Source organism: Nematostella vectensis, chromosome 15, assembly GCF_932526225.1.
Source record: "Nematostella vectensis chromosome 15, jaNemVect1.1, whole genome shotgun sequence".
Lineage (NCBI taxonomy): Eukaryota > Metazoa > Cnidaria > Anthozoa > Actiniaria > Edwardsiidae > Nematostella > Nematostella vectensis.
In genome coordinates, this window is record NC_064048.1 from 3,554,377 (window position 1) to 3,816,587 (window position 262,211).

General features: G+C 40.1%; 18 protein-coding genes and 8 long non-coding RNA genes across 50 annotated transcripts; 16 read left to right on the forward strand and 10 right to left on the reverse strand.

The window, feature by feature from the left end:
• Window positions 1-1,430: 1,430 nt before the first annotated feature.
• On the forward strand, window positions 1,431-4,954 carry LOC116619952. The gene is made up of 2 exons (XR_007306779.1): window positions 1,431-2,252; window positions 3,765-4,954. It is a non-coding gene; the product is annotated as an uncharacterized LOC116619952 (long non-coding RNA).
• A 602-nt stretch (window positions 4,955-5,556) lies between these two features.
• Window positions 5,557-6,552, reverse strand: LOC125560660. Its single transcript, XR_007306734.1, has 2 exons — window positions 6,372-6,552; window positions 5,557-5,674 (listed from the first exon to the last, which is right to left on the reverse strand). It is a non-coding gene; the product is annotated as an uncharacterized LOC125560660 (long non-coding RNA).
• A 7,661-nt stretch (window positions 6,553-14,213) lies between these two features.
• Window positions 14,214-23,436, reverse strand: LOC5515629. 6 transcript variants are annotated; one of them, XR_007306798.1, is made up of 8 exons: window positions 21,555-21,686; window positions 20,591-20,864; window positions 20,380-20,460; window positions 19,987-20,314; window positions 16,302-19,759; window positions 15,275-15,569; window positions 14,871-15,029; window positions 14,214-14,410 (listed from the first exon to the last, which is right to left on the reverse strand). XR_007306798.1 is itself a non-coding variant. In XM_048722960.1 (4 exons), the coding sequence occupies exons 2-4, from the start codon at window positions 20,839-20,841 to the stop codon at window positions 20,005-20,007; spliced, it is 642 nt and encodes a 213-aa protein (XP_048578917.1). In that variant the 5' UTR covers window positions 20,842-20,864; window positions 21,555-23,436; the 3' UTR covers window positions 19,982-20,004. The 6 variants fall into 6 exon arrangements, 1 of the variants encoding a protein (XP_048578917.1); XR_007306799.1 differs by having other exon boundaries at window positions 20,591-20,857; window positions 21,555-21,657; XR_007306801.1 differs by lacking the exon at window positions 20,380-20,460.
• A 229-nt stretch (window positions 23,437-23,665) lies between these two features.
• LOC5496417 (serine/arginine repetitive matrix protein 2-like) lies at window positions 23,666-42,710 on the reverse strand. Of its 14 annotated transcripts, none has more exons than XR_007306796.1 (8): window positions 33,569-33,725; window positions 29,799-30,726; window positions 28,732-29,489; window positions 25,906-25,943; window positions 24,950-25,214; window positions 24,804-24,884; window positions 24,374-24,737; window positions 23,666-24,141 (listed from the first exon to the last, which is right to left on the reverse strand). XR_007306796.1 is itself a non-coding variant. In XM_048722954.1 (8 exons), the coding sequence occupies exons 2-7, from the start codon at window positions 41,799-41,801 to the stop codon at window positions 24,392-24,394; spliced, it is 813 nt and encodes a 270-aa protein (XP_048578911.1). In that variant the 5' UTR covers window positions 41,802-41,824; window positions 42,502-42,710; the 3' UTR covers window positions 23,666-24,141; window positions 24,374-24,391. The 14 variants fall into 14 exon arrangements, 12 of the variants coding, with proteins under 12 accessions (XP_048578911.1, XP_048578909.1, XP_048578913.1 ...); XM_048722954.1 differs by lacking the exons at window positions 24,804-24,884; window positions 24,950-25,214; window positions 25,906-25,943; ... (1 more) ...; window positions 29,799-30,726; window positions 33,569-33,725 and adding exons at window positions 36,644-36,697; window positions 36,752-36,830; window positions 36,896-36,976; ... (1 more) ...; window positions 41,551-41,824; window positions 42,502-42,710 and having other exon boundaries at window positions 24,374-24,658; XM_048722952.1 differs by lacking the exons at window positions 24,804-24,884; window positions 24,950-25,214; window positions 25,906-25,943; ... (1 more) ...; window positions 29,799-30,726; window positions 33,569-33,725 and adding exons at window positions 36,644-36,715; window positions 36,752-36,830; window positions 36,896-36,976; ... (1 more) ...; window positions 41,551-41,824; window positions 42,502-42,710 and having other exon boundaries at window positions 24,374-24,658.
• On the forward strand, window positions 30,726-31,850 carry LOC116620001. Its single transcript, XR_004296960.2, has 2 exons — window positions 30,726-31,231; window positions 31,320-31,850. It is a non-coding gene; the product is annotated as an uncharacterized LOC116620001 (long non-coding RNA).
• On the reverse strand, window positions 40,251-41,096 carry LOC125560700. 2 transcript variants are annotated; one of them, XR_007306804.1, is made up of 2 exons: window positions 40,959-41,096; window positions 40,251-40,704 (listed from the first exon to the last, which is right to left on the reverse strand). It is a non-coding gene; the product is annotated as an uncharacterized LOC125560700 (long non-coding RNA). The 2 variants fall into 2 exon arrangements; XR_007306803.1 differs by having other exon boundaries at window positions 40,937-41,070.
• A 1,550-nt stretch (window positions 42,711-44,260) lies between the features above and the next one.
• LOC5515622 (T-complex protein 11-like protein 1) lies at window positions 44,261-52,044 on the forward strand. Its single transcript, XM_001635691.3, has 8 exons — window positions 44,261-44,510; window positions 47,233-47,353; window positions 48,052-48,272; window positions 48,747-48,883; window positions 49,442-49,641; window positions 50,387-50,568; window positions 50,924-51,090; window positions 51,558-52,044. The coding sequence occupies exons 1-8, from the start codon at window positions 44,365-44,367 to the stop codon at window positions 51,785-51,787; spliced, it is 1,404 nt and encodes a 467-aa protein (XP_001635741.2). The 5' UTR covers window positions 44,261-44,364; the 3' UTR covers window positions 51,788-52,044.
• Window positions 52,045-52,598: 554 nt separating this feature from the next.
• LOC116619967 (ras-related and estrogen-regulated growth inhibitor-like protein) lies at window positions 52,599-68,469 on the forward strand. The gene is made up of 5 exons (XM_048722790.1): window positions 52,599-52,919; window positions 55,862-55,918; window positions 56,312-56,391; window positions 65,213-65,402; window positions 66,682-68,469. Exons 1-5 carry the CDS (start codon window positions 52,844-52,846, stop codon window positions 66,951-66,953), a joined length of 675 nt encoding a protein of 224 aa, XP_048578747.1. The 5' UTR covers window positions 52,599-52,843; the 3' UTR covers window positions 66,954-68,469.
• Window positions 57,034-63,416, reverse strand: LOC5515608 (kelch-like protein diablo). The gene is given in 2 exon segments (XM_048722789.1): window positions 57,034-58,474; window positions 62,062-63,416. Coding segments are annotated over 2 exon segments (1,782 nt in total). The 5' UTR covers window positions 63,258-63,416; the 3' UTR covers window positions 57,034-57,888.
• An 802-nt stretch (window positions 68,470-69,271) lies between the features above and the next one.
• LOC5515625 lies at window positions 69,272-121,501 on the reverse strand. The gene is made up of 43 exons (XM_048722788.1): window positions 121,419-121,501; window positions 119,650-119,802; window positions 117,659-117,871; window positions 116,419-116,675; window positions 115,489-115,663; window positions 115,252-115,413; window positions 114,920-115,026; window positions 112,765-112,909; window positions 112,250-112,317; window positions 108,113-108,309; window positions 106,014-106,198; window positions 105,002-105,230; window positions 103,391-103,482; window positions 102,468-102,575; window positions 101,275-101,598; window positions 99,237-99,532; window positions 98,873-99,014; window positions 98,191-98,241; window positions 97,770-98,092; window positions 96,794-96,941; window positions 96,007-96,278; window positions 94,896-95,043; window positions 93,824-93,895; window positions 92,952-93,127; window positions 91,857-91,941; window positions 90,982-91,617; window positions 90,242-90,421; window positions 89,747-89,932; window positions 87,354-87,524; window positions 86,357-86,536; window positions 85,526-85,656; window positions 83,114-83,366; window positions 81,699-81,968; window positions 79,826-80,212; window positions 79,454-79,591; window positions 76,937-77,217; window positions 75,584-75,683; window positions 74,003-74,098; window positions 72,387-72,712; window positions 71,792-72,137; window positions 70,887-71,061; window positions 70,122-70,264; window positions 69,272-69,658 (listed from the first exon to the last, which is right to left on the reverse strand). Exons 2-43 carry the CDS (start codon window positions 119,783-119,785, stop codon window positions 69,465-69,467), a joined length of 8,304 nt encoding a protein of 2,767 aa, XP_048578745.1. The 5' UTR covers window positions 119,786-119,802; window positions 121,419-121,501; the 3' UTR covers window positions 69,272-69,464.
• On the forward strand, window positions 69,313-70,267 carry LOC116619968. Its single transcript, XR_004296949.2, has 2 exons — window positions 69,313-69,451; window positions 69,522-70,267. It is a non-coding gene; the product is annotated as an uncharacterized LOC116619968 (long non-coding RNA).
• Window positions 121,502-132,777: 11,276 nt separating the features above from the next.
• LOC5515617 (galanin receptor 2a) lies at window positions 132,778-141,015 on the forward strand. 2 transcript variants are annotated; one of them, XM_048723037.1, is made up of 6 exons: window positions 132,778-133,381; window positions 134,571-134,644; window positions 134,802-135,124; window positions 135,562-137,390; window positions 138,191-138,425; window positions 140,738-141,015. In XM_048723037.1, the coding sequence occupies exons 3-4, from the start codon at window positions 134,818-134,820 to the stop codon at window positions 136,185-136,187; spliced, it is 933 nt and encodes a 310-aa protein (XP_048578994.1). In that variant the 5' UTR covers window positions 132,778-133,381; window positions 134,571-134,644; window positions 134,802-134,817; the 3' UTR covers window positions 136,188-137,390; window positions 138,191-138,425; window positions 140,738-141,015. The 2 variants fall into 2 exon arrangements, with proteins under 2 accessions (XP_048578994.1, XP_048578993.1); XM_048723036.1 differs by having other exon boundaries at window positions 132,779-133,381; window positions 134,571-135,124.
• Window positions 141,016-145,381: 4,366 nt separating this feature from the next.
• Window positions 145,382-146,798, forward strand: LOC125560698. The gene is made up of 2 exons (XR_007306791.1): window positions 145,382-146,201; window positions 146,586-146,798. It is a non-coding gene; the product is annotated as an uncharacterized LOC125560698 (long non-coding RNA).
• A 3,789-nt stretch (window positions 146,799-150,587) lies between these two features.
• LOC116619978 lies at window positions 150,588-164,926 on the forward strand. Its single transcript, XM_048722928.1, has 6 exons — window positions 150,588-150,627; window positions 151,386-151,429; window positions 159,335-159,482; window positions 159,707-159,872; window positions 163,382-163,432; window positions 164,562-164,926. The coding sequence occupies exons 3-6, from the start codon at window positions 159,336-159,338 to the stop codon at window positions 164,816-164,818; spliced, it is 621 nt and encodes a 206-aa protein (XP_048578885.1). The 5' UTR covers window positions 150,588-150,627; window positions 151,386-151,429; window position 159,335; the 3' UTR covers window positions 164,819-164,926.
• LOC125560699 lies at window positions 159,879-163,432 on the forward strand. Of its 2 annotated transcripts, none has more exons than XM_048722926.1 (2): window positions 159,879-160,937; window positions 161,099-163,432. In XM_048722926.1, the coding sequence occupies exon 2, from the start codon at window positions 162,014-162,016 to the stop codon at window positions 162,713-162,715; it is 702 nt and encodes a 233-aa protein (XP_048578883.1). In that variant the 5' UTR covers window positions 159,879-160,937; window positions 161,099-162,013; the 3' UTR covers window positions 162,716-163,432. The 2 variants fall into 2 exon arrangements, with proteins under 2 accessions (XP_048578883.1, XP_048578884.1); XM_048722927.1 differs by having other exon boundaries at window positions 161,099-163,240.
• A 605-nt stretch (window positions 164,927-165,531) lies between the features above and the next one.
• LOC116619981 lies at window positions 165,532-177,208 on the reverse strand. Its single transcript, XM_048722888.1, has 11 exons — window positions 177,002-177,208; window positions 174,906-174,982; window positions 174,020-174,123; window positions 173,500-173,574; window positions 172,993-173,124; window positions 170,751-170,975; window positions 170,118-170,181; window positions 169,250-169,337; window positions 168,734-168,821; window positions 167,004-167,197; window positions 165,532-166,176 (listed from the first exon to the last, which is right to left on the reverse strand). Exons 1-11 carry the CDS (start codon window positions 177,184-177,186, stop codon window positions 166,062-166,064), a joined length of 1,347 nt encoding a protein of 448 aa, XP_048578845.1. The 5' UTR covers window positions 177,187-177,208; the 3' UTR covers window positions 165,532-166,061.
• Window positions 171,368-172,491, reverse strand: LOC5515618. The gene has a single exon (XM_032385370.2). The coding sequence runs from the start codon at window positions 172,178-172,180 to the stop codon at window positions 171,617-171,619; it is 564 nt and encodes a 187-aa protein (XP_032241261.2). The 5' UTR covers window positions 172,181-172,491; the 3' UTR covers window positions 171,368-171,616.
• A 248-nt stretch (window positions 177,209-177,456) lies between the features above and the next one.
• On the forward strand, window positions 177,457-203,563 carry LOC5515626 (staphylococcal nuclease domain-containing protein 1). The gene is made up of 24 exons (XM_001635694.3): window positions 177,457-177,614; window positions 177,731-177,880; window positions 179,060-179,183; window positions 179,500-179,584; window positions 180,166-180,244; window positions 181,914-181,989; window positions 182,270-182,361; window positions 184,057-184,171; window positions 186,577-186,617; window positions 187,372-187,478; window positions 188,184-188,274; window positions 189,223-189,314; window positions 189,476-189,605; window positions 190,070-190,569; window positions 196,653-196,776; window positions 197,464-197,559; window positions 198,141-198,215; window positions 199,378-199,435; window positions 199,504-199,627; window positions 200,397-200,466; window positions 200,769-200,821; window positions 201,971-202,025; window positions 202,201-202,446; window positions 203,002-203,563. Exons 1-24 carry the CDS (start codon window positions 177,570-177,572, stop codon window positions 203,065-203,067), a joined length of 2,694 nt encoding a protein of 897 aa, XP_001635744.2. The 5' UTR covers window positions 177,457-177,569; the 3' UTR covers window positions 203,068-203,563.
• Window positions 191,287-195,965, forward strand: LOC116618768. Of its 2 annotated transcripts, XM_048722491.1 has the most exons (2): window positions 191,287-191,601; window positions 191,665-195,965. In XM_048722491.1, the coding sequence occupies exons 1-2, from the start codon at window positions 191,557-191,559 to the stop codon at window positions 192,649-192,651; spliced, it is 1,032 nt and encodes a 343-aa protein (XP_048578448.1). In that variant the 5' UTR covers window positions 191,287-191,556; the 3' UTR covers window positions 192,652-195,965. The 2 variants fall into 2 exon arrangements, with proteins under 2 accessions (XP_048578448.1, XP_048578447.1); XM_048722490.1 differs by having other exon boundaries at window positions 191,289-195,965.
• Window positions 193,454-196,201, forward strand: LOC125560629. Its single transcript, XM_048722489.1, has 2 exons — window positions 193,454-194,027; window positions 194,165-196,201. Exons 1-2 carry the CDS (start codon window positions 193,454-193,456, stop codon window positions 194,734-194,736), a joined length of 1,146 nt encoding a protein of 381 aa, XP_048578446.1. The 3' UTR covers window positions 194,737-196,201.
• Window positions 203,564-209,399: 5,836 nt separating the features above from the next.
• LOC125560739 (protein RNA-directed DNA methylation 3-like) lies at window positions 209,400-210,545 on the reverse strand. The gene has a single exon (XM_048723071.1). It carries the CDS (start codon window positions 210,543-210,545, stop codon window positions 209,400-209,402), a length of 1,146 nt encoding a protein of 381 aa, XP_048579028.1.
• A 7,743-nt stretch (window positions 210,546-218,288) lies between these two features.
• Window positions 218,289-220,010, forward strand: LOC116619995. Its single transcript, XM_048722402.1, has 3 exons — window positions 218,289-218,401; window positions 219,147-219,401; window positions 219,779-220,010. The coding sequence occupies exons 2-3, from the start codon at window positions 219,154-219,156 to the stop codon at window positions 219,894-219,896; spliced, it is 366 nt and encodes a 121-aa protein (XP_048578359.1). The 5' UTR covers window positions 218,289-218,401; window positions 219,147-219,153; the 3' UTR covers window positions 219,897-220,010.
• A 1,845-nt stretch (window positions 220,011-221,855) lies between these two features.
• LOC125560608 lies at window positions 221,856-223,196 on the forward strand. The gene is made up of 2 exons (XR_007306693.1): window positions 221,856-222,176; window positions 222,957-223,196. It is a non-coding gene; the product is annotated as an uncharacterized LOC125560608 (long non-coding RNA).
• Window positions 223,197-223,490: 294 nt separating this feature from the next.
• Window positions 223,491-225,385, forward strand: LOC5515663. The gene is made up of 3 exons (XM_048722401.1): window positions 223,491-223,538; window positions 224,275-224,532; window positions 225,151-225,385. Exons 2-3 carry the CDS (start codon window positions 224,282-224,284, stop codon window positions 225,269-225,271), a joined length of 372 nt encoding a protein of 123 aa, XP_048578358.1. The 5' UTR covers window positions 223,491-223,538; window positions 224,275-224,281; the 3' UTR covers window positions 225,272-225,385.
• Window positions 225,386-235,934: 10,549 nt separating this feature from the next.
• Window positions 235,935-259,959, reverse strand: LOC5515632 (N-acetylated-alpha-linked acidic dipeptidase 2). Of its 3 annotated transcripts, XM_048722861.1 has the most exons (19): window positions 259,809-259,959; window positions 259,544-259,718; window positions 254,163-254,522; window positions 251,466-251,748; window positions 250,994-251,116; window positions 249,071-249,260; window positions 248,314-248,410; window positions 247,842-247,928; window positions 247,023-247,108; window positions 246,421-246,540; window positions 246,009-246,091; window positions 245,471-245,534; window positions 245,329-245,396; window positions 242,131-242,216; window positions 240,826-240,916; window positions 239,738-239,984; window positions 238,871-238,952; window positions 237,437-237,532; window positions 235,935-237,111 (listed from the first exon to the last, which is right to left on the reverse strand). In XM_048722861.1, the coding sequence occupies exons 3-19, from the start codon at window positions 254,438-254,440 to the stop codon at window positions 236,934-236,936; spliced, it is 2,259 nt and encodes a 752-aa protein (XP_048578818.1). In that variant the 5' UTR covers window positions 254,441-254,522; window positions 259,544-259,718; window positions 259,809-259,959; the 3' UTR covers window positions 235,935-236,933. The 3 variants fall into 3 exon arrangements, with proteins under 3 accessions (XP_048578818.1, XP_048578817.1, XP_048578819.1); XM_048722860.1 differs by lacking the exons at window positions 259,544-259,718; window positions 259,809-259,959 and adding an exon at window positions 255,754-255,853; XM_048722862.1 differs by lacking the exons at window positions 259,544-259,718; window positions 259,809-259,959 and adding an exon at window positions 255,699-255,829.
• On the forward strand, window positions 255,723-256,243 carry LOC125560689. The gene is made up of 2 exons (XR_007306784.1): window positions 255,723-255,848; window positions 255,971-256,243. It is a non-coding gene; the product is annotated as an uncharacterized LOC125560689 (long non-coding RNA).
• Window positions 259,960-262,211: the final 2,252 nt, after the last annotated feature.

Genomic DNA, 262,211 nt, shown 5'->3' on the forward strand with positions numbered 1-262,211 from the left:
ATTATCTGAGACTGTTTCCACGCAAACGCGCCAATAATTCACGATTGCCTTTCCCGAGAAGAGAAGGCTAACCCCTTTTTTCTTTCGTAAAGTACAAAAGACCGATCTGGCGAAACGGTAAACTATATCCAAACGTGTAAGATTTTCCACAGTGATTTGCCTCCAAAAGATTGATCGATGACAGCTTTTGACATCTTTAATCCCCAGGGACCCAGGCGCCGTCGTCTGTTGCGACGGCTTTTTTGCCAAGTTCGTTCCTTACTGTTCCCCAGTAGTTATTTTTCTCGCGAGTTGGTTGATTTTAGCCTTCTCGGTATCTGCTGAGTTTCCCCTACAATTTAATTTGACCTGGTGGAAATTCCTCCCGCGCCCCAACCCGAACGAAAAAGTCCTGGTACTGGAAAATTCCACAGACCTGGTGAAAAATTTACCAACCTTGTGTGATTCTTGCCAAAAAAAAGTGCCGGGATATTACTACTTGCCAGTGTGTATTAGAAGAAAAAGAAGAAACACGGTTAACATTTTTAGAATGTTCGTTCTGGTAAGAGTTCAAATCGTGAATCTTTAATCTTAAAAAAGGCGTTTTAATACGGCCAAAGAACACGCAAAAAGTAAACATAAACACAACACTAGACTACACACGTTTTTTCAACAAGCTGTTTTTTTTTATTTTTCACTAATTTTGTTTCACTAATTATGTTTATCGTAAATATCATTAGGGACAAATAAAGAGCTTGGGGTACCTGTGGTTTCAGAGGTCCTTACTCAATGAAGTCTAGCTTTGAATGGCGACGACATGCGCGAGAGCTTGCGAAAAAGGGGACGGAACTATCCCTTTTATAGCGCGCGTTCGCGAAATTTCAGTTCCAATGGTGTCTTATATGACAAGCGGACAACCGTGTTATGTAAATCAATAGCCACGTGACTAGAACACAAGGTCGGACGCTATACTGTAATCTTATGATGTCAGTCGAGTAAACACGTCGTTTGATATGCCTCATTCGTATAAATACAAGACATAACATGGTGTCAGGAGTTAACACTCAGAAGTGACAAAGGAATATAATGGATCCTGGATTTAGTGAAGAATTTGGCGGAGAGTAGGGATTTCCCGCGGGTTGCGCACATCCATAAGATCACAACAAGATGGCAACGAAGGTCAACACACTAGCCTGGGTACCAGAGTCTCCGAGTTTCGCAGCGACAACTATTTGAGCGAAGCGAAAGAGCCTCTGGTGCAACGTATAGCCAGCCTCACTATGGTGCTAATGTATCCATTAGACTTGTTCTACGCCGTTGATTGGTCAATAAAAGTTACTTTTGTAGTAGTATTCCATATTTGGAGGATCGTTACCATTCCAATCACCGGTTTTACTTGGGAAAACACTTGGGATAAAACGTTCATATATATCTAAAGAAACATCCGCTCAGAAAAGTGGGGGGGGGGGGGGGGAGGGGGCGCTGCTGGCGTCCACCTGAAAGAAAGAACCGCACTCACTCACTCACTAATACCCGTGATTCTCAGGACAAACTTCGAATCCCGTCCACCAGCGGACGGGGTGATTGGTCGCAAAAAAATGGGATGCTTTGATGCGAAGCAGTAACTCCTGAAAAGTCACACATTCCCCAAACAAGCTTCGGATTAGAAATTACCCTAAGTCGAGCGCTGGAGATTTCGAAAGCAAAATCTCCAAAGTACTCTCGGAGTTCTGCGTTAACGTTTTTTTGCCAAAAGATAAACAGTTCTGGTCGCAGATCCTTGTTTCTACCGTTCGGAAAACTATTGCTACTTTCGTAGAGGGTTTGTCGAGAAAATCCCCGATACTTAGATGCTCGATAGTTGGAGCGCTTTCGCGACTGACAAACGCTGACGGCTGCAAAGGGGACTAGATGCTTGATGGCCGTTTCGCCTCAAAAACCCAAAAACGTTATCGTGGATTTCTTAGTTTTAGGGCTAGGACGCCTTTCCGGAGAAGTCGTAGTTAGCAACTGTTTCTTGGATCTTGCAGGAGGAGAATCGAGTCCGATGTTTGCTTCGAATCGATTTCGGGGATTGCGCTCGCTTGGGGAGCTTCTATATGCTTTCGCTAAAGTTGATTCCAGAAGCTTATAAAACTTTCATATGTCTTCCGTAAACTGTGGGTGCAAAGCTTACAAATTCGGTCTGACAGCCTGGGAGACTTACTCTCACAGCCAACTCGCAGGTTTTCCTTTGCCTCTGTCAGAGATGCTGTGGGAGTCCACAACCAAAGGTAGAGTGCAAAGCAGCACAATCCATGCGTCATAAAGGTTCTGTTAAAGGTCATTATGCCCGTGTATGTAAAAATACAGAGCAAGTGAGAGAAGTGAGTGCTGAAATCGAAAATCCAGAGAAATTCCTGAAAATATTTTTCTTGGTGAAATTGGCAATAACCACATGCATAAGTCAGAACAGTGGAAAGCTAAAGTCAACATAAGTGGAAACCCAGCTCTTTTCAAACTCGATAGCGCTGCCAATGTCACTTTAAGTTTAGTGCAAAATTATCACAAGTTTAAGATCCCATTGTGCCTTAGGAAGTCTGAGAAATTGTTCGGTCCATGTAAGACACCCCTACAGTGCATAGGCAAATTTACAGCTGATCTTTGTCACAGTGATAAGGTATGTCAAGAAGACATATACATTGTGTCAGGATTGGAACAGCCCCTTCTAGGAAGGAAGACATGCATTCATCTAGGCCTTGTCTCAAGAGTAAATTTAGTTGAAACAGAGTCCCTCAACCAAATCCCCTACAAGAAGAAGTTCCCCAAGCTATTTTCTGGATTAGGGTGTATTAAAGGTAACTATGACATTAAAGATGATGAGACCATATAACTTCACTACACCCAGACGAATCCCAATTCCACTGCTCCCTTAATTGAGGAGTAAGATAAAGAGAATGGAAAGCTTAGGAGTTATTGAGAAGGTAGATGAGGAGATAAAGAGAATGGAAAGCTTTGGAGTTATTGAGAAGGTAGATGAGGAGATAAAGAGAATGGAAAGCTTTGGAGTTATTAAGAAGGTAGATGAGGAGATAAAGAGAATGGAAAGCTTAGGAGTTATTGAGAAGGTAGATGAGGAGATAAAGAGAATGGAAAGCTTTGGAGTTATTGAGAAGGTAGATGAGGAGATAAAGAGAATGGAAAGCTTTGGAGTTATTGAGAAGGTAGATGAGGAGATAAAGAGAATGGAAAGCTTAGGAGTTATTGAGAAGGTAGATGAGGAGATAAAGAGAATGGAAAGCTTTGGAGTTATTGAGAAGGTAGATGAGGAGATAAAGAGAATGGAAAGCTTTGGAGTTATTGAGAAGGTAGATGAGGAGATAAAGAGAATGGAAAGCTTAGGAGTTATTGAGAAGGTAGATGAGGAGATAAAGAGAATGGAAAGCTTTGGAGTTATTGAGAAGGTAGATGAGGAGATAAAGAGAATGGAAAGCTTTGGAGTTATTGAGAAGGTAGATGAGCCAACTTAATGGTGCTCCCCCATGGTTGTCGTTCCCAAGTAGGGTGGGTCATCGGTGAGAATCTGTAGAGATTTTGTTTTAGTTAAATGAAGCGATGCAAAGGGAAGTTTGCCCAATGCCCACCACTGATGAAACCTTAGCAAAGTTTTCAGGCGCTAAAGTAATTTCCAAGCCCGACGCAAATAGTGGATTTTAAGCTAAGCAAGAATTCAAAGCTTCTTACAACATTTGTTACCCCTTGGGGAAGATATTGTTATAAAAGATTACCTTTTCGAATTTTTTCAGCAAGCGAGCACTTACATAAATGTATGCAGCGCACACTGGGTGGACTGTCTGGGCTAGTCTGCTAGGTTGATGATGTTCTGGAGCCAGCCAGACTTGACATGACGGGAGGTTGAATGCTGTTTTAGAGAGGCTAGAGAAAGCCAATATAGCCCTCAACTTAGAGAAATGTGTATTTTTCAGGATCGAGTAGAATTCCTTTTTCATTCAAGTAAAAAAAAAAACAAGTTTGATCCCTCTAAGCTGTGAGAGCCTACTGACTTGGCAGAGTTGAGAAGATTCTTAGAAATGGTTAACCATTTGGGGAAAGTATGTCGTCAATCCTGCAGATATGACGAAGCCCCTGCGTGATCTCCTTGAACAAGGACAGAGCATGGTTATGGGATGAGCCACAACAGAGATCGTTTAATAACATAAAGAATGCACTCAGTAAAGCCCCTACTCTAGCGACATATGACCAGTGAAGGAAACCAAGATCTCTGCGGAAACATCCTCGTATGGGCTAGGTGCTCCGTCCCTAATAAAGATGTACTTTGCTTGATATTTAAGTCTTCGGCAGTCTCTCTTTGCATGTTCCCAGAGTTAACAGTTTATATATCAGGCTAAACATTCATATAAGTTTCTCATAGTATAAAGAAACTCCCCTCCCCATTGACCGCCAAAGCGGGTCATTCTCATAGTCAAATCCTATTTCCCACATGCCTAATATATAGATTTAGGCACTGCCTAAAAGCGGAGCCAGCATGCAATAATTTTAGCCATATTATAATACCTATATATGTATGTATATATGTAATGTGTGAGTGAAGCCCTTCATAGAAAAGTGCTTGATGCACAGGTGTAGAGTGGAATATGTGTATGTATATTTTTTTATTGTTGTTTAACCCGGAAAAACCTGTTGGGTGTATATTGGAGGTATCATCCAATAGGGAACATTGAAGAATTGAAAATGAATTATAGTTTTTTTTACAGTAAAATGGGTGCTTTTTATTCTCTTTATTATTTAAAACCATATCAGCACACAACGCGTTTCTATACATTAGCATATCGTTTTTGCCAGTAAATGTGCTCCATACTTGCCTAAACTGTCAAAATTCCCTTTCTTCCTTTCACATTGCACTACTACTAGATTTTCTTGATTTTTATAATTTTCTCTCAGTTGAAGGGTAATAAAAGTTATTTGGTAGAAATTAGAAATATTGGATAAACAGTTTTTTCAACCTTCTTTCCCTTTTTTTTTTGGCTAATACTCTTTGAATTGACACATTGTCTTGGGTAAATCGTACAAAACACTGACCCTCGATGAGAGTGCCCATGGACCCACTAGACCCCCATATTAAAGCATCATGGGTATGTACACCTAGTATTTTTGTGTTAAAACATAAAATAGTACTTGGCGTGGCATTACAAAAAGATGCAGTTTGTTAAAAAAATAGGTAGCTATATTTTCATTTCACCTCACTCCCATGTACAGTGCTAAATTTTCTTTGAAATAATTGCAGGTCAAATGGCACATTGCTGTTGATTTTTGCAAGTACCATCTCAGATTCCTAAGCTGTATTCATATCAGCTATTTCAAAAGTAGATTCCTCACAAAACCCAGTGCAGTAAATTAGTTCAAATTGAAACTATATATATTTTTTACTAGAAAACCCATTTACAATAATGGCCAATGTGGGTCAGTGTTTTGTATCAGCCACTTTGTCAAAGGGTGAATGAAATAAACCACTCTAACTTGTCTTTTAAAGTTTCTGACTACTTTTAGTTTATTTTATTAGCCTGGTTCATTTTTTTATAACAAGTTTTCATTTGTAACTATTATCTATCTTTTTGTTACTTAGCTGTATTAATGAATACATCCTGCCCTAGCATCATGCCTTTAAAGCTGGCAGCTTGCTTGAGTTGGGATTCGCCTGAAAAAAATTGGAGAACAGTGACAAAACGCTACGGAAGAATACTAAAGATATAAATGTTATGCTGCACAAAACCTAATTGATAAACCTAAAATTAAAAAGTGATTCCAAGTAACCTTTAAAATAGAACCTTGAACAGAAAATTAATATATGAAGTCTGTTTTTTAGGGGCTAATGAGCCAGAGGTTGATTTGTCTTTTGACCTTTTTCTTAGGAAAGGTGTAGAGAAAAACTATAGGTATCGAACTAAATTCTCCCAACAAATAGCTGTCTTTAGTTTTCTATAAAAATTGAAGAGATGGGAGTTTTGAGATGTTGTATGAAAATGTTGAGCTGGGGTATTCAAGATATCTTTTTGTGAAAAAGAATCATATGCATAAAGGGGACTGTGTAGGTAAAGCAGATCTTTTTAGAACCTATTACCCCTCGTGAACCTTTTTTTTCTAAAATTTAAACCAGAATTCATTTTAAATATTAAATGTTCTTCGAACTCACAAAATATAAACTAAAACAGTTCCTCGCTCGATATCTTTCATAAAAGAGCTGACAGAACTTAAATGTGATAAAGAATCTCCAGAAAAGAAGTCGTTCTTTATTTACAGTCAACATCCCATCATGGCTTTAACTGTTTTAGTGCTAGAAATATATCAACAAGTTTTTCATAGCTGCGACGAAGTTTACAAAATTGACGTCTTACCTTCTTTTTCCAAACCCATCCTTTGTCCTTCCATCCATCGTTTGTACGTCTTTTAATTATAAAAGTGTTAAAATGTGTCGAATTTCTTTCTTGGCTTTAGCCACGACGAAAATAATGCAAAAACTTTATCAATTCACGGTGTCGGCCGCGAGTTAGAAGACAAAACGCGGGAAAAATTAGACGCAGGGTTCCCGTGAGTGTAAATGCAAAAACACTAAAAACTAAATAATTGTAAGTTTTGATGCAACTTTCAGGGTTTTATTAATTCTTCTTCGCCATTGGTCAATAGTCGCTGCGAAGTCACGTGTAAGATAGCGCGCGCGAAAGCAAGCAGGCAGTTTTTGCGTACGGATTCGAGCAGGCCGGTCAACGACTCCTTGACCACATCCGAAAAGCATAAACAATGGCAAAAGACGAGGAATTAAACGACGAAATACTACAAGAAGAACCGGAGCGAGATGAAAATAGGCTTCTTCGCCAGTTATTGACAACTATGAACGCCAATATGTGCGAAATTAGCGAATCGCTCAGAGCTCTTAAACGTGGCGCTAATGGCGACCATGAGGCAGACCCTGCCAAAAAAGCCGCAAAGACGGCAAATACTGCTTCGAATGCGAAGCCAGAGGGGATTTCTGACACTGCTAAAGATCTTCTAGACTTCAACAATAATGAGAGCAAGGCTGAAGAGCCTAAAGAACAGCATTCCATTCACGAATCTCTGTTAGATGACCTTGCTAAATCGCTCGACACGAAGGAGCGAACGGCAGAGGTGGTGAATCAAAAATTGGCTGACGTGGCCAACAAAAGCTGGCTTAAGAAGCTAAGCGAAGAACAGTTAAGGGACACAGCAGACAAATACCTGCGTCCTAATAACTGTAGTCATGTTGTGGTCCCCAAAGTAAACGAAGAAATCTGGGGAAAATTAACACGACAAGTGAAAACAAAGGATGTCAAATTTTCCCGCCTTCAAACCAACATAACCAAGGCTGGCCATATTGCAGTGAAAACTGCGGATTCCTTGCTTAAATTGTCAGCCAAAGCTGACAAAGAGTTTCTCGCAGAGTTGGGAAACCTTTTAACTCTTTCGACGGATGCTCTGACAATTTTAGGGCATGCTAGTTTTGAGCTATCTCAGCTTCGACGAGATGACATAAAGCCTCACCTTAACAAGGAATATGGCGACCTGTGTGCCGCAAGTGTACCGGTGACAGAGTGGTTGTTTGGGGACGGTTTACAAACCAAACTAACTCACATTCGAGCTGCTAACAACATTGGAAATACTGCCAGTGTTTCTACATTCAATACACCCAACAGTAGGTTTAACAACAGACCTAATAACAGGAATTGTTTAGCCCGAGCACCGCCGGCTCAGTGTCGGCAGAACTGGCAGAACAACAAAGGCAAGTCGACATTCACCCCACGCGCGAAACAGCGCACGGGTCAACAACAAAGGAAGTAGATTCCGTAGATGTTGTTTTACAGTCGAGGTGAGCGAATTTGAGTCCCTTGTACCGTCACTTGTCGAGGTATACAGGCTTAAAGCCAAATAGTTTCTAGCGGGCCAACTTCCATTTTATATTAATGTGTGGAAAACACTTACCTCTGACCCAGAAATTTTGGAAACTGTGGCGGGACAGCACATCGATTTTACCACAATTCCTGAACAAACTAATCCTCCTTTTCAGCCAACATGGCATGACAGTGGGGCAGAGTTAATAGACACAGAGGTGCACAACCTTGTCGCATCAGGTGTCATAGTAGAGACTAGTCACGAACAGGGCGAATTTATCTCCCCTATCTTTTTCCGACCCAAATCAGATGGTTTGCAACGCATGATACTCAATCTAAAACAATTAAACAAATTTGTGGCTTACCACCATTTTAAAATGGACACTATCTCTACAGCAATTGACATGATGAAACCTGACTGTTACATGTGCTCAGTGGACTTAAAATACGCCTATTATTCAGTTGCAATTGCACCAGAACATCAAAAATTTCTTAAGTTTTCTTGGCGCGGTAAACTTTACCAGTACACATGTTTTCCAAATGGCCTGGCTTTTTGCCCTAGAAAATTTACCAGGCTACTTAAGCCTGTATACTCGACACTTCGACAATGTCGTCACCTTTCGGTGGCCTATATCGATGATTCCATCCTGCAGGCCGACAGCTATGAACTTTGTGTTGAGAATGTCATTGATACTCTTACACTATTTAACAAACTTGGCTGTTGTACATCCAGAAAAGTCAGTTCTAGTGCCCACTCAGAAATTGGTTTTCCTTGGGTTTATACTAGACTCTACATCTATGACAGTGTCTCTAACACCTGATAAAGCTACCAAACTTAAAGAAACCTGTCATTTACTCTTGCTTAAAAAACGGCCATCAATCAGAGAAGTGGCTAAAGTTCTGGGGATGATAACTTCTAGCTTTCACGGCATACTTTATGGTCCATTACACTACCGATATCTTGAGATGGACAAACACACAGGCCCTTAAAACTAACAAGGGTAATTTTGACAGCCATATGAGCTTATCACCAGAGGCAATAGAAGACCTTAATTGGTGGATATGTTCAGTTGAGAACGAATGTAAACCAGTCCGCCATGGGAAGATACAACTTACTATAGCTACTGCTTCTTCAAAAAAGGGGTGGGGGTGCACAGTGCAGGATACTCCCACGGGCGTAACTGGACCCTATCTGAAGCAGAATACCAGATAAACTACCTTGAGATCAAGGCAGTCTTTTTGGCTTTACAAGCATTCTCACATATTGTCTCTCACAAATGTGTAAAAATGTTTGTTGATAATACAACTGCTGTAGCGTGTATCAACCAATTGGGAACCTGCCATTCTAGAGAGATAAATGCACTTGTGATACAAATTTGGACTTGGTGCATTGAACATGATACCTGGATAACTGTCGCTCATATTCCCGGGAAAGAAAATATCATTGCAGATAGCGAGTCTAGAAAACAAAGAAGGGAAACAGAGTGGGCTTTAGACACTGACATATATACAGCCACAGTGGCTAAACTTCAGATAAAGCCTGACATTGATCTATTTGCATCAAGGCTTAATTTTTAATGCAGAGTCTATATCTTATATCAACCTGACCCAGGGGCATATGCTGTTAATGCATTTCATACCTCCTGGAAAAACCTGTGTTTTTATGCATTTTCCCCCATTCAGCATTATTCAGAAAGTTCTGAGTAAAATTTCTGAGGGCCAGGCAACTGGTATCCTAGTTGCCCCTTATTGGCCGACCCAACCATGGTGGCCATTTCTTGCAAGTTTACTTATAGAACCACCTCTTATTTTACCCAGAAAGAAGAACACCCTGTACTTACCATCCAGTCCAGAGCTGAGACATCCACTCCACAAGACCCTACAGTTGTTGGCTTGCCCCTTGTCAGGGAACTGCACACAAGTCACGGCCTTTCAGCATCAGCTTCCGAAATTATCCTCCAGGGATGGAGGTCAGGAACACAGAAACAGTATCACTCATATCTCAAACGGTGGAATGTTTACTGTAGTCAACGGGAGATTAATCCACTTTCGGCATCTGTGATTTATGGACTGAACTTCCTGGGTGTCTTGTACGAGGAACAGCTTCAATACAGTGCTATCAATACAGCTCGTTCAGCATTATCTTCAGTTATATTGCCACCTGGAGGTGGTACGGTTGGGACAAACCCATTGGTCACAAGATTTGTCAGAGGAGTATATAATGCACGCCCAACATTCCCAAGATATCAGGAAATATGGGATGTTGCTGTTGTTCTCAGTTACCTGAAGACCCTACACCCTCAAGACAAATTATCCCTTATGGAACTGACAATGAAGACTGCAATGTTAATTGCCTTATTGTCGGGCCAGCGTTGCCAAACTCTACGTGCATTGGATATATCCACAATGGACTTAACAGATAAACATTGTATATTTTACATACAAGAACTTTTGAAATCCTCAAGGCCTTATAAACACTTCGGACGCCTGGAACTTAAAGCGTATGAGAATGACAAGCGATTATGTGTTGTTACTGTCATCAAAGAATATGTTGAAAGAACAAAGTTGTTGAGGGGCAACGACTCTCGTTTCCTTATAAGCTTTTAAAAGCCCCATAAGCCAATTTCCACTGACACTATCGGTCGATGGCTTAAGAAAGTTCTTGCAAAGTCTGGTATCAACATCAATAAGTACAGCGCCCACAGTACACGTTCTGCAATAATGTCAGCTGGGAAAACTGCAAACATATCCATTAAGACCATAATGGATGCCGCAGGATGGTCTAATGTAGGAACTTTCAGAACATACTATGACAAACCAATAACCCAAGAGCCAGATAATTTTGGTGTTAACCTGTTACATGCAGTGGACTCTGATGTTTAATGTGATAATAAAAACCTTACTGAGAATTGCTCATGACCATTTGCTTTATAATCTCACACGTGACTTCGCAGCAACTATTGACCAATGGCGAAGTAGAGTTTAGAAATTAAAAGAGACTTACCTGTAAGGTGAAGTTTGATTGTAATTTTACGAGCTATTGGGCAGGAGCGGAGAAGTCACGTGGCCTCCTTTTTTTATTTATACAAATATTGTACCCTACCCTATCCATTATAATCATAAATGGCCATTCGCAACTTTAAATACTGCCTGCTTGCTTTCGCGCGCGCTATCTCACACGTGACTTTTCAGCTCCTGCCAAATAGCTCTTAGAATTACAATTAAACTTCACCTTACAGGTAAGTCTCGTTTAATTTCTAAAGTATGTAGCATTCTCGGAAAGTGCTAAAATATATTCTTGTATAATTATTTACACTGAGGTGGCGTTACGCTAAGTTATTGCAAATTGTGCTGGCTCTACGGGCAGGCGTGCGACACCACAGGGTACCCGCGCAATGACCAAAAAACCAGAGTCGCATAGTTATTATACCATTTTTCTATATAGTCCGGTCGCTTAGTGTTTCAATCTATACATAGCGGACAAAAGCACCAAACTTGGCATAAAGATAGCCAAAAGAATGCTAATTGATATTGAGACCGGTGCCCACCGGTACCACTTGAGAATTTCGTGTAATAACGGAATACAAATTAGAAAAAAGCGTCCATCACGGGCTTCCTATGATGAAATTTAAAAGACATTGTATTTCCAAAACTAAGGCGAAATATCTTACTGTTTTTATCTAGTAGGGGAAATATAACGCTATTTGTTAATATTTGAAGATAAAACTGTCGTCGGCTGCATTAAAACGCTTTATCAAAGAGAAAAAGTTTTCAAGGCTAGACCCAATCCTCCTCACGGTGATCCAAGATGGCGGCTTATATTGGCATAGTATACGCTGTAAGTACCTCATAAAATCGCGTATTTTAGGTGAAAAAAATTCTAATTCTTTATGTATCAAGGACTTACAATGTCAATAACCTACTAAATATGAACTTTTGTCTTGAATTTATATGTATTTCTTCAGGGGCTCATAAGTAGGGGCAATCATCTGTATTATATAATTGTCACTGCGTTTCCTAGGATCAGGCTATTTTTAGACGCACGGATTAGCCAATCAGATAACAGGACGGAAAAATTGACTTTGTCTCAAGGAATCCAAAATGGCGGTCGAGAAAGGGAAAAACAACGCTTGCTATTAAAAGTCTTCCTACGTCGTCAAATGCCTTCTTATTTCTGGATCCTTTTTGTCGCAGAGAAAGAAACATTTATTTACTAGCCTTGGACTATTTATTTCTCCATAAGTGGACTTAAACGTTGTTACGAGGACGTTTTTTCTTTCTCTTGCAAAGCAATAAATTCGAAAATAAGTGATCATTTGTTTCGATCTCAAAATTCTCTCGCTGAGAGGCCATATTATCATTTATAAGGTGCTTGATACTGCTAGTTAACTAACAATAGTGTAAGAATTAACATACGGAAGATTATGTCTTGTTTTTTGTTTTCACAAATTTGCGGTATTAATGCTCGAAAGCCTTTAAGAACGAAAAAAGGTGACAAGAAGAGAGGAACTGCGAAAAAAAAATAACACAGTGCTTATTTCTCCCTACGTGTGCATTATAGTGACGTGGCGCATGCTTTTAACAGGATAGCAACCAACCTCCAACGAATCGCCGCAGCAATAGAGGACTGTTACTAACTTAAAGATGTCTTAATGATGTCCTCAGGGATGGAAAAAGCCGTGGAGCATAAGTAAAGGGAAGGTCTCCAGGAAGCGAGAGAGGATGATAAAAAAAAGTGTAGAGCTTTTGGCAGGCTTATAGAAAAATATATAATATATTATCAGAATATATAAGTGGAAGCTGTTGAAAATGGTACGTACCTTTTTTGTGATGTCTCCACAATACGCATGAGACACGCTTGGGAGATTTCGGGGATGAGAAATCCTTTAACCGAGTTTTACTAAAGGACAGAGTTTTAGAGGTTTTTTTGATCGGCGGACCGTGATTGTAATAAAGGGAAAAAAGTCATTCTGCAATAAACTGAAAGAGACTTTTCAGAATGATGCGCGTACGCTAGCTTTTGTACAGGGTCCGCTGGGATTTCTTTTCCAAACAGAAGATTTTTCCTCCGACGGTGCTATAAACAAGTGTACAAAAACTCTAGTGTCAACGGTACTAGCGTCAACCTTAGGACACGTTTAGGCCAAAACCTGACGTAAGCCAGAACTAATGTGGGTTGTAAACGATCAGATGGTCTTGAGCACCATATCCGTAAACGCCAGCCACCTCTGCCGATCTATATACTGGCCGCTTTGGCCCGTAACTAGCATGGGGTAAAGCAATTGTGATAATTTGATTTAAAAATAACATATGGCCGTAATGGAATGATAAACAAATGATCCGAGTTGTCATGGTATATTTTATTAATGCACAACAGGCTATGAAAAATCTCCCTCATCGGTAGCTGATTTTTTTCCTGGTGACGGGCCTATTAATTACAGCCGCGCTGGTTGAATCATCCCTTAATATAATGCTTAGACCGCTCATTGAAAGAAATTTTTTGGTGAAATTCATGTGCACCATCTATTGTACTTATTTGATGGACGGAAATCAGTCATATTATAATTATATTTGTATGTTAGCAAGAGGGATGTAAAAAAAGGCCGCGCGGAGCCTGGGTTCCAGTACATTTCCTTCTTCAGATGTAGCTTTTTATAGCTATTTATGCGTTTTATTGTTCGGAATTCGATAGAGTACAGCGATAGAAATCGTTTTCAAATATGTGCATTTTTATCTTTTTTGCCTCATGAAAAGGTATGAAAATCTCACCAGGGTACTCACAACACCAGATTTCTTTCAAAAATTCCTCTTTATCTATGGATCCGCTAACAATACCGGTGGGCACCGGTCTCAATATTAATTACCATCTCATAGGCTATAATTATACCAAGTTTGGTGCTTTTGTCCGCTGTGTATAGATTGAGCTTTTTTTGTGCGCTAAGCGACCCGACTAACCCTGCGAGCACCCCGTCATTATGCGAGACCGAGCATTTTTAGTTGTTGAATAAATCGAGCAGGGAGCACATCGAAGAATACAATGCGAGCACGGCGAAAAAAATAGAGCATTAGCCGAAAACTCCGGGCACATCGAAATTTCGGGGGACCATTCGGGGGCCCTACTATGGGCGCTGATGGCCTCAGCCCCTGCAACAAAAAGGTAGCATAGATTGGCTAAACCAATACCAGAATGTAGGAACGTTAATTGCCCATACTTTTAAGCCCTTAGTCACTGTATAAATTCAACGGACTATGATGCAGAAATCAGACCCCACACCCTCTAACCCTCCCACCTTCTACCTCCTACACCATCCCTGAGAGAATTGTAAATACTTGTAGATGCTCGTCATTTTAATAAGGGTTTCTGCAGCTATACATCGTGCTCTATCCTGCCCTAAAACATTATATTTTCTTACATCTATTTATTAAATCATCAAATCCGCGAACACTGTTCTCATTCTAAAAGGCATTGCATCCTTTACTTGTGCTTTTCCATCTAATGAGTTGCAAGGCTTGTCCACATCCGGTCGTTTCTGTTGATGAACAAATATTATAATCAGTTATTTAACCAGACCCCCTCCCCTCCCCCCTCTGTAGGGTCCAAATTTAAAAGAAAAAGATAGAGGAAAGGACGAAGCACCTTGTGGAAAGTTTGGGATGGGAGGCTGGGGAAAAAAAGGGAGTGGGGGGAGGGTATGGTGAGGAGTACTTCCATAAAAAACTTTTTTTGTCAACTTTAGCATTAATTTTTCTGCTAGAATAATGCAATATTGCTTTTCTTATTAACCGTGTGCTCACGTGCTTGTGATTGTTCAGAAATACCATTTCTACCATTCCCTATTTTTTTTTAGCTATAAATGCCTTGTTCCAAGAGCCTTATGAAACCTCCCCTTGGCACGCCCCTGTGAAAGGCTGAAAACTTCAACAATAATCAACTGAGCCTAACTATTTATTTAAATTATAGCCTTGTCAATATACTAGGTCTTCACTCACATGATGTACGTATTTGGGTTGTTGCTATTTCACTTTCTTCCAAAAAAGCGACGACGACGGCGGCGACGACGACGGTAATAATATCGACGACGCCTTCGACGACGCCTTCGACGACGGCCAAAAATTGGATCCGCCGCCCTTCCTCCTTCCTTCGCATCGCTTTGAAGACAAGAAAGACAATTCTTTAGAATGATTTTCATATTGTCTTTAAAAGAATCGTCAACAGGTTTGCTTAGCGCAATTCACGGCCCGATAGTCAAATGTGAGTCACATCAACCAACGATTAACGACAGCGAATAACGACATAAACAAAAATTATAACAGATGGTTGAACGATGAAAAGAATAATTGAGGTAGGTATTTCATCTGGTCCTTCTAATATAATGCAAAGCAATATTTCATACCTCTCTTTAAGCTGTCCGCCCTGAACATCTGCAACCTCACTATCTTCATCATCGTTGTCATCATCTTTTCCGGCAAGTTCTGCATTCTCTGGCTCTTCCTCCTCGTCTTCAGCAACCTCTGTCTCTAACCCTGGGTCGTTTTCAGCTTGATCTTCAATGAACTCTGCTTTCAAATCAGGCTGGTCTTGTGATTGGTCCGTAGCTTCGTCACGTGGCTCACACGTGACTGAAATAACCAATCCCAGCAGAAGGATGAGTGCAAGCCCTCTCATGGTGAAGGAAGGCCTCTGTCTCTCTAAACAAACAAAAAATATTGATAAAGGCTAAGCGCACCGCCATTTGCGCTCCCACACAATCACAGTCAATAAAGTATCAGAACGCGCGTTGCATGGTTCACTATTTCGGAATAATGGACATTAGTGTATGCTTGGCGGGAACTTTATAAGAACGCGCGTTCTGATTGGTTCGCTATCTCGGAATAATGGACAGTATTCACCGCTAAAACTCCGAATAATGAGCCAATTTTGAAAGTGACCATTAAAACCTGCTTGTGCACCCGAATTTATCGAGCATGAAGAAACATCAAATTAGCACTTTAACCTGCAATAAATCTAAATGATAATGTATGAATGATAGAAAAATGATAGGAAAACCGGCTTGAATCTTCAAACTGTCTGGAGCGCCGCGTGCGACCGTATGCAAGCTAGTTTACTTTGATCGTAATATTACTAAAATACAAACTATGAAAAATCGAATAAGTCGCAGCTATTACAGAAGGATAGGCTGTTATTTGGTCCAAGTATGATATCTGAAACGTGCGCATTGCGCGAGTTACAGCAAAAAAGGCAGCTTGGCCTAGACGCGCTTTGGCTAGCTTGGAGTTTCTTTCGAGTCACCTGGAATAGCTGTATTCTAAAACAACTATTCGCAGAATAAATCAGAGGCTTTTTTGATTTGATTTTTCTCTTGATTTTCTGCGTTTACCTGCCAAAACACATGTTTTGAGTACATAAAGTTGTTATCTTACCTTACGTTCTACGTTCGCACGAATTTGCAGACGTCTTCAGTAGAACGCAGCAAGCTAAGACTCTGATACAAGTTGAAAGTTGCACCGTATTTATAATCATTGGTCTTCACCCTTACAACCCCTGTATAGAAATGCATAACAGGAAAAATCCGTCGAGCCTAAAATAACATACAATATCACAAAGAAGCCAAAAAAGCGGAACAAAAATTTAAAGTTTTTAAATTTTGGGCTATCAAAGAAATACTTGAACTGGAATTACGTGAAATGGATTCCTTTCAAATGTCGGAGTTATGGAACTGTGCTCGTTTAAGAGAAAAATGTTTTCAATTTATAAAGCGAAAATTGCAAAAATACTTTTATTTCAAGACTTATTTACAACTTTGCAAACTTACGAGCTAATAATGATCACTCAGACGTAAGTCGATTTCTCCCTTATTTGGTAATGATTAATGAAGTGATCTTGTCATAGATGTATTTATAATGGTCGCAATTTACGAGCTCAGACTTAATTAAAGTCACTCGCGTAAGTCTGAGAGTGGCTGAGTGCAAAGCACTTGAATCTTTGCTTAGTTGCGCGTAGTTTAGAAATAACGTAGTTCAGTCCGAACTAATTGTCGCAATAATTGCTTGGGAATCCAGTAAATTCAAATTATTAGGAAAGAAAAAAAAAGGGAACAAGTTAATTCTAGAGCTTTTCTAGGTCACATTTCCATAAAATTAGGAACTTTTAAATTTTAGCCATGAAAATGTTTATAAAGTGTTTGTTGCTCGCTTTCTCTTTCAAAAACAAACCACAATGCTTTCTCGTCTTTTTGGTGAGGAGAATAAACAACAACAATATATTTATAATCTATAAACTCGCCAAGGAAAAATCCGTCGAGCCTAAAATAACATACAATATCACAAAGAAGCCAAAAAAGCGGAACAAAAATTTAAAGTTTTTAAATTTTGGGCTATCAAAGAAATACTTGAACTGGAATTACGTGAAATGGATTCCTTTCAAATGTCGGAGTTATGGAACTGTGCTCGTTTAAGAGAAAAATGTTTTCAATTTATAAAGCGAAAATTGCAAAAATACTTTTATTTCAAGACTTATTTACAACTTTGCAAACTTACGAGCTAATAATGATCACTCAGACGTAAGTCGATTTCTCCCTTATTTGGTAATGATTGATGAAGTGATCTTATCATAGATGTATTTATAATGGTCGCAATTTACGAGCTCAGACTTAATTAAAGTCACTCGCGTAAGTCTGAGAGTGGCTGAGTGCAAAGCACTTGAATCTTTGCTTAGTTGCGCGTGTTTAGAAATAACGTAGTTCAGTCCTTCTGAACTAATTGTCGCAATAATTGCTTGGGAATTCAGTAAATTCAAATTATTAGGAAAGAAAAAAAGGGGAACAAGTTAATTCTAGAGCTTTTCTAGGTCACATTTCCATAAAATTAGGAACTTTTAAATTTTAGCCATGAAAATGTTTATAAAGTGTTTGTTGCTCGCTTTCTCTTTCAAAAACAAACCACAATGCTTTCTCGTCTTTTTGGTGAGGAGAATAAACAACAACAATATATTTATATTCTATAAACTCGCCAAGAAATTACTTATTTATTCATTTCTTCTTAAAATCATTTGTATGAGAGAGCCCAAATACTTGTTATGTGATTAAAGATCTTTGGGCTATCCAATGTCCCAAAATACCTCATGTGGATCGATCAACAGCCTGCCTACCCATATTTGGTATGAGTCCATCTTCGCCCACTTCATGCGCCATTTATCATAGGTGAAAAGTCCACATAATCACCGAGTACTTTGATATTGATCATCAGCAAAACTGTTTTGCCAAGTCGCGTCTTAGGAGAAACTGTATTTTTAAAATTCTTTAAACAACATTTTCATAGAACATGACGATCAAACCGTTGTATTTTAAACTAAGAGAGCTTTTCAATGCTCGTAATGAGAATACTGTTCCACGTTTTTTTTCTTTTCAAACGAAAGCACAATGCTGCTCCGTCTTTTTATGTGAGGTAAATAAACAACAAAATTAGAGAATCCTTGGCAAGCACTCAACTGAGGGCAGGCTAGAGGCTCAGTCGAATAACATTTAGTTCTAAGAGCTATTCTTGGGTTCTAAGTGCTAATCAAACGGAAAACATTAGAACCTTAGTTGGCAACACTTGAGGGCAACTAAGCATAAAAGAAATTAGTATATGAAACTTGGAACCTCGCAAGAACAAGCGATTTGATTTGTTGCGAAGCTCGTGGTAAAATTCAATATACGCCTCCTAGGAGGTTGATATTTTCCTGCGCCCCGAAATCAAGCAAAATGGCGGGAGTGACAGCCGAGTTGCAACTGTTTCCTAAAAGAAAATTGCTCTAAAGCTCGATTTATTTCGGCGGATAGTGGCTTTTAAAATATCTACCTCGAGCATTCGGTTCTCGGTAGATATTTCGCCAATATCCACCCCAATGGAAATGGCATAATTGTTAATTAAATGAAACTGAATTGTGATTGTCCAAGTTGGATCTTTTCGTAAACGCATCTAATGAATCTTTGATATCCGCTAAAACTGAGCCAATTTACAGTTTTCTAACCTTTAAAATGATCCTAATTTATCCTCCGACCTTTGAAGTATCCCCACAAACCCTTTAAACCGCCACAAACCCCGTTATTTACCTCCAATCCAATGCGCTATGGTTTGTCTGTGAAACAGTTAATCATTTATTAGTTAATTCAGCCAAAAAGACTGCCTTATAAAAGGAAGCCCTTTATTACCAAACTTTATTCTTTCTAAGAAAAACACAACCAAGGGATTATTGATTTAACAATGCATTTTATATCTTCTGCTTTTTTTTACGCACGGATGCTTAATCTAATTATGAAAGTTTCAAAACGCAATTTTAAGCTGAATTGAATCCAAACAACTCAAACGTGGACGTCCCCCAAGGACCCGGTGGAATTTTCGACCTCTAAAAAATTTGACTTTTACTAGCTTGATTGTAAAAAAGTAGTTAAGTCGTTCGAGACCAGTGCAAAAATGTAATTTCTTTAAACGAGATTTCATCAAATAATTATCTTAGAATATTACAATATAATATTAAAAAATATTAATGCGATATCTTACTGGCGCGCGCGAAAGGATGATGGATAGCAACTTTGGAATTTTGACTTATGATCTCTTTGAAGACATCACTGAGTTTTCATTTGCTTCCTTGATAATATCTCGGGAAGAAGATTTAGGAATACAAAGGGTTTTGGTTATTTGTTGTTGCGCTTTTATTTTGACACACTATGAAAATTACATCGAGTTGTACAAATTTCAAAACCCTTTCTTTATGAGAGGCAAGTTTTTATCCCCTGTTGATTATTCTATATGGCCAAGTTTGCTACAGTGTTGAAGTGTGCTCTCCATGGCTCATCCATTTCCAGTTTTCTTCGATCCGATCCGTATTCTTGCTTTACCTAAAAAGGAAATAAGAATTATGAACTAAACGTTTAAAGCAAGCAAGCTAGTTCTGAATTTAAACCTTCCATGCGTCGTGAATAAATACAATTTTCCATCATATTTTAAAAACAATAAAAAAACAAATAATTAATTTATCCGTTTTTCTCTTCTACTACACCCAATCAAGAGCTTTCAAAACTTTTATTGTGGTTTCGAATCTTTCGGTGTGTTATTAAGTATTTACCCAATGTGGTTCTGAAAATTACTTCTTGCCAAATCTGCGACGACGAGCGATAAATCGACGTCGAGAAATGTATCGGCGTCGGGAGATATATCGGCGTCGGGAGATGTATCGGCGTCGGGAGATGTATCGCCGTCGGGAGATGTATCGCCGTCGGGAGATGTATCGGCGTCGGGAGATGTATCGGCGTCGGGAGATGTATCGCCGTCGGGAGATGTATCGGCGTCGGGAGATGAATCGGCGTCGGGAGATGTATCGGCGTCGAGAGATGTATCGGCGGCGTTGAGAAAAAAATGGTTTTGCATCTAGCGACTGATCTTTGTTAGGTTCACTGAAAAAAAGCTTTTTTTTAATCTTTGCGAAATTTAATTTTTCTTAATTAACGATTGAGCTAACGTTTCAGTAACATCAGATTTATCAGACTTTTCAAGTTCATTGTCGTCACCGTCATCGTCATACTGGTCTTTACTAGGATCGCTGAAAAACAGAATATTTATTATCTTTGCGAAGGTTATTTTTTCTTAATGAACGATTGAACTTACGTCTCAGGAACCGCAGACTCCTCCTTTGCGAAGGTTATTTTTTCTTAATGAACGATTGAACTTACGTCTCAGAAACATCGGATTCATCAGACTTTTCAAGTTCATTGTCGTCACCGTCGTCGTCATCATCTGGCTTTTCACCCTCTTCACCCGGTTTTTCAAAAGTTGAATCCCCTTCAACAACGTCACCCCCTTTTTCTACTGTGTCAGCGGTTTTAGGCTCCATTGCATTGTCACTGACTTCCGGTTGATCTCCAGAATTAGCGTTGATTGACACCACGAGGGCCAAGAGGAAGAGCGCGGCAAAGACTTTCATCTTAAGAGCACACCCACTTAAATCTGCGTTGAGAAATTTAATAGTTGGCATTGCACATTTTACCCATAAAACATCTTAAAGATATCTTATTCATATAGCAAGGTCATGTATTACATATTGATGATGATATTGCAAGGCTATCCCTTTTTAAGAAGTGTTTTTTTAAATTATCGAAAGAATCATAGGGCAAACAAATTCATAAGCTAAATAAAGTTAGAATCGTTCCCAGATAAGCTGGAAATGTTTAATTCACTGTCACAATTCACTGTCAAGGGCGGATTCAGGAGTTCTGAAAGGGGGGGGGGGGGGGGGGGGAGGAGCAAGTGTTTCAAGAAATGGGGCGAATTTATTGTGCTCCATGGATTTTCTTATATTTCTCATTATTCTTAAGCCAAATATCTGCGAAATTGAGCACTAACTGCCTTTGAAAAATGATTATTGATAAAGGTACATAATATCCATTATTAAAACTACAGTATAGGAGCTATTGGTGGTAAGAAAAAGCACGTAAGGAAACGAACTTATTACTATTCATATATTTGTAGCAAGCCACATAAAGCTCATTAAAAGCCACATAAAGCTATAAACATCTGCAAGGGTGTTAAAGGTACTAGGGATTTAATGGGGACTTTATATCCTACAATGAATTAGTAGGTCAAATTCAATAAGGCCTTGCAGTTTGTAACGTTTCTCAGCTTTTCCCCGGACCTTACCTTATGAGATGTCCACACGGTGCCAACTGGGTGCCCCTCTGTGTGATGTAATGATTGCAACGAAGTTTAAAATCTTGTTTCGCATGATTTGTTTGATGGAGACTAATATGACTAACAATAGTTGCTGGTTCTAAGAGCTAATTAATGTAATTAAAATGCAAATAGATCTTATGTGAAAACATATCAAAAGGCATCAAAACCAACCACCGTTTTACGAAATTTTTGAAGTAAAATATTAAAGAGAAAATCTTTCAGCGAAATTTCAAAAGGAACATCGATATTGTACACAACAGGAGCCAGGAAACTAGTATTTAAATTGGGCTGGTCCCATGGAATTTATCCTGGATAAAGCAATGTCTTTGTTCTTTTCGATTGATAAAAAGAGCATTTTAGAAATGCTCCGTCTAAATGGTAGCACTGAATATCTGAAAGAAGGCACGAGCCGGTAGAAATAAGAAAAAAATCAGGAATGTGGAAATAATGACGTTCATTTACGAAAGCAACCGCTTTTATGAGGGAGGCGCTTATTTCGGAGGGGCCACCGGAAACCTCAACCGAAAAAAGACAAAATGATCTATTAATAAATATATTTGGGATATTTAGGATTAGGCGAGTTTGCAATATGTTTAAATTGTGACTACAATAATATATCTAAGGTTGCGTAAGCTAATAAAGCAATAATAAAATCAGGAATTTGGTTTTGAGCGTCGTTTTACATATTTTATCAGCTTTTTTGTTTTATTTTTGTTTGTTTGGAAATCCCGTAACAATAGCTTTCTTAAGGTTACGTAAGCTTTTATGCGATAGTGAACAGATAATGGAGAACGAGACAACGAGAATCATAATACAAAGAAACCTAGTTAAGTTTCGAAAAAAGATTCCATTCATACCATGTTGTGACTTAGAAAAGGGTACATCTGATTATAAAGCAGCTAGTTGGATATTTTCGATAATTAAAAGTGTAAAACACAATGGATGCATCATGATATTGAATCTTGAAATCTTGAAATCGATTGTATTATACAAAAAGGCATTTCGTGATCTATTTGACAACATTACACAGTTTTTATTTGCCTTTTGGACATTATTTTGGTTATATTTTGCGGTGATTTTATTTTGACGATATAATAGAAACATCGAGTGGTGAGATTTCAGATACCTTCCTCTATATAAAGAGTCAGTCTTCTAGATAGTCATCTCAATGGGATAAAAAAATAACCAGAAACAACGGCTTTTCTAGTTACTCAACGAAAACTGGGCTCCTTCTACTAATCCCGAATTCGAGAAGGCATTTTTTATTTATAAGGTTATTTTAGAAGGTTTCAGAAGCAAGAGTGAATAGAAATAGCTGCACGGGCCTCCTGTGGTTGTCATGGTTCTCTATGGTGGAGGGGACAATAAAAAGAAAAAGAAAAGAAAGAAAAGAGGAAAATGAAAAAAGAAAAAAAGAAAAAAAGACACCTATAATGTAAACATAATTGATCAGTTAAAAACGGATACGCGAAATGTAATAACTTTTCAACGCAAAATGTAATAAATTATTTAACACGAAATGTAATAGCGCAAAAGGTAATAACATCAAATAATGACTTTAAACCCATAAACTATAACTAAAAGCTCTAACTAAGAAAATAGACGCTAGCATGTATGACCAACAGTTGTAGTAGCCCATCTCGGATCGACGGTTGGTCTCGGTCTCTTCACACAGTTGGCAGTGGTTCTGTCATCAACCTGAGATCGCGAATCCTCCCTAGATCGTGGTCTATAAAGCTGCGATACTGTGCGGTTTTGAATGTATACTAGTAGTAATAAATGCAAAGAGAGAGCAAATGCCAACTTCAGACGAGGTCGCTATCATTGAATTAGGCAATTTCTGGACACAACGCGCAATATGACTGCCAAACCATTAAAACTCATTGAGTAAAATTTTATATCATGTTTTTTATTGCTTTCCCATATTTTTTAAAATTCCCATCGTATTAAGACAATAGGCCTGTTCCAAATTTATATGCACCCGGCACTTTGTCACTTCTGGAACTAAATTGGGAATAATGTCACACCAAACCAAAAAAAATCCCTGGAAGCCAAGGCAAGAACAATACACTTTCAAGTCGCACAGCCTTTCTTTTAATAAATGATTCCTTCTGTTTGTCTCTACGTGTTAACATTTCATAATTTACCAAATATTGCTAGAACTATTAGTCAATAGATAAAGTTATTACATTTCGCGTTAAATATTTTATTACATTTTGCGTTAAAAAGTTATTACATTTAGCGTTCAACTTGTATTACATTTTGCGTTGAAAGGTATTACATTTCGCGTTGACAGTTATTACATTTCGCGGTAAGACTTCATTTTGTGTTGATCATTACATTTTGCGGCGTAACAAGCGTAACGCTTTTATTTTGACACACTATGGAAATTACATCGAGTTGTACAAATTTCAAAACCCTTTCTTTATGAGAGGCAAGTTTTTATCCCCTGTTGATTACTCTATTGGGCCAAGTTTGCTACAGTGTTGAAGTGTGTTCTCCATGGCTCATCCATTTCCAGTTTCCTTCGATCCGATCCGTATTCTTGTTTTACCTAAAAATGAAATTAGAATTATGAACTAAACGTTTAAAGCAAGCAAGCTAGTTCTGAATCTAAACCTTCCATGCGTCGTAAATAAATACAATTTTCCATCATATTTTAAAAACAATAAACAAACAAATAATTAGTTTATCCGTTTTTCGCTTGTGCTACACCCAATCAAGAGCTTTCAAAACTTTTATTGTGGTTTCGGATTTAATCTTTCGGTGTGTTATTAAGTATTTACCTAATGTGGTTCTGAGAATTACTTCTTGCCAAATCGGCGACGACGAGCGATAAATCGACGTCGAGAAATGTATCGACGTCGAGAGATGTATCGGCGTCGAGAGATGTATCGGCGTCGGGAGATGTATCGGCGTCGGGAGATATATCGGCGTCGGGAGATGTATCGCCGTCGGGAGATGTATCGGCGTCGGGAGATGTATCGGCGTCGGGAGATGTATCGCCGTCGGGAGATGTATCGGCGTCGGGAGATGTATCGGCGTCGGGAGATGTATCGGCGTCGGGAGATGTATCGGCGTCGAGAGATGTATCGGCGGCGTTGAGAAAAAAATGGTTTTGCATCTAGCGACTGATCTTTGTTAGGTTCACTGAAAAAAATCTTTTTTTTTAATCTTTGCGAAATTTAATTTTTCTTAATTAACGATTGAGCTTACGTTTCAGTAACATAAGATTTATCAGACTTTTCAAGTTCATTGTCGTCACCGTCATCGTCATACTGGTCTTTGCTAGGATCGCTGAAAAACAGAATATTTATTATCTTTGCGAAGGTTATTTTTTCTTAATGAACGATTGAACTTACGTCTCAGGAACCGCAGACTCCTCAAGTTCATTGTCGTCACCGTCGTCGTCATCATCTGGCTCTTCACCCTCTTCACCCGGTTTTTCAAAAGTTGAATCCCCTGCAACAACGTCACCCCCTTTTTCTACTGTGTCAGCGGTTTTAGGCTCCATTGCATTGTCACTGACTTCCGGTTGATCTCCAGAATTAGCGTTGATTGACACCACGAGGGCCAAGAGGAAGAGCGCGGCAAAAACTTTCATCTTAAGAGCACACCCACTTAAATCTGCGTTGAGAAATTTAATTATTGGCATTGCACATTTTACCCATAAAACATTTTAAAGATATCTTATTCATATAGCAAGGTCATGTATTACATATTGATGATGATATTGCAAGGCTATCCCTTTTTAAGAAGTGTTTTTTTAAATTATCGAAAGAATCATAGGGCAAACAAATTCATAAGCTAAATAAAGTTAGAATCGTTCCCAGATAAGCTGGAAATGTTTAATTCACTGTCACAATTCACTGTCAAGGGCGGATTCAGAAGTTCTGAAAGGGGGGGGGGGGGGGGGGGGGAGGAGCAAGTGTTTCAAGAAATGGGGCGAATTTATTGTGCTCTATGGATTTTCTTATATTTCTCATTATTCTTAAGCCAAATATCTGCGAAATTGAGCACTAACTGCCTTTGAAAAATGATTATTGATAAAAATACATAATATCCATTATTAAAACTAAAGTATAGGAGCTATTGGTGGTAAGAAAAAGAACGTAAGGAAACGAACTTATTACTATTCATATATTTGTAGCAAGCCACATAAAGCTCTTTAAAAGCCACATAAAGCTATAAACATCTGCAAGGATGTTAAAGGTACTAGGGATTTAATGGGGACTTTATATCCTACAATGAATTAGTAGGTCAAATTCACTAGGGCCTTGCAGTTTGTAACGTTTCTCAGCTTTTTCGCAGACCTTACCTTATGAGATGTCCACACGGTGCCAACTGGGTGCCCCTCTGTGTGATGTAATGATTGCAACGAAGTTTAAAATCTTGTTTTGCATGATTTGTTTGATGGAGACTAATATGACTAACAATAGTTGCTGGTTCTAAGAGCTAATTAATGTAATTAAAATGCAAATAGATCTTATGTGAAAACATATCAAAAGGCATCAAAACCAACCACCATTTTACGAAATTTTTGAAATAAAATATTAAGGAAAAAATCTTTCAGCGAAATTTCAAAAGGAACACCGATGTTGTACACAACAGAAGCCAGGAAACTAGTATTTGAATTGGGCTGGTCCCATGGAATTTATCCTGGATAAAGCAATGTCTTTGTTCTTTTCGATTGATAAAAAGAGCATTTTAGAAATGCTCCGCCTAAATGGTAGCACTGAATATCTGAAAGAAGGCACGAGCCGGTAGAAATAAGAAAAAAATCAGGAATGTGGAAATAATGACGTTCATTTACGAAAGCAACCGCTTTTATGGGGGAGGCGCTTATTTCGGAGTGGCCACCGGTAACCTCAACCGAAAAAAGACAAAATGATCTATTAATAAATATATTTGGGATATTTAGGATTAGGCGAGTTTGCAATATGTTTAAATTGTGACTACAATAATATATCTAAGGTAGCGTAAGCTAATAAAGCAATAGTAAAAGCAGGAATTTGCTTTTGAGCGTCGTTTTACATATTTTATCAGCTTTTTTTGTTTTATTTTTGTTTGTTTGGAAATCCCGTAACAATAGCTTTCTTAAGGTTTGAGCTTTTGTGCGATAGTGAACAGATAATGGAGAACGAGACAACGAGAATCATAATACAAAGAAACCTAGTTAAGTTTCGAAAAAAGATTCGATTCATACCATGTTGTGACTTAGAAAAGGGTACATCTGATTATAAAGCAGCTAGCTGGATATTTTCGATAATTAAAAGTGTAAAACACAATGGATGCATCATGATATTGAATCTTGAAATCTTGAAATCGATAGTATTATACAAAAAGGCATTTCGTGATCTATTTGACAGCATTACACAGTTTTTATTTGCCTTTGGACAATATTTTGGTTATATTTTGCGGTGATTTTATTTTGACAATATAATAGAAACATCGAGTGGTGAAATTTCAGATACCTTCCTCTATATAAAGAGTCAGCCTTTAAGGTAGTCATCTCAATGGGATAAAAAAATAACCAGAAACAACGGCTTTTCTAGTTACTTAACGAGAACGTTAACGAGACGCGCTTTGGCTAGCTTGGAGTTTCTTTCGAGTCACCTGGAATAGCTGTATTCTAAAACAATTATTCGCAGAATAAATCAGAAGCTTTTTTGATTTGCTTTTTATCTTGATTTTCTGCGTTTACCTGCCAAAACACATGTTTTAAGTACATAAAGTTGTTATCTTACCTTACGTTCTACGTTCGCACGAATTTGCAGGCGTCTTCAGTAGAACGCAGCAAGCTAAGACTCTGATACAAGTTGAAAGTTGCACCGTATTTATAATCATTGGTCTCCACCCTTACAACCCCTGTATAGAAATGCATAACAGGAAAAATCCGTCGAGCCTAAAATAACATACAAGAAGCCAAGAAAGCGGAACAAAAATTTAAAGCTTTTACATTTTGGGCTATCAAAGAAATACTTGAACTGGAATTACGTGAAATGGATTCCGTTCACATGTCGGAGTTACGGAGCTGTGCTTGTTTAAGAGAAACATTTTTTCAATTTAAAAAAAACAAAATAGCAACAATACTTTTATTTTAAGACTGATTTACAACTTTGCAAACTTACGAGCTAATAATGATACTCAGACGTAAGTCCATTTCTCCCTTATTTGGTAATGATTAATGAAGTGGTCTTATCATAGATGTATTTATAATGGTCGCAATTTACGAGCTCAGACTTAATTAAAGTCACTCGCGTAAGCCTGAGAGTAGCCGAGCACAAAGCACTTGAACCTTTGCTTAGTTGCGCGTAGTTTAGAAGTTTAGAAATAACGTAGTTCAGTTCTTCTGAACTTATTGTCGCAACAATTGCTTGGGAATGCAGTAAATTTTAAATATTAGGAAAGAAAAAAAAGGGAATAAGTTAATTCTAGAGCTTTTTTAGGTCACTTTTTGTGCTTTTCTATAAAATTAGGAACTTTTAATTTTTAGCCATGAAAATGTTTATAAAGTGTTTGTTGCTCGCTTTCTCTTTCAAAACCAAACCACAATGCTCGTCTTTTTGGTGAGGAGAATAAACAACAACAATATATTTATATTCTATAAACTCGCCAAGCAATCACAGCCCTAGGGCACTTTCGACAACCAAGGCTTCCAGAAATTACTTATTTATTCATTTCTTTTTAAAATCATTTGTATGAGAGAGCCCAAATACTTGTTATGTGATAAAAGATCTTTGGGCTATCCAATGTCCCAAAATACCTTGTGTGGATCGATCAACAGCCTGCCTACCCATATTTGGTATGAGTCCATCTTCGCCCACTTCATGCGCCATTTATCATAGGTTAAAAGTCCACATAATCACCGAGTACTTTGATATTGATCATCAGCAAAAACTGTTTTGCCAGGTCGCGTCTTAGGAGGAACTGTATTCTTTAAATTCTTTAAACAACTTCATAGAACATGACGATCAAACCGTTGTATTTTAAACTAAGAGAGCTTTTCAGTGCTCGTAATGAGAATACTGTTCCACGTTTTTTTTTCTTTTCAAACGAAAGCACAATGCTGCTCCGTCTTTGTATGGAGGTAAATAAACAACAGCGAAAATTCGAGAATCCTTGGCGAGCACTCAAACATTACCTCATGTGGATCGATCAACAACCTTCCTACTCATATTTGGCAGGAGTCCATCTTCGCCCACTTCATGCGCTTTATTGCCAAACTTTATTCTTTTAAAGAAAAACACAATCAAGGGATTATTGATTGAACAATGCATTTTATATATTCTGCTCTTTTTACGCACGGATGCTTAATCTAATTATGAAAGTTTCAAAACGCAATTTTATGCTGAATTGAATCCAAACAACTCTAAAAGTAAACGTCCGACCAAGGACCCGGTGGAATTTCCTACCTCTAAAAAATTTGACTTTTACTAGCTTGATTGTAAAAAAGTGGTTAAGTCGTTCGAGACCAGTGCAAAAATTTAATTTCTTTAAACGAGATTTCATCACATAATTATGTTAGAATATTACAATATAATATTAAAAAATATTAATGCGATATCTTACTGGCGTGCGCGAAAGGATGATGGATAGCAACTTTGGAATTTTGACTTATGATCTCTTTGAAGACATCACTGAGTTTTCATTTGCTTCCTTGATAATATCTCGGGAAGAAGATTTAGGAATACAAAGGGTTTTGGTTATTTGTTGTTGCGCTTTTATTTTGACAAACTATGAAAATTACATCAAATTTCAAAACCATTTCTTTATGAGAGGCAAGTTTTTATCTCCTGTTGATTACTCTATATGGTCAAGTTTGCTACAGTGTTGAAGTGTGTTCTTCCATGGCTCATCCATTTCCAGTTTCCTTCGATCCGATCCGTATTCTTGTTTTACCTAAAAATGAAATAAGAACAATTAACTATACTGTGTTTTCTTCCTAAAAATGGCAAACAGCAGCAGAAACCAAACGTCGATGATTTAAATACCAATCACGCAAGCTAGCCTGAATTTCAACCATCCAGGCGTCGTTCCGAAATTTTCCACCACATTTTAAAAACAATAAACAAACAAGTAACCAGTGGGTAGCCGTTTATATCTTCTACTAAACTCAATAAAGAGCTTTCGAAACGCTTCGTTTTGGAGAGTGATTCAATCTTTCAATGTGTTTTTGTTGTGTTTATCGAGTGGGGCTCCGAAAATTACTTCTTGCCATAACGGCGTCGAGAGATGGAGCGGCGTCTGGAGATCGGGCGGCGGCGAGAGATGGAGCGGCGTCGAGAGATGGAGCGGCGTCGAGAGATGGAGCGGCGTCGGGAGATGGAGCGGCGTCGAGAGATGGAGCGGCGGCGAGAGATGGAGCGGCGGCGAGAGATGGAGCGGCGTCGAGAGATGGAGCGGCGTCGAGAGATGGAGCGGCGTCGGGAGATGGAGCGGCGTCGAGAGATGGAGCGGCGGCGAGAGATGGAGCGGCGGCGGGAGATGGAGCGGCGTCTGGAGATGGAGCGGCGGCGAGAGATGGAGCGGCGTCGAGAGATGGAGCGGCGTCGAGAGATGGAGCGGCGTCGGGAGATGGAGCGGCGTCGAGAGATGGAGCGGCGGCGAGAGATGGAGCGGCGGCGGGAGATGGAGCGGCGTCGTGAGATGGAGCGGCGTCGGGAGATGGAGCGGCGTCGGGAGATGGAGCGGCGTCGGGAGATCGAGCGGCGGCGAGAGATGGAGCGGCGTCGAGAGATGGATCTGCGGCGAGAGATGGAGCGGCGTCGAGAGATAGAGCGGCGGCGAGAGATGGAGCGGCGTCGCGAGATGGAGCGGCGTCGCGAGATGGAGCGGCGTCGCGAGATGGAGCGGCGTCGAAAGACGCCATCATCTTCATCATCCGGGTCTTCCTTTTCGTCATCCAATTCTTTGCCTTTAACATCCGGCTCTTTATCCTCGTCATCCGGTTTTTCGAGAGTTGAATCCCCAGCAGTAAGGTCACCCTCTTTATTTACAGTGTCAGCGGTTTTAGGCTCAGGCAAAGCATTGTCACTGACTTCCGGTTTATCTCCGTAATGAGCGTTGATTGACACTACGAGGGCCAATACGAAGAGCGCGGCAAAGACTTTCATCTTAAGAGCACACCCACTTAAACCTGCGTTGAAAAAATTCATTAATTAAACAACATTCATGACATGACACATTTCACTATTAAACATCTTAAAATACATTTTATTCATATAGCAAGGTCATGAAGATACTGTAAGACTCCGTTTATGCAGCTTCCTTTATCGAAGATGTGCGAAGCTGTAATGCTATCGGGTGATGATAGAGTGAGTGATATTCGGGAATAAATCGGAGTCGGTTCGGTCGTGAATCGGTACACAATTGTGAACCGGTGTATTTTCATGACGAATTTCCCTATAAAGTTAAGTGAATTGTTGTTGAGTGTTTTTATTATTAATTTGTCTTATGTTCGAGGTTTTGGATCATTTAGGATCCTTCGATTGTACCTATCTTTACGTTCGGTCAAGGCCGACGGTCTTCAGCGACCATCATCATGTTACGAAGTCGGTGCCGACTTCTTATCGAGTGCACGTGTCGTCATACGATCTTCCATGTGCTATCTCTGACCAGACCAGATCATTGTTGACTCCATGGTAAGTTAATTCATATCATGATTTTATCATTGATTACGGCAAGAACCAGGCACAGTTTTCTACGCATTTCTGAATCATTTCTTATCAGGGATATTTTCAAGATTACCCGCATGTGGCTCAAGTGCGAATAAAACCGCACTCGTATCAGCAGAACAACAACGCTTCCCCAATGGCGGCCGATCAATGAACAAGAACCTGGCGTTATTTAACTTTTTTCAAGAGTTATATTCCCCTCGGGGAGCTATGATTCCCATACTGGGAGCTAATAAACTGCTTAGGGAGTGCAAAAAATTTTCCCTTATGGGAGCTATAACTGAACTCCTTAGGGAGTGCAAAAACTATTCCCTTCTGGGAGCTATTTCCTCTAAATTAGACTTATCTTACACATTCAGAAATCCTTTATAATCAATATCTTTGTAAAATGCATTTACACCTATGTTTGTTTCATGTCCATATGACAAAAAAATCAATATATTCCAGATTGTTCAAAGACAAGTAATATACCCATGTCATGTCAACTATGGCTGTATGTAGTTTAGCCTCCTTATAGCAGTCATGTTCAGCTTCCTGTGTCATTCAGTTTTACATTGTGATTTTAATAAAGGAGAAGCGGCATGTAGTCGTAGACTGCGTATTTTTTAGAAGTGTTCTTCAGAATTTCGAAAGAAATATAGGGCAAAACAAATCATGGGAAAAATAATGTTGCAGTCGTACCCAGGATTAACTGGAAATACAAATCACTGGGAGACACATGCGATAAAAAAGATATTGCAATATTGAACTTTAGAATCGAATCCGATAAGCTAGGATTGTTTTACAATCTTTTTTCATAAGAACGTCTAATTTTTAATTGAGGCCGGGCCGTTCTTATTTTTAGGACATTTTAAGGCTGAATATGTTCTTAGCGATGTTCTTAAATTCCAGTATATATAACAATATAATACCTAATGAATTATTAGGAATAGAATTACACTAATGATCAATAGTAATAAAAAGGTTGTTACTATGAGCACAATTTGATTCTGCATTTTAGAACGCATCAGGTCTAAAAAAAAAAGGTTCTTATAAAAAAGAGTGTTAATTCCAGAAAAAAGCATGTAACTAGATAGCACAAAACGCAATGTAAAATGCTTAGCTCGTATAATTATCTGCGTATGATAACCCTTCACGGCAGTCATAACGATAGATAACAAGCTATCATTTTCAGATTAAGGGGGAACAAAAAGAGAAAGATCTTGGATTTGGTTAGTTTTCTCTGTGACGCTTTTTATTAACCATCACAGAAGTGGGAGACGAATGTGATAAGAATATTGCAATAATAAACTGCGCATTACTTCTAAAAGGCTTCGTTCACGTCTTAGTGCTCGTGTTGAATATAAACGACGTGAATGTGTCTGGGCATAATTATTGTGGAAAACGATTATCGAGGAAACCTCAAGGACAATTGAAAACCTCAAGGATAATGGAAAAATTGAGAACTAACGGCCTTTGGAAATTCCGGCAAAAATCTCCTTTATTATTAAAAAGAAATCAAGAAACATATATCTCTTGTTAAAACAAAAGAAAAGGGGCTATTTATAAGGATGTTGAGGATTAAAGGATAGATAGAAAATTAGGACAATAGAACAAAAGGAAACGAAATTATTAACTATTCATATGTTTGTTGAAACCAGAGCTCTTTTATGCACCACTTTTTGTACCTCTAAGACTAAGTTCTAACGTCGTGTTATCCATGAGCCGTATTCAATGCAAATACGTGCAAATGGTCAATTCGATTGTTTTATCTTCATAAGTGGAAGCACGGGTGGCCTAGTGTGTTAGTACGTCGGCCTCTCACCGCTGTGGCCCAGGTTCGAATCCTGGCTCAAACTGGGGATTTTTCCGGGTTCCTGCCTTGAATCGAATTTGTCGCAAGTGAGTTGAAGTTATTCTCCCGTGTTTCCAGTCTTCTCGGATAAGGACACTAAACCGGAGGTCCCGTCTCTTCCAGCTGCACTACACTAACCTGAACCAAAGGGACGTAAAAGAACCACTGGGGACGTAATAAACCCTCTGGCAGTGACCACCCCCAGTGACAGTGCTTACTAACCGAGGGCCATATGTTAGAAAACTGTATATTCGGTTAAATATGCTACCCTCGATAAACAAAGATTACGAAGTACAAAGTACATAATACGGCGTATGCGACGTAGCATAATGCGCTCTTTACAGCTAAAACATCTACAAAGCGTGTTTAATAGGTACTATGGGATTAAATGTGGACTTGATATCCTATTCAATAAATAGTTTTGAATTCACTTATTTGTTTCTTTTTTTCAGCTTTTTCGCAAATCTTACCTTATGAGATGTCCACTCGGTGCTAACTGGATGCTCCTCTGTTTGATGTAATGATTGCGGCGAAGTTTAAAATCTTGTTTCGCACAATTAGTTTGATGGAATTTTAAGAGTCTATTCACGATAACAATTGTTTCTATTGTTCTCAAAGCTAATTTGTGCGATCAATTCAGTAAATACAAATTATTGAAATCTTAGTTGACAGCACTTATAGGGCAACTAATAAAAGAGAAAAAAATTACTACAGATTTGAACTGTGGAAAATGATTTAAGGACATTTATATTCTCGTACAAGAAGAATAATTTGAAGCAAGCTCTCAAACTAATCCATTTTAACACTTAATCTTATACGTTAAGCATAGCAAGGGGTGATTTGTACAGTATTTTACGTGATGCATTATACGTGATGCATATTGTGCATTCAACGTATGTTATTTACGCGCGAATGCTTTTACACTTTAATTAGTTTAAGTGTTTGGTAAACATTCTTTTGTGTAGGCAGCTTCGATAAAAATGTTCTAGCAAAGAGGAAGAAGTATAAATGCCTACCGACTACCGGAATAACCTAAATCAGTCCCAAAAGCACCACATCCGCCCCCTATGTGGAAATTGAAAAATCCCGTGGTTTGGGAGCAAGGTTCTTTCTCTGAGCGTTATGGGGATAAATATCCTAAGAATTTTTCCCAATAAAAGGTGGAAGTAAGGATCTATTTAGAAAATGAGATAGCAAGGTTGATTTATATATAGACACTATTTTGAGTCAGCGCATTGTGAAGGATGTCCTTGCAGGTTTTATCCAGTGAGAAGGTCCCTGAAAAAGAAGATACCTTTTGCCCAAACCGGGAACCAACCTAATACGAAAGCCTTTTAATGAGAATTATCCCTAAGGTTAAAAATTTGGCATCATTAGGAGAGTAAATCCAAATTTTATAATTGGGAGATTATTTTCTATGGTCATTGGGAGATTATTTTCTATGGTCATTGGGAGATTATTTTCTATTTGGTCATTGGGAGATTATTTTCTATTTGGTCATTGGGAGATTATTTTCTATTTGAAGGAGAGTGCCGATAATTATGGTAAGACTTTCACAGTTTCTTGGCATGATACACGAAACAATTTAATTGACTTCAAAGCAACGATGAATAGTAAAATTGCGGGCTGCGGAGAGATAAACACGCACGCAATATTTCTTGCAATCGTAATGCACCCGCATTTAAATTATAATTTACAGCGGTCGCCTACTCTAAGTGAACACGAAATTACGCGCATTGATTGGCTAGTTTCAAGAATTTTTTTTGAGTTGCAAGAACAGGAAAGGCACAGGGAACTTTTCTCGCAATGTTGCGGGAAGTAGAAGAAGCCGGTAGTAAAACGCGCAACATCGCTTTCAAGCTTTTTTATAGCAATGATGTTGCCACAAGTTGTACGATCTTGCTGCTTGTATTACGAGTGACTGGCTATAATTTCTTTGGCTAAACAGCTCATCTTAAGTTCCCTGCTGAAGGCTTATTTAAAGAGCGATTTTCTTAGATTTTTTAATCTTTATTTATGAATCCTGGCTTTATCAGATGACGTTAAAAACAACTTTTTGAAGACAAACTTTAAAGTTTTGTACAAGTTTTGATGAGGATATATTTTTATTCAAAGGAGGCGCCGGCTCTTTCGAACAATTACTATACGCCAATTAATAAACACCGGCCAAACCGGGAAGGAGGATGACGCAATATTGCAATATAATTTGATCCAGTTTTATATTTCGCGCTCTCTCAGTGTTGTTAACGAAAAATACTACAATTTCTCATATGATATTTATGTCAGCGTTGTTACGCCGCAAAATGTAATAACTTTTACCACAAATGTAATAACTTTTCAACGCAAAATGTAATAAAATATTTAACGCGAAATGTATAAGCAGAAAAAGTAATAACATCAAATAATGACTGTAAACCCAAAAACTATAGCTAAAAGCTCTAACTAAGAAAATAGACGCTAGCATGTATGACCAACAGTTGTAGTAGCCCATCTCGAATCGACGGTTGGTCTCGCTTTCTTCAAACACTTGGCAGTGGTTCTGTCATCAACCTGAGATTGCGAATCCTCCCTAGATCGTGGTCTATAAAGCTGCGATACTGTGCGGTTTTGAATGTATACTATTAGTAATAAATGCAAAGAGAGAGCAAATGCCAACTTCAGACGAGGTCGCTATCATTGAATTAGGCAATTTCTGGACACAACGCGCAATATGACTGCCAAACCATTAAAACTAATTGGGTAAAATTTTATATCATGTTTTTTTATTGCTTTCCCATATTTTTTAAAATTCCCATCGTATTAAGACAATAGGCCTGTTCCAAATTTATATGCACCCGGCACTTTGTCACTTCTGGAGCTAAATTGGGAATAATGTCACAGCATACCAAAAAAAAAAATCCCTGGAAGCCAAGGCAACATCAATACACTTTCAAGTCGCACTGCCTTTCTTTTAATAAACGATTCATTCTGTTTGTCTCTACGTGTTAACATTTCATAATTTACCTAATATTGCTAGAACTATTAGTCAATAGATAAAGTTTGTGTTGATCATTACATTTTGCTACGTAACAAGCGTAGCGCTTTTATTTTGACACACTATGAAAATTACATCGAGTTGTACAAATTTCAAAACCCTTTCTTTCCTTCGATCCGATCCGTATTCTTGTTTTACCTAAAAAGGAAATTAGAATTATGAACTATAGGTTAAAAGCAAGCAAGCTAGTTCTGAATTTAAATCTTCCATGCGTCGTAAATAAATACAATTTTCCATCATATTTTAAAAACAATAAACAAACAAATAATTAGTTTATCCGTTTTTCTCTTCTGCTACACCCAACCAAGAGCTTTCAAAACTTTTATTTTGGTTACGGATTTAATCTTTCGGTGTGTTATTAAGTATTTACCTAATGTGGTTCTGAGAATTACTTCTTGCCAAATCGGCGACGACGAGCGATAAATCGACGTCGAGAAATGTATCGGCGTCGGGAGATATATCGACGTCGAGAGATGTATCGACGTCGAGAGATGTATCGACGTCGAGAGATGTATCGGCGTCGGGAGATGTATCGGCGTCGGGAGATGTATCGGCGTCGGGAGATGTATCGGCGTCGGGAGATGTATCGGCGTCGGGAGATGTATCGGCGTCGGGAGATGTATCGGCGTCGAGAGATGTATCGGCGGCGTTTAAAAGAAAATTGTTTTGCATCTAGCGACTGATCTTTGGTAGGCTCACTGAAAAAAAGTTTTATTTTAATCTTTGCGAAATTTAATTTTTCTTAATTAACGATTGAGCTTACGTTTCAATAACATAAGATTTATCAGACTTTTCAAGTTCATTGTCGTCACCGTCATCGTCATACTGGTCTTTGCTAGGATCGCTGAAAAACAGAATATTTATTATCTTTGCGAAGATTATTTTTTCTTAATGAACGATTGAACTTACCTCTCAGGAACATCGGATTTATCAGACTTATCAATTTCATTGTCGTCATCGTCATACTGGTCTTTGCTAGGATCGCTGAAAAACAGAATATTTATTATCTTTGCGAAGATTATTTTTTCTTAATGAACGATTGAACTTACGTCTCAGAAACATCGGATTCATCAGACTTTTCAAGTTCATTGTCGTCACCGTCGTCGTCATCATCTGGCTCTTCACCCTCTTCACCCGGTTTTTCAAAAGTTGAATCCCCTGCAACAACGTCACCCCTTTTTTCTACTGTGTCAGCGGTTTTAGGCTCCATTGCATTGTCACTGACTTCCGGTTGATCTCCAGAATTAGCGTTGATTGACACCACGAGGGCCAATAGGAAGAGCGCGGCAAAGACTTTCATCTTAAGAGCACACCCACTTAAATCTGCGTCGAGAAATTTAATAGTTGGCATTGCACATTTTACCCATAAAACATCTCAAAGATATCTTATTCATATACCAAGGTCATGTATTGCATATTGATGATGATATTGCAAGGCTATCCCTTTTTAAGAAGTGTTTTTTAAATTATCGAAAGAATCATAGGACAAACAAATTCATAACCTGAATAAAGTCAGAATCGTTCCCAGATAAGCTTGAAATGTTTAATTCACTGTCACAATTCACTGTCAAGGGCGGATTCAGGAGTTCTGAAAGGGGGGGGGGGGGAAGCAAGTATTTCAAGAAAGGGGGCGGATTTATTGTGCTCCGTGGATTTTCTTATATTTCTCATTATTCTTAAGCCAAATATCTGCGAAATTGAGCACTAACTGCCTTTGGAAAATGATTATTGATAAAGGTACATAATATCCATTATTAAAACTACAGTATAGGAGCTATTGGTGGTAAGAAAAAGCACGTAAGGAAACGAACTTATTACTATTCATATATTTGTAGCAAGCCACATAAAGCTCATTAAAAGCCACATAAAGCTATAAACATCTGCAAGGGTGTTAAAGGTACTAGGGATTTAATGGGGACTTTATATCCTACAATGAATTAGTAGGTCAAATTCAATAGGGCCTTGCAGTTTGTAACGTTTCTCAGCTTTTCCCCGGACCTTACCTTATGAGATGTCTACACGGTGCCAACTGGGTGCCCCTCTGTTCGATGTAATGATTGCAACGAAGTTTGAAATCTTGTTTCGCATGATTTGTTTGATGGAGACTAATAAGACTAACAATAGTTGCTAGGGTTCTAAGAGCTAATTAATGTAATTAAAATGCAAATGGATCTTATGTGATAACATATCAAAAGGCATCAAAACCAACCACCATTTTACGAAATTTTTGAAATAAAATATTAAGGAAAAAATCTTTCAGCGAAATTTCAAAAGGAACATCGATGTTGTACACAACAGAAGCCAGGAAACTAGTATTTAAATTGGGCTGGTCCCATGGAATTTATCCTGAATAAAGCAATGTCTTTGTTCTTTTCGATTGATAAAAAGAGCATTTTAGAAATGCTCCGCCTAAATGGTAGCACTGAATATCTGAAAGAAGGCACGAGCCGGTAGAAATAAGAAAAAAACAGGAATGTGGAAATAATGACGTTCATTTACGAAAGCAACCGCTTTTATGAGGGAGGCGCTTATTTCGGAGGGGCCACCGGTAACCTCAACCGAAAAAAAGACAAAATGATCTATTAATAAATATATTTGGGATATTTAGGATTAGGCGAGTTTGCAATATGTTTAAATTGTGACTACAATAATATATCTAAGGTTGCGTAAGCTAATAAAGCAATAATAAAATCAGGAATTTGGTTTTGAGCGTCGTTTTACATATTTTATCAGCTTTTTTTGTTTTATTTTTGTTTGTTTGGAAATCCCGTAACAATAGCTTTCTTAAGGTTACGTAAGCTTTTGTGCGATAGTGAACAGATAATGGAACAAGACAACGAGAAGCATAATACAAAGAAACCTGGTTAAGTTTCGAAAAAAGGATTCCATTCATACCATGTTGTGACTTAGAAAAGGGTACATCTGATTATAAAGCAGCTAGTTGGATATTTTCGATAATTAAAAGTGTAAAACACAATGGATGCATCATGATATTGAATCTTGAAATCTTGATATCGATTGTATTATACAAAAAGGCATTTCGTGATCTATTTGACAACATTACACAGTTTTTATTTGCCTTTTGGACAATATTTTGGTTATATTTTGCGGTGATTTTATTTTGACAATATAATAGAAACATCGGGTGGTGAAATTTCAGCTACCTTCCTCTATATAAAGAGTCGACCTTCTAGATAGTCATCTCAATGGGATAAAAAAAATAACCAGAAACAACGGCTTTTCTAGTTACTTAACGAGAACTGGGCTCCTTCTACTAATCCCGAATTCGAGAAGGCATTTTTTATTTATAAGGTTATTTTAGAAGGTTTCAGAAGAAGCAAGAGTGAATAGAAATAGCTGCACGGGCCTCCTGTGGTTGTCATGGTTCTCTATGGTGGAGGGGACATTAAAAAGAAAAAGAAAAGAAAGAAAAGAGGAAAATGAAAGTAAAAAAAAGAAAAAAAGATACCTATAATGTAAACATATTGATCAGTTAAAAACAGATACGCGAAATGTAATAATTTTTCAACGCAAAATGTAATAAATTGTTTAACACGAAATGTAATAGCGCAAAAGGTAATAACATCAAATAATGACTTTAAACCCATAAACTATAACTAAAAGCTCTAACTAAGAAAATAGACGCTAGCATGTAGTGACCACCAGTTGTAGTAGTCCATCTCGGATCGACGGTTGGTCTCGCTCTCTTCAAACACTTGGCAGTGGTTCTGTCAGCAACCTGAGATTGCGAATCCTCCCTAGATCGTGGTCTATAAAGCTGCGATACTGTGCGGTTTTGAATGTATACTAGTAGTAATAAATGCAAAGAGAGAGCGAATGCCAACTTCAGACAAGGTCGCTATCGTTGAATTAGGCAATTTCTAGACAACGCGCAATATGACTGCCGAACCATTAAAACTAATTGGGTAAAATTTTATATCATGTTTTTTTTATTGCTTTCCCATACTTTTTAAAATTCTCTTCGTATTAAGATAATAGGCCTGTTCCAAATTTATATGCACCCTGGACTTTGTCACTTCTCGAACTAAATCGGGAATAATGTCACACCATACCAAAAAAATCCCTAGAAGCCAAGGCAAGAACAATGCACTTTCAAGTCGCACTGCCTTTCTTTTAATAAACGATTCCTTCTGTTTGTCTCTACGTGTTAACATTTCATAATTTTCCTAATATTACTAGAACTATTAGCCAATAGATAATGTTATTAAATTTTGCGTTAAATATTTTATTACATTTTGCGTTGAAAAGTTATTACATTTAGCGTTAAACCTTTATTACATTTCGCGTTGAAAGTTATTACATTTCGCGTTAAGATTTCATTTTGTGTTGATCATTACATTTTGCGGCGTAACAAGCGTAACGCTGTTATTTTGACACACTATGGAAATTACATCGAGTTGTACAAATTTCAAAACCCTTTCTTTATGAGAGGCAAGTTTTTATCCCCTGTTGATTACTCTATAGGGCCAAGTTTGCTACAGTGTTGAAGTGTGTTCTCCATGGCTCATCCATTTCCAGTTTCCTTCGATCCGATCCGTATTCTTGTTTTACCTAAAAATGAAATTAGAATTATGAACTAAACGTTTAAAGCAAGCAAGCTAGTTCTGAATCTAAACCTTCCATGGGTCGTAAATAAATACAATTTTCCATCATATTTTAAAGACAATAAACAAACAAATAATTAGTTTATCCGTTTTTCTCTTCTGCTACACCCAATCAAGAGCTTTCAAAACTTTTATTGTGGTTTCGGATTTAATCTTTCGGTGTGTTATTAAGTATTTACCCAATGTAGTTCTGAAAATTACTTCTTGCCAAATCTGCGACGACGAGCGATAAATCGACGTCGAGAAATGTATCGGCGTCGGGATATGTATCGACGTCGGGAGATGTATCGGCGTCGGGAGATGTATCGGCGTCGGGAGATGTATCGGCGCCTGGAGATGTATCGGCGTCGAGAGATGTATCGGCGTCGAGAGATGTATCGGCGGCGTTGAGAAAAAAATGGTTTTGCATCTAGCGACTGATCTTTGTTAGGCTCACTGAAAAAGAACTTTTTTTTTAATCTTTGCGAAATTTAATTTTTCTTAATTAACGATTGAGTTTACGTTTCAGTAACATCAGATATATTAGACTTTTCAAGTTCATTGTCGTCACTGTCATCGTCATACTGGTCTTTGCTAGGATCGCTGAAAAACAGAATATTTATTATCTTTGCGAAGGTTATTTTTTCTTAATGAACGATTGAACTTACGTCTCAGGAACATCGGATTCATCAGACTTTTCAATTTTATTGTCGTCACTGTCATCGTCATACTGGTCTTTACTAGGATCGCTGAAAAACAGAATATTTATTACCTTTGCGGAGGTTATTTTTTCTTAATGAACGATTGAACTTACGTCTCAGGAACATCGGATTCATCAGACTCCTCAAGTTCATTGTCGTCACCGTCGTCGTCATCATCCGGCTCTTCACCCTCGTCACCCGGTTTTTTAAGAGTTGAATCCCCAGCAACAACGTCACCCTCTTTTTCTACTGTGTCAGCGGTTTTAGGCTCCATTGCATTGTTACTGATTTGTGGTTGATCTCCGGAATTAGCGTTGATTGACACTACGAGGGCCAATAGGAAGAGCGCGGCAAAGACTTTCATTTTAAGAGCACACCCACTTAAATCTGCGTTGAGAAATTTAATCATTGGCATTGCACATTTTACCCATAAAACATCTCAAAGATATCTTATTCATATACCAAGGTCATGTATTGCATATTAATGATGATATTGTAAGGCTTTCCCTTTTTAAGAAGTGTTTTTTAAATTATCGAAAGAATCATAGGACAAACAAATTGATAAGCTTGATAAAGTTAGAATCGTTCCCAGATAAGCTGGAAATGTTTAATTCACTGTCACAATTCACTGTCAAGGGCGGATTCAGGAGTTCTGAAAGGGGGGGGGGGGAGCAAGTGTTTCATGAAAGGGGGCGGATTTATTGTGCTCCGTGGATTTTCTTATATTTCTCATTATTCTTAAGCCAAATATCTGAGAAATTGAGCACTAACTGCCTTTGAAAATGATTATTGATAAAAATACATAATATCCATTATTGAAACTAAAGTATAGGAGCTATTGGTGGTAAGAAAAAGAACGTAAGGAAACGAACTTATTACTATTCATATATTTGTAGCAAGCCACATAAAGCTCTTTAAAAGCCACATAAAGCTATAAACATCTGCAAGGGTGTTAAAGGTACTAGGGATTTAATGGGGACTTTATATCCTACAATGAATTAGTAGGTCAAATTCAATAGGGCCTTGCAGTTTGTAACGTTTCTCAGCTTTTTCGCAGACCTTACCTTATGAGATGTCTACACGGTGCCAACTGGGTGCCCCTCTGTTCGATGTAATGATTGCAACGAAGTTTAAAATCTTGTTTCGCATGATTTGTTTGATGGAGACTAATATGACTAACAATAGTTGCTAGGGTTCTAAGAGCTAATTAATATAATTAAAATGCAAATGGATCTTATGTGAAAACATATCAAAAGGCATCGAAACCAACCACCATTTTACCGAATTTTTGAAATAAAATATTAAGGAAAACATCTTTCAGCAAAATTTCAAAAGGAACATCGATGTTGTACACAACAGAAGCCAGGAAACTAGTATTTCAATTGGGCTGGTCCCATGGAATTTATCCTGGATAAAGATATGTCTTTGTTCTTTTCGATTGATAAAAAGAGCATTTTAGAAATGCTCCGCCTAAATGGTAGCACTGAATATCTGAAAGAAGGCACGAGCCGGTAGAAATAAGAAAAAAATCAGGAATGTGGAAATAATGACGTTCATTTACGAAAGCAACCGCTTTTATGAGGGAGGCGCTTATTTCGGAGGTGCCACCGGGAACCTCAACCGAAAAGAGACAAAATGATCTATTAATAAATATATTTGGGATATTTAGGATAAGCGAGTTTGCAATATGTTTAAATTGTGACTACAATAATATATCTAAGGTTGCGTAAGCTAATAAAGCAATAGTAAAAGCAGGAATTTGGTTTTACATATTTTATCAGCTTTTTCTTTGTTTTATTTTTGTTTGTTTGGGAATCCCGTAACAATAGCAATCTTAAGTTACGTAAGCTTTTGTGCGATAGTGAACAGATAATGGAGAACGAGACAACGAGAAGCATAATACAAAGAAACCTGGTTAAGTTTCGAAAAAAGATTCCATTCATACCATGTTGTGACTTAGAAAAGGGTACATCTGATTATAAAGCAGCTAGTTGGATATTTTCGATAATTAAAAGTGTAAAACACAATGGATGCATCATGATATTGAATCGTGAAATCTTGAAATCGATAGTATTATACAAAAAGGCATTTCGTGATCTATTTGACAACATTACACAGTTTTTATTTGCCTTTTGGCAAATAATTGATCAGTGAAAAACAGATAATAATTCCAATTAAAATTCTGAAATTAGAGTGGTAAATGGTAGATGTAACTGGGTGAAGGAGGCATTTTTCAATATAAAATATTGTTTTAACAGTTCAATAAGGCGTACGGTTGAAACCTGTACACTAGTATTGTTGTGCTCAACGAACGCACTTAGGGACAGTAACAGACATTGCAATTATCCTTGATGTGAAGCCTCTCGGGTTGTCATAAATTGTTTCGGTGCGGATTGCGTGACACTGTCGACAAACAGATAAACCAGAGCCGTAGCAGGCCACTTCAACACCCCTTTTATACTCTAAAACAGGCCCGTACCCAGGGGATGCAGGGGGAACGCACCCCCCCTCCCCCCCCACACAAACACACACACACACACACACAAACACACAACGGCCGAAGGTCCACTTATGGTTCCCAATGGACGTGCTATTTGTAAAGAAAACTATAAAGCATAAGCTAGATTACTCTGTTATGTAGCCAAACCTTTAAATAAACGTCCTGTTCAAAGGCGAAAAAATTCCTTTTTGTTCTTTCGGGGGTGGTCAGATTTTTATCAAAAAACTCGTGGTTTGATTGGTTTAAGGATTCCTGTGCATGGCCGCGCAACAGAAAATGGCCCCTGAGTACGAGTCTGATCTCTTTGTCATGCACGCATGCGCATGTTTTTGTTTTAGAAAATTTTGAGTTCGAACGCAGGAAAACATCCAAGCCTAGAAGAAAAAGAAAAGAACGAAACGTATAGACCAGGCATACTTTATACTCAATGGAGGGAAAACAAGAGAGAACTGAAAGCCAAGGAATTACTGAGAAAGCTGAAGTAGAAGCTGCCCAAATAGTAGGAAATATGGCGCTCGCTCATGAACTTGTCATGAACGACAAATTCAAGTTGGAAGGTCTTCCCGAAAATTCGTAAGTAATGTTCAGTATTTCATAAATTATTTGCCCTTTGTCTTACTTTATTACTACTTCTAGAGTATAAACAAGTGCTATATACGCTTTGGATGTAAGATATATCATAGTTATATGTCGAGTGATTACGTTTGGCGCTCCGCGCTCGCTCATGAACTTGACATGAACGATAAATTCAAGTTGGGGGTCTCCCCAAGACTTTGTAAGTAATGTTTAATGTTTTATTAATTTCTTGCCTATGTTGTACTATAGTACTACTACTAGAGGATATATACGTACTATGTTACGCTTTAAATATAAGATATATCGAATGATTACGTTTGGCTACAGGGTCCTACTGAATCATTTGGCAGACAATATACACTCTACTAAACGAGCGCGAGGTCCGTACTGAGAAATCTCCGCCCGCGGGCGTTCTGTACAGACCGAGGCCGCAGGCGATATATAAGGTAGCAAATCGCCTCTTTATACGGGTATAAAGGCAAATCACTCTAGGAATTTACCTTCATAATGTATCTTCATTTAAGAGAAGTATTTTAGTGTCTGGAGAATTCTAGTGAAAGAAACCATCTCTACGATCAATTCGACTGGAAAAGGACCATCAATTGAGACTATATTTCACAAAATTGTTGATAAAAATTCAGATGATTTCTTAATTAGAAGTTCTGCATTTTTGGATTAATAAAACCATTGTGTGGAAATACTAACTGGATTTTGCTGAATGGTCATTGCGAACAAAATCTTCGCGAACATCAGCGAAACTGTCAGAAGCAACTGTAAAGGTAAACAAAGTTAAAACTCACTGTCTGAATATAAATATTGAAACTCACTGCTATTACAGTGTAGAAAAAAAACCTTTTTGTTGTTGATTTTCTTGAGTTAGTCGTCGGTCCGCTCAGAAGCCAATCAGCGGGCGCCATTTCACCGGAAGTGGTTGTTAGCATATAATAAATTACATTATTATATGGCTATGATAGTTCGCACAATGTGATTGGCTAATTGGTTGTCGTGACATTCCCGTATTGCCCTACTCTGAGGGCATTACGGAATTCTGTACTGCCCTACGAAAAGGTTTTCACAATCTTCTGTTTTTTTGTAATATTTTCCACCTTCAAACTGCAAAAAGAGAGACAGCGAACATTCAAGTATCAAATTCTATCACCCAGAAGAGACAGAAATGGTTGGTTGGCGGGCTGTCTTTTTCCATATTCGGAGCTAGAAATTTTGTGAGCTTTTAGGTGTTGTTTTGTTCGGTTGCACGAATTTTCACTAAAACAAAATTGACAGAAAAACCAAAGCCACCAAAAAGGCTCTTTAAGATAAGTACTACATGTTATTTATAAATACAGTATTTCCATCAAATCATAAAGCAGTACAAAGCGATTCTGACAGAAGTTTGTTCTCTACATACTGTGGCATTTTCGAACTAAATAGTCCATTCATGCAGTGAAGACTGACATCTGAGCCTACTTTGTTATTGTTTCGATCAGCTTCACCTATGATAAAACCTGTTGCTTCTAAAAGGTGCAAATAGGAAGAAAATAGCTGGAAAAGTTGTTCAATTACTTAATCATGCATGTTACAGAGTCGAAATCAATGATGAACTGTGTTCCGATGACCATTCTTCCTTTTACATCTGAAGGGCCACTAAAAACAACATATTTCTATCTTTCTCTACAAGGTCTGTTTGGTATGTTGTTGTCTTAGTTATAATGTTGTTAAATCTTTTCACTCATTAACATTTTTTATTTGGTAGCACGCGAGTGTTTTTTTTTTCTTTTTCTTTTAAAAAGCCATATAATAAACAACTTACTATCCTCAGCCATTCGGTATGACCGAATAAAATTTTATCAAACCTTGGCTTCCTGGCGTATTGACAGAGGCTTTGTGGGTTTGATATTTCCTGGCATGTCCTCAGGTTAGTAGTTAGTTAGTATGATCATAACAGAGTAAAAATAACCAGCTCGGCCGACTTATTACTAGGCTTTTAAAGTGGGTCAGTATGCAGCTCTTACAAGCTGCAATCTGATTGGACAAGAAGAAGAATAGAGACAAAAGAGTAGAACAAATATAATAGGAGACAAAGCAGCTGCATACTTACTCTTTAAAGCATCTCTGAATCCTGACTGAGGCAGTTGTCTATGTTTGGCCAGAGTATCTTCATGATTAACGTTTTCTGCAAAGTCATTGTTTGACATTGTCTGGAAGTCATCATGCTGTTAAAAATGGATGTTGACAATTTACATACATTCAAGACAAATGAAGATTGTTTCTTTGTTTGTGACAACAATTTTATCTCTTATAATCTTGAAAACATTTGTTGTCCCTTATACAGTATGTACAAACAGTACTTAGTGTTTTATAAAGGCAAGTAGGCCTTATGACCAAGGCAAGATCACTGTCACTGAGACAAAATGACTGAGACAATAGGGCTGCGAATTGAGAGCTAGATTCCATTTTATTTCTGAATTATTACTGAGTGCATTATAGATATGCCTTGTACCTAATTTGCTACAGCCTAGCTTCAACAAGGACAAAGCCTAGTTAAGGGGGAGGGGTGTTAGGAAAAAGTTGTCCTAGCGTGTCCCTCTTGGGGGTGGGGGTGGGGGTGGGGGTTAGTCTAGGTGGTCCTAGAGCGCACCTTCCTTTTCTTCAATGCAAGTTAAGCCATTGGGCAAAACAAAAGTTAAGTTGAGTTCACTGTTTAAAAATCTTAACCCAGGATGGAAAAGCAGATAAGAGACATTGTTCACAAGGCCTACTGGGACAAGTTACAAGAGGACCTTGACAAGACCCCACCTGATTACTCACAAATGCTGATGCTGATAGCAGATCTGAAAGAGGTGCGTAAATGGATAATATCAGTACACTGTATTAGCAGGAGGTTCTTTTAAAGGCTTTTGAGGAGTCTTTGCATTGTAGTTTGTATTGCTATGGCTTAAATAAGAGAACATTGAAACTACAAATACCAAGCAGTTACAGTAAAACTATAAGCCCTGCCTCCAACTATTTTGATAATTTTTTGACTGTCATCATGCAAATGAGATGGACTTTCAATAAGAAACTTAATCTACAGTATGAATTATTACTGATAAAATATTTGCTTTATCCTCACTTCTGTGAATAGGTGTACATTGACAATATGACAATCTTTGCTTTTATGTTTATTAAATTGTACCTAGTGATCATTTTTGTGTCATACACACAGCTTGGATGAAAGAAGCTTTCTAAAGAGCTGCTTCAAATTTAGAAAAACTATTGTTTGCTGTTGCACACTGAATTCTCTAATTCTTTATTGTTATTGTCTCATTGTTATTGTATCATTGAAAATACAGCAGTTTAATAATTACAATGAAACTTCAAAATAACAATCTATGAATGTACATATTGTGATATGCCATGATGATATTTGATTGGAAATATCTTGGTTACTTGCTTGAATAAGGCAATGGAAAGGGATTCTTTGAGTGACTCTCCATTGAGAGGGAGCATATATTGGCCGCGTGATTGGCCTTCCACTAATCTTGTTCTACTGTCACAGAATCTACTTGGGCTCTTACTTCCCCGCCACAAGTCTTTAAAGGCCCAAATAACAGAGGTGCTAGATGTTAAACATATAAAGCAACAAGTTGAGCATGGCTCACTGGACCTGTGCCAGTGTGCCCAGTTTGTCGTCAGCGTCTTAAGCCAGATGTGCGCACCAGTAAGAGATGAGCAAGTCAAGAAGCTTCTTGAGGTTGATGGCATTGTCAATATGTTCAGGTGAGTTTGCATGTGTATAGTTTGCTATAGTACATACATTATTACATTCTTTTTAGTACAAGTGGCACTCCAAAATGACATCTTAGCAGTATGCTTACTTTGTTAAAATAAAAAATGACGTCATGTGATACTGCTAAATCATAAATTTCTGATCTCATTAAAAGAAACAAAATATAAATATTTTTGCGAGTGCTGCCTCCAGCCTTGGCATACAGCCATTGCTATAAGGCAGGATTTTTTTTAGCAGGGAGAAGTTTTAATTAAGGCTTGATCATTCCTATGTATTATATTACTGAATGCATGCACCATTTTTTAACATACAGTAATGCCCTTGTTCTCTCTTGTTCTTCATTTTTCACTAACTGTATGTAGCTACTGTTCAAGCCTTTCCCAAACAAATATATTGATCTGTTCCTTATACTGTATTTGAGATTCATGTGTTGACTTTAGATATGTCTCAATTGTGTGTTCTAGGGAGATATTTGGAGTAATTGATGTCATGAAACTTGACATGGCAAACTTCCAGTTGCAATCTTTGAAACCTCAGCTACTCCAGCAATCTGTGGAGTATGAACGAACCAAATTCAAGCAGTACTTAGAGTCAAACCCTGGTAAGTAGCAATTTAACAGTTAGTACCAAAGACCTACAGTATATGTACAGTAGTAGAACCTACCTAGAACAGGGCTTTAAATATTGTATAAAGGGCGCTCTGATCTCATGTGTTGGGCTGACTTTCAAGTTGCTTATATGAGCTGGCAAAAATTGTAGCCCTACAATCCAATTGATAAAAGTTCTACTTAACTGTATATTATATCTCATATCAAGGTTTTAGTACATAGCTTTTTAATATGTAAGTGAGGTGTTCACTGAGTGAGATTTTCATTTTCAGTACCCCTTTAAAACCCCTTATTTTTTGGTGGTCAAAATAAAAGAAACCTAAGTTCCCCCACCTTCCCACCTTCAACATCTTCCTTCACATTATCCCCCTGGGCACTCCTCAAAGGTAAATTTTCACATTTCTGTTAATGGGGCAGCTTTTTTCTTAGGAACCTATATAATCCCCTGTCTATTATATTTGTAAACATTCCAGAAATGAGGGTTGCTTTGTCCCAATTCATTTTCTTTTTTTAATTGTGCAGTTCTAATCTTGTTATTCTTACTGTAACAGCTGGTCTGCAGTCGACCAAAGTCTGGCTTACACAAGGTTCAGACAAGGCATCAGTCCCAACGCAGACGACAGCAGCCACATCATCTGGTTCTGGGACAGGGTCGGTGGACAGGCCAGATGGCAACCAGACCAGGATAGATATATTAGCCCATGCGTATCTTGGAATCATATTTGGCCAACCAGGGTGGCCTTATCCAGAGGTAATAGAAGCACTCCTGCTATTGGAAATTTATTTTTTAAAGCTCAAATATTAGTCAAAATTATATTGTGGAATAACCACCCAGGTTTATAAAATGACCGTTAATCCATACTGCTGTCTCCTCCAGTCAATTACTGTCATCCCACCTGCTCGCCTTATGCTTAAGTATGCTTGTGTGCCCTCATCATAAAAGGCAGTTCACTGATTCTCCTTAGTCTTGCCAGATTTGTGTTTTTATTACACACATCTCAGTTCCTGGTTACAGTGTGACACTTGCTACCGATGCGACCTTAACAATTTCAGGAAGTACAGTAGGCCCATTTGAATAAAAGAAACGCGACGGGCCCTACTGTTGTACGCTTTTCAGTTTTGTAAAGTTGGCCAATAAGAATGCTTTACTGTTAACACCAGGCCCGGTTTTCTCTTCACAAATCGAAGGGGCCCAGCCTTGCACCTTTTTGAAGTTCTGGCCAACAATAAGGTAGACCTTTTTAAAAATATCGGTCAACCAATCCTTTGTTATTGTTTACAATTGTAAAATAATATTCACTTGCAAGGAAACTTCAGAATAACCTTCCACGATTGAAGTCTTATACTTTGTTGATGATATTTGATTGAAAGTTTCTCAGTTTCTTGCTTGAATTAGCCGATGGAAATGGTTCTTTGAGTCACTCGGTATTATGCGGGAGCATAAAATGGCGGCGTGATTGGCCTTCTTTAACAAGCTTTAATTATGTTTCCATTAGACCCTAATCATGGATGAGCTGAGGCTTGCAGAGTTCCGCGCTTATGCTCACTTCTTTACTCTTGTGAGTTCTGTCATTCTTGTTACCATGGGAACGGTGTCCAAGCAACTGGACAAGGATGCAGCATACATCGCTAGACTCAAGGAAGTGCTCTTCGTCCTGCTGGAGGGCTTGGGAGAAGGGTAAGCCCGGGAAGGGGAGGGGTGGGGGGTCGACATAACAAGGACAACTCCATCATTTCTTTCGTTATGTTGTTGTTATAACTCTGTAGTCTAAACAATTCTCTTTCTATTTTCTCTCAATACTTCCGTCAAACTCAAAATAAACAATGAAAAGATCGTGTTCTCAACGATTTTTTCTTTCGATACTTTCATCACACTCAAAATAAACAATGAGAATATCGTATTCTTAACGATTTTTTCTTTCGATATTTTCGTCACACCTAAAATAAACAAAAAATATCGTGCGCTCTTATGTTGTTTGTGCCGTTTGGTAAGACTCTTGTATTCTAACGTGTAGTTTTTTTGGCTATTCCAGAGACATCTCGTCTTCAATGCAAAACATTAGCGATCAAGTCATATCCGAGACTAGCAAGGTCCTGTGTGAACGCGGCTTAGCCCAGCTGACCGAAGAGCAGAAGAGCGCTATACAAGGACAAATAGCAGCTGTTGGAAATCCCGAGCACGTCGTTAGGAAATTATTAAGTAAGTATTATTTTATTCTAGATACCGTAACGCATAAGCTCTTGGGGGCGCAACAGGGGGGGTGGGGTGGGGGGGCTTATTGGGGATGGGGCACTTGTACTTTCGTGGTCGAAGGGGGTTGGGCTTTTCGGGAAGGGGCGCTTATTTAAAGGAGAGCGCTTATTCGAAGCCTTTTTTGATTGAAAAATCAAAGCCTCGGGTTCCTGAACACTGATTTGAGCTTCAAGGTGTTTCTCTTTCGTGCCAGCTTCTCCTTCTACTGTACAGCAACCTGCACCACCTTACCTGAGCAGTATATACTGGTCCTGATATACTAGGGGTTAAATTGGTACCGGAAATCGCCCCTATTTCTCGCCGGGAAACGGTATTAGAATATGTGAACGGGATTTTAACTTCCAGGAACTGGAATGGGAATGCATGATTTACACACCCCCTTTTGTCTAACAGCTGTTCCTTTTCTATCGCAGAAGACCGCGCCTATCAGTTTTTCTTCAAATCGCTGACCACCAGGCTAAGACGCGGGCTCACGCAGGGACAGTCCGTACCAGTCCCTCCCGGCCTCGACCCAGTCAAAACAGAGTTGACCGAGCTAGTCTCAGGCTTCGCGCGGCTTGTTTCCCACAACGCATCAGTGTACAGACCTTTCTATGAGGACATCCTGGATGGACTGCAAGCACAGCCTGCACACGTGCAGTGAGATCTAATTGGCTTGAAACTAGTTGGCGATACTTTTTATTGTGTGTGTCAAAAGTGCCGCGCATGCGCGCCTGACTGCAACTCTTAACGGTTGTTAAAAAACAATTTAATATGTGTAATCGGGCAGACAGTGTTTCGTGAAAGCTATGAATTCACTTTTAGATAGACAGTATTTTCAGATAGGGAATGTAAACTATTATTATAAATGTTATTATTTAGTAAATTAGGGATTATTTCAAATAAACATTTTGCAGTCTTTTTCTTGGGTTTTGGTAGTTCTGTAGAAAGGAGTGCTTATTTAAGGGGGCGACTTATATGCTTCAGTGGGATGCTAGTCCCAAGAACTGGGCGCTTATTTGCAAAAGGGGGCGATTGTTTTATGCTACCCAGTGAAGTCGTGATGCGTAGTTCAAAATATCCCTACCCCCCCCCCCCCCCCCTTCCATGGAGGGATTCGGTATGACCTCCCACCCCTCTGGAATTTCCAACCCCCTGGAAAAAAAAAAAAAAAAAAATACAGTAACTGTTAAGGAAAAAGGGCATTTTAACCCCGTCTCCTTTGGAAATTCCTGGCCGTTTGAACCTCCCCTGAATCACAATACGCTCGGTTCTAATGACATCTTGCTTCTTGGAGTTGTAATCTCTGTTCATTGACCGTGATTGTGTATGGTTTAACTTGAGCCGCGGCTCGTCTTGGCTAATTTTCGATCAAGCGTTTTCTCTAAGGGCCTTCAGTGATCGATTACATCATAAAGAGAACTCCCAGCTGGCCACCCCAAAGTCACCTTAGCCACGCATAGGACGACCGAACGTCGGCAAATCCAAACAGATTGCCTTAATCGATTGTATACCGAGCGGGTTCATTGAACGCTTAAAACAGAGTCAACAGCTAAACTCCCAGGGAAAAATACCTCTCACAGCGTTGACGCAGCAAGCCTTGTTTCGCTCTGTTACACAGTATTGGGAAGCTCGCGCTTAAGTTTTAAGATATGAGGTTGCTAAGACGCAAGCTTTAGTCCTCCGTGCGAAGGAATTCCATTCGTGTGAACGCTGTACCATGTCACAGGCTTACTCTCAAGTAGTCCCAGAGGCACGGTTTCTTGTTTTAGGGAGCGAAGGAGTCGGAAAGTCAGGTAAAGCTATTTTGATTATAACTAAAGCAAAGATGCAACTCTTTGCTTATCCCTGAATCAATCTACCTTCTTTTCTAAGGGTCAAGGAATTATTTTGTGAAAATGTATAGGATTAAAACTCGCTGATGACTTTAAAATTGAAACAAATGGGCAAGAATGCAACAGGGTAATTAATTTACACACAAAGTAAATATTGCGGTCTTAGCCGATACTTAACGGAAATTGTTCTTCTTAAGTGAACAAGAGGATATTGCGAAAACGTGAAATAGAATTTGTTTATAAAGTTAAAGAATTGTTTTTCATGCATGTTCAACAAGCTAAATGATTTGTTCAATTTCATGCCTCACTTGAAAGTATCTTTTAATACCAAAGACCATTGAATAGAGCCGGCAAAGGCCTTGAAACCGAGCTTACAAAAACACCTCTACCGGCCTCTTCTGTCTAAAGACACGTTATAGCAATCTGTCACTGTTAACAAAACGATAAGATTCACAAGAGATTAAAACCCACAAAGTTGTGTCGTGATATGTCTAGCTAGTGGCCCCGGGGCGACTCCAGCAACTAAGTCTTGTTGTGAATGCGTGAAAACAATAAAAGTGGGTGATACATTTTTTAATTGAAATCTATTGTTTGCACAATATTTTGAAAGCTTGTTTTTGGATCATGAAGGATTTTGATGACAGCATAGACTTACGCTACTTTTTTATTGCTTCATTTGGTATTGCATGAGGTCTTGACCAAAACGGGAAGACTTTTAATGGTGAGTTATTAAAATAACTCACCATTAAATGGCTTTATAATGCAAACGTTAGCGAAATGCTTTGCCATAAAGAGCTCCGCTGAACAGAAAGATGTCAACATGGACGTATAACATATTAGAAAAAGAGTGTAAATACGTATAGCGTTAAATTACAGTAAGTACACATGCTCCATTTCCATCTCGTTTTTGTGAGCACTCGCTATATCGACTGCTGAATATAAACACTAACACCTCTTACGAAAAAAAAAAAAGGAAACAAACAAACCAACTACTGCCATACTATTGGTACACCACATTATCCAGGAAAGGGGTACAATATAGAGATCATTTCAAGATAACACCCAAGCGCCCAACGATCATATATTTACAAAGTCCCCTAATAAACTTCTTGGATATAAAGATTATGGTGGCTTTTAATTGAGTGAATTATATGGCAATGCCTCACAAGAACTCGTTCCAATTTTAAGAGTCTTAGTCAACAGCAGAATTATTAGTGTATGTTCTCATTTAATATTTAATGATGCTCTATCTACCGAATTCAAATCACAAACAAAGATAAACTATTTCAAAATCTCAAATTTTGCTAGGATGACAAAACGGCTGCTGGCAGAGACTTTCGAACACATTAGCTAGCAAACAACACAAAACAAGACACCTGCCTGGCTTTAAGATAGTGTGTTACGAAAGGTCTAGGCCCAAGAGGTATCGGTGCTAAACTGTTTTTGATCTGATTGTACAGTGATTAGTATTTACTAATTGCTTGACCTCACGCATGCTATCTGAATAATAACATCTGCTGACCAACTTGTTATTTCTCGAGCCATCAAGCACAGAATTACCAACCTCTCAGTCAGTCTCCAGTCAATCCCAGTAACTAGCTCGAATATTTTCACGATTTATCACCTCCTGTTGTCCTATAATTGTCTTAAATACACATCACAACGCAATGAAAGTTTGTGACCTTTATTTTTGGATATAAGACAATTATAGGACAATTAAAGGAGGTGATCAATCGTGAAAATATTCGAGCTAGTTACTGGAACTGACTAGAGACTGACTGAGAGGTTGGTGAGCCTGTGTATCAAGTTGAAAAAAAATAATACGACTTAGAGCTCTAGTAGTCTGGTATTGCGCTTTTTCAAAGGTTAGTCGCAGTGTGGATTTAAGTTTAGTAAAAAAGAGTTTAATATCTATTTTTTGTGTACGATTCAAGTCCCCAATAACAGCCTCTTCAGTTGCCATTTCGTCATACAAGCAAAGTATCAAGTGTGAAAAACTCTATTTAACTCCATAAAGGCTAGCCGATGTGTAGTCCCAATAAAAGAAAGCCTTTTAAATGTTTATTTAATTTTGACCCGCCTCATAAGAACGCCTATTGAATAAAAAGAGCATTTGGGGTCACGAATGTGTCTTTAAGAGAATTTTTGACCCTCTCTTAGTGAAAAGACAAATAGAAATTGCAGCACAATTCCAGTTTTATCCGTATAAATTAAAATAACACCATTTATATCAACAGCTAAATAGTAATAAAGTAATTGCGACAAGACCCAATGTTTTACAAATCATCAAAGACCACAACTATAGTTTTTTGCATATCCCTTGCACCGTTCGAATAGTCTCTGCTTGTATCATAGCAACGGGCCTTGAAGACGGGGCAGCCACATCAAGAGATCGCAACATTGATTTGTTTGAGTATCACGAAAGGTCGAATGGCCTCATTCGCTTTCTCCCATGTATATAGAGTTAAAAATAAAACATTTCTTTGTGCTGTCATAACTAGATTCTCCATACAATATCACGCGATTAAAAGGGGGTGCGCAGGGTGCGCGCGCACCCCTTGGCGGCCAAAAAGTGGGTCATTTCTTATTAAGGAAACTTCAAATACTATGCTTTTCCATATGATACCAATGACTGCGCACCCCCTATATGCAAATCCTGGAAACGCGCCTGAATATAACTAATACCAAGAGCAAGACATCATGGTCTCTTGCAAGAGATAATACTTTGTTTAGTGTTACCTTTAAATATGTAGTTGTACAAGTAATGACGGATGCGGCAAGAACGCGACATTGGAATGTCTTCTTTATACAAACAACACATTTCAAAACAACAATACTAATACCGACCACCGCAACAGTATCAACAGCAGCAAAAGCGCTGATTAATTATTTATTTGTTGCAGCCGTAATCGTCCGATACTTGACCAGACGTTTTATTGGCGAATACCAGTCCATAATGGGTGAGTAGGGCATGTCAGTCCATAATCGGCGGATAGTAAGGCATGTCAGTCCATAATGAGTAAGTAAGGCATATCAGAGTCCACGAGGGTGAGCCTTCAAAGTAGAACCTTACTAAGCGGACCTCCAAAGCTTCGAATTCGATTTTTCTAGTCAAACCCTAAGCATGAAACCTCAATTGAGGACAGGAAACTCGTGACGGCAGCGGGACCACATTCCATGGATTCGGTAGATTGAAATGGTTGCTGAGTTGAACACAAGAAAGGAACTATCTGGAAGTTAAGACCTCTAAATTGGAGGGATCAGCTTTTAAGAGGTCCAGTGATCAAAGTTTGTCCGGCTTGTTATTTTTTAAGAGTGTATTATTACTGATCTAGTTTACTCACTTGTTTTAGAGTTGACGTATACACAAATGCTGAGGCTAGATGAAGATTCAACAGGCGTGACATTCGAAATTCGAGACACGATAGAAAGGGTAAGGATGTCATTATCACCATCATCATAATCATTGGGCATTATAGTTACTAGGATCATCATCATGATAGTGATAATCACCACCATCAGCCGCCATCTATCGCACCGACACCATTATCATCACACTTACCTATCAACAAGACTAACAACATCATTGTAGACGTTTTTGTTGTGGCTAGAAAATTTCGTCTTTGCCACTCCCTAAGTCCCTACGACTGGGGTTGCGGTTACAACCCCCCCACCCACCCCTTCCCACCCTTGACCAGGTAAAACCCGACCCCACCCCCTACCTTCCGAGTTTTCAGGCTCTCCCTGGCGGAGTATTACGTTCCGTCTGGTACATTTTCAGTCCTGTTCTGGTGGAATTTTTCCCCAAGCGAAATGAGACATTTCAAAATTCTGGGAATTTTAACCGATCTAGTGAAAACCTTGACAAAGTTTTTAACAGAAAACCTGCCAAGAACTTATTACTCGCCAGGTCCAGGCGTGTACCCAGGATTGGCTGAGGAGGGGATGCGCAGACATAGGAATCATATGGAAATAGCAAAGTATTTGAAGACTCCTTAATAAGAAATGCCCCACTCTTTGGCCGAGGGGGATTGGTGCCCGCGCACCCTGTACACCCCCCTGTGTAAGTGCCTGGGGTCTATTACCGAGGAGTTTATTATTCTCGTCCATGTCCTTTGTAAACCATATTAGGTCTATTACCGAGGAGTTTATTATTCTCGCCCATGTCCTTTGTAAACCATATCAGGTCTATTACCGAGGAGTTTATTATTCTCGTCCATGTCCTTTGTAAACCATATCAGGTCTATTACCGAGGAGTTTATTATTCTCGTCCATGTCCTTAGTAAACCATACCAGGTCTATTACCGAGGAGTTTATTATTCTCGTCTATGTCCTTTGTAAACCATATCAGGTCTATTACCGAGGAGTTTATTATTCTCGTCCATGTCCTTAGTAAACCATATCAGGTCTATTACCGAGGAGTTTATTATTCTCGTCCATGTCCTTTGTAAACCATATCAGGTCTATTACCGAGGAGTTTATTATTCTCGTCCATGTCCTTTGTAAACCATATCAGGTCTATTACCGAGGAGTTTATTATTCTCGTCCATGTCCTTTGTAAAACCATATCAGGTCTGTTACCGAGGAGTTTATTATTCTCGTCCATGTCCTTTGTAAAACCATATCAGGCTGATTACTACCTAACAACCAACAACATTTTGTCCCTGCTTTCGCTTAGTCACAAAAACAATAAAGTCAAAAGTATAAAAAGTAACAAAATTTTGCTTCTTTGATTTGATCTTATAAGTTTTGAAAATATTGGGGGGCACGTGTTTCCAGCACCCCACCGCCACCTATTATGGCAATGACACACTCAGCAATGACAGTGAAAATGAACACTTTTAGTTTATGGTTCGCTTACGACGGTCAAAAATAGGAAAGACTAGTTGAAAAGCAACTTCTCAAAAATTGATGAGCGGTTTTCAAGGCTCTACGGGACATTTCGAGTAATGCTTTGTAACGAGTTGACAAGGTCTCTATTCAGGGATACGGCACAGCACTGTATACCACCGATACAATTTGGCACTGTACCCATCACCGTCCACTCATTCAATTCTAAGTCATACATCTCCATTTTGTCTGTTCTTTCTCTACAATTCTTCTTCCCACCAAGCACGTAAATCCTTCCGTTTAAATAAGCCACACCCCCGAGAGCACGTGGTATCACCAGACTTGCTATGAAACCCCACGTCTCGCTCAAGCAGTCAAACACCTCACACGTGTTATGCGCTGACAGGAGATCATCTTGTGTTCCACCAATCACGTAAAGCCTGTCATTCATGGCCACGCCCCCTGCGTACGCGCGCCTTGTCTGCATGGCGGGAATCTCTGTCCACGTGTTCGCACGTGCGTCAAAGCGCTCAGCGGTTTTCATGTAAACTCCAATTTCAGCCTCGCTCCCGTGCTCAGTTTTTCCGCCAATCGCGTACACGTATTTGTGAGCGATGACGCAAGGTCCACCCCGACTCACGCTAAGTGGAGCAACCTCCTGCCATTTGTTCGTCGCTGGATCGTATCTGAGGATGACAAAATTGAAACAGAAACCAATTCACTTTGGTGGATGACTCATCTTAGGGATTGGAATAAAAAAAAAAAAGAAAAAGTGTGGAGCAAATGGAAGCGAAGTTACATTTGGCCCGAGTTAATTCCGCGAGATTAGAGTATTCGGTGTAGGTCCATCAATGTCTAGTTGAACTAGATAACTCATACGAGAATCTAAAAAAGCAATGCAAGCATTATGACTCGAGCTTTTTTTGCCACCCAAAAAATGGATGGCAGCTAAGCTTTTCAAATTTGCCTACCACCATATGTTTTACTTATCCCCCCTCTTAGTCGGGTCGCTTAGCGCACAAAAAAAGCTCAATCTATACACAGCGGACAAAAGCACCAAACTTGATATAAATATAGCCTAGAGGATGGTTATCAATATTGAGACCGGTGCCCACCGGTATCATTTGCGGAACCATAAATAAAGAGCAATTATTTTTTTTTAGAAATCTGGTGTTGCGGGTACACTGTGGTAAGATTTTCATACCTTTTCAAGACACAAAAAAGATCAAAATGCACATATTTGAAAACTATTTCTATCATTTCAGCTGTATTCTATCGAATTCCGAGCCAAGAAACATATAAATAGCTATAAAAAGCTACATTTGAAGAAGAAGGAAAACCTAATGGAACCCAGGCCCCACGCGGCTTTATTTACATCCCTTTTGCTAACATACAAATATTACTGATTTTTATTCATTAAATAAGCACAAATATGGTACACATGAATTTTCCCAGAAATTGTCTTTCAATGAGTTCTCTTATTAGTTATATTATGGGCTATGGAGCTTTAATTTAACCAGCGCAGCTGTAATTAATAGGCCCGTCAGCAGGAAAAAATATGCTACCGATGAGGGAAATTTTTCATAGCCTATTGTGCGTTGATAAATTATACCATGACAACTCGTTACGGCCCTATGTTATTTTAAAGTCAAAGTATCACAATTGTTTCAGAGGCGAGAGCCTCGCTCTACCCCATGCTAGTTACGGGCCAAAGCGGGGGCGCCGGCAGACGTCCTTGACTTCCAACCACTCGGTCGTATGAAGCCGAAAACCCTAGCTAATAGCGTTCCATGATTTATATTTTCATTTTGTAAAAACAGGATATCGAACTAATATAGATCGGCAGCGGTTGCTGGCGTCTACAGATATGGCGCTCAAAACCTTCTGATCGTTAGAATAATAGAATAATTCTGGCTTACGTCAGGTTTCGGGCTAAACGTGTTCTCTCTTAAGGTTGACGCTAGTATCGTCAAAAGTTTTTGAACACTTGTCTAGGAAAAATCCTTTGATTGGAAAAGAAATCCCCGCGGACCCTTGGCACATGCTAGCGTACGCGCATCATTCTGAAAAGTCTCTTTCAGTATGTTTAAGAATAACTTTCTCCTCTTAATTACAATAACGGTCCGCCGATCACTGATCCGCACCTTAGGAAATGCCTGTTAAACTCTGTCCTTTGGTAGAAAACGGTTAAAGGATTTATCATTCCCAAAATCTCCCAAGCGTGTCTCATGTACATTGTGGAGCTCGGACATCAGAAAAAGGAACGTACCATTTTCAACAGCCTCCATTATATTCTGTTAATATATTCTATAAGCCTGAAAAAAGCTCTATACTTTTTTTATCATCCTCTCTCGCTTCCTGGAGACCTTTCCTTTTCTTATGCTCCACGGCCCTTTCCATCCCTGAGGTCATCATAAAAATATAGTCCTCTATTGGTGCGGCGATTCGTTGGAGGTTGGTTGCTATCCTGTTAAAAGCATGCGATGCGTTCAACCTCATCACTATGATGCACTCGTAGGGAGCAATAAGCACTGTTTTTTTTTTTTCGTAGTGCCTCTGCTGGTCAGCTTTTTTTAAAGTGCTTTCAAGCATTAATACCGCAAATTTGTGACAATTTCTGTGCCATTTTGCGTTATTTGCGCGACAAAGAGTTTCTACAGATGTTTTTTCTTGCAGAACATCCAAATCCTCTAATATTCTCAAGAAAAGAATCACAACCTAATAACTTTGATTAAGGAGGCATATCTAAAGCATCTTATTGGTCTTTGGTGTCTAGTTGACAGACACTTACAAAGCCCCCTTATTAAATCCATCTCTACCTCTTTTTAATTAGCCAACGTCAAAATACCCGATAATTGCGATAAATCGCAGATTTAGAAGAAATAAATTTAAAATCAAGACAAAATTTCATATTTAGTAGGTTATAGACATTGTGTGTCCTTGATATATAAAAAATGGGCCTTTTTTACCTAAAATACGCAATTTTATGAGGTACTTACAGTGGATTTCACCACAGGGAGCACGTGATGGACGCTTTTTTCTAATTTTTATTCCGTTATTACACAAAATCCTCAAGTGGTACCGGTGGGCACTGGTCTCAAAATTAATAAGCATCCTCTTGGCTATCTTTATGCTAGTGCTTTTGTCCGCTATGTATAGATTGAAACATTAAGCGACCGTCCCCCTCCCCTTATCCCCCTCCCCTTATCCCCCCTCCCCTTATCCCCCCTCCCCTTATGCCCCCTCCCCTTATGCCCCCTCCCCTTATGCCCCCCTCCCCTTATGCCCCCTTATTTGGCTGACTGACACAAACACTCCCGAAGCAACTTACAGTTTTCTTCAACAAAGGCTTTATGACATTGAACAACAGACATGGCTTAGCTCTATTCAAAATGACAACAGAAAAGACCAAGCCCAAAAGAACAAATTGCGTACGCTTAGAAAGTTTAAACTGTCCCACAATTTAGAAGATTATCTAACGCACGTAAAAAATATTGACCATAGGATTGCCCTTACTAAATTCAGGCTAAGCAATCATAAGCTAGCAATTGAAACTGGAAGGTATGAAAAGCCATATAAAAAACCTAACGGAAGAAAATGCTTAGTATGCCAGACAGGTAAAGTGGAGGATGAAGAGCATTTTCTGTTAGAATGTCCGGCCTATAAAGATGATCGGGATAATTTACTGGATTTTCTTAAAACGCATGCAGGTATCAATGTTAGACACCATGCCAACAAAAAAATAACTTCGTCAGAATTATGGGATTAAGCCGGAATGAAAACGTGAATCGGCGCTTAGCAAAACATATTTTTGAATGTATGAAGGCAAGAAATGTGAAGCTTGGTCTATCCATCCATCCATCCATCCATCTATCCACCCACCCACCCACCCACCCACCCTCCCTCCCCTTATCCCCCCTCCCCTTATCCCCCCTCCCCTTATGCCCCCCTCCCCTTATGCCCCCCCTCCCCTTATGCCACCTCTCCTTATCCCCCTTTCCCTTATCCCTCCTCCCCTTATGCCCCCTCCCCTTATCCCTTCTCCCCTTCTCCCCCCTCCTCTTATGCCCCCCTCCCCTTATCCCCCCCTCCCATATGCCCCCCTCCCCTTATGTCCCCTCCCTTATGCCCCCCTCCCCCTATGCCCCCTCCCATTATCCCCCCTCCCCTTTTGCCCCCCTTATCCCCCCTCCCCTTATTCCCCTCCTTATGCCCCCTTTCCCCCACTCCGTTGTAGAAATCCTAGATATCCTACTACACGTGAACGGTGTACCTTGAAACGCTGTTTAGCGGTCGACCTCGGTTCCAACCTCCCACGGTATACAGGAATCCATTGAGTTCCGCCACACCAAGTGCAGAGATTTCTTTATTCATCGGCGCAACGCCAGACCACGTGTTAGTCCGATAATCAAACCGCTCCATACTGGCTAGATGTCCATTAAGAGATACGCCCCCTACAGTGTAAATAAAGCCTTCTGAGTGGACAGCGCCGTGACTAAATCGAGGTATAAGCATCGGCGATAGACTGTACCAGCGGTTATCTTCCGGAATAAAACATTGAGTTGATGATCGTAGCTCGTCCCCAGGCCCCCATATCGTGACTATCGCGTCCACAGGGCCCTGGGTACTAGCACGGGGGCGGGGCACTAAGCACGTGGTTGCGTCTTCCGATAGCTGGCTGCGAAACGCGAAATGTTTCATAACTTGGTAAACTAGCCTCATACAATCTAGACTATCGCGGATTAAGGGCTCTGTTTCCATATTTTCTACAATGTAGTATTTGGATATGAATGGAAGGCGAATGCAGCGTAAAAGGGCGGGAAAGCTGGCTCGTCTTTTTTCTTCATCGTTTTTAGTCCATTGTAAAAGCGCCTCAAATACTTGAGTCTCTTCATCAACGACTAATCCATCACAAGATATAAGCCTTTCCAATTGTACCGGGTCTAGCGATAAGAATTCCTCACACCTCGAAACCTCTACAAAGTTGTCAAGAATATAACATTCCGCTTTAGTTTGTAGCTCTGGGCAGTCAAACGTCTCGGCAAATGATCGGACAGACAAGCAATTTCCAGGAGTTAGAGTGTCTTCCAAGAACTCACTTCCTTTACGCTTGAGCCCACCAACAAGTAAATAATCAGCAGCAAACACTAGGTCCTTGGCGTTCGTTTCTGTAAGGTTGACTTATCCGGTGTAAATATAACAAAGTAATTCGTCCATTGTACTTGACTTGAAATCTTCAAAATTGACTTCGGTTTCGTTTTGCTCTTTCATATCAGTGGTAAAAAGCCCAAGAAAATAGGAGCTACCGGCTGCCAGAACATTTTTATGAGCTGGAAAGCGGGTTCCATCAGCTATAAGTACGACGTCGCAAAGAATTTCTTGCCGTCTGAAATTATCCATGCTTCGGAAAAGTATATCTCGGTGGCTTTCTTCCGGGTGAAATTCCCTCGAGTCCTCTTTTGAGAGCATGGTTGTCAATTCGAAAAACACCGTCCACTTACTTATAAGCAGTTTTAGTCTTATCTGCCAAATTGGTACAAAAGCATAACCTTATATTGCTCCATTTCTTTGTTCATGGAGATTTTCGTGAGCGTATCGGGGGGAAAATGTAAACACGTATTATTTGCATTTTGCCACGACACAAACAGGTGCGCACCAAATATGGTTATGCTCCCCATTTATGGTTAACATCTGCATAACAAAATCCGTTACTGATTTAATATTATAAGGACGCCAAAAACGAGTAGGATTTAACACCTTATTTTTCATTTTGTTTTATAGTCTTTTTTATCACATACACGATATGTGTACAAATTAATACGCTTCTAAAAATCGTCCGCATTCTCTTAACATTTGACTAGGGAAATGTTGAAAAATTTCGAACAGTAACCTTGGGAAAGCGATGGCTAAATTCGAGACTTGCCGAGGCGCCGAGACACGTGTTTCAAAATCCGAGCTTTTCCTGTCTCTTTTGTTTTCCGAGCTTGCTTTTGGATGACTTGCTTGAGGTATGTCATAAAAATCAGTTGAAAAAAGAATAAGTTACAATACATTTTTGCTACACTACGAATGAAACTCATAGCATGGCAACAACATACAACAGATCGCAATTAGCAAAAATTCGGGGCCCTGAGATCGCGTTTAAAAACCCGGGACTCCGAGACCGTGGTAAAAGTAGACGGAGGCTCCTAGACCCCTAAAAATGTTAAAAAACGAGACTTCGAGACTTGCGTAAAAAACGCCAAGATTCCGAAACTTTGCGAGACTTTCGAAATTTGGAGATCATCATCACTACCCCTAAACCTGAATGGCCCGAATAAAGTAATTATTAGCTGCTTAATTAAATATGCAAGAACATTTTAATTGATTAAAACGTACATTAGGATCTCTCTTGTTACTTTTTTAAATATGTAAATCATTTTTTATCAAAACAGTCGGAATCTTTCGGCAGCTGTCTTTTTAAGATCATTTTGTCAGCTATATTTCGCTTTAGTTGCTTTATATTGTTCCTACCATTCTCTCTTTTCCCCTTTTTAGAAAAGGGAGACTTAAAGCTAAAAGTTTTAGATTGATAATATCTCATTGCGTCAGTCGTTTCCTGGTTACTCAAGTTTTGGTAACAATTTTAACTGTGAAGTCAATCGTTTTCAAGGTAACATTTGTTTCAAATAATACTAATGATGATCTTTTTTAGCCTATAATAATATTTATATAAACTACATATTTATCTAAAAGCATAGGAACCATAAAAAACTGCGAACAGGAGGGCAAACAAAAAAATACTGTTGGGTCATCAATTTAATTTAGGTGTTTTGTAAGCAGTGAAAATAAAACAACAAAAACGAAGTGAAAACCACCAGCAAAAAGAATTATACTTAACGTAATTGGCGTAATTCGCTATCCCATTGTTTAAAAAGCAGATCATATCAATATTTGGGTGACCTTCAAACCTGCTCGGTCAATCTCTTAAAGGCCTGGGTCTCAGGGCTTTTCAAGATTAGTGGAGATAAAGATTTGACCAAGCGATCAATTTTTTCTTGACAAATTCTTGCCGCATGTCTAAAATTGACAGGAACCAGCATTTTTCACCATGTTTTCTGGAGATCAGGGAGCAGAAAAACTCTTCTAAATATGGACATCAATGTCTATATAAGGCAATACAAACGAAGGACACTATCCATAGGGAATATGTTTGATATGAATGTTTAGTAAGGGAGGGGGGGGGGGGGGGAGGGGCTTGGTTAGTAACTGGGGCACAGTCCCTTAGTCGCTCAAAAACTATATTGAAATGACCAGCAGTGGCTTGCATGTGCGCTTCCTTAATATTGCATCGTATCTTCCCCATAAAATCTCAAGGCCTGCTACCGCTCTTTGCTTTGAAAATGAGCAATCACTCGTCAGTAACCTTCATCGATCGTTTTCAGGGGGACATCTCGCTGTACGAGTCGAGCATTCGCTGGGCAGACGCGTTTATCGTGGTGTACTCCATAACTGACAAGAACAGTTTTAACACTGCCGTACAGCTCGTCGAGGCCGTGTATTACGGTAAAGGGACGGACGAAGTGCATGTCGCCTTGGTAGGGAATAAGACCGACTTGGAACACTTTCGCACAGGTAGGAAGCGCCTTAAAGTGGAGAATCGAGGGGGATAAGACCGACTTGGAACACTTTCACTCAGGTAGGAAGCCCCTTAAAGGGGAGGGTCGAGGGGAACAAGACCGACTTGGAACACTTTCGCACAGGTAGGAAGCGCCTTAAAGTGGAGGTTCGAGGGGGATAGGACCGACTTGGAACACTTTCACTCAGGTAGGAAGCCCCTTAAAGGGGAGGGTAGAGGGGAACAAGACCGACTTGGAACACTTTCGCACAGGTAGGAAGCGCCTTAAAGTGGAGGTTCGAGGGGGATAAGACCGACTTGGAACACTTTCACTCAGGTAGGAAGCGCCTTAAAGGGGAGGGTCGAGGGGAACAAGACCGACTTGGAACACTTTCGCACAGGTAGGAAGCGCCTTAAAGTGGAGGTTCGAAGGAATAAGACCCACTTGGAACACTTTCGCCCAGGAAGGAAGCACCTTAAATGGGAAGTTCGAAGGAAATAAGGCCGACGTGGAACAATTTCGTGCGGGAAGGAAGCGTCTTAAAGGGAAGGGTCGAGGGGAATAAGGCCGATCTGAAACACTCTTGCCCAGGTAGGACCGCGTTACCATCGCAACCAAGACAAGCCCACCAGTTTTTCTTTAATTATAAGGGAATGAACAGTAGGGGCGTGACTGTGTCCCCTCCCCCTTGTATCGTACGCTCCCCTCTCGGTTTCTCGGCGCCCGATTCTCCCGCAAATGACCATTCATCTTTCCAGATAAATATAATTTTGTTTGAACACTTCACATAAGAGCGGATGGATCGATTGAAATTAACCTTTTTAGCAAACTCTCCCGCATTAGGCGGGAGTCTCAAGATTTTGGACCCCTTCTCCCGCTCTCCCGCGTTGAGCACAAAATCTCCCGCTTTTTAGCGATTTTTATCGCTTCCGAAAAATTATACTATAGAAAATAGTCATTTTTTCTATTTTCTACTAAAATATTTAAAACAATAATTCCCTTATCTTACACCCTCGTGAGATCTATAAGTGGAATTGTTCGCAAGGCTTTCTTTACGGCAAACGACTGCGAGGTTAATCCACCCCTCCCCCTAAAAAATTAATATACCCCACCCCTCCCCCAAAAAAATTCTCAAGCCTTGAGATTTTCGGAGGTTGACAAGTATGCTTTTAGGTATCGGCAGACACAAACCTTTAAGTAACATTGAGTAAACCAGTTGACCCTTACTTCTTTCCTAATTATTACACTTCGCTGAAATAAATATGAAGTTTATAGTTATAATGTTTTCTTTTCAGTGTCTAAAAAGGAAGGCAAGTCAGCTGCAGAACAGCTCGGTTGTATGTTCTGCGAAGTGTCAGCCGCCGAGAGTTATGAGAACGTGCAAGTAGCACTGAACTCACTCTTTCGAAAAGTCTCCATTCATAAAAAATGTCTCAACGAGAAGGAGAAGAAAAGAAACGGCTCCACATCGTCTTCATCGGAAAAGAAAAAATACGGTTTCGGGAACGCCTTGTTTAAGCGAAAAAATGAACGAAAGGGTGGACAAAGAAGAATAGAATATATATGAAGGTTCTTGAAACAGGATTTTGCTAAAAGATCCATCTGAATTTACCTAAGATTGGGAAAGGACGAAAGGGTGGAAAAGACACATACAGTATATAAAGGTTCTTGGAATAGGATTCTGCGAAAAGCTGAATTTACCTATTATTGGGAAAGGACAAAAGGTGGTAAAAGACGAAAAGAGTATATATATATAAAGATTCTTGAAAAAGGATACTGCAAAGCCTATATGTGAATTTTAAAAGATTGGGGATCGATGAACGAGTATGAAGTGCATAGGCTGCTCTAAAAATAAGACCGGAAGCCATTATTCACTGTTGCAGTTATCCCTGTCGCACCAGTCCTGCGCATATGAGATGCGTTCGCTTGCGTATGAAAGGAATTGGATTATAAATACCAGGGCGTATACCAGGGGGAAAGCCCAGAGGACCACCCTCTAGAAACCAAAAATAAAGTAAATGTATGACACATTATCTAGAATACAAGAGAAAATTCCTTGGAAGGGCCTTTTGGCTCTCCTCCTGTTAGAAATCCTGGCTACGCCGCTAAATACATTCATAGCCCGGCGAGCAGGAACCTAACATTGGAGAACATGTTTGCCTAATATTTCTGATTTCCCTCATAGAACAGCAACTATTTTGCCAAAATGAAAGCCTGCTTGCATGTGCTGCTTGGAGTTATTATCGCGGAAAACCCGCTCTGTTCGATGATATCGCGCGAATTCCGGAGTCCGGATTCCAAACAAGTATAGACTAGATTTTAGTGTCACACTTTTTCAAAACACTTTTTTCATCGTAGTTTTTTTTAATAAAAAAAAGGAAGTAGACACGGATGCAGAAAACGTTCTTCTTTGGGTGTTTCTAGAAAGCAAGGGCTCAGTTTCTTCATCCGTTTGTTGTCAGGGTTTTGCAGAACATGAATTTCAATGAGTATGGATTCCAAACATATGAATTCCGGATTCCAAACTTACTTGGATTCTGAATTCCTGACCATGGATTCCGGATTCCATTCGCTGGATTCCGGATTCCAAGGACTAAAAATCTCTGGATTCCGGATTACCTTACATGGGGCAAGTTCCTGCTAGCAGGCTACTAAGATTATAATTAAAACCCATTATTGCTACTACTTAGTTTTGCAAAAGTTGGAAGAATTGTATATTCTCTCCAATTCTGTCCAAAATTCCAAACAAACAAACGAGCAGTAATTGTAAGTGCAGAACATTGTTGGCGGGGGAGGAAGAAATAGTCTGAATCGCCTGAATATTTTATTTTTTTTTTTCTCTAAGAAGAACCAATTTGATTGCAGAAGGCAGGTCTTTACGCGCAGGTGATTTCTATTTTTGGTTTTGAACTCAATTGACAAGGAACGATAGGTTTGTAACCTTATTTATATTACCAAGAAAAAAAAAGGTATCATATATAAGCATGCTCTAATTTTACAAAAACAACATTCAGTTAATTCTACTTATTCTAATATTAAATTCAAAGTGAAAATTTCATATCAGATTAAAAAATTACTTGGTACTCTGCGAACTCCCGTAGAATTCAGGCGCGTTTCCATGATTGGCCGAAACGGGTGGGGGTGCGCAGTCATAGGTATCTTATGGAAAAAAGCATAGTATTTGAAGATTCCTTAATAAGAAATGACACACCCGCCAAGGGGGGGGGGGGGGGTGGGGTGTGGTGGTAATGCTCGCGCACCCTGCGCACCCCCCTGTGTACGCGCCTGAAATTTCCAACTTCAAAAACGCTTTCTGACTTCCATTTTTTAAACGGTATAACATCATTTGGTGCTCTTTGAATGGCCAGCGTCTTGCTGAGAAGTGGGGCAAATTGAAACCATTTTAGCCAATGAATCCGCTTCAAGGATTTGAATGACGGAAGCCAGAAGGCGAATTATCAGCTGTTGGAGATCTTCGGCGAAAGTTCCTAGTGATTCTCTCAAGCTTCTTAAGACTTTGTCCAAGTAGACGCGCGCTAGTAACGGAAAAAATCACTTCTCCCAAATTATATTGGACTATGAAGAAAACCAAATTATTTGAACTCTTGAGGCTAGCACCCGCAATTCCTAACGGTCCAGGGACAGACTCTATCTGTCAGCTGAGCTCTATTAGATACAAAAAGGGGGATGTTTACGAGTTCCTAGAGACCCACCGTGCTTTGCGATCGCCCTCCGTGGCCAAAGATAGAAGGTGTTTGAATTTCGAGCACGTTATATGGACAAATCAGGAATGGACGCCATTAAAAAGCTAGCCGCGCATCCTGGAGATACCTGGGGACGTGGCTTTTGTTGGGGGTAAAGGAATAAAGTTTTGCCCACGAAAAATTGATAACACTTACCCTTGAAGTGTTTTTCTTAAAGACTCTCCAGAATGTATTCATTAATTATGTTTTCCTTGATAAAATAGGCGTGCAAGAATAAACGTTCAAGAATAGCCAAGATTTGGACAGTTCAATATTTTCTTGTTGTTTTCAATGGCTTCCAGTGCAATGCATCATAGGTAGGGTAAGTTTCTCCCTTAAGCATATCCACTCTCTTCCAAAGGCGGATGTAATGTTGTCGTAAACTCCCTTAGGCATATCCACTCTCTTCCAAAGGCGGATGTAATGTTGTCGTAAACAAAGTGGCGCCCCTCTCCGCAACTCGCAGACGCACACTTGTCCAGCGGATTCCACGAATACGCGGAAGAACATAAGAGGAAAGGCACACCATCTGTTGAAGAAAAGCAAATGTTACTTATCATCCACAGTCTACAAGAGACAAATGTTTTGTTATCGAACCCGACGAAGGCCAATGTGCGATGTGTCGGAGGGCTCGCGTCCCTCTACAAAGGCCCCTCATTTCGAAACTCCAGCTTCAAGCATGTCTATGATTTGGCCTTAACCAGAGGTGACTTTGCATTTAGGGTATATAGTGTTCGATAGAAAGTGAAAAGGAGTTTGTTATGAGAACATGTGCCGAGCAGCACTAATAAAAACGCGAATAAAATCATGAATTTGTCCGCTCATATTTATCGTACAAGCCGACCCAGTTCACCTCGTCGTCCTTCGTTAATGACACGATACCAAATTAGGAAATAAAAGTATAGAGGCTTATGTTTAGTGAATCAGACCCGTCAGAGGAAAAACATATCAAGCAGATCCCATGATGCACCAGCAATCCGACATTAGCATACCTATGTGGACGAAGGAATCAATCAGAGTCGCGCGCATTCGGTTAAGACCGCTGACTCTGCAGAACGCCTTCCACAGTACATTTACGTCTTCAAAGGAGAGATGGACAAATCGCATGGAGAAGTTTGCATTCACGCTACCGTTGCTAGAAAAATAAAAAAAAAGGAAAAAAACAATCTGTTATGTTATGTTGGATTTTAGAATCTCAGAAGTAAGTTACCAGTTTGTCTTACCCATGATGCCTAGCAAGCCAAAAGAGTAAGGAAAGAAGACGTTGCGCGCGGGATCTAATCGATTAGATGAAGTTCCGTTCAACCGCGATAGAATTCGTTTTATTTTGTTTTACCTGGTCTGGACGGGGACCATCCCATAACCTTTTTAGGCCATTTAATAAACGATAGCCACGGAATCAGGTTAAAAAAAAACATCCTGATAAGGTCACCTTCAACCTTGTCCCCAGGTTCGTTTTGGTAATTTTCAATAAGGCATCTAGCTGACGAAGACCCTGGCGGAGGGTGGCCATTTCAACAGGTAGACCGACCGGAGTATTTACTGAATCTAATATGGCCGACAGATTGGTGAAATGAGGCATGGCACCACATGGAATCTGACAATGAACCGTTATTATCACTTCCATCTCCAAATTTGAGCGTGTTAAGACAACTTCGTCAGCTAGACGCCATATTGAAAATTACCCAGTAGACCCTGGGGATGAGGTTGGATCCTCCTTTGGGTGCATATCGATACCACTTATACGCTTTGCTTACCTTAGCATATGAAGCTCGATGTTCTGAAAGTTACCATTCGCCATTAGGATTGCACGCACATTCTCCATGAGCTTGTTTTTAAACTCTTTGTACTCTTCGCTTTCTTCGTCCAACATCTGGGGTTTAAACTTCTCATCCGGGAACTTTACCGACAGCGTGATCATATTTTGAGGTGCTGAGAATCAATTTAGGTAGGTAAAAATAAAAAAATAAAGAAAGAAAATGCATTGGTGATGATGACGGTGATGGTTATGATGATGATGATGGTTGCGTTGTTGATGATAACGATGATGGTGATGATGATGGTGATGGTTACGTTGTTGATGATGACGGTGATGGTTGCGTTGTTGATGATGACAGTGATGGTTGCTTTGTTGATGATGATGGTGATGGTTGCGTTGTTGATGATGACGGTGATGGTTGCGTTGTTGATGATGACGGTGATGGTTGCGTTGTGGATGATGACGATGATGGTTGCGTTGTTTATGATGATGGTGATGATAATGATGATGATGATGGTGATGTTTGCGTTGTTGATGATGATGGTTATGGTTGCGTTGTTGATGATGATGGTGATAGTAATCATGACGGTAATATCTGTGTTGTTTATGATGATAAAAGTAATGGCGATGGTAAAGGTAGTCATGCCATTGTATTGTTGAATTTGAATCCGCGCCTGTGTGGTGATAATAATGGCAATAATGATAATGATATAATTGTTGATGATAATGATGATGATATGTTGCTGTTGTTATAAGTGATAATGAAGATGGTTATGTTGTTGTTGATGAAAATGATAATGATTGTTGTTGCTGATGATGATGCTATTCTTGTTGATAATGATTGTTGTTGATGATGATGATGATGTATTGAAAATGGTGTGTTTAAATAAGAAGCATACTAACCTACAAAGTGTTTGTAAGTCTTGGTCACTTGAGTCAGCGTCATCGCCTGATAACGGACCACTAAGTCATCAAGGGTAACCGCAGGTTTTACACTTCCCATCCCAGTTTGAAGCCTTTTGTTCGTAGGTACACTTGATGTCAAGGCTGCACACTTATCGAGAATGAATTCCGTAATATTTCTACCATTATGAATCACATTCCAGCCATGCATGGGTTTCCATAGCAGCACTATATGCGACCACACCTCGGGAATGATAGGGAAGGCAAGCTGACAGTGGTCGTTACCCATGGTCGCATCAAGAACAAGATGAGGGGTGTCGGCTATGAGCGCATAGTCTTGCTTGACCTAAACAAACAAAAAACCTGAAAGCCTGGGAATTATCACAAACTGAGACGTTCTCGAGAGTTTTTTGGGATTCCAGTGCGAGAGCAAAGCCAAAATGCTTAAGCCAAAATGCTTCCTATGGTATCTTGGGTTTTCTGTGGTTGTTGATGTGAGGTCTCTCTCCAACCCTCTTGCATCGCCGCAACCACAGAAATACTCAGCTCAGAAATTAAGCTGCGGTTATGGAAAAAAAGAAATATGTCGACTTACTATGAATCCCAAAATATCCGAAGTAAAATGCCCAAACTCTAGATAGATCCTTTCTTCTTTTGCATCATTCTTCGGTGGCTTTATCCAAAACAGGATGGTCAGGCCATTTGGGCAAGGAATCTTAGAGACAATACACGAGCCTGATAAGTCACCAAAAACAATCCGGCCACCAGCTTCTACGTGAAGGGCGTGGTTGATGGCCCCTAGTACGCGATACCCGGGGGACAGCAAGTCCCCTGATACACCCCCTGCGGTGTCCTTTATATTCGCTGCGTCGTCGAGAGGCCAGTAGTGGTCTGCGCCTGCATGGACAGTGGTCAGCAGCACTGTGTAACAGAAGGGACATTAGCACTCGGTTTAGGGTTGGAAGATCCTTTAGTGTCGAACATAAGCATTAAGAACAATGCACAATAATGCGACTTTTTCTCAGAATGTTACAATGGGGGACAACGGCAAATCAGTTACAATGGCAAGCCATTGCTTTCAACGGAAAGTTAACAGCAACAAAAAGCAACTTATTTAGCACTTACGAATAATAATGTCAGAAAGTTTCTTTATCAGAAAAGGTTAAGTTTCATTTGAAATTTGAAGTCGTCGTTATCTGGTGTGACGGGCGCAGTCAATTCTGTGGTTATTTTGTTTTAAATTTAACACACAGAAAGATTATGTGATCTCTTAGCGCAAGTCCTCTAATTCAAATACGTCCTTACCACCATGGCGCGTTTTCTTACCATGTCGACATGGCACGAGACTTAACCTCCATTGCACGTGTGTCCTTACCGTCATTGCACGTGTCCTTACGGTCATGGCACGTGTCCTTACCTTCATGGCACGTGTACTTATTGTCATGGCACGTGTCCTTATTGTCATGGCACGTGACCTTATCATCATGGCACGTATACTTGCCGTCATGGCACGTGGCCTTACCGTAATGGATGTTCCGTACCGTCATGGCACGTGTTTTTACCGTCATGGCACGAGTCCTTACCGTCATGGCACGTTTCTTTACCGTCATGGCACGTTTCTTTACCGTCATGGCACGTTTCTTTACTGTCATGGCACGTTTCCTTATTGTCATGGCACGTTTCCTTATTGTCATGGCAAGTGTTAATCATAATGGCACGTGTCCTTACCGTCATGGCACGTGTTTTTACAGTCATGGCACGAGTCCTTACAGTCATGGCACGCGTCCTTACCGTCATGGCACGCGTCCTTACCGTCATGGCACGTTTCTTTACCGTCATGGCACGTTTCTTTACTGTCATGGCACGTTTCCTTATTGTCATGGCAAGTGTTATAACCATAATGGCACGTGTCCTTACCGTCATGGCACGCGTCCTTACCGTCATGGCACGTTTCTTTACCGTCATGGCACGTTTCTTTACCGTCATGGCACGTTTCTTTACCGTCATGGCACGTTTCTTTACTGTCATGGCACGTGTCCTTACCGTCATGGCACGAGTCCTTACAGTCATGGCACGCGTCCTTACCGTCATGGCACGTTTCTTTACCGTCATGGCACGTGTTTTTACCGTCATGGCACGTTTCTTTACCGTCATGGCACGTTTCCTTATTGTCATGGCAAGTGTTATAACCATAATGGCACGTGTCCTTACCGTCATGGCACGTGTCATTTACAAACTGTAGATCCTGACACTCGCACTTGTTGAGTGTCGTGTTGCAGTTGTAGCCCTCCTTGCATCCTGAGCACACTGGTGAACACAAAAACAGATTGATGATTATTATATAGGTTAGGTGAAAGATGATGGCGATAAAAAATAATAATAAAGGTGTAGATGAAAAGGATGATGACCATGGGGATAGATGAGATGTTGGGTGGCGATGTTGATACGTTGTGTGCAATGATGATGATAATTGTGTTGCTGACGCTTTTGATGATGAACCATGATTATGATAAGAAATCTACAGTAATCAGGTTATGTTTCTTAGTTTTATTTTATTCTTTGTTTATGTGTGAAAAATGTCTTTGCGGAAACATAGAATAGATGGCTATGATTTGTTAATTTTGACCTGTCAAAATGGGTAATTATTAACGTAGATCAATTAGTACACCAATCAGAATGGCATGTTGGTAATGCCAGGTTATATGATATTTAATCTCAAGCATGTGATGTGATTGCTCAGTTCACCGTCCTATTCAACTGAGAGCACGCTTAGCTTTTTATCAATCCGAACTCATGATTATTTGTGATAGTGGTGATTGTACTGTTCTGATGATAATGCTGCTGCTGATGATGTTGCTGATGTGAATGATGATGATGATAAAGATGATGATGATGATGATGATGATGTTTATGATGATGATGATGATGTTTATGATGATGATGATAATGATGATGATGATGATGATGTTTATGATAATGATGTTGATGATGATAATGTTTATGGTGTTTATGATGATGATTTTGCTGATGTTAATATTGATGATGATGATGGTGATGATGATGATGATGATGATGTTTATGATGATGATGATGTTGTTGCTGATGTTTATGATGATGATTTTTATGACATATCAAGAAAATTGAGCCCAAAATTGGCGTTTTTGCCAAACGCGGTCACTTCCATATAAGGAAACAAATATATTGCTTATTTGGAAAATCTGCATGATTCTTGTAATGTTTTCGTTGAGCGTTCCCCAGGGGCCTCGAAAAATTTATGACTTGTAACCAGAAGAGAAAAACAGTAACTGTGACCATCTTTAGTTAGTTGAGAAGGTCCCTGAAAAAAAAGTTTCCTCGGTACCAGACCCCCAAAACGACAACGTTTTCTTCATATGATGATGATGATGATGATGATGATGATGGTGATGGTGATGGTGTTCATGATGATGATGATGATGTTTATGATGATGATGATGATGTTTATGATGTTTATGATGATGATTTTGCTGATGTTAATGATGATGATGATGGTGATGATGATAATGATGATGTTTATGATGATGATGATGAAGGATATTATGGTTGTGTTGATTTGTGTTGATGGTGTTAATTTAAAGACGGTCATAATGATGATAAAATCATAAAGACGGTGATGATGATATTGCTGTTGCTATAATCTTTGCTGCTGGTTCAATTATGGTGATGATGGTGGTTGTGGAAATGATTATGATAATTGTATTTCTGATTTTGTTGTTGCTGCTGCTTTGATAATAATGATAATTATAAGCTTACAGCTAGCTGATGACTCAGTGCACGAATCCACTGTCAGCTTTAAGTCGTCGATGGCGATGTCACCCCTGTATCCTTCGCCTGTAGTTGCAGTGATTTCTAGCTGCAAACAACGCTCACAAGTTTTAATACCGCTATTCATTTCAACCTAAATAACATAGCAACTAGGAGGACATTTCAGAGAATAATTTACTGCGGAATTACTCGGCGCTTCGCGGCTCTTCACCCCACAACATTCTGATCACGAGGTGACGAATATCGTGGTGCGTGTATAAGAATACATACCACGGGAAACTGAGGGAAATTTGTTAAGTTACTTCTGCTGCTGATGATGATAATGATGAACAATTTTATTGCCTGTTACGATACTAATCATTTAGTTGATAGACTTTTGATAGACTTTTATTAGGGGTAACACTTAATATCTAAACAGATAATTTACACGTGGTCCTCAGGGAAAACAAAAATAAATAAAGTGATATTTAGGTGAACTGGGAAAAATCTATATACATTATCTATTTACATTATCTATATACATTATCTTTTAACATTATCTATATACATGAATTTACAATGTTAATTTTTGGAGAGCCATAGCAAAGAAGCCAACGGATCGACACTCGATCGGATCGATCCTTTGTCTCTCGTGGGAGCGAGTTCCAGAGTTTTGCGCCGCTGTACTCGAATGTTCTCTTTCCATAATTATGTTTTATCCTCGGTAACACGAGGTCGTTCTTTGCTTGGCGAGTTTTGTTTAAGTGAACGTCAGCAAATCTCTTGAATTTAGCCATGAGGTGGTCTGGAGCCATTCCATTTAGGACTTTCAATACCATTGTACACTTGATTCTCCTAGCTCGTTTAGTGAAAGGCTCTATGTTGAGCTCTTCAAATAGCGCCATCGAGTGATCGTACCATTTCTTGTAAGCTATTATTCGTGCTGCCCGTTTTTGAAGTAAGAGCATCGTATTGTCGTGCTCTATGAGATTATCCCCCCAAACTGTTATAAAGTAATCCATTAGAGGCTGTATTAGAACACTGAAAAACATTTTTCTTGCTGTCATTGACAGGAAGTCCTTTGTTCTACGGAGAAGCCCCAGGCGTTTCCGGATCAATACTGAGGCAAAAATGTCGGCTACATAAAAAAATGTCTTGTTGAAGAACTCAGTGGTATCGTTTGGATCGTCATACATTTGCTTACATACAGTTGCTTCTGCTGCTGATGATAATGATGATCCAGTGTGCTCAATGGTTTATACTAATATCTACTGATGATGATAGTGATGATCCATGCTCAATGCTTATATTAATATCTACTGGTGATGATAATGATAAACATATATGAATTATAATACCTACACGGTACTCCGCTTGACTTGTGATGTTGACTTCCAATAGATGCCATTTATCACCTTGATTTCCCGCCCGCATCCAGACTTCCTCCCTGTGCTCTTCAGCATCATAAAGGCTGTAATCTCTCGATATGTGGACCACCGCCACATTCAATGAGCCCACTTGACTTCCATACATGTGGTATGATAATGAGACGCACTTGTAGTCCGGTTGTACAATGGTACGGAAAAGAGTTGCAATTTGACGGGGACTGTTTGGGTACGAGGCCTCAAAATAAACGTATGAACCTGTGCGAAGAGAACAAAGAGATGGTAATTATGACGGTGATGGTTGCTTTGTGAATGATGACTGTGATGGAGATGGTCGTGATGATGATGATGATGGCGGTGATGTTGATGATGATAATGCTAGTTTTGTTGATGGTGATTTTAATTATGAGCGTGAAGGTTGCGTTGTTGATGATGACGGTGATGATGGTAATGTTGATGGTGATGGCGGAGATGTTGTTGTTGTTGATGACGATGATGATGATGATAATGCTTGTGGTGATAGTAAAGGTAATTAATAACGGTGATGGTTGCGTTGTTGATAATTACGATGATGACGATGATGATGTTGTTCATGATGGTGATGTTGGTAATTGTCACGATGATGATGCATCACGCTTGATATTAAATACATGTACAAATACAAGTATACATGTAAATAATACAAGTACCTGAATGAAACGGACATGCTTGCTTTTAGAAGAGACAAGAACTAAGACTTATATACATTCTTATGTCCAGTGTGAATAGCGCCAGCATCGACCAGTCTCTTATCTCGCTCTACTGACCACAACACAATAGATGGGCATTTCGTTTGTCTTGTGAAGGCGAGCGGTCTTCGCCAGCAAAGCAAGCGATGTTGGCTCTGCTTACATTGCACTGGGCTTTAAATTAACGCAACGGTAACAGCAGCGACAACAAAAACAGTAACAACAACAATACCATCATCATCAACACACCATAAATTACGACAAGATATAAAAAGATAATCAATATATTAACAACTACAAGACCAACAGGCTAGTGCTAACTGGTAAATAACGACAAGAAAAGCTCCTGTTTATATTTAAGCTTTTCCTTCTATCCCTTTAAGAAATAGAAACAAAACCAATTTCCATAATGCTGTTGTGTTACACGACCCCTCGATCATTTGAAAATTTTTATTAATCAATTATTTATCAATGATATTGCTACTGTCATCTTAATCTGCCTTGAAACTTCGTCAAAAATTTGCTAAAGCGCTTCCTGGCATCCATCAATAAAACTGAGAACAACAACAAGAAAAAGAAACTAAATTTTGTGCTTTTTTATTGTTCAGTGCATTGCACAGAGGTGGCGTTTTTGGAAAGCATTTTAAGTGCTGGCCAATGAAAGCTATTTAAGAATGACGTAAACCTAAAGTTGATTTAAATAGACAAAATAGTCGATGAAAGCTTGCAGAATATTAAACACAGAAATACATTTTGAAAGCCTCGCAAGTAAAAAAATTCTATCAAGAATAAGCTTGTTTCCTGGAAACTCGAGACTTACCTTGTATCTTCGCGATTTACCTTGTATCTTCGCGATTCACCTTGTATCTTCGTGATTTATCTTTTATCTTCGCGATTTACCTTGTATCTTCGTTATTTATCTTGTATCTTCGTGATTTACCTTGTATCTTCGCGATTTACCTTGTATCTTCGCTATTTACATTGTATCTTCGTGATTTATCTTGTATCTTCGCGATTTACCTTGTATCTTCGCGATTTACCTTATATCTTCGTGATTTACCTTGTATCTTCGTGATTTACCTTGTATCTTCGTGATTTACCTTGTATTGTCGTGATTTACCTACTATCTTTGCGATTCACCTTGTATCTTCGGAATTTACCTTGTATCTTCGCGATTTATCTTGTATCTTCGCGATTTACCTTGTATCCTCGCGATTTATCTTGTATCTTCGCGATTTACCTTGTATCCTCGCGATTTACCTTGTATTCTCGCGATTTACCTTGTATCTTCGCGATTTACCTTGTATCTTCGTGATTTACCTTGTATCCTCGCGATTTACCTTGTATTCTCGCGATTTACCTTGTATCTTCGCGAGTTACCTTGTATCTTCGTGATTTATCTTGCATGTAATATTATTCTGACAATAGGGGACTTGCGCTAAGAGATCACGTGACCTTTTTCGGTGGCAAATTCAAAATAAAATGATCAAACAAAAAAAAAAAACCGGAAATGACTGCGCCCGTCACACCAGAGAACGACGAAGAAAAAAAATCTTTAAATTTTCATTTTCTGAAAAAGAGTTCTGTTTGTTTTCGTAAGCGTTGAACAAGTTGCTTTTTGTTGCTGTTTTTTCGGCGCTAAAAGCCTGAGCGCGCGCTAGTTTGCCACCCAAACAGTCACATGATCTCTTAGCGCAAGTCTCCTATTGATAATATAATGGCAATACCAAACTATTAGAGGACATATGATATTCAAGGACCCTTACCCCGTTGGTGCTTGTAAGTGTTGTCTTTGCATGGACCAGTTTCGATACTCGGAGTACAACCGGAAGTAAGATTCCATTGATGCGTTTTCATGTCTAGTCTTACATCATCAAGTCCGTGATCTTCAAAAGAGTTGCGAACTGATAGAAAGACACAGGTCAGCAAAATTTAGGAAAAACCTAAAAGTCAGTCTGTCGCTCTTTAAGGATAATAAGAATAACGATAATATCAATGGTGCTAATAACAATTATAATAACAACAATGACAATGATATTAACAATGATATCAACAACTATAAAGATAACGATAATGACTAACAATATAGAACGATAATAATAACAATAATGACGATGATGATGATGACGATGACTCACTTGTGTGATACTCTTCCTGAACTTCTTCTAAACTCAACTCTTTGCTCCATGTTTTTAGCTGACTCAGTAGGAAAGTGTACTTCTTTCTCGCGTAGTGCATTTCCATGCCAATGTAAATATATCCTCTTGGGTTGTTGGCCTTAGCCTCGCGCGTCCCACGTGTATTCGCGAGAAGTCTATCATTTTCATATACGCGCGCGCCATTGACGTCACTCCACGTGTATGTGTACCTCACCCATCCCTGCCGAGGACTGGTGACTAGGTACCACATCTCTGAGCTTGTGATCACGTGGAAGCTGAATTGATGAGGGGATTGATTAACATATAGACCTTGCCTTGGGTTTGCGTAGAATGGATCCTCAGTGCCGAGTATAAGTTGGGTCAAACCTATGCAGATCACAGTTATTAAGCAAGGCTTGACAAAAATAAAATATCGACACTATAGTTTTTTGTTGTCATGATTTTGATGGCAGCTAATCTATTAATATGAGCAGTTCCCTGAAACAATCAGATCTGGGTTAATAATTTTCAAAGTTTAATTAAGTAGACAGAGGGTGTTAAGTCCTGGACATTTGGACATTTAAGACTCGCTTCCCCTTCCATATATTTCCCCCGGGGAAATCGCGTTATTTGGGTCAGCTAGCACAGCATGGTGTTAAGACACCATGTTGGGAGTTACTGTAAATTAAATCGCCGCCTTTTGCTCAATCGAGCTGTGCTAGCTAAACTGTTTGCACGGACATGACGGAAAAACCTGGAAAACGCGCAGTTCCAGATAGAGAGAGAAGACACAATTTCTTACAATGGCTATAGGTTCCTTGTATTACGGACTGATTTTCAAAACACAAATAACGTGAGGCCGAAGTGCACATAACCAGATTTTGGCTTTTTAAGAGAATTTTTCCTTGATCATCATTGCCCTGTGTATCAGCTCAGGGGCGAAAAGCTCAAATTTCAATGACACTTAACAAAAAGTCGCATCAATTCATAAAAAAAGTCGCACTTGATATTTGGTTTGCTTTAAGTTACTAAGTACTAAGCGTTTTTCCGTCATGTCGTTTGCACGGTGCTTACAATACCACGCGCTACCGTGGCCCCTTAACAGTTTTGTGAAGTGAAGCAATGAGGATGCGTGAAACGTGCTATCTGATACGATGAGCGCTACCGTGGCCAGCTTGATAAGTTTTGTTAAGTAAAAAATGAGGATGCGTGAAATGTCTGACCGACATGAACTTCTCTAGCCAACCAGCGAGGACAAATAGATTGAGTGCGAATCAGAGTTCGACGGAATCCTCCCATTCATCAAGTTCATGTCAATCATGCTAATTGGATAACCTTGTAGTATGTATGGTGACCACGGTTAGCGCGCTGTATCACCGCTTGATGTAATAACTGTCGCTTAAACGCTAAATGCAATGAAACAGCTAACGCTTACAGTCAAACCAGGTCAAGCGTGCCCCCCCCCCCCCCCTAGAGACGATTAATGAGTTCATTATTCCAAATTTTATTTGATTACTTGCCGAGAAGTTTCCATTCTTGAAACGAATTTTCATAGCAAAGCTTGTAATAATATTGATTAGACATTGTCGTCGTTTTCGTGCAAGTATAAAGGTTTTTACCCCAGTAATAAATTCACCCAAACCATTTTTTTTTCTTGATGAAAAGAAACAAAAGTTGGTGTATTGGACTATTTGTCGAGTTTATACAGGATAGCACGCGAAAGAGAGAGAAGTGAGTCCGTTCGAGAATAAAAATTTCGATTAATGGACTCAATAAACGGCTTTAGGGGAAGGGGAGGGGGTCACGCTTGACCAGGTTTGACTGTAATGCAATAAATTTCAATTTGGACAAAATTTATTTGATGTAAACGTACCGGAATCCGCGTATCTTGTCTTCATCTCAAAATAATTGATGGGCTGATTAATCCCGTGCCAGTATAAATAAGAGCTGCTTGCCTCCGTCGTGCTCCACAACCCAAAAGGGTTAACCCATAGCATGTCGCAATCTTTTGACGCAGATATGCCGTACCAACCAGCACTACTAGCGAGACTCGCACAATTTTTGTTAACCACTCCATCCTTATCGACATCAAGTGTTGAGAAAGAGTGATAGCTGAGATGGCTGAGATAACTTGACGTGTTTCCTAATAAAAAGGGAGATACTGTAATGGTCTACAAGAGCCTGGGGCGAGTGCGCGGGAGACCTGTGATTTTCTAAAACGTTTGGGACTAGGTTTCATTTCCAAGATGGCTGCTAGCAAAATTGCATTATAAACGAAATATAAAAGCGATAGAAAAAAAAAAACGGAAACTGATTGAAGCGGACTCACAAATATGGTATGTAATGCCTAATAAGGAAATGACCGAGCTAGCTAGCAAAACGACAGTTTTTAAAACCATCAACGCTCCCGCATTAGACGGGAGTCTCAATATTTTGAACCTTTTCTCAAGCCTAATTTACTTGAAAATATCCATCCAGTTACTGTATTCTCCCGCGTTATCTATCTTGGTACTTCTGATACATTCACTGTATTTTTTCAAGATTTTTCCTAGAGCCAGGTTGACAGCTATGCACGAGATACTGTCATTGACCCACTGGTGAACAGCTTAGCAGGGAGAAAAACATACAACAATGAACACATTCTTGGCCCAACCGACACATTCTTCACACCATATTGAAAAGTGACACGAATTTAGCCTGCTAGCCGGCTCTCCACTGGGTTAACTCGGAAATTCCTGTTTGGGGGTTTTTGGGGTCCCTGTGGCGAGATGTTTTTGCGCCACAGGGATCCTAAACATCGAAAACACACAGGAGAGAAGGTTAATGTGAATAGCCCAATTTCTAGTTCCACTATAACCGCTGGACTTACAGACTAAGAATGAATAAATACAGTGTAAGCCGCGACTTGAGGCAAATTTCATGCGCATACCAGCGAGAATCCTCTGGAACTTGAAAAACAATGCAAAAACTTGTGAATACTTCATGATCCCGCTGGTATTTGCAATCTATTCAATTGAAACCGAGGCTTGCACTGTATTTATGCGTCCTCTGTACCTATGACCAGCAGGCACAACGGAACTCGAAACTGGACTATTGGTTCACCAACATGTACTGGATCACAAATTCATAAATCTCGATTTTTTTTCTAATGGTCTTGTCACCGTTTTTTTATAATATTCAAAAATCTTATCCTATCCTATCATCGCTGTTGCCACTTTGCTTTGTTTTCACTTTCTAGCACTGATCAAATCACTTTTCTTTTGCATTTTATAATAATTTTGTTTTTACCTGAGGCGAGATTACCAACATACATATAGTAATTTCTTGATTCGTCATGGACTTTAAATGCGTAGTACCGCATGGTGAAAATCGTTGTTCCGTATCCAAAAGTGACGAGTAGTTCGCGCCCGCTCTCCGTGATTCGTCCAACATCATTGTGTCCGATGTAGAACTCTCCATCCAAACTTCCGATAAGCGACTTGAAGTCCTTCCAGCTTTTATCGTGAAAACTCACAGAACCGTCAAATCGCTTTAGAATCACCTAGGAATAAACACAAACCATTCATCCCACAGGAATCATAATCGTACAGGGCCGTAACAGGCCTCAAAATATTGGGGAGGGGGGCACAATACAAAAACATTAAGAAATTATAGGGGGAGGCACAGCCACGCCCCTACTTGGCATTTCCTTGTATTTCATTATCATACTTGGCATTGTTCGTGTTTCGAATGTTTACGATTTTAACGTAAAAATGTCCACCGTTTCAACGCTAAATATGATATCAGATAATTGAATTCTTTCTCGAGAGCGTACTGCAGGCTTTATGAGTTATTGAATATTGCTTATGTTACGTTTTTGTGCTCCATGATTATGCATAAATAAGGATTGAAATGTGAACGAAGAACAGGTTGTTTGAGGTTGTGCTATTAAAATGGCGGCGATTGATCGTCAGTACACGTGTCTAACTTACTGTAAAACTGTATCGAGAAAATTTTCCAAAATCGGCGCTCAAGCTGAAATTAGGCATCTTTTGGAGGTGGGTTTGCAAAATGACTTATTAGTCTGGCTAGAAATATAATAGTATTTCCCGTTTTAGAGATTCCCCGTTTTAGTATTCCCTGTTTTAGAGAATCCCCGTTTTAGAGATTCCCCATTTTTGTATTCCGCGTTTTATCCTTCCCCGTTATCCATTCCCCGATTCCCCGTTTTAGAGATAGCCCATGTAAACAACTTATATAACAATATATGACGAAAACAGCAAACAGGTAATAAATCTTTTAATTTTATTTCAGGGTCGTATATCCACCGTTTTAGAGACGGTGTTTGAATGTAAAACTTGCTGTGTTCAAACAAAAAAGTAGCGTAGAATCGAAGACCGAAGCGAAAAAATGAGTTTGTAAAAAAAATTCTCAAAAACAACAATATATAGCGAGCAGTTCTACTCGCGTGATGTAACCATGAAATAAGACAACAATAAACTTTATGATGTAAGTTAACGGATATATAATTCCTTTTGTTCGTATCTACAGATATCACACTCTCGGTTTTACTGTTGTCAAACCATTTAGACGGCTGACAAGCTTCTCCTCCTGTTTCCTTCCTGTATTTTTCGATAATTCGACAGCCATATATCATTTGTCCGCAAATTCCTCGTATTGATATGGCAAAAATACGTTGCTGTTTTGTTGTTGAGTCGCTGTCTCTGCCTTGATGTCACTGGCATCGCTTTCTCACTCGAAAGAGCTTGTTTCACAGAAAGAAGCGCTAATTTTCGTGAATGAAGATGTAGACTGCGCGCGCGAGCTGACAAGTTTGATTTTCGCGCCACCGCCCGCAATACGTTTGTCGGTCAGCGACAAAGGTGTTTTACAGACTGGTATATTCAAAGGGCTGTAAATTGGCCGGTCAAAGAAAACAGGACTAGCACTATCTACGCTGACCGAAAAATGCTTGTTTGCTTGTACAGATTCGCAGAAAAATATCTCACACCAATCTTTTTCGTGGTGGATTGCCGACTTTTTGTAGGGCATTTGTCTCTTTCCTGATTGGCTATTCGTGCGCGCGTGATTGACATGTCGGATCTATGAATTGGGTAATGAACTAAATATATATGTTCATATGTTATTTCCCACCTTAGGGTCGGTCCGTATCGTGAAATACCGTGACCGAGGTCTTGAAAATAATGACCGAGGCCGAAGGGCCTACCCTTAGCTGGTAAATAAGATATAGTAAATTTTTCTATATGATGTTTATTTATGCGTACCCCTCATTTGAGCAAATAATGGCATTCTCTCATTCTTCTGGTATAAAGTTTAAAATGTTGGAATGTTGGTTTAAAATTGTGTCTTTATTTTTGCTGCGAGCCTTCCTGTAATAATATCCTCGATTACTATTCCCTCTCCGTGAGCGTATGCAATAGGTAGGGAAGAAAATCGCAGTGTTGAATCGCGTTCAAGTATAGCTACCAAAAGCAAATAGTGGCTCTTTCCACTAATTGTACAACAGAAGATGGGAGTTTGGTCAACTACTAAAAGCAGTCACGTTTAACATATTTTTCCAGGATTTGCTCTTGTTGTCTTGTAATCTAAAACTGACAGTTTGCCGTTAAAACGTGGGCTGATTTTACCGCGCGGTACTAGAACTAGTCTCGCATGTCCCCGTACCCCTCCCCCTTGGGTGTCTTTGCCCCATTATCTCACCTCCCAGCCGCCCCCACTTCCTTCTTGGTCGCAGTAAACTGTTATTGGCTCTCCGTCATCAGGCCTGATTTTATAAATACCACTCGTCGTCACCCCTAGCTCAAGCAGTTCACGGCAGCTCTTGGCGATTTCTGTAAATGTAAATATCAATGTTTTTCGCTTTTCGAAATAGTCTAGAAGAGTATGGTCGAACGCGCGGGAAACCGTTGTGCTCTAACACGTTAGATTCTGGGCATTATTTTAAAATGGCTAACCGGCAAAACTTAATAAAACACGACATTTTCGACTTACGCTTTGTAGGGTATTAAAAATGCGCGTTAGAAAGAAAGACAGTTTTCAAAGCAAGATTGATTGGTATACTCTGTTGTTCCTGCAAATATTTATCCCCACCCCACCCCCCTGCCTCCCACCTTCACCCAACCAAACACACGGAGAAGTAAGGTCACAGAGGCCCCAATTATCCAAGAAAATTCCACCCCACGAAAGGGCCAGTAAAATATGTGTAAGTACTTAGATAACGCTGATGACATCATCAACAGTTGGTTTATGTAATTTAAAAGGCCTGAGTAAAATTACAGCCTGTTCCGAAACCTTAAAAATTCTATGTGGGTTCTTCAAACCTTCAGACCAAATAAGGGAGCATGCACTGTGTTCTTCATTTAAGTCATTTCCCTACTCCAATTCTTTCAGCGATTTCATGACCATTTTGACTCCTGGAAAGTTGCCACTAATAAACAATCGCAGTCTCGGTCTGTGTCCACGAGTTCCGAACCCTAAGTTTACGTTTTCCCATGGAAAACGATGCTGTTAATTGTAATGATATGAATTTACCTTCTTGACAAGCCAGTGCCACTGTTTCTGTTGATTCGACGTCGTTCCATCCGGCTGCCGAAAGTACTGCATTGTTATTAGCCGTACCTCCATTAGGTTCTTCTGTAATCCACTTTACATACTTAGCTCTTGTTCCATCATGCCACTCCCATTCGCCCTCTGCGCGGTTGTCATTCAAGCCTGTAATAAAGATCATTCAAGCCGGGTTCTCACTGGCGAAGAAAACAGAGACGGAGAGGAAACCGACGTAAGTTCTTACTTTCGTTTTCAGTCACGCGTGCAGTATGTGTCTTTCATTTTCACACAACTGATGTGTTTTGGTGCAAGTCATCAATCATAACTTTGGATTTTTGTTCCAATTCTTGATCCGTCACAGGTTTAGATCGATCACAACCAAAACAACATCAAAAGTTTGAATTGCTTCTTAGCTTTAGTTGTTGTTAATTTAGTACTATGTGCGTATGTATCTCTTGTCTGATTTCTTGACGCCTGGTGCTTTTCAGCGCTCTCTCAATGGTTAGCGGTCTGACGGCCGCCGTAACTGCGAAAATGGCTTCCGTCACCAAAAGCCAGTAGCGGCTCGGAAACGAAAAACACAAGTTGCACGTGTGACTAAAAACGAGTGTAAATTCATGTGAGAACATTTGCGTGAAGGAGAGGCAAGTGTTCCGTTTCATTATTCTCCACCTGCGCCTCCTTCTCGCCTTCCTTCTCCGTCTATCTTTTTCTTATCAGCTTTCTTTCTCCCTGGCGTCCATTCGCGCTGACTTGCTAAGTAAGAATCAACAAACAATGCTCTTCCTCCCTCTACCCTTAATCCGCTATGTAGGAACCATAATAAATAAAAAGAAAGTGACACAACATTCAATCAGATATCGCATATAAAGCATCAGACTTTATGGTGTTTGTTTATGCTGAAGTTTTTTGAAATCATACCGCTTTCTCAATGTAAAACAAAGAAGTGGCTGATCTCGTTGATCAACATTCTTGAACTCACCTATCAATATCCTGCTCCCTTGCGCCACTCTTGAAGTGACAAACGTATTTTGATCAGCGCTTAAAATTTTTAAAGGTGTCATGCCTGTATTATTACACATGTAAATGCCATTGGTAACAGAAAACGAGCCGTTAGCAGGGACGTAGCATGACGCTTGGTGGCACATCAGACCTAGAAAGGCGAGAACATTATCAATCAGTCGTAGTCTCCTATTTATAAAACTTGCACAGAGCCTCACATATATGAGCGACAGGCCTCTCTAGCATCAGCGAAATGTTCGGAGTTAGAGTTACCCATAGCGAGAGGTTCGAGTTACCCATAGCGAGAGGCTCGGGTTACCCATAGCGAGAGGTTCGAGTTACCCATAGCGAGAGGTTCGAGTTACCCATAGCGAGAGGTTCGAGTTACCCATAGCGAAAGATTCGAGTTACCCATAGCGAGAGCTTCGAGTTACCCATGCTGAGAAGTTAGAGCTAACCATAGCGAGATGTTCGAGTTACCCAGAGCGAGAGATTCTAGTTACCCATAGCGAGAGGTTCAAGTTACTCATAGCGAGAGGTTCGATTTACCCATAGCGAGAGGTTCGAGTTAATCATAGCGAGAGGTTCGAGTTACCCAGAGCGTGAGGCTCGAGTTACTCATAGCGAGAGGTTCGAGTTACCCATAGTGAGAGGTTCGAGTTACCCAGAGCGAGAGATTCGAGTTACCCATAGCGAGAGATTCGAGTTACCCATAGCGAGAAGTTTGAGTTACCTATAGCGAGAGGTTCGAGTTACCCATAGCGAGAGGTTCAAGTTACCCATAGCGAGAGGTTAAAGTTACCCATAGCAAGAGATTCGAGTTACTCATAGCGAGAAGTTCGAGTTACCCATAGCGAGAGGTTCGAGTTACTCATAGCGAGAGGTTCGAGTTACCCATAGCGAGAGATTCGAGTTACTCATAGCGAGAGGTTCGAGTTACCATTAGCAAGAGTTACGATTTACTCATAGCGAGAGGTTCGAGTTACCCTAGGCAAGAGGTTCGATTTTTAGCCATAGCGAGAGATTCGAGTTACTCATAGCGAGAGATTCGAGTTACTCATAGCGAGAGGTTCGATTTACCCATAGCGAGAGGTTCGAGTTACCCATAGCAAGAGGTTCGAGTTACTCATAGCGAGAGGTTCGATTTACCCATAGCGAGAGGTTCGGGTTAATCATAGCGAGAGGTTCGAGTTACCCATAGCGTGAGGTTCGAGTTACTCAAAGCAAGAGGTTCGAGTTACCCATAGTGAGAGGTTCGAGTTACCCAGAGCGAGAGATTCGAGTTACCCATAGCGAGAGATTCGAGTTACCCATAGCGAGAGATTCAAGTTACTCATAGCGAGAGGTTCGATTTACCCATAGCGAGAGGTTCGAGTTAATCATAGCGAGAGGTTCGAGTTACCCAGAGCGTGAGGTTCGAGTTACTCATAGCGAGAGGTTCGAGTTACCCATAGTGAGAGGTTCGAGTTACCCAGAGCGAGAGATTCGAGTTACCCATAGCGAGAGATTCGAGTTACCCATAGCGAGAAGTTTGAGTTACCTATAGCGAGAGGTTCGAGTTACCCATAGCGAGAGGTTCAAGTTACCCATAGCGAGAGGTTAAAGTTACCCATAGCAAGAGATTCGAGTTACTCATAGCGAGAAGTTCGAGTTACCCATAGCGAGAGGTTCGAGTTACTCATAGCGAGAGGTTCGAGTTACCCATAGCGAGAGATTCGAGTTACTCATAGCGAGAGGTTCGAGTTACCATTAGCAAGAGTTACGATTTACTCATAGCGAGAGGTTCGAGTTACCCTAGGCAAGAGGTTCGATTTTTAGCCATAGCGAGAGATTCGAGTTACTCATAGCGAGAGATTCGAGTTACTCATAGCGAGAGGTTCGATTTACCCATAGCGAGAGGTTCGAGTTACCCATAGCAAGAGGTTCGAGTTACTCATAGCGAGAGGTTCGATTTACCCATAGCGAGAGGTTCGGGTTAATCATAGCGAGAGGTTCGAGTTACCCATAGCGTGAGGTTCGAGTTACTCAAAGCAAGAGGTTCGAGTTACCCATAGTGAGAGGTTCGAGTTACCCAGAGCGAGAGATTCGAGTTACCCATAGCGAGAGATTCGAGCTACCCATAGCGAGAGATTCGAGATATTCATAGCGAGAAGTTCGAGTTACCCATAGCGAGTGGTTCGAGTTACCCATAGTGAGAGTTTCGAGTTACTCATTGCGAGAGGTTCAAGTTACCCATAGCAAAAGATTCGAGTTACAGCGAGAAGTTCAAGTTACCCATAGCGAGATGTTTAAGTTACCCATAACGATAGATTCGAGTTATCAATAATGAGAGGTTTGAGTTACCGATGGTTCATTGTCAAGTATCAAGTTTACCTCGTTTGCAGATGTAACCAGCAGTAGTATGAACGCAATTTTTAAACCTCCATTTTCCGTCACTGGATGACATATAGACACAGTCGTTGTCCCGATGATTATTTCCAGCAATGTTTTGATAGCCGTTGTCAACAATTTGTCCGCCTTTCCATGCAACTGTGCCTTCGTTTTCAATGTCGTTCAGACCTGTGAAACGATGTTAAAGTTTACACTTTCAAATTGCTCTCCCAACGCCACAGGCAACAAGAGCGGCCATAAAGAAATTGCGGTCTGTTAGGGGTTATCTTTCACTAGAAAACTTTGCTTTTAGGCAGATGGGCGGGGGGGATGCGAGGAGTGCGTCGTGAAAGCAACAACCTTGTGTAACACTTCCTTGGCTGTTTTTGGACAGTGACTTACAAAAAAAATGACTTGCCTTGAGTCAATAAAAGGGCCTCAACAACATAAACGCGAAGAACAAAAAAATTATACAATATAATAACAAAGCTTTATCACCTATATAAGCAGTTCCAATCCCCTTCGCTTTCAGTATAGCTGTTAATATGTTATTCGTATCTTCGGTATTCACACTGGCAATTTCAGCACCAAGATCCAGACAACCTTTCACAGCATTCCACCAATTGGCTGCAACATTTCTTATGTAAAAGCAGACTAAACCTACACATGTCATCGGAGCTGAAATATATACAAAAAAGGTATGTGTTACACCAAGCATGGACTAGAATACTTTGGTCAATAAGTCCAACGAAAATGACTCAGATTAGAAAATAAAACCCCAACCGAAAAAAAAGTTCCTAACCTACCATCAAGTTAGCATTAGCGATTGGATACTTCAGTCGTTTCCAGTGAAGCTATTTATCTGCGGTACCTGCTCCTAACTATTACATTTACTAGTCTACATGCAAAAACGGTTTGCGACAAATCCACATGCGACTATGACTTGCAACAAGTCCGCATGCAATTATGACTGGCAACAAGTCAGATTTTGACTTAAATTCAATGAAAATCTTATTTAGCCGTCCCCTGTGCGGTTGGACACTAGCAAGACAGATGCATTCCAATTTATGTTTCCGTCTGTCTCAAAATGCTATTTTATTTACCTACTTTTCGATTTTGTAACTTTGGAACAGTCAATTGCTTTCCAAGAAAAGCCTCCCTCTCAATCCCATAATGTTAAGTACCCCTTCCAAGACCTAGATCTTTCTCTATTATAATATAGATACTTTTATACGTACCATCAAGTGGACGGATCTTCATTTGCGAAGCCTTGAAGTTGCCACTGCTTCCTCCCCAAGCTTCCCATCGAATACCGTATTGGCCTGTTTTACCCTGGTATTGTCCATTAAGATCAGCATCCTTACAGCCGAAGTACCAAAACCCACTTCTGAACAGTTCGCTACAGACAAAATCATCTAAGCCATCTTCATCGCGGTCTTTGGTAGAGAAAAACGAACCGCTGTGCCTTGTCAGCGAATCTCCAGTGGTCCCAGAATACCCTCCAACTGTTAGCAGATACTTGGAACCTTCGTCGCCAACCGAAAATGTTTGGTACTTTGCATATTTATACTGCCCTTCGAAATCTTCGAGCTCGATCAACAACTCTACAGGCGTCACCGAGGTGAGCCGGTGAATATTATCATTCCCTGCCCAGAACTCCCCTTCAAAAGACCCGAAACCTTCCTTGTATTCGTCCCAGGTTTTGTAAAAGTCGACTGAGCCATTGAAGCGTCTCTGCAAGACAGTCCACCCCCCTCCATGTGTGTCTTGATCGCAGAAGACGGTAAAGAGACTGTCGCTGGGTCTGATGGTGTACACTCCGCTCTTGCGATGGCCCATCAACAGAAGATCAGCACAGCTACGAGCGGTATGGACTGCAATAAAAAGACCTTATTAAGATGGACAGACTTCCAGCTACCAATGCAATCAATCGAGCAAGATAAAGTTCGGGGGACATTATCCTCAAAGGAAAGGGGGGACTAGTATATTTGACACATGAAGAGAGGTAGATAGTATTTGCATTTCCCCTTTAAATCCTCTGGGAAAGGCCCGCCCTGAATTTGTAACCTACTGCTGTTAGACCATCGATTACACTACACCGCAAGCTACATACCTTTGGCTAGGACTCGTCCGATGAGTTTTCCCGCCACGCCACGTGGCGTGACTCCCTTGCATACCTCGCCAACCGCAGCAAATACCTACATGTTACGTACTTGATCAGACAAGTAAATACAGCAAATACCTACATGTTACGTACTTGATCAGACAAGTAAATACAGCAAATACCTACATGTTACGTACTTGATCAGACAAGTAAATACAGCAAATACCTACATGTTACGTACTTGATCAGACAGGGTAAGAATCTCAAAGCGACCTCTATATTCTCCTCTGCGTGCCGATCTTGACAAAGTTCCCCCACATCCCTCAATCTCACAACAACTTCTTATTGAAAATGATTTAAGCTCGAAAAGTATTCAAGTGTTTACAGCCCTGCTGTTGGTCATATAGCAGGTACCAACATTAACAGAATTCCCATTTCTTTTTTAACCCTAGTTGACCATACCTTTTAAAATGCTTTCATCAAAAATTGAAAAACAAATGGTATTAAGGAATTTTAGAATTAACGTTTTAATTAACGTACCTGGTGAAAATGACAATGTTTTATACTATACGTTTACCAAATATTCATAATCCCAGAGTATTGTAATTGCTTTCCAAAACAAGCTTATAGAAATGGATGCTTTCTCACACCTTGTATTCGCAAAGATAACAAAATAACGGCTGACGTAAAAGCACTTTCTTGTTGACAGTACCCCGTGGTGGCGAGGAGCCCTTGCCCGGTTTCTTTCCTTCTTGGGTAGTGCTTGGTCTGCGCTTCTCCGGTATATACCACTTATATCAGCCTCAACTTATCAGACGGGATACTGTTACCCATATTGCCGCATTCACATCAAAACCATGTTTAGTTAAACAAGGTTTTAAATGCATGATAACTTGCCAAGTTTTTCATTGTGTTGAATTCTTACTAGCTAAATGATCACTTAGTAACATGTACAGCACAGTCTATTCAGGTTTGTTCTTGGTTCTGTCCACTCTTGGGAGATTGAGATTTAAACCAGTTTAATTAAACAACGTTTAAACTGGTTTAAGTGCTGGTATGAATGCGGTGTTAGTTTAAGTAAAAGGGAAAAGGTATTGGACTAACCCTAATGTTGTAGATATCAGGGTGTGTAGGCACGATGAGAGCAAGGGTAAACTGGTGGTAGTGACAGTCCACTATCGGTTGGCTAACCGCACATTTGGTCTCACCGAACACCTCCACGTACACCTGCCTGGTACAATTTGGACACGCAAGACCATGTGGGCAGATTCGATAGGAGGCTGAAACCCAAGACACATGTACAGTTTATATAACGTTACCAGGGCCGTAGCCATAAAAACCATGTGGGCAGATTCAAAAGAAGGCTGAAACACAAGACACGTGTACAGTATATACCATTACCAGGGCCGTAGCAGTGGAAACCGTGTACAGTATATACCATTACCAGGGCCGTAGCCATGGAAACCGTGTACAGTATATACCATTACCAGTGCCGTAGCCATGGAAACCGTGTACAGTATATACCATTACCAGGGCCGTAGCAGTGGAAACTTTGTACAGTATATACCATTACCAGGGCCGTAGCCATGGAAACCGTGTACAGTATATACCATTACCAGGGCCGTAGCCATGAAAACCGTGTACAGTATATACCATTACCAGGGCCTTAGCAGTGGGTTGGGCACTAGGGGCACGTGCGTCCCCCAATATTTAAAAAGTATATAAGGAAGTGACCAGTAGAGGTGTGGCTGTGTTCCCCCGCCCCCAATTTTCCGCAATGTTTCTGTATCGTGTCACTCCAAAAATTCGATGCCTTCTGATAATTACAAAATGTTTTCACCAGCTTCAAATGACAATTATAGAGAAAAGGGCTTTGTATATAATGTCGTAGTAAGACCGAAGCATATTGCTACTTCAACGATAGTTTTAAATATTAAATTAATTATTAATTATTAAGAGATTTAAAAATCTCTAACCTGTCAAGGTCAAGAACGAAGATATCGCAGCGTTTATTTCAACAGGTCCAACAATATCAAATCTTGGATTTTCTGAAATTGAAAAAGATATTACATCATATCGACGTTTTAGCTTAATTTTAAACTCCGGCTTTTTCTAGGGATGTTCTTAACTTTATGTGTGTGTGGCTAAAATCAAAGTGAGGCTCTGTAGAAAGGCCTACTTAAAGTGGCAATCGCAGCAGCTTACTTCTGACGGGCCGACGGAAACCTCAACCGAAAAAAGAAGAATCTATTACATGTCGCACTATTTAGCAAGCCATCCGCGCTAAATTATCAGCCACATTCTCGAAGACAGGATGAACACACTGCTTTTGCAATTTTCAAAGATTTGAATTTGTTCCTTAAAAGATCGGAAGTAAACTGGAGTGTATGGTAAAGTCAAACAACAGTGGTAACTGACACTAGGTGGGCAGCAACAGATATTACGTTTCTCGCATGTTTAATGATTTAAATTGGTTATTACCTCAAACTGTCAAGGTCACCACGCTAGCGCGCGTCGTACTGTGATGTACAATTAAAATGAGGCAAAGTGCCACTACTTACCTGTGAAGTAGCCCTACATCTCAACCTCAAGGTGGTCACGCTAGCGCGCGTCGTACTGTGATGTACAATTAAAATGAGGCAAAGTGCCACTACTTACCTGTGAAGTAGCCCTACATCTCAACTTCAAGGTGGTCACGCTAGCGCGCGTCGTACTGTAATGTACAATTAAAATGAGGCAAAGTGCCACTACTTGCATAAAAAGCAGCCTTACATCTCAACCTCAAGGTGGTCACGCTAGCGCGCGTTGTACAGTAATGTACAATAAGAATTAGGCAAAGTGCCACTACTTACCTGTAAAGCAGCCGAATAACTCGACCTCAAGGTGGTCACGCTAGCGCGCGTCACACTGTAATGTTCAATTGAAATCAAGCAAAGCGCCACTGCTTACCTGTAAAGCAGCCCAATATCTCAACCTAAAGGTGTTCACGCTAGCGCGCGCGTCGTACAGTAATGTACTATTAAAATGAGACAAAGTGGCACTGCTTACCTGTAAAGCAGCCGAACAACTCGACCTTGACGCAAACCGTCAGGGGTGAGCTACTCGTAAGGGGGTGAAGCCGTACAAATCGTGTCTCAAGAGAGGGGTTGAGGGGTTGGACTACAAGGGAAGATTCGTCAGTGTTCCCAACGAAAACCTAGAATAGTTAAAGATAATACAGTTTATCCTATTAAGACTGGGCTTTTTTGAGCTGTCTGTGACTGGGGGGGGGGGGGGGGGGGGGGAGGGGCCAAAAGGCCCCCCTCCGTATTATATGAACCGCTTAGGCTATGACCATCAACCTTACAGACAATGATCACCAGCATGCAAAGAATCGTCACGCCCTATTTTGGGTGACGTCGGATCAATTATGACGCCACAATGACGTCAATGTCTAGACCAGAAGACCAGAAAAAGATTGCCATCTTTAATCTGCCACCTTGGATTCTTATGATTTTTGCAAAAGATAAAAAATCTGGGATTATTACAAAAACACGTATTTGCATGCATGTATTACATATAGTGATGATAAATGCATAATAGCTTTTAAAGTGTCATCTAGTAAGTCTCGTGACGCTTTGAGAGAGCAAAATTTACCCACCCTTCCCCATAACCGAAAAAAATTCTAGCGCTCTTTGTGAAACTTGTCATATAAACACAGTTATAGAGGCATTTAAATATGACAAATAGGACCAAAATATGAAAAATTCACTACCTATGTAAGATAAACTGTTGCAATGGTAACATGGAGCGTCTCCTCGACATGTCAATGGCATCATAGCGTTCGCAGATAGATCTTAGGAAAAGTCACCAAGTTTTATCCTCTTTGCTGCTATGTTTCAGAAGTGATTGCAATTTTCCCGGAGGAAATAGGGTATGAATAGTTTATCATAAATTCACAGCTTGTGCATTTACTTCCGGAGGGCGGACGGAAACCTCAAACCAGAGACAAAATAATCTATTAGAATCCGCGCTATTTAACAGGCCATCCGCTCTAAATTATCAGTCACCAAAAAATCCATTATATCTTTCTTTGAAAGTTCTGTTTGTTTGAAACTCCGTTTGGCCCAAATAACAAAACGCTCCCCTTTTAAGCTATACAGTAAACTCGATACACTACCTTTCGTATTCCGGAAGCTTTATATTCAGTCCATTCCAGTCCGTCACGACTGTAAGATAAGTAGTACCCAGTACACCAAGTCTCCGACATTCCCTTTGTAGCAATGCCGCTGACCACCGTAGGCTCACCCAAATCCATCTGAAGGAAGAGGAGGGAGCTGGTGTCGGCACACCATGCTTTGGCACTGCTTAGTCTGGCACTTGCAGCGGAACTTCCTTCGGACATCGACAGGTGGTTGTCGTGGAGACGTGGGAGCAGAGGAGCAAAACATGCTTAAAAAAAAGAAAAGAAGAAAAGAAATGATATCTATTTTGTGCATGGAGTTTTCCGCGGGTAACACGAAGAGGTGAAGTTTATATGATTCGTTTGACCAGGTAATGGACTGGAAAACCATGTAAAAGTTCAAAGGTAGCCTTCATTTATATCTTTTGAGTAGCCAGGTCGTTGTGTAAACCTTGACACACTAAAAACCAGCTAGTCTTTGGAATTTCGCTACAGAGAAGATCCAAGATCGGGATTTTCTGCATGCCCAAAACATTTCGATCTTCTGTCTTTCACTGCTCTGATGTCGAGGGGAAGATGAAGAAAGGACTAGCTGACTGCTTGGCGGGAGGTACCAGTTTTATTATCCTCGACAAAAGGGTTGTACAAGAGTACGAATACTGAGAAACTGAGATATCTAGCACTAAAACCTTGATTATACGGAAATGTCTAGCATGACACTGAAACTCAGAAACGCAAGCTATTCAGGCAATCACCATTATGAGAGTGGGCACTTATATCTTACATGAGAGCTGTGGATAACCGTAGACCTCGGCGCGGAGACAGGGATGACCATGCCATGAGCGAGGCTTTAATTTGATGGAGGTGGCGTACATAGCGCTGGCAAACGTGAGTTTTACTACCGAGTTGCTGTCAAAATTGCCATTAAACACCTTAAAGAGAAAATAGGAAAATATTAGTAAGCGAACCATCAGCTACTTCCTTTATATTGGTTGAATTTGAGAATTCCAGGCGCGTTGGCCAGGGCTCGGTGCATGACGCGCGCAGAAGAAGTTTATGAAAAAAGCATCTATATAATATGCCTGCGAATACTCCACGGCAAATATCGGTTACGAGTCTGAATATAACTGTTTATTTCTAAGAAAATATATCCAAGGGTAATATCTGAAAACTTGACTAAATGTAGTCGACTTGAAGTGACCCTCCATGGGAAACGTACACTATGGTTTTCCGTGCGAAGGCCCAAAATACACGCCTAATCCAGGGAATTTAATGCCGTGCTCAGGAAATTTATTTGCATGCTCACAGAATTTCTTTACGTGCTCACGGAAATATCAAAGCCATAGTGAACGTCTTCCCATGGAGCGTCACTTATCTCAGTTACTTGACTGAATAAGCTGAAATAAATAAATACTTTTTGTGACATGGTATTGCAGGGGAACGTAAAATATCGGCGTGATAATAAATGGAAAAGATAATTACAAACTTGGAATATTGTATACTCCTCGGGGCTGTTGTTGAGCTTCTGGATTAGCCGCAAATGCAGTACATCGCCTTGTTTTATTTCTCGCGTGCTTATTAGTGGTCCACCCATAGCCCTCACTTAAATTTCTGCATCACCACCTAGTTCCAGATGTTAACTTAATAGACTTCCGGAAGACAAGCGGAAGTGTGACCGTCACATGAAACCCTCTATCTTGGGCCCGGTTAATATGAGAACAGGAAACCCAGTAGAAATGCAAGTTGTTCCTTAGTAGTACCTTAGTTGTCTTGTTCTCCTGAATAATGTATTCTTGTCCCTCTATAGTATCGTTGATAGCAATAGTGAGCTCCGTCACCCATTCCTGTCCATTCCCTCGACCCTGGATTGCCACTCCAGTTACCAGGCTTCGCTCGCTCAGCATGATATCGAGGCTCTTTTCAGTATCCGCGGAATCCGGACACCAGCAGGCGTCATTGTCCTTACTCGCCTGGAGATGTAACCGCGCAAACTTTGCAGCCTGGCCGGCCTGCCGGGCCGAGGAGGCCTGGAGCTTGCTGTCTGGGGTAGCGCCGCTTTCCAGACCCAGAGCGAGAGGTGAGTCTTAAAAAGTTATTCAAAAGGTAAAACTTGTGAGACTTCTGCTACACAGAATGTTTGTTTTCAAAGTGCAGCCATTATCGATAATCGTACTGACTTACCTGGTGGATCTGGTGGCTCTGGTAAAGCTTGATTTTCTATCCATCTGTAAACTATGGAAAGGCAATAATAAAAGTATTACAGAAATAATAAATACAGCTTGAACAAGCATGCAGCACTCTGTTAATAGGATCAAAAATTTAACCAATCGATTTGTCGTTTTGTCACATTCCTTCCGAGTAGAGTAGATCCGAATTCGGTCCGAGTACACCCGAAATCATTCTTACTACAGAACCGAAACCATTCTGAGAAAACCTGATATCGGACGCTACTACTTTTTTGTGTGTTTCGAGCCAGAATTTTTACTACAGTGAACGAAAAATGAACAACATGTTATTGCACTGTTGGACAATCAGTCGGCGCAGATTTTTACAGGACACATCTTCTTACTTGCTTACTACTTCTGACTAAAAACTCACCCGATGGCCAACAACAACAAAAATTCCGTCCGTAAAATAGCTGACGAACGCAAATTTTATATTTTTACTTCGATGATGGTGAATTGTTAGTAAAATCTTTGTAAGTTCTTTTATAAGATATCGTCATAATGTAACCATCTCAAAACAAAGTTTCATTATTCATTAACCCAAAACAAAATAGCGGCTGACAAAATTTCTTCAAGTAACAGTAACCCTTTAACCAATCCAATTCGCCATTGGATGGACAACCATGCTATTGTGATACCTGTGTTGAGATAGAAGAGCTCAGCTCGGAGGATCGGGGCGACATGAAAAGTAACCACTACTATACGCACAAGGCGCGTGTTCAGTGGACGCCGGAAGTAATGTTTCATCACTGTATGCCTATCCGAGTTCCCAACGTATTCCTATAAAATCAAAAACAAACAAACAATCACAGTGTGAGAGACTCAGCCTGCGCATGAGACTGCACATGTGACTACCTATCTATGCTTTGCAGACTGTATATTTGAATATCAGATTCCAGAAAAGATCTCCTGTCCCATTGACCTAACCCTAAACTTCTTTTTATCTTTAAAGCCCTAAAGCCTTGCAGAATTTAAATGTACGAAAAAGCTGAGTTTCTGTACCGTTCTCAAACCATCTTCTCTAAGCCACTCCCAGTTCTTGATATCCACCGCGTACTGCAAACTGTACGACTTGACCCAAGAGTCAGACTGTCCACTTCCCTGAGTAGCCAGCCCACCTAAGAAGGCCGTCACGGGAAGCTCGATCTCTAGGAACCCCCCTGAGGATATACCACTCCACCCATTAATATTATGGTGAAGCCTAGCATTTCCGGGAGGGTTAGTTGGGTCTAAATTGTTAGTTCGCAGTTGCCAATGTTGAAGAGTGCGGTTCTGTATTCCCACAGGCGAGCGCCAGGCTGAATAAAAATTATTAGCATTAATGATAGTTCGCTGATTTGACTTTCGTAGCATCAATCATATAGCTGTCCCCATCTTTGTATACTTTAGGAGTAGAAATGAGCCGTTTTTTGTTAAAGGACTGGTGCCAGAAACCGATTCGATAAACTACTGAGATGGAAGTATTATCTGCAAAGGGTTTTATAGACGTGGATCTGGCGAGGGTAGATCGGCAGTGAAGATTCTTGTGTGTGTAGTGTTAGGTTCTGATAATAATTTGACGATATTAATGACAAAATATATAAAACAAATTCATAATGCTAGTTTGGACTATTATTGTTACTTTGATGACGATGATAATGATGATGACGATGATAATGGCGAATGTTGCAGTGGCAATGATGACAATGATGATTAAAGGCAAACGTCGTTGATGAAAATGTAGATGATGCAGTGAACATGGTGGTGATGGTGTAGATGAAGTAGTGAACATGGTGGTGATGGTGTAGATGATGTAGTAAACATGGCGGTGATGGTGCAATGTAGACGATGTAGTGAACATGGTGGTGATGGTGTAGATGATGTAGTGAACATGGTGGTGATGGTGTAGATGATGTAGTAAACATGGTGGTGATGGTGCAATGTAGATGATGTAGTGAACATGGTGGTGATGGTACAATGTAGATGATGTAGTGAACATGGTGGTGATGGTGTAGATGATGTAGTAAACATGGTGGTGATGGTGTAGATGATGTAGTAAACATGGTGGTGATGGTGTAGATGATGTAGTAAACATGGTGGTGATGGTGCAATGTAGATGATGTAGTAAACATGGTGGTGATGGTGTAGATGATTAGTGAACTTGGTGGTGATGGTGCAATGTAGATTATGTAGTAAACATGGTGGTGATGGTGTAGATTATGTAGTAAACATGGTGGTGATGGTACAATGTAGATTATGTAGTGAACATGGTGGTGATGGTGTAGATTATGTAGTAAACATGGTGGTGATGGTACAATGTAGACGATGTAGTGACATGGTGGTGATGGTACAATGTAGATGATGTAGTGACATGGTGGTGATGGTACAATGTAGATTATGTAGTAAACATGGTGGTGATGGTACAATGTAGACGATGTAGTGACATGGTGGTGATGGTACAATGTAGATTATGTAGTGAACATGGTGGTGATGGTACAATGTAGATGATGTAGTAAACATGGTGGTGATGGTGTAGATGATGTAGTGAACATGGTGGTGATGGTACAATGTAGATGATGTAGTGAACATGGTGGTGATGGTGTAGATGAAGTAGTAAACATGGTGGTGATGGTGTAGATGAAGTAGTAAACATGGTGGTGATTGTGTAGATGAAGTAGTAAACATGGTGGTGATGGTGTAGATGAAGTAGTAAACATGGTGGTGATTGTGTAGATGATGTAGTAAACATGGTGGTGATGGTGTAGATGATGTAGTGAACATGGTGGTGATGGTGTAGACGATGTAGTGAACATGGTGGTGATGGTACAATGTAGATTATGTAGTGAATATGGTGGTGATGGTACAATGTAGATTATGTAGTGAATATGGTGGTGATGGTACAATGTAGATTATGTAATGAACATGGTGGTGATGGTACAATGTAGATTATGTAATGAACATGGTGGTGATGGTCTAATGTAGATGATTATGTTATAAATATGTTGATAATGATTCGGGAAGTGATGATAATAACGATATATACTACACTATGGCCACTCACGTTGGTAAAAAGGGACCCGTTTGTACAGTCTACACCCACTATTCGCGTTATTCACTTCCTCAACCCAGTCCATCTCCTTCCACTCGTTACCATCGACGCCCTTGTACCCAATGAAGCAGTATGAATCCCTCATGGTTAAGGCGGGCATCACGGCCCCGACACGCCCCAAAACACTAATTAGACCGGCATCATCAAGCTTCGTATTCCCGTCTGCGCTGATGAGCACTACGGTCCCGTACGGTGCTGATTCGAGCATCTGTTTGAAGCGTCCACTTGCGGTTGCGTCATCGACCATGTCAAATGACTGGGCGTCTATCATATGTCCTTTAAAATAGACCAATAATTGAGGGTTTTTTGCATGGTGTGAAGGCGCGGCTGGATCCACAACCCTTATTAAAGAGCTGGGTAGAGGTGGTGGTGGTGGGGGGGGGGGGGAGGTTTCCATCCCTCGCTGTTTCACAATGATTGATATCTTTGAGATTTTAAGCGAACTAAAGTCTCTAAAGTTAAACTTAAGTCTCGTAGTAAACATCGCTAGACGGCATTCTACATAGACCATTCCAAATATAAGCTAGCGCGCATTACCATTGAAACCTACCTCAAATACCAGAATGCAGCGCGCGCGCGTAGTTGAGGTAGGTTTCTATGTCGGGTGCGCGTGCATGCTTATAGCTGGAAAGACCTGTTCATGTTAAGCAAATTTGGTAGGACAGACTAGGTTAGAACTAACGTCGTGTCTTCGTATAGTAAATTAAGGTGAGTAAACCCGATATCCCCCCCCCTCCCTACCGCCTTCAAGAGATGGATTATCCGGGATTATCATTAATGACCGTTCATAGATAATCGTACGAGTTTTAACAGGAGTGGGCCCAAAAGGGACTGTCAAGTCATTTTCTCCTGTGTTTTAGATAATGTCTCATACATTTACTGCATTTTGGATGGCCAAAAATGATACCTCGAGGGGGGTTACGCAGTCATAGGTATCATATGGAATAAGCATAGTATTTGAAGATTCCCCTATTAGGAATGACCCACTTTTTTGCCGCCAAGGGGGTGCCCCCCTGTGTACGCGCCTGAGCTACGCCCCTGCTGTCGTAGAACTGCCATTTTCCATTTGATTTTCGCCATAGGCACTGACAACGTTTGTTTTAGAATACGGTGTAAAGAGACAAATAAATATCCTGAAAACTTACCGGTGCCAAACGATAAGAGAGTTACTTTATGGCGATTGTTCTCGCTCAGATAGCTGTATTCCGACACTCTTATGGTGCCTTGATCAACAAGCACAAGAGATGGGTTATCTGTAAAAAAAAATTGGAATGTATACCAGCTATTACTTTGTTTTTGCTTATCTTAATTAATTAACCAAAAAAACAAGCAGTATATTTATGCAATAAAATTAAAAAAAGGCCAATCACGCCACCATTTTATGCTCGCTCGATGGCGAGACACAAAGCAAATTCCAGCAACCAAGATATTTTCAAAAAATCTTCAGCAATAACATATCAGACTTCATTCCCAGATTGTTATTTTGACGTTTCCTTGCAAACAAAAGAAGTGGGTGATCGACATCCTTTAAGTCTGAGACCTAGATTAGACGCCGTTCTTTTCATGTACCGTTCCGAATGCAAATGAACCAATTCGATTGTTCTAAATTTATTTGCATTTGGAACGGTACATGAAAAGAACGGCGTTTGTCGTCGTAGGCGTAACACGTTTATTCATTTATTAGCCGAATTAGCCGATGGAAATGGATGCGTGGTGTAACTTAGTAATGGGCGAAAATGTGAAATGATGGTGAAGAGAATGATAATGATAATGATGATCATATCAATGATTGGGAGGGAGGGGAGGGAGGGTGTTCAGGGGGCTGCGTTCGCACAACGGTGGAAAATCCGCTTCCAGTTCGCAATAGACATTCTATTTGTAGAGAAAACTATGAAGCATAAGCGACATAGATAAAAAAAAAGCCATTCTAGATCATTCGGGTATGTTATAAATCTAAATGTCAAACTTTCTTGTAGCCAAATCCGATAATAAACGTCCCGTGGAGATGACATAAACGGCTTGGTTATGACGACAAGAAAATATTGTAATTGATGAGTACTACCCCTACCGTTTATACTCGCCGGCTCCTTTACTTCGCCTTTCACAAGCCATTCGTGGTGGTGTTTGATCCACCAAGATACTGACACTCCACCCGGACAGCTAATAATGGAAAAAAATTGCTTAACTCACAATAGTTATTGGTACCTTGGGTACCAAAGTCTTGAGCTTCGTTCGTTAAAGCCGCATTGTCACCAGTTTACTTCCGGTCGATTACCTTACAATCGCCGATGATTTTTAACTGAAAACGCGAAAAATATTTCAAAATATTGAAAGCAGGGTGTTTATTGGAAGTTTCTTTGAGGATGTGATTGATAATTTAGAGCGGATGGCCTGTTAAACATCTCGGATTCTAATAGATTTTTTTGTCTTTTAACGGTTGAGGTTTCCGTCGGTCCTCCGGAGGAAACTGGTGACAATGCGGCTTTAACTGTGCGCCGAGAAGCCTCGCAGTCAGTAACCAGCGCATGGTAAACAAACGAAGCTCGAGACTCTGGTACACAGGGTAGTTTAATGCTATATGAATTCTTCATTTCATCTTTTATTAAGTCTTTTAATGGGAAACCAACATCGTTCTCTTTTACTCAACACTTCAATTTCCCAAGTCTCTCCAGAGACTGTTGTTCATACATGGTACAACTGAGTCACCACCCAAGTTGGCATCTACACCTGTGAGGCGTTACCCAAGGCGTACACCTAGACCTGTAGTACGTCTGGACTTTTAAAGGGACTATTAGATGTATTTAGCTCTCAGTCGTTGACCATTGTTTACATGTTTAAGGTAGTTCATTGGGATAAGCTACCTGTGTTGTATAACCTTATTTGGAGTGTCTCGTTGGCATGTCGGGGGGTGTTCAGAAAAAAAATGAAGTTCAGTTGTTGAGTTCAACGAGCTGTGTATTAGTGATGTTTTAGCCCCGAAAACATTACACAACTCACCTTGAAAAAATGTTTTACAAACTTTTATATGTGTCACTAACTTTTAAAAACGTCATTATTCATGTACATTGACATGTTTTACTCTCTTTGACGTGTATTACCACTTTTATATGTGTCACTGTGGCGCTCGATCACACAGACAAGTGCTACTCACTCCGACTCGTTCACTTTGACATATGTCACTCTCTTTAAAGTGTGTTACTCACTATGAAAATTGTCATTTACTTTCACATGTGATACTCATTTTGACACGTGTCACTTACTTTGACATTTGTCACCCACTTTGGCGTATATGAGTCACTTTGTTAAATGAACCCTTTGTCTCACTCACTTTTACATGTGCCACTCACTTTTGACACATGATACTCACTTTGACATGTGCCACTCACTTTTGACACATGATACTCACTTTGACATGTGCCACTTACTTTTGACACATGATACTCACTTTGACATGCGCCACTCACTTTTGACACACGATACTATCTTTGACATGTGCCACTCACTTTTGACACATGATACTAACTTTGACATGCGCCACTCACTTTTGACACACGATACTCACTTTGACATCTGCCACTCACTTTTGACACATGATACTCACTTTGACATGCGCCACTCACTTTTGACACATGATACTATCTTTGACATGTGCCACTCACTTTTGACACACGATACTAACTTTGAGGGTGAGACAAGGCAGTCAGACGTTGATAAATCGACACTGTACAACCTCCCTTTATCGGAGTACAAGGCTCCAAACCGGTGAGGAAAGCTTGAAATTCTTTGCAGATAGGCGCTTCCCCCACGATAATCCTTGATATTTGATCGGTAGTAGGGCGATATGGATGACCCGTGCACAGTGGTAAAGTCGTAAACGTCCATAGGCCAATAATGAGTCTCTATTGGCTCTGCGATACAAAGAAAGATAATTCTAAAATGTAGGGGAGTAGCCAGGGGAGGGCCCGGGCCCCCCTCTAGCAGCTAAAAATACAGTAAATATATGGGGCATCATTGAAACACAGGGCAAAAATGCCTTACAAGAGTCTTTTGGGCCCCCTCAAATGAAAGGCCCTGACTACGCCCCTGAAATTTCCGTTGATCCAGCTTGCGTGCAGCGTTTTTTTCTAAGGCACGAAACTCAGTGCAGATCAGATTATAGATATTTCAATAGCGAACTAAATCCGATTTTAGAAAAATGCAGAAACATAAACGAAACAAAAAGACGGAATAATAATGCCCTTGAAAAGTTCCAACCGATAATCTTGGTTATTTGCTTCATGATCATTGCAAAAACAAACAAACAAACAAACAAACAAACTTACGATTTTCTCAGCCTCTATCATTTGAAAATTACAAATTCTATATATTTTTTAAATCAGCTTTTCGGCAAGAAAATGGCTACATAAGACTATACCCCCACTTTACCATCTGCGTACAAAATTTGAATTCTATTTATAAAGAAAAAATAAAGAAAAACTTCTAGTAGAATTATAGAGAAATTAGAAAGAAATTATATGATAAGACTTTTCGACTAAAACAAAGAAAGAAATGAACATTTTAACAGGATGCGCATGCATATTAGATGATGTGAAACTCTGGAGCCAATCCTGTTCCAAAAGCCCGCGTACGTACAGCAGCTGGTCAAATGGTTCTCGGGCTCTGAGGAGAAGATTCGTTTAAAACAGGCTTACCTAAGCGGAGTTGAATAGATGCATTCAAAGAAAGGTTTCCTTCATTCGCAGAAGCGCTCTTTTCGGCGATCCAATAATCTAGCTTTCCCTTTCTCCCAATCAGAATGAACTGCGTATTCTCTCCAAGGGGTAGGGCGCTCTGCGCGCCAAGTTCATAGAGAGACATTAAACCACGTGGCGTGTTCCTATAAAGATAAATACAGCACTTTAAGACACACCAAGCAACGTGGCGTGTTCTTATAAACATACAGTCGTTTGACAAAAGGTTGTCGTCAACCGGCTTTGCGACTACGCAGCCCGCATGTAAGGGCGCGTTTTTTTTTCATTCATTCTGGAATGGTTGGTAGAGAAGGTTAAGGGCTTATGGTACTATCTCGTTGCTACGAAACACCGTTGCTACGAAATGGAAAAGCGCTACATTAGGTTGAAGAGACTAAACTCGCCGCGTGAAGTCCAACTTGATTTAGTGGCCCAGTGGTTAGCGCATTTGACTCATAAACAAGCTCTCCGTGTTCAATCCCGGGTCGATTCTAGTTTTTTTCATTATTTTCTTCGAAACTCCAATTCTACCTTCTACCTTTTTTTCTTTTTTCTCCATGAGATAAAATAAACTTTCGACATTTTGTAGAAGAAAATGCAATTTTTTCAATTTTCTTTTTATTCTCTAGTTTTTAGAGAATAAAAATAGATGGCGAAAAAAACAAGATGGCGGCCATTTCCGCGCGAGAAAAACATGTTAATTTTCAACATTTTACAACAATTGTGATTTGTTTTCACTCAAACCATTGATATTACTATTCCTAACAACTTAGTGCATGGGATTTTTGATTTTTGAAGAAATAAAAAAGTTATTACCAAATATGTGGTTTTCGGAGAACATAAAATTTCGCCATTTCTCGCAGTATCAACATTTCGCAAATCGGATGCGTAAAGTTTTAAAAAAATAGTGATGGCAAAAAATGACGTTAGATTTGAACACTAGCTTCTCTGACACGTATTTCTGTTCTGGGTCACGTGACCATGGGAGGGGTCAAATGACGTCATCACTTTAGTCATTTATGTCTAAAACACTTATGTTGAAAGTTCCAAGAGATTTGACAATAACAGAAGCTTTTGTAAAACAAACCAATTTCCCTAGCAACGGCCTCAAGAGATAGTACCATAGGCCCTTAAGAATGGCATTCGAGTCATTCTGCTACAGGTAGCAGAATGGGTGGAATGGCCTTCGTTCCATTCCGGAATGGGAACGCGGGATAAACGAACGCGCGCTTTTTCTATTCTAATCATTCTCATTCCGGAATCACGAGTAAGCTAAGCGCCTAGCTAATATATAGCTAGGCGCTTCAGTGGTTTTTACCCATGCTTACATGCGGGCTTGTCGCGTAGTCGCAAAGCCGGTTGATGACAACCTTTGTCAAACGACTGTAAATATAGCACCAAAAGAGACATCAAGCCACTTGGTGGAATAAACGTCTGTGATCTGCAGTCTGTAATCTGTAGTCTGTGATCTGCAGTCTGTGATCTGCAGTCTGTGATCTGCAGTCTGTAATCTGTAGTCTGTGATCTGTAGTCTGTGATCTGCAGTCTGTAATCTGTAGTCTGTAATCTGCAGTCTGTGATCTGTAGTCTGTGATCTGTAGTCTGTGATCTGCAGTCTGTAATCTGTGATCTGTAGTCTGTAATCTGTAGTCTGTGATCTGTAGTCTGTGATCTGTAGTCTGTGATCTGTAGTCTGTAATCTGTAGTCTGTAATCTGTAGTCTGTGATCTGTAGTCTGTAATCTGTAGTCTGTGATCTGTAGTCTGTGATCTATAGTCTGTAATCTGTTGTCTGTAATCTGTAGTCTGTAGTCTGTGATCTGTAGTCTGTGATCTGTGATCTATAGTCTGTAGTCTGTGATCTGCAGTCTGTAATCTGTAGTCTGTAATCTGTAGTCTGTTATCTGGAGTCTGTAAACTGGATTCTGTAATCTGGACTCTGTAATCTGGAGTATGTGATCTGTAATCTGGAGTCTGTAATCTGGAGTCTGTAATCTAGAGTATGTAATCTGGACTCTGTAATCTAGAGTCTGTGGATCTGTAATCTGGAGTCACGTTTACCTATGGCCAGAGTCTTTGACGACCACCACCACCATTGTTCCATTTTCCAAACCATCGATAAAGTGACTCATGTTATTACCAGCGCTTTCGTCACTTTGGGTGTTGAAGTTCGCTGTGGCGAGGAACTCCCCACTGGAAACGTTAAGCGCCACCAGATTATGGCCAGGTTTGTTTGGACAATACTCCATTCCGTTTACCTATAAAAATAGAAAAATGATATGAAATATACACCGAAGACAGTATATCTAGGAATGCAAATATGTGAAACCAGTCAAAATAATGAATGCATATAAAACGCTGGAATATCAATTTGTTTCAATTGGTTATTTTCCTTTCCAATATTTTAATTTTAATCTATTTTCTCGAAGACTTAATTATTGTCAATAATTATGATGGACATAATATTTCTAACCTGAAAAAAAAATTTATACATGTGATCATGAAGCATGAATCAGTTATATCAAATGCTGGGAATAGGCCTGCTGTTATGATTTTTACATCCGAAGTAAAACAATGAGCTAGTTTTACAATGCGTCGTTTTAGTTTCATAGGGTGAGCTCCCGCGCGACACGTCGTCAAAGAAAAACAACTGAGTCGTTTATATTCTTTTACCCCTCAAAAGAGAAAATACTAACTACATCAAGCAGTTATGGCCTAATTTCGGCGGAGATTTACGAATACAAAATCATATATTGCCTTATGCACTCTTTTTTTTAACAAGAATCCATTCTATAAGAACGTCCAGCCTGAGATTTCACCAATTTCTAAGAACATGCTAAGAACACGTCGAGGTGAGCCTGTTATTTGAGGATAACAGCAATTATTTTTTTCGGGGTCCGGTATCCATCAAATCGCGCGATCTGATTGGCTCTCGTGAGGTCCGGTATCCTACAATCCGGACCCCGCGATACTGGCCCGCTCATCTCCAAAGCTCGAAATAGTGAGTCGATTTGTAAAATGGCCATCGAAAACTAAATTTTTACTCCCGAGATTAAAGATCTTCACACTAAAACGGCATTTTATTTGTCATTTTATTTAGAATCAATGACTTTACGGAAAATCGGCTTCAAACTCCCTGTGTTTTGACAATTTCCCGCCATAATGATTTTGCAACGCGCGCGAGAATTTCAAGTTTGCTGAAAGTTTATTTGGGATAAAAAAAGGCAGCAAATCGTCTCTTCATATGAAGAAAAACGACAAATTACTCTTTGAATTTATCTGCATAACCAGCTTAACGTATACACATTCAAGAGAAGTTCTTTTAGTGAATATATCTTATCATCTGTGGAGGATTTAAAGCGAAAGAAGACATTTCTACGATGAAATCGAGTTGAGAACGACTTATCAATTTGGACTAAATTATTTTACAAAATTGTTGGTCAAAATTCAGAGAATGTCTTCTTTGCGGGTTCTGTATTTCTGGAGGATTAAAAGCGTTGGAAATACAAAATGAAGTTTATTGAATGATCATAAGTGAACAATATTTTCACAAACATCGACGAAAGTCAAAATATTTATATGCACTAAAAGTTAAGAACGCACTTTTAAAACATTTTCTGCCTTAAAATGCTCCAAAAATACGAACCTCAGTTGAAAGTTACACATTCCTATACCATGCTGATCAATGAAATATGAAATAATATATATTTTCAAATTCTATATTCAGTATTCTTGAATCCAAATAGTGAATAAGGCATATAATACATTTTTTGGGCATCAACATTTCGAGAAGAGAAGAGAAGACACAGAGATAATAAAAAAACGCATTCGGAAGTCAAAGTTTTATTGTGCTGTTCTCACTACAATGATATAGATACATATTATATAGGATTTTCTATTATGGCTCATAGTTTGTCTTGAGAAAACTGAATAAAAAAATTCTAGTAAAGCATTTGCTTTTTACTTTTACGAATTATCCTCTAGCTCCAACAAATTACCCCTGCCCTTGTCAGGGGTAATTATGAGAAGAAATATCGAAATAAAAACAGAAGTTTACATTTTATTCATCAAACTCAATCAAAAATATTACAATAGCTTCCAAAGATCAAGAATGGAAACATATGCTTTTACAATAGAATGACAAAATACATGCTTTTTAAACTAGAATGATGAAACACATGCCTTTTTTGGGGGCAGCATAGCAAAATAGCCACTCCCAGAGACTCTTTAAGAATTCCCCACTTTCTGGGTACATCGCCTGAGCAAAGTCTTTATTCGCTTTCTAATCTTGGCACTGCAGGAGAAGTACACAAATGGGTGTACACTCGGTGCACTCAGCAACAGCGTGACAAATAGGGGCATCAGGGTAGTCTCGACTCGTTCGGCTTCTTCGGTCGCTATAGCTTCAACGGCGATGCTTAGAACAGATACAGGGACGTAGCAGAGGATCAATAACAGGGTGATGACAAGGACAGTCTTCAGGGCCTTGCGCTCGGACAGAGTGTTGGCGGTTGGGTCGAAACGATTATTTCCGGCGGCGATGGCTACGGCATGCTTGTGAGAGATGCGATAGACGCGCAAGTGAAGAGCGACCATGGCGCAGCAAAGTGACAAGACGTACAGAAACCATAAGGCAAGTACCTCAGGGAAATAGGGCACCAGGAGTACGCGAATCAGATGATGAAGAGGCAACCGATGGTCGATACCCCGATAGCGGTGTAACTTTTCTCTACTGTGACCAAGTCTGGGTAGCGCAACGGGCGGGTGATCGCAATGAAAAGGTCACCAGTTGCCAAGCAAAGTATGGTCAAGCCAGCTGTGATGGAATACACCGCAAATATATCAATGAAGATTCTTGTATTGGACTGGCATATGGGTTGGTATGGCTTTACAATTATCAATATTTAAGCTCTGGCATTGTTAGTCTGTGAGATAAGTCCCGTAAGAGCGTCGTTAGCGGCGAGGCTTGCCAGGAGAATATTGGCAGGAACTTTTAGTTCTCGGACCATCGCGACGGTCAGCACAACCAGTAGGTTTCCCCCGATGGACGGTGTAAGAAGCGCGACGTTGGCAGCAGCCAGGGATTTTAGCGAGCTCCGGGTTTTGCCTGGTGAATGTTTGGTACTGGTGCAAGATTTTGTTTTCGATGAACTTGTTCATATTGATACAATGGTTAGAAGTGTTGGTAAGGTTTGTGAGGCTTGGGTAGGAAGAGTTTCCTTCAAAGAGCGCCATGACAAGGCGAGTCTTGTCTTATCTGACGATAGTGGAAAACACTTGGTCTATTAGCTCACGTTCCGTGACGAGTTATGGAAAATTGCTCTTTTTATTTCATTTTAAGAATCAATCTGAATTAAAAGGAAGGATGTATGTAGGGAAAAAAGACTGCGTCAATTATTGTGAAGTTGCCATTGACGTCATAGAGAGGAGTGTTAAAACACTTAAAGAAGAACATTGTCGAAATCAGAGCTACAATATTATTTAGCAGCTGGAATTAGCTATATAATTTATATAACTGCCGAGCAAGCTGAAAAAATAATAATAGAAATTGGAACTACATTGGAAAGCATTTTCCCTGGATCTGATTCCCTGGATAACGAAACCAAAAAAGTCCATTTCAATAATTCTATCAGACAAAGCCAAATGATTGCTGCTTTTAGTCGTAAATACAACATGTTTTTGTTGTTTCTATTTCTATAAATTGTAATTACTTGACGGGGTAACAAATGGTTTTCCGAGTTTTCCCGAATTTTCCGAATTTTCGAAGGGTGCACTCAATGCTCGTTTTTTTTAAAAAAAGAAAAATGCTCGAATGCTTATTTTCTGGAAAAAAAAAATAAATGCTCCAATGCTCGTTTTATCTTTACTTGAGTCGCTTTTGCTTGTACTGATTAAAAAGAATTGGAACGGTAGTGTCAAATATCTCCCCTGAATCCTTGAGTGTACTATGACGTCATCTTCTAATCTCTATCTCTTCTTTAGAGGATAAAATTTAGGGGTAGTATATAGGATGGAAATCGTGATTTGGGGCATAAGGGAGGAATGAAGTGAGAAAATAGGAAGCTTTGCCATCTTCAATTTAATCGCACACAGTGAAGGCTTCGTTTTTCACGTTCGTTTTTATTAATGTTTTTGATCCTGCGCGCGGTACCTAGAATACGGAACGGTTAGTGTGTACAAAGGTAAATCACAGGTTACCATGACAGAGCAGTGCGATGGCCCTTGTGATGTAGATGTGTTTATAGACGCGATGATATTCAGTGGTCCTGACAAAAAAAAAATAACGTATGCTGACAAAGCGACAATATGATAAAAAGTTAACTATCCATCACTTATAACCCCCATCCCTTTACCAGCTATGGCTATTTGCGCATTGGGCTTGAAGTTACTCGATGGCTTGTGATGACTTTTCAACTCTCCACCCTCCCCCCAAAGTAAGTCCTTGCAAAGTACATGAGGCCTTCTCACTTTTTCAGTATTTTTATGAATCGGGGTCCCTGTGGTGAGTTGAACCGGAACCGGAAGCCGGTAGAGGGAAGGGGGACAAAATAAATGAGATCACGATCCCTCTAACCCAGGCCCCCACTCTTTCTTGAACACGCCACAGGTAACCCGAAATAGAAAAAAAGCCTTTTTCGCCAAATCACTGGAGACCCCGGCGGAGGAGGCCAATGAAGCGTGAGGTTACTTGATATGGTAACTCACTAACTCACCCAGCTTGTACCCCAACAGTTTGAGCCGCATGCACTTGCGACCTTCAGAGTCCAAAGGGGTGATTTGCATAATCTTCATGGCTGCAGGACCAGAGGGAAGGTCCAACACACGAAACTCTGACGAGCTGGTAAGACCACTGACAGTCTGAAAAATAGAACACAATTACAAACAGGGACAGTTCTAGCTTTTCGATGAGGGGGGGGGGGTTAGACTCGATGATAATGGAGGGGAGAAGGTTCCCTTATTCTGTTGGCTTTCTGACTCTCACTTGCACAGCTAGCGGTCTCGTTGATTAAAGTTGCCTAAGTACGGAGAATTATCAACAACCCAGAGACAAGCATGCAATTTTAACTTTGATTGAAAAACAGAATAAAACCGACGGTAGCTAAAGAATTGGAGACCCATTTCGCTTCTAAATATGGAATTAAAGATTGCCTCAAAAGTTATTGTCAAGCGACTAGAGAAAGTGCTTCCATCCATAGTCCATAATGACCAAAATGCCTTCGATTTTTGATGCTGTGCGCGACGTTGTGGATTATATTAAATTAAAAAAAAATATCTATCTATCTAGGTATACTTTCGGCCATCGATTTTGAAAAGGCCTTTGATTCGGTAAATAGAGTTTTTCTTTTTTCTGGCAAATCTCTGATTGACACGGTTATGACGTCTCATAATAACATCAGCAGCTGTGCCATAAAGTACGTTTTTGCTAATCCCTATTTTTCACCGCAATTTTAAAGCTTCCAAACTTCTTTTTTAGTCCCTTCCTTTACTATATTTCATAATGAATATGTGCAGCAATGGGCTCTTTCAAGCTCTTCGGGAGAGTTGATTTGTGTATTGATAATATGTGTAATCAAATTATAACTACTTACTAACCGAGAGCGAGATCATGCCGGGATATATCAAACTGAGACTTTGGCGTATCGACCGAGGCTTTGCGAACGGTCGAAGTTAGTAAGTTGTTTATTATAAGCTTTTTAAAATAAAAATGACAAAAAAAATCAACTTTCGCTTTCGGGCGAATATCGATTAGTTTATGGATCGATTTCAAAAAGGCGGGAAAACAAGAAACACTCGCGCGCTGCCAAATCAAAAATGTAAATGAGTGAATAGATTCAACAAGTATTAATTGGACGACTTTTCGGACCTTTTGGAAGCTACAGGTTTTATCATAGGTTAAGTTGACCTAAACTATAACAAACAGAAAGCTCAGATGTCAATTTTCACGGCATGAATGGATTGTTTAGCTCGATAACTCCAGGGTATGTAGATTACAAACTTCTGTAGTAAAATGAAAAGGCTAATTGCTTTGTGCTGCTTTATGATTTGGTGAAAATATTGCACACAAATAACAGGTAGTAACTTAATTTTATCTTAAAGACACTTTTCTGGGTCTTTACATCCCTTGTTATTTTATACGAAATTCCGTAATGCTCTCAGAGACGGGCAATACGGAAAAGTCACGATTACTAATTAGCCAATCACAGCGCGCGTACTATCGTAGCCATATAATTTGGAATAATCAACATATTTGCAAAAAATGGCAAGTCACTTTTTGACAAAAAACTCATCGGTTAAGGTTTAATCAAGATAGGAGATCTTTTTGATGAATTTGGCGAAGAGGGAGGGGAGGGAGGGGGATCTCACTTGACACTGGCGGAGGATTATCCGAAGCTCATTTTACCCCCTCCCCCTCTCCTGATAATTATTGCACATTCCCTAAGGAATACAAACTTTTCAAAAAGAAAAATATTTAGATATGAAGCAGTAGCTCACAGCGTCAGAGCGTGGTAGCGATCTTTATTTCTATTTATTGCACTCAGATGGTGGAAAGCAAAAATAATTTATCTTGTTTTGTTTTGTATATTTATTAGGGTACAAGTGTGCCTTTTAAGAAAAGTCGATCACCCACTCCTTTGTTACTGTTTTTCATTGAAAATACAGCGGTTTGTTCAAAGGAAGCTTCAAAATAACAATCTACGAATGAAGTTCATTATGTTGTTGACGTTGTTTGATTGAAAATATCTAGGTTACTCGCTGAAATTAGCCGATGGAAATGGATGCTTTGTGCGGGAGAATAATAAAATGGCGGCGTGATTGGCCTTGTTCAAGTGCACGTAATGTTAGCCCGCCAGGGGTGGTCGCACTCACCACGGCTCGAGTCCACTTGATTCCGTCGAGAGACCACTGCACATTGAGTGATTTGACGAACTCAATAGAACCATCAAAATCAACTTGGTGCAGAACGATGGAATACACTGAAAAGAAATTAAAATTTTTATCTCTTCCCTAGTGAGAACAAACATTATAATTATAGCTTTGTGGTTGTTTGCGCTCTCTAATTGGTTATCGGTCTAACGGCCATCTTTACTGCGAAATGGCTTCCGAGCAATTTTTTTATCTCCGCACGTTAGGCTGGGTCTGAACCCCTCTAGCCAGCTACCCCCACCCTCCCCACCTTTCTAGACAAATGCCTATCTCACCTTTAAACACTTCAGACAAAGTAACCTCAAGTAAACTCGACGACACTTCACCTCCAGCGCACCATCCGAGCTTAGAATCGAAGTGAGCATTTCTTGCATCATACGGCGCGACTTTTAGTCTTGATGAGAACGTCATGTCACTTGGTGCTATTTCCTGACACCCTAAAACAGGAGTTTGCTGCTATTAATGCTGTTTATATTTGTTTTTGTCGGGTTTATCTTAAAGGGGGAGTTTACCTGGGGTGTGCCTGTAAAGAGCCATGACTTCCGGTTCTGTTATGGTGCGATCCCATACGGCTATTTCTCGGTAGCTCGCTTGTTTTCCTGCTTCTTTAGCGGCGTAGGACAGGAAAAGGTTTGTAGACGGCACTTGAACAGAGCTAATGCTAGTCACATTGACTGACTCGGTATACTACAAAAAAGAGTGAAATAACAAACATGTATACACCTTGGTGTATATCTGAGATATTCACCCAGGTGCGTGCGTAGGGTGGGCGCGCACTTTCCCTTGGCGGCCAAAAAGGGGTAATTCCTTATTAGGGAATCTTTAAATACTATGCTTTTTGCATATGATACCTATTACTGCGCACCCCCCCCCCCCCCCCCTCTCAGCCAATCCTGGGTACGCACCTGGACACCCATTCCAAATAAGGTTGTTTGTTCTCGAGAATCCATGTATCGTTACCAGCAGTGGTATAAAGTATAAATGACTGAATCCTTGTCTCTGAAAGCCATTTGAATGCTTATAAGGCAAATAAACAAAAATGCCAAGCTTTCCAGACATGGTCTTGTTTTCATTTACGCTTATTTGCTCATATATTTAATACCCATGAAGCACTCCGGGCTGCAACACGCGGTGTATACTGGCTCATTTGTGTAAAAAAAAAAAAAATAAAAAATACGGATGGAAGTGCTAGCTTATGGGGCGCGATTCTCAAAATTGAGAGCAAAGAATATCTGTATGAATACACGTTCCAACTTATTAGTGCCTAATTAGTGCCTGAATTAAAAAAAAAAGATATAGAATAAAATACAAATATTATCCTTGCGCACAACGTTTAACCAGTGACTTAAAACTTAGAAAAGATTCTCCCTAAGTATATTGCTCTAAAAACGGGAGGGACATCTGACATCTTGCGGGGTAAATAAAACCTTGAGTTGACTTACTCTCTTTCCATTCTTATAGTAGACCAAACCATCGATTGCATTGTGCGTAATCACCACTTGAATCCAATCCCCCGCGGCCACATCGAAACTCGCCATATGTCGCTTATCGGACACAAGAAGTTGAACCTCTATTTTAAGACCTTTAGATGTCATGACGACGTGTGATATGTTGCCCGAGTCATCACCTGTACAGAGCACTATGCCGTCCGTTGTGGAAGCCGACTGTGGTATGTTGATCCAGAGAGCTATTGACAGACCTGTAAGGAGCAAACTTAACGATATAAAGAAACACGACCAAAAGCTCCTTTGTTGCTTGCAATGTCTCATTCAATGCAGGTTGAAAGCTGTTTGGGGTAGTTGATAGTGACAGCAACAATCACGACGACAAAAATGATGACGATGACATCAACAGCAGCTCCAACAGCAACAGGAACGAAAGACACACAATCACAACAAAAACAGCAATTAAAAAAAAGAAACTGAAGGACAAAAAAAATTGCTTTTGATCCCGGAAGATTGAGTAAAGTAAGATTTTTTGTCATGACCATTGATGCAGAAATGTGGCTCCTTCGACCAACTAATAATAGAGAGCTTAAGCAAGTCAACACGAACGGCATCAAAAACGGCGCGCGCTCTGACGAATTGTTGGAAAAACGGCGTTGACGTCCGTGACCGCGCACGTAGAACGTAAAAATAGGGAAAATGCCGTTCTTGATTTCCTGTCACGGACGTCAACGCCGTTTTTCAGCAATTCGTGAGCGCGCGCCGTTTTTGATGCCGTTCGTGTTGACTTGCTTAAGCTCTCTAATAACAATTACGACGACGGTAACTAACAGCATCAGCAGTTACATAGGAGAAAGAAAATACACCATTACCGTAATTATGCAGGTTAATGATGGTTTTAATTGAGCCAATAATATCAACGATATACAGCAACCTCAACAACATACAACAGCTACAGCAGTTAAAGCAGCTGCAACAGCGTCGGAGCCAACATGCACTAAACTGGCTAAACTAGGAGACATGTAGCGTGCGACATGTGTCCTAAGTATAGCCACATTGAAAACCATTGTAGCGCGCGCGTGCCTAGTGGCTAAACTAAGAAATATTTAGGGGATAAGTCGCACGCTTCATTTCCCGCTCGACATGTCGCCTAGTGTAGCCAGGCCTCTATAATAACAACAGCTCGTCGAGTACGACCAATACGACAGCAACAATATCAATAGCAACAACAACTCACCATTGATACAGGCCGATGGTTCTTTGATGCAGCTTTCTTGAAGTGTCCCCAGTCGTATTCCCTCACTAGTTCTGACACCGTACGAGACCTCCGGGGAGGACACAGAGGTGACAGCACCATAAACAGACGACACGTTGCGACAGTTGATCACTTCTTTAAGGGCACTTGAAGATTCTAGTGGCCAGTAGAATGTCGCGTCTCCATACGGCAAACCTGGAAAATGACAAAGTGAAATAAAGATCAATGAAATGAAAATGATATGATTTAACATGAAATGGAAAATAAAATCAAGCAAGTAAAGAACTTTCAAATAAAATCTCATTATAAAGTATCAATCGCGGATGGTTATTTTAAAGTTTTCCCGCAAATGAGCCTCTTAAGTTGTAAATTGGGAAAACTTGGTTGTAGGACATTCTTTAAAGCCTGGTTTCCATATGGTTGCGTCTGTCGTTTCTGTCGTATCTGTTGTGGGGAAAAATTCTATACGACAGATACGACCATATGGAAACTCCAGACGCAACAGCCTGATGCGACAGACGCGACCCGACACGACAGATACGACTTGTCGCTTGAGTTAGAATTGGTTCCCATACGACAGATACGACTTGACGCTCGAGGTAGAATTGGTTCTATTCCATACAACAGATACGACAGGAAATGTGCGTGATGCAACCGCATTTTGTAAATGGAAACCATTGCAAGCGACAAATAAAACATAAACATATACCACAATGCACTTCGTTTCCAACATGGCGGCGGAAAAAAAAACACATGCGTATTCTGTGTCGTTGTTTATGGAAGCTCTGCAGCGATTCAAATGCCTCTATAACACATTTTCCAAAGACAAGTAAGAGAAAATTGCTGGAAGAAGTTGGCAGATCAAGTTCACATATCTGCCGACGAGACGGAACAAAAATACAAGGACATAACAAGCCTGAGCTCATCTCTTCTTCGGTATATTGCTCGTACCCGAAATCTGCGTGTTCTGCGTTCTCCTCTGTCCCTTCGCCTTTGTTGAACAGCCAGTTAAAGTAGATAACAAGCCAAAATGCCTTTCTCGTTCATTTATTGGTGCCATGTTTCTCATAAATGGAGCGTAAACAGATAAAGTAGGAGCGACTGATACGACACATGGAAACTAGTAGTTGTATGAGTTGCATTGAGTTGTGTCAGCGCAGTTAGTGGGCAAGTTCATACGACAAATACGACCGAAGCGATAGACGCAACCATATGGAAAGCAGGCTTAACGGTCACTTGCTGATTTCAAATAGATTTGGCCTGGCAAACGTCTCGTAAAGTGAACTGAATGAAGTGAGGCCCGTATTTCTCAAATGGCTTGCTATTGTGACTAGTCTGTCAACGTGATTTTTAAACTTTAAAAAATGATTCTGATTTTTTCACAAGTCAAAAACAACACGCGAAATCTTTTTGAAGTTCCAACATGGCCACTTGCCCAAACTAGCTTCAAATGTGACGTCATCGCTCGAAGCCTATGGCTTGACAAAGCTGGTTCTGTTTGTTGGAGGTGCTGTGATGCAGGCCCGTAGCCAGGATTTTGAGCGGGGGGGGGGGGGGGGCGTAGGGGTAGGGGTAGGGTCAGGTCCGCTAGGGCGGACCTTTTCTATTAAAAAGTTCGCCCTAGCTCACTGTGGTACTAAATTGTTCTTCATATGAGCGGACCTTCCAGTCGAGTGTGGTGGTTCTTCCGACCCCCTCCCCCCCCCCCCCCCCCCCCCCCCTGGCTACGGGCCTGTGATGTAGCTCGCATCCTCGGGGACCCAGGGCGAAGCGGACGACAAAAGATTAAGGGGTTAAAGAGGTATTTTCCCCTCTTTTCTTTCGTCTTCGCGGGTTCTCCCGCTTCCGGTTTCCGCGTCGCCCTGGATCCCCGAGGATGAGAAGCTCGCGATTTTTTGTGGTCATGTCTTGAGCTTAGTCAAGTAAGACTTCGCTGTCTGGTTCACGCTGTTGTACGTGGCTTTACAACGTACCTCGGTACTTGAGCTTCTCCTCGTGACAGTTTTGAGTGCAGATGACATTTCCCAACATGCCTAGCGCTACCAATATGCATAGGGCACAACAGGGAAGCCATCGACGACCCCAATGGTTCATGGGACAGTCGGCCATCTATAACCACAAGGAATCTACAAAAAGAGTATTCAACTAAGAGAGAAAGAATACGAAGAGAAAAATCTGTCAATTATGGCGCTGGTCAGAAATTGCACAAGCCATTCTATCACCATTTATCAATCGAAATTGCCTTGAAAAAAGCCGAAACAATGATTTACATAATATTTAATATTATCTAATGATCAAAATACTTTTTGACCACATTGTCAAAATCTGTAACAAAAGTTACAAAAAATACTAGTTATTATTCTCGCTGGATCGGTCTATACAGAAATATCTCAGCCTGCAAGCTTTTGGAGAGACCGAAGCCGCAGGCCGTGGCTTCTTTCGATATTTACGTGCGAAAAAAACTGAATGAAATTATTTGCATCCGGATTGGGGTCGTGACGTGATTTTGTTTTAAAACCAAAAAGATCAACAAAACAACTTTCTTCTTTATTTTGTCATTTGTTTATGGCTTAGATGAAATGTTCAACAAATGAATTCATTTATGCTGCTGCAGTAAGAAATAACTCTTTCCGGATTTGCAGAATTTTCAAGCCACGGATAATGCTATCCCCAAAGCTCGAAATCATGTCGGTTTGTAAAATGACCAAAGTTATTTTATCTAGATTAATTGTCTTAAAGAAAAAATTGACTTAAAAATCAATGGTTTTGAAAATTTCCCGCCATAATGATTTTCAACGCGCGGGGTTTTTTTGGCGACAAAAAGGGGATCAAGTCGTCTCTTTTATAAATAGAAAGAAAAGGTCAAATCACTCGAGGTAATGCCCTTTATTTTTTACCTACATTCAAAAGAAGTATGTTAATGAATATATCTTAACGTCTCTGGAGGTGAAAGAAAAATTATCCATGATTAAATCAAGTTGAAAACGACGTATCAATTGGAACTATGTAAATACTTTCACAAAACTGATGGTCAAATTTAAGAGGAATATCTTCATTTAAAATCGTGTAGAAATAGGAAATAGGGCCAACTGAGCTAGTGGTCAGTGCGAACAAAACATCATCACAGAATCAGAAGCAACCGTGCGACCGTAGCGTTTAATGGTAAATAAAGTTGGAAATTCTATTGAGGAAAAAATAAATTTGCACCGTTTCACCGGAAGAAGCCATATGATAAACTGATAAAGTTTCTTCTCTTCGTTTTTTTTTTTTAGTTATGGCATTTTGCATATGGCCCTTTACCTGTTTACCAGTTTTAACGTTTTACAAAGCGAAAATTCGATAAGAAACGAAATAAAGGTTACACTTCTTTTTCTTAACTATCGACAAGAAGTTTGTGAAACTTTTTTTTACAATGAAAACGATTTTATTATAATTCAGATTATATATTATTCATGCTCTGAAGTATGGCTAAACGCTTTTATTCAGAAATGAAGAAATTTCAAAAACTTTAAATTCTTACAAAAAATTACAATACGGTTAGATGATAATTCGTGCATTATCCAGATATGTTATTCTTTTTAGAATATAAAATAACATTATCTTTTAGTGATAATTAGCTTAAATAATTCCCTTATACTAAAATCCCTTAATGAATAATTTTATAGAATAAGATAGTTCTCAAATAAATGACGAATAGCAATAACAATATAAGGTTAAGTCAATAACAATGTTAGAAGCATACCGGTGAAGATTACTTGTGACTTCTTTCGTTAAGAGAAACTTTCCAAGCCATCTATACTATAAACAAACACGGTAGGTAATGACCTCAAACGCTTCTTATTAATATTAACAACCATTTTCTTGAGGGGAAATGATTTATGCTGAGTTGTAAGGCGAGTATATGATTGGCTATTGCAATTGATCATAGACACTGCGTCTGTATTTGAGTTGATTATTTACAGTTGTTTCAAAGATTGCACTCCGCCAATCGAAAATCAAGATATCGTATTTTCCACAGTGCTTCGATGGCCCAAATCATTATTGACTCTGAAAGTTAAATTGTTTGTTTTTAGACAAACAAACAGGCATGTTACAGCTTTTAAAACCTTGGTGTGCTTTTATTTACGCTTTTTTTCTTATTTATTTGATACCCATGGATCAATGCAGATTACAACACACTGAATATTCGAGTGCCAACTGGAATTGGTGATTAGACAGCTCTAAGTTGTTAATTGTTTGCTGTTGTTACAAACTGAAGATTGACAATGTCGGTCCCAAAAGAAAACACAACTTCTGAGCCTAAGTGCAGCCGTGATAAGCAAGATAATGCACTATAATTATTACTTACAAGCAATAGTGTGCTTTTCAGCTTCGGTATATCGAAAATCTGTTTTATGCGTTAAAGTATAGCTTTGTATTTAAAGTCCATATTTTGTCGATATTTTTAGTCTTTGAATTGTTTTTGCATTGTGCGCGCGCTGCATTCGCAATCAAGAATGGCGACATTCTCACGAGCGCGTGCTGTTTTTGAAACCTACAACAAAACGATATTTTCTTTTTTCGCATACAATGCTCGACTTTAAATTATTCTTTTCTTTTCGTGATTTGGTCAGATGTTTTTGGTCTGTGGTTTGTGCGCTTCTTTTGTGCTTGGGCGCATTTATGAAGGAGCTGCCGGTTTTCTTAGTATCCTCATCATTAGAAGACATCAGAGGTGTGTGATCCGAGGAAAGCTCTCGATCAACGCCATTATTTGGAGTATGCACAACACCTGCATCAGTTGTTAGGTTAGCAAGGTTGTCATTCTTTGATACCCGATCATATTCGCCTCCAATGACCAGCTGTGGTTCGTCTACACTAGACGACTTTTCGTCCTTTTTGAGATACCGGTTGTACTGGATAGATACACCGTCAGTGATACCTTCGGGCAACTTTTCCACCACATACAGACGATGGAAGCGCTGCGAAATGCTCTGGCGCTGTGGCACAGTAGTCGATTAGATGAGTTTTCCGTGATTCGCGAATGCCAGGAAGGTAGGGCTTCATGAGACCGGAAGGTAAATCGATTACAATTAGTCTAACCGGCAAGAACATTTCTTCAGCTGATATGATGCAAGCTTGGTCTTGTTTCGTCTCCTCTACTTGAGCTTTTTCCTTCCTGCTACCAAATCCAGCCTCTAATAGAGAACGGGCTGCCATATTCATGAGACCCATGTCAAGTCTTTCAAGGCCTAGTTGCAGAGTTATAACACTGATTGGGTTAGCTTTGAGGTGCTCAAATATCTCCGCCGCCATCAACTCATGCTCATCATGTGACACCTGGCTGACGGAAAATAGGAGTGCTGACATGTGGTCTGGCTCTGTTGCGCTGTAATCCATTAGATGAACCGACGAATGACGCGACGCCGAATGATCGTGTGTCTACCATGCATGGTAACAGGGGCGTTTAGCTGACAATGACGGAGGTTCCATTTGCTCAAGCTTTAAACTGAGGGGTCTCATTAGCGTAGTGTGAGACTCTGCGTGTGAGTGATGGATTATGACTTGACGCCCCTGAAGCGATGCACAAGCTGCTAGGTTCTCGAGGTTTGTGTGTCCCATGATGCACGCAGGTCAAAAGGGCGGAGCTCCTTGAGTCCTGTTGAGGATGTAACACCATCGACTTTACGGGCGAGGACGGCTGGAGGCTCACCTTGGTGGGGTTACGAGAGCATCACTCTGTTGGCGGTCTGTCAAAGCAATAGATGGACAAGCAATAGTCTCCTTTTGCATCTTTAGCACCTCGGTGATGCTGTAAGGACGGCCTCCCTGAAAAGGTAAGAGCAATAAACACTACTGTGAAAACGTTTAGAATTGCTTTCATGGCATTGTTTGTGTGATGTAAAAATAGGAAATGGTTTAATGGCGAACCTAATCCTAAGACTTAAAATGTTGCATTAGTTTGATTAGTTACCCTGAAATCTAACAGCCTTTAATGGAAACATGACAACATGAAAATATTCGAGTATTACCGTTTGAATCTTAACAGATGGAGATGCTATTTTGTCCGCCGTGTAGGGATGTGGTATCCAATTTACCCACTTAAATAAACTCTCACTTCAACAATTTGAGTTTTCCATGATCCACAAATATGAGGAAGGTATGGCTTCTGGAGACAGGAAGGCAATCCAACAACCATAGTTTTACTTGCGAGGACGGCTTGAACATTTCTTCAATCGCCATGATGCAAGCTTGGTGTTGTTTAGTCTCGACCTGAGCTACCCCCTCCAAGCAACCAAATCCAGACCCAGATAGAGGGCGGGCTGTTGTATCCATGAAACCCATGCCAAGTCCCTCAAATCCTAGTTGCAGAGTGGAAATAACACTGACTATGTAAGCCATAAGGTGCTCAGACATCTCTGCCACCATCTACTTGTTTTCATCATGAGACACCTGGCTGACGGAAGATAAGAGAGATGAAATAAGAGCGCTGACATGTGGTCTGGTTCTGTTGCGCAATAAGTAATCCATCAGATGAACCTTGACGCGACGTCGAATGGTTACGTGTCTGCCATTAAAGGCAACCAACACAGGTCTTTTAGCTGACGATGACATTTGCTCAAGGTCTAAGCTGAGGGGTCTCATCAGCATAGTCAAAGATTCGGCAAGTAAGGGATGGTATGTGACTTGACGCCCCTGACGCGATGCCCAAACCGCTAGGCTCTTGAGGCTTTGTGTGTCCCATGATGCACGCAGGTCAAAAGGGCGGAGCTCCTTGAGTCCTGTATAGGATGCAGTCACAATCGACTTTACGGATGAGGACGGCTGGACGTTCACCTCGGTGGTTACGAGAGCATCACTCTCTTGGCGGTCTGTCGACGCAATAGATGGACACGCACCAGTCTCCTCTTGGAACTGGTGCACCTCGGTGATGCAGGCTAGATGACCTCCCTGTAAGAGTAAGACGATAAACGCAACTGTGAAAACCTTTTCGTGGCATCGTTTTTATGTTGTACAAATAAGAAATGGTTTTGTGTAGCGCACCTAATCCAAATAGCCCAAAGTCTAAGGGTAATAGATTGGTCACTCTCATCGTATGTTAGTACAAACATAACAATAATTACAATTGCCAGAATGATTTCCTGAAAGGTTACGGAACAGTTTCGCGACATGGTCCCGGAAAAAAATGATTACTTGCGCACAATTTATCCAGACTATACAAACGAGGTATCAAATTAATCATTATAAAATGAAGAATCTACCTGTGTTTGGTATTTATTGCTTTAAAGGAAACTTTTTTTAAAAATGCCAGTAAAACCTTAAACGATATAGGTGTTTTTGGAAGAATTTAGGTACCATACCCCGTGAGTGAAAAATGACGCCAAATGTCTTATTTCAATCAGCACAAGCTTGTTAACAATATTGCGCCTTCGATTTTTGATATCTAGTTTCATTCAAAAGTAATTATATTTCAAAATTACAGTATGCAAATTTCAGCCATATCCGGCGATCAAATTCCAATAATTTTCGATGGATTTAGAATTTTAATAACTGTACACACACTTTTGTTAGCGAGGTATTGCTCTATCGACCTGCCAAATTTTATGCACTTCCGAGCAATATATATGGTACATAAATTCAAAAGTTTTGCGTGTTTTGGTCGAGTTTTTGTTTTGCCGTAATGCGCTTCCAAAGATTCCATGATGCTTAATCCCTTTTCTGGATTATAGCACTTCACACCTAATCGGGACATGCACGTTAGCCAATAGGGTTCGACCACTGCTGTGTTGCGTTTCCGAAGAAAACAAACGCTTGTCAAGTGTAACACGCGCTTTTGACAAGAGCAACAAACTAGGAAATCGTAGACATGGGCAAAGAAAAAAGCCAAACAGGCGGGAAGAAGGGAGAAGCAAAGGATCTCAATCCAGAGGAAGCGGAAACTGTGCTAAATTTAATGGCCGCTATTGGTCAAGTGTAGATCTTCACAGGACAAAATCAGTCCAAGGATTTTTCTTTTCGCGAGGCATGTTTTTTTTATTTGTTATATATACTAAAAATGCTAAAAATGATCGAAAATTGCAGAACAAAGTAACCGAAGTGTGAGCGCGAGCGCCGATGAAACAAATCACAACACTCGTGGCGCATTGCTCGGTAACGGGCAAATTCGAGTAAGTTCCCGGATGAGGGTCCGCTAATTAAAACAGAATTAAAAGATTATAACGCGAAATGTTTCATGCTTATCATTCTCCTAAAACGTTTTTCGCTTATATTTTCTAAAATAAAATCGCTACCGTAAATACTATTCCAGAATATGGTAGTATTTAATGTAGGGACTCAGTTAATGTAAAAATCGTATTTTCGGTATTTCTGTCCACACGAAACTGTTCCGTTACCTTAAATGGGAGAATTAATATATAGATTTAGGCACTGCCTAAAAGCGGAGCCAGCATTGAACACCTTTTGTATTGACTGATCGAAGTATTTTTGGGGGATCTAGGATCCTGCTCTTTACTGAGATTTATTGGACCAACCAAATGGATCCAGGCCTTATTCAATAATTTAAATTATTCAGTACATCAAAGTTAACAAACACAATTCCTGGTGTAAATATGGCTGTCAAAGTTGTCAAGAGTCCAATGGTAAATTCTTATTTCCCCACCAAAGAAGTTCCATTATGAATATTCTTATAATCAAAACAATACTCCGACAAGCTTTGCCCTTGTGCAGAATATGTCATGGATGTAACAGCATTTCAAAGATTCCAAAAAATATATTTAGACTGTTTAAATGCCATACTGTAATTTGAAGGTATCAATTTGGTGGTGATTCTCTCCTTTATTGGACTGAATATTCAGAAAAAATGTCTGGAAATTAAAATCCACAAATCTATCTCCTTCAATGCATTACATATTGGTGCACCCACCCTTTACCATATAGTTGTTGTTGTTGGCCTACTCCAAAATGAATGCAATGGAGAAAAAAACATCACTGACAGTGCTAAAATGCTAACTTCTAATTTCAAACCAAACCCTTTCATTGATCTTTGTTTGGGGTAGAGAGGAAACAGCAAAGAATATCAATTGACTAAAAAAATAGTCGATGGGAGAGGAGATATAAAGGAAATCGACTAAACTTGAAAGGTTTGGTGAAAAAAATATGACAGTAATGAAAATAATTTGATTGGGCATTTATTGACATTTCCCCTTTCCCATTATCTTAACCCTTCCACCACCACAGGCCTCTAAAGAGGCCAAGCCTATGCTATCCAAGCTATGTGAACATAGCTTCAAATTCTATTATTGAAAAAGAACATGGTTGCTGCTTAGTGTTATATAGTTTAAGTATCTTGTCCTAAAAAAAACCTTCCCCTCATAAAAGTCCCATTAATGTACATTTGTAAAGCTACATTCTGACAAGCTTTGTCCTTACAAAGAACAAGTAATGGATTAAACAGGATTCCAAAGATATTGTATAGTTTCAGACACAGTTTTAGATGAGATGCAATACTGAAGTTTCCATGTGGTGATTTCCCATCCTCATGGGAATTAATATCTACAAATATACATCCGGTAAAGCATTATATTTTGGTGTTTTTAGAAACCCTGGATCCAACCATTCCAGTAAAATAAAACTAAACCTCTAAAATAAATGTAATGGGAAAGAGACTGACTTGGAAAGGAAATCCTAAAAAAAGATATAAGTGAAAGTACTAAATGAAAATTTCTAATTTAAAAATCAAATTTGTTCATTAATTTATTTTTTGTGTAGAGGGGAAATAGCAAATAGCATCAACTGCATAAAAATAGGAGAAGTAGGAGAAGTAAAAGGAAGAAATATGACTCTTCTTTAAATGTTTGAAAAGAAAATATAACAATAATAATTATATGATAATTATATTCAGTACTTTCCTAAAATATTCCCATTATCTTTAGGTTGATAAAAAACTGTTTTCTTTACAGATTTATTATTTAAAAGGCAAAAGTTTGTTTTTAGTTTTATATTATATAAGTATCTTGTTCTAAAAAAACATATTGAGTGTGTACTGCTGAATCACATAGTAATGAACTAGTCATTTGTGCCCCCTCCCTTATTGTCCTGCAGAAGCCAGGGGTTAATGTGGGGTTTTAGACCACTTTTTAACCAGAATATGTCAAGAGGGGTGGTGGTATTGACTGTTTTTTACTCTTAACTTGGAAACATGCTTTTATAAGAGTCTAATCCCCCACCCTTTCCTGGGACTATGGATGTGGGGGTACCAAATGACTAGTGAATAAGAACATCCTACTGTTCTCTTTAAGACATGATTTTTAATTCTCATGTCTTCCAGTCTTTAGCATTCATCTTGGCCCTCAGGTAGTTCCTGGTTCATAAAAGAGTGAAAACAATTATTTATTATATCTTTCAAAACAATCTTTTCATCAAGCCATTTATAATCTAACTAATTTTCCACAACTATTTGAAAAAAATAAACACATGAGATGCAAGATGCAGACAATAACAACAATACATATTGACAATAGGGGTTGATTTTTTTTATCCTCGGTAAGCTAAATTTCTCTTGTAAGTTGAAAAAGTTGCTGTATCTTCTAAGGATATGTATCTTCTTAGGACTAAGAGCACAGGATATAGACAAGAACGGTCTTCTTTAGCAGTATTTGACAAATGCAACACGATATTGGTTAGCCTTTATGAAATATCTCAACCCAATCAATCTGCCCTGAAGAAGTCTTATTAAAGTCGAAAATTTGGCAGAGTCAAATTTTCAACACAACCAAGAATATAGATAAAACGAAGAATGCCAAAACAAAAGCTGTTATGCTCAAATAATTTGATTACTAAATTAAGTACTCGCATTCTTAAAGCAAACAAAAACGACAACAAAAGCCCAATAGCTGTCATATCCTCAATAGACAATACAAATCGTCGTCCGAAACTCACCTTGCATTTTTTTTTTCGCTTTCTTGTGGTTCTGTTCGCTTTTTAATGTGAACTGTTACTTGCTTAAATTTACTAGCTAAAACCAGATAAATCTTGGCGTGAATGAATGTTAGTAGATCTCCTCTAGTTGACTTTATCCTTAAGTCACAAAATTTGAGGCAAAAAAAATAATCATCGCATAATCGACAAGAACTTTTTCCCTTGCTCCGTGCTTGTATTTAGTCGCCATTTCGGGGCCGAGTGGGGCCTGGGAGTCGCGCGGCTGACTGGCTGGCTGGCTGGCGAGTGACACCACAGGGTAACCGCGCGATGACCACAAAAACCAAGTCGCATACCTATACCATATTTCTATGCCTATGGAGCTACTCGGCCGCGCTTGGCTCCGCTATAACATAAAAGAAGGCAAGTATAAACGTATAACGTATAAACTATACAACTGGAGATGCTATTTTGCCCGTCGTGTTGGTGTGGATTTCTTCCACAAACACTCACCTGGACTGATTTGACCTTCGACTGGATATGCATCTTCCACGAAGTTGATAACGAAACATACCAAAACTGCGAAGGTTATCGCTGACATCAGGTACAGTTAAAATCCTGTTGCTTTGGCCTTCGGTAACTTTTTAGAAGTAACGATGTCAGTAGCCATGTGTAGTGATTCCATTCAAAAAACCTTTATTGGAAGCTGTTTAAACTAGATTTAAATTCTACAACAAGCATAGATTTTTTCGATGATTTCCGATGTCTCTAGCATTCCCCGTAACAGATTGCACAAATTTTAAAAATGTTTTCCAGGGCGGTGCAAACAATATCGACTTGATTTAAACATATATCCAAAGCTATACCCTTAATCCATGTAAAATCATAAAAAAATCTATATTTTTTGTACATGATTTTGAGCGGTGGACTGTTTAAAGTTCTAATAACGAATTAAACATTCTTCATTCCCGGGTCTCGCCGCGCCATGGGGATGGCTCGATATGGCTGTAACTTTGTTATGTAATGTTGCAGAGCATAAGCCATTACTAGCATTGAAAACCGTAAAAAAAAACGCCTTGCTTCCGTTTTTAGAAGCCATTCGCTAGCAGCAGAATTGAAAAGTGTAGAAATGTTATAAAAACATGAATAATGAGACTTTAACAGCCAATAGTATTTTAATCTGGCTTAACTATTGGCTTTTTGATTTTTGAATAAAGTTTTAACGAATCTTCAAGAAGAAATTGTAAAAGGGGGTATAAATTCTGCCTTCATCAATGGCTGCGAGCAATGTGTTTTTGTTAAAAATATTTTATTCTCTCGTGTCTCGCCGCGGCACTGGGGGTCCTTAAGGATGGCTATTCTTCCAACTTCTTACACCAGGGCTTGTCTGTCGTTAAATTTAAAATGGTAGATTTACTTTCGATACATGGCGTTCAACTAACTCGAGTATTTTTCCCACTATCAGACCACAAAATAGTTATGTGTGTTCCTTTTTTAAGTCCAGCAAATCCTCGATTAAAGTCACCAGTTTACTTCCGGTCGATTAGTTACCATTCCCCGATAATTTTTAACGGAAAACGCGAAAAGATTTCAAAATATTGAAAGCAGTGTGACTATTGGAAGTTTCCTTCGGACCTCCGGAAGTAAACTGGTGATAAATGCGGCTTTAACCCTAATCCCCTAGTTAACCCTAGGAGCAGAATTAAAGTGGAGATGTTATAAAAAACATGAATAATGACACTTTAGCCATCTTAATTTGGCTTAACTATTGACTTTCGAGGAGTTATTTTGAATGATTTAAGATGTTTGTTGATATCGGTTGCAAGCATAATTAGTTTACATCTTATGCGGAGAGGACATCATAATTAGTCATCATTAATTTAGAGCTCATCGCCACTTAAGGGAAGGTTTTAAGGTAGGAGGTCTTGCTCGATATCAAAAGGGGACAATAGACGCAACCAAAATCATTACCCACTTCAGGCCGATCGAAGCGATGCAAACGAGTGGAAAAATAGTTCTTGGTCTACTTCTCATCTTATTTAAGGTATAAAGAAATTAACTTTTGCTAACAATCGCTGTAAATTGTTGAAATATTTAGGGTTCTACTGTTTGAAGTTTCCCTGCGATCGATAAGGTAAACATTCTTAAACATGCACATATTTTTTGCTCTTCTACAGTCTTAATTTTTTTCAATCAGGCAGAAAAGGGTAATTTTTTCTAAGAAAAACAAAATAGCATATCATTTTTTAAGGTAAGTCGAAAATTTGATTGAATCTGTTCATATTGCAAGGGAACAAAACGGATCTATTCCGCAAAATATCTGTTGCGCAGCTCGTTTTTTTGCTGGCTGGGAAGATATTAGACCCCACGGTTGCTGGGAAAAGAAAGGTCCCGAAGTTTAAAGTCTTATAGACGACTTATTGTAAATATAAGTGTACATATATCAAAATCTGACGAAAAGACAAAAAAATATCACTCTCTATATATTTCTCGGATAGGACAACATTTATATACATATATAGTGTAACCAATAACCAAACAGTTATTTTCTTAAATGGGGGTGGATCTTATCATGGGTACCCTGTGGCTGGCCCCTCATTTCGTGAATCAAAATGGCAAGCCAGTGAATAAATTTGGAATTGCATACAGACTTCTAGGCAGGTGCTGGTGCATTCAAGCTCATGTGCTTGTTGTATTTTCTGCGATAAGGAAAATACCATAGTCAATAGATGAATTGTCGTCCACGGTTTTTTGTCCAAATCCCCTGTTTGGGAGAAATAAACATTTTTTTGGTATTATGGTGACGACCGATAGCACTATTGTTTAATGATTTATCCTATTTGGAGCAATATACTCAATGATATCCCTTCTCCATCCTCATTTACATGAATAAAACTTGGGTTCCCTGTGTCTGGTGTTGAGTTTAATCAACTGCTGTGCAAAATGTATTAAACGGCCAATGACTTTTTTGCTGATTACGACAGTCCAAGGGCTTGCGGTGTCCGGGACAGAGTTGGACCATTAAAGATAATTCGACATAAAATCAAAATCGATCGCCATTGTGATTTAGATTGACAGACATTAAAGAGACCAAAAACGACCAAATTTTGCCTAAATTTTCTTGAAATGAGAGGTTTTTTTAATGATATTACTTATTTCAATACATAAACGAAAGCAACACACATCTATTTTGAGTAACAAAAACTTTTAACGTTTTGGTCTTTAGCGGAGTAAACAGGATATTTTTGATGAATGAAGTACTTGGTGAAGTACTCGGTTGAAAGCGACTTGTTTACATAATATCTGAGTTTTTTCCGATAAAAATCCATTAATGCTTCAAAAAAAAGTCCATAACTAAAGTCATAATTGTTATCTCGAGTTCTCTGTTTGCAATAGCTTGAGCATTTAAAAAAATATAATATTTTTATTATGGATTAAGCAATGAACATTTATTGCTAAATCATCACTTAGAAACGGATAATGCGCTCTAAATATTGCGTAAAGTAGGGAAGTGCTCTGAAAGAAAAATGTTAAAGTTACCTTGTTTTCGGGCATGGTGATAGTGTGTTGTTGCACTTTCGAGAAAGAGGATATCGGGCGAAACAAATTGTTGAGAACTCTGTCGTGTGGCGGTTCTTATCACCTTTTTTGCGATAGATAAGAAACGATAGTCAAAATAAAGCGACAGAAACTTTTCTAAGGAAAGAAGGAAAAAAAAAAGCTTTTCTTTGTCGTGCTACATTTCAGAACACGCAGAGCGCATAATCATTGAATCATTGCACTCCATATCGACCACTTATCTTTTATTATTACATTATTCTCTAATAAATTGAGGTTTTTATAAGTGGAAGTTTTTATCTCAGTACATTGGTATAAATACTTACACTGATAGCTGGTAATTAGGATGACGACAATTAAAAGGATATTGACATACTCATCTAAAAATACTATTTCTCTTATTCCGAGTTTGTAGTATTTCGAGTCACAATAAAAATCTATTTAAAAAATTGAAAGTCTTTGATTGGCAGTTATTGTTCAATCGGCGGTGCAAATTATCCAATTATTTTATAAAATGCTTTTATTTAATGGAAGTAAACAATGCGGGAATAACTGTCACATCTTACGCATTTTAATTCCATGGCTGTCCAGCATAAAACGCAAAGCATTTAAATAGAATATTCTTAAAAAAAAAAAAAAACGTTTGAATATGGAAATAGGTATTACATGATATCATTGGTATGCTATGCAAATACTCAGAGCCAGGAAGCTTTGAATTTGATTCTTAGTGGAAAAATAAAAGTTGCGCGTTTCCTTGAACCCACAGTTGCCTTGACAACTATTGTATACGAAAGGAGCTTTTTGGAGCAAAGGGGCGAATTGGCCCAGTTATAAATGGGCTGCTGAATCGTTAATTGAAAATTTCGAAGTGTTTATTTGTTAACAAGAACGACATGTCTTCTAGAAAGGTTATTATATTTAAGTGATTTAGTGGATCTTCCCAGAAACATTTCAAGATAATGATAAAAATGAAGTGGATCAAATAGAGGTGCCTGTTGTGAATGAAACTTGCTTAGAAAATCAGGGAGGATTAGCCAGAAATTACTTCTTTTTAAAGTGTATACAAAGAGGAGATATAGAAGAAATTACCATTGGGTGAAATTTTATATCGGACTAAGTGTCGCGGAAGCGCCCTTCACGTTATCTCCCTAAGTGTTTCATTGTCAATTGAATAAATGACCTTGTGTACGGATTTGAGTATAGAATTGGTCATCGTGCGGTCTCAAAGGGGAATTTTGAGGTGAACCAAAGGTAAGGCTTAATAAAGATTTAGGTTAAAAAACTCCTAAAAAACACAAAACAGGCGCTTTTTGGTAGTTAGATTTATTTGGGATCAAACGGGGCAGCAATTATGGATTCTGATTACGTATCGGAGGATAGCGACTAATCAAGAGGCCATCGATTTGGGGATAAAATTGGGACTCAGTTTGACAGTCATGTTCATCTGCGAAGCCCTCTCAACTACGACGCGTTGGTCTCGTTTGGCAGATATTTTTTTCTTTTTTCAACTCCACATGGTTGAATGTATCGCGATATATGACCAGAAGCTTCACACATGCTCTTGGCTACTTTTTAGGAGGGCTCTAGTTCAAACATGCTCTGGGTTTTTTTTTAATTATTTTTATTTTTGGAATACCATTCTGTTTTTTAGTGCTCTTTTAAATGTCGCCAAAGAGGGGAAGACCTACACACGAATATACCAACAAATTCAATGGCGCGTGGTAAACTGAACATCTGATCTTAATTACTTCTTTTACCGATAGGAGATAAAAGCAAAACAGCCTATAGAATCATCTCGCAATCATCATTTTTAGCGTGCGTTTTTTCCCTATGGTTAGCGATTAACGACGATAAGTGGGTGTTTGTATTGAAAAAAAAAAGGCAATTTGGTTTAAATCAATGCGACTGGTATATTTTGTTGGCATTTAAAAAGCTAGGTTTTTAACAACTTTTTATACAAGAGTATAATCATAATCAGTTATCTATCAGAACGGTAGGGAAGTTTTTAATTATACGCAAAGGGTAGTTGTTATCACATCATGCCTCGATTCATCGTTGCAGGAAAAACCACCGAGTTGAATACGTTCACATTCAAGTTTCAATGTATTTTTCATATATCTGTACGACCTGACGACTTTAATTGATACCAACTACATCTTACTTCGAACGACCCACGATCAGTCCCACCCACGACGAAGGACCAACGACATCAATTGCCCAAACCCTACGCAAAGGTTTAGTTGTTAATGGTGCTATAACATTTCAGAAAAGAGGCACTTTCAACTGCGACACTCTCAAGAGACTAATTTCTTTACTTGATCTTGTTTCAGGATATAAAGTTAAAATAAAGTGCTGCACTGTATATATATCACATTATTATTAGAAGTCATCGAGTAGTGGACAAACTACAATTTCTAATTTTATTTCCTCGATCTTTCAGGATCTTAAAACTGAGTGCTGCACTGTATTAGAAGTCATTATAGAAAATGAAAGAAAGCATTTAGTGATCTCAAGGTACACAAACTACAAATAGTCGACGAAGCAAAACTCAACACTAAGTCAGCACCTCAAAACAAATACAGGACGTTGGAAGACTAATATAGGCATCAACGACTAAAAACTCTTCAGACAAAATACTAAGGCGAAGCAAAATACTTTGACTTAAAAATAGGAACCTCAAGGAAGTGATGAGCGTGGACAATTCAACAATGAGCCCGCAGATGCTCAGCAGTAGCAAAGGCGTCACGTGGTGTGCCCTGTATTCGACAGTAGCATTCCTCGTCGTTCTCTTCAATCTAGTTACCATGGTAACATTCATATTCGACATCAGACTTCGCCGGCGGCGAAGCATGTACTGTCTAATGAATCTTGCTGTCGCGGATATGCTTGTGGGATCCCTTCCCATGCCCCTCGCCGTCTATACCTTCGGATTGATGTCGCTTCTTTGGGGAAAACTGGAAAATCTCACTCCAACATGGATCATGTTTCTCACAGGTAAGCCCATAGCCAGTGACGTTGGGGCTTCTCTAATAACACCTATTTTAATTAAGGTTGCACCCGCGAACGAAGCACTGCGGGTTACGACAAATGCGATTCTCCGCGTGCAACCTTATTTGAAATAGGTGTATGTTTGGGTTGGGGCTGGAACGAAATTTGACATTTGAATTTCCATAGCCGTAGCAGCCGCAAATTATTGGGGGACTAGGGCAGAGTCACACCCTGCTGCTCATTTCCTTTTAATTCTTGAAAATATGGTGTCGTGTGGGTGTGTGTGTGTGTGGGGGGGGGGGGGGGGGGGAGGGGGGGGGGTGGAGGGGTAGGGGGGCGGGAGAGGAAAGCACGTGCCCCAAAAGCACATTCTACAACGGCCTTGATTTGTCACGGTTGCTTTGCATAATAGAAATACTCAACACTTATATTTGCATTTACAGGTGCGCACATGTTCACGGGGTTTCTATCACTTCTGTCTCTTGCACTGGTTTCTTTAGAGCGTGCCTTCGCCGTAGTGTATCCACTACGCATGCGCGCTGTCAAGTCCCGGATGTACTTTGCGGCGATATTAGTCACGTGGTGTCTTGGGTTTATTAGCACTGGCGTGTACATAGCTTATGGTGATAACTCGAAGGTTTCTTTCTTCGCGTGGATCATCCCGTGTCTTGTGGCTATCGTGGTTATTTTCGTGTCTTACGTCATCATCTACTTTCAAGTCAAAAGACAGCACACAATTCACCAGCAACGAGAGATGCGAACTGCTATCAAAAGAGAACGATACCTCGCATTCACCCTTTTTATAGTAACAGTGATGTCACTGGTCACGTGGTTGCCCCACGTGATTGTTCAGTGCGTGTGGTTTTTAGAAGCCGTGCCGATAACCTTTGAACAAAATAACGGGACTATTTGTTTGATGTATGCTAACTCGATTGGGAACCCTGTGGTTTATGTGCTGAGGATGAAGGACTTCAGGAGAGGACTGGTGAGAGTGCTGTGCCGTGAAGGAAACAGGGTCAATCCATCTGATCTCACACAGACTCACGAGGTTAACACCGCCGCCATGTGAAGGCCCGTCTTCAAAAGAGAACGCCAGGGTCCAAACCGTCTTACTTAGCTAATAGAAAGCATGTATACACCTTTTTAGAAATGGTTAAGTAACAGATCTAGAGCTTAGTACTTAATTAGTACGTAGACAAATTTAGGAGCATGTGGCTGCTCTTTTATACATTAACATTCTATCAATTTATCACATTATTGGAATTATTCGCTGTTGTGGGGAAAAAAGACACAAAAAAAAATGTTAATCGACCTTAAGGTAAAGAACTAATCCAGGACATGGAATAGTCTGAAAGTGGTATCCAAGACACAAGACACTTACATCTATATCATCTATGTAAATCCCAGTAGATGTATAAACCCTGAGCCAAGATAGTGATCGACTTTACATGAGCTTATTTAGATCAGAAAGAAGAAAATATTTTGCTGAGGAGTTGGACCAACATCACGGTCGACTCACGAAACAGAATTGTGTTAAGCAATTTTACCTGGATGAACTGAGTCGTTCATTGTTGATCTATATATCATATATAAATATCTATATATATTTGTATACATATATATAATTTCTTGAAACGTTAGCGCCAAAACAAAAGGATTTTACGAAAGAACGCTATAAGCTGAGAAGATAAAGCATGATTTCTCATTAGGCAGCACAGATTATATTTCGACGTCGCTCTCAGGGTGGCGGAATACTCTTAATTAAACTCCTAAAATTTGAAAAGTTCTCCTTGATATATCAAACACCGGGATGATGATTTATATATATATGTATATATGATAACGCATGCATTCTCTTTTTCGTCTTTTTAAACTAGGGGCGTCTTCTTGCAGAAAGAAATCCATTCGAGTTAAAAGATTAAAGCTATATACGTCCTATCAATACAAGGTACAAGTTGTAGGGTAAGGGGAATTGATATATGGATATAGCAGTGAAAGAGATATCTGAAAACTAGTGTATTGCTGGTGCCTTCATAGAAATGATGTAATGAAGATCAAATTCAAGATAAAACCTCAGCTTCCACTTTTAGAGTACCCATAAGAAGGAGACGTTTGTTGGGGAACCATGAGGGGCTTTCTCGCCTTCTTTTTTGTGTTCATAACTGGCGCTTTAGCAGTTCAGTCACACACTGCTAAGCGTGGCGATGGACTGCTTTCGATTGAGTCTTCTCCTCTGACAATGCCTGGAAAGAAAGCGCTTTCTGAACCAGAGGTTTGTATGAATTCCCATCTTTTTGATGGAACCGGTTAAGTCAAATATCAAGAAAATTTCGTCAAACGCGGTAACTTCCATAAAAGGAAACTATTTATTCTTACTATTTCTTATTTGGAATAGTTGCAAGTTTTCTGTCATTTTTAAGGCGGTCGTGCCGCGGGGGCTTCGTAAACTTTATGACATGTAATAAGAAGAGAAAAATACCGTGTTTATGATAATCTCTATTTGGCAATTGAGAAGATCTTTGAAAAGAAACTAAGCTTTTCATCGGTATCAAACCCCAAAAACGACAACGGTTTCTTCATTGTGATTTTTTGAAAAAAAAGGACATAAAATCTCAAAATGAGAGTAAAACCAGAAAAGCTTCACTTGATCTATCTTTAATCTAAATAGCCAAAGGGAAAATGACTGCTCTATTGCTCTATATATACTCTCTATTGCTCTTTATATTGCTCTCTATCGATAACTCCATCCTTTGTTGGAAGCACACATCTTAAAGCATCTTAAAGATAAAAAGATTGATTTGTATAGTAAGGGGGGATCAAGTATTAAGTTTTAAATATGATAAGTGCGACTCGTTTAGACGTGAAAAATTTCATCGCGACAGTACAGGCTCATTACGCATGCGCAGAGTGACTTAACAAGCGCAGCGAGATCAAACAAAACGGAAACAAATCGAAACAAAGAAAAAGAAGGTATATTGAATTAATTCTAAAATGACTGTCACTGATTATAGTCTGGTACTTGAAGTATCTACTCCCCAAGTATCATACTGGGGCCAATTGAAATTCTTTCAGGAAATATTCCGAGGAAGAAAGCCGTATAAAACCTCTGCTCACCGGAGAAATGGACTCGCCATACCGTGGTGGTACCCGGCATCTGTCGTACTGCCGGGTAGTTGTGGGATGCCATGTGGGGGATGCATACCGGGCCTACCGGGGATTTTTCCGTGTGGGGGATGCGGACAGTGGATCCCCGGCTGTGGCGGATGCTGTAGTGGTGGGGGGTTCAGTTCGCCAATGTGGATCCAAGGTAATATATAGATTTGGGCATTCCATAAAACCAGAGCTCCAAACGAGCAAACCTCTGCTTATTTTCCCTAAATAATTAAAAAAACTATTTAATATTATTTTTATTTTTCTGTTTTTTGACGACGTCAACGATTTCACAGATCACGCGGCCAACTTGTTAAACCCCTTTCCCCCACCCTTGATTTCTACAGGACACATAACATTATAAGTTGTCATACGATGTTTCCGCTTCAGGGTAGTTTTACATTTAGTGACGTCATCGATGACGTCACGTAACCATCTCATTGCACTCCACTTAAAACATACATGACACCTACCAAGTTTGGTTTTCGTATAATGTTTCGTTCATGAAATATATTTATTTTTATTTTGTTGACATCAACATACATATCAGACAATCTTGTTTAAAAAACTGTCGTTTTTCTAGCTCGCTCGGCCATTTCCTTATTAGCCATTACATACCATATTTGGGAGTCCGCTTTAATCATTCTTTCACTTTTTTGTCGCTCTAGAGCTTTGTAAGTCGAGAATGTTTACGTAAACTTGCAGGAATTCGTGTTTACTACGATTTTGCTGGCAGCCGTCTTGGAAGTGGAGCCTTGTACTTAACGTTTTGGAATATCACAGATCTCCCGCGCGCTCGCCCCAGGCTCTTTAACACCATTTAGAAAAACGACAGCCATTGATTGATATGTTTTTTATTTAAGCGACGTCATTGATAACGTCAAAAATCACCCGATTGCTGAAACCCCTTTACCAAATTTGGTTGTCATACGATGTTTCGTCTAGATGAATATAGATATGACCTCGGGATAGTTTTGCTTAAAGTGACGTCATCGATGACGTCACTCATCACGTGACCATATATTGGTACCGCTCTGACACATGCATGACACCTACCAAGTTTGGTTGTTATACGATGTTTCTTTCACGAAATATGTAGATTGTTTTATTTTGTTGAAGTCAGCATAATTTGCTTCTAGTGAAGTTATCGAATTATTCACAATCACGTAACCACATTGGTGCACCCCCTTGACACCTTCATGACACTAAACAAGATTGGTTGTTATATGATGTTTCGTTCATGAGATATGGATATTTTTACAAATTTACAGATTTTTTTACAAATTGCAACAGGTATTATAAATTGCGACGTTTATTACAAATTGCGACAGAACACACGCCCTTACATTGGCTTTCAAAAGATGCTTTATATAATTATCATAACTATATAAAGCCACATAGCTACAAGCCTTTTTTATTTATTATTGTCCATCGTTGCACGCTTTACCATATGAAATTAGTCACCAGGCCTTAGATCCTTTTGTTTGCAAACCCCTTAGATCCTTTTGTTTGCAAACCCCAACCAGCATCAGAACCCCATTCAGCAACCATTAGCCCATCCGACCCCTTACCCATCAAACCCCTTACCCATCCAACCCCTCACCCATCCAACCCCTTACCCATCCAACCCCTTACCCATCCAACCCCTCACCCATCCAACCTATTACCCATCCAAACCCTTACCCATCCTACCCCTTACCCATCCAACCTATTACCCATCCAACCCCTTACCCATCCAACCCCTTACCCATCCAACCCCTTACTCATACAACCCCTTACCCATCCAACTACATCACCCCATCCAACCCCTTACCGATCCTACCCCTTACCCATCCAACCCCTTACCCATCCTACCCCTTACTCATACAACCCCTTACCCATCAAACCCCTTACCCATCAAACGCCTTTATCATCCAACCCCTTTCCCATCCAACCCCTTACTCCTCCAACCCCTTACCCATCAAATTGCATCACCCCTTCCAACCCCATCACCCAATCCAACCCCTTTACCCATCCAACCCCTTACCCATCCTACCCCTTACCCATCCAACCTATTACCTATCCAACCCCTTACCCATCCAACCCCTTACTCCTCCAACCCCTTACCCATCCAACTGCATCACCCCATCCAACCCCTTACCGATCCTACCCCTTACCCATCCTACCCCTCCAATCCCTTACCCATCCAACCCCTTACTCATCCAATCCCTTACCCATCCAACCCCTTACTCATCCAACCCCTTACCCATCCAACCCCTTCCCCATCCAACTGCATCACCCCATCCAACCCCTTTTTCCTCGCCAAACCACGAACGGTATTATTGTTCTGTATAATCATATTATGACTACGCAGCGAGTCATTGCTAGCTATTGTCGATTGTGCTTTTCAAGATTGATGTGTATTGTCTTAACAATTGAGTAAGAGTCTTATCCATAATCAAGGCAACTTTATGATTGACATACTTCTAGGTTCCGGTTCCGGCTCGGGTGACGACTCCAAAGAAGAGAAAGATAGTGACGACTGCCCTGGGAGGAGAGGGGAGGAAAAAGACAGCCCAACTGAAGATTTAGCCCAGATAAAGACGGCGAATAACGGGACACAAAACGGAAAAGTGGCAGGGGAGGGGTGACGAATATCTACCAAAGACAACACTTATAAGTCACGCGGCTTTGATTAACCATGAGAAATGTTACCCGGTTATTTTTGCACAATCACTCCAAATAAAGTTGACGCTCTTTCGATTTTATTTTATTTGAGATTGTTCAATAGTTGCTGTGTTGATTTCCCGGGGGACCAGGTTTGGACTTCCCTCGAATATTTCCCATTTGCTCAACTTAACCCAAAGGGCATTTAATTGGCCCCAAAATGCTAGTCCCTCAGGGCCTTCTAGAGAAGCTTATCCCTTAGGGTCTTCTAAAAATTCTGCAATCTTCCAGCCCGTCCCAAACAATACAGATTTAACTTCCTTATTTATGCAGGTTATCTAAATTATGTCACCATTTTTTTACCTCGGATAAAGATCTATTTTGTTTAATTCGGAAAAAGGGCTATTTTTTTATTTTATTGGTATTCAAAAAGGACGTCTACAACGGTAGTAATTCCTTGCCGATTTTGTTTCTTTTCTGGGGGTTTGTACATAAGGTGAATTTGCCCCCTCTTCTAAAAGTTCCATTTTCTGACATTCTCTTTCAAGACGTCGACGGATCTCACGTTTGACTGGCATATCACTTTCACTGAGTATGCGCGCGAACTTTTGGATGATGGCCGCTGAGCAGTTGGTGCGCTTTGCCTCTTTACCATAACATGAAATCCAGGAAGACACGTCATTACATATCTGAGAAAAAATTTTTTGCTGTCTCATAGAGAAAAAAAAGGAATTATTAGAAAAGAAAAACAAGCAAAGCCTCAAAAATTTTAAAAAGCTTTATTTGATAGCATGTAAGAATATTAAATGGGTGATATTTTTTGGCTTTTTTGTTGTCCTAAGAATATGCAAGTCGATGATTTCCAAGTAAACTTACAGGAATTTGTGTTAAATACGTTCTTTGTTGTTGTTGTATATTGGTCTGTTATCTTGAAACGTGATATTCGTTTTTTTAATGGTCAAAAGAGCCTGGGGCGAGCGTTCTCAAAATCGCGGCGGCCAGCAAAAATGTAATAAACACAGGTTGACGTGGAAATTCTCAATGCAAAAAGTTCTAGTGCGATTTAGTTCATCCCTAGCTACATGGCTTGGACAAATAGCTTGATGATCCGATCACTGTAACAGAAGATACGAGTTGTGATTGACAGGATGGTTGGGCATTCGGGAAACTGTATCGAATCTCCTTAAGAGGCCGTCAGAAAATATATAAAATATTGTTCAAATATTCCTAATCGATACTTACTGGTAATGTCGATAATGCTGCTTTTTCTGTGGTTGGGATCTGATAATAAAAATATTTTGATTCCAGGCAAAGGGTGATTCCAAAAAGATATTGGATGTCTGGCTTCGTCCCTAGAAATAGCATGTTTCGTGTTTTCTTTTTCGGTTTCCCCTACGGTGCAAATGCAGAATTCATTTTTTTTAAAAAGCTCCCTCTCCCCCTCAACCGCCCCCTAATCCACTCCCACTATCTCTGCAGCCAAAACTGGGTCTTTTTTACCTCCCCCTCCCCCCCCTCCCCCCTGTTAAAGTCTGTCTTAACCTTCACCCGACTTCTCAGTGATCTCCAGAATATCGGCATAGTCTATGTTACAGAAGTTGATCTTGTTGTTGAAGATTGCTTGCTGGGTGAAGAAGTTTCTCATGGAATCGAGGCGAGAGCCTCGTTCATCCGGGTGCTTGGACAAGCAGTCTATAAATATCTAAATTATCCAATAAGGATTTTAGAATTAGCACTTTTTGAAGCCTAATCTCAGGCTTCCTTATTGTGTTTCCTGTGCTCGGAGGTCAACCATGAGGAATCGCGGAGGATGGGACGAGCCCATGGTTTCCCGTGATGTTAAGCGTCCACCGGAAACCCAATCACAGGAAACCTGATGAAAATGCCTTGGATGATTTATTTGTATAAGGTATCAGGTGGTTTCCCCGAGAAACCAGTTCGCCGACGACAACAGTGGTTGTTTCGCCGACAACCATGTTTGTTTCGTCGACACGCTTTTTTTCGTCAAAATAAGAGTCGCTACTTTTTGAAATGCAAAAGACTATACCAGTATAAACTGCAGTGAAAGCCTGGTTACTATCGCCACCATCACCATTGCCTGCGCCATTATCAGGATCAGAACCACCGCCTTCGCTATCATAGACATTATCACATTCACAAAAATCATCTTCATCATCGCGTCGTCATCACCTAATTATCGTCAGCAGAAGCATCATCGTGTAGTTCAAGAAAATATACACCCCCATTGAGGGGATTGGAAATTCCGGGGGGGGGGAGGGGTTCAAACGCACTGGAATTTCCAGAGGGGAGGGGGGTTATCCCCTCAATGGGGTGGATATGGATATTTTCTGGAAATACACATTCCATTTATAAAGCTCTAGCAAAGCAGTAACTTACAAAGAATAATCTGGATCTCATCGTGGGTTTCATTTCTATTTGATCGTGTTATTCATAGCGGTTTGATGTTGATTTGAGTTTTGATACAAAAGACAACCGGTAGTTTATAGCAGGGAAGAAAATTTACCTGTTTATAGCAACAATATTTATGATTGATGGTGTTGGTGATGAAAATGGTGATGATTGTGACGATAAGTTGTTGTTTATAATGATGACACACACCTTTATGTTGAGGTTGGTATTGGCGGAGGTGATTGTGACGCTGATGATGATGATGATGATAATGGTGTTTGGTGTGTGGTGGTGGTGCGTTATTTTACCTGAAGCCTCATACAGGTGCCAGTCTCTGCATTGTAATTTGCCAAGACCATTTTATACTTCTCGATACACCGCCTGGGGAGATCTAAATTATCGGCTGCTTCAAGAGTGCAGAAAAATACCGCTGGCACTAAAACCAAAAGCGTCCGCATGCTGGGGTAACTGAAATAAAATACCAAGCAAACAAACCGAATAAGTGTGTTTTTAGTTTTGTAAGATATTCTATCAAAGAATATAAAACAAAATCGGTATACCAGGTGATTTTTCGAAGCTGCGAAACAAGATGCACATTAAACTGTAGAGCTCTGCTGTCATGGATATTAGGGGTGGTATATTCCTAGTTTAATACAATGTGCAGAAAGTAAACAAATGCTGATTCTGCCTTAAGCAATGCCTCCATCTAAAGCATAGCACAAATATTGGGGACTGTGTATCCCTCGCAAAAACCCAGCTAACCAGCCTGTTATTGTGGGACGTTAAAGAACCACTTAAGAAGACATAGTCCATCTCCAGTGTCTGTACTTGGCCGCATAACCAAAAGGGGCATTAACATACTAACTCTCTCTCATCCATGTAAACGGCGTTGCAGCATAGTGCGCCTTATATAGCAGTCCGTATAAGACCTCATGTAATGTAAATCCAGAGAAATTCAGCCTACAATTCAGTCTGCAATTCTGGATAAAGTCGGCCCAGCTTCATTTCCTTTCCTTCCTTTATAAATCGACAGAGGTATAAACAAACTCTGTATACCAGGAGCGCGCCTAGCCAGATATTTGAAATATTGTCGTGGGGCTGGAGGATGTATAACCGGCCCAACAAGCGGGGGTTGCCGAGCTTTAGTTGCGTGAAAAACAGCGAGCGCTACTGGAATCACGGCTGGCCCAGTATGTAAGCGTGTGTATGTATGGGGCCTCTTACCTCTGCTGAAACGGCTTCGATTCCCGGTCTAGACATGGATAAGTACCTTTCCGTTTCTGCTCGGCCCTGAATTTTACTTGTTGAAAGTTACTTAGTAGAAGCTTGTGCTCCTCAGTTTCAGGATGGGCTATTCTTAGTGCGTATAGGGATTTTAAATGTAAGAGCGTCTAGGATATTGGTTCCTCTAAAACACATTATTTTAGCTTTTCTGGGGCGCTTTTGGAGAGCCTGTATCGCAGACTAGAGGAAGTAGAGGAAAGGTTCGGTGCTGTATGTGTTGGCATATACAAATAGATAAAGGAGGAGGGGGGAGGTGGAAGAAAACGAGGGCGTTGGGAAGTAGAGAGGGGGTTGGTCATTACAATTAGAATGAAGAAAAGGAATTGGAGAGGGGTGGGGTGGGGGACAATAGGCGAGCAATGAAGAATCAGAAATAATTATATGGCTACCAGTACATGGTGATAAAGGGGAAAAATCAAATTAGTGTTTTAAAAACATTTAAAAAAATAACCGTAACAAATAATCGTGTTTGTGGATTAAGAGGAGAAAATATTTATGAAACCTTAAAAGGGCTGTTTCCATTTTTAGAGCATTTAGATTCATAAAAAAGAAAAACTACTAGTTTACTGCAATTAGAACCCCAATCCTACCTCTTTTAAAGCTAAGATCGACTTGCCTTACTCGACTGTTGATCCTGCCACTGACCATAGACACCGAGCAGTTAGGCTTTATGAAAAAGATGTACGCCTCCCCACCCCCCTCCGCCACTAATGTGTAGTAGAATATGTATTGTCCGTGTGATTGGTGATTTGGTTGCTTAGTGAAAAAAGTGGAATATAAGGCAACAAGAAAAAATACATTAAAGGAAATTAGTAACAAATACATTAAAAGGAATATGGTGGGAAAAAAAATCGTTTTTCTTTTCCATGGCGCCTGTGCTAAGTACTAAGGCTTCTCGATGCTCGCCCGTGGAAATCGTTTTATATTTCATTTACAATAATGTTTGATTTAGATGTATTCAAGGTCAGATTTCGGATTCTGTTAACGCACGAGCGACCTTAAACTTAAACTTACAAAAACGAATCCGGAACGAATCCAAAAAAGAGTTGAAACTCTCTTACAAACATGCTATGTGCTATGCACCTGTATTTCTTAACCTATTAAGTTAGTATAAATATAGCTTGTAATTTAGAGAATATTCACTACTACACTTCGCTTCACTCTCTGTACTCTACTCTGCACTCGATCTGAAATATATCAAGTTGCGACGAAAGTCTCTTGCCTCCATTCTGAGCTAGAATCCTTCCTCGACAGTATAATGCGATTGCGACCGATCTTTTCGATTCTTGAATTGAAGCTTTGAATTTGGAATCGAGCGATGTATACTCTATAAGTGTTCGTGAATACCCGAACCTCCACCGAGGCTATACGCGTATTTAGGCTTTATCGAATAAAAATAAGGAGGAGTTGAATTAGAAACTCCCATTTTTTTAACACCTGCAAAGTTATGTCTAAAGTTGTGATGTTAGTGTAAGACAGGGTTGACGAGTTTACAACTCAACTCGTGTTTCCGTTTATTATTCAGAATTCACCGATTAAGTATCTTAGCTCCTGAAATCATGGCCGCCATCTTGTTTTATATATCGCGGAAGAGGTAAATCAAGATGAATTTTCTGACGCTAAAATCACTAAGTAAACATGCGGGGTGGCTTTCATTGGGTACCCCTTGCTAGCAGACCTATAATCATTCTTCTATGTACTCATAATTTTACCTATAGCTATGCAATGTGAAAAAGGTGTAAAAGACAATTAGGGTTTTTAATATTGCCCTTCTCCAAAAATTAAACTTTAATTGTGGTCAAGTTGCTGCTAACAGATATAGAAAGACATCTGGAACGTGTTTATGACGTGTTTCTTAGTACCCTAAATAGTTGAAGCATACTATTTGATGGCCTTCATATGGGACAATTAATTCTGGTGCACTATTCCTGTCAACATAATGTTTCATTAAGCTAATGACTTATTTTCTCTCGTTTAGAAGAGACCATCACGGCAGACCGCATCGTCCATAATAAACATAACGTAAGTGTGTTATTTCAATTTCTGATTCTGATATTTTTCCTCCTCCCCCTCAAAATCGAACACATAGTTTTTTGACACTATTTAACTTGTGGCAGACAGACAAAACAAGACAAGAAAGACACATTTTATTTCTTCTCGATGAAAAAAAAAAAAATAAAGACCGCGTTGATTCTGGTTCCTATACCGAAATTTTGTTTTTTTTTAGACATTTTCTGTTCAAGCGAAAAATACCGAAAAATCGCTAATTATATTCGAAAAATACATTTTCCCCTCTCAAGCCAAAAATATTTATCCGATTCGTTTCAAACTTTCCCAGAATACTAAGGTCATCAAGGGCTGAGACGGTCACTCTTAATACACTTGAGTGGTTCCTAAACCTCTTGGTTCCTAGTTTGTTCCTACTCAGTTACTAATCAGTTCCTAATGATAAGGGGGGGGGGGGGGGGGGGAGGCAAATTTTCAATAACAAAAAATCGAAATTATTTAAAAAAAAAAAAAAATAAAATCCAAGTCCAGCCTGGGCTGAATAGAACTGAACCCGGGATGGATTTAAGGCATATAATAGGTAAGCAGGTACTCGGGCTGTAGCTTCAGCCCGGGTTATTGTTAATGAAAACTCAGCCCGGGCTGGAATTCATCATGTAATCCGCCCCTAAGTTGGCTAATGTGGTGATGTTAGTGCGACAATTAATTCTGGTGCACTATTCCTGTCAACATAATATTTCATTAAGCTAATGACTTATTTTCTCTCGTTTTGAAGAGACCATCACGGCAGACCGCATCGTCCATAATAAACATAACGTAAGTGTGTTATTTCAATTTCTGATTCTGATATTTTTCCTCCTCCCCCTCAAAATCGAACACATAGTTTTTTGACACTATTTAACTTGTGGCAGACAGACAAAACAAGACAAGAAAGACACATTTTATTTCTTCTCGATGAAAAAAAAAATAAATAAAGACCGCGTTGATCCTGGTTCCTATACCGAAATTTTGTTTTTTTTTTAGACATTTTCTGTTCAAGTCGAAAAATACCAAAAAATCGCTAATTATATTCGAAAAATACATTTTCCCCTCTCAAGCCAAAAATATTTATCCGATTCGTTTCAAACTTTCCCAGAATACTAAGGTCATCAAGGGCTGAGACGGTCACTCTTAATACACTTGAGTGGTTCCTAAACCTCTTGGTTCCTAGTTTGTTCCTACTCAGTTACTAATCAGTTCCTAATGATAAGGGGGGGGGGGGGGGAAGGCAAATTTTCAATAACAAAAAATCGAAATTATTTTCAAAAAAAAACAAACAATAAAATCCAAGTCCAGCCTGGGCTGAATAGAACTGAACCCGGGATGGATTTAAGGCATATAATAGGTAAGCAGGTACTCGGGCTGTAGCTTCAGCCCGGGTTATTGTTAATGAAAACTCAGCCCGGGCTGGAATTCATCATGTAATCGGCCCCTACGTTGGCTAATGTGGTGATGTTAGTGGGACAATTAATTCTGGTGCACTATTCCTGTCAACATAATATTTCATTAAGCTAATGACTTATTTTCTCTCGTTTTGAAGAGACCATCACGGCAGACCGCATCGTCCATAATAAACATAACGTAAGTGTGTTATTTCAATTTCTGATTCTGATATTTTTCCTCCTCCCCCTCAAAATCGAACACATAGTTTTTTGACACTATTGAACTTGTGGCAGACAGACAAAACAAGACAAGAAAGACACATTTTATTTCTTCTCGATGAAAAAAAAAATAAATAAAGACCGCGTTGATCCTGGTTCCTATACCGAAATTTTGTTTTTTTTTAGACATTTTCTGTTCAAGTCGAAAAATACCGAAAAATCGCTAATTATATTCGAAAAATACATTTTCCCCTCTCAAGCCAAAAATATTTATCCGATTCGTTTCAAACTTTCCCAGAATACTAAGGTCATCAAGGGCTGAGACGGTCACTCTTAATACACTTGAGTGGTTCCTAAACCTCTTGGTTCCTAGTTTGTTCCTACTCAGTTACTAATCAGTTCCTAATGATAAGGGGGGGGGGGAGGCAAATTTTCAATAACAAAAAATCGAAATTATTTAAAAAAAAAAACAAACAATAAAATCCAAGTCCAGCCTGGGCTGAATAGAACTGAACCCGGGATGGATTTAAGGCATATAATAGGTAAGCAGGTACTCGGGCTGTAGCTTCAGCCCGGGTTATTGTTAATGAAAACTCAGCCCGGGCTGGAATTCATCATGTAATCGGCCCCTAAGTTGGCTAATGTGGTGATGTTAGTGGGACAATTAATTCTGGTGCACTATTCCTGTCAACATAATATTTCATTAAGCTAATGACTTATTTTCTCTCGTTTAGAAGAGACCATCACGGCAGACCGCATCGTCCATAATAAACATAACGTAAGTGTGTTATTTCAATTTCTGATTCTGATATTTTTCCTCCTCCCCCTCAAAATCGAACACATAGTTTTTTGACACTATTTAACTTGTGGCAGACAGACAAAACAAGACAAGAAAGACACATTTTATTTCTTCTCGATGAAAAAAAAAATAAATAAAGACCGCGTTGATCCTGGTTCCTATACCGAAATTTTTTTTTTTAGACATTTTCTGTTCAAGTCGAAAAATACCGAAAAATCGCTAATTATATTCGAAAAATACATTTTCCCCTCTCAAGCCAAAAATATTTATCCGATTCGTTTCAAACTTTCCCAGAATACTAAGGTCATCAAGGGCTGAGACGGTCACTCTTAATACACTTGAGTGGTTCCTAAACCTCTTGGTTCCTAGTTTGTTCCTACTCAGTTACTAATCAGTTCCTAATGATAAGGGGGGGGAGGCAAATTTTCAATAACAAAAAATCGAAATTATTTAAAAAAAAAAACAAACAATAAAATCCAAGTCCAGCCTGGGCTGAATAGAACTGAACCCGGGATGGATTTAAGGCATATAATAGGTAAGCAGGTACTCGGGCTGTAGCTTCAGCCCGGGTTATTGTTAATGAAAACTCAGCCCGGGCTGGAATTCATCATGTAATCGGCCCCTAAGTTGGCTAATGTGGTGATGTTAGTGCGACAATTAATTCTGGTGCACTATTCCTGTCAACATAATATTTCATTAAGCTAATGACTTATTTTCTCTCGTTTAGAAGAGACCATCACGGCAGACCGCATCGTCCATAATAAACATAACGTAAGTGTGTTATTTCAATTTCTGATTCTGATATTTTTCCTCCTCCCCCTCAAAATCGAACACATAGTTTTTTGACACTATTGAACTTGTGGCAGACAGACAAAACAAGACAAGAAAGACACATTTTATTTCTTCTCGATGAAAAAAAAAATAGATAAAGACCGCGTTGATCCTGGTTCCTATACCGAAATTTTTTTTTTTTTTTTAGACATTTTCTGTTCAAGTCGAAAAATACCGAAAAATCGCTAATTATATTCGAAAAATACATTTTCCCCTCTCAAGCCAAAAATATTTATCCGATTCGTTTCAAACTTTCCCAGAATACTAAGGTCATCAAGGGCTGAGACGGTCACTCTTAATACACTTGAGTGGTTCCTAAACCTCTTGGTTCCTAGTTTGTTCCTACTCAGTTACTAATCAGTTCCTAATGATAAGGGGGGGGGGGGAAGGCAAATTTTCAATAACAAAAAATCGAAATTATTTAAAAAAAACAAACAAACAATAAAATCCAAGTCCAGCCTGGGCTGAATAGAACTGAACCCGGGATGGATTTAAGGCATATAATAGGTAAGCAGGTACTCGGGCTGTAGCTTCAGCCCGGGTTATTGTTAATGAAAACTCAGCCCGGGCTGGAATTCATCATGTAATCGGCCCCTAAGTTGGCTAATGTGGTGATGTTAGTGCGACAATTAATTCTGGTGCACTATTCCTGTCAACATAATATTTCATTAAGCTAATGACTTATTTTCTCTCGTTTAGAAGAGACCATCACGGCAGACCGCATCGTCCATAATAAACATAACGTAAGTGTGTTATTTCAATTTCTGATTCTGATATTTTTCCTCCTCCCCCTCAAAATCGAACACATAGTTTTTTGACACTATTGAACTTGTTGCAGACAGACAAAACAAGACAAGAAAGACACATTTTATTTCTTCTCGATGAAAAAAAAAATAAATAAAGACCGCGTTGATCCTGGTTCCTATACCGAAATTTTGTTTTTTTTTTTAGACATTTTCTGTTCAAGTCGAAAAATACCGAAAAATCGCTAATTATATTCGAAAAATACATTTTCCCCTCTCAAGCCAAAAATATTTATCCGATTCGTTTCAAACTTTCCCAGAATACTAAGGTCATCAAGGGCTGAGACGGTCACTCTTAATACACTTGAGTGGTTCCTAAACCTCTTGGTTCCTAGTTTGTTCCTACTCAGTTACTAATCAGTTCCTAATGATAAGGGGGGGGGGGGGGAGGCAAATTTTCAATAACAAAAAATCGAAATTATTTAAAAAAAAAACAAACAATAAAATCCAAGTCCAGCCTGGGCTGAATAGAACTGAACCCGGGATGGATTTAAGGCATATAATAGGTAAGCAGGTACTCGGGCTGTAGCTTCAGCCCGGGTTATTGTTAATGAAAACTCAGCCCGGGCTGGAATTCATCATGTAATCGGCCCCTAAGTTGGCTAATGTGGTGATGTTAGTGGGACAATTAATTCTGGTGCACTATTCCTGTCAACATAATATTTCATTAAGCTAATGACTTATTTTCTCTCGTTTAGAAGAGACCATCACGGCAGACCGCATCGTCCATAATAAACATAACGTAAGTGTGTTATTTCAATTTCTGATTCTGATATTTTTCCTCCTCCCCCTCAAAATCGAACACATAGTTTTTTGACACTATTTAACTTGTGGCAGACAGACAAAACAAGACAAGAAAGACACATTTTATTTCTTCTCGATGAAAAAAAAAATAAATAAAGACCGCGTTGATCCTGGTTCCTATACCGAAATTTTGTTTTTTTTTTAGACATTTTCTGTTCAAGTCGAAAAATACCGAAAAATCGCTAATTATATTCGAAAAATACATTTTCCCCTCTCAAGCCAAAAATATTTATCCGATTCGTTTCAAACTTTCCCAGAATACTAAGGTCATCAAGGGCTGACAGCTGAGACGGTCACTCTTAATACACTTGAGTGGTTCCTAAACCTCTTGGTTCCTAGTTTGTTCCTACTCAGTTACTAATCAGTTCCTAATGATAAGGGGGGGGAGGCAAATTTTCAATAACAAAAAATCGAAATTATTTAAAAAAAAAAAAAAAAACAATAAAATCCAAGTCCAGCCTGGGCTGAATAGAACTGAACCCGGGATGGATTTAAGGCATATAATAGGTAAGCAGGTACTCGGGCTGTAGCTTCAGCCCGGGTTATTGTTAATGAAAACTCAGCCCGGGCTGGAATTCATCATGTAATCGGCCCCTAAGTTGGCTAATGTGGTGATGTTAGTGGGAGACATGGTTGACGACTTTACAGCTCAACTCGTCTTTACGTTTATTAGCTCCTGGAATCATGGCCGCCATTTTATCTAAATTCGCGGAAGAGGTAAATCAAGATGAATTTTCTGACGTTAAAATCACTAAATAAACGTGCGGGGTAGCTTTCATTGTGGTGCCCCAATGAATATGTCAGCTAAATTTCTTTTTATGACGAAAAATAACCATTCAAAACAGCTTTCCTGTCTACAACGCCAGCAGCAATGAGCAATTAATGCCAACAAATTGACCAGGAAATGTTAATTAGCTATTCTAAAACTGTACAATGCATAAAACTTTATCTTAAAAACTATATTCCGATGCTAAAATCAGCTAACCAAAAACCATTTGTCTATGCACTTCTAATTACTTATAGCTATAGAATACGTGACAAAGGTGTCAAAGACAATTAGGGTTTTTAATATTGCACTTCTCTAAAAATAAAACTTTAATTGTGGTCTAGTTGCTGCTAACAGAGATGAAAAGACATCTGGAACATGTATTTGAAATTACATATCATTCATGTTTTTATTGGCTCGTTTCTTAGTACCCAAAATAGTTGAAGCATACTATTTGATGGCCTTTATATGGGACAATTAATTCTGGTGCACTATTCCTGTCAACATAATGTTTCATTAAGCTCGTTCAATTACATGACTTTTGTCCTCTCGCTTCGAAGAAACCAAGGCGGAAGCATCGTCCACGAGAAACATAAGGCAAGTGTGTTATTTCAATTTTTGATTCTGATATTTTTTTCTCCCCCCGCCCTCAAAATTGTACACATTCACTATCATACAAATCACATTTAAATTTTGACAGACAGACAAAACAAGACACATTACATTTAATGTTGGGTAATTGGAATTGCTTCTTTTGAAATTTTCTTCAACTGAATTTGGATTTAGGGATCTATTTTTAGCCATAATATTTTTGAATATTGAATCGCGAAGAAAAAGGAAGGGTTATTTTTTATTAGCTTTAGTATTTAATTTTTTTTTCAATTTTTTTATGTGCACATCAAGCCATCTTGTTGTCTTGTATTCTTTATTAAAAGGGTTAAAAAAAATCGAAATAAGAAAATCAAACAGAGAACCGCTCGTTTCCCTGGAGACAGGGAGTGATTGTTTTCGCTGTTCAAACTCATACTAACAGGTAGATATGAGATGTCAATCGAAAGGAAATGTAATCTTCCCCTCTTAACACCAAAAAGCCATGATTTTTTGGCCTACCTGTTGAATCCTGTTAAAAAAACTGAAATGTTTGATAATATTTGAAATGTATCAGGCTCTTGGTCTCCCTGTGGTGTGGTACTCCACTGCTAGATATAGATAAAAATAATATGAATCTGACTAAAGAATTTTGATACAGGATAAAAGCAGGCTATACGTTTCCCTGTGGTATGGTAGTCCAAGTGCACCTGACTATTGGTTTCCCTGTGGTATGGCACTCCATGTGCACTTGACTATTGGTTTCCCTGTGGTATGGTAGTCCAAGTGCACCTGACTATTGGTTTCCCTGTGCTATGATAGTCCAAGTGCACCTGACTATTGGTTTCCCTGTGGTATGGCACTCCATGTGCACCTGACTATTGGTTTCCCTGTGGTATGGCACTACATGTGCACTTGACTATTGGTTTCCCTGTGGTATGGCACTCCATGTGCACCTGACTATTGGTTTCCCTGTGGTATGGCACTCCATGTGCACCTGACTATTGGTTTCCCTGTGGTATGGTAGTCCAAGTGCACCTGACTATTGGTTTCCCTGTGCTATGATAGTCCAAGTGCACCTGACTATTGGTTTCCCTGTGGTATGGCACTCCATGTGCACTTGACTATTGGTTTCCCTGTGGTATGGCACTCCATGTGCACCTGACTATTGGTTTCCCTGTGGTATGGCACTCCATGTGCACCTGACTATTGGTTTCCCTGTGGTATGGTAGTCCAAGTGCACCTGACTATTGGTTTCCCTGTGGTATGGTAGCCCAAGTGCTCCTCACTATTGGTTTCCCTGTGGTATGGCACTCCATGTGCACCTGACTATTGGTTTCCCTGTGGTATGGCACTCTATGTGCACCTGACTATTGGTTTCCCTGTGGTATGGTACTCCATGTGTACCTGACTATTGGTTTCCCTATGTTATGGTATTCCATGTGCACCTGACTATTGGTTTCCCTGTGGTATGCTACTCCATGTGTACCTGACTATTGGTTTCCCTGTGTTATGATATTCCATGTGCACCTGACTATTGGTTTTCCTGTGGTATGGTACTCCATGTGTACCTGACTATTGGTTTCCCTGTGGTATGGCACTCTATGTGCACCTGACTATTGGTTTCCCTGTGGTATGGTACTCCATGTGCACCTGACTATTGGTTTCCCTGTGGTATGGTATTCCTTGTGCACCTGACTATTGGTTTCCCTGTGGTATGGTACTCCATGTGTACCTGACTATTGGTTTCCCTGTGTTATGGTATTCCATGTGCACCTGACTATTGGTTTTCCTGTGGTATGGCACTACATATGTACCTGACTATTGGTTTCCCTGTGGTATGGCACTCCATGTGCACCTGACTATTGGTTTCCCTGTGGTATGGCACTCCATGTGCACCTGACTATTGGTTTCCCTGTGGTATGGTAGTCCAAGTACACCTGACTATTGGTTTCCCTGTGCTATGATAGTCCAAGTGCACCTGACTATTGGTTTCCCTGTGGTATGGCACTCCATGTGCACTTGACTATTGGTTTCCCTGTGGTATGGCACTCCATGTGCACCTGACTATTGGTTTCCCTGTGGTATGGCACTCCATGTGCACCTGACTATTGGTTTTCCTGTGGTATGGTAGTCCAAGTGCACCTGACTATTGGTTTCCCTGTGCTATGATAGTTCAAGTGCACCTGACTATTGGTTTCCCTGTGGTATGGTAGTCCATGTGCACCTGACTATTGGTTTCCCTGTGGTATGGCACTCCATGTGCACTTGACTATTGGTTTCCCTGTGGTATGGCACTCCATGTGCACCTGACTATTGGTTTCCCTGTCGTATGGCACTCCATGTGCACCTGACTATTGGTTTCCCTGTGGTATGGTAGTCCAAGTGCACCTGACTATTGGTTTCCCTGTGGTATGGTAGCCCAAGTGCTCCTCACTATTGGTTTCCCTGTGGTATGGCACTCCATGTGCACCTGACTATTGGTTTCCCTGTGGTATGGCACTCTATGTGCACCTGACTATTGGTTTCCCTGTGGTATGGCACTCTATGTGCACCTGACTATTGGTTTCCCTGTGGTATGTTACTCCATGTGCACCTGACTATTGGTTTCCCTGTGGTATGGTATTCCTTGTGCACCTGACTATTGGTTTTCCTGTGGTATGGTACTCCATGTGTACCTGACTATTGGTTTCCCTGTGTTATGGTATTCCATGTGCACCTGACTATTGGTTTTCCTGTGGTATGGTACTACATATGTACCTGACTATTGGTATCCCTGTGTTATGGTATTCCATGTGCACCTGACTATTGGCTTTCCTGTGGTATGGCACTCCATGTGCACTTGACTATTGGTTTCCCTGTGGTATGGTACTCTATGTGTACCTGACTATTCGTTTTCCTGTGTTATGGTATTCCATGTGCACCTGACTATTGGTTTCCCTGTTGTATGGTACTCCATGTGCACCTGACTATTGGTTTCCCTGTGGTATGGTAGTCCATGTGCACCTGACTATTGGTTTCCGTGTGGTATGGTACTCCATGTGCACCTGACTATTGGTTTCCCTGTGGTATGCTACTCCATGTGCACCTGACTATTGGTTTCCCTGTGGTATGTCACTCTATGTGCACCTGACTATTGGTTTCCCTGTGGTATGGTACTCTATGTGTACCTGACTATTGGTTTACCTGTGTTATGGTATTCCATGTGCACCTGACTATTGGTTTCCCTGTGGTATGTCACTCTATGTGCACCTGACTATTGGTTTCCCTGTGGTATGGTACTCTATGTGTACCTGACTATTGGTTTCCCTGTGGTATGGTACTCCATGTGTACCTGACTATTAGTTTCCCTGTGTTAGGTATTCCATGTGCACCTGACTATTGGTTTCCGTGTGGTATGATACTCCATGTGTGCCTGACTATTGGTTTCCCTGTGTTATGGTATTCCATGTGCACCTGACTATTGGTTTTCCTGTGTTATGGTACTCCATGTGTACCTGACTATTGGTTTCCCTGTGTTATGGTATTATATGTGCACCTGACTATTGGTATCCCTGTGTTATGGTATTCCATGTGCACCTGACTATTGGTTTTCCTGTGGTATGGCACTCCATGTGCACTTGACTATTGGTTTCCCTGTGGTATGGTACTCTATGTGTACCTGACTATTGGTTTTCCTGTGTTATGGTATTCCATGTGCACCTGACTATTGGTTTCCCTGTTGTATGGTACTCCATGTGTACCTGACTATTGGTTTCCCTGTGGTATGGTAGTCCAAGTGCTCCTGACTATTGGTTTCCCTGTGGTATGGCACTCCATGTGCACCTGACTATTGGTTTCCCTGTGGTATGGTACTCCATGTGCACCTGACTATTGGTTTCCCTGTGGTATGGCACTCTATGTGCACCTGACTATTGGTTTCCCTGTGGTATGGTACTCCATGTGTACCTGACTATTGGTTTCCCTGTGTTATGGTATTCCATGTGCACCTGACTATTGGTTTCCCTGTGGTATGGTACTCCATGTGTACCTGACTATTGGTTTCCCTGTGTTATGGTATTCCATGTGCACCTGACTATTGGTTTCCCTGTGGTATGGTACTCCATGTGTACCTGACTATTAGTTTCCCTGTGTTACGGTATTCCATGTGCACCTGACTATTGGTTTCCGTGTGGTATGATACTCCATGTGTGCCTGACTATTGGTTTCCCTGTGTTATGGTATTCCATGTGCACCTGACTATTGGTTTTCCTGTGGTATGGTACTCCATGTGTACCTGACTATTGGTTTCCCTATGTTATGGTATTCCATGTGCACCTGACTATTGGTTTCCCTGTGGTATGCTACTCCATGTGTACCTGACTATTGGTTTCCCTGTGTTATGATATTCCATGTGCACCTGACTATTGGTTTTCCTGTGGTATGGTACTCCATGTGTACCTGACTATTGGTTTCCCTGTGGTATGGTAGTCCAAGTGCACCTGACTATTGGTTTCCCTGTGGTATGGTACTCCATGTGCACCTGACTATTGGTTTCCCTGTGGTATGGTATTCCTTGTGCACCTGACTATTGGTTTCCCTGTGGTATGGTACTCCATGTGTACCTGACTATTGGTTTCCCTGTGTTATGGTATTCCATGTGCACCTGACTATTGGTTTTCCTGTGGTATGGCACTACATATGTACCTGACTATTGGTTTCCCTGTGGTATGGCACTCCATGTGTTAGAAATAATAAAATTGGTATAAAATAGAAAATATAATGAGTTGGCAATTTTGATGTTGTTAAAAGTTTCGAACAGAGTTGTTTTCTAACTATGACATTACACACAAATACAAACAGCTAAAATATGTTAAGTTATGGTTCGGTTTTGTAGTTGCTATAGCTTAGCACAATCAGTTGTAAATAATTAATTTTAAGAGCCTCTCAAAGAGGCCTTTGTTGGCAATTGTTTACTTAGATGCTAATAAACAAGTAACTTTCTTTAATTAGGCAGGCGTGCCGAAGCTACTGTTTCTGAACATTTATTTTCACAATATAGAAAAATTAAAAGCCTGTAAAAACAGTCTTTTTTCGGAAAATGTATCATTTTTTTATTTTTAAAACCTGTAAATAACAATCAAAAGCACTATGGAATAAGAATATTGAACAAATGAAAGAATGGTGTTAACTTGTCAAAAGAGTACGAGGGCGATTTTCAATAATTAAGAAAATTAAACCATCGAAGATAAAAGAAATTAATATTTTCTTATTTTTTATTTTTATTTAGCCCTTAGTAAAATTTTCATCTATATGTTTTTTTAAGGTTTCCTAGATCACGAAATGTAACATTAAAATGAAGCAACTCTGGTTGTTTGCATTTAGAGGAATTTTTAAATTAAAAATCTAATTTCAAAAGGTTATGGGCGTAAAAGTATTAAAAAAATAGTTCTAATCGACATTTGTTTCCCCAGAAACATTGCTGAACAAATAAAAAACCTTGATAAAGTTCGCTAACATAAACATGTCCATTTTAAAAGTGGCAACGTAAGAAGCAAGAGATTTGGCAAAGAAATTTAAGGCAAGTGTATTCAGGTCGGTTGAAAAACAAAACCTTTGGTCTCGCATTAGAAATTGAACACCCCATAGTACTTATATTGCGAGACGAGGATCTTTTTTAAGTAGCTCTTTTTGATATTGTTCAAATGATGCCAAATTATTTTTGTAGCGTTTATTAATTACCCTCTTTTTTGCTATAAGAACGTTTTTATTTTCAGTTGATGCTCGGCCGTTTTTATGTAGCATTTCAAGTTCGGGAATGTTCTTGTTCTTTTATGATACTATGAATTATTAAAAACGGGAATTACACACAGTGATACTTATTGTTGCCGTTATTAGGAACACAATAATGATTTTGCATTTTAGAACTCATCTCCTCATGACCTTAGCCTCGATATATTTTTTTTAATGCTATTTAGAATTTGGTGAAGTCTCAGGCTGGCTATATTTAAATACAAATAAATTCAGCAGTGGTATGACCGAGTTTGGAAATAACTTTCCACCCTTGTCTGAACTTAAGCCTTTAGGCTTGAAATCGGGTTTTTGCAAAAACCGAATAATTCTGAAAAAAATCGACGCAGGGGTATAATAGAAGTGTTCCAAACATGAATGGATGCAATAAAGAGTAAGACATATGTATTTGGAAGGAGTTTTATTGATAACTTTCTGACCTAATTGATATTCATAAACGATGTCCAAAGCACATGCTAAATAAACAATGCGCTGAGTTGAGTGGGCTCCCTGTGTTCGCGCCAACACCTTTGGAGCACTTCTCCCTGTAAAATTTGTAACAGCAGCAATATTCTAGCATTTAAACGATTAAAGGCTTTTTACAACGGCTAGTAATCTAAGCTTTTCTCAGGGGTGGATCCAGAAGTTTTGTGACCTTATCGCTCGAAGCCTATTTTTCAAATAGCCATTCAACATTGATTTCAAGTCGTGTTTTCCCAGAATGCAGCTGGCGACATTTTTTGCTCTCGCATTTTTTGTACCGCTGACCTTCGCTGGTGATCACGGGCTTCCAGCCAAGTGTCTCAAAGAGTATTCGAGTATTGTGAGTCACTATGGAAACAGGAAGGGGCACTGCGCAAGACTTCAGGTATGATCGCCGTACACTTGAATGGGTGTCGGGCTTGTTATTGGCACCAAAGAGAAGGATCTTTTCGTAACCATCATTACCACAGGGGCATCGTGATTGTTATCAACTTGGCCCAGTCCCCCGCGCAACGTTAGAATGGGGAATATGTACACATGTAACAACTGCTTATCCATCTCACAAAACAAACTTTCTTATACGTTTTCTTTTTGGTTATTTTATCACAGATGATCCTGAATTGCTTCAAACCGACGGAGAAGACCGCAGGCGCATCTGGCAAGACCCTAGATGCCATGCGCTACCTGTTCTACCAGGAGGGCGTGTTTGTCAGTAAGCTTGGTGAATGTAAAGGAATGGAGACCGAGTCGCTCAAAGAAGTTGTCAAGAAAAGCGGTCAGTTTTAGACTTTAAAAGCACATTAGCATACACACATTGGCGCCAGTCGGAGCCCTGCAGTCTATTGTCGATGAAGTTTAACTGAGGCAAACTGGCTATGCCATGCTGACTAGCCCTAATAAGGACGAAAACAGCTGTCCATGGTTGCCGAACTGCACGGGTAATAGACTGTGCTAGCGTCCCGTCTTGGCCCGACTGGTGCCACTGTTAATTAAGTCCACTTATTAGTTTTAGAGACTAGTCGAGTGCGAGAGTGCGCCACTTCGATGTCTTTTTCACATTTTCAAAAAGTACTCGGACCTGGCGCCCGTTTCTCGAAACACCCGAGTATTTTCGGGCCCGAAAACTTTTGCGTGTTTTCCTTTGTAAGAACCGCTTTCATGTTAGAACAGTTTGAACTTCCTCTTGGTTCATATTCCAAATGATTACGCTCAATAGGGCCTTTTTTGAAGTTTTGCTAAACTAAAAAAGTTACCCGAAAATTCTCGGGTGACTCTGAGGTCCCGATAACTTTCTTAATATTTAAGCCATGTGACTTTCGGGCCCGAGAAGTTCGGGAAAGATCAAAATCTAAAAATCTATAAAAAAATCATCCTTAACTTGAATCTTTGTGGTAAAATACGATGTTTGACGATATTTCAACACATCCAGATACCATAAATTTTACAGGAATTAGCCAGCTTTCCAAATTAAGGAATAGAAACGATTTCGTGCCCGAGATATCTCGGGTGTTTCGAGAAACGAGCCCCTGGCATTGTGCTGTTATATCAGCAAGAAAGGCTAAGAAGCGTTCAGGATTTAAAGGGAAGCCAGCCTGGAAAAAGAAAGCCGAGAAAAGTGTGCCTAAATTCGTGTTCGTTGCGGATTCTGATGTTGGTGAAGAGGACGATGAGCCAGAAAAAGGAAACCCGATTTCTGCTTCAAAGAGAAAACTTTCGTACTCTGAATCAGATGAAGAGAATTCACTCAATGAGGTTGCAAATGCTGAAGGCTATCGTCTCGTTTTTATGGATAGTTTGAGGGATATCGCTCAAAGGATTCATGGTTTCTCAGGATGCGAAGGTGAGAAATTTAGCTCAAAGTCAAAGCCAGTTCAATTGAATTTAAACCTAAAATATTCGCTTGCTTGTTTAGTTTATGTTTTCAATCCCTAGATTTTATATATAATGGATGCATACATGTTTCTGCCTTTTACCATTAATTTGTCCATTTGTTGTTTTCAGGAAAAGTATCAGTTGTAGAAGATCCATCAAAGTGCTTTGGTTTGTGTAGCAGTCTTTTCATCCAGTGTGATTCCTGCGATCTAAATGAATTCTTCAGCACTGGTAAACATTCGCTATCGGATCTTGCTCCAAGGACCATGCAAGGTAGAGACGTTAACAGAAGATCAGTGTTTGCTGCAAATGAAGTTGGCCTAAGGAGAGAGGGAAATAGCAGCCATCTGTGAAATGTTTGACATGCCACCTCCAGTTGCCCCCACTGCCTGGGCGACACATAATGAGCTACTCTACCAGCAGCACTTTGTTGCGATGAATGAACAATTAGAGAAAAGCCAGGCTGAAGAAAAAGAACTGTGCAAAAACAATGGCTTGACAGTTACCTCAGTCAGTTTTGATGGCACCTGGGCAAAAAGAGGGTTTACTTCAAACCATGGTGTTGGCTTTGCAATTTCTACCGAAACTGGGAAAGTACTTGACTATGCGGTAGTGTAAAAAAACTGCAATGCCTGCAATATACAGTCCAAAAAGCTGTCTGTTGAGGAGTTCGAACAATGGGCTGAAGACCATGAATGCCCTGGTGGCTATGAAGGCTCTAGTCCCAGTATGGAGACCTCATGTGCCAAGAAAATCTGGAACAATAGCAAGGACACTGGCCTAGAATACAGGTTTATGGTGTCAGATGGTGACTCAAAGGCTTTTGATGAGGTGAGACTGTCTACATTATGACAATATGGATAAATCTTCACCTGAATATAAGCAATGGAAAAGCTCTCCAGCTTATAAACGTCATTTAGGCGAATACATGGATGATAAGTCAAACTAGCCGCAGAGTCATGAAGTTGGACTGTGTTGGACACGTCCAAAAGCGGATGGGCAAAGCCCTGCGTAAAGCCCAAGAGACAAAAGGCAAACTTGCTGATGGCAAACCAGTGGGCGGCAGGTCAGGGAGGCTTACAAAGTCTGCAATCGAGAAATTGCTATGGGAATACAATAAGGAATAATGTGAAACAAGGGGTCTTGTTAACCGATCAAAGGGCAAAAGCAATCTCAAACATGAAAATGGAGATCATGGCTGGCCTTTACCATAGCTGTAAGTTGCCAGTGAAAGAAAGACTCCAGTTTTGTCCTGTAAACTCCTGGTGTGCATATAAGAATTTAACCAAGACATTTAAGGAGAAAAAGCACCACCTAGACCCTGTCTTCGTAGACTCTCTCAAGCCTACCTATGTTCGGCTTACCAGTGATGCCCTCTTAGAGAGATGCTTGCCAGGAAATACCCAGAATCCAAATGAGTGCTTGAACTCTCTTGTGTGGCTGAGGTGCCCCAAGCACAGATGGTTTGGCCGGAAGCGTGTGGAGATGGCAGCAGTCTCTGCTGCTCTGCACTTTAGCTCGGAGGCCACTGCAAAGAACAGAGTGATGGAGCTAGCTGGCATACCTGCTGGAGCCCAAACTGCAGCAGCAAGTACAAGGAGAGACAAGCAGAGGGTAAAGAGTGCTGAAAAGAGAACTTCTGAGAACTTCAAAAAGTACAGAAGATCTATTCGCCGTGTGAATGTTCGGGTTGAAGAACGTCGAGTGAATGAGGAGGGAACCACATATGAGGCCGGGGGTTTCTAGACGTGAAAACAAACATTTAGTAACCATCAAGAAGACTGAGACATCTTATTTTTTAAACAGCAGGCATGAGTAAATCAGATTGTTATCATTTTTTCACAATATTAGCCTTTTTTGACCATCTTGTGAAGAAATTGCCTATTCTCAAACTTTAAAGTGTTTTTTTTTCTAAGAGGAGGGTTTATATATAATGTCGCGACTGCCCAATCTCATATCTTTTAGAGTATTTGGTATTTTTTGCTGAAATTTTCAGGAAATGCTGCTGATATAATTGCCTTTATGATTTTTTGTCAACAATAATTGTGTAAAATGTGATTTCCTTAAAAAAATCAAAGATTTATAGAAAACAAATCATTCATTATGTAAAGCTATCTTATTTTAACAGAAAACAATAAAAATATGCTGAAAAGCATACAATGCAGAGTCGTAAATAAGTTGGGCAGCAAGCCACGATGATTATAACGGCTCAAGTTAATTGGTTAATAATTAACTCACCAATAGTTAGATATTAATACAATTACGACCAAATGAAAGCCCACTCTTTGATGATTACATACGTATATAACATGCCTTGTTAACTGCTTTGTTGAGTCTGTAACACTTTAACGAATATTGCACCACATTTTACCCAATTTTGACTGTAATCCCGCCTTGAATGTTATGTTGCAGATTTAGCAAAGAGGCTAAAAGCAAATGGCTTTGTAGGGCTTGACTCAGTGGGTAAGTCCATGATGAAAAAGTTGTAAATATGTACAACAATGTTACACGTAGGTATGTGGAAAGGTATAGCATAAATCATGTTTGTATTCTCTCACGTTATTTGGTGGCCGGTAATCAATAAATACATCAAATCTAGTCATATTCCGATCGAACTTTCTGTGTTTGGTTAGAGTTTTGTGACGTAAAAAGAAACCTAGAACTAAGGACCCATGTTACGTCGAAAAATGTAATAACGGAAATGTTTTTTTGCTATAGACATTTTATTACATTTTGCGTTGAAAGTTATTACATTTCCCGCTAAAATATATTGCGTTCATTTTGCGTTTAAAGTCATTACATTTCGCGATATGACTACATTTTGCGTACGTTGGCCCCTGGAACCATCTCCAGTGCTTACAAACTAGCTCACAAGACTGCAACCTGCGTCAAAGTCCGTCACATGTAAAGTCCGTCACATGTAAAGTCCGTCACATGTGGTGCGACTTGATCATGTCTCGCAATGTTTGCGCTATACAAATTCTAAACAGTTTATTTTTCATTTCACTTGCTCCTTTTTGCACGACTACGGCTGCTTGGCTATTACACTTCTATTTATCTGTTTATTTTGACTGTAAATGCGATTATGCAATAGGGATCACACAATAGTAAGTTTTCAGCCTGGCTAATTTTTCAGGTCTCATTAAGAGTGTGGTAGTTACATCTAAGCAATTTTTTGTTAACAGATTATGTATGAGACTATGTACTTTTAATTACATAAAATGCATTCTTTTACCTCAAATCTTCCCACAGCTCTTTGCGACGCGCGCATGGAACCGAGGATAGACGCAGCTTGTCTACAATTTTGACGCCTGACCTCGGTTTCACGCGCGCGTCGCAAAGAGTTCTCGGAAGATGTGGGGAAGGTAAATCAAATGAGTAAGTACGCAGCTGCTTTGTCTCCTATTATCTTCGTTCTACAAAGGAGTTCTTTTGTCTCTGTTCTTCTCGTTCTGTGTCGAGGTGCGGATATTGTTCATTTGCCCAATCAAATTGCAACTTGTAAGAGCTGCGTACTGACCCAATCAAATAGCCTTTGAATAAAAGTCGCTGATCCGCATATGATCCTCCCTATACCACTCTATTCTTTCAGAAACCAGCGAAGATGACAGATGCGCACTGGACGTCCACCGCGCGTGCATCGACAAATACCTCCGCCGCGTTATGAGCAACCATGACGTATGCATGGACGCAGACGACTGGGCCAAGTGCTATCACGACGAAAAAGCGCGGGAAAATTGCAACGCAAAGATTCTGGAGGATTTCACCGCCATGTTGGACGGGGAGGTTGGGCAGACTGTGATCAATGGCGTCATGGAAATCATGGGCAGGAGCTGCGTAAGCGAGTAATTTCCCCGCCACTAAAAAGCGCGGGAAAATCATCGAATGGTATTTTTAACGCAGTTGTGGGGATTTGTAATACCAGGGTTGTTACTCAATAAAGGAATTGCTTGAGAATTTGTCTATCATATTATTACGAGTACCCAGAAGCGACACCCAAGCATTTTAAAGAACAGGCGGTGAAAGGGATAAAAAAGGGAAAGGGAAAGGGGGAAGAGGGAAGGGGGAAGGGGGAAGGGGGAAGGGGGAAGGGGGAAGGGGGAAGGGGGAAGGGGGAAGGGGGAAGGGGGAAGGGGGAAGGGGGAAGGGGGAAGGGGGAAGGGGGAAGGGGGAAGGGGGAAGGGGGAAGGGGGAAGGGGGAAGGGGGAAGGGGGAAGGGGGAAGGGGGAAGGGGGAAGGGGGAAGGGGGAAGGGGGAAGGGGGAAGGGGGAAGGGGGAAGGGGGAGGGGGGGAAGGGGGAGGGGGGAAGGGGGATGGGGGAAGGGTGGTGTATTCGTCTTTTACGTTCACGATAATCCCAGAAATATCTTTAAGGCTTAGTTCAAACGTCCCATTTTTCATGAGTCGTATTCAATGCAAAGGAATCCAGCTGGTTGTTTCATCTTCATTTGCATGCATTTGCATTGAATACGGCTCATGGATAATGCATGTGTGAACTAAGCCTAAAGCACCAAAAGCGTGTAAACTGAATTTCTTTAGAAAATACAAATATTAACACATTATTTATGATGACGTGGCTTTGGTGACCATTCACAACTCCTTAAACATATATTTTATATATACCTTTTAACATTGATTAAATATTTCATCATATTATTTAAGTCATACTGTAATTTATATATACCCATAATTTTGCTAAAATAACAATAAGAATATCGATTTAAATAATTTACAAATGTAGCGTTCATTTTTACCGTATTGCAATCCCAGAAGCAGCAAGAGAAGCAGCATTTCAACAAAGACAACCATGTTAAGACTTGCTACAATACTGCATTCTTCACAAAAGCATTGTTCGTGCCTTATATCTAACTACACATAGCACCTCTTCCAAAAACGTTCAGCACTGCTCGATGATCCAGTGGCTTTTAAAAGGCGCAGAGTCTTCGATTATGGGTCAAGCGAGGACCCTGGGTACGAAGATGGTACGAGCGTTTGGCGACGTATGCCACAGTAATCCAGTGCGTAAAACAACCACTACAGGTATTCCCTGTCTAGTGCTTCGGGAGCCACCACAGGCAATCTGAAGTGTTGCCTACTCGCTTTTTATCTTGCCATTGGTTGGGTGGAATGCGGGAGATGTTATGCCGATTCCAAGGATTGGTAATACTATCCTGACGAGAACTAACTTGAGAAATTTGATAAGAATTCTAAAAAGAAAAAAAAATCAACTCATTTGAGTGAATCAATAACAAAGAATGTCGAAGCAAGAGTATGAATAGGAGTCATAAGCACAACAGAGGTATCTGTGAGACAAGCGCAACACACGTGAGAATCGGTCAAACACAAGAACGCAAGAAAATAAAGCAGATGCATTCTAAGTCGAAAAATCACTCGGGTTGTATTTGCGGCTACTACCTAGCGATAATCGCGACGCGCGCTACCGTGGCCACCTTGACAGTTTTGTGAGTTATCTAATCTAAAGCATCTTACATATCAAACATTATGTTTTTCTTCGACTTAATGGTCTTTGGGGGAGTGGGGTGAACATTCGTAAATGCCTGTTGCAGCTAAAAACAAAACTTCCTTGGGCCAATTCAAAATGGCTGCCAAAAAAAAAACGAATTAATACTAGATTCTCTTCAAGTTTACGCAATCTCTCAACCTAGATTCTAGGCACAGCTATTTAGCGGACACAAAACAAGTCCATATTACTGAAACTTTTAAAAACAGGTATGCAATCTCCTTATGAGACGATGACCAAAAAACAAATATGGCTGATATGGTTGAGACTCTCGTTAGGGCTGTTAAGCTAATGTCAAAAACGACCGGGAACTCCACCCCCAGCCCCCTCCCCTCCCCTCTAGAGAAAGAATAAAAGGAGAAGAAGAAGAGCAGCTCGAGACCAGATCGCGGAACGATTCGCGAAGAAAAAAGATGGGGGGGGGGGGGGTAGTATCTGTTCGAGTTTTGCTCCCTGGATCGCAATGGATGGAGTCTACGCATACGATGTCCCTTTCACTAGCTGAATACTCACCTTAGTATAAATAATAAGATAAAGGCCACCAGTATATATAACGCGCCAAAGAAACCTATCCTGGTGACTGCGGGGGCTTGGGCACTAGCAGGCGGACACCGTGGTGCGTCACGTGACAGCTCGAGATCACTGAGCGGTATCACTTGCTGGAGATGGGCTCCCTGTGGTCCACGAACTTCTAAAGATACCTCGACCTGAAAACGTTGTGGAAAATAGGTGTCACAAAAAACATTTGACACCCGATGGGGAAGATTTTTTTCCCTGTCTTTCTTTTCTTTTCGGACAGTTGGTCTGGTGGCCTAGTGTTTTCGCGTAATGTTTGCTTGTACGATTTATTTTTCTAGAGATTTTGACTTGGAAATGTCGTTAGGGAACAGTTGAATGACGATGATGATGACGGTGATAATGATAATGATGGTGATGGTGATGGTAATGATGGTGGTGATGGTGATAATGATGGTGATAATGATGGTGATTGCGATGGCGATGATGATGGCGATAGTGATGGTGATGGTAATGATGGTGGTGATGGTGATTATGATGATGATGGTGATAATGATTGCGATGGTAATGATGATGGCGGTGATGTTGATGGTGATAATGATGGTGATGGTGATAATGATGGTGATGGTGATAATGATGGTGATGGCGATTAAGATGGCGATGGTGATGGTAATGATGGTGGTGATGGTGATAATGATGGTGATAATGATGGTGATGGTGATTGCGATGGCGATGATGATGGCGATAGTGATGGTGTTGGTTATGATGGTGGTGATGGTGATTATGATGATGATGGTGATAATGATGGTGATGGCGATGGTAATGATGATGGCGGTGATGTTGATGGTGATAATGATGGTGATGGTGACAATGATGGTGATAATGATGGTGATGGTGATGATGATGGTGATAATGATGGTGATGGTGATAATGATGGTGATGGTGATAATGATGGTGATGGCGATGGTGATGGTAATAATGGTGGTGATGGTGATAATGATGGTGATGGTGATGATGTTGGTGATGGCGAATGCGATGGTGATGTTGATGGCAATGGTGATGGTTGTGATGGTGATGATGATGGAGATGGTGACGGTAATGATGGTGGTGATGGCGATGGTGATGGCGATAATGATGGTGATGATGATGATGGTAATGGCGATGATGGTGATGGCGATGGTGATAATGATGGTGATGATGGTGATGGCGATAGTGATGGTAATAATGGTGGTGATGGTGATAATGATGGTGATGATGATGGTGATGGCCGTGATGGTGATGATTATGATGGCGATGGTGATGGTAATGATGGTGATGGCGATGGTAATGATGCTGATAATGATGGTGGTGGTGATTATGATGGTGATGGCGATGGTAATGATGGGGGTGGTGGTGATGGTGATATTGATGGTGGTGATGATAATGATGGTGATGATGATTATGATGGTGATGGCGATGGTGATGGTAATGATGGTGGTGATGGTGATGGTGACAATGATGGTGATAACGTTGGTGATGGTGATGGTGATGATGATGATGATGATGATGATGATGGTGATAATGATGGTGATGGTGACAATGATGGTGGTAATGGTGATAATGATGGTGATGGTGATAATGATGGTAATGATGGTGGTGATGGTGATGATAATGATGATGATTGTGATGATAATGGATGATGACGATGATAATGACGATTACAATGTTGATGATGGTAATCAACTCACCGGCGAAGCATCCCAATCTATATTGACCATTCCATAATTTATCTCGGTGATGACGTCATGCGTTCTCAATGACGACACTCCTACCTTACTAGGAGGGAAGAGAAAAGTAAGACATCAGAAGCAAGGGCGAAAGGTCGGTGAAATAATGAAATGAAGGAATGGCTGCATAGTACTTCAACAGGAAACAACGTAGGGATGCTATACCTTTCAACATGATAAAAGTCTAAAGTACAGGTTTTACGATACTGGATTTAACGATAAACTCGAAGTTACGATACATTTTCTTTCTGCCGTAAAATCCAGGTTCCACTGTATTGAAAACGAAAAAGAAGTTATCAGCCTAGTCGGATCAAAGAACGTCAAGCGGGAATCGAGTATAACCGACATGATTTCGGTCACTTGAAATGCTTTCTAGAGACATGTGGTCAACAAGTAAACTCGTCGTCAATCTTTAGAATGCCGTCCAACTGCGTCCACTAGGCACCCAAAGAGCCTGGGGATGAGGCTAAGACTCACGTAAGAAGCCAATAACAGAACTCCTTTGAGATGAATGACACACAGACTGAAGTCATACCACTTGATGTTACCTCATAAAGCGGGTACCCTGTGGATAAAAGAACGGAGTTTATCCTCGAGTTCTTTAATATAAAATAATAAGAAAGTGAAATAAGATCACCAAGCATTTGCTAGACCGCTGTAAATTTGGGGAGCTAATCGCCATCTTATTGAAAGAGCCATGATATCTCAGTTTTCAAGCGTGTTGTCAGCCCTTGTTGTCTTAGTTTTATATGTAAACAAAGGCTTTCTACGAAAGAGTCATATCTCAGTTGAAAGCGTGTTATCAGCCCTTGTTGTCTTAGTTTTATATGTAAAAAAGGCTTTCTACGAAAGAGTCATGATATCTCAGTTTTTAAGCGTGTTATCAGCCCTTGTTGTTTTAGTTTTATATGTAAACAAAGGCTTTCTACGAAAGAGCCATGATATCTCAGCTTTTAAGCGTGTGATCAGCCCTAGTTGTTTTAGTTTTACATGTAAACAAAGGCTTTCTACATGTGGGACTGTAAAGGCACCTCAAGCACCCGCCATACGACATATTTAAGGGCCAAAATTATTGCTTTGTGAGAGAGAAGAACCAGGCAACATACAGAAAAACGCTGTAACAAAAGCGCGCATCATCTCCATTTACGTGAATCAAACCCGGGACCAAGTGGTGAGAGAGCCACTACAAATCTGCATTCTGCCACCTAAACAAGCCTGCACCCCTCCCACCCCCCTCACGACAACTATTTATCATCCAACATGGTGGGCAGCAAGGCATTGGGGTGGACTCAATAATGCTGCGTACGTTTCTATGTATTCTATGTCGAGGTTGAGCGGTGTTTACCTGTACTGGTGCTGTTAAGGCACTGGAACTCGCCGAAGTGAACATCGCCACTTAGAAGAAATACCTTGCAAAGAATTGAAAGGCGTGAGAAACGTCGCAAATGCATAAATTGTGACTGAGTGAAACAAGAACAACATGCAAAAGGATAGTATTTCTTCTAATTTGCAGGAAAAACTGTAAATATTAAAGCAATTTTTATTGAAAATATGCAATGATAATAAATGTTTTGCGTTATTTACTATTTCAGAGCGTAGAATGGCGGCCTTGGCGTATGATGAAAAAGAAAATTGAGCCTGCAGTGTTTTTCTAGCGAAAAACCGGCCTCGAGCAATTCGTAGCCGCCATCTTGGATTTTGAGCAAAAATGAAGAACGGGGGTTCTTTAACTCTAAATCATAACCATTTAAGCCTCGACTTTTTAATGGTGCTACGTAGGCCACCAAAATAAAGATTTCAGAAAGTTAACCAATCATGATCCAAGAATAGTCTGAAAAGTTTGGTTGAAACGAACTTCCACATTTTTTTGTCAAAGGTAATTGATCTCTTACAAAATTCTCCTAACCCTATCAATGATAAACGTATGGATTTAGTATTGAGAATCAATAATTTTAGATCTTTTGGGTGTAAGACTAACCCTTGGTAATCTTTGCAACATCCACAATAAGCGGTCATAGCTGTTCGGACACGTCAGCCATTTGTCCGTGATAGGCAGGTCGGACAAGACTTGTATCCCTGTGCCAATCAACGTCACTGTCGCAGTGTCATTCAACTGTCGCTCAAGCCACGCCCACTGCTCGTCTCCAAGGATGTCGCAATCTGAACCTCGCTTGAGATGCGAGCGGGTGTCCAATAGAATAATCTGGGATATATTGATTTATTAGTATTAGTGTAAAAGCCCTTCCTATGTTCCCCCCCCCCTTCCCCCTGCGCTTTCCTCTCCCTGTAAGTAGGGATTTTATAATATGACGGCATTTCACGAAAGATTTCAGCGTGCGTATCAATTCAATATGTGCGCCTTCGTAGTCCCCTCACCGTCGTATATCCCTTGTGCCGGACCCAGAGGGCAAGGCCCCAAACCCCTCTTCCCTTGCGAACTAAGAATTTAGAAGAACTTATAGGGAAGTTAAAAAAAAAATCGGAAATTTACCCCCCAAGTATCATCACCATCTATGCACTTAGACTTTAATGAGGCCGTTATTTAAGCTTCCAGTGTTATTGGTATCATTAACATTTATAAAAAGAATAAGCTCATGTGGATCACAATTTTAATTATTAAGGTAAACTTCGTTAGCCACATCCTACGTTTACAAGCTATATCAACATTAGTAGTACTTTCAGTAGAACCGCTTAGTGTTCCTTTATTATCTATTGTCAATTTACAAATTGCATTTGCTTGAGCAGGGACCCGGGAACGAAAGAGTGGCATCACCATCCGCACTGAAGGTCACGCAATGATAAATATTGAAGAGCGTAAGTCACTCGTCACGAATTCCGCTGTCATCACTCAAGCAGAACTCCACTAACAAGTCTGTACACACAGTACGAAACAACTGAAGCCGTCGGCAAAATGGTGAGGGCAAATCCGAAAGCCCTGTATATGTAGCCATACGAATACCCGAGACCAAAACACAGCCTACCCGTCACAAACAGTAGGACGAGCGCAGGGATGGCGACCATTTGTTCCTCGGCAAGATGAGTTGTCAGGATCAGACACGCCACGAAATGCATCACAAACTGCTCTACGGTATTCTTAAGGAATCTCTGAGGAACTTCGATGAAAGACTTGGCTGTTTTGTCCAGTGGATTTATGGCAGGGCTTGCGAAGCGCTTGCTTGCAACAAAATAAACACCGAGGAACACTGTCAATAACGACGCGGCTTCCCATTGGAGCGTGTACGCGAATCGGTCGACAAGAGTTGGAAGGCTACGGATCTTCGGAGTCGAGTAGCGAAGGTACAACGCTACACTTATGGCTACAGTAAAAGCTAGTGCCCCCTGTAGACGAACTCTGTTCTGGTCTTTGCTCACTTCTTGGCGGATTTTTGTCTCCGTTTCGGAAGCCATGCTGGTCGAGGTAGTTTACGTGTAAATAAAAGGTTGACGGACTTGTTGACTAGCTGGAGTTGAGCATAACTCGGCCAAGTACCAGGCGTTCTTACCGGGTTTCCTGTGCTTGAAGATGAACCGTGAGACAGCTTGGGGACGAGCTTACCCGCAAGATGGAGGTGGTCCCCTGTGACGTCACAACTCTTACCACCACAGGAAAGCCAAGCACACGAAACCCAATAAGAACTCCTGGGACTAGGTTGAACATTTCAAGAAAATTTTCCCGGCACACATCGCGAGCCTGTAATTTTGCGATCGCGGGGATAAAAATTGAAACAAAACCAACACGAAACGCTGCCTCTTAACGGCAGCAGAATTGCCTTAAAACTCAGTCTAACGGTAATATAAAAGTGCTCTTGTGCGTTTGCCCCCCCCCCCCCCTTCCCCACAACGGTGAAAACTCCACTTCCTGTTTGCAATGACTTCCTATTTGTAGACAAAACTATAAAGCATAAGCGAATTAGATCACCCTGATGTGTCATCAATCTAAAAGTCACACTTTTTCGTATACTGTAATAAACGTCCCAAAGGTCCCATTAAAAAAATCCCTTTTTGTTTTGTTATCTAAATAATTATGATTTTTCTATGATCATTAAATTTAGTGAGACAAAATTCACGGTTTTTCTTTTTCGATCAACCTCTATAATGAGACACCTTAAATTTATATATAGGATAACAAATCAAATACCAAAAATCCACCAAAGAAAAGCCAACTAAAACTTACCCAAAAGAAAAGAACTACCAAGCAGATCAGTTTTTTTACCCTTTACCTTGACTGTCTTATCACCCGTGCCATAGCTGTAAGATGCATAGACACCCTCTCTCTGGCGGCGTAGGCTGTCAACTGGCTCATCCAGGAAATCCAGGAACACTCCTTGGGACTGGAGTCTGTCCCGATGATGCTGAAAGAGGCATATGTAAGATTGAGGGGAAGTGAGGCAAGACATAGGCTCAGCCAGGGGGAGGTGGTCACGCATTTAAAATAACGTAATAAAAATATATTGAAATAACCAACTAAAGACAAAGTTTTGTAAATCTTTTATCATAGCTTCCATCAGCTGATGAATAAACTATTTCACTTATTATGACAAAATTGGGGCTGCTAAAGGCTCTTTAAAAAAGCTACACACCTATTTCAAATAAGGTTCACTAAAGATTCCATTGGCCGGGAAAGGGGGGATGTGATTTTGAAGGGGGTACCTGGGTTTGACATAAGGTACTGCTAAAAATGATACAAACAATTTTGAAACAACTTTTGAAAGAAGCATATAACATACCTTGCCCCCTCTGTCGATGCCATAGTCATGATCATCCCACACCCCAAGAACTTGCACCCCGGATGAGAGAAAGTTCTAATAGAAAACAAGAAAAGGTGAGAAATAAAAGACCAGAGAATACCTTGATCCATTGCCTTATCTAAAGCATGGGACAATGAAAGGCCCCGATCCAAGCTAGTGGATAATTGATTACAATCTGTAAAATATTGACCCATACACTATTTGCAAGCAGGGTGAAAATCACAGCACAGTTCAGAGTTTCCTTTCAGTGCAGACACAGTGTCAACTTACCCACATTAGGTAGGTGTCACAAGATTTTGGACCCCATCACAAGCCTAATTTTTGTGACAATGTCCCCACATTCTCTGTATTCATCCGCATTGGCTCTTTTGGTTTTTTCACATATTTACTGTATTTCACCCGATTTCACAAGATTTTTGTCCAAGTTGAGTTGACCGCTTTGTAGTAGATTTAATAGAAAGACAATAAAAACCTGGCAAGAAATCACACGGCAGCCCACCTTGTAGTCAGGGTTATTTTTTTGCTGATTAAACTTGGACGCAACTTGTGCTATAGGGGCTGGCATCCAGATAAAAGGTGCAACTTTGATATCTGCATACACAGCTATAAAACATAATAAAATCAGATTGATTTGCAAACAAAATAAATTCAAAATGAATTTACTGTATTATTACTATTTTTATAAAATGTTTTTTTCAAGGAAACCCTTCTTTCCTCAAATCTCTCTAAAAATGCTAAGATCTGTGTCAGGCTACCTTGATAATTAACCCCTTTTGACACATTTTCCTGGCTGTGGCTAGATTGTTTTCTACTAATAAGGAACAATTCTTAGCCATTGCTTGCATTTTTAAGGAGCCAGGCACTAATTTTTCCTTCTATGTCTTTTTAAAAAATCAATTCTACTAAGGGAAAGGAGTGCTGCTACAGCCTTAATGTGTAAATGTTTTGAAGTGGTTTGTATGTTCTACTAGTAACATTAGCTTATAATTTCCCTAAATATACCTAAAAGAGCTGTTATGACCCTAAAAATAATGATAATGGTTTTCCTCACTAGGATGGGAAGTCCCCAGATACTAATTGTTTCCATTCATCTCAGATAAGGACACTAAAACGGAGGTCCAGTCTTTTCAAGCTGAACTACACTAAAACCTGAACCGAAGGGACGTAAAAGAACCACTGGTGATGCAATAATCCCTCTAGCAGTGACCACCCCCAGTGAGAGTGCTTACAGTGCTTACTAACAATACACTCAAGGAGGTACTTGATTTGGAGCCTAGCTCTGTTGTACCTTCCGTAACCAGTATAGCTGATGGGAATTGAATAAATAAAAAAATATATATACCCCCACTCCCCTGAGATTTAATAAAAGTCCATACATATCTTACCATCTCCTAACCATATAAATACTTCAGGGCTTTGTTTTTGAATATGTTTCCATAAAGGCTGAGGCTTGTATTGAATGCTGCAAACAACAATGATACTGTTAGTTGAACACACACAAAAAAAAACTGTGGAATATCTATTACAATCTTCCTGACAACCAGTAGCAAGATTTTAGTCAACTAAGACTTATCAGAACTTGTATATAATTGACTTTTCTAAGTACTTTGGTTGCGATTGATCAGTACAAACATTTCACCTTTTTCGCAACTTCCTAATATTACTAGGATATACATAAATGTGCTCTGTAGAATTATATGCACGGCCGTAGCAGGGGGTGGGACACTTAGGACAAGTGACTCCCCCCCAATTAAAAAAAAAGAGAAATATGGAAATGACCAGTAGGGGCGTGGCTATGCCCCCCATTGTTTTCTTAATGTTTCTGTAATCGTGTCCCCCAATAATTTGAGGCCTGCTACAGCTATGTCTAGTGTCAAATCTCTATCTCATCTTACATCTTACATCTTGATGACATTACTACAGACACACAGTACTTTTTACTGTACATACAGAAATGTTATCCTAAACAAGAACAAAATACAAAAAAGAGTGGGAGGCATATCCCCTTTGTCACAAACTCTTGCTATTATGGATACTATATGGGCTATCGGTAAAATGTGGAGTCTCCAGAGGGCGGAGATGTAGAGCATTGACATTCAGAGTGGAGCAATATTTGGATTTTGCAGAAATTCATTTCATAGACATCTATAATGATGGGTTTCCGTCATGCAGTGAATCATGAAGGATATCAAATCATACCAACTGCTAAAATAGTCTGATTTATTTTTCTTTAGGGATTTCTTTTACAAAATGCAATGTTGCTATTATGTGCCTGAAATGAAAAGTTCAGCAGAATTCCCATATAGCTTCGCTCTGGACTCCAACTCCTCAACTTGCAATCTAAAAGACACTGCATTTTAACAAAAGCCATCCTATACCTGTATATAATACACTCTTTTTTATAAGAATGTCTGATTTTCAGTTAAGGCTGGGCCTTCTCTTATTTTTGGGACATTTCTAGGCTGAATATGTTCTTAAAGATGTTTTTAAATTTCAGTGTATATAAGAATATAATATCCAGTGAATTATAAGGAAAAGAAATATACTAACGATCAATTGCAATAATAAGGTTGTTACTACGAGCACAATTTGATTCTGCATTTTAGAACGCATCAGGACTAAAAAAAGAAAATAAATTCTGCTATCTGAGCCTCGGCAAGTTCTTAAAGTTTGGTGAAAACTCAGGCTGGACGTTCTTATAAAAAAGGTTCTTATAAAAAAAAAGAGTTTATAGAGGTTCCTGAGGGTGTCAATAAAATTAACAACTGCCAAAAAAGTTTGACGGATGGACAACAAAGCAATGCATCATGTGTATGGTAAGGAAAAAAAAACAGGGATAACAAATTCATCAAGACAAAAAAAAAATAAGTGTTATTTAAACAAATAGTACTCCTGATCAATTAATAAATAAATTTCAGTCCCAACATACAAAAATGATATCTCAACATTCCACTGACAAATATGAAAAACTATGTTTTGAACTAGGAGGGAGTTTAATAAAATATGTGTTTTATTTGCATTAAAATCTAGCAGGTAATGCTTTGATGGTGGTCTTGGGGTGAAAGTCTAATTTGAACCGGAAGCGGCTGAAAGTCACGAGTTTCAAAAATAAACTTGGTCAAAAAAATGTCAAGGTCTTAGCACAATTTTAATTGCCTTTTGAAGTTAAAAATTCAAGCAAAATAAGTAATTTTTCATTTTCTTGCTATAATCACAATTCCCGCAATTGATGTAAACAAACTCTATTACTATTTTTGTCGCTGAACTCATAAGACTTGTTTTAAAACATTAACTTACTTAATAAAATTACGATTGCAATCCAACGATAAACAAAATATATAAAAGTATACAGTTTTGTTCTTGGGATGTAAACATGCTTATTGGCATTTGAAGTCTGTATGTATTGTTATTTCGCGATAATTTTTTTTTAGTCGTTTCTCTGTTGGGGATTTTCCCGCAAAAGGACGACAGTTCGACTTACTTGCAACTCCCAAATGCGATGCGACTGACCACTGTCTCGTTTGAAAAATCAGCTATTAAATTAGTTCTTTTGTGTGAATAAGCGATTCTAGGTCCTAAAAATGATAAAACTGTTAATATAAAGATAAATTGGAAGCTAGAATATATTCCGCAGCGGACATTTTTCATGTCAACCCGACAAGACATTGTTGACTGTTTGGACTTCTAGCTGCTGGTCAGCGGATTCTAGTAAAATGCTTTCGACACTTCCGGTGGAGCTACTTCCTGTTACTAAATAAAGGATTTTCGGGGCGATACCTAGAACGTTTATTTCACCAGAAAAAAAACACCGGATAATCAATCTGCTAAGCAACTTTTATTTCGAAAGTTGCCTTTATTCACTGATGCATTATCATTTTTATTACTGTTATTTACGTTCCAATACACTTGCCGTGAGAGCCTAAGTACCAAAGGATGTGACGTAATGCAAACCCATATTTGGAAAAGAGTATCTGATCAATTTTTTCTTTCCTTTTTGCTTTGAAGTTTGTTGGGTGAACTAAGGATTTTTAGGCTCCTAGAACAAAATAATGGCTCAACCGGCTCCCCCAATGATTCGAGGGATCGTAAAACAAGTGAGTGTTATATTATAACGCGTTGAATTCATTCTAGAGACATTTCTTTGTTGACGAACTATAGTGTTCTATGGCCCCACGGAAATCATAATCGTTCTTGCGTGTATCTATACCAGGTTTTGTCGGGCGACAGTGTAATTATAAGAGGGCAACCAAAAGGGGGACCACCGCCAGAGAGGCAACTCTGTCTGTCTAATATCACAGCCCCAAAGCTAGCGCGAAGAGCAAATCCAAACGTGGAATCGAGCACTGCTACAAATGATGAGGTAATAACAGTTGATTACACGTACACAGAAGAAAGAAGCCAATCTATAACCAGACACATTACTTATAATTTTCAAGCAACTTTAAACTTCGAAACTATTTTTAAGGGATTTTATTTACAGAGAATATTATGAGATCGGATTAAATGTATTTGGTAATATTGTTATTTTACTATAAAGAGACCATGGTTTCGGTTCCTAGCCGGCTTTTTGGGCCAATCAAAGAGGGAAACGTACGTCCATTCATTGGCCCCCGTAATAACGGAGCGGGCAAATTTAAGTTGTTTTAACCACTGAGAAACTAGTGCACTAACATTAATTACTATATCACAAATTATTTCTTGGTTTTTTGCTCTTAAAAATTGAGGAAATACTTTAAAGAAGACGTTTCGCGATTCAAAACATAACCTTGCTTGGTTTCGAACCAGTTAGTCTCGAACAAAACATTGCGTGCATTCTTATTCAATAAAAAGTCCCTCTTTGCGTTTATCAACACCAAATTTATCCATAATCTTTTGAAATACTTCCTGTGCATTGTGCACCGATAATTATTGTAAATTTTTGTGGCTGGAAAAGACGTTTCTCTATTACCACGTGGGAAGCCAATTTGCAACAAATTTGTATATATTATCACTTCGTTCATTTCTTTTGTTTTCTTCTGATAGTCTCGCCGCTAACAAAAAGTGCTACCTATATTATAGCTAACCATTTTTTTTTTAAATAATCCTAATTATTTTAGGAAAAATGGTTATATTTTTTATTTATTTGCTTTCCTAGTCGCAACATGGCTTAATATAGTGTTATATATTGAATTTTTTTTTTATTAAACTAGCTAGAAATTGGAAACTGGTGTTGGGGCTCAAGGGGCTTCTTTATAACAGAAGAAAAAAGAAGCCTACACCATACTATGTCATTTAGTACACTTTGTAACTGCAAATTCCAATTGCTTGCTGAAAATTGCCAGCTCTCTTTGCTGCCAATGGCAGTGAACTCGCCTTTACCTGGACGTCTGATCTGTCTGATCTGTCTTATAGTGGTAATCAAATTTGCTGGCGATCACTGGTGATTGAATTTGCTCATACAAGCGTCTACATTGCCTAATATGTCGTAGGATTTTAAAGTAAACCCATAGAGCATCCCATCTGCAAGATTCAATGCTTACATTTTGTTGATTACCTTTAGCCCTTTGCCTGGGAAGCACGTGAATTCTTACGTACACGCCTTATTGGCAAAGAAGTTTTGTTCTCTGTTGAGTATAAAGTTCCTGGAACTGGCAGAGAGTATGGGTGCATCTTCTTAAAAAATGGTATGTGTGACTGTTGTTTTTGCATTATGGTAATGTGATCACAAATTCTTGAATGGACCGACCGACTTGGCCATACCAACTGATTACCTATTGTATCCACACTCGTAAGGATAAAAAATGGTGCTTTTTCTCAAAGAAGAATAAAGTCATGAGCTGGGCTGTTTGGAATAGTACAAAGCACACAATTAAAAATTTGAATTATGGTATCTAGTATTCACATATACCACATATTTCATTATGTCCAATATCCCAAAGATGTCTATCAACTGTTTTCTTTTTATTTTACGAGTGAAAATTTGATAATATTTTAATGCAGCCACTGGTGAGCTTGAGAATGTCACAGAAGCAATTGTTGCTGAGGGATTAGTTGAAGTGAGACGTGGAGGAATCAAGCCTTCAGAGTATGTATTTGCTATGTATAAAATCCAGCCTTCTCAAAACCCACTGGCTGCCAGCTGAACAAGCCTTCTCCTCTGGAAGTTTGACCGGCTCCATCCAGACAGAAAAATGATAAATTATGTTTTTTTTTTCTGACAAGGAAAAAGAAAAACTTCAGCACCCAAACCACTTCCAAACTCATAATAACCTGCTACTTGAAATCTTTCTGAGAAGACTGAAAATCTATTAAAATTTATATATTGTACTAATATATCTTTCCTTGAAATAATACTGAAATAATAATCCATCATTATAATTGTCATCAGCTGAGGTCTTCTGCCTTCCCCACAACCCCCTGATTTGCTTATACCATTAATTATAAAAGTACCACTGGTTATCATCATCATCATGATAATCATTATAAATAATGGCACATATTACCCTAATCAACTACAGCACCCTGTTTCGATGTTTTTACTGCATCATTAACTTTAACATCATCTTTTTTTCACTAAATGCTAATAATAATGAAAATATCTTCTCTGTTTTTAAAACAACAAAAATGGTTAGAATAAATCAAGACTGTATCTTTATACCTCCACAGCGAACAGACCAAGCTGATTGATCTTGAAGAACATGCAAAAACTCAGGGCAAAGGCAGATGGGCCAATGATGCCAGTGAGGTATTTTTAGCTTTAAATACAATAGAAGCAACTCAAACTTGGACAACTCAAATGCCCTGTGTATAGGCAACTAAGACCCCAAGTAATTCAAACTTCAGACAAGTCGGACTCCCTGTGGATAAATAAGACCCCAATTAATTTAAACTTCAGACAACTCAGACTCTCTGTGGATAACTGAGGACCCCCATTAAAAAATTCAAATTTCAGACAACTCAGATTCCCTGTGGATAAGAAAGTCCCCCTGTTAATTCAAACTTTTGAAAACTCAAACTCCTTGTGAATAACTAAGATTCCCATTAATTCAAACTTCAATACGAGGTTCCGCTATAAAAGGGAAAGCTCCTCCCAACCCCCCGGGCTCAAGAACAATCTGTTATCAATCAACCGTCGTCATGTGATTGCTCTGAGCACTAAATTTAAAATCCATATTCTGGACTTTTCCACCAAAAATGTTCCTATTTCTTGTAAAATAATGCTAATCTAAGCTGTGCTTGCTCTAAAATACGAGCATTGTTGTCACAGTGCAAGAATAATCTTGACTTTTCCACCTAAAATGTTCCCATTTCTTGTAAAATATTGCTAATCCAAGCTGTGCATGCTCTAAAATACGAGCATTTTCATCACAGTGCAAGAATATTCTATGCAGACGTGCTAGATTACGGATAGCGCAAATTTTAAAATTTTGTACCAAAAACATGAGTGGACAGCAAATCACTAACTTATCAATCTCTTAACACAACTGTCTTGTTGCCTGTGTAAAAATAATTTTATTCCAGCTGACTGAGTCTCAGAGATAAGCAATTTCACAGGAGGCTTATACTAATTCGTGATTGCTACGGTAGCATGGCAGTGTTATGATAATTTGCAAATTTGAGCTCAGGGGAGGGAGAAGCTTTCCTTTTTACACTGGAACCTCGTGTTTCAGACAACTCAGACCCCATGTTGATAAGTAATTCTCAAACATTCTGTTGATGCAAACTGAGCTCATTTTCCTCGACTTTGGACATTTTTTGGGACGTTTTCAGTCTTTTTTTTTTGGATGGCTTGAGCTAAGAAATCAAGATAAATCATACTTCTTGGCATTTTCTGGCAATATATACAGTATACTCTATTAACTCAGACTAAAGGAGCTTTTTTATCTCTTTTAAATTAAAATTTTTGACACTTTTTGTTTTTCGTTGGTTATTAATCTTGAGCGAATTCCATCACACAAGATTCATGTACCTATACTTTTATGATTACTAAAAGAATCTCCTATAAAGTTGGGCACTATCTTAGGCTTGGTTTCCAGCTGTGGTGGTTTCGGTGCGCCCGCCATCCATTCCCATTCCACAGCTGGGTGCATGGTACCAGGCTTTGTCTGGATAGGCCAGTCAGAAACTTACCACTTGAAAGTCTGTCTGTAAATACATTAGCATAATTATCACAACAAGAGTCCAATAAGGGTGGGTGGGGGGTTTGAGAAAATGTTCAACTTAGCGTAAGAAAAGTTCAGTTATGAAGAATGTGGGCCCCAGCAAAAGCTTGCCGTGAAAGGGCTTCGTTTTCTATTAAGAGTTTGAGTAAGCACGGCCCTGCTGTACTCATACTGTTTGTGAGCAAATATTTTCTAACAAAGATGACATCATATATTTTCTTATTTGTAACTGTTGTTCCTTTATCTCTACAGCATGTTAGGAAAATTAACTGGTCAGTTGAAAACCCAAGGCACTTTCTTGACACTCATACTGGTAAAGAAATACCGGGTAAGCTTCTTAGTATTTCTATGATATACAATTCCCTTGTAAACAATGCCCCAGTGAACGATAAAATGGAATTATAAATCATTTGCCGAACAATTATAAAAGAAAAAACAATTCCATGTTGAACAAGTTTCCTTGTCAAAAGCCGACAGTAAGTGATTTAAATTGCAAACTTATTTGGGGTTCCTATAATTAAATCTCATTTTCTTTTCTTTAATTCCAAATAGCTTACAGGAGATCAACATTTTACATTCTGATGTTTTCTTTTTCATGTCCTCTTTAGCTATAGTTGAGCATGTTCGCGATGGATGTACTGTAAGGCTGTTTCTGCTACCAGAGTTTTACCACATCACAGTCATGCTCTCTGGAATAAAGGTAATGTCACAGTACAAAACAAGAGCTAGGTATTCTGCATAAAAGCTGTGTTAAAGCAGCATTGTCACCACTTCACTTCCGGAGGTCCGACGGAAAAATCGACCGTTAAAGGACAAAATAATCTATTAGAATTCGAGATATTTAACTTGCCATCCGCTCTAAATTACCATTCACATCCTCGAAAAAACTTGCAACAGACACACTGCTTTCAATATTTTGAAATATTTTTCGCGTTTTCCGTTAAAAATCATCGGAGATTGTTACGTAATCGACCGGAAGTAAACTGGTGACAATGCGGCTTTAAAGATCCACAGAAGATGGCCTAAAATAAAAGTTGCAAGAAATTCTTCCCTGAGCCTGCACATGTAAATTCGAGTCTGGATGAAAATATCGTTTTGAATTTTGGCATAAAAAAACATGAAATGATAAAGTCTACAAGACCTTGAAAATGCGTTCATTTTAGTTTAACACATTGACCCCTCAACCGGCCTGTACCGGCTATGGGAAGTACTCACAACCCAAAAAATTCATAAATGCAAACTAAACACAACAAGATGAAAATACTCAGGCATCAGTCTAAGGGATAAATGGTCTTGAAGATATGCATCCAACCAAGGTGTTGGCAACTACTCTTAAGCCAAATAATAGCACAGGTTCTTTGACAAATTTCAAATCGAAAAAGAAAAGCAGAATCACCCCTCTCAATAAAACGCTCAAAATACAACACAAGGGAGAGAGATCAGCAAACACAGCTCAAGACACAAATAGATACCTTTATTCTGATCCTCCAGGTTCATTTCCATGGCCTCAAAACACAATGTCCACTCCTTGAAGGCTTGTAAAACCACGAAGATGCCTTTACGGATTGAAAAGCATTCTGGGAGATCCAGGGAAAAATTCACGAGGGGAGGGCCAGTCAACACTCCTGTCCCCAAAGTCAGATGGTTTTTTATAAGTTTTTTTAAAAGACAGCATTTAAGAGAGCTGTGGTGATTCATTAGAAAATTATTTTCTCATCCAGGCAAAGCCAAACAAGAAAAAATCATCATGAATCCACCTTTGCTTGCAAATATCCATAAGCAAAGCACTCATTTATGCCCCAAAAGACTTCATGATGTCCTGAGACACTCTCCTAATATGCTCATAGCTGTATTTTTGATGAAAAATACAAGCAACCATCAACTTGTGTTGGCTTCAGCACAACGACAAGGGATTAAAAGTGGGGACCGCAAAGCACTGTTGGAAAGCTTGGATACCGCTGACTAGGTGCAGCTGTGTTTGACTTTGACGGGCTGTATAAAACTCAGAATAGGGGGGAGGTATCTGTTTTCAGTCTGTTTTTTTGTAAATTCAGCTCAAAAATAGTCAGGAGTCAATGGGTTAAATAAGGTGTTTGCTCACGTTTTCAACAACGAAAAATTAAATTGGAATTTAAAGGTACCGGGACGTAAAATTCCATTTCATAACTCACACCAGAAATACAGCTCCAATGAAGAATTGTTCTCTCCTAAACGTCGCTTTTGACATGTGTTACACATGTAATAGGCTATACTAATGAGATTTCCAAGCAACAGCGAACGGGGACTTCTTGGATTAGTGTTATATCCGATCAATCCTGCTATAAAAACGGTTAAACTGCATTATATAAACTTATGAAAAATTCAAAGAATACTTCTGTATGTGTCTTTTCAACAGTCACCAATGTTCAAGCGGGAAGGGGACAAAGAATTCCCTGAACCATTTGCAGATGAAGCTAAATTCTTTACAGAGAGTAGACTTTTACAAAGAGAAGTGAAAGTTATCTTGGAAGGTGAGTGCCAAGTTATACTTACAGTACACGTAGAGAGAACATGAATATTGAACGCTTGCGATGACTGATCATAGCATTAGCTTTCTGAAAGTTATACAATGACAAATCTTTATACCCGCTGCTAGATTTCTATAAAAAGGCTAAAAATTTCTGAAAGGTTTACAGAAAATATCGCCATTTTAATGTTAAAACTCCTCATTGAATTCTTCATACCTTTTTGCCCATACACCGCTACAACCCGTGTGCCCGCTTCCTTATTATATATAAGGTACCAGTACTATTAGTACTGATTACTGTCATCGTGTTAACTACTACTGGATCTTTACTTTAAAAAAAAATCATTCAAATATCAAGATATTCACCTGTCATTGTTTCATTGTATGGCAATATTCTCTAAAAGGCCAGTCACCTATTCCTTCAGTAGTATCTTCTCCCTTCCGTACTTCTTCATCAAGGCCCTCAGACGTGTACGCTCTAGCTGCGTTGAATCTGTGAAATCGCACTCACCAGATCGCCTAAGTGAAGAAAACTCAGAGATATTTTTTTCTGCTGTGGCTGTAACCGTCTTGCCCTTTCCGTCTGTTCCTTGGGGAGCATTCTTTCTTGTTCTTTTCTTCCTACCCGTCTAGCTTTTTTACTCTTTTCGCTTGGTCTTTCTGGTGCTTCCCGAGGGAGAGGATTTCCGTGGGATTCGTTTGAACATTTGCCGTCTTCTTGGCCCTGTCTGGGCTCACCCCTTGAAGCACTCTCGGCGAGCTTAAACCTTTGTTTTTCGTATGCTTTCTGTGGAAGGGAATTACCCTCACATTTGTTTGGACATTTCCCTTCATCTTGCTCCTTTTTGGCCTCTCCATGTACAACACGCTCGCTCTTAAGCCTTTGTCTTTCTTTCTGAGTACAAGTTGAATCAGGCAAGTTGTTTGAACATACCTGTTTTTCATCTCTCGCTTCCGGCCATGAATCCATCCTCGTCTCATTACTTTGCTTTTCTGGTGCTTGCGGGAAAAGGGAACGACCATACAAGTCGTGCGAGTGGATTTTCTCCCCCAGTGATTCTCACTGCTCGTATTGCTACGTGTTTCTGGTGAGGTATTGTTAAAAATGTGATATGGCAGCTCACCGCAATAGATATCCTCGCTAGGCCTGATTTTCACTTCTTGTCTGTGCTTTTTTTTTGGCGCCTTCTTGGGAGGTGATGCAACAGGCACCCCGTTTAAATAAGTATGCCCCTCTTTGCCGTTTTCCTCTCGGCGCCTAGAATCTCTTGCCTTCTTACTGGCTTGCTTTTCTTGCGTTTGCTGTGAATGCTGTGATTGCTTGGGTAATTCCTCGATTTTTTTTTCCTCGTCCGACTCCCGCCGTCTTTCTCGCTTTACACTTGATCCTGATCCCTCTTTTTACCACGCTTCGGCGTGTTACCTATGTTACTGTTTTCTGGTTTTTCCTTGAAGCGTGAAAGGCATGGAAGAGGTGGTAGGCGTACGCTATTTTTCGCTCTTCCTTTATCGCGGTTTATGTTTCCTTCGTAGCGGTCGACTATCTTTTTGGCGCTAACCCTTATTCGCTTTTCTACTTGCTCAACTTTTCCGATGAAAATCTCTCTGTTCCTTTCTCTGTAAAACTGCGCTAGTTCTAATAAGGACATTTCTTTATAGGGTCTTGCCATTATTGCACCCTATCGACAATAGTTCTGAAACTAGCGGCTTACAGTTTGTCTACTGTCTTGGTTTTTTCTTTCTGCTTAAGCTACTTTTAGCCTCTTTTTGAAAGTGTTATTAGCACAACCAGCGCTGCCCACTTAGTTGAAGACTAGAATTTGAAGACTCAAATTTGAAGACTACAATTTGAAGTCTAGAATTTGGAGAATAGAATAATTTACCGTCTTCGGATTAGGTGCGGTTTGACGTCAAGGTGTCACGTACAGTACTCAAATTTTTGATTGACCAAAACTGTTACTAGACAAGCCCTGCTGCCGCCAAATGCTAAGACTAGAATAATTTACCCTGTCTGTCATTAGCGATCAGGTGTGGTTTGACGTCATTACACCAAAGATTTCCCAACAAAGAGTGCCCTGCACTGTGTCTTTATGGAGGAGTCTTTAATAAAAAAGTATTTAAAGCTTTCATGTTTTTAGCGCCTGGATCATATCGGAAGAAAAGTTTAGCAAAACTTCATTTAGTGTGATTTTAGGAACTTGATTGGGAGATCGTCTCTTATATGAGAATGCTAATGCTAATTTTTGTGAAATGAAATATGCAATGGGATGCCGCATAAATGCAGTACGTACTGCACGCAAAGTTTGTACTTACTCAAAACTTTTACTACAATGGCTAGATCTCGCTAAGCTCCAGAAAAAAACAACATTCCCCACTTATCTCATTTAACGCCACTTCTTCATTTTTCAGGTGTATCAAACACGAATTTCTTGGGCACAGTTATACATCCCGTAAGTATTCAATGAATATCCAGTCAGCGTTGCCAACAAAGCTATGCTTTTTGTAGGCTGGAACTAAATGCTTTGTTTTCTACTGTAGGCTGTTAGTGTTCCGCAACTAAATGCTGTGTTTTATAGACTCCTAATGTTTCTGAACTAAATACTGTACTTGTTTTAGGCTTGTAGTAAAGGCCTAGCAAAACTAGGCGACATGTCGAGCGCGACATGTAGCGTGCGACATGTATCTTAAGGCCTTGTCACACGTACGTTTTTTCTCTTGCGACCTGTCTCGCAAAAAATTGTGGCAGGTCGCACGCGTATTTTTTTGCGTGTGACACCCCGGCCCTTTGCAACTTGTTTTGCATTTCTCAAAGTCGCACGAAAAGTAGAACGCTCTTCTACTTTCTGCAACAAATTGCTTCAAGTCGCAGGAAAAACTTCACGTGTGACAGGGTGCGTGCGACCTGCAACAATTTTTTTGCGAGACAAGTTGCAGCCGAAAAATCTACGTGTGACAGGGCCTTTAGCCACCCAAAGAGACATTATAGCGCGCGCCAAATCTTGTAAAAGCGACAAGAAAATGTTTCTCAGATAGTTGAGAATCATTTTCGTGTCGCGCTCTACAAAATTTGTCGCGCACTTCATGTTTTTGGTAGTGGGTAAACTAGAGAATATTTAGGAGACATAACACACGCTACATGTCGCGCTCGACATGTCGCCTTGTTTAGCCTGGCCCTAACTCCGAACTTTATGATTTGTTTTACAGGCTGGTAACATTTCCGAGCTGCTTCTGAGAGAAGGATTCGCACGATGTGTAGACTGGAGCATGGCTGTGCTTTCCAAGGGACACGACATACTCAGGGCTGCTGAAAAGTGAGTCATATTTAAGTCTAGCATGAAAAAGCCACGTTCAAAGATTGCTAAGATTGGCACCGCATTGGCTCTGCAATGCTAAGGCGTTGATGTCATACTGTTCACTCACTAAAATTTAAATAAGACGGGAGCTAGCCGTGCAAATCCCATAGTAAGCTTTCAGACAATCCATATACTGAGAGAATTACTAGAAATAACTGGACAGGTGACTTATATAGACACGTGACTAAGAGGGCAATATCACGCGTTTTGTGATGAGTATCACGTGTTTTGTGATAAGTATCACGTGTTTTGTGATGATGTGGCCTTATCACGTGACTTATATAGACACGTGACTAAGGGGGCAATATCGCGCGTTTTGTGATGAGTATCACGTGTTTTGTGATGAGTATCACGTGTTTTGTGATGATGTGGCCTTATCACGTGACTTAACTAAACATGAGACTTGCTGACCCTGTCACTTGTTTTGCAATGTGGCCTTGGTGACGTATCAAGTGACTTAACGGGACTAAGGGGCAATATCACGTGTTTCGTGATGTCGTGGCCTTGGGGATAAGGGGCCTTATCACGTGATTGAACTGGACACGTGGCATTATCACGTGACTCGTGATTTAGCCTCGGTGACTTAACTAAGGTAACTTCATACAGTACATAATCACTGGGTAAGACGAAGGCCTTAACTCTTGCTTATGGGACTTTTCCTAGGCTTGCCAAAGAGAAGAGAATACGAATTTGGAAAGAGTACGTCCCAAGTACCCCAGCCATTGAGATCAAGGACCAGGAATTCTCTGGAAAGGTACAGTGACATTTTCTACATTACTTGCTGGTGACATTTCTATATTACTTGCTGGGAATGGCTATGAAAAAAAACAGAGGACACGTGACATTCATAAACTCCTCGCTAGTTCATTTAAGCAAAAGATACGAATTCATTGCTGGACCCAAGTTCGGGATATTTGGTTTTCAAACTTTTTTTTTTATCATTATGGGGCCAAAACAATATTTTGATAACGAGATGACGAACATCGTGGCGTATAAAGGAAATAACACTAAAAACTATGCGAAATTTGTTTGGGAGTTGTCCCGGCTTTTTATGAGGGGTGGCTTATGTGGCTTTGTTGTTATTTTAAGCAAGTGTCATGATAATATCTATTAAATTGAGATGTACATTTCTGTATAGGGAAATGAATCCCCTTGAATCGCCTGAGATTTATTCAATCTTTCAATAAAAATTGATCTATTGTTTTTGCCAAAGAAGAACATGATGCTTAATCCTATTATTTGTTTTAAAATAATCTTGTCATATAAAATATGACAAGATATTTCAATGCAAAATAAATCAAAGTAGCAGGATAATGGTTGCCTACGTTATTGCCGCATATTGTGGTTCATTTCCCTTCCGTGGATTTGAAAAGGTCTTCTCTAGATGCAGGTTGAATGTTGAATCAGATCATTAAACAATGTCGATCAACCACTCCTTTGTTATCATTAAAATATAACGGTCTATTTTAAAGGAATCTACAAAATAACAACCTGCGAATAAGGTCTGATATGCTATTGACGATAATTGAATAGAAAGATCTGGGTTACTCACATGAATTAGCTGATTGAAGTGGATGCTTTGTGTGACTCTGACTGACTGTGTGTGGCATTGTGCGGGAGCATAAAATGGCGGCGTGATTGGCCTTCTTTACAAGAGCATTGAGCACTCTGAATTTCGGTCTAATTTAAAATGTTTTTATAGGTGCTTGAAATAGTCAACGCAGATGCTGTTGTTGTCAGACATCCAAGTGGAAAAGATATGAAAATACATTTGTCAAGTGTTAGACCCCCGAGGTAAGAGGCGAAAGCGACGGTTTCAACGGCAAAGATTGTTACCGGGCGTATAGCTAGGGTGGTTGGGGGGAGGGGGTGGGTAGAAGGGCCGACACGAATATAAGCAGGCCTTTAAACCGCCTAATAATCTTTCAGGAAATTAATTCCCATTTATTCCACAGAGTGCAGCCCAAGGAAGATGCTGAGCTAGCCCCTGTAGCTAAAGAAAGCAAGCGCTCCAGACCTCTTTATGACATCCCTTACATGTTTGAAGCTAGAGAATTCATGAGGAAAAAGCTGGTTGGTAAAAAGGTAATAGCAGTCATGTTGTTTAGTAGCAGTTTATTTGTTTGGAATGCGAATGATCAGGAGATCGATTTCCTCTTTCCTTTCCATCATGGGTAGGCTGTGACAGTGCTTATATCCTATATATTTGTTATTTGTTTTGAAACCTGAAAGTTGTTTTCTTGCCTAGTCATCGCATTATAAAGCCTTGAGAAAACAAGGCCAGGATTCCTGGCTTGCCGAGCAAAGTTTGCGGCTGTTCTTACACTAAGTCTGACTCGTGATCAGTCAAGCGATACTTCCGCAGCAATACTGGTCTAGGTTAGCGCTAATTTCACGTTCCCTACTTGCAAGGGGTGCATTTGTTATTGATTTCACCAATTAATACTTTTAAATTAACAGGAAATTTTGTTTTTGGCCATTTTGAAATTCCGTCATACTTTAACAACACATTGTTCCTCATGTTTATCTTTGTTTTTGTTTTTCACCAGGTTAATGTCAAGATTGACTATATCAAACTACCAAACGACGGCTTTCCTGAGCGAACATGTGCGACTATTACTATCGGAGGCGTCAATGTTGCCGAGGCCCTTGTCTCCAAGGGTTTCGTCACAGTTCTGCGCCACAGGCAAGATGATGACCAGCGGTCTTCTCACTATGACGAGCTCTTGGCCGCTGAGACAAGAGCGGTCAAAAATGGCAAAGGACTCCATAGCAAAAAGGAGCCACCAATTCACAGAGTTGCTGACCTTTCAGGAGAAGCAGCAAAAGCCAAACAGTTCTTACCTTTTTTGCAAAGAGCGGGACGATCCTCAGCTATTGTCGAGTTTGTCGCGAGTGGTTCGCGCATGAGGCTGTACCTACCAAAGGAGACTTGCTTAGTTACATTCCTCCTCGCTGGTATCAGCTGTCCCCGTGCAGGCAGGATTGCAACGAGCCAAGGAGTCATCACTAATATGGATGGCGACGCCTTCGGCGACGAGGCACAGAGGTGAGTCCACTAACCAAATGCGAACACCTCTGTGTGTAGGCTCCAAATCATTTCCGCTTCCCCCTTTAAGTCTGATTGAGACAACACGACTTAGTCGAAGGCGACCTTTCTACGATATTTCTTAGCCCTTAATCACACACTGCGATTTCCAACTCACTTTCACACCGCCTTTAAGTCTGGTTTAGACAACACGATTTAGTCATATGCGACCTGCCTACGACATGTCTTAGCCCTGAATTACACACTGCGACTTTCGTAGCCGAGCGTCGTAACGGAGTCGTAAGCTGATTTACACCCTACGACTCGAGTTGTAGAGGTGTTGCGGGCAAGTCGCATACAACTAAATCGTGTTGTCTAAATCAGCCTTTAGCACCGTTTGCAGTGCCGTAGCAGGCTTTGATATATTGGTGGGGCACAATACAGAAACGTTATGAAAACATTGGAGGGTACAGCCACGCCTCTACTGGTCATTTTCTTATAATATTTGAATTTTTTTTTTTTGGGTGCCCCACCCCCTGCTACCGCCCTGCCTTCGTTCCCAGTTTCAGTACGTCCCCCATATCGAGGATCCAGCACTCCTTGCTACCACCCTGCCTTGGCTCCCAGTTTCAGTACGTCCCTTTTACGTTCTTTCTTCGGCCACGAAAATTTTTCAGAAACAAAGTTATTCCGGCTTGTACCCGGTCTTACTTCCTCCTGATTAATCTTGAACTATATCCAAAATTACCGTCACCACTAGGGACGGTAATTTCAGTTAATGGAGCCGGAGCCAGGCTCAAAGGTCACTCGTAAATTATATCGTACGAGTACACGTATCATGCTACGATAGCACAGGTATTACTCAATATGTTTCACGTGAGATACCTTACTATACACGTTCTTAATTCTTATTGGTCGCTATCTACCTATATAAAGCGCCACACCTAAAGTAAAGTCATTCGCTCTTTCGCTTCATAAGCTACGGGTACTGTAAAGAAACATTTGAATATGCCTAAACGTTCGCGTTTGTCTGGAGGAGATGAGTTTTCTCGCCTTTCTACCGAGGTGCTTGGTCTGCGACTACAAGCCCTCAACCTGCCCTCTGGTGGAACACGGCAGCAACAAATAGATCGCCTCCGGCAAGCCACTCGAGGCGGTGAGGAGGCTTCACCTTCAGCCCCGAGGGGCAAAAGGGGGCGCCAAGCGCCCACCAGTCATCCGACGGATCCGACCACCAGTCATCCGACGGATCCGACCGGTTTTTCTGAAGCCCAGCTGTCGGTAATACGGAAAACTGTGTCCGACGCTCTCGCAAGTTGGCGACCACCACAACAGGACACTCCATCACCACCAGTCGTCGCAAGCGAAGGCACTCCTGGCTCGGCGTCTCCCTTGGTTCTCGATCGCCCATTGGACGAGGCACTAGAGGGCAAGATTACTCGGGGTGAGTACATCGATCTTGCTCTCCTTCTCCCCGATAATCTTGCGCACGCCGGGCCCGAATTCCAACTTGGTTTCGCCGAGAACTCGGAGAGCGTCAGGCTCTTGCGCAATAAACGACAGAGCATAGACTCATTCTATAAATGGGTCATCGCATACACGCGGTATGCGCTTACGATCGTCACGGCATTTCCAAGACGGGCCCGGGAGATGATCCAATACCAAGCGATCATTTCATCCGCGGCGGCAAAATACCGGGGTTTTGCGTGGCTCACATATGATGAGAACTTTCGCCGCTATGCCGCTCAGGATCGCTCAATTCCCTGGGATCGTGTCAATCTTGAACTGTGGACGGTAACATTCGCCGGGTTGGCTAAACCGCACTGCGCTTCGTGTTCCAGCCCCTTCCATCGCTCCGAAGACTGCCCTTCTGGTCAACACCGCCTCGCCACACACCGCTCACCGCGCATTCATCGTAACAACGTGTGCTTCGACTTCAACCGAGTCACCGGCTGTTCCCGTCAAGCCTGCATCTACCCCCACGTTTGCCAAAAATGCGCCGACTCCCATCCCGCTCACCAGTGTCGCGCCGGAATCTCCGCATCCGCAGGCCAGCGCCATGGCAACAGAAGCCAAGCTCCGGGTCGCCCAGCTGCACAGTAAAAGAAAGGCAACGATAAGTACACCGATTAAAATAGATCTTCTAGAACAGGAACTATCGTACCATCCAGATCGTGAATTCGTGACTTCCCTACTTAATTCGTTACGTTTCGGTGCCCGCATCGGTTTTGATGGCACCCAAAAGTCTCGTGTTTCACCTAATCTTATTTCAGCTCGGGTGCACCCTGAGATAATTTCAAAAAACATAGAAAAAGAGGTCAACTTAGGTCGTATGGCAGGCCCGTTCTCCGCGCCCCCATTACCTAACTTTCAATGCCACCCAGTTGGGGTAGTGCCCAAAAAACATTCGGCCGACTGGCGCACTATTTATCATTTATCTTTCCCCGAGGGAGATAGCATTAACGATGGAATTCCTAAAGACCCTTACTCACTCCAGTACGTTAGAGTGGACGACGCTATTAGCATTCTCACCTCACTCGGCAAACGTGCCTTTATGGCAAAAACCGACCTCAAATCGGCGTTTCGTCTAATTCCAATACACCCGAACGACTGGAATTTACTGGGGGTCCGTTGGGAGTCTCGTTATTATGTGGATTTATATTTGCCTTTTGGTTTACGCTCGGCGCCGTTTTTATTTAATCAACTCTCCGAAGCGCTAGAGTGGGTTCTTTAACATAATTACAACGTTCGTAATGTTATTCACATATTGGATGACTTTTTCGTAGCGGAGTCATCTAAACTAGGCTGTTTAGAGAGTTTCACAAGACTGCTTAAATTCTTTATCTCAGTGGGGGCCCCTGTTGTGGCTTCCAAAACAATCGGTCCTAGTACTACACTTGAATTCATGGGAATCGAGCTCGATACCCTACGTATGGAGGCGCGCTTACCTTCCGATAAATTAGAACGTCTTAAAGCATCCTTGCGGGATTTCAAGCGAAAGCGTTCCGCTCGCCTCATAGAGCTTCAATCCTTAATCGGCACTTTGCAATTCGCCTGCCGCGTTGTTGTTCCGGGTAGAACTTTCCTTCAGCGCATCATAGATCTCACGCGTCGGGTAAATCACCGATTTCATCACGTCAAATTGAGCCACGGTTTCTTTCAAGATTTAGCAATTTGGCAGCAGTTTACGGAGAACGGCAAAGCTTTCTTCCTCGAAGAAGCAATCCGAACCAGCCCGGATATGGAACTCTATTCCGACGCTAGCGGTAGTATCGGTTTCGGCGGTTACTTCTCTGGGCGCTGGTTCCAAGGCCGATGGCCGCCTCACCTCGCCATATCCAAAAAGACAGGCATTAGTATCGAATGGCAAGAATTATTTCCTATAGTAGTAGCCTGCTCCCTATGGTGCTCCGAGTTCTCGGGCAAGCGAATTCAGTTCTGGTGTGACAATCAATCAGTCGTTCACATTGTCAACACAGGTCACTCAAAAGCGCCCAGGATTATGTCACTTATGCGTCACTTAGTAGGCATTTCCATGGCTCACAATTTTGTTGTGCGTTGTCGCTTCGTACCAGGTCATTTCAACGGCATTTCTGATGCACTTTCTCGGTTTCAGATGGCACGATTCAGAGAGCTCGCACCGGCCGCGGACCAGACCCCTTGTGTCATCCCGCCTTCGCTAATGACCCTCTAACGCGCGAGGTGAAACACTACGCTGATAAGGCCCTTGCTATCAACACCAAACGCACTTATCACGCAGGCGAGAAACAGTTCATTGACTTCTGCCTCATGAATAGGCTTTTTGACAGCCACGGAGACATTCTCCCAGCTAGTGAGAGTACTCTTATCTATTTTGTTACCTTTCTCGCGCGTAGAGTAAAGCACGGTACTATTCGCACATACTTGGCGGCCGTTCGCAACATGCACATCGAAAACGGATTTCAGGACCCTATACAGGGTCGCCTAATTTTAAACAAGGTTTTGCGGGGCATTTTACGGGTGCAGGGTCAGCACAAAACAGCTCGTCAACCCGTAACTCCACAGCTCTTAAAAGCCATTCGTCCGGTTTTGCTTAGCTGGCTAAGCGCACATAATTTCCATATGATTTGGGCGGCATTCACACTTGCCTTTTTTGGTTTTTACGTTGTAGTGAGTTTACTTGCCCAGGCGTACGCAACTTTGACATAGTTTATAACTTATCTCCAGTCGACATAAATTTCCACCCTAACCCTTCAGCACCGCTTTACATGAAAGTCGTCATTAAGGCATCCAAAACCGACCCTTTCAGGCAAGGCACCGTTTTGACAATCGCACGCTCCGGTTGCGACCTATGCGCCGTGTCCGCGATGCAAGAGTTCGTTCGCATCTGTGGGTACACAACAGGACCACTTTTTCGGTTTCGTTCCGGTAAATACCTAACTCGGTCATTGGTCTCTAGCATTCTTAGAGACGCAGCACGCGCTTGCGGCCTTCCTCATAGCAGTTTAAAGGGGCACTCATTTAGAATTGGGGCGGCAAGCTGCGCTGCCGCTGCAGGCCTGCCCGACTGGCTTATCAAAGTGCTTGGTCGTTGGTCCTCTGATTGCTACCAGCTTTACGTACGTACACCACAAAACATTTTATTAACTGCTGCACCAAAAATGGCGATAGTCCAGCCTGTCACGCTGACTTAAGCATTGTTGTTATTGCGCTTGGGGGGATGCATTCTGCATCTTGTGGCGGTTAGTTCTGTCTGACGACTTCCCCAAGCGGGGTTTGTTTGCTATAAGGTGTGCTTGTGCGTTTGTGGACCAGCCAATACTCTCGTCCGATCCTTCACGCGGAGTGTAGGGGAGATGAGTGAGGCCTAAAGGTCATATGCTTACACTACAGTTGCTACGTCACGCGCTAGTCGTCACGTCACGCTAACTCGCTTTCGATCGGTCTGTCTCCCCCCCATATTCTGCCATAGTCGTGCCTAGTGTATTCATTGCGTTGCAAAGCGGGCATTTCCTTTTCACGCGTAAAGCGACATTAATCCAAAATTACCGTCACCACTAGGGACGGTAATTTCAGTTAATGGAGCCGGAGCCAGGCTCAAAGGTCACTCGTAAATTATATCGTACGAGTACACGTATCATGCTACGATAGCACAGGTATTACTCAATATGTTTCACGTGAGATACCTTACTATACACGTTCTTAATTCTTATTGGTCGCTATCTACCTATATAAAGCGCCACACCTAAAGTAAAGTCATTCGCTCTTTCGCTTCATAAGCTACGGGTACTGTAAAGAAACATTTGCCCACCCTCCCCCCCTTTTACTGACAGGTTTCTTTGTGTGTACAGGCAGTGTTAGCTTGGCGATCAACTGTAAACAAGTATTAACTTAATCATTGCTTTATTATTGAAATAAACCGGGGAGTATCTCCGAGAGTCTGCGGTTAGTTCTGTCTGACGACTTCCCCAAGCGGGGTTTGTTTGCTATAAGGTGTGCTTGTGCGTTTGTGGACCAGCCAATACTCTCGTCCGATCCTTCACGCGGAGTGTAGGGGAGATGAGTGAGGCCTAAAGGTCATATGCTTACACTACAGTTGCTACGTCACGCGCTAGTCGTCACGTCACGCTAACTCGCTTTCGATCGGTCTGTCTCCCCCCCATATTCTGCCATAGTCGTGCCTAGTGTATTCATTGCGTTGCAAAGCGGGCATTTCCTTTTCACGCGTAAAGCGACATTAAACACGTACTTGACGTTTCCAAGAGCACTATGGAATTTCTCATTCATACTTTTCTTGCATTTACCCTACATTTATAGCACTCATTGATGTATTTATCTCCTATTCCATCACCTTATCTAAGTTTGCCAAAGGTATATTTTCCCTTTCCTCAGGTTCACCAAGTATTCACATACATCCAAATTACCCTAAATTTAAAACACGATATTTAATCAGTTATTTTCCCACCTTATACCTCGGTTCGCCAAAGACATATATACACGGATGTTTAATGTATTCATTATATTTTCCCGCTCCTTAGGTTTCCCAAGTATTCATACACATATACCATACATCCCACAATTATACCTGGATGTCCAATGTATTCACCCTTCACCGCCATATTTAGGTTCACCAAGGACATGGTTATGCAAAGAGAAGTGGAGGTCGAGGTCGAGGGGATCGACAAGGCTGGCAACTTTATTGGATGGATGTTTGTGGATGATAAGAATCTGTCTGTGGCGCTTGTCGAGGTAAGCCCAAGTAGTCACACAGGGAACCGCGCAGCCCCAATGTTGTCTGTGTACCTTATCACACTTAATTTTCGCGACGTTAAAATTTCGCGATTTTGAGATGGCGGTATTTCGCGACACTTTATTTTCGCGATTTTCCTATTTTCGTAACAACCAGATCACTTTATTTTCGCGGTTTCAAGATTTTGGGATTATAAAATCAAGCAAAACAAGTGGAATTAAAATCTGAAACAATATGTAACAAAAAGATGCGTGGGCTTAATTTAGTTTGCTCAACCTCTTACCGTTCTATATGTACATTAGAAACGCCACTTTATTTTCGCAAATCTTTTAAAATCGCGAAATTCGCGAAATTAAAGTAACGCAAAAATTAAGTGTAATAAGGTAACTAACCTATCAAGGTCCCCAGATAAAAAAAAGGGAACGTTCTAAGTTGACTAGATATGTATTTTCTTTTTCAGTCCGGGCTTTCGTCAGTACATTTCTCGGCAGAAAGAACCTCGTTCTACCATCAGCTAATCAGATAAAAAAAGGGAACGTTCTAAGTTGACTAGATATGTATTTTATTTTTCAGTCCGGGCTTTCGTCAGTACATTTCTCGACAGTAAGAACCTCGTTCTACCATCAGCTAATCAGATAAAAAAAGGGAACGTTTTAAGTTGACCAGATATGTATTTTCTTTTTCAGTCCGGGCTTTCGTCAGTACATTTCTCGGCAGAAAGAACCTCGTTCTACCATCAGCTGTCTCGGGCAGAGGAACTCGCCAAACAGCAGAAGTTAAAGGTTCGTTAGTATTCAATAGGGACCTCAAGCAACGACACGGCAACGTGGAAGACGACGGCAGATTCAAAATTCAATTGCAGCACGTGAAAGTGCGTTTTGTCTGATAAAGTTTTCCACTAAACCTCGACGTGGAAAGTCCAAATTTCATGGTCAATAGGGCGCGGACGTTTGCACTGTAAACTCTCCTAACTACGTTCGCTACTGTAGAAATGATGTCCTTAGTTTTATTTTTATCTGTCTCTGATTATATTGTTTTGCTAGTTTTATTGCAGTTATGGTATTTTCGAAGACAACAATGATGCTTTGGCAGTCTTAATGGCACAATAAATCCGTATCACTAAATACCTAGTTTCCTTTAAAAAAAACTGGAACAAGGCAAAGCCTGACGAAATCACCCAAGTTCTGCAGGCCTTAATAATTACTTGAAAAATGCATACTGCTCACACCGGCATGAGTGCTCAGTTTATTAATTTGTATCCGTAGTAATTCTTTCGGTTCTGTCATAACGTTTTGGTTCTTCTGTTTAATCTCGTATAGCATTATTAGTAACAAAGAGTACAATTTATGTTTTTATTTGCTAGATGTGGGCCAAATATGAGGAGCCCAAAGATGTTGTCGTCGTCGAAGAAACAGAGCGAAAATGCAATTACAAAAAGGTACCCTATCACGTGATCAAAAAAGTTTCAGCATGTATTTGAATAAAGGATTGAATTGGTGGATTGATTTTCAGAGTGTTCAGAATCCTTGTTGTTGCTGTTTACGTTATTGATTAGCATTGTTTGTGTTATTAAATCTAGTTAATGTCGCTGTCTTTTTTTATCTTATTGTTGTTGTTGTTGTTGTTGCTGCTGCTGCTGTTGTCGGTGTTGGGTTGGCTGTTTTTGCTTTTGTTGTTGTTGTCGTTGTTTGGGGTGAAGTTTTCCATTGTTGTTGTTGTTATTGGGGTGGGGTTTTCCATTGTTGTTGTCGTTGTTTGGGGTGAAGTTTTCCATTGTTGTTGTTGTTATTGGGTTGGGGTTTTCCATTGTTGTCGTTGTTTGGGGTGAAGTTTTCCATTGTTGTTGTTGTTATTGGGGTGGGGTTTTCCATTGTTGTCGTTGTTATTGGGGTGGGGTTTTCCATTGTTGTTGTCGTTGTTTGGGGTGAAGTTTTCCATTGTTGTTGTTGTTATTGGGGTGGGGTTTTCCATTATTGGTGTCGTTGTTTGGGGTGAAGTTTTCCATTGTTGTTGTTGTTATTGGGGTGGGGTTTTCCATTGTTGTTGTCGTTGTTTGGGGTGAAGTTTTCCATTGTTGTTGTTGTTATTGGGGTGGGGTTTTCCATTGTTGTTGTCGTTGTTTGGGGTGAAGTTTTCCATTGTTGTTGTTGTTATTGGGGTGGGGTTTTCCATTGTTGTTGTCGTTGTTTGGGGTGAAGTTTTCCATTGTTGTTGTTGTTATTGGGTTGGGGTTTTCCATTGTTGTTGTCGTTGTTTGGGGTGAAGTTTTCCATTGTTGTTGTTGTTATTGGGGTGGGGTTTTCCATTGTTGTCGTTGTTTGGGGTGAAGTTTTCCATTGTTGTTGTTGTTATTGGGGTGGGGTTTTCCATTAGTGTTGTCGTTGTTTGGGGTGAAGTTTTCCATTGTTGGTTTCGTTGTTTTTGGGTGAAGTTTTCCATTATTGGTTTCGTTGTTTGGGATGGAGTTTTTCATTGTTGTTGTCGTTGTTTGGGGTGGAGTTTTCCATTGTTGTCGTTGTTTGGGGTGGAGTTTTTCATTGTTGCTGTTGTTGTTTTGTGTAGCTGCGTAATCTTCACTATTTCCCGCTTATTTCTTTTAGATTATTGTCACTGAATTCAAGAACGAACTCACGTTTTACGCGCAACTCGTAGAAACAGGTAAGTGACGTCACTTTCACAATCGTTTGGGTTTATCCAATGTGCTTAACCCCCTGCCTCGTTTCCAGGTCCCCAGCTTGAACAACTCATGACAGACCTAAACACAGAGCTTGGATCCAGCCCCCCACTGCCGGGCTCTTTCACAGCCAGGAAAGGAGAGATGTGCGCTGCCCGATTTGTGGACAATAGCTGGTAATTTTCCCTAATATCATATGACTTCATCAGTGACGATGAAGTCATGTGATTTTGCTGGCGCCCTAGATAGCGATGGCACGTGATATAGAAGAGGATGAACAGAACAGAACAGTTTTTATTTTCATTTTACAGATAATATTTTACATACTCACACTATCGGCAAATAGCGTAGCCAGTCTAGGCCGACAGTATGAGGGACGTTAAATTTCAATATTTAATTAAATATTCTAAGTATAATTAATAAATATTAAATTATAGATATTTTCTTTTGCTTATCAAGAAAAGAGAAAGAATAAAAATTTAGAGGATTATTGTTGAATATTAAGTATCGTATATATATCAGAATAGCTGTCCTCAGTTTCAAGCACTTGAAAAAGCATTGATTGAACGTGTTATTGTAGGCTATGGCACCTGTCAACAGATAATGACACGTGATATAGGAGAGGATGGCACGTGATGTTGTAGGCTATGGCACCTGTCAACAGATAATGACACGTGATATAGGAGAGGTTGGCACGTGATGTTGTAGGCTATGGCACCTGTCAACAGATAATGACACGTGATATAGGAGAGGATGACACGTGATATAGGAGAGGATGACACGTGATATAGGAGAGGATGACACGTGATATTGTAGGTTATGGCGCCTGACAACAGATAATGACACGTGACATGATTGGTGATAAAACTTGGGTGATTGCATGTCAAATTTAACTCTATACCCAGTTTACGACTTTTGAATATGTTTCATTTTTTTTTCAACCAGGTACCGGGCGAAAATCGAAAGTGTGAAATCTCCAAGTGAAGTTTCTGTTTTCTATGTTGATTATGGAAATGTGAGTGAAGTCAGTCTAAGTTGTTTTAACTACTCTTTAAAAGAGTTGCTGTTAAAATATTTTATACTTTTCGCTGTTGTTAACCTTGTTGTTGGTGGGCTACTCCGAGATTTCTTCCCAAAATTTTCTTCTTAAAACTAAACATAAACTCGGTTTATTAGGGACAATTTCATGAACCTTGTGGGTCTAGCAGAATAATGTTGATAAGCATGTAGAACCACCCCCCTCCTACCAGCCCCACCAATGAAGTATGATAGGGAACCCTGTTTGTTTTAAATTCAATATTTTGGTTGCTTTTTCAGAGGGAAGTTCTACCAGTCACACGATTGTGCCCACTTCCTTCTGCTTTCATTGCGTAAGTTCAACACCTCGGTGGTGCCACCTAACTACCTTATTACACTTAATTTTCGCGTTACTTTAATTTAGCGATATTCGCGAATTTAAAAGATTCGCGAAAATTAAGTGTCGCGGAAAGTGGGATGCGCGAAAATTGAGTACACAGGAAGCCTTCGGGACAGGCCGTTTTATGAAAACCCCTTGCCTATTTAGGCGGTAAGGGGTTGAGTTGGACATGTAGATTTTTATTAATCTAATTTAAAAGATTCGCGACAATTAAGTGTCGCGAAAAGTGGGATGCGCGAAAATTAAGTACACAGGAAGCCTTTGGGACAGTCCGTTTTATGAAAACCCCTTGTCTATTTAGGCGGTAAGGGGTTGAGTTGGACATGTAGATTTTTATTAATCTAAATTTAGCCCACGGATCATTTTGTTACAAATTGTTTTAGTTTTGATGATTACAGCACATTTTAATTCCACTTGTTTTGCTTGATTTTATTATCTCAAAATCGCGAAAATAGAGTGATCTGATTTTTACGAAAATAGGAGAATCCTGAAAATAAAGTGTCGCGAAATATTGCCATCTCAAAATCACGAAATTTTGACGTCGCGAAAATTGTGTAATAGTGTAATAAGGTACATCCAAAATCAAACCATTCTCTTTCAACTATAATATCTGATTAAGATCATTAAAATACACTCGTTTCCGGTCACACTTGCACCTTATGCCTTTTGTTTACAAGTAATTTTTTGCGGACGTAAATAACAAATATTGAATCTTTGATAGATTCTCTGAACCTTATCGAAACCGAAACAACGAGAAAATACCGATAACCGCAAAACCAGCAATTGAAAGCTCGAATGGTTATGAGTTTTGCGTTGTTGCCGATTCTGTGTGTACGTAAGGGTTAGGGTGCTTTTCGGTGCTCTCATTGGCTGGCAGTCTAACGGCCGCAGTAAGTGAGAAATGGCTTCCGACACCAAAAATCATTCCTGACTCGAAAACGAAAAATACAAGGTGCACCATGTGACTAAAAAAACATCTACGCCCAACTCCCCGTTAAAAGACCCTCTATTACAGACAAGAGGCGGTCCGTATATTAAAATTGTCAATGCCATATTACAGAAGGCATCAATAAAAGTTATTTTAATATATTTTTTTTTACAGATTCCCAAACCAGGCTAAAGAGTTCACCTTGGCGTTTGTTGAGCTACCTAAGGACGTGAGTGTACTTCAATGGCCCATTCAAACTGAATTAATAGGATTAAGGCGATTCCTATCTCTCCAAGAATCCCTTGTTTGTCGTTTTATTTTGTTCTCTTATTTGCTCTTCCTCACAAACATAAACTGCGGTCACCGTTTTATCACTCCACAATTTTGCTAATTGTCTTCATCAGCCCGACCAGGCCGAAGACGCAATGGAAGAGCTCCAGAAACGTGTCCTAAATCGTCAGTTCCTTCTCAACGTCGAGTACAAGAATGGTGGACAAGAGTTTGTATCTGTCATGACGGAGGGGGGAGATGACGTCGGGAAAAGCCTAGTCGCCGACGGCTTTGTCTTGGTGGAGAAGCGCAAGGAGAAGAGGCTGCAGAAGATGATGGAGGAGTACCGCAAGGCTCAAGACACAGCTAGGACCACCAGAGTGAGTTTTAAGTAGAACCAGTATAGTGAAACACTGTTAACGGGCCGTCCTAATTATTGGAGTAACCTTATGAGCATGTTATGATTTATAGAAGATATTAGGAACAATGTCGATTTGTTCCTTGAAAAAAGCCCTGATAAATAGACGTCCTTATTAAAGCGGCAATCGCACATGTTTACTTCCGGCGGGCCGAATGTAACCGCAACTAACAAAAGACAAAAAAATCTATTAGAATCCGTGCTGTTTAACAGGCCATCCGCTCTAAACTGTCAGCCACATCCTCAGAAAAACTTTAAAATAGACAAACTACAAAGGTGAAATTTCTATTGTAAATAATTATGATAATGAACAAAAAAGGCACACTGTATCAAATAATTGATATTCCCAATGCATTTATGTCAACATTAAATTGCCCACCGGGTCATAAATTTGATCTCAAATTGATCTCATATTTTTTTTCGAAAACTCATCCAGCTCGAATAAAAAAATAAGAATGACTGGCTACGCTACATCTTCCCGCTTTTCTGGTTCTAACCTCGCTTTATTGCCTTACAGCTGAACCTCTGGCGTTATGGAGACTTCACCGAGGACGACGCGCGTGAGTTTGGTTACCCCAACTAAACTGGACCGCCCTGACCCGCGCAACCGTGAACTCTCTAAGAAAATACAAAGATGGAGCTAGACCAGAGCGTGACTAGTCTACTATATTGCCACAATGAGTCTGTGTTTGTCACCTGTATGTCTGTTGTGCTGTAATGTGTTGTTTGATAGTTATCACAATAAACATGAATGACCAAAATGTATGGCCAAGCTGAAATTGAAATAATCCGGCATTGAACCCTGTTATATGTGGGTCTTGCTTATGCGAAAATTCAATCTTTAAAAAGGCCTATTGTGGAGGAATTGCCTTTGTTCTTTGAAAAATTATATCACTAGTAGATTGATAGTAGCTATGAAATAATCAATATTTGTGAGATGAGAAATAAGCATGTGTCTAGTGGTGAGTCCACGAATGCATCAAGCATCTATATTTTACTACATGAAATTTTAATTAAAAGATATTCATTGCAGGCAATAGCTAGGTGGAGTCACGTGAATAATAAATTACAAACAACTACCCATTGTCATGTTCTTATTATCGAGCATTGGTGGGATATCCTTGTAATGTCATGAGGTAAACCTTGATGGTCGGCAAGGCGTTGCTCTGACTGCCTTTGCCTCGCACCACTGCTCGTTTTAGGGCCCTGGGCACTAGTCACAAGAGGGGTCTCAAGTAATCAAAAAGTTGGAAATCAACAACACTTAGGCTAAGTTTAAACGTCGTATTATCCATGAGCCGTATTCAATGCAAATGCATGCAAATTAAGATTAAACAGTTTACTTGATTCATTGCATTGAATACGGCTCATGGCTCATAATACCTTTGAACTTAGCCTTACAAATAGCTCAGTGCGTCTTTTAAGTTAATCGAAAATAATAATAAAAAATGTTGCTTTTATTAACTGCTCCTATTTCACTCCCTGACTGTGAGTTGTGGGTAAGTGCGAGGTGCCCATAAAGTCGTGCGTAGCCCCTCTCCGGGTCTGTACGAAACTAAGACCAAGAATAACTAAGAATGGAGAAATCATCCAAAGCTGAATTCCCCTGAAAATCTTGTGGGTAAGTACGAACCCTGCAAGGTGCCCACAAAATAGTACGTAGCCCCTCGATATCGAACTATGTGTGGTAGTTCCTGATCAAGAATAATCAGAAGCCAAAAGAAATAAAAAGGAAACATTCTAACCCAAGTAAGTAACAAGAAGACAATACGGTCTAGGGAAAACAAAAATAGTTTAGTTTGTACAAGGGCACGGTACGGATCAGTTCCGCAAAATATCTGTTCCGCAGACTTTTCTTTTTGTCTGGTAAGATGTTAGATCCCTCGGTTGCTGAGTAAATATCTTCCCGGATGGTTCTGCTGGCAAATTTGCGGAGTCGAATTTGTTGTTCTAGAGATAATTTTTGTGCTAAAATGAACCACTGCCGGCTGGGAAAATAATTCCTAACCAATGCTTGCTGGAAAAGAAAAGAAATGGTCCCTCCTGGGAAAAAAGGGACATTTAATTTTTCCCCGCAAATTTTAAAATGGATAATATGGATATCATAATTATATTCAAACGACGAAATATACCATTTTAACGTGTCTCGGGAAGCGGGATATCCATGTATGCCCTTGGTTAATAATGTAGTATGGCTTAATCTTTTGGGGTTGACCTCTGTTTAACCTACCTGGAGAATTTGAAAACATTCAACCGAATGGCAAAACCAGCGAGGCAAAGTGAAAAAAAAAAAAATCGAAAACTTAGAAGCCAGGTATTAGTTACTTTAGGCTCGCTGGCAAATCATCGTTTACATATATTACTTAATTGACTTTGTGTTGTTTGATAGAAGTGTTGTGTAATAGAATACGTTTTAGATATGAAAACTAAGTACAAAAATAATTTCTTTGGATTTCAAATGAAAACAATGAAATCTAACCAAATATGATAATGACGTCTACCCTTAATTTTAAAAAAAAACCTTTACTCTTGATGATATCTCTAAAGATTTCAGCATCCAGCATCTTTTTTTTGCCTGCTCTTACCTTTTTTAAAAAAAACCTTTACTCTTGATGATATCTCTAAAGATTTCAGCATCCAGCATCTTTTTTTTGCCTGCTCTTACCTTAACCCTATTCAAAACGGGGGGGGAGGGGGTTGAGGCCCACAGCACCTTTGATCTGTAATAATTTTTGAACTAGTAGGGCTAGAGCATTGAAATTTGATGAATTTTCCTAAAATTTATCTGGGATCAGTTTGGTGTAAACAAAATTTTGATATCTGTACCCTGGTAACCATAGCAGCCAAGTTTTGAGACATAGGTTTAATACAAATTAGGCAGAACGCTTTAAGTCGTTAAGATCAACTATTAATACAACGTGCCCAACGAAAATCCATTTCATATAAACGTTTTATACCAAGTTTTGAAAATACGCAATAAAAATTTTAGGGGAGGGGTTGTGTTTATTTACAATTTTTGACCTCGAAATAGTGCTTGAAGAAAAAGCAAAAAAAAAACATTCATATACACCTGAAATCATTAATAAAACTTGAAACGAAGATTAATTATTTTCAAAAAGCTTCAGATTTTGCCACCCAGATTTTATTGATTTAAATAAATAACTTTTATTAAATCCAAGATGGCGTCAAGACGGCGGATCCAGGATGGCGGATGCTGATGTTACATAATTTGCTAAAAATCGCTTTTCTTTTAACTAACATCTAAATTTGGCAAAATCCTTTTTATATTCCTCTGGCATATCAAGAAATTTAGCCAAAAATTGTCGTTTTTGCCAAACGAGTTCACTTCCATATAATGGAACTAATCAGGGGCTCATAAGTAGGTGCAATCAATCATCTGTATCATATAAGTGTCAAGGCGTTTCCTAGGATCAGGCTATTTTTAGACGCACGGATTAGCCAATCAGATGACAGGGCGGGAAAATTGACTTTGTCTCAAGGAACCCAAAATGGCGGCTGCGAATTTTTCCCGTCGCCTTCTGTATATAAAATAGACATGGTTGCAAACTCCGACAACCGCAAAATCACAAAGTGCTCAACAAATCCACCGATCCTTTCAAAATCCAGACTCGCACGGCAAAATAAACCTCGCAGAATCATAGCACACATATTTATCTTTCCAACCATACCTTTTAATCGTCTATTCGTCCCCGTTTTGACGTTTGGGCGGCGAGAATCTTTCTTTTGAATTTGAATTTGTGATAGCGACGCTCGATGGGCCGTTCTTCGCATCAGTTTGACCTTGCCTTGTATCTATCTTGAGTCTTTTCCGACGTCCCCTAAAACCTAATTACCACCCAAACTTATAAAAAATGCCGAAATAAAATCTATCTATCTATCATTCATCCATTTATTCATTTGGTTGTTTATTTTTTTTTTCATCGTTTGCAATCGATTTTATCTATAAACGCAACGGACTTCCACGGTACCGTATATCTTACAATAAGATAGCAAGTATATTTTTTTCATCTCATTTTTTGGGGGATTGGAAAGATTTTTTTACCAAATCCCTAACGGCTTTTTCGTCCGTCGCGCCGCTTGACAAGGCAAGGTCAAACTGATGCGAAGCACCCTACCCCGGCTGGTAGAATTTGGCATGGCGTGTATTATGTCTTTTTATCCACAAACAGCCCATCGGGCGTCAGTATCACGAATATTTTCAATTCAAAAGGAAGATTCTCGCCGCTCAAACAGCAAAACGGGGACGAATAGACGATTAAAAGGTATGGTTGGAAAGATAAATATATGTGCTATGATTCTGCGAGGTTTATTTTGCCGTGCGAGTCTGGATTTTGAAAGGATCGGTGGATTTGTTGTCATAGTTTGCAACCTTTTCTATTTTATATACAGAAGGCGAAGGGAAAAATTTGCAGCGGCTAAAACAGCTTAGAATGACAAATAATAGTGGGATTGAGCAGCAGCAACGTCAAACTACTGTTTTATTTTCAAATCAGAATATTTATTTCAACGAATTTTTTGCTCATACAAACTCTGTAATAAACCTACACTCGCTGTGAACCTGGGCTACCTGTGGTAGAACCCAGGCAAAACGAGCTCGATAGGATATTTGTTACTGCTCGCTAATCAGCTAATGAGAGCACGCGTAGTACGTTACAACCAATTAAAGCACGCGTAGTAAGCTAACAACCAGGGTGAGCACGCGTAGAACGCTGACCAACCAATAAGAGCGCGCGTAGTATGCTAATCAACCAATGAGAGCGGGCGTAGTACGCTAATCAACCAATGAGAGCGTGCGTAGTATGCTAATCAACCAATAAGAGCGCGTGTAGCACGGTAGCGGTATAATAAAATGCCATATTTTCAATTTACAGCTTGGTGTGCTCCTAAGATGAAGGTTTTCATGGCTATCTTTTTATTGGCCCTCGTAGTGGTAATCAACTGTGAGCCCTTCGCAGCAATCGAAAGCTGATTTGACTTCGGACGTGGATGAGACTTAAAAACAAGATGCATGGACGTTGAAAGATATTGAAATCCCGGACGAGGAAGATGAAGATGCGGATCTAGCAAGAATGTAATTTTATGGGCTTGCTCCTGTACTTGCGTTCTCGCTTGCTTGTTTGCTTTTGCCCGCCAGGTTGCTTTGTAGCTTACTAGCTTTCTTGCTTGCTTTTTTGTTGAAAAGCCTGGTCCAGGTGCTCAACAGCTGTGCGCGGTCAAACCACCGACAGATCTGTTTTCGTATTGCCAAATTAGCATTGCACTCGATGCCTATTGCATCTCGAATAACCTCGAGCGTTTTCTTTTCTCTGTTGTTCAGTGATCCTGGTCAAGATGTTCCAAAGGCTGTGCTGATGGCACCATTGTGGCGCAGGCGGCGTCGTCGCGCAGGGAGAAAGTAACTTCCTAAATACAGCCTCTTAATATGGTGAGTTTTTATGACTTTTATGAAGAATAAGAAGACGTGTTTGCTTTCTTTTGGTTAGCTAAGACCAACCTAACTACTCCGTCTTCACAAAACGACTTGACTTGTGCTATGTTATTATCCATGATTTGCTCCTGCGCACTATTTAGGGCAGAAGAAAGATGGTAAATCAGGGGCTCGTTTCTCAAAACACCCGAGAATTCTCGGGCCCGAAAACGTTTTATTCCTTAAATTTGAAAAGCTGGCTAATTTCTATAAAATTTATGGTAGCTAAATGTGTTGAAATATCGTCAAACATCGTATTTTACCACAAAGATTCATGTAAAGTATGATTCTATTTACCACAAAGATTCATGTAAAGGATGATTCTATTTATAGATTTTGATATTTCCCGAACTTCTCGGGCCCGAAATTCACATGGCTTAAATATAAAGTTCTCGGGACCTCGCACCTTTTCGGGTAACTTTTTTGCTTCAGCAAAACTAAAAAAACCATATTGAGTGTAATCATTTGGAATTCGAACCAAGAGGAAGTTCAAACTATTCTAAAACATGACAGCGGTTCTCCAAATGGAAAACATGCGCATTTTTTTTAGCAAAAATGCAAAATAAAGTTTCGGGCCCGAGAATTCTCGGGTGTTTCGAGAAACGGGCGCCAGGGCCAGATCAGGGGGTGGGACACTGGGTGAATGTGCCAATCCCCCCCCCCCCAATATTTAAAAAATATACAAGGACCTGACCATAAGAGGCCTGGTTGTGTCCCCCAATATTTTTTTAATGTTTTTGTACTGTGCCCCCCCCCCCCCTCCCAATCATACATGACCTGCTACGGCTCTATAGCTGGCCTGGTTGCCAATACGCTTTTATTCTTAAAATAGATTAGTTGGTAAACATTTATCACCAGTAATACCATACTAATTTATTCCTTTGCATGTTGAACACAACCTTTCTAACCAAAGTTATTTATCCAACAGAAACATTGAGGGAGTAAAGGCCGTATCATTCTTGAATGCTATGATATATATTGTAGTTCTTATAATTAACAAATAAATAAGTCAATAAAAACGGTATGATGTCTGGAATTTATTTTTAACTCTTTATTACCTTCAGCAGACGTCAAGTATTAGCGACACCTTCCTAGTGGCCCCATAGTCCTTGATAGCCCCCACCCTTTGGACGCATATTAGTCCTTGGTAGCCCCTCCTCTTCGTTCGACCCATAGACTTTGTTAGCCCAACATCTCTGTTGGACCGATAGTTCTTGTTACCCCCATCTCGTCGTTTGACCCCTTGGTAGCCCCTCCTTTCCGTTTGACTCCTAGTCCTTGGTAGCCATACCTTTCCATTGGACCCCCAGTCATTGGTAGCTCCACTTTTCCGTTGGACCCTTAATCATCGTTGCAACCATAGTCCTTGGAAGCCCCACCTCAATGTTGGACCAATAGTCCATAGTAGTCCCCACCTTTACGCTGGACTAATAGTCCTTGGTAGCCCCCACCTTTCCGTTGGACCCATAGTCCTTGATAACCCTACATTTCTGTTGGACCCATAGTCCTTGGTAGCCCCACCTTTCCGTTGGACCCATAGTCCTTGATAGCCCTACATTTCTGTTGGACCCATAGTCCTTGATAGCCCCCGCCTTTCTGTTGGACCCATAGTCCTTGGTAGCCCCACCTTTCTGTTGGACCCATAGTCCTTCATAGCCCCCGCCTTTCTGTTGGACCCATAGTCCTTGGTAGCCCCCACCTTTCTGTTGGAACCATAGTCCTTGATAGCCCCCGCCTTTCTGTTGGACCCATAGTCCTTGGTAGCCCCCACCTTTCTGTTGGACCCATAGTCCTTGATAGCCCCCGCCTTTCTGTTGGACCCATAGTCCTTGGTAGCCCCACCTTTCTGTTGGACCCATAGTCCTTGCTAGCCCCGCCTTTCTGTTGAACCCATAGTCCTTGATAGCCCCCGCCTTTCTGTTGGACCCATAGTCCTTGATAGCCCCCACCTTTCTGTTGGACCCATAAACCTTTGTAGCCCCCGCCTTTCTGTTGGACCCATAGTCCTTGATAGCCCCCACCTTTCCGTTGGACACATAGTCCTTGGTAGCCCCACTTTTCTGTTGGACCCATAGTCCTTGATAGCCCCCGCCTTTCTGTTGGACCCATAGTCCTTGATAGCCCCCGCCTTTCTGTTGGACCCATAGTCCTTGATAGCCCCCACCTTTCTGTTGGACCCATAAACCTTTGTAGCCCCCGCCTTTCTGTTGGAACCATAGTCCTTGATAGCCCCCGCCTTTCTGTTGGACCCATAGTCCTTGGTAGCCCCACCTTTCTGTTGGACCCATAGTCCTTGATAGCCCCCGCCTTTCTGTTGGACCCATAGTCCTTGGTAGCCCCACCTTTCTGTTGGACCAATAGTCCTTGATAGCCCCCGCCTTTCTGTTGGACCCATAGTCCTTGGTAGCCTCACCTTTCTGTTGGACCCATAGTCCTTGATAGCCCCCGCCTTTCTGTTGGGCCCATAGTCCTTGGTAGCCCCACCTTTCTGTTGGACTCATAGTCTTTGATAGCCCTTGCCTTTCTGTTGGACCCATAGTCCTTGATAGCCCCCGCCTTTCTGTTGGACCCATAGTCCTTGATAGCAACCACCTTTCCGTTGGACCCATAAACCTATGTAGCCCCCGCCTTTCTTGTGTGTGTCGCCTTTCTTGTGTGTCTTGTTGTGTTGTGTCCCCCAATATTTTCTTAATGTTTTTGTATTGTGCCCCCCCCCCCCTCCCAATCATACATGACCTGCTACGGCTCTATAGCTGGCCTGGTTGCCAATACGCTTTTATTCTTAAAATAGATTAGTTGGTAAACATTTATCACCAGAAATACCATACTAATTTATTCCTTTGCATTTTGAACACAACCTTTCTAACCAAAGTTATTTATCCAACAGAAACATTGAAGGAGTAAAAGCCGTATCATTCCTGCATGCTATGATATATATTGTAGTTCTTATAATTAACAAATAAATAAGTTAATAAAAACGGTATGATGTCTGGAATTTATTTTTAACTCTTTATTACCTTCAGCAGAGGGCAAGTATTAGCGACACCTTCCTAGTGGCCCCATAGTCCTTGATAGCCCCCACCCTTTCGTTGGACCCATATTAGTCCTTGGTAGCCCCTCCTCTTCGTTGGACCCATAATCTTTGTTAGCCTAACATCTCTACAAAAACATAGGAAGAAACCACCGGACAGCCTCTATCTGCTGGTGTGCGTCGGACCTTGTGGTCTGCGTCGACAGTTGATTAATTAATAAAATCTTTAAAAGAAAAAGTCGACAACAACGCAGATTTATGTTTTTTAGAACGATATTTCGACAGGCCAATACCTGCCTTCTTCAGGTTATAAATGAGTTACAATGGCAATTTATAGCTAGTATATGTACAAAGTTCATAGATGATTAACTAACAAAAGGTAAAAATAGTAATTGAGTAAAGAGTGACTTATAAAAGATGGTAAATAGGGTGGTGTGGATTACTAAGTAGCTAAACGGTTTCTTCACGCCGGTTGAGGCCACCGGGTTCAAGAGTGCCAGCGCGAGCTATCAGTGTGGCTTCTCTTGCTTTGCGGATGGAGTCGCGGTTATTTCTTATTTTTTCAATAGGTATGAGCTCTATGTCAGAAGCGGAGTGGTTAGGTTTTAGGAAGTGTTCAGCGGCGTGGGTTGGTATGGATCGAGATTGGGAGTCTGCAGTTCTGCGGTGGTAAGATCTCTGCTGGACCGATAGTTCTTGTTACCCCCATCTCGTCGTTTGACCCCTTGGTAGCCCCTCATTTCCATTGGACTCCTAGTCCTTGGTAGCCCCACCTTTCCATTGGACCCCCAGTCATTGGTAGCTCCACTTTTCCGTTGGACCCTTAATCATCGTTGCACCCATAGTCCTTGGTAGCCCCACCTCAATGTTGGACCCATAGTCCATGGTAGTCCCCACCTTTACGCTGGACTCATAGTCCTTGGTAGCCCCCACCTTTCCGTTGGAACCATAGTCCTTGATAGCCCTACATTTCTGTTGGACCCATAGTCCTTGGTAGCCCCACCTTTCCGTTGGAACCATAGTCCTTGATAGCCCCCACTTTTCCGTTTGACCCATAATCCTTAGTAGCACCGCCTTGGTTGGACCCATTGGACCAATCATTCTTGGGAGCCCCTCATTTCCGTTTGATTCATAGTCCTTTCCGTTCAGCTGAAAGTCATTATAAGCCTCAACTTTTCGTGGCTCTTTCGTTGAACCCGTCCAACGAAAGAGACCCATGGTTCACGACAAAATGTTTTGAGTAACATTGTACTCGTTTGCTGTGAATATCGCATAGACGGACTGAGATAGAGACAGACCGCCCCCCACCCCCACCCCCACCACCACCAATTCAGTCAGATGGTACGACGCTTTAAAATAACAACATAAAACAGCTAGAGAATCACGGCCAGCATCTAACGCTCAAAGCTTGTAGAAATACTATAGAATCTTCGTTATGTCCTTGGCAAAAGTTCCGATACAACGTGAATAGAACGTGACTCAATGACTAAGTGCTCATTTGTATTAAATGCATTAATTTGGAGAGCCAGTGCGCTTCAGCAGCCAAGCAAGTGTGTGGAACAGGCAAAACACGAAAACACAAAATTCTTGTAAATGCAAGGACTCTTATACGCTACCCCAATGTACAACCCCAAACATGTGTACAGTAAACCGAAAAAAAAAGCTCTCATAGAGATCAATCGAGAGTGGAAGGTAAAATATGTTAACATAACATTTAAAAGCCATGGTAGGTGATGCATTCAGGCATAAAAAAACAAAATCATTTTTCAAATTATTCTTTAGTGTTTTTGGTTTAAAGACGGGCACGAGTTTTGCTAAAGAAAAATAGGTTTTATATTTGCTAAACACTTTCATCCACTAAATGACTGCTGAATGACCCAACAAAAAGAGTCTGATTCGATTAACGGGCTGGAAGAGTTCGTTTTCCGACTTGATTTTCAGTTCCGTTTCAACTATTTCCATGCAACATTAAACTGCAAACAATTAAGAAAAAATTACTAGCTAAACACAGCCAGCTTCTATAGCTCGTTGTTTGTATATAGTGTTGGAAGGTGGTGTAGTTTGCCAAAATTTAGTTCGTTTTCTCTGCAACCAAAGACGGTTAGCGCGCTTTTTTATTGCGGTTTATGCTTTGTACTATTGTAATACCAGTCAATTAATCCCACCGATGCGTAGGAGGGTTAGATTAAACATTACATTACCATTTGAATGTTTGCAGTTATTAAGAACATGAACGAATTTTCTATCTATAAGAACTCAAGCCAGCCACACCTTTGATGTGTTTTATCTAATTCGGCAAATTATATGATGAAATCTTGAAATGACCATCGACAGTTCGCCATCGTCATTAAAATAAAATTTATAATAGCACTTTATTTAATGCCATGGTCACGTTTTGCAAAAGTCAAAGAAGTTTTAGAGACAACTTTTATGTCCACAGTAAGAAATCCCCTAAACTAATGTTGTGCTTCAAGCTGGTAAAACTGCTATAGACTCTTTGCTATGCCCTTGGCAAACGTGCCAACTATTCAAATCTGATGAGAAGATGCGCTTCAGCAGGCAAACAAGTGGGTGCGTTATTTTATCAACAACAAATATTCTGTTTTCATCAATGTGCTTATCTAGAAGAGTACTGAATAATACTTTTACAAGTCTGATAGAAATCCCTTAATATGGCATATCTAGGAAAATTACAGACAAATGAAAATGAATAACTAGATGAGTTTCTTAGGCGTGGTTGCCTATCAACAAAAGAATACTGGAACATTCAATTTTGTGTCGGTTTGAAAGACACGCATGATTTTGGTTTCTAAGAAAATACGGTGAACTCTGAATCAATGCCTTTTTTCCTTATATTTCTATTGCGACTATTAAGGGATATCGTCGCATCATAGCAATAACATCTGAGTGTCTTCGGTTCCATTTCAACTATTTTTATCCGTCTCATCTATATACCAACGATGCAGTGATCCGTTACAAGGGGAGTGTTAATATTACCACGCATCACACCACGTCAGCTAGAGACGCTGGAACCGCCGTGGAGTGAACATCTAGTTAAAGGTAAGAGCAGGTAAAATGACAGATGCTGGATGCTAAAACCTTTGAAGATATTGTCAAAGTTAAAGAACATTTTTGAGAATGTCACTTTCAAGCGTTAACGTCTTTCTTTATGTTTTGTTAATTTTTTTTCTGAATTTATTGCTGTCATTTGAGTTCTAAAAAACGTTTTTTATACAACAACAACACATCTAAAAATCATTCTATTAGACAAAATACTGCTATTAATACAAAGTCAAATAATGTTTGAACAATATTGTCCAGCGAACCTAAAGCGCCTTACACCTGGCTTCTTAAATTTTGACTAAAAAATTGCTTCCATACAATCATGGACCGTTTTTCATCGCTTGGGGGCGTTTCCTTTGGCTGGCGAGTCTGAATGGCGTGGAGTTTAGATTTTGAAGTATAAGATTGGAAGTGTTGTAAACCGCTTGATTTTATTTTCTCGGACTCAACCCAGGTATTTTTTGCCATACGGTTATAAAAGTTTCCGTTTTTGTTCGAGGAGAAATACATCCAACAGAGGTCTAGATCAAAAGTTTAAATCATACTACAACTAACCCCGCTTACTCAACATTTTTGGTTTCCCTAGACCATTTTCTTGGCTTTTGATTATTTATGATGAAATATAATCACGTATGTAGGAATAAAAATACTTTATCATGATAATACAATATACGAATACATAACCGATTCCTCTAGCCCCATCTTTCTTGGGGTTCAAATTTAAACCCATTTTGTCGATTTAGGTACAAGATGAAAGTCCTTTTCGCGCTCTTCCTATTGGCCCTCGTGGTGTCAATCAACTGTGAGTCTGAGACCGCCCCAGCACAGGACGTCAGCGACAAAACTTCACCGGTAGCTGACACTTCAGACATTGGAGGTACTACAGATGAAGATGAGCCAATGACAGACGATGACGATATCCCGGATGAGGATGACACTCACCCCGATGATGATGACACTCAGCTTGAGGAATCTGATATCGCGAGAGTGGCTGACACGTGAGTCGTAATATAATTCAACCATTCTTTCTTTAAGAGGGCGACATTGTTCGTTCAAGTTCTCTAAGTCGTGCTCCTTTATATATACTATATAACAACATCTGTAATTAACATAGTATTTATGAACAATTTTGAATTCAGCCACATTTTACATACTTGGATATCAGTGAGAGGTGATGTGAAATAACAAATTTGCGGATAGCTCTTTGTAGAGTAGAACCGGCAAAGGTGGAAAGATGCTCCTTGCCTTAGAATAAGTGAATACTCGTCGAAATTTTTAGGGTATAAAAAAACTAAACTATAAAATATGTTCTTGTTGTATTTGTGGCATTTCGGCTTGCTAATTATGATATCTTATTAATATTTTATTCGTTTAGTGAGACTGGAAATGATGAGCCCGCTCAAGATGCAAATGCGAAACCATTTTGGTATCGTCGTCGAAACAGTCGTCGTCGTCGTCGTCGTCGTCGATTCTTTGGCAAGAAGTAGATTTGTAGTTTCAGACTCAAGACAGAGTAAAAGCGCTCCCTTCATACTTTACTACCTACAATAGCACCTGGAATATTGTATAAAAGAAACGATTAAAGTTAAATGAAAGCTTCAGTATCCAACATCAATTCAAAGACGACTCGATAAAACTCAGTATCAATTTAGTTATTTGAAAAAAACAAATACCTCTATTGTTACGCGCTTAAAGCTAGTAGAATAGTTATAAAATCTTCGCTTCTCTCTTGGCTAATGTGAAAAAAGAACGTGGTCTTTAATTACTGGGGGGGGCGGCAATTTTGCAAAACCCCCCCTCTCAAACCCAAGCCCAAAAAATCGTGACCCCTCCCCCCCCCCCCCCCCCCCCACACACACACACCACAACCAACAGCACCACCTCCACATTTTTATATTCAATAATTATATCTCCTAAAAACCACAGAGACTTGATATTTATACTGAGTGTAACTGAATATAACCTTTAAAAAATTTAGATCGGCTATCATGGCAATTTTGTTATTTAATTTAAGTACGAATCTTCACTTTCGCTAGTTTAAAAGCGGCACAGAGATAAACGACTAGGTCGTCGATGACGTTAACAAAGGCATTTGAGTCTAGGTTTTGCAACATTTATAAGTAGTTGTTTTGTACAACTGATTACAAAGGTATGATGTCTGGAATTTCTTTTCAACTCTTTATTACCTTCAGCAGAGGGCAAGTATTAGCGACACCTACCTAGTTGCCCCATCATTGTGTTGGTTTGATTGCCCCAACGAAAAGACCCATGCTTCACGACAAAATGTTTTAAGTAACATTGTACTCGTTTGCTGTGAAACAAATATCGCATAGACGGACTGAGATAGAGACAGGCCACCACCCACCACCACCCCCACCCCCAACACCAAACCAGTCAGATGGTACGAAGCTTTAAAATGACAACATAAAACATTTTGCAAAGGTAGACAAGGACATTTAGGTAGCATCGTCATGTCGGCTGGTGCTTTTTTATTATACGTAATTAAAATTACGTATAATTTTACTTTCTAGAGTTTTAGGGAGTACCTGATGTGAACCGTAGCATTAAATGAATAATAAGCATTGTTAATGGATAAAAGACTGCCGATAATAAGAGATCTGTCGCTTGATTTTGGGATGACGATTATTGCTTTTTTATTTTCACGCTCAAAGCTTGTAGAAATACTATTGAATCTTCGTTTTGTCCTTGGCAAACGTAGCGATAGAACGTGAATAGAACGTGACTCAATGACTAAGTGCTCATTTGTATTAACTGCATTAATTTGGAGAGCCAGTGCGCTTCAGCAGCCAAGCAAGTGTGTGGAACAGGCAAAACACGAAAACACAAAATTCTTGTAAATGCAAGGACTCTTATATCGCTACCACAATGTACAACCCCAAACATGTGTACAGTAAACCGAAAAAAAGCTCTAATTGAGATTAATCGAGAGTGGAAGGTAAAATATGTTAACATAACATTTAAAAGCCATGGCAGGTTATGCATTCAGGCATAAAAAAACAAAATCATTTTTCAAATTATTCTTTAGTGTTTTGGTTTAAAGACGGGCACGAGTTTTGCTAAAGAAAAATAGGTTTTATATTTGCTAAACACTTTCATCCACTAAATGACTGCTGAATAACCCAACAAAAAGAGTTTGATTCGATTAACGGGCTGGAAGAGTTCGTTTTCCGACTTGTTTTTCAGTTCCGTTTTAACTATTTCCATGCAACATTAAACTACAAACGATTTTAAAAAAATACTAGCTAAACACAGCCAGCTTCTATAGCTCGTTGTTTGTACATAATGTTAAGAGGTGGTGTAGTTTGCCAAACTTTAGTTTGCTTTCCCTGCCACCAAAGAAGTTTAGCGCGCTTTTTTATTGCGGTTTATGCTTTGTATTATTGTAATACCAGTCACTTAAAATTCCAGCGACGCGTAGGAGGGTTAGATTAAACTTTACATTATTATTTGGATGCTTATAGTTATTGAGAACAAGAACGACCTTAATCGCTAAGAACTCAAGCCAGCCACACCTTTGATGTGTTTTATCTAATTCGGCAATTTATATGATGAAATCTTGAAATGACCATCGACAGTTCGCCACCGTCATTAAAATAAAATCTATAATAGCACTTTATTTAATGCCATGGTCACGTTTTGTAAAAGTCAAAGAAGTTTTAGAGACAACTTTTATGTCCACAGAAAGAAATCCCCTAAACTAATGTTGTGCTTTAAGCTGGTAAAACTGCTATAGACTCTTTGCTATGCCCTTGGCAAACGTGCCAACTATTCAAATCTGATGAGAAGATGCGCTTCAGCAGGCAAGCAATAAGTGGGTGGAACAAGCGACGCGTTATTTTATCAACAACAAATATTCTGTTCATCAATGTGCCTATCTAGAAGAGTACTGAATAATACTTTTACAAGTCCGATAGAAATCCCTTAATATGGCATATCTAGGAAGATTACAAACAAACGAAAATGAATAACTAGATGAGTTTCTTAGGCGTGGTTGCCTATCAACAAAAGAATACTGGAACATTCAATTTTGTGTCGGTTTGAAAGGCACGCATGATTTTGGTTTCTGAGAAAATACGGTGAACTCTGAATCAATGCCTTTTTTCCTTATATTTCTATTGCGACTATTAAGGGATATCGTCGCATCACAGCAATAACATTTGAGTGTCTTCGGTTCCATTTCAACTATTTTTATCCGTCTCATCTATATACCAACGATGCAGCGATCCGTTACAAGGCGAGTGTTAATATTACCACGCATCACACCACGTCAGCTAGAGACGCTGGAACCGCCGTGGAGTGAACATCTAGTTAAAGGTAAGAGCAGGTAAAATGACAGATGCTGGATGCTAAAACCTTTGAAGATATTGTCAAAGTTAAAGAACATTTTTGAGAATGTCACTTTCAAGCGTTAACGTCTTTCTTTATGTTTTGTTAATTTTTTTTCTGAATTTATTGCTGTCATTTGAGTTCTAAAAAACGTTTTTTATACAACAACAACACATCTAAAAATCATTCTATTAGACAAAATACTGCTATTAATACAAAGTCAAATAATGTTTGAACAATATTGTCCAGCGAACCTAAAGCGCCTTACACCTGGCTTCTTAAATTTTGACTAAAAAATGCTTCCATACAATCATGGACCGTTTTTCATCGCTTGGGGGCGTTTCCTTTGGCTGGCGAGTCTGAATGGCGTGGAGTTTAGATTTTGAAGTATAAGATTGGAAGTGTTGTAAATCGCTTGATTTTATTTTCTCGGACTCAACCCAGGTATTTTTTGCCATACGGTTATAAAAGTTTCCGTTTTTGTTCGAGGAGAAATATATCCAACAGAGGTCTAGATCAAAAGTGTAAATCATACTACAACTAACCCCGCTTACTCAACATTTTTGGTTTCCCTAGACCATTTTCTTGGCTTTTGATTATTTATGATGAAATATAATCACGTATGTAGGAATAAAAATACTTTATCATGATAATACAATATACGAATACATAACCGATTCCTCTAGCCCCATCTTTCTTGGGGTTCAAATTTAAACCCATTTTGTCGATTTAGGTACAAGATGAAAGTCCTTTTCGCGCTCTTCCTATTGGCCCTCGTGGTGTCAATCAACTGTGAGTCTGAGACCGCCCCAGCACAGGACGTCAGCGACAAAACTTCACCGGTAGCTGACACTTCAGACATTGGAGGTACTACAGATGAAGATGAGCCAATGACAGACGATGACGATATCCCGGATGAGGATGACACTCACCCCGATGATGATGACACTCAGCTTGAGGAATCTGATATCGCGAGAGTGGCTGACACGTGAGTCGTAATATAATTCAACCATTCTTTCTTTAAGAGGGCGACATTGTTCGTTCAAGTTCTCTAAGTCGTGCTCCTTTATCTATACTATATAACAACATCTGTAATTAACATAGTATTTATGAACAATTTTGAATTCAGCCACATTTTACATACTTGGATATCAGTGAGAGGTGATGTGAAATAACAAATTTGCGGATAGCTCTTTGTAGAGTAGAACCGGCAAAGGTGGAAAGATGCTCCTTGCCTTAGAATAAGTGAATACTCGTCGAAATTTTTAGGGTATAAAAAAACTAAACTATAAAATATGTTCTTGTTGTATTTGTGGCATTTCGGCTTGCTAATTATGATATCTTATTAATATTTCATTCGTTTAGTGAGACTGGAAATGATGAGCCCGCTCAAGATGCAAATGCGAAACCATTTTGGTATCGTCGTCGAAACAGTCGTCGTCGTCGTCGTCGTCGTCGTCGTCGATTCTTTGGCAAGAAGTAGATTTGTAGTTTCAGACTCAAGACAGAGTAAAAGCGCTCCCTTCATACTTTACTACCTACAATAGTACCTGGAATATTGTATAAAAGAAACGATTAAAGTTAAATGACAGCTTCAGTATCCAACATCAATTCAAAGACGACTCGATAAAACTCAGTATCAGTTTAGTTATTTGAAAAAAACAAATACCTCTATTGTTACGCGCTTAAAGCTAGTAGAATAGTTATAAAATCTTCGCTTCTCTCTTGGCTAATGTGAAAAAAGAACGTGGTCTTTAATTACTGGGGGGGCGGCAATTTTGCAAAACCCCCCCTCTCAAACCCAAGCCCAAAAAATCGTGACCCCTCCCCCCCCCCCCCCCCCCCACACACACACACACACACACCACAACCAACAGCACCACCTCCACATTTTTATATTCAATAATTATATCTCCTAAAAACCACAGAGACTTGATATTTATACTGAGTGTAACTGAATATAACCTTTAAAAAATTTAGATCGGCTATCATGGCAATTTTGTTATTTAATTTAAGTACGAATCTTCACTTTCGCTAGTTTAAAAGCGGCACAGAGATAAACGACTAGGTCGTCGATGGCGTTAACAAAGGCATTTGAGTCTAGGTTTTGCAACATTTTAAAGTATTTGTTTTGTACAACTGATTACAAAGGTATGATGTCTGGAATTTTTTTTCAACTCTTTATTACCTTCAGCAGAGGGCAAGTATTAGCGACACCTACCTAGTGGCCCCATCATTGTGTTGGTTTGATTGCCCCAACGAAAAGACCCATGCTTCGAGACAAAATGTTTTAAGTAACATTGTACTCGTTTGCTGTGAAACAAATATCGCATAGACGGACTGAGATAGAGACAGACCACCACCCACCACCACCCCCACCCCCACTACAACCACCAAACCAGTCAGATGGTACGAAGCTTTAAAATGACAACATAAAACATTTTGCAAAGGCAGACAAGGACATTTAGGTAGCATCGTCATGTCGGCTGGTGCTTTTTTATTATACGTAATTAAAATTACGTATAATTTTACTTTCTAGAGTTTTAGGGAGTACCTGATGTGAACCGTAGCATTAAATGAATAATAAGCATTGTTAATGGATAAAAGACTGCCGATAATAAGAGATCTGTCGCTTGATTTTGGGATGACGATTATTGCTTTTTAAATTTCACGCTCAAAGCTTGTAGAAATACTATAGAATCTTCGTTATGTCCTTGGCAAAAGTTCCGATACAACGTGAATAGAACGTGACTCAATGACTAAGTGCTCATTTGTATTAACTGCATTAATTTGGAGAGCCAGTGCGCTTCAGCAGCCAAGCAAGTGTGTGGAACAGGCAAAACACGAAAACACAAAATTCCAGCGACGCGTTTGCAAAGGCAAACAAAGACATTTAGGTAGCATCGTCATGTCGGCTGGTACTTACTTTGTAGAATTTTAGGGAGTATCTGGTGTGAACCGTAGCATTAAATAAATAATAAGCATTTTATTAATGGAAACAAAGACTGCTGATAAGAGAAAGTATCTGTCGCTTGAATTTGGGATGACGATTATTGCTTTTTAAATTTCACGCTCAAAGCTTGTAGAAATACTATAAAATCTTCGTTATGTCCTTGGCAAAAGTTCCGATACAACGTGAATAGAACGTGACTCAATGACTAAGTGCTCATTTGTATTAACTGCATTAATTTGGAGAGCCAGTGCGCTTCAGCAGCCAAGCAAATGTGTGGAACAGGCAAAACACGAAAACACAAAATTCCAGCGACGCGTTTGCAAAGGCAAACAAAGACATTTAGGTAGCATCGTCATGTCGGCTGGTACTTACTTTGTAGAATTTTAGGGAGTATCTGGTGTGAACCGTAGCATTAAATAAATAATAAGCATTTTATTAATGGAAACAAAGACTGCAGATAAGAGAAAGTATCTGTCGCTTGAATTTGGGATGACGATTATTGCTTTTTAAATTTCACGCTCAAAGCTTGTAGAAATACTATAGAATCTTCGTTATGTCCTTGGCAAAAGTTCCGATACAACGTGAATAGAACGTGACTCAATGACTAAGTGCTCATTTGTATTAAATGCATTAATTTGGAGAGCCAGTGCGCTTCAGCAGCCAAGCAAGTGTGTGGAACAGGCAAAACACGAAAACACAAAATTCTTGTAAATGCAAGGACTCTTATACGCTACCCCAATGTACAACCCCAAACATGTGTACAGTAAACCGAAAAAAAAAGCTCTCATAGAGATCAATCGAGAGTGGAAGGTAAAATATGTTAACATAACATTTAAAAGCCATGGTAGGTGATGCATTCAGGCATAAAAAAACAAAATCATTTTTCAAATTATTCTTTAGTGTTTTGGTTTAAAGACGGGCACGAGTTTTGCTGAAGAAAAACAGGTTTTATATTTGCTAAACACTTTCATCCACTAAATGACTGCTGAATGACCCAACAAAAAGAGTTTGATTCGATTAACGGGCTGGAAGAGTTCGTTTTCCGACTTGTTTTTCAGTTCCGTTTCAACTATTTCCATGCAACATTAAAATGCAAACAATTTAAAAAAAATACTAGCTAAACACAGCCAGCTTCTATAGCTCGTTGTTTGTACATAATGTTTAGAGGTGGTGTAGTTTGCCAAACTTTAGTTTGCTTTCCCTGCCACCAAAAAAGGTTAGCGCGCATTTTTATTGCGGTTTATGCTTTGTATTATTGTAATACCAGTCAATTAAAATTCCAGCGACGCGTAGGAGGGTTAGATTAGACATTACATTACCATTTGGATGCTTATAGTTATTGAGAACATGAACGACCTTAATCGCTAAGAACTCAAGCCAGCCACAGCTTTGATGTGTTTTATCTAATTCGGCAATTTATATGATGAAATCTTGAAATGACCATCGACAGTTCGCCACCGTCATTAAAATAAAATCTATAATAGCACTTTATTTAATGCCATAGTCACGTTTTGTAAAAGTCAAAGAAGTTTTAGAGACAACTTTTATGTCCACAGAAAGAAATCCCCTAAACTAATGTTGTGCTTTAAGCTGGTAAAACTGCTATAGACTCTTTGCTATGCCCTTGGCAAACGTGCCAACTATTCAAATCTGATGAGAAGATGCGCTTCAGAAGGCAAGCAATAAGTGGGTGGAAAAAGCGACGCGTTATTTTATCCACAACATATATTCTGTTCATCAATGTGCCTATCTAGAAGAGTACTGAATAATACTTTTACAAGTCTGATAGAAATCCCTTAATATGGCATATCTAGGAAGATTACAAACAAATGAAAATGAATAACTAGATGAGTTTCTTAGGCGTGGTTGCCTATCAACAAAAGAATACTGGAACATTCAATTTTGTGTCGGTTTGAAAGACACGCATTATTTTGTTTTCTGAAAAAATATGTTGAACTCTGAATCAATGCCTTTTTTCCTTATATTTCTATTGCGACTATTAAGGGATATCGTCGCATCATAGCAATAACATCTGAGTGTCTTCGGTTCCATTTCAACTATTTTTATTCGTCTCATCTATATACCAACGATGCAGTGATCCGTTACAAGGGTACGTCAGCTAGAGACGCTGGAACCGCCGTGGAGTGAACATCTAGTTAAATTTAAGAGCAGGTAAAATGACAGATGCTGGATGCTAAAACCTTTGAAGATATTGTCAAAGTTAAAGAACATTTTTGAGAGTGTCACTTTCAAGCGTTAACGTCTTTCTTTATGTTTTGTTAATTTTTTTTCTGAATTTATTGCTGTCATTTGAGTGCTAAAGAACGGTTGTTTTTACAACAATAACACATCTAAAAATCATTCTTTTAGACAAAACACTGCTATTAATACAAAGTCAAATAATGTTTGAACAATATTGTCCAGCGAACCTAAAGCGCCTTACACCTGGCTTCTTAAATTTTGACTAAAAAATTGCTTCCATACAATCATGGACCGTTTCTCATCGCTTGGGGGCGTTTCCTTTGGCTGGCGAGTCTGAATGGAGTGGAGTTTAGATTTTGCAGTATAAGATTGGAAGTGTTGTAAATCGCTTGATTTTATTTTCTCGGACTCAACCCAGGTATTTTTGCCATACGGTTAATAAAGTTTCCGTTTTTGTTCGAGGAGAAATATATCCAACAGAGGTCTAGATCAAAAGTGTAAATCATACTACAACTAACCCCGCTTACTCAACATTTTTGGTTTCCCTAGACCATTTTCTTGGCTTTTGATTATTTATGATGAAATACAACCACGTATGTAGGAATAAAAATACTTTATCATGATAATACAATATACGAATACATAACCGATTCCTCTAGCCCCATCTTTCTTGGGATTCAAATTTAAATCCATTTTGTCGATTTAGGTACAAGATGAAAGTCCTTATCGCGCTCTTCCTGTTGGCCCTCGTGGTGTCAATCAACTGTGAGTCTGAGACGGCCCCAGCACAGGACGTCAGCGACAAAACTTCACCGGTAGCTGACACTTTAGACATTGGAGGTACTACAGACGAAGATGAGCCAATGACAGACGATGACGATATCCCGGATGAGGATGACACTCACCCCGATGATGATGACGACACTCAGCTTGAGGAATCTGATATCGCGAGAGTGGCTGACACGTGAGTAGCCTGCTTGCAGGCGGTACTCGGTTATCATCGCGGAAAACCCTCTCCGTTCGATGATCGGGCGCCATATTGTATTCTAAGCCGCACGGTTCCTGGGGGCGAGCGCAAAAACGGACGCAGGGCAGGGGGGAAAGGAGAGAGGGAAGAGGGGGGTTTTCCCCGATCATCGAACGGAGAGGGTTTTCCGCGATGATAACCGAGTACCGCCTGCAAGCAGGCTAACACGTAAGTGGTAATACAATTCAACCATTCTTTCTTCAAGAGGGCGACATTGTTCGTTCAAGTTCTCTAAGTCGTGCTCCTTTATCTATACTATATAACAACATCTGTAATTAACATAGTATTTATGAACAATTTTGAATTCAGCCACATTTTACATACTTGGATATCAGTGAGAGGTGATATGAAATAACAAATTTACGGATAGCTCTTTATAGAGTAGAACCGGCAAAGGTGGAAAGATGCTCCTTGCCTTAGAATAAGAGAATACTCGTCGAAATTTTTAGGGTATAAAAAAACTAAACTATAAAATATGTTCTTGTTGTATTTGTGGCATTTCGGCTTGCTAATATATAATAATAATGATATCTTATTAATATTTCATTCGTTTAGTGAGACTGGAAATGATGAGCCCGCTCAAGATGCAAATGCGAAACCATTTTGGTCTCGTCGTCGAAACGGCCGTCGTCGAAACAGTAGTCGTCGTCGTGGTCGATTCTTTGGCAAGAAGTAGATTTGTAGTTTCAGACTCAAGACAGAGTAAAAGCGCTCCCTTCATACTTCACTACCTACAATAGTACCTGAAATATTGTATAAAAGAAACGATTAAAGTTAAATGAAAGCTTCAGTATCCAACATCAATTCAAAGACGACTCGATAAAACTCAGTATCAGTTTAGTAATTTGAAAAAAAAAATTCCTCTATTTTTTCGGCCTCAAAGCTGGTAGAATAATGCTATAGAATCTTCGCTATTCCCTTGGCAAACGTGGCAATAGAACGTGAATCGAACGTGACTCAATGAATAAGGGAGCGGTCTTTAATTACTGAGGGAGGGTGATAATTTTGCAAAACCCTTTGCTCATAAATTCCACCACCCCCTCATATCTAAGCCAAAAAAATCGTGACCCCAAATTATTCGTTTGCGTCTTTCGGTTTTAAAGACGCGCACGAGTTTTGCTGAAGAAAAATAGGTTTTATATTTGGTAAACATCTTTATCCTATTTGCTAAATGAGTCACATCGTGACCCAACAAAAAGAGTTTGATTCGATTAACGGGTCGGAAGAGTTCGTTGTACGACTTGTTTTTTAGTTCTGTTTCAACTATTTCCATGTAATAATAATCCCAGTGAAAAACATTACAAAAATTGCTAGCGAAACACAGCCAGCTTCTATAGCTCGTTGTTTGTACACAATGTTGGGTGGTGGTGTAGTTTTCCCTGCCACCAAAGACGGTTGGCTCGGTTTCTTTCGGTTTATGTTTTGTGTTATTGTAATACCAGTCAATTATAATTCCAGCGATGCGTAGGAGTGTTAGATTAGACTTTACATTACCATTTGGATGTTTATAGTTATTAAAAACTTAACGACTTACAAAGTCAAAAGAGTCATTTAAATCTGAGCGACATTGCTCGTTGCAGTGGTCCTTTATCTGAATCTATAAAACAACTGCTATAATAGATATAGTATTTATGAACAATTTTGAATTGCACTTTATAACTGTCGACTTCATATAACAATGCTTTGTCTTTATTTTCTCCGATCAAATACAAAGACAAAGCATTGTTATATTGCGTCTCCATTTATTCGTGTAATTCACCCTACACGGCGACCCTTCGGGTCTTGCGTAATCTGGAATTCAGCCACATTTTACATACTTGAATATTAGACTAGTGTACACACTCCTTGCTTTTGGACTAGACTCCATTTCCAATATGGCTACCAGCAAAATCGTAGTCCTGCAAGTTTGCGTGGATATTTTCGACGAATAAAGTTATAGAGCGACAAAAAAAAAGAGAAAAAAAGATTGAAGCGGACTCCCAAAAATGGTATGTAATGCCTCATAAGGAAATGACCGTGCTAGAAAAACGACAGTTTTTAAATCAAGATTGACTGATATGTATCATATTGAAAAAGCAGAGTATTTGAAAATTCCTTAAACTGCGCATCCCCCTGTGTACGCGCCTGAAGGGACGTAATGATACCTATATTGTGAACTGTGTACGCGCCATTCAGCCTATTCCTACAGATTTCCACTGGAAATTACCTTACATGTCCTCCTAGTGCCGTGTGGCACATAGGGCCTTCACAGTGCTTTTCCACTTTTCCCTGTCTGCTGCTTTTGACCGCACCTCGTCCCAGTTCCTCCACCCCGCCTCGCCCCTCTCCATTTCCACAGTCCTTCGCCATGTTGTTTTGGGTCTTCCCTGTTTCCTTCTGCCTTCTGGTGTCCAAGTTAATGCTACGCTGCAGTCATTTTCTCTTCCTTGTCCCAACACGTGTCCGATCATTTTCCATCGCCTCTTCACTGCTCAATTGATGTACTCCAGTTCTTCTCTGTACCTCTTCATTCGTTACATGGTCTCCCCAACTAATCTTCAATATCCTTCTCAAACACTTCTGTTGGAATACATCTAGCAATTTATCATCTTTCTTGTTCATCTTCCACGTCTCGCAACCGTACAATAAAACGGAATAAACCAACGACTTGTAAAGCTTTATCTTTGTCGGTCTCATGATCTTCTTTGAGTTCCATTTACGTTTCAGCCTTGTGTACACACTCCTTGCTTTTGATAATCTATTTCTGAGATCTTTCATTCCACCACCCTCTCTGCAAACTTTTGCTCCTAGGTACGTAAACTCGCTGACGTCTTCCATTTCTTTTCCATTGATCACAATATTTCCATGCTGTTTGGCATTTATCCTTAGCATCTTCGTCTTTTCTAAGTTTATTTTCAATCCCGCTCGCCTAGCCTCGCCGTCCAGCTTTGCTGTCTTCTCCTGAATATGGTGTTTTGTTGAGGAAAGCAATGCTATGTCGTTCGCAAAGTCTAGATCGTCCAGTTTAGATGTAAATTTCCATCGTATTCCATTTTCTCCTTTTCCAACTGACCTTCGCAATATCCAGTCCATGACCAATAGAAACATAAAGCCCGACATATTGCAGCCTTGCTTTACCCCCGTCTTTATGTTGAACCATTCTCCTATTTCACCCTGATCTTCGACCGCACACTGGAAATCTTCATAAAACAGCCTCACAATGCGTATAATCTTCTCTGGAACTCCATACTTTTCCATAATTACCCACAAACTCTCAGGATGGACTGAATCGAAGGCTATCTCAAAGTCTATGAAATTAACATACAAAGTTGCCTGCCACTCATTCACTTGCTCTATGATGTTTCTCAGTATAAATACTTGCTCCGTAGTTCCTCTCCCTCTTCTATAGCCAGCCTGCTCTTTTCTCAACTTTTTGTCAACTCCATTACGTATCCTGTCAATAACAATTCTTCCAAGTATCTTCCCTACGATGGACAATAAGGTGATTCCTCGTGAGTTCTTACATTCTTTCAAATTTCCTTTCTTTGGTAGCTTTATTATAAGCCCTTTCTTCCAGTCATTTGGGATGGTTTCATGCCTCCACACTTTTACAAGTAGCTTATGCACTCGCTCGGCCGAGAATTCTGGGTCTTCCTTCAGTAACTCAGCTGTGATATTATCTATGCCCGGCGATTTTCCATTCTTTAGCGTTGTGATTTTATCTTTTACTTCTCCGAGAGTTGGTTCATTGACGGATATTTCCTCTATCAATTCTCTGAATTCAAATTCAACTTCATCGTCCGGTTCTATGGGGTTATCTGGTTGCTCTCTATTTAATACTTCCCTAAAATGTTCTGGCCATCTCCTTTGTATTTCATCTTTTTTACTGAGAAGGTTACCGTCATTATCCAACACTGCAGTGCTGTGCCTAGGTCTCTCGTTACATAGTTTCTTCGTCAATCCATATAAGGTCTTCATATGTTGGCTTCGCGCCGCCTTTTCAGCTTCAGATGCTATCTCCTCTAACCATTTCTTTTTGTCTGCCTTCAAACTTCGCTTCACTTCTCTGTCTTTTTCTCTGTACTTTTTCCTCAATTGCCCCTTAACTCTCTCCGATCGTGTACTCAATATTTTTTCATTCATCTGTTGTCTTTCATCTATCAGACTCCAAGACTCTCCGCTAATCCATGGTTTGTTCTTCTTTCGTGGCTTACCTAAAACTGTCTCTGCAACTTCCAAAAGTGCCTTTTTCATTATAGTAAAGTACCTTTCCACTTCTCCCTTTGCATCTACTTCTTCTTCCCCTCTCTCTTCTTCGTCCTCTTGCTCCAATGCTTGGAACCGATTCCTTAATTTGATGTTAAATGTGTTCCTTACCTCTTTCTCCGTCAATTTAGATGTATCATATTTCACTCTGATGTTACCCTTCCGTTTTGGATCTTTCCTTAACCTTAGCTTTACAGTTGCACACACCAAGTAGTGATCACTTCCTACGTCCGCTGATCTAAAAACCCTTGTGTCTTTTACTGAATTCCTAAACCTCTTATTTACCAAAACATGGTCTATCTGGTTCTTTGTCTTTCCACCTGGTGAAATCCAAGTTGCCTTGTGAATGGTTCTATGTGGGAACAGCGTCCCAGCTATGACAAATTCGTTAAGGTCACACAATTCACATAATCTTTCTCCATTGTCATTTTGAACTCCCAATCCATGCTTCCCCATGACTCTTTCATAGTCCCAGTTTTGGTCGCCAACCTTTGCATTCATATCACCAGTGATGATTAACATGTTGTGTTGATTTCTGCTATCTAGTACCTCCTGCAGCCGTGTATAGAACTCATCTTTAAATGTTCGTCTGCATCCTCTGTAGGCGCGTATATGTGAATGATGGTCAATTTAATGTGCCTGGAGTAGAATCTTGTTTGGATCATTCTCTCGTTCCAAGGAGTCCATTCTATTAAACAAGCCGCCGCATTTTGGACATGAGGATCCCTACTCCCTCTCTATGGGTGTTATCTTCCCTTCCAGAATAAACCAGCGTCTCGCCATCTCTCAGATGCATTTTCCCTTGGCCTGTCCAGTGAGTTTCACTGATTCCCATGATGTCGATGTCTCTCTTGCCCATTTCCCTAGCTGCTTGGGCAACATTGCCGCTAATATATAATGTCCTGACATTCCAATTACCTATTCTCATTGCATGTTTTGGGTGGACCAATGGTTTAGTCAGCCCAGGGGGGTCCGGATGGCTTTGGCCTCTGCGCGTCATACAATCTCTTTCATGAGATGCAGCCACGGTCTTCCCAAGTGAATTTGCTCTGCTTCTGGTTTCTATGATAAGTTATTTTTTATGGGAGAGGGTTATCAACCCTTTGCCCAACCCCCAACCTGGAGGACCAGTGGATCACTCTTCGTCTGGCCCCTACTTTTCGACCTGTTCGGCATGGGTGTCCCTGCTAGGAGTAAAATACTCCCGCCGACATAGCTCTAGAGGTCATTGGGACACACAAACACCCTCACCACGATAAGGTGGCGATCCCATCGAAGATGCCAAGAGGTAAGTGGAATAACAAATCTAACAAGTAAAAAGGAGTGCAGTACAAAATGACAACATAGGAACACATGCAACAATTAACACGCAACAAGGGATAAGCAGACGGGAATCACTAACCGCGGATAGCTATTTGTCGTAGAAACATTATCCGGCAAAGTTGGAAAGATGCTCCTTGCCTAAGAATAAGAGGATACTCGTCGAATTTTTAGTGTATAAAAAACTAAACTATAAAATATGTTCTTGTTGTATTTATGGCATTTCGGCTGGGTTATGATGATATCTAATTAATATTTTATTCGTTTAGTGAGACTGCAAATAATGAGCCCGCTCTGATGCAAATGTGAAACCATTCTTGGATCGTCGTCGTCGATCCATTGGAAGGCGTCGTCGTTCAATCTTCGGAAGACGTCGTCGTCGAATTTTCGTCAAGAAGTAGATTTGTAGTTTCAGACTCAAGGCAGAGTGAGAGTGCTCTCTTCAAACTTCACTACTAGTCCGGCGGATATGTGTTTGAATTTTTGGAACTTTCGACTACTTCCAGTTCAAGGTGATAGCCACCTTTAACTGGAAGTAGTCGAAAGTAAAACCTCGGACGTTTATTTCACCCCGCGCCCTCTAGCAAAAGACACCAATTTTATTGCAGTTGTAGGTTGCAATAACCTTTATAAGCTATGGAGCCAAGATAAAATCGGCTTTTATCACCGACTAATATGGTTTATTATTATTGCAGCAATTTTGCACTTTAGATTAAATTTGGCATTTTTGAAAGCACAAAGATGCACATCTGGTTTAAAAGTCTACGAGTAAAATATTCATGAATCCATTTAATACTTTTTTAAGTTGTAAAAAAGGCAAAACTGATTAGGTTTCTGCTATTTTAACCTTTTAACCTTTTTTTAAACCGGAAGTAGGTTTCCAAACCTGTTTCTGCCCACTCTAATCAAACCAGATTAATGCATATACGAATAAGCAATGAAGCATTTTTTAAATAGAATTGCACAAATGATAAATGCACCAATTTAATATGAAGAAAATGTTTTCTTGCTATGTGAGCCTGGGCATTTTGTTAAAAATGAAATCTCAGTCAGGCTGGACGTTCTTAAAAATAGATTCTTATCAATACAAAAAGAGTGTGGTTCATAATACGTCGGTCTAACGTAATAACAAACTCCGATGAGAATTGTTTTCTTTATTTAATGCAGTTAAGATATCTTACAGCTTTATCCTTAAACGATCCAATGCAGCTGCAAAGGGCTGAACATTTCAAGCTGGCTTGGGTGAAAGTGCAGCGTGCTGGGCAGCCTATCTTGCATCTAATAGCTCTTGGTTCCTCATCTAATAGTTTTTAGGCTTCTTGGCACGCCTTGGAAAGCTCTCATAGCGTTTGTCCAAAGCGGCTGGCAACTGTTGTCCATTGTGCTAAAAAGACGGAAGTACTGAGGCAGGGAGGAGTGCTTTGCCCCCAACAATGGCCTGCTTGAAAGGCAGCTTTCTTAGTGTGTTGTATGATTCGTCGGTAGAATGACATCAAATGCTTTTTCTTTCTTCACGAAGAGCTGCATTCTTGCCTTGTCTACTTCCGACTCTCTGTACTTGTTCGGTCGTATAGAAGCAGTGGAAAGCGCTCAAGTGTTGCCAAACATTCTGTCTTTTCTCTTGATCCAGCTATTGAGCGTGAATGTTTGGTATATATGTTATGTTGGCTATATGTGTCTTTTAAATCATTTGACGACTTTCGAAAATAGTGAGTATCGACGGGTGACTTTTCACTTTCGGATTTAACTATCGGCCATTTTAATATCCAAAGATAATCCGTGATTAAATCAGATTTTTTTTTGGCTTCATAGCTTATCTTGTAAAGATTCCCCTAAACTACTCCTGAAACAAGTTTTTTTTTGTTTGTTTGTTTAAAGGCGCAAAGTGAAACAAGCGTGCCAGTATTTACTCTTGACTACTTCCGGCTCAAAATCGCTCTCACCGTAAAAGTTACTAAAATTAAAAAAAATCTTGTTACTTTAAGAACTCTTTTGTTTAGATGTATTCTCTGACTTATATTTTATTTGGGTATGAGTAAACTTTTTTAAAATGTGCGAGTTTATTTATTTTTTTTGGGAAAAAGTTATTTACTTTCGGTTCAAAATGGCGGCCAAATCAATATTCATTATTAATCAGAAATTTTAGCCGAACTGAGCTTGGCTCTATAGCCTATCTTGTAAGAGGTATCAAAAACTATCACTGCTAAAATTGATAACTTTAGCAAAAAGTGCGCAATTCAAGGTAAAATCTGCACATATCTTCTGGACTATACCTACAATAGTACTTGGAATATTGAATTTGAAAAAAAGGATTAAAGTTAATTTAGTTATTTGGCCAATCTACCTGTAATGTATTCATGAAATAATGTAGAATAAATCTTATCATAATAAATGCAAAAGCAATATATCTGGATAGTTTCTTTCAAGGAGGCAAAAAAATCTTTTTAGACTTCGACGCCTTAGTCCCTTAGTAGCCCCCGCCTTTCCGTGAGAACCATAGTCCTTGGTAACCCCTCCTTTCCGTTGAAGCCATAGTCCTTGGTAACCCCTCCTTTCCGTTGAAGCCATAGTCCTTGGTAGCCCTGCCTTTCCGTTGGACCCATATTCTTTGGTGGCCCCAACTTTCCGTTGGACCCATAGTCCTTGGTAGCTCCAACTTTTCATTAGACCCATAGTCCTTGGTAGCCCCACCCTTACGTTGGACCCATAGTCACTGGAAGCCCCACCTTTCTGTTGGACCCATAGTACTTAATAGCCCAATTTTCCGCTGAACCGCATAGACCTTGGTCGCCCCTCCTTTCCGTTTGATTCATAGTCCTTGGTAATCCCACATTCCCGTTCAGCCAAAGTCATTAGTGGCCTCAAATTTTCGTGGCTCTTTCGTGGAACTCACAGTCCAACGAAATAGACCCATGGCTCACGACAAAATATTTGAGTAAAGTTTTACTCGTTTACTGTGAATATCGCATAGACGGACTGAGATAGAGACAGACCACCCCCTACCCCCACCCCCACTATCACCACCAGTCCGGTCAGATGATACGACGCTTTAAAATAACAACATAAAACATTTTGCAAAGGCAAACAAGGACATTTAGGTAGCATCGTCATGTCGGCTGGTACTTACTTTGTAGAATTTTAGGGAGTATCTGGTGTGAACCATAGCATTAAATGAATAATAAGCATTATTAATGGAAACAAAGACTGCTGATAAGAGAAAGTATCTGTCGCTTGAATTTGGGATGACGATTATTGCTTTTTAAATTTCACGCTCAAAGCTTGTATACTATTGAATCTTCGTTTTGTCCTTGGCAAACGTAGCGATAGAACGTGAATAGAACGTGACTCAATGACTAAGTGCTCATTTGTATTAACTGCATTTATTTGGAGAGCCAGTGCGCTTCAGCAACCAAGTATGTGTGTGGAACAGGAAAAACACGAAAACACAAAATTCTTGTAAATGCAAGGACTCTTATATCGCAACCCCAATGTACAACCCCAAACAGGTGTTACAGTAAACCGAAAAAAAGCTCTTATAGAGATTAATCGAGAGTGGAAGGTAAAATATGTTAACATAACATTTAAAGGCCATGGTAGGTGATGCATTCAGGCAAAAAAAACATTTTTCAAATTATTCTTTAGTGTTTTTTCTTTTTAAAGACGGGCACCAGTTTTGCTGCAGAAAAAAAGGTTTTATATTCGCTAAACACCTTAATCCACTTCGCTAAATGATGACTGAGTCACATCGTGACCCAACAAAAAGAGTTTGATTCGATAAACGGGCTAGAAGAGTTCGTGTTCCGACTTTACATTACAAAAATTGCTGGCTAAACACAGCCAGCTTCTATAGCTCGTTGTTTGTACATAGTGTTGGAAGGTGGTGTAGTTTGCCAAAATTTAGTTCGTTTTTCCTGCCGTCATAGACGGTTATCGCGGTTGGATATAATTCGGCAAATTATATGATGAAATCTTGAAATGACCATCGATAGGTCGTAACCTTCATTAAAATAAAATCTATAATAGCACTTTATTTATTGCCATGGTCACGTTTTGCAAAAGTCAAAGAAGTTTTCATGACAACTTTTATGTCCACAGAAAGTATTCCCTCAACTAATCTTGTGCTCCAAGCTAGTAAAACTGCTATAGACTCTTTGCTATGCCCTTCGCAAACGTGGTAGTAAAGCTCATTTATCCTAAATGCACATGTTATCAACAACATCATCCACAACAAATTTTCTGTTCAGCATTGTGCTACTTAAGCATTGAGCTACTTAAGGCTTGGTGGCCCAACAACAAAAGAATACTTAAACATACATTTTGCGTCGGTTTAAAAGGCAAGCATGATTTTTGTTTCTAAGAAAAAAAAAACGGGTGAACTCTGAATAAATGCCTTTTTTCTAATATTTTCATTGAGACTACTGACAGATATCGCCGCATCACGGCAATAACACATGTATGGTTTGAGAGAGTCGTTGCTAAGTGCGTTGTACGATGTACGAAGTACGATGCTGCGATTTGTACAAAACGAGAGTTCATATTACCACGCATCACACGAAGTCAACTAGAGTCGCTGGAACCGCCTTGGAGTGAACATTTAACTATAGGTAAGAGTAGGATGAACAGAGAAGAGATGCTTGATGCTAAGTCCTTTAAAGATGTCGTCAAAGTTGAAGAACATTTTTTAGTGTCACTTTCAAGCGTTAACGTCGTTTTTTAAGATTTTGTTGTATTTTGTTTGGATTTATTTTAATTGTCATTTGGATTGAAAGGAACTTTTGTTTATACAACAATATTACATAATAAAAAGCATTCTATTACACAAAAGTTCTATTAATACAAAGTCAAATACTGTTTGTGCAATCATTGGCCAGAGGGTGGCTTTTTAATTCTGACTCAATCATTGCTTGCATACAATCATGTCGCCCCATGACAGGTAATCCGGAATCTGGAATCCATGAAAAAATAATACTTGGATCCGGAATCCATGCTACTGGAATCTGGAATCCATAAACTAGAATCCGGAATCCAAGACTTAAGCTGGAATCCGGATTACAAGAATCCTGAAAAAAAAAATGGAATCCAGAATCCACGGGAAAAAACCCCACATGGGATCCGGAATCAACACACTAGGATCCGGAATCCAGAACCTTATTAGAGAACCTGTCATGGGGCGAATCATGAAAGGTTCATATGAGGAAAACGTTATCGTTTTGGGGGTCTGGTACCGAGGAATCTTGTTTCTTTTTAGATACTTTCTCTATAGACTTAAGATGGTCACAGTCACAGTTTTTCTCTTCTGATTACAAATCATAATTTTTACGAAGCCCCTGCGATACGACAACCATAAAAATGACAAGAATCATGCAGCTTTTCCAGATAAGAAATATATTAGTTTCCTTATATGGAAGTGACTGCGTTTGGCGAAAACGACAATTTTTGGCTGATTTTTCTTGAATTTTTTTCATCGCTTGGGGGCGTTTGCTTTGGCTGGCGAGACAGAGTGTGAATGGAGTGTGGAGTTTAGATTTTGCAGCATAAGATTTAAAGTGTTGTAAATAGCTTGCTGTTGTTGCTGTTTTCCTTTTTTTTCTCGAAATCGCCCCCCCCCCCCCCCCCCGTTATACCCATAGTCCTTGGTAGTCTAACCTTTCCGTTGGACCCTTAGTCCTTGGTAGACCCCACCTTTTCGTTGGACCCATAATCCCTGTTAGCCCCACCTTTCCCTTGGACCCGCATAGTCCTTGCTATTGAACTCATGTGAATTTTATAATACGAAATGTTTACGCATATTTAATTATTAAAAGTCGATAAATGCTAGTAATGTTACGTTGGATGTTAATGTAACTTTTGGCCCAAAAGAATGTCCCTTTCCCGTTAATGAACAGCAAATGGTGTAATTGATTTTTTTTTTCAAGTTACAAACAACAGCATCATAATATAATTAAAAGTCAGAAAAATAAGTCGAATGACAAAGGATATTTTAAACACAGTTTTAGCTGCTGAATATGTCCAAAAGATTTGACCTATATTTCAGATGTTGATTACGTTAATGGTATCATACATACAGTACTACACTCATTTTGTATGAGGGTATAGAACAAGCAGGCCCACAATGTTTAAAACATTGCATGCAACTCTTTTAAGCAGAGTTTGCTTTTCGATTATATACTCTACAGCGGGTTTTTAGATAAATCATGCACTATACCATCAAGCTATTCAAAACACTTTAAGTTGGTTATCTTGTAACCCTCATACGTAAGCTTTCAGGGCAGGCCGTTACAATGAAAGGTTCGATAGTTCTAGCGTTGTCAAGGGGTACACACAAGAGTAAGGGGGGTGAGGAAAGGTTTGATGGTCTTAACGGTTTCAATCGGCTTACATAGGAGTGTACGGGGTGTACCGTGACTGAACAGCTGACGGGTGATATCAATGTTCTGTAAAAAAGTCATTGTTTTAAATGTGGGAGAGGTGTATAATAAAAGAGCCTGGGGCGAGCTTGGGATACCTGTGATATTCTAAAACGTAAGGGACTAGGCTCCATTTACATGATGGTTGCCAGAAAAATCGTAGTAAACACGAATTTCTGCAAGTTAACGTGGAAATTCTCGACTTACAAAGATTTAGAGCGATAAAAAAGCAAAAAATCGATTGAAGCGGACTCCAAAATATGGTATGTAATGCCTAATAAGGAAATGACCAAGCGAGCTAAAAAAACGACGGATAGTTTTACCATCCACCCCTCAACTGTGCGCCACTTCTATTCTCTAAATTCCCTAAATGCCCTTTAAGCTGAGAATGGTAATGGCTGAACGAATTCCGTAGACAACCGAGGAAATCTGCCGCTTGACATCTTCTGCATTTGCAGTAGCCTGGTCCACTCGGTACAAGGCCTCCGCTACTCCGCCAAAGTATGACGATGAGACATGGTAACTAGGAGTTAGAATTACGTGTCTTGAAAGGAAAAAGAATAAGCAGTTACAACCGCGTAAGTGGTCCCCTATAAAAGGGCAGTAAGTCCTCTCTGTTTAAAGTGATCACAGAGAGCACTTTGCAAATGGTTTTTGTTCAATTTTGGAGGACGTTTTTAGAGCTTAAAAATAAAACCAGCTATTGAACCCTCAATGGAATGAGAAGTTTTGTGTTCCCATTGAGGATATCACAGTGCCAGTGGCGTTATTGTCAACACTTTCACATTTTCTGTCACAGTTTGCATACGGGAACGGACTATCTAGAGAAATCTAATATCGCATATTAACTAAGACTACACGTTTCCTACCGTTGAAATGGTTTTCCTGGCATGATCGGGCTGTTATCGATGAATGCTCGTTCCAGCATTAACAACCGATGGTTCAGCTGGGATACTTTAACATCGCTGCAATAAGACAATTTTGAAATCAGTAAATTTTATTGCGGAAATTTGGAATACAATTCAGTTTCAGCTACCAGGGGCGTAGCCAGGGGGGTGGCCTAGGGGGCCCGGGCCCCCCCTTTTAGCAGCCAAAAATACAGAAAATGTATGAGGCATTATTTAAAATACAGGTGAAAATTCCTTGAAAGTCCCTTTTGCCCCCCCCCCCCCCCCCTGTTAAAAATCCTGCCTGCGCCACTGGCTACGTCAGCGTGGATTAGGGTGCACGTCACAGTGCAGCATATTTTGCATAGAGAAAAAATACCACAGGGAAGCTGCCAGGTTACTCAAATGTGATGATTTGTGAAATATCTTTAAGCTATATATTAGTTATTCACATGACGTCATCGATCCCGTGACCGTGGGGAAAAACCATTATCTAGATTTCCTAGTGAGAAAACATTACGAAACTTCGACATATTACAAATAGCACATGGGATTTACAATTATGAACTTTTCAAATATTACTTTATCAATAACGTGACCGCGGGAAAAAGCCGATAGTAGCTAACTGATTATGATATTCATCGTTGTTAGAGCTTCATGTTTTGGCTTATTTACGTGATTTACTCAAATACATATATATAACAGGAAACTCGACAGTACAGCAGGTAAACTCGTTACACACGGAGAATATCGTATTCATCGCTGTTAAATATAAACTGAATACTCTGAAGTCATAAATAAATTTTTAATCAAATGATTAATGATTGAAGGTTGTGAGAAATAGTAATTACAGTTAAACCTTGGAAACGATACACAATATATTCCGAAAATATTTTGATTCATCCCGGAAAATGGTCTAAGAACCTTACTTCAGACATTCTTCCTAAAATTCTGATAGTGGCAGTGTATTGCCGTTATCAAGCCTCGACATATTCGAGGGGCACTGCCAGAAAGAAGAACTTGGGGGCACAGCCACGCCCAAACTAACTTTCCTCGTAATTTAAAAAAAAAATTAGGGTGGGGTGGGGAAGAGGCATGTACCCCCCTTGCCACAGCCCCTAGCAGGGCCCTGTAGTGTTAAAGCCTTATTGTCACCAGTTTACTTCCGGTCGACCGCGTAACAATATCCGATGATTTTTAACGGAAAACGCGAAAAATATTTCAAAATATTGAAAGCAGTGTGTTTATTGGAAGTTTCTTTGAAGATCTGAATGATAATTTAGAGCGGATGGCCTGTTTAACATCTTGGATTTTTATAGATTCTTTTGTCTTTTAACGGTTGAGGTTTCCGTCGGACCTCCGGAAGTGACCTGGTGATAATGCGGCTTTAAAGACAGAGAGCAAGGAGGGACTTACTTGTTTTTATCCACCCCAGCAACGATATCTTCAAACGAATCAGATGCTTTCTTGAAGTCAGTGATGACATCCTTGATATCGTCTGCGAAATAACGAAACACTTTCAGTAATAAAAACTACATAGCCATTTATTTAGCGCGTGGCGTAGCTTCTTATACCAAAGCCGTAGCAGGTCATGTAAGATTGGAAGGGGGGACAATACAGAAACATGAAGAAAATATTGGGGGGCACAGCCACACCCCTACAGGTTATTTCCTTTTCCATTATCGGTTCTTTAAGCAGTTTTTTTCCGCAACGGAAGGCACAGGGAGGTTGGTTGGTGGTAGAGCGGTCGGAGGGTAGCTTGGCTTTAACGAAATGTCGCGGAGGTTAGTTGAGCGGCGAAAGGCGACAAGAGGGGGCTCCGTGAAAACCTTATGGCATCGTTTAGACGAGAGTAGGAGGTTGTAATTTCTACGGATTATGTCGTTGATGAGTAGTGTAGGGTTATAAGTAGTAACAAAGGGGATGCGACGGGACTTTTTGTGGTTGTTATTATTAGGGCGTAGGGCGTCAATGCGTAGGATTTGTCTTTTTAGAAAAGCGGGTTTGTAGCCACGCTTGCGAAGAGAAGGTGAGTTCATTGCAGCGGATATTAAAGCTTTCTTCTGTAGAACAAATGCGGCGAAGACGATTAATATTTTTATCTTTTGTTAGTTAATCATCAATGAACTTTGTACATATAGTAGCTGTAACATGCCACTGTAACTCATTTATAACCTGAAGAAGGCAGGTACTGACCTGCCGAAATATCCTTTTTTAAAAAAAACAACTCTGAGCTGTTGTCGACTTTCCCTTATCAAGGTTTAAAGTATAAATGGTACTTACCTAAAGTTACATTCAGAGCACCAAGCTTACTACCGAATCTTTTCTCGAAATAACTCACACCATACGTGAGCATATCCCAATACCGCGTCGTGTTCAGCGGAAGAACAGCAGAGTCGGCGAGAGTCAGAGATAGTTGCAGCCATACACGCGTGGTCACCCTGTGGTAGCGGAAGTCTGGATCGATCAATGTGGACATCCAGCGAAACGTATCGTGTACGGTGTGGTACAATGGGTTGCCAGCGGTTTTCTGTATTCAAATGAATAATCGAGGCAGATTATCATATGAATAAACGCCGCGTTGTCGTTTTGAGGGACTGGTAGCTAGGAATCGTAATTTATTTTCAGACACTTTCTCCATTGACTAAAGATGGTCACAGTCACTGTTTTTTGCTTCTGATTACAAGTCATAACGTTTATGGAACACCTGCAATACGGAAAACTAAAAAATGACAAGAATGACAAGTTTTTCGAAATAAGGAATATGTTAGTTTCCTTATATGGAAGTGACCGCGATTGGCGAAAACGTCACGATATGTCACGATAGCATAGAAAGGAGCAAGGCCTCATAACTAAAGGTACTCGGAAGTGGTCACAGCGGTGAAAACGCTTCCGCTTCCGTTTCGTGTTTAAGTTTGATTGACATTCACTTAGATCGACAGTCGCTTTGATTGACAGTCGTGTGTGAACACAAAGTTTTTGTGTTGTGGTATTCATTGAGAGTTGGAGAGGTGATGGAAACTTTGCTTATTAGCTTATTTGCGAAATAGCGAAATTTTTTTGTGTGTAAAGTCACACACAATTTTTTGTGTGTAAAGTCTCTTGGCCACTAAATAGAGAGACGCACGACGCTCCGGAACCAGGGTAGTCAACCCGCGACATTGAAATTTGAATTTGAGCGCAATATGGCGTGCATGCTTACAGCCGTCTTATTAGTTTCGCGACTTTATTTTACCAAATAACCGCACTTCAACTTTATTTTACCAAATAACCGCACTTCAAGAGCAAGGATGCACAGCCTTACGCTTTAACGAGCAAAGAGTTTCAAGGCGATTGTTAAAAGACCCCCATACTAGTTACCAGGCTCCTACCCTGTCGTACGTGTAACGGATATCCACACATGGAATTCCAAGCCGTTGGTAAAACACCGCGTAGTCGCTTCCGCTACGAATTTCTTGGAGCCTGAGAAACAGAGTGGTTGAAAGCAATAAAAACCATATGCAAGGGCACAAAATAGATCTATTCCGAAAAATATCTGTTAAGCAGCTCGTTTTTTTTTTGCTGGTTGGGAAGATGTTAGACCCCTCGGTTGCTGGGAAAATAACCGTCCCGAATGGTTCTGCTGGCGAATTTGTGGAGTCGAACTAGTTGTGCTGGGAACATTTTTGGTGGCGCTGAAGCCGATGCTTGGAAAAAATACTCTTCCCGATCGGTTATGCTGGCAATTAATTATGCAAAAAAAAAAAAGGAAAGGTGCCTCCTGGAATAAAGATTCAAAAAAAATTCCCAGCAACTTTTAAAATTGATATTTTCTGCATTGTTGTTTGAATATATTCAAACGACAAAATATAACATTTTAACGTGTTTCGGGAAGGGGGGCTCTTTGTATGTCCTTGCATATAAACGATAAAAATAACGACGTTGTTTCCACATACCATGGTAGTCTAGTCACGTCACGTCTAGCGTCACGTCTACCTCAAGATGGTGGTGATTGTGATGATCATTAAGGAAATGATGATTATACGAATGGTGAAGATGATGAGGATGATGTTAGTGATGGTGAAGATGATGATGATTTTAATGATGGTAATTGTGATGATGTTGATGATGAAGATGATGATGATGATGATGATGATGATGATGATGATGATGATGATGATGATGATGATGATGATGATGATGATGATGATGATGATGATGATGATGATGATGATGATGATGATGATGATGATGATGATGATGATAATGATGATTGTGATGATGATGATGATGATGATGATGATGATGATGATGATGATGATGATGATGATGATGATGATGATGATGATGATGTTAGTGATGGTGAAGATGATGATGATTTTAATGATGGTAATTGTGATGATGATGATGATGATGATGATGATGATGATGATGATGATGATGATGATGATGATGATGATGATGATAATGATGATTGTGATGATGATGATGATGATGATGATGATGATGATGATGATGATGATGATGATGATGATGATGATAATGGTGATGCTGATTGTAATTTTGAAGATGATGATGGTGGTGGTGGTGGTGGTGGTGATGGTGGTGGTAATGATGATGGTGCTGATATGGTGATGGTCATGCTATAATCTAAAGATAATAACAATCTGCCCATAATAATTCTCCTTTCAACGTACTTGGGCAAACCAGCAGACTTGGTAGTCGAAGGTAGCTTCCTTATCCATTCATCAAAAACGCTTTCATTGCCATAAGGACTTTGAACCTTGAAAGAAAATAAGTGCGTTCAGTCATCGTTAAACGCACAATCTATACAGGCGCTTGTCCAGATGGCGAGTCCGGGGGTTCCGGACCGCACCCTGATCTGGACCCCATTTTACGCGGCAAAAATGTAATAATTAACGCAAAATATAAAAACTAAGGCAAAATGTAAAAACTAACGCATAATGTAATAAATAAGGCAAAATATAAAGACTAACGCAAAATGTAATAACTAACGCAAAATGTAATAACTTAGGCAAAATATAAAGACTAACGCAAAATGTAATAACTAACGCAAAATGTAATAACTTAGGCAAAATATAAAGACTAACGCAAAATGTAATAACTAACGCAAAATGTAATGTTAACGCGAAATGTAATAACTTTCAGCGCAAAATGTTATCTTAACGCGAAATCCAACAACTTTCAACGAAAAATGTAATAAATGTTTAAAAAATGTAATAACTTCCATCTAATCCACTAACTAATAGTTTAAAGTTCTTCTAAGATTAGGAAAAAGATGAGATACTTTTAATACAGACTCGTGAATAACATATTATTTCTAAATAAATACTTACATCGTTTATTGTCTCAGGTTCGAGATGTTCATTTTGCTTTTTAGAGCAAGAAACATATGTGTTATTTACCAGCTGGGAGGTCCGTATTGTGAAATACCGTGACCGAGGTCTTGAAAATACTGACCGAGGCCGAAGGTCAATAGATTTTCCAACTGTGTTTACCTTACGGGCTTATGGTTGCACTAGGCGAGGTTTCGCTTCTAACTTTAGTCGATGTTCGTGAAGATTTTATTCGCTCATGATCATTCAATATAAACTCCATTTTCCACACAACGCTTTTAATCCTCCAGAAATACAGAACCTCCAAAAAAGACATTCTCTGAGTTTTGACCAACAATTTTGTAAAATAATTTAGTCCAAATTGATACGTCGTTCTCAACTCGAATCGTAGAAATGTCTTCTTTTGCTTTAAATCCTCCACAGACGATAAGATATATTCACTAAAGAACTTCTCTTGAATGTGAAATGCGTTAAGCTGATTATGCAGGTATATTCATAGAGAAATTTGTCGTTTTTCTTCGTATAAAGAGACAATTTGCTGCCTTTTTTTATCCCAAAAAAATTACGCTTGGAAGCGCGTAATTTGGCTTTCTCCGCGTAATCCCGCGTAATTTGGCTAAATTTTAGAAGACAAAACATTTAAGTGCACAGATGATGTGTTCTTTTAGGGTTCTTACCTATATTTCTCGTAAAAAAAGAGAGAGATTCTTCGTAAGAGTGTGATATTTCGAAATGAATTTCGATAACAAATAAAATGACTAGGCGTTCTTTGCTAAACCGCGAAGGCCTAGGACTAATAATAAAATACCTTTTTTAATTGGCTGGTGGCTAGGAGCCAATGAAACCTTTTCAAGGTATTTCGTGCTTACCTTCGGTACAAAATGTAGTTTGGACGTAACAGTTGATATTCCGTGTAATTTAGCGCGTAATTCAGTAAAGAATCCAACAAAATTTAGATTTTTAAATAAAAATGTATTGCAAAATCCCGCGTAATTTAGCGAGTAATGATTGATTTTCCGCGTAATTTAGCAAAGAATCCCGCGTAATTTTGAGGGTTTTTTTCCGCGTAATTCCAGAAGCCCTGAATAAACTTTCACCAAACTTGAAATTGTCGCACGCGTTGCAAAATCATTATGGCGGGAAATAGTCAAAACACAGGGAGTCTGAAGCCGATTTTCCGTAATGTCAATGATTCTAGATAAAATGACAAATAAAATGCCGTTATGGTGTGGAGATCTATAATCTCGGGAGTAAAAATCCAGTTTTCGATGGTCATTTTACAAATCAACTCACTATTTCGAGCTTTGGAGGTGAGCGGTCCGGTATCGCGGGGTCAGGATCGTAGGATACCGGACCTCGCGCGTTGATGGATACCGTACCTCAAAAAAAAAAATAGATTATATTATTTTTTTGTTGTTGTTGAATGTATGGAGTCTAAGAGCTTTTACTTTGAAATTAGAAGCTGGCTGGAACACTTTGAAATCCACTTACCAGCTTCTAAGTTATCAAATATCATATTGAGCGTCGATAGTGATGGCCCAGAAAACTAAAAAATATTGAATAATAAAAGTTGTGAAAACATAAAAACGAATTCAAGATTCCTTGCTTCGGTATCTTCAAAAAATCACCTCAAGTACAATGAGAAAACAGATTTTTTTTATAGAAAAATCTAACATTTTTCTTAAAAGTTGACAGCACACTATCAAACGATCCTGATAGCGTTAGAGAATTGATTATTTAACGACCTTTGAACACAAATTGCCACTCTTATGGCTTAATGTGTTGTCTTTGTGTGGTAAAGTTCAAAACTGTACAAAAAACATAATTAAAAACGTTTATAATCATTTTTCTGTAAGAATTTCCGCCAATTTGGATCCGCCATCTCAAATTCTTATGATTTTTGTAAAAAAAAAATGGAATTATTACAGAAAAAAGTATTTGCATGCATGTATTACTGCTAATAGTAATGATAAATGCATAATATTAGCTTTTAAAGTGTTATCTAGTAAATCTAGTGACATTTGTAACAACAGCTTTGAGAGAGCAAAATTTAACTAACCCCTTTCCCCAAATATAAAAAATTCTAGCGCTGTTGTGAAACTTGTCACCTGAACAAATTTATAAAGTTAAAAGAGGCATTTCAATCTGAAAAACAGGACCAAAATATGAAAAATTCACTAATTTCTAGTTTTTGGGAAACCTATGTGTGAAAATTTGCTATTGTAACACGAAGCGTCTTCTCGACATGTCAATGGCATCAAAACGTCCGCAGATAGATTTTGGGAAAAGTCACCAAGTTTTAGCCTCTTAGACTGCTATGGTTCAGAAGTTATTGCAATTTTCCCGGAGAAGGGCTTAAGGTGCCCCCCCCCCCTCCCCCCCAGTCTGAATAGGGTTAATAAAGATCATCATTTCTATTGCTGACATATCGTCGTGTCTTTACCGTCACCATCATCATGACAATCATCCTCATCACCATCACCATCATCATAACCATGATCATCATCATCATAGCATCGTTAAACTCGACCGAAGTACCTTCTTAGCCGAGTCTGCTAGAACCCAGTCCATGATTGGCATCGACTTGGCTCTAAATGAATAGCGACCTGCAAGAAAATCGACAACAAACACGTCAAATACGTCACAATTAGTATTAAAAAAATATAAAGATTTTACATACCATCTACTGACATATCCACGTTGAGATAGGCCACACTCCGACTATATAGCAGTTTGGAGAACTCCTGCAAATTGAGTAAGTTTACGTTGTAAAACCGTCGTTTGCTGTAGGTTTCTGCTGCAGGTCTATCAGATCAATAGCGTGCGACAGACGTTTGTCCCGGTTAAACATGTTATTGGATGTGATTAATTTATTGCATGGATAAGTGAGATAAATGAACCTTCTACAGTTTCAACCCATCAACCCTAAGAAAGCCAGAGCCCTTAATAATTCTCAACCCCAAATTATACCGAATTTAAAATTATTTTTAAGAGCGTGCCAATGTAGCAACGACGCGATTGTAAATCAAGTTAGGAATGCTCCCAGTTTAACATCATACTTCCATCTGCTTCACGTTTACAATGAAGTATTTAACCTAAAACTTGGTAAATACTGAACATGGCACCTCCCCTTCCCCTAGGTGCTAGTCCCCTTTCTCCTTGTAGAATGCACATGCTTGTACGTTTTTCTCTATATAGCAATTATAAAGAAATCTCACCTCCAGCCACTCAGCAGATCCCATCAGTTGAGGCTCCTCAGCCCCCCAACTACAAAACACAATCGACCGTCGCGGACGCCAACCTAAATACATATACCACTTAAATTATTCCCATATAAATTAATCCATTTATACGTCCATGAAGAATCGCACATGGAAGCCTCGGTGTCAACGAAATAAGGCAAATGTTATTGTCTGATCGCATTTCAATATAAGTAGTGCGTATATAAGTATAAGATATAAGTATCGTTATCTTTTAAAGATGCTGTATTGCTGCACAACAGAGAGAATTAAACAGGGTCTGGATGGGGGATGTTTTGTCGGTAGTCTGTTACTTTTCAAGCCGTTTTTCTCTAGTCGGTTAACCTCATCCAAACCCTGATTAAAGGTATGATAAAGGGGAAAAAGCAACCTTTTTTGATGATCTCTCCCATCGCCCGCGATGTTTCCATTAGGGCAGCGGTTCCACTTGAGCCATCCGCAGCCCCAAACGTCCATGCATCCCGGTGGTTGCCTAGCAACACGAGCTTGTCTGAAAACACCAAACAAGATGTCAACTTCCACCAAGGATATCCCAGAAGGGAGGGCACAGTCCTGATGTTTTTCTCTAGTTGTACCTATCACAAACTTCGCTTACCGACAGAGCAAAAAAATGTCATAAGTTTTCCCAAAGTAAGGTCTGGTTAACTTCGGTAAGTTTGAATTTTTGCATAGAGGTTCCTTATGCTATGTAAACCAACATATCAAAAAGTGTTTTTTTTCTAATGGATTTGTCTTCAAGATATGAGGCTTGAAGTGCAATTTTCAAATATTCAAAGTATGAATTCTCCTCGTTTTTAGGGAGAAGTCGGGCTCTGATCAGAAATTAAGCCAACTTTGCTCGCTAATATCTAAATTTCTTTAAAATTTGGAATTAAGCTTTTGGTCAGAGAAACTCCTTGTTTGCGGAATCTTGAGCTTATATATTGAGAATTGGAAAATTTCTTGCCATTTTTTTTGCTCTGTCTTGCTTACCAGGTTCTTGTTTCCCTCTAATTGTTCCTATCACGTTAGTGACGACCTTTCGCTGTAACACCGTGTTGACCGTCAGCGTCACCGTCCTGAGATAATCATAAAAGTTATATCAACTTATCAACTTATCAACAATTTCAAGCTGGTCGTACCGATACATCCTTTTAAGATAAATTAAAATTATGTATAAAAATTAAATATATACATATATATATATATGGTTTGTAGGAAAAAAAACACGCGAACTACCGTTTCATCTCTACAAGCCTGTTTCGTGGTTGCCCACTCATATTCCTTCTTCGCTTCATCCATTGGAAGTCTGTATATTCCAGCTGACAGAGTAATAGAATTCAAACATCTATCAGAATCAGTAAACAGGCAGAAGAACTAAAGGCATGGATTGCTTAAATATTATGTTGTAAAGCATATCTGGTGCGGTAGGATAAATATTGTAGAGATGAAACGGTAGTTCGCGTGTTTTTTTCCTACAAACCAAGATATATCCCGCTCTACACCTATGTATTGAGCACTACACCTATGTATTGAGCACTGTTATATATATATATATGTAAATGTTATATATATATATATATATATATATATATATATAAATGTAAAACAAAAATCTACGAAATATCTAAGTGAATCATTTCTAGCCATTGACATATTTAAAACGAAACGGTTACGAGTGCATTACTAGAGCTTGTAGTAGTCTAGTACTTCTAAAAATTGTTATCTCATATCTGTGAGAGCTAATATAATACGAAACTGGACAAAGAATGACCAACCGACCGACTGTCTGATCTTTTGCAGCAAGCAAACCTGTTGTCACTAGGGTCCATTTCTATCCCGTAAGTAAGAGGCAGAGCGCCCTGGAACGACGAGTCCTTCACACTGCCTCTCAGCATTCTGCAAAGATGTGATAAGAATTACCCATCAAGTCGTCGACTCCTTTTCATTTAGTCTTTCCGTCCACCTCCCCACGCCCATCATCTGCTTCCCCCCTCCCCATTCCTTCATTCGTACGTCTCTGCTGCCATTCGTTAGCCCGCCCGTCTACCTATCCACAGTCTCCCTACCTAACCTTCCACTTCCGCTCATCTGCTCCCGGCCCGCAAATTTGCTCGTCCAAATTTCTGTCCGCCTACTCACCTGCCCGTCCAATCTCTTTCGCTCACCCATGCACCAGACCATCCACCCCCCTCCCTTTCTCCCAACACACACACACACTCGAATACCCGCCCATAAGCCAGACCTCGTCTGTCTGCTAGCCCACCCATTCATCCGTCTGTACCTAAGTAACGGTATCGCATCCCTATAAGATATGGGTTGTACTGGAATCTGGGGAAGCTCCTTCTTCGCCTCATCCATTGGAAGTCTGTATATTCCAGCTGACAGAGTAATAGAATTCAAACATCTATCAGAATCAGTAAAAAAGGCAGAAGAACTAAAGGCATGGATTGCTTAAATATTATGCTGTAAAGCATATCTGGTGTGGTAGGATAGATATTGTAGCCGAGTTCCCAGGATTGGCTGGGGGAGGGGGGGGAGGAGATTGCGAAGTCATAGGTATCATATCGAGAAAGCACAGTTTTTGAAGATTCCTTTTTAACAAATGACCAACTTTTTGGCCGCCAAAGGGGGTAGGGGGGTGCCGGATTGTGCAGGCAAAACTGGGTTCTACTGGTTTAATAGTGAGCGGTAAAAATCAGCGTAACAAAAATGGACCCTGGACCCAAAGGTGATTCAAGTTCTACAAACATCAGATAAATCTTAGGGGAAACGAATAGCAGGATGTGGATCAAATTGAAGATCAAAGTGCTTTGATTTTCTAAGGATAACAAATAAATACCGGACACCGGGAAATTACGTCAAGCCGGATTTTTAGGCAAGTGCTTTTATCTCAACTAGGATTACTGCTATCTAAATTCCGGTTACCGGGGACTTACGAATAGCCGGGTACCCTGAAGTAAGTGTATCTCCCTGAACGCGCGTTGCTTTTATTTCAACTATGATTACTCCTATCTAAATGCCGGGTACCGGGGACTTACGAATAGCCGGGTACCCTGGGGTAAGTGTATCTCCCCTAACGCTCGTTGCCTTGATGGTCCCTCTCTGGACTGCACTGTCCGGAAGCCAGTTGTATTCGGGGTAGACTTTGCTCGTCCCCTTCTTCGCGTACTCCTCGGGGTCCATAAATATGATAAGACCGACAGCGCCGGCTTTGTGCGCTCGCATTGGCTGAGACAAAACACATAGAACGGGTTATAAAGACTTGGCCTTGATCGTAGAATTACCAAAGAAACCATGGACACCTGGCACATATGCGTGGAATTTTATAATAGTTTTCTGACGAATCACAAGCAAGACTTAAGATACGAAGACTTGTTTTAGGACTGTTTGAATTTCTTTAGGTGTGATTTGTCGGAACCAATCGCCGTAGCACGCCGGGCTCCCTGTGTTTGCGGGGCTGGTTTTAAGCGCTCCAACTTCATGACATCAACGACTTCTTGGGACGTTTTGTTTTAAAGTGGTATGGTTTCAAGCTAAGCGAAGGAGATTTACTGATGTTAAATTGAATTCGCACGCTCTGGGTGATTATGCCTAGTGCACACTAGTGACATAACGACATTATGAGATGGGCGTGCGCACTCTGTTTAGCCCGACATTACGACATGGACATAACGACATAAGAGAAAAAACTTGTTTTTTCTCTTATGTCGTTATGCCCATGTCGTTATCTCGGGTTTATGTCAAAACGTCGAACCATTCACACTTGAAAATACGAAGATAAGAGTGCGCGCGACCATGTCGTTATGTCGTTATGTAATGCCTAGTGCACACTAGCGACATATCAACATAACGACATGGGCGCGCGCACTCTTATCTTCGACATAACGACATGGACATAACGATATAAGAAAAAAAATTGTTTAAGTCATTAGTCTGTCTGTTTCGCAGTCGCTCCTAATTCGCACATGCTCGTAGAAAGATGTGCGTGACACTAATGCCTAGTGCACACTAGCAACATAACAACATAACGACATGGACACGCGCACTATGTTTAGCCCGACATAACGACAAGGACATGTCCATGTCGTTATTTCCATGTCGTTATGTCGAAGATAAGAGTGCGCGCGCCCATGTCGGTATGTCGATATGTCGCTAGTGTGCACTAGCCATAACAGCTGCTGCCAAGCAGGCTTTGTAATGCCTGGTGCGCACCAGTTACGTAACGACACAGGCGCAAGCACTCTTATGTTTATATGTTCAAGTATAAATGGTTCGACATAAGACATAGGCTCGACATAACGACATAAGCGAAAAATATGTATTTATGTTATTATGTCTATGTCGTTATTTCGGGCTTAACATATGAAAATAAGAGTGCGCGCGCCTATGTCGTCATGTCAATAGTTGCACCAAGCATATAAGTTAAGCCTCAATCCAACGAAGATGAGAGCTGATGAGAGTCGATTGGGAGTTCAGCGCTTTCTAGCTCTTCTTTGAGAGTTGGTGAGAGTGGTCAAACAACCAGCCTGTCTTGGTTGTAGACAAGCGCGCGCTGCTCGCATGTCCTTTCAAAGGAAAAACGAGTAGGGGAATGAACATAAGATTGAGTTTTGGGATTTGAAATAATTATTTGACTTCAGGGTTAAAAACTGAATCGGGAATTACACGTTAAATTCCACTTTTTATGAAAACTGCTGACCGAAATACTATTATCAACTCTATCATCCGCGCGATCAAACGACGCCAACTCTCTTCAACTATTATGTCGAATTTGAACATGTCCAAAGTGAATGAGAGTCAGTGAGAGTGTGTGAGAATGCACAGTGAAACGGACATGACAGTTTCAACTCGTATCGACCCTCATCAACTCTCATTACGTTTGATCGAGGCTTTAGATCGAGCGGTTGCGCGCGCATTATTTGCCAAACCCTGACGATGGGCGTGTATAGAATAGGACCAACCTTGTATATTCGTGATGTTTTTCCTAAACGCATCAAAACGATTTTGCCAGTGCAGTTGATGCCATGTTTAGCTAACTCCTCAAAGTCACTAGTTCTGCCGTAGTTTGCGTACACTAGTTTTCCCTGCAACAAGAAAATAAAGTCCAATGCCTTAGCAGACCTCGAGGCACAATACAGAAACAGTAAGAAAAAATGTGGGCACGGTCACGCCACTACTGGTCATTTCCTTATAATTCTTGAAAATATTTGGATGTGGGGGCACGTGCCCCCAGTGCCTCGTCCCCTTTCTACAGCTCTAAAGTCACAAGTAGTTCATAGTTGGGATGAGATACATATTAGAGGAGTCCATGTATTGACCACAAAACAACTCAACCTTGCCCTAGGGGCCTAGCACGCTCGCGTTTTGCTTGGTCTCGACTCATTTATACCCTGGATATACTTCACGGAACCACAGCCTACCCGTCCAACATACCTTAACGGTGCCTGCGGGAGAAAACGCGTTAAAAGGCGGCAAGACTCTGGAGTCGTTCTCTGATGCCTCCAAGAACTTCGTGTCTATAACGGTCCTGTTCAGCTCTTTGTTGCCGCCGTCTTGGATGATGATCTCCCCGGGCTTTTCGGGGAAAGACAGCAAGACTGAGTAGTTTTTCAGGTCAACATTGTCGAAGCCGTAACTAAGCCATTTATTTTTTATATACAGCGCTTGGTCATAAGTCTCCTTAGAAGCAGGGGCGTGAGGAACAGATGTGAAGTATCTGTAAAGCAACAAGTTCAAACAAGGGTGTTGGGGGTGCAATTTTGATATGACACTCGCTAACGAATTCGTAAACCACTAAGGCGCGAAGCCAGGATTTGATGAGGAGAAGGGGGGGGGGGGGGGGGGTATAAAAATCATAAGCAAAAGTTACGGATATGTTAAGGTTAAGTGAGTGACGGATATGTTAAGGTTAAGTGAGTGAGTGAGTGAGTGAGTGAGTGAGTGAGTGAGTGAGTGAGTGAGTGAGTGAGTGAGTGAGTGAGTGAGTGAGTGAGTGAGTGAGTGAGTGAGTGAGTGAGTGAGTGAGTGAGTGAGTGAGTGAGTGAGTGAGTGAGTGAGTGAGTGCTGAGTATATTAACCCACATCGCAGGTTAGACCTGAATTACAGGGCAGTCAGCATACAGTCAAAATATATAGATATATAAATACTACTGATAGCGATATGTACAAAAACTATTCAGCCTGCCATGTTCGCCCAGTAACCGGGGCAATGGTCGCTGAGCCAGACCGCAGGCCATAGCCATGGGTGTTAGCCACCGGGACTGGGATAAGAGACTTAAGGGGGCCACCATCCTTTGCCTTAACTACTTAGGTTATTGCAGGCCATTTCCCTACGCTGACATAACGTGTCTAAGCTTGCATGTGATAGGGCCTCATTGTAAGAAAGGTGAGGAAACACAACCCGCAGCACTATCTTCTGAAACGATTCGACAGACTCCGCTAATCTATGTTAACGGAGTTTTGGGATGATGATCATGTTCCTATAATCATCATCATTATCACAAGTATGTTCGCAAATCGAACGCTATCGAATGATCAGATTTGGGTGTGCAACAAATCGAACGGAAGTAAGTTTAATTTCCGAACATAGTTTGTATTTGATTTCCGAACAATCGTTTCGAGTCAAAGTCAAATTATTTTAGAGTCAAACACAATTGAATGAATGAAGCGTTTGATTATGTTGGATTACCACATTACGATAATATCGAATCCAATCTTTCGACTGCATTCGATTAATTTCGATTGTGTTCGCCGGTCAATTATAATAGCAGTGCTGTTCTGATATAGAGGTAATAGCTTGAGGTTCGACACGACCTGTTAAGCTAAAAGATCTCAAGGATTATAAAATATTGGATGAGGTTTTAGGCCATCGGCCTCGCCTGATTTCACTCTCGACATTGTTTATTCCGGATATCACAAAAACAGAATTCAATAATGGTTTTATTTTACATTCATTCAGTAAAACTCACTTTCTCGAAAACAAAATTTATACCCGATTTGCACAAAGGCCGCCACACAATCGAATCTTCGCGCCCTAGACCCAAGATGCATTTTGCGGGTAGAATCACTAAACTTATCACACTGAAAAATTTGCAAAAATCAAGTGACGCAAAAATTATGTGTCGCGACAATTGGGATGCGCGAAAGTGAAGTGAGTACACAAAAAGCTTTCGGCGAAATATTAACCGTGTAACCGGTTAATATAATGCGCTCTTAGCACAATGTATAATAACAATAATGATCATGACTCTACAACAGTCCTGTTACCGCACAGCTTCTACTCAAACTCATCGAATATCCTTCAGATGGCCTTGTTAGTATTATTTTTGCTATTGTTAGCGCTTGTGTGAAATAGTGTTGATAGGCCCTAAAGATAGACGAGACCACTTAGCCTCCTTGAGGCGGTCTTTCACAGTGTGTACACCCAGGCGCAAAATTTTTCATGAAAGGTCAACAACGCCTTGGGTTCCTATTAGCAAATGCATGCACTTAACGAACACAGATAGTCCCGAGGTATTGGTTTGCTCTTAGTTAGAGATTGCTGAGAAGGGTGAGGACAAATTGAAACGAAAAATTGCATCGCTGTATCGATAATATCGTTAAATCGAGAGTATTTCCCATATGTTTTTGGTTGACAGGACCTGAAATCGATATTGTTGTGTGTGATCGTGGTTCCACATACATTTCACGGCTAAATTTATATTTGACGTTTGAAATCCTGTGGCAAAAATCCGAAATATTATAATATGCATTGGTTGGTGACTTGTGAGAAAAGAGTAACGAGTTCCCTAAATGGTCATCATCCCTACTTTATTAGGGATCTTAGCGACATCGGCTTCAACTACGAAAAAAAATGCGCTCCCCGCGCAATGGAATAATCAAAACATTATGGCTAGAGTCATCAGATGCAAGTAAACTAAGTAGTAAGAGAAGGCAAACGTTGGCATTGGCACAATTGGAAAACAGGTGGAAAATAAATGTGAAATGAATAAAAAACGCATTTTCACGTGATTTAATTGAATTCGCAATCCAACTCCTTTTTTTTTGCCTTATCAAGTGGATATCGCATGTGCTTGAGTAAGGTAAACAATAACCTCGGTGATATCACGAACGAAAAACAAATCAATATACCTAAGGGTCTCTTTCAACTCCTCAGCAGAAACAAAATGAACAGCCTTCCTGTGCAGCTCCAAATTTTCTTCTTCTTGCTTTATAGCAGAGGTCTTTGCATCGCTGTCATCCCGGTCGCTCTGCACTTTCACCCCAATAAAGTACCCTGCAAGTATTCCTATGGCAATCGCAACTAGAGCTACAATCAGAGATATCAGGATTAGGCGCCTAGTATCTCGCTTTTGAGCATCGTATGCATTATCGTCCAGATCAAGCGAAGCCTTGCTATCCGTCGTCATTTTGTCTTTAGTATCGCCTCTTGCGATTCAGCTTGTAGTCCGGGCTACTGGAGACTTGGCGTAGTATATGAACTGTCATATTCTGTCAATCATCATAATAATGATAAGGCCTATTATCTATTGTTATCGGCCGCGCGCTCGCTTTTACTTCTCTGCGGTCACCCCCTCTACCCCCCGTCACTCCCCCTTGAGCCGCTACGCACGCTAATATTATCTTTAATTTATGTACCGAATATATCTGTTATAAAGCCAATTTATTGAAGTTGTTGTCATAGATTGGTCTGGTTCCGTTTTGGCCGTGATTCATATACGCGATTTTCCTCCCTAATCTCGATTCACTGCCTCCCAACTCGTAATAAAATACAACTGGTATTTCTTTTTTATTTCGTGAAGATGGGTGCAGGACTTTTTTCGGGTATCGTCATTGTCAGTGAAATAGTAATAATATCGCTTGGTATACTTTTATTTTCTAGTCAGTGTGTTTGACGGCTGAAGATCTGGTTGTAGAAATCGTCCCTTACTCGATGATGGCCCATTTATTTACCACTTTAACAAAAATAAACCAAAGCGTTTAGCCTAATGACAGACTCTGAGGGGGCAAGTGATATTTGAAGACAGGACAACGATTGGCTACTGACAATTGTGGAGGGCTCCTAAAGCTGCCTAATGGTGTGTGTGTGTGTGGGGGGGGGGGGGGGGGGGATGGATAGTGGGGAAGGCAGATCTTTATATAGCATCGTCCCTGCTGGAGCCTCTATCCTATGTACGAATGACACTTTCTGTAAATAAGAGCCCTGTTTGAGATAATGAAGGAATAGCTGTATACCAATTCGCTGTAGTTACAGAGACGAGAGTCTATATCCGCGCTTGACGCGAAAACATTTTTACTCGAATGCATGTGGGGAGTGATTATATCCGGTAATACTGTGCAGTTTGTATTGAGATGTTTTTGATCTGTTGTTCCGAAACCATATAAACAGTATGTATAACATTCAATAAGTAAACAATGTAAATAAGGATATGATGGCGAAAGATGATTTCCTTCAATCAAATATTTAGCGCCGAAATATCCCAAATCCATTGTTGAATATCTATATCGAAATACCGTTATTTTTTTCTCCTTATATCCCTACCCGCGGGATATATTTCACAAACAGATCCCAAATTCTGCTTGTGTTTTCCCTGAATTACCATATTCAGATAGAAAAAAAAAACGCAGATTCCCACATCTCGAAAAATCTATTGTAGCCCTGCTTACATGCCATTTTGAAGGATGGCCTATCGAAGAATACACAAACACTTTTACAGCCCACCTTCTTGTTAGCGGCAATGGCTGAATAAAAAGCAGTCAGCAAGGTCTTGTACAACTCGCCCTGACGACCTTACAAAATCCAAGCGGTGATAAAAGGTTGGTCACCTGCTAAAGATCGGTGACCCACATATCGGAGGGTTACAACCCCCTCGACTTGCTTATTAGTACTTTTTTGTTTTCTTTTAAAAAAGATCAGATAATGGTATCTTTATTTCAAGGGTGGAGTGATAACAATAGCGAGCCAGTCAATGAAAGTTGTTAAGCTTTGATCAAGGCTGGTATCTGCAGCACCAAAGCTACTGGCGGGCGCCTGTATTGGACTTCGAAGAAATGGATGGAAGCCCAGAAAGCACAAGAGACCAACACATGCCAAGCAAGAGCAAAAAAAGGCCATCGAATTTTTTAGGGAAAAAGATAAACACAAGTGCGTAATGTTATGTAAGTAAGACACATGCCGAGCCAAAAGAATAAAGGGAGCCATTTTGATTTTAGCGAGCATAAAAGTATAACATGGAAATTGTTTCTCCTGCGATTGGAAACATAATTATGCCTTCTTGCTTTGGGTTATTTATTCTGTGTATATTATACATCATTAGATATGTTTATTGTTGCCTTGTACTGACCTAAAAGCCGCTCATGTTTTTCTACCTGTTTTTCTTACGGGTTTTGGCTAGTATCCGCCTCGCCGTCTTGAAAAGCAAAATGCGGTCATAGTATAATAATCATGAAAATCATGGCCATTTCTTGTCAAAACAGTAACTCTCTATAAACAAAGATTATTGCAGTAATAAAATAATGTGATCGAGCGACGAATATTTCGTGACAATGTTAATTGGCCGCTTAATCTGTTAAAAATTGGTACCACTGTATACATTAACTGCCATGCAAGTCCTAGCTATCGAGTTTTTGCGACATACCCCCAGCACAAAGATACCGTTTCATTGACATTATATCGTAGTTCCCGTATTTTCCAGTAATACACGAGTGGGTTGAATGTGGAATTCGTAAACACCAGACAGCCGGTCACATTCCATGCAAGTAGCAATGACTCGGATAGTTGTCCGCTCACTTCGAAAACCGCGACAACGCACGCAAACGGTGCCAGCAAAACAATCATCATAACAAGAACATAAATTAGCCCAATAACTGACTTCTTATAACGCAGTAAGTTGACAACTTTTCCCTCCTCTGACGGGACGGATTGGTTGATCTTCAAATGGTGATACTTGAGGACTTTGTAGATCTTGTAGTAGCAAAATATCACTACGGGGAGGCAAACAGACACAAAGATTGTAGTAACAGGATGGTAGACATGTACGCCATACAGTGTTACCGCAGAAAAGATAGAACAAGAAACCCACATCCCTCCACAGATAATTAACACTCGTTGTACAGTTACTATAGAGTTGTAGCTCAAGTGTAAATACAACGCCAGGTATCTATCCACTGTTGCAGTTGTTAAAGTGAGAACTGAAACTCCCGTGAATATAACACTAGACATCATAAATGCATTCGCTATGCGACATGTATTTTGAGCATCTGTACTGAGGAACTCTGACAACTTCCACGAAAACGCCAGAGGCAAAGAGATCAAAGTTGCTCCTAGATCGGATGCGGCAAGGTTGCAGAGGAACACGTTTGACGTGGTTTGAATTGATCTTACCCTGAAAACCGTTATCAATATCAAAGCGTTAAAGACAATTGAAGGGAGAGTTAAAATCGTGAATACTGTGACTAGCAAGTATGAGCTAGTCTTTAGGTTTGCTGAATAATTTGCCCATCCTGGAAAGCTCTCGCAGGAAAAGTTCTGTGACATCCCTGGAAAATCGTTGCGGCTATTGTAGGTATCAGTAATCGGGATTTTAAAATTGTGTTTGCGTTCTTATCAAGGCGAGTTAGCGGCGATTGATGTCATTAAATTCGGCTAGAGGTTTGAAGTACTTGGCCTTGCTTCTTTTGTTTGCGCACATGTAGAATAATTACTCTTATCCTTGAGCAAGAAACCCTTGATTTGAAAAGCACTTCACTTTCGAGATCCTTCATCCTTTTACAGAAGAAAACAGTTTTGAATTGTTATCCTGCAGTTGTCAGTTGTTATATGCCATATTCAATGAACGGCGATGTTGAGGGACTCTGTTGTGCTTAATCTTGGATCATAGCAACCACAAAGCTTGTCCCTTGAAGACGAAATTCCTTGATCTGTGATGCACGGCTCTCACTTTACTGTAGCACTCAAAACAAGAAATATATGATAGATACGATAAATATAAAACGCGTATTTTAGATTTTTAGATATCTTGTCACCTGTTCAAAGTTAGAGAGTTACAGATCTCCAACTCGCCTCGGTTTAGTGACCACTTTAGATTATAAAAGGGCGTTCGTAAACAAGACAGTGTTTTTTTAGTATTTCCTTATATAAACCGTCGATGGAGAGCAATTAACATTTAGATTACGAAGACAATGAGTGAAACTTTTTGTATTGAATGTGATAAGTGTATTTACCAAGTGTCTGGCAAGGCAGTGATAAAGTAAATATAGTACCTCGAAAAATCTTTGTGCACACATCTTCTTGACTTTCCCAAAATTTCATTTCCGAGTAACGATTTCTCCAAAGTATGATTGATAAAAAATAGATATTGTCAATATTGTGGGTAATTCGATTTAATGCATGGCAAAATTCGGAAGTAAAAGAGAACAGGTGACTCATTTACATAAAAATCGTTCAATATGTTTTATCCGTTTTTGCTTTTGTTATAATTCAATCACATACGGTAACATCGGTATCGTGGTGAGGCCGAATGGAAGGTATTCGACCAATACAGTACGATGACCAATTTCGTATCACTTCATATTAAAATTGCTCTATCTTTTTTGCGGAGGGCCCAATGCTCATGATTTTTTTTCTAAGACGACTACAAATTTACTTATGCATATAATATGCACAGAATAAGACTACACATTTTCAAATTTTATTGATTATATGGTATTTTCTGTTTGCACATAGTGGGAGTAGTTCCGTAGCAGCGGCCATAGTTCCGTATCACTCAAAAATTCTGTCGTCTGGTACGAGTTTTTTTTTTAATTTGAGAATCAATAAAAACATATTTACTGAATAAAATATCACATCTCTTTCTTTTTGATTAAAATTAATGTATAAAAATGATTTTAACTTCGTAATGCAGCAGGTTAAAACCAACAATCGTCACTTGGCTTTCGCTCGCGTGTCGCAAACAAATCCATATTGCAAGAAACAATACACATTAACATAGACATTCCTTCTTCTAAGCAGTCGTATAAAAATTAGGACATTTTTGTTAAAGGAGATATTGTTTTCATCATCCCCACCCCTCTGAAATTTTCAACCCCAAAATTTGGTAGTCTGTGAGTTTTTGTTGTTGTTGTTTTTGTTTTTTTTCGTTTTTTTTTTTTTTTTTTTTTTTTTTTTGCGCGCGCTGTATGCGCAATAAAGAAGAGATTGTTATAAGTGATAGGTTATACTTATAAGAACTTTAATGGTGGGTGCCTGGCGTAGTCTGATGCGTAAATGGGTCCCAGACACCATTTTTAAGGCACACACTTGCTACTAACGCGACATCATTTTTAGGGCACGCACTTGCTACTAACGCGACATCATTTTTAGGGCACACACTTGCTACTAACGCGACATCATTTTTAGGGCACACACTTGCTACTAACGCGACATCATTTTTAGGGCACGCACTTGCTACTAACGCGGCATCATTTTTAGGGCACGCACTTGCTACTAACGCGAGAGATTTTATGGCACGTACCTGCTACTAACGCGAGAGGTTTTTCTGTGCGTGCAGGCGCCGGTTATGGCGGCCACGAGAGTTTTTGCTCTCGCCCTTTTTGGATACTTTGTCCTCTGGACAGCATAAACCACTCAATGATAGCGCCAATAGTCCCCAAGATCAAAAGCCTGATCCCCAGATCAAAAGCTTGTCCCTAAGATCAAAATTACAAATGCGAGTCAGTGATGGAAAGCGGTCAAAAACATCTGTGGTCTATCAACCAACGAAGGGGAATGGTACTCACAGTTAATTGACGGGATCGCTGTTGACTCTGTACAACAGCTCGCGGATCAAATCAATCAGACCCTATCCCCACGTATCCGTTTTCGTTTGAAAACGCAACCGTTTTCAAAAAAGATCCGCGTCCACACGAAGCGTTATCATTTTGATACGACCCGTCCCCACGAAAACGCAAAAACGATACGAAAACGATAACAAGCTCTACAGCGCATGCGTACTCGCGCGCCAAGTGGACTGGACCTGAGTTATAACGTCATCGTTTTCGAAAGGTTTCGTTTTCGTCCGTCCCCACGGCACCGAAAGGGTATCGTTTTCAAATTGTTCCACTCTGGAGATCGTTTTCAAATTGTTCCGTTTTCGGTAATCGTTTCCGTGTGGACGATACCCGAATCCGTATCAAAAAGGTTGCGTTTTCAAACGAAAACGGATACGTGGGACGGGGTCTCAGTGTTTTTGTCATCTGACCGCGAATTTTATTCCTCTATCTCTCTGTGATGATAAAAAACCGGATGATCTCCTTGTAACAGATAGGGTGGCCTTCAAGGCCCTTGCTACAGGCCCGGATGGGCTGCCGAATTGCGTCATATCAATATTTGGGTGACCTTCAAACCTGCTCGGTCAATCTCTTGGAGGCCTGGGTCTCAGGGCATTTCAAGATTAGTGAGATAAAGATTTGACCAAGTGATCAATTTTTTCTTGACAAATTCTTGCCGCGAGTCTCAAATTGACAGGAATCAGCATTTTTCACCATTATTTCTGGAGATCAGGGAGCGGAAATGTTTAGCTTTTCTATGGGCATCAATGTCTATATAAGGAAATACAAACGAAGGACACTATCCATGGGGAATATGTTTGATATGTAGAACTTGCACCGGTTATTGCCCATCTCTAACGCGTCGCTGCGTGAAGTATACCAGGGCCGTAGCAGGAGGTGGGGGCACTGGGGGCACGCCCCCCCCCAATATTTTCAAAAATTATAAGGAAATGACCAGTTGTTTTCTTAATGTTTCTGTATCGAGCCCCCCCCCCCCCCCCCCCCAATAATTCGAGGTCTGCTACTGCTCTGAAAAGCGCAATTATTCATACCTGAAGTGCTCCCGCCTAGTAGTGAAGATGACATTCGCCCCATCTCGTTAACGTGCCAGGCTGCTAAGTAGCTGGAGGTTTGCGCTTACCGCATTTTGCGTCGCATACTCAGGGCCGTAGCCAGCTGCACCTCCGACGCTTTGGTATACTTGTTACATATGCCACTTGAGGCACTAGACAATGGCCGGTGCTACGTAAGATATTTTTTTGATGATTGCAAGAAAGCTTCGACCTAATCGACCACACAATCTTAATCAAGAAGCTTTCTGAATTTAGCGGAATTCATAATAGTCTTCTCGGTTTCCAAACTAGAAGTTCTGCGGGGAGGAATTCCCCAAGGGACCAGGCTTGGTCCAGTCCTTTTCGCAGTCATGGTGAATGACCTCGTAACATCTTGGGGTTCACGCGCGAAATAAGTTGATGATTTTTAACGTTGATGATTTAAAGCCGCATTGTCACCAGTTTATTTCCGGTCGATAACGTAAGAATCTCCGATGATTTTTAACGGAAAACACGAAAAATATTTCAAAATATAGAAATCAGTGTGTCTATTGGAAGTGTTTTTGAGGATGTGACTGCTAATTTAGAGCGGATGGCCTGTTAAATATTTCGGATTCGAATAGATTCTTTTGTCTTTTAACGGTTGAGGTTTCCGTCGGACCTCCGGATGTAAACTGGTGACAATGCGGCTTTAACATGAAGCTAAACGCGCGCAAGTGCAAAACCACGACTATTGACTTTCTTCGCTACAATAGCTGCTTGCCGGGGCACATCGAGGTAGGTGGATCCCAGATCGAGCAAGTATGATCTTTCAAGTTGCTAGGTGTTTACATATCTGAGGATCTCACGTGTGTGGGTCGCTCACTGCGACTATGTGGTGAAGAAGGCCAGGACGGTTATACGTTCTTAGGCAGCTAACAAATTGTAGAGCCCCACCGGTATATAACGTTACTATCTACTGCGTGCTGATAAGATCCATTATGCAGTACCTTTCTGCCGCCCTGAAGAATGTCAAGGGTATGGCGCTCTCTATAACCTGGCCCGGTGTTCATTATGAAGTGGCACTCGCTGGTGTAGGCATCTCTCGACTCATTGTGCACTCGCGTCATGGCGAGAATCGGGCCAGAACATCCCCTTTATCCTATAATAAACAGCAGATCCCTCCCTACTCTTGCCACAATGCGCGACTCATTGTGCACTCGCGTCATGGCGAGAATCGGGTCAGAACATCCCCTTTATCCTATAATAAACAGCAGATCCCTCCCTACTCTCGCCACAATGCGCGACTCATTGTGCACTCGCGTCATGGCGAGAATCGGGT

Coding starts and splice junctions, on each gene's coding strand:
- LOC125560739 (XM_048723071.1), bottom strand. CDS start 210,545: ATGGGTCCAACAGAAAGGCGGGGGCTATCAAGGACTATGGGTCCAACA.
- LOC116619995 (XM_048722402.1), top strand. CDS start 219,154: ATGAAAGTCCTTTTCGCGCTCTTCCTATTGGCCCTCGTGGTGTCAATC. Junction 219,402..219,778: donor ATCGCGAGAGTGGCTGACAC/GTGAGTCGTAAT, acceptor TCATTCGTTTAG/TGAGACTGGAAATGATGAGC.
- LOC116619981 (XM_048722888.1), bottom strand. CDS start 177,186: ATGTCTTGTCGGGTTGACATGAAAAATGTCCGCTGCGGAATATATTCT. Junction 173,125..173,499: donor GCATCGACAGAGGGGGCAAG/GTATGTTATATG, acceptor TGCCTCTTTCAG/CATCATCGGGACAGACTCCA. Junction 170,182..170,750: donor TGTTGCAAAGATTACCAAGG/GTTAGTCTTACA, acceptor ATTCTTTGCAAG/GTATTTCTTCTAAGTGGCGA.
- LOC5515617 (XM_048723037.1), top strand. CDS start 134,818: ATGAGCGTGGACAATTCAACAATGAGCCCGCAGATGCTCAGCAGTAGC. Junction 135,125..135,561: donor ATGGATCATGTTTCTCACAG/GTAAGCCCATAG, acceptor TTGCATTTACAG/GTGCGCACATGTTCACGGGG.
- LOC5515626 (XM_001635694.3), top strand. CDS start 177,570: ATGGCTCAACCGGCTCCCCCAATGATTCGAGGGATCGTAAAACAA. Junction 179,585..180,165: donor GGAGGAATCAAGCCTTCAGA/GTATGTATTTGC, acceptor ATACCTCCACAG/CGAACAGACCAAGCTGATTG. Junction 190,570..196,652: donor TTCGGCGACGAGGCACAGAG/GTGAGTCCACTA, acceptor CGCCATATTTAG/GTTCACCAAGGACATGGTTA.
- LOC5515629 (XM_048722960.1), bottom strand. CDS start 20,841: ATGAAAGTCTTTGCCGCGCTCTTCCTCTTGGCCCTCGTGGTGTCAATC. Junction 20,461..20,590: donor GAATCCGATGTTTCTGAGAC/GTAAGTTCAATC, acceptor TCTGTTTTTCAG/CGATCCTAGTAAAGACCAGT. Junction 20,315..20,379: donor AAATCTGATGTTACTGAAAC/GTTAGCTCAATC, acceptor GCTTTTTTTCAG/TGAACCTAACAAAGATCAGT.
- LOC5515625 (XM_048722788.1), bottom strand. CDS start 119,785: ATGGCCGACTGTCCCATGAACCATTGGGGTCGTCGATGGCTTCCCTGT. Junction 112,910..114,919: donor TCAAGTGGACTCGAGCCGTG/GTGAGTGCGACC, acceptor TCTATTTTTCAG/ACTGTCAGTGGTCTTACCAG. Junction 83,367..85,525: donor GAAGTGGGGGCGGCTGGGAG/GTGAGATAATGG, acceptor GTTTATTCCTAG/GTGATTCTAAAGCGATTTGA.
- LOC125560629 (XM_048722489.1), top strand. CDS start 193,454: ATGGGAATCGAGCTCGATACCCTACGTATGGAGGCGCGCTTACCTTCC. Junction 194,028..194,164: donor CGTTCACATTGTCAACACAG/GTCACTCAAAAG, acceptor TCTCGGTTTCAG/ATGGCACGATTCAGAGAGCT.
- LOC116618768 (XM_048722490.1), top strand. CDS start 191,557: ATGCCTAAACGTTCGCGTTTGTCTGGAGGAGATGAGTTTTCTCGCCTT.
- LOC5515622 (XM_001635691.3), top strand. CDS start 44,365: ATGGAGGGAAAACAAGAGAGAACTGAAAGCCAAGGAATTACTGAGAAA. Junction 48,273..48,746: donor GGCATTGTCAATATGTTCAG/GTGAGTTTGCAT, acceptor TGTGTGTTCTAG/GGAGATATTTGGAGTAATTG. Junction 48,884..49,441: donor GTACTTAGAGTCAAACCCTG/GTAAGTAGCAAT, acceptor TTACTGTAACAG/CTGGTCTGCAGTCGACCAAA.
- LOC5515618 (XM_032385370.2), bottom strand. CDS start 172,180: ATGGCTTCCGAAACGGAGACAAAAATCCGCCAAGAAGTGAGCAAAGAC.
- LOC116619978 (XM_048722928.1), top strand. CDS start 159,336: ATGCAGCTGGCGACATTTTTTGCTCTCGCATTTTTTGTACCGCTGACC. Junction 159,483..159,706: donor GGCACTGCGCAAGACTTCAG/GTATGATCGCCG, acceptor ATTTTATCACAG/ATGATCCTGAATTGCTTCAA. Junction 159,873..163,381: donor AGAAGTTGTCAAGAAAAGCG/GTCAGTTTTAGA, acceptor GTTATGTTGCAG/ATTTAGCAAAGAGGCTAAAA.
- LOC5515632 (XM_048722861.1), bottom strand. CDS start 254,440: ATGACGACGGATAGCAAGGCTTCGCTTGATCTGGACGATAATGCATAC. Junction 251,117..251,465: donor CTCCCGCAGGCACCGTTAAG/GTATGTTGGACG, acceptor TTCTTGTTGCAG/GGAAAACTAGTGTACGCAAA. Junction 247,929..248,313: donor GATGCGATACCGTTACTTAG/GTACAGACGGAT, acceptor ACATCTTTGCAG/AATGCTGAGAGGCAGTGTGA.
- LOC116619967 (XM_048722790.1), top strand. CDS start 52,844: ATGTCACAGGCTTACTCTCAAGTAGTCCCAGAGGCACGGTTTCTTGTT. Junction 52,920..55,861: donor CGAAGGAGTCGGAAAGTCAG/GTAAAGCTATTT, acceptor TATTTGTTGCAG/CCGTAATCGTCCGATACTTG. Junction 56,392..65,212: donor TTCGAGACACGATAGAAAGG/GTAAGGATGTCA, acceptor GATCGTTTTCAG/GGGGACATCTCGCTGTACGA.
- LOC5515663 (XM_048722401.1), top strand. CDS start 224,282: ATGAAAGTCCTTATCGCGCTCTTCCTGTTGGCCCTCGTGGTGTCAATC. Junction 224,533..225,150: donor ATCGCGAGAGTGGCTGACAC/GTGAGTAGCCTG, acceptor TCATTCGTTTAG/TGAGACTGGAAATGATGAGC.
- LOC125560699 (XM_048722926.1), top strand. CDS start 162,014: ATGGCAAACCAGTGGGCGGCAGGTCAGGGAGGCTTACAAAGTCTGCAA.
- LOC5496417 (XM_048722947.1), bottom strand. CDS start 41,801: ATGAAAGTCTTTGCCGCGCTCTTCCTATTGGCCCTCGTAGTGTCAATC. Junction 36,977..41,404: donor GAATCCGATGTTCCTGAGAC/GTAAGTTCAATC, acceptor TCTGTTTTTCAG/CGATCCTAGCAAAGACCAGT. Junction 24,659..36,643: donor ACATCTCCCGACGCCGATAC/ATCTCTCGACGT, acceptor CGACGCCGATAC/ATCTCCCGACGCCGATACAT.